The sequence below is a fragment of the Canis lupus genome, chromosome 23, assembly GCF_011100685.1.
Source record: "Canis lupus familiaris isolate Mischka breed German Shepherd chromosome 23, alternate assembly UU_Cfam_GSD_1.0, whole genome shotgun sequence".
Classification (NCBI taxonomy): domain Eukaryota; kingdom Metazoa; phylum Chordata; class Mammalia; order Carnivora; family Canidae; genus Canis; species Canis lupus.
Window position 1 is genome coordinate 27,285,089 of NC_049244.1, and position 248,831 is coordinate 27,533,919.

Consider the following 248,831-nt stretch of genomic DNA (forward strand, 5'->3'; position numbering starts at 1 on the left):
GAGATCAGATTCATTTGCTTAGTTTTTAAGATCATTCTCTTTATTAGTGCCTCATAATTAAACAAACCCCACTCAGCAGTAGAGAAAGTTCTATCTGGTGACTGTGCTCATGCATATCCCTGCAAGAATCAGCTGACAATAATATCTAGAATTTACACAGTACGCGTCAAGGAGGTGAGGAAATTAAAATGCTAAGACATTTAGGATATCATTTTACTTTGCATTGGAAAAGATGGTTGTAAGCTGTTATAAAGTAAACCAGTAATTCCCAGCCTCTAGTGTGCATCTCAATCACATTTATGTTTTGCTAAAACACTGATTGCTGGTCCCACCCCCAGGGCTTCTGATTCAGTAGGCCTGGGCTGGAGCCAGAGTATTTGCATTTCTAACAATTCCCCAGGTGATGCTACTGCTGCTGACTAGGAACCACACTTCAAGAACCACTGATAGGGATACATAATTTCACTATTTAAAATGCTGTGTAACGGCAAATAAAATGCATTTGAGGACTCTCAGTGCTGTGTTTCTTCTGCTCTACTGAATAATCTCTCTTATCTATTCGTGTTCTGACTCAGTTCTCCTAACCTATAGCACTGATCTCTAGTCAATCAGCTGTAGAAAAATGTGTCCCTTCTTGGCCACCATCATCTTAAATTACCATTGGCACATAAGTGCTATTGCAAAAATCTGAAATTTGGCTCATCAGTGCAGATTATTTTCTCCTCCAGTATCTTCATGAGTGAATGAGATGATTTTTTAAGAACTTGCCCCAGCCTAGGATCTCATGATTTTATGAAGCAATGTTTTTAAGAAGCATGGTCCATTTGTTTTGGAAGGAGGCGAGAAACCAATTTTATATACATTCATTTATCTACCAATATACTAAGTCTCATTTAATTCTCCTGTAGCAGGACACCTGGGTGGCTCAGCGGTTGAGCATCTGCCTTTGGCTCAGGGCGTGATCCTGGAGACCCGGGATCGAGTCCCACTTCGGGCTCCCTCCGTGAAGCCTGCTTCTCCCTCTGCCTGTGTCTCTGCCTCTCTCTCTCTCTCTGTCTGTGTCTCTCATGAATAAATAAATAAAATCTTTAAAAAAAATACTTCTCCTGTAGCTGTTTGAGTTGATGGCCATCTTAGAGATGGAGACATGGAAGTTCAGAGAGTTTGAGTAGCTTATGTGCATCACCCAGCTAATGAGTAATGGAATAGATTTTGAACTCTGAGTGGCCTGGCTCTGTCCAGCAAACCGCAGACTTTTCTGCTGTGGAGGCAAAGTGAGACTGGTGTAGGGGAAATGCTTCTTCCCACGGACTTCTGCTTCCAAACACCACTGCCTTGGGTGTTTGCACCCAAAAGGGAGGCTTTGGCACCAGGCCCCCTTGTTTATAGATCTGGAATCCCACACACGTGGAAAGAGAATGCAAGGCCAAAAAAGAGGGCAGAGGGCTTGGCCAAACCCGGATGGCACAACTGTCAACACAGCAAAAATGCAGGGAAAGGCAAAAACATTTCAAAAATACAACCATGGCCATTTTCTTCTTGCTAGAGCCAATAGCATTTGACTTTTGATTTGAATGGGCTTTTATTTTCCTTAAAAAAAAAAAAAAAAAAAAAAAAAAAAAGCTGTTCTATTTGTAGCTCTCCTAATGACAACGTTCACAGGGATGATAGGAGGAAACCTCTCTGTGACGCGGGTGTATCTTGCCAATCTTAACATCAAGTAACTCAAAATCACAGGCTGGAGTGACAGGGAGGAAGACAGAGCTTCCTAAATCTGAACATTATTGAGAAGGAAGTAGGCTATCAGCCACTGCTTACCAAGGTTTCCGTAGGGGCCATCTAGTCTTACATAAGCGGTCTTCAAATTATTTGTGATCAGAAAGCCCAGCTCAGCCAGTCCCACAGGATGCTAGCAATTGAACCAGGGGACTTCTTAGAGAATTGGAGCCTGGAGCATGAGCAGCAGAGCCTGAAGAGTTATTTAAATGATAGCTTGCCCTGGGAAGGAGCCCATGTGGACAGATTCCAGGCTACGAAGCCAGGTTTTGCAGGGAGAGGAGGAGCTGTGGTCCAGCCCAGGGTTTCTCAAACTTCTGTGTGTCTACAAATCACCTTGAGATTCTGTTAAATGCCGATTCTGATTCAGTAGATCTCGAGTAGGCCTAAGATTCTATATTTCTACCAAGCTCCCAACTGTTGTCCATGCTGCCCATGCACAGACCACACTCTAATAGCAAGAGTCTGGAGAACTTTCCATGTTGAGTCTTGAGTGTCTTACAGGAATCAATTTTCAGATCCTCGAAGCCCATTTTTACTCTTTTCCAAAAGCTACCTAAGAAAGAGTGAGGTCAAAGTTGTACATTCTCCTTTTGAAATGGACTTCTCCTACCTTACAGAGCAAAGGCTCTCCTTCTCTTCCATCAAAGATGTTAGGAGGGTGCCTTGCCTCTGGGTGCAAAACCCACTAGGTCCCCTAGTAAAGCAACAATGTGAAACAAACATCAGTCTATTGCTGATTAAGTGACTAACTCTAATAACTGGTTACAAATATTTTCACAAGTCAAATGGTATTGATTCATTGCTTGCAACAAAGTCAAAGATGTGAATTATCCACTGAGAGATATTTCAAAATAATTTTGAGAAAAAAAATCACTAAGTGATTTTGAGCATTTAACTTAAAAAGAATTCAAAGAATTAAATGACATTTCTATAACAAAACTTCCCATCCCACTGCTTCAATATGAACAAAATGTCTCCGCATTTACATCTAAAAAAAAAAAAGCAAAGAAAAAATTGGGTGAGTATCGATGTTGAATCTTGTTCCCTTCTAGCAATAAGTAATAGTTGACATGGATATATTACTGGTTTTAAAAAACAGAGCAACATAAAGAAAAAAAAATCTATGTCATGAAGAGATGTGTTTCCAATAAGCATATTGTTTAAAAATAACAATTACAAAATTTGTGTTGTTTTCATCAATTGTGTACCAGTAATCACTGTAGGACTCAATCCAGGAGAGATGTTTTAACCTTTAGAGATTAATGAACTCTGAATTTATATATATATATTATTTTGTTATAGAAAAATATGACAGAAATTATGTTTTATAAGGATAACATTTTATAAGGTAAAGGAATGGAAAGATGAATCAAAGAGAAGAAAGAACAATGGATCATTTAAGAACTTGTTCTATTTCTAAAAGGATGCTGATATCAAATCACTATGGCATATAGATTCCATTGGAAGCATTTTCAAAAGTTATATAAAAGTCTTGTTTTAAATGTTAATACTTTAAGAGTTTGGTCTTGTATGTTTTTATTGGAAATTATGTATCAAATTACTACAGAATATAGATTCCATTGGAAACAGTTGGGGTTTTTTTTAAAGATTTTATTTATTTATTCATGAGAGACACACAGAGAGCGGCAGAGACACAGGCAGAGGGAGAAGCAGGCTCCATGCTGGGAGCCCAATGTGGGACTCGATCCCGGGATTGCAGGATCATGCCCTGAATTGAAGGCAGATGCTCAACCACTGAGCCACCCAGGCGTCCTGGAAACAGTTTTTAAATTATGTAAGAGGCTTGCTTTAAAATGTGGGCATTCATAATAAACAGATTATCACATTCTTTACAACTACTTAAACTTACATAAAAAAAGTTTTGATGTAAACAAAAATTATGAGCTGTACATAGCTTTTCAGATTTTCTTTAAGAAGTTCATAGGAAAATGAACAGTGTGAAGTCCACGCGTCTGAAAGCTTTTCCTCTGACCTTCAAGGCATACGAAGATGTATCAAGACAGAGTCATCTTGTCTGTGATGCAGCCCTCTCTGACCTCTCAGGCAAGGAGAGCAAACCCTTGTGACTAGTGCCTCCAAGTCTGCCTGAGACCTAATTCTAACTTCACGCCATCATCCTGCAGTGTGATTACTTCTAACTATTCTTCTCATCTCCAGCAGCTTCTTAGCCCTGGCATAAAGGAGGAACTTGGTGCTAGAGGGCCAATGAAGGATGGATGGATGCATGCATACCTGGACAGATTCTGGGCTACATAGCCAGGTATTCTAGATTATTCGGGATAAAATCACTTATTTTTAGAGTTAAAAAACAACAGCTCTTCAATACCCTGCTCTCTGTATAATAGCATTTCACCAGGTTATCACCACCTCCGCTCGTATTACACAGTGAAGGGCACACATGACTGGAAGGAGTCAATGTCATGGCAGGATAGTTCCCTCAGCCTTTAGGAGGATGTCTTTGGTATCTTGGTTTTACCAATACATTTTTTATTTTATCTACTTTTTAAATAACTGTACTCAAATTATGGGTTATTTATTTGTTTGTTTTTTCTTTTTTGGCAGTGGGGAGGGAGGAGCTATGGGGAATGTTGATAGAGAAGATGGAAGAGAATATAGATTGGTTTCTCCAAAAGAGATTACTTCCTTGAGTTACTTAATACACACTCCCCATTCCAGTCATCTTCTCCTCCCTTATCTCCATTCTTCCTTATTTAACACTTACAAAAATGTATAAGGTATTAGTAATAATAATATGAACTTTCATGGATCTACCACACTACTCAAGAAAGAGAACGTCAGTTCTAAGACCCTTCTGTGCCCCACCTTCATGCCATTCTCCTGACTTCTCCCAAAAGTAAGCAATACTCTAAATTTTGTGTATATCATTCCATCACTTTTTAAAAAATAGATTTTGGGATCCCTGGGTGGCGCAGCGGTTTGGCGCCTGCCTTTGGCCCAGGGTGCGATCCTGGAGACCCGGGATTGAATCCCACATCGGGCTCCCAGTGCATGGAGCTTGCTTCTCCCTCTGCCTGTGTCTCTGCCTCTCTCTCTCTCTCTCTCTCTCTGTGTGTGACTGTCATAAATAAATAAATTTAAAAAAAAAAGATTTAAAAAATAGATTTTTCACACGTCTTAACAATATATGGATTAGTTTTGCCTGTTTTTGCACTTTATATGTTATCATACTGCATATATTTTTCTGCAACATGATTTTTTTCACTTGACATTTCGTTTGAAAAAAGCATCCATATTGATGTACATAGCTGAAGTTCATTAATTTTCATTGCAGCAAGGTATTCACTGTACGAGTATGGCAAAATGATCCAATCTCCTATTAATAGCCATTTAAATTGTTTTTTATCATTTTTGCTATAAAAGAAATGCTGTGGTGTACATATTTGAGCATGCCTTGATTGCAGGTGTGTAAGAATTGTAATTCCTAGGAATTCCTAAGAATTTCTGGGTTACAGAACATTTTATGTGTATGTCAAATTTACTAGATAATGCCAAATTGTTTCTAAAAGTGGTTGGAATAATTTACACTCCCACCAGCAGTGTATGAGACTTTATGTTAACCTGTAGTGTCACCAACATGTTTTAAAATTTTTTTAAATCAATTTTGGAGTTATAAAATGTTATCTCATTCTAGTTTGACTTGTATTTCCCTAATTACAAATGATTGAGTGTGTCTGACCTTTTATTGGAATTCATGGTTTCTTTCTGTTCCTTTTGCCCATTTTTTCAATGGGGTTTTTGCCTTTTCTTATTGATTTTTAAAATATTTGTGTATTATACACATGTGTTATAAAACATAGGTATTTTTTTTAATTTTTTTTTATTTATTTATGATAGTCACACAGAGAGATAGAGAGAGACAGAGATACAGGCAGAGAGAGAAGCAGGCTCCATGCACTGGGAGCCCGACGTGGGATCCGATCCCGGGTCTCCAGGATCGCGCCCTGGGCCAAATGCAGGCGCTAAACCGCTGCGCCACCCAGGGATCCCAAAACATAGGTATTATATTCATTATACAGTATACATTTTTTTCTGGATAGAATTTCTTGTCAGTTATGTTTTACAAATTTCTTAAATTATAGCTTGTCATTCACATTGTTCTGCCATCTTTTGATAGTCAGAATTTTAATTGATAATCTTAATTTTAATGGAGTTGAGTTTGACAATACTTTCCTTGCACTTTTTGCTCGTTTAGAAAATTCTTTCCTGTATTGAGATCAAACAGATATTCTCCTATATTTTCTTCTAAAAGTTTTTGAAGTTTTCCTTTTCACACTCAATTCTTTGATTTACCTAGAATTCACTGTTATGTACAGTCTGGGAGAAAACAAAATTTTTTTGCCCATAAGTATATCCAATTTCCCCTACACCAACTATTGTGTGGTTTGTACTTCCCTCACCGATCTGCAGTGCCAGATTTATTGTATAAAACATTTATATCAATGCACGGGGCGGTTTCTGAGATCTACTCTGTTCCATTGGTTTCAGTTTTTAAAATCCCATTTTGGTATAGCTTCTTTCCAATTGTGCTTCAATCAGTGTAGGGAAGTCATAACATTACCCTTATCGTGGCTAAGGGTTTGGGGGCGGGATATCTGGTAACTACATATGTCTACCTCATAGCATTGGTGTAAAGTGATCAAACAGGATATGACCTACACAATGCTGAATAAACTCTCTGGCCCAAAGTAAGCCCTCAGTAAACTGTAATTATCATTGTCATGGTAATCTGTAGTGTCTGTAATTTATGTTCTTTTTTTTTTTTTTTTTTTCAGATTTATTTACTTATGATAGACATAGAGAGAGAGAGGCAGAGACACAGGAGGAGGGAGAAGCAGGCTCCATGCCGGGAGCCCGACACGGGACTCGATCCCGGGACTCCAGGATCACGCCCTGGGCCAAAGGCAGGCGCTAAACCACTGAGCCACCCAGGGATCCTCTGTAGTGTCCGTAATTTACTTTCCTCAGTGTCTACACTGAACAGTGGCTACAGTCTTCAAAAAATAAATTATATGAGGATCTTTGGGAGGAACCAGGCCATGTAGCATAAATTTCCTGTTTTATCCCAACAAAACTAATTAAAGGTAAAGAGGAATTAAGTCATGAAAAAATACGTGTGGGGGATCCCTGGGTGGCGCAGCGGTTTGGCGCTTGCCTTTGGCTCAGGGCGTGGTCCTAGAGACCCGAGATCGAGTCCCACGTCAGGCTCCTGGTACTTGGAGCCTGCTTCTCCCTCTGCCTGTGTCTCTGCCTCTCTCTGTGCATTTCTCATAAATAAATAAATAAAATCTTTAAAAAAAAATACGTGTGCGTATCATAAGAAGAGATATTAAAAAGAGAGATGGGCTCTTTTGCCAATGATAAGCCTAGGCCAGATCTGAGAGAGTATGAAAATTTCATCAAGATTTAAATTTAAGGCATCTTATGGGTTGGGATGGTATTACAGTATGTCCACAAATTCTTTACCATTTCTCTTCTCAAAAAGTGGAGCCTGATTCTCCTCCCCTCCAGTGTGGGCTAGACTTAATGACTTACTCCCACTGACCAATAGATTGTGGTGGAAGAGATGTTTATGTGACTTCCAAGATTAGGATCCAAGGCATATGGCTTCCTTCTTGCTCTCTTCTGAATCATTCGCACTTGGAAGCCAAGTGATGTGTTGTGAGAACACTCAGGTAGCCCTAGGGAGAGGTCCATGTGGTAAGAAATTGAGATTCTTTAATAGCCTGTGAGGGAGCCATCTTGGCAATGCCAAGATGCCAGTGCCAGTCAAGCCTTCAAATGACTGCAGCCCCAGCAAAATCTTGACTGTAGCCTCATGAGAGACGTTGAGATAATAAATGTTTGTTGTTTTAAGCCACTAAATTTGGAGTTAATCTATTACACAGCAATTGATAACTAATCCATGGGTCCTCCACAAGAATGAGGAATTAATAAAAAATACAAAATAAAAATAAATTTTAGGGCACCTGGGTAGCTCAGTCAGTTGAGTGTCTGACTCTTGGTTTCTGCTCAGGTCATCAAGCCTCAAGTCAGGCCCTTGCTCATCAGGGAGTCTGCTTGAGATCTCTCTGTCCTTCCCCCCTGCTTGCATACGTTCTCTCTGTCTCTCTAAAGAAATCTATTTAAAAAAAAAAGAAAATTTTATTTATTCATGAGAGACACAGAGAGAGAGAGAGAGGCAGAGACACTGGCAGAGGGAGAAGCAGGCTCCATGCAGGGAGCCTGATGCGGAACTCGATCCCAGGACTCCAGGATCATGCCCCAGGCCAAAGGCAGGCACTAAACCACTGAGCCACCCAGGGATCCCCCTAAAGAAATCTTTTTTTAAAAAAAAATAAAAATAAATGAATTTAAAAAGCAAATAAATAATCAAAAAATTAAAATTAAAAAATAATAAGAAGCTGAAATGGAGAAGACAGTGACGGATGTGAGGAAATGACTTGATGTTTGGATCTTGACAATGACAGGGTGGGTAGAGGTTTCCATAGTTCAGTGATATTTGCTCAAAATTAGAAGAGGTACTCTCTCATTTTTTAATTGCTTACTTTAATGAGGGAGAAAGATTAAGATGAAGAACAGCATTTTAAGTACATCATGTGTTTTCATCTTTATCATTGAATAGCTCCATTTAACAGATGAAGAAACTATAGCTCAGAATTGTATAACCAGTAAGCTGGGGAGTCTGCCCAACTCCAGAGCCCATACCCTTAAAATTTATGCTATACTGGAATCTCCTATGATACCACAGTCAGTCTAATTATAGAATATCTAATTTCAACTATCTGATTTCTTTTTTTTTAAGATTTTATTTATTTATTCATGAGAGATACACAGAGAGAGGCAGAGATATAGGCAGAAAGAGAAGCAGGCTCCCTCCAGGGACTTGATCCCAAAATCCTAGGATCATGACCTGAGCCGAAGGCAGCCACTCAACCCCTGAGCCACCCAGGTGCCCCTGCTATCCGATTTCATAAACACTTACTGAACACCCACAGTGTAGGAATCTCACTACGCATGTGATCCCAAATTAAATTTGGGCCAGTCCCTGCTTTTGAGTTGTACACAATCTCAAAATATACCTAAAAGCTGTGTGCTTCTCTCCACCTCTGCTGGCACACCCTACTCCAAAGGCACCACCATGCCTCACCGAGACCTCTACAAATAGCCTTCCCTGACTGGTTGCCTTGCTGTATTCCTGCCCTTCTCCCTCTGTTTTCCATGTAACCAAAATGATCTTGATGGGCAACCTGATGGTTCAGCGGTTTACCGTCACTTTTGGCCCAGGGCATGATCCCGGGTTCCCAGATCAAGTCCCGAGTCTCACACTGGGCTTCCTGCAGGGAGCCTGCTTCTCCCTCTGCCTGTGTCTCTGCCTCTCATTCTCTCTGTGTCTCTCATGAATAAATAATAAAATTTTAAAAAATGATCTTGTTAAAATACCATTTTAATCATACCATTCTCCTGTTAATACCCACCGACAGCTTTCCATGGCACTCACAATATAATCCAATCCCCTCACCACTGTGGGCAAAACCCCATAAAGACTAGTCTCTGCCTATCCCTAACCCCTCTTTCCCAGTGGCCTCATTCTTCAGCCACAGGCCACTTCTCCAGCCCTTGGTCCCATTAGACCCCCTTCTTCCTGGAAAACATATCCTGCACTTAAATGTCATCTTCTAAAGGGAGAGTTTCCAAACCACACTCTCAGCTGCCCTCCCCCATACTCCACCCACCTTTCTGTCTCACAGCACATCATGGGTTTCCTTACAGAAATTATTACAATTGTATGCACTAATATATTTGTTATTTTCTGTCTTCCCCACTGGAATGTAAATCCCTTGAAGGCAAAAACCATGTTTATCTAGATCACACTCTTTTATGTCCAACCTAGTTCTCTGCCTGCATAGAGTGGATGCTGAATAACTATTTATTGAATGAATCAACCAATCAGCTGAGAGGGGGAGAGACTCTGCAAATAGCTACAATGCAGGTGTCAAATAATGATTAGCATTTCTCAAATGCTCCTGATGAGCCAGGCAATGCAGTCATACTTTTAAAATCTTGCTTTGTTGAGTTCCTATATTGTTCCAAGTCCTTACAAACACTTTTTTCTTGTTTCCACAAGAACTCTGCAGGGCAAATCCTATCACCTTCGTTATTTCAGATCAGGAAATGGTTGTACACAATTCATAACACAGTTTATAGAAGATTACTAGACCAAAAGTGGCAAAAGTCAAGATGTGAACAGAATGGACTTGCTGCAAAGACTACATCTTTGCCTTATATCACATCATCTCTCTAAAACTTGGTACCTTATAAAAAACATGGGCTAAGATCAAATCCTTGGATCACCATCACCCTATTCTAACCAACAAATAAAGAACCAGCTATAACCAAGGGATATACCCAGTGCTCCCTTGCACTTACTTAATGAAATATAATTCTATATATTAATGCATTTATGTATATGAAATGCTTAGCATAGTGCCAGGCACAAAATATTCACTCACAAATGGTTACAATAACTGGGAGGTAGACTCTCAAGGTGGTTAATGACATGGATTATGGAGCCAAACTAAATCTGAATTTGAATCTGGTCTCTTCAACTTACTACTTATGTGACCTTATGGTAAGGTAACTCATATCTCCATGTCTTCTTAGGTTTGCTGTAATATTATTATTTTTTTAAGGATAGATTGATTGATTTATGAGAGACACAGAGAGAGAGAGAGAGAGAGAGAGAGAGACAGAGACGCAGGCAGAGGGAGGACCAGGCTCCATGCAGGGAGCCTGACGTGGGACTCCATCCCAGGTCTCCAGGATCACACCCTGAACTGAAGGCGGCACTAAACCGCTGAGCCACCGGGGCTGCCCTTGCTATAAGATTAAATGCATTTCAAATGTTTAGCGCAGTATCTGGCACATATTAAAACAACCAACAGTCAGTAATTTTCATTGTGTTGGCTATTGAAGTATCACAGAGAAAATGTTTAATTCTCCTTGGGGCACCCGCCTGCTGTGTTACCTAATGTTAGTACCTGCATTTCAGGGTGCCACACAAGCATGGAACCCATTAATGATGCTCCATTTATTTGGCCGTAAGGCTGACCCCGTCCTCTTTCAGAATGTCTTCTGATAATACGAAATATTTGTTTCTACTGGAATTCTTAATTTGTGGTAATTGCTTACCAAATGAAGCAAACATTTTTACAGTCAGAGTGATGCAAGAATTGTAATTGCAGAAAAAGGGAATATTGATTAATGTCATTTTTTTTTTTAGTGGAAAAGAATGTTGAAGCAAGAGAAAACCAACCTCTAATAACAGCTCTGCCTTGCTGCTCATGCTTGGGTTAGTTAAATAACTTTCCTGAGTTTCTGCTTCTTCATCTATAAAATGAATACAGTAAAACTTTCTTGCTAGATTATAAGGATTATTTGAATGCATGTAAGTAATACGTGGGAGAGTGAATTGTGCATTACAGGTTCTTAATCCATAGCAAGTAAATACATTTGCTGATCCAAAGAGACCCAGACCCTAAGTTAGTTAGATAGCAAAACTAAAAAAAAAAAAAAAAGTCTTTCTTCATCATAGGTTCTAGCACATGGATTATAAACTGATAGTTTCATTTGGATCACATGGCCGTATTGAAACATTTTGAATCTGTTGCCAATATTTAAATACTGGCAGATATATTAACACTGTTGGATGACTTCCACCCTCTTCGTACGTTTTCACTAGAAGTGTCAGAAGAGGCAGTAGGTGTTGCCTCTTATAAATTAAAACACTATGTTAATAACTCACTTATTTACAATGGAAAACATTGACAACTTTAGGACTCAGGACTCAAGTCTTCTCTCATCAGCACATTCTTTTCTAGGAAGAAATGCACATGGATGGCCAGATTGTAGACAGAAGATTTTGTGATGAAGAGGAAATCAGAACAAGGGGCGTTTTCAACAATACCAATAGCCAATGATATCAATCTATAATGAGCTCAACCAACCATATCCTCCACCAGGAGAGAGCTCCAAGGGACAGTTGCCTGAGTCTTCTTTCTCTAAGGACAGCCCTGGAAAACACCATCAACTTTTAATTCTTTTGTACCCCTGATTTTTCTTCTTTGGTTAGGCTCCATGCAGATGTAGTTCAATTCCAGTCCTCCTATCTAATAAAATTGATGTGTAGTGTGTTAGTATAATATTTTTAAAAGTAATTTGGAAACAAGTTCACTGGAAAAAATGAAGAAATTATAAAAGAAGAATGCATTTAACATTGTATTCCAAAACATTTATTTATTTATTTATTTATTTATTTATTTATTTATTTATTTATTTATTCATTCATATTCCAAAACATTTAAATGTACCTTTATGTGCCAATCTTTTGACCTAGGGCTAAGGCCTGTTCTTTAAAGTTTATCTTATTTCCCTTTCATAAAGCCCACCTGTAAGGCATCTTCTACAATTTCCTTTTAGATTTCTTTAGAGTAGAGCAAGAATATAAGCAATGTTTCTTAGATTCTAGAGCAGAATCCTTCTAGATTTTTACAATTTCAACCCAAAGTTGTCACCTTTAGATATCATACAATGACATCTTTCTTAAAAACACTTCTGACAAGTTTTTCACAGCATCTAACTTAATTTCATCAAAGCAAGATTCATCATTTTTTTGCACTCATTATTTCATTGATTAACATAATATTTTATTTAACTGTATAATTACAAAATGCACAACTGGGCAGCCTGGGTGGCTCAGCGGTTTAGTGCTGCCTTTGGCCCGGGGCCTGATCCCACGTTGGGCTCCCTACATAGAGCCTGCTTCTCCTTCTGCCTATGTCTCTGCCTCTCTCTCTCTCTCTCTCTCTCTTTGACTCTCATGAATAAATAAAATCTTTTAAAAAAATGCACAACTGATGTAAACAGGTTTAGGAACAAACCCAACTGACTTTTGGAAAGCCTGTAACATAATTGATAGATGTACAACAGACTGGACTTCCAGCAAGTTTTAAGTGAGATGTGGGCATTCATCAGTATGTCTTACAGAGAAAACAGTACATCAGCTTACGGCTTATATAACTAGTTGGATCTATGCTCTCTTAGATACAGTCACAATCCTCTCTTGCCTACATGAGAATATACTATTTAGCTACCCAATATGTGAATACTAAGTCAGGGAGATTTCCTTCTCATTTATCACGCTCATTTTGTAGCTCCAAATTTGGAACTTACCTTGCTATAGCCATTATATGGTACTTCCGGGATCTGTTGTAAGAATCAAATAAAACTGTATCTGTAAAAATACTTTGTTAACTCAAAAGCTTTCATATAAAGGGTGTCATTCATTCTGTATGTCTTTATCACAACATCCTATTAGATTGTGGGTTCCTTGCGGATAGGAATAGAATCATTCTGTATAAAGCCACTAGAGTACTGACCACACAGTAAGGACCAAGATTACTTAGGGGTTGGTTTTATATGGATATATATGTCTTCCTTGTTCTTATCTGCCTGGTACAAGCACATGCTGGAAAGAAGATCCCATCAATTGTGCCTGTCCCATAAGTACTGAAGCACTGTAAGTGATCAGGAAAATAATGAATTTTACAGGATCCTTCACTCCAGAAGGAATCAGCTGGTGGCAACTCCTAGGAATTATCAGGGATGACAATGGAGATTGACAAGGAAGATGAGCGGGTGGTTTTGTCTGAAAGGAACAGCACATTCATATAAAACCACAGCTCAGTTTTTTTTGACATGTTTCTTTGCTCTCTTCCTATGCTATAAAAAGTCTGTTTTTGAAATCGTTGAATATATTTTTTACAGGCAAAGTTTCTGTTTTTTCAGGAAGGATAACAACCTGCCATAACTGATTTATTTCTTCCTGGTCACTGGTAATATCTTTTGGTGTTTCTTTTCTTTTTTCTGTTCTTTTCTTTCTTTCCTATTTTTTTTTCAAAGGTGGCAGGTGGTGATAGAAGAGTATAAAGAAGTGTCTGTTACAGATAAAAAGCATCTGAGTTCTTGATGTCCCAAAGCCAGAGCAAGTCATTCAGGCTCAAATATTCTACACAAAGATTCTTCAACTTTAACCTGCATTAAAATCTCCTGGAGGGTTTGTTAAAATAGATTAATTGACTCTACCTCCAGAGTTTCTGATTCAGTAGGTCTAGGATGAGTTCCCAGGAATGTACATTTCCAACAAGTTCCCAGCTGATGTTGACACTACAAGTCTGGGACCAGACATTGAGCATCACTGCCCTAGCCCTAGGATGGTATTAGTTCAGCTACCATATATTGAACCCCTACAATGGGCCAGGCTCTGTGCTGGGGACATCAAGATAGGTGAGGAGCTCATAGTCAAAGTGGGGCAATAAACAGACATATACATGGACTCATTTATTCCTTGAGTGCTGTTAAGGGAATACAGCATCAATGTTTTTTCTCTGGGCCTTAGTTTACCTTCCCTCATTCCAGGCCTCTGGTAGTACTATCTGGTAGTACTGCTTTTTTTGACATTAGCTCTTCCCTCTGTGACCAGGGTGGAAAGCTAGTTCCAGAAGGTCACAGTTGAAAAGGAACCTTGGTTTCTTGATGAGTGGGTGTAGAAGACTGGGGCTGATTTCTTTTTATTAACATGTCAGTGCAGCTCCGTTCTGGGCCAGGAAAGCACTGAGGAAGGGTCCAGGGGCCTGGACATAGGTCAGTAGCACTTTGGTGTGGAAGGCAAAGTGGGCATGTCAGAAATTATTCCCCCACCCAGTCTCTAACCTCCAAATCCTTATTTCTTCACATCCAAATGTCACCCTTAATTTAAAGCTTGGCTTAGATGCCATCATGTGTATGAAGACTTTGGCCCTCTCCCCTCCACTGTCTCCACTGAACACCCCCCATCCCAACCCCATAAACAGTTACAGCATTTATTCTTGCCTCTCCTGGGGCAGCTGCTTCCTCCTGCCTTTTAGAATAGCCTGGTCTCATCTCTCTTGCTGACTGTGAATTTCATCTTTTCTTAGAGTTTTCCATTGCACATGGCACCACATCTCACACAACATTCAACATCAGAAAAATGAAGCATTTCCAGCATCAGAAAAATGAAGCATTTTCAGCATCAGAAAAATGAAGAATGAATACACAGGGAGTTCATGCTACAGAAATCACTTCTATCCCCAACCCACAATGTGAAGCAAAAGAAAGCAGATGAGCAGTTGAGACAGAAAGAAATGGGACATAGAGTGGGTAAGCTGGCTCATTCCAGAATCTGGCTACAGACTGGCCTTGCCAGGGATTATGATTTAGTGGAGGATCATGGGAGTTCCAGGATTCCCTCATTCACTCAACTGTTCACTTGGTTTTTCCTTTCTTCTTTAGCATTCCTAGTGTCACTTAGGATTTTCTTTCTTCTTTAGTGTTTCTAGTGTAGCCAGGCTTCCTTGGGCAGCATCTGCTCTCACCCTGAACCTTCCTTGGCACAAAGCTCAGCATTCAATGTGTCCTTCAAAACAGACCCACAATGCACTCACAAAAGAGACAATTTAGTGAAGATTTGGTGGAGGGAAGGGAGAGGGGATTGGCCTTACACACATAAAACAAAGACTTCTCCAATACCTGAGGGGCCTCTTGCATCCCTTCAAAATCCTCTTCCAGTCAGCTCCCTCACCCCTCCTTGCTGTCTTCCCAAAACAGCTTCTAAAGCCCTGTTTGCTGCCCCCACGCACTTCAGATCTTCCTGGATGTAATACTTCACTCTGCAAAATGGAAGCCTAAGAGTTAGCCAACTGCAATCACCTATGGCTCCTGAGCAAGTCCTCTGGGGCCCCAGAACATCCCTCTCGCACACTCAGTCAACACAGACGTATGAGCTTTTCTTAGCAAGCCTCTACATTACTCCCTGCTCAGTGATCATGCCACTATGGAGTCCCTTCCCACACAGATTAGAACTGGGTTGTGTGACAAATAGACTCCAGTGATAGTAGACTGTATGACTTCTGGACTTAGAGAAAAATGGCCTCAAAACCTCTACTTTATTCTTACAGGATACCTGCTTCTAGTGCCTTAATCTGTATGTAAGATGTCCAACTATCCTGAGGCCACAAGCCAGAAGTACTGCATGAGAAATCTCATAGAGAACCTTGGAACTGAGTGAAAGAGAATGAAATGCCCAGCCAGCCCTCAGCTGATTTGGCCCCAGTCATTTGAGTCACTCCAGCTGAGGGCCCAGATGTGGCATAGAGCAGAGAGACACTCTGCCTAAACTGCAGATTCCTGAGAAATTCTTGTTGCATTAAGCCAGTAATCGTGGGATGGTTTGTTATATGGCAACAGATAATAAGAGTGTCCTGCCTCTGAACAGCTAGCTCACTGGGTGCTGGGAAAGCAAAGAAGACACCCTCTCTTGAGGTTGACACAGATCACACCTTGGGAGATCCTACTATTGTCCCATGAGCTCTAAGTCAGCTCCAGGGCCCCAGATGAAGACAGCCCTATCTCCTTGCTTCTTCATAACCCTCTGCCCCATCACCCTTCCCCTAACCTTCACTAGTCCTATGCAAAGTCAAACTCCCTGCTTTGAATCCCCAATGAGTTTCATGGCTTCCAGAATAAAATCCAAACTTCTTATTCCTTTGCATGATTTGGCCCCTGCCTAAGTGTGTAATTTCATCTCAAGGACTCTTCTTTGCACTTTCTCTGTCTACCACAACCAAACACACTGGCTTCCTTCAGTTCTTCCAGCAAACCAAACTTCCACTGCAGGGCTCTTACCCACAGCATTTCTTACCTGAATGTTCTTTCCACACTATGCCCAGGGGTGGTCTTTTTCCTCATCTTAACTGGTCTCTCTCAGCCTTAATGATACCTCTTCCAAAGAGACTTTTTCTGACTCATCCTCTAAACAAGAATCCCAGTATCTCAGTCCTTATTTTTTTTTTTAAGATTTTATTTATTTATTCATGAGAGACACAGAGAGATAGAGAGGCAGAGACATAGGCCGAGGTAGAAGCAGGCTCCATGCAGGGAGCCCCATATGGGACTCGATCCCAGGACTCCAGAATCATGCCCCAAGCCGAAGGCAGATGCGTAACCACTGAGTCACCCAGGCATCTCTCTCAGTCCTTATTTTTGTGATAGCATTTATCTTCCCCAACAACATTTTCAAAATCTATCCATTGACCTACTTGCTTTTAGTCCATCAGTCCCACTAGAATGTCAGCTCTAAGAGGTCAGGGAATGTATCCATCTTGTTAGTAGCACCCAGGAATGTGCCTCACTCATAGTGGATGGTTAATAGACATTTGCAGAATGTTAACACCAAGAACTATTCTTGCACCTGCACATGCAGAAGCTTTCATACATCCACCAGGACCTTCTTGCCAAGATTTCCCTTGCTTGTAAAGCCCTGCAACAGTCCAACACTATAAATAGATTGTATTTCTAGATACTACCAAGTCTAGAAGAAAAATAATTTTCTAGTTTTTATAAAACCATTATTAACTTTTCACTTTTTATCATAGACAATTTCAAACATACACAAAAATAAAGAAAATGGTTTAGTGCACCCATGCAAATTTCATAACCAGCTTCAACAAATATCAACTCTCAAATATCAACAGCAGTCGTGGTGCATTTATTCTATCTTCCACTACCCCCATATTATTTTGAAGCAAATACCAGATATCACATCATTTTATCTATAAATAGATCAGTATGTATCTGAATGCACTTTTTTAAAGGAAAAAACCATAATCATAATAAGCTGATCACACCTAAAAATTATTTAACAGCATGATATAGCCAGCCAGCGTTCAAATTTCCAATTGTCTCATAAATGTCATAAATAGTGTGGCTATCTATCTCTCTCTCTTTTTTCTTTCCAGTTTTTTTTTAAAGATTTTATTTATTTATTCATGAGAAACACACAGAGAGAGAGGAAGAGGCACAGGCAGAGGGAGAAGCAGGCTCCATGCAGGGAGCCTGGGGTGGAACTTGATCCCAGGTCTCCAGGATCACACCCTGACCCAAAGGCAGTTGCTCAACCACTGAGCCACCCAGGAGTCCCTTTTCCAGTTTGTTTAAAGCAGGATCCAAATAAGACCCGCACATATATATGCTTGGTGGGTGTGTCTTTTAAGTCTCTAATCTTTAGAGTCCCCTTCTACCTCTATCTCTGTTTCTCTGTCTGTCTCTCTCTTTTTCTTATTGCAATTTATTTATTAAAGAAACCAGGGTGGTTGTCCTTTGGAATTTCCTATTGTATTAGTCTGCTTGCACTGCCATAACAAAATAGCCTGGACTAGGTGGCTTAAACAACAGAAATTCATTTCCTGACAATTTTGGAGCTATAAGTCCAAGATTAAGGTATTGGCAAGGTTGGTTTCTGGTGGGGCATCTCTTCCTGATTTGTAGGCAGCTACCTTTTCAATGTATCCTCATATGATTTTTCCCTCTCCTTGTGTGTACTTGGAGAGAGAGGGGTCTCTGGTGTCTCTTTCTTTCCTTATAAGGATTCCAGGGGATTAGGGGCTCATCCTTAGGATCTCATTTCACCTTAATTACCTCCTTACAAGCCTTATCCCCAAATATAGGCAGATTTGGGGTTAGAATTTCAATATATGAATTTAGGGGTAGGAGGAACATAATTCAATATAAAATACCTATAGTCTGGATTTGGTTGATTGCATCCCCATGGTGTCATTTAACATGTTCTTATGTTCTCTGGATTTTCTGTATCTTTTGATAAAATGATTTCATCGTGGTACTATATACTTTCATCTATAATATTAGTTTATATAATATGAAACCTATTTTTATTAATAGGCTTATAGTTTAATTATCCAAAGTGAAGTTCAATTCCTCAAAGCAATCAAAATACAGAACATATTTTCTTGTGTAGTCCTATCAAATTTTTCAAAGGTATAATCATAAAACACAATAAAGAAAGCCAATATTTAATGAGCTCTATGTGCCAGACACTTTGCCTCTACTCTTCAGAACAATCTTGTTGTGGGTATATTATTTCTTGCTTTTGCCCATGGAGGGAATAAGACTTTAGGGAATCTTTTTAAACTGGCTTTTTAAAACATTTTCTCAAACATTTGGTTAAACACCAAGTGACTTGAATTCACTTTTGAAAAAGCTTTAGATGGGATTGGGTGGGGTATTAACTTATGAGAATCCTCCCTGGGAGGGCTAGACTAGATTGCCAATTAATATTCACCCAGTTAGTGATATCAAGTTTCACCACAGCAGCTCAATCCATGGTGAGACTAAAATGAAAAATTCATGTAGATGGGTACACTCTTCTTAACCTCATTATATTTCCTATTATTTGTTCAAATTCTCACTACCTGTGCTTTTTGTTATGTTTACACATTTTTACCAATTTTTTATTAAAAACCCTCATTTGGTTGGACTCTAGCCCTGCAGTTTTTTAATTTTGTTTTTACATGAGGATTACTGTATATAGGGTTCTATAATCCCACCTTGTGGATTAATTCAAACAGTCTTCACAACAACTCTATCAGGTAGGTATTTTTATTATTCCTGTTTTATAGAGGAGAAAAATGAGGATCAGAGAGTTGAAGTAATTTGTCTGAGGTCACCTAGCCAGTGAGTGGTGGCATTGAGATTTGGATCCAGAAATCTGGCCTCAGAGTCTGTTCTCACAAGGTCAGAGGCTTATGTGAACTCAGAGCCTTCTTTAACCTTCAAATGTTGAAGGTGTGGCCCTCACAGACCCAGACCGTTCTTCGGGGGGCCATGATGCCACAGGCACCATGTTGCAATCTCTGGCTCACCACTGCCTTTCTCAGTCTGTAACTTCTTGTTCTCCATCAACCAGGCATGGCAAACACTCGGTTTCACACCGGAGCGACTCTAATTCCTGAAAACCAGCTTACACATCCAGTCTACTCACTCTGAGGCATACCAGGACCCTCCCAGTGGCCAGTCTTCTATTTTCCTCATAGCAGGGAAGCCTCTTTGGAAAAAGAACTTTGGGTCAGAAAACTGAGAGCCAAGGGAGTGAATGATGCATGATGGGAAAGTGCAGCCCAGCACGTAGAACCTTAAAGTGGGGAGGAGGAAAGAATCTGTATAGTGTTCAGGGCATGAAGGAACAAACCAACTCAGTCATGTGCTGGGTATTCTTGACCGGTTCTCACCCTCCTGAATGCACTCACCACCTTTCTCCATCCTGCTCTGTGTTCAGGGAAGCTGATCCCAGGGGACTGCAATCAGCTGGGCTCCCTCACCAGTAGGCTTCTGATTGGACTCAGCAATAAGAGGCACTTGCAGTGGGAGGAGAGGGGATTCAGCTTTGCATCCTAGCCATGGTCTTGTGTGGCCTTAGCTGGGCCGCCCTACAACTACAGCTCCTCAATGGCTCCAGCTCACACAACCTCTGGTGAAACTCTCTTTTCCTCTTGCCCCTTGCAAGCCTGAAAGCGTGGTTAGGGCTTCCTGCTAGCCTCTGGCTGTCTCAACACCTTGTTTGTTCCCTAGACCTGAATCACACCTCTATAGGCAGTTCCCTCCTTAAAGTCTCTTCAGTTGTGCCATCTGGGTGAAGTGGATTTCATGCTGTGACTCTGATTCAGGCACCCAGGTGTACACATGGGCTGAGCAAGGGTGAGTCAGAAGAAAACAAGAAAGGGCAGAGTGGGGTGGACATGTTTGGGAGATGACCCTGCACCAAAAACAAAGTGTAAATGTCGCATATCCTCAGACATAGTGCAGGCTGGGCCCAACAGGGGATTTTAGGAGGACTTATTTACCATACACCAATTTGGGTAGCCAGGCCACACCCTTCCTTTTACATGAGAATGATCATCCAAACCCCTATGGTCTTCACTGTGGCCAGCCAGGGCACCATTACTCTAGAACAGAGTGGAGAAATCCTCATGAGTACCTCTGCACTTGTTTTTGTAAACATTGCAACATGACCTTTCTAGTGAAGTTAAATGTACCTCTGCCTCAGTTCAGACCTTTGCTCTACCCCCTTGCTAGCTGAATAAATAGGTAATCCCTCTAGGCTTCCATGTTCTCATCTGCAAAATGGGGATAACAATGGGTTTGGGGCAAAGACTAAAAGACCTACTACATGTAAAGCTCTTAGCACAGTGCCTGACACCAGCAAAGACTTAAAAGTATTATCTCTACCTCTTAAGTAGCCACGTGACCTTGAGCAGTTCACTGTTTCCTTCTCTATACGCTAGAATAGTAACACGACCTCATGAGTTGCAAGGAGATCAAAATAAAGAAAATCTCAACGAAAGCATTCTAGAAACTGTAAAGCATCTCATGAATGCAAGGTCTTTAAAGAAAAGTATATATATATATATATATATATATATATAATAATTATTATCACAATTAAGAAACTAGCAGGGGCTTCCTATATTTCAGTAAGTCTTCACACCATTATCCATAATGAGATGGAGGAGTAGATTAATAATAAGGTCCATGAGAAGGTCTTAGAGAACAAACTACTTTAAAAAAAAAAGTTAAGAAAACTTCTGAGAAGTGGATTTGGTTTCATTTGAGACTAACAACTTAAAGTACCTCCTGAAAAGGAATTTCTACCACAATATATTATCCAAATTCACTGATCATTAAGCCAAGTATGAACAATGACTAGAATACACTTGATCAGATGCCCTGAAATGAGTATGTCACCCCAGGAGAACCCCTAGAGGAGTTTCCCCACCTCCTCAACCATCCAGAGTGGACCACTTCCCTCATCAGGATAGCACATTTCCCTGCCCACACCTAGTAGGGCAGACAGGCCCTGGAACCTGGGCTGTGACCGTGTCTTTGGAAAATTAGATTCTCAAACTAGACTACTTTTGTTTTCCTGCCTTCATTGTCTGCCTTTCCCTTCATAATAACAAAAGCATTAACTTTGTGGTAAGGGTTTTAACATCTTTACCATCTTTGTGGTAAGGGTGTGTGAATCAGCAGTATCAGTGTTACCTGGAACTTGTTAGAAATGTACAACCTTGGGCCCCACCCCAGACCTTTTGAATCAGAATTTGCATTTTAACATGATCCTCAAGTGATTCATAGGCTCAGGCTCATTAAAGTTTGAGAAGCACTGTTTTAATCTTTCTGAACCTCATACTTTTTTTTAAAAAAAGATTTTATTTATTTATTTGTGAGAGACACAGAGAGAAAGGCAGAGACTTAGGCAGAGGGAGAAGCAGGCTCCCTGCAGGGAGCTCAATGCAGGACTTGATCCCAGGACCCTGGGATCATGACCTGAGCTGAAGCCAGATGCTCAACCACTGAGCCACCCAGGCATCCCTCTGAACTTCACACTTACCTTGTGAGGATTAAATGTATTCAAAGTACCTGGCAAGTCCTAGATGCTAAATACATTATCATCTTTACCCAGCACCTGGCACTGCCATTCCTCTGTGCCCAGCTCTATCTGCCTAAGCCCTTCTCCTTGGCCTGTGCTTCTGAAAGCTGACCTTAACTTGCTTACTCGGCCACTTGGCCAGTGCCCCAGACTGACCTCAACTCTTTCCTTGGAGTCCCTGGCAGACTTGCTGGGGCCTGTTGCTATACTTCTCAGCACTCCCTGCTGACCTAGACTGTCCTAGACTCATCCCTGCTCTCCCCAGGCCCCACCTTTCTTGGCCTGTCCCTACTTTTGGATATCAAAAACCATGCAGCAGCACTTATTTTAGTCATGTTGCCATTACTCAAAATGACCTTGGAACTGCTCCTTGCATTTGCCTTTACAACCTCACACAACACCTGGCCCAGCATAGGCACTAACTAAATATTCCTTAGGGGAATGAATGAAGAACAAGCCTCTAGACTGGGCCACAGTATTAGGGTTTATATCTCCTTTTGGGGATTCAGTCTCTTTGCTTTGCTTTTTTCTCACTTTTTTTTTGCCATCCAAAAAGTGTGATGCAGAAGGCTGAGATTCAATGTTGACCCAAGAAGAAAGAGCCAATGAGAATGCTTGAGCTGTTAGGATTCTAGACTTCAATTCTCTATGCAAGGGAGCCCTCGTGGCCTCATAGGGCCTAGCCTTGCTCACTATGACTCTGCACTGGAGCTTGAGACCAGAAGGTAATAGTGTTGGACACCAGCCCAACATGACTTACACTGGAATCTCCTCTCTACATCCATCAGCCTATGGAGGCCCCAGAGCCAAGTCTAAGGGAGAGGGATGAGAGTCTAGAGCTATGTTGTCCAATGGTAGCCACTAGCTACATGTGACTGCTGAACATTTGAAATGCATGCGATTGAAAAATTGAATAGTTAATTTCACTTAATTTTAATTTAAAATATTGATACTTCAGGGCAGCCTGGGTGGCTCAGCAGTTTAGGGCTGCTTTCAGCCCAGGGCCTGATCCTGGGGACCCAGGATCGAGACCCAAGTCGGGCTCCTTGCATGGAGCCTGCTGCTTCTTCTGTCTGTGTCTCTGCCTCTCTCTGTGTATCTCATGAATAAATAAATAAAATTTAAAAAAAATAAATAAAAAATTAAAAATTGATACTTCAGTCATTTAAAAAGCTATTAAACATGTTTGTAACAACATGGGTGTGTAAATCTACATTTTTTCAAGTTGCAAATTTTATGAAATCTAGAATTCCAATGAAAATTTAGCATCCAAGTTGAGAGGTGCTTTATGTACACTGGATTCCAAAGAGCTATTATCAAAAGATAACATAAAAGATCTCATTAATCTTTTTAATACTGGTTACATGTTAAATTAATTACTTTGTTAAATAAAATGTTATTAAACTTAATTTTCAAAATATAGCTACTAAAAATTTTAAATTACGTACATAATTAGAATATGTACTAATTACACCTGTATTAAGAATTAATGTGAGGACCAGACAAGGTACTAGAACCCACACCACACTGGAATGTGACCAACATGGGACTTGTAAATGCTGAGCCTCACAGATGTTAAGATATCTCAGTTGCTCATATAGCCTCTCAGGAAACTCCCATGTCTCAAGTGGGGTTCCCCAGGAACAGACATTGAAACGAGGATTAATGTGCAAAGCAATTATTAAGAGAGTGCTCCCAGGAGAAGCTGGTAGGAAGTGGAGGACAGGATAGGGAAGCAGGGAAAGCCCAGCATGTGTGATTTTAGCAGTCCTGCAGAGAGTAGCTTCAGCCTGAATGAGACAGCAAATTCTGGAATATAAGTTATACTTCAGAGGTTGTCCCAACTCAAAGTGAGGGAAGGCTGGTTTTCATAGCCCCCGACCAATCAGTCCTTTGTCAAAGGCCTCCTCAGCAGGGAACCTAAACCCCTGGATACCTCCTGCTTGTGTTACTAGGCAAAGCAACTCTAGTAGCCCAAGGAGTGTTCTAGGAAAAAGAGTTACAAGTGTAGACTATTGAAGGCAAGTCACAGAGAAGCCAGGGGAGGAGTGACCATAAACAGTAAAGAGATGTGAGGATTCTGGGTAGTACATCAACAGTGTCCACTGTACTCCATCACAAAAGGTCACCTGCATACATCTCTTTCTGACCGCCTGAAGAGTAGCTGGAGTAGCAACCTTATGCTCTCTCTTCAATTCACCTTCTGGTTTTCAGACTGTTTTCTACAGAGTTTCCTCTTGGGTCACCATCAATCCAGGAGAGCCCAGCTGGTAAGGGCTCCATGCACTCTACCTGGCTAAAAATGAAGCAATTCTACTTTTATTTGTTTTACATATTGGGTTTCCATGTGTGCTTTTGCTTAATCATAGGTCTCTACAGCTAAAAGAAAGCCTTGAAAACTACTGTGATAGACCATGGCCAAAATAAGTGTATTTGTTTTTTTTATCACTGCATAACAAATTACCAAAAACTTAGAAGCTTAAAATAATATACATTTTTTTCATTTCTGTAGGTCAGAATTCCAGGCACAACTAAGCTCAGAGTCTCAGAAGGCTGCTATCCAGGTGTTGGCAGAGGCTGTGGTCCCATCAGAGGCTTGACTAGGGAAAGATCTGCTTCCAAGCTCCTTCAGGCAATAGGCAGAATTGATCTCTTTGTAGTTATAGAACTAGGGCCTGTTTTCTGACTGCCAGCAAATATGGGCCACTCAAAAGTTTCATGCCATGTGGCCTCCTTCATAGTGCCTCTTATGACATGACATCTTACTCCTTCGAGATATATTGGAATCACTCAAGTGCATGCCAGCAAGACAGAGCTATATACGTACATAACACAATCATGACAGTGACATATAACAATCACAAGAGTGACACACTTGCCATATTCTAGGGTGAGTTCCTGGTCCCACCCACACTTAAAGGGAGGAGATTAAACAGGGCATAAAAATGGAGCCATACTAGGATCTGTCCACCACAATGATTATGGAAGGAGGATGTTTAATTGGAGGCCTCAAGGTAAAAGCCTTGCTGTGTAGGAGAAAGAATTGCTACATTTCTAATTCTTCCATTCATACCAACCTGGTCTTAAGACAGCAAGCAAGGTCTTTTCTGTGCAGAGCCTAAAAGATGTTGATCTATTTCCTTGCTTTCTGACTTCTTATACCTGTGTGCATTTTGACAACACATTTTCAGCCAGTATCTCCAAACCACTGGTTCAGTCTTGGTCCTCCCCTGGCTAGTTACATAGCCCTGTCTCTGCAACCTTACAGCTGTTGCCTGTGGTCCCACACCTAATAGTCTGTTTTCAGTTAATATCCTATATTTTCATATATTTTATCAAAACTGTCATATAGGAAAAAGCTACAGCTCACTGGATCAAACAAAATACATTATAATTGTTAAGCAAGCAAATCTTGGTAAATTTCTTCAGGTAAGAAGAAACTATTTTAGATGAACTGTACTTGACTATATTGATAGATTTTATATCATTTAGATTTTTAGTTTAGCCTTGTAATTTTCAAAGAACGTCTATAGGATATCAGTTTTAGGGAATTTGGCCAGCATTGCTAAAAGTCACATTCTGTTGAAAGCTTGTTGAATTTAGAGCTCACATTTTATATAAAACTTGAAGACCTTGATGCTTAATAGCTCCAACCTATTCTCTCTCTAAGGTCTTAAAATGTCATTATACTTTATTTCACCAATGAAAACAGTTAATAGTAAATGTTAGGGAAAAAATAGTAAATGTTAGGGAATAAAACAAAAACATGTTGTTCATCAAGCATTATCATAAACACACACACAAACACACACACACACACACACACACACACACACACACACACAAAGCATAAGAATCACCAGAGAAACAAAGGAACTTGAGAACTGAAGATCATTTCAGAGACGGACAAATCAGGAATGGCAAACATTTAGCATGGATGCCTCAACTTTCCCAGCTGGTGCCCGTAGCAGACATCATCAATCCATCACTACATTCTTCTGCTGAGTCTGAATAGAGCTTCAGAGTTCTCGGTTCTCTAGAAACTACTACTGTTTTAGATAAGGCTCTTTAGTTACAAGTAATAGAAACCAGTTTGAGCCACCTTGAGCAAATAAGGAAATTCATAGAAGCATACAAGGGTGCCCTAAAGGAGGCACAAGAATCAGCTAGGCCTCAGGAACCAGAAAGCCAGCAAGACTCTGTCCCTTATCTTGGTGTGTTTCTGCCTGTTTGTTTCAGTTTTGCTCTCTGCTGTCAGGCTTTCTTTGTATCTCTAATCTGCTTGAGGTCACGTGGCCACTCAGAGCACCCATGTTTACTTATTCCAATTACAGCCTCCTACAGTGAGGGTATCTGAATCTTGGCATCAAATTCCTAAGGAAGAAATTCTGACTGACTGTGCTTGTGTCAGGGTCCGATCAGCCCTAATCTAAAAGGAAGTGACAGCGCTCAAAATGGCTACGGACCTAGTGTCCACTCCTGAGGAAGGGGGAGCAGTTCTCAGAGAGCACAGGAATGGCTCACAGCCCGAGCAGAAACTCAGATATGTGTTCCATTGCTATTATCAATCAACAGGCAGTGGCATAAGAGATGAAACATACTTTCTCCTTAGGGTCTAGATCAGAGTAGACCAATAGAACTTCTGTTGATAATGGACATGTTCTATATCTGCACTCTCAGATGTGATAGCCACTCACCACATGTGTGCTGTCAAGTACTTGAAATGCATCTGAGGGACTAAATTTTTAATCTTATTTATTTTTTTATTAAATATATATATGTATATATATATATATATACATATATATATATATATATATATACCAAGTGGCTATCCTACAAGGCAGTGTAGTTTAAAAATAAGGAATCTGAGCTCCCAGACCACATAGCTAGTTCATAACATAACTGGGAACTGAAAGCTTGCTTTCTTCTATCTTTTAAAATTTTCCATTCTCGGGGATCCCTGGGTGGCTCAGCGGTTTAGCGCCTGCCTTTGGCCCAGGGTGCGATCCTGGAGTCCCGGGATTGAAACCCGCGTTGGGCTCCTGGCATGGAGCCTGCTTCTCCCTCCTCCTGTGTCTCTGCCTTTCTCTTTCTCTCTCTCTCTCTGTGTCTATCATAAATAAATAAATCTTAAACATTTTTTTCCATTCTCTTTTCATTGGAATTGAGGAATCTGCATAAAGATTTTCCCAGATAATTCAAGTTTGCCATTTTAAATGTCTATACTTAACCATTCTTTGATGTAAAGCTTTCTGAGACATACTGCACACTTCTCTGCCTTGTAAAAAAGCCATGTGGCCATAATTGTAGACTTTTCTTAATAACACAAAGTGTGAACCTCAGTTGTCATCTTGGGTAACAATAAGGAGGCCCTCAATAAGAAGCCTGAAGTGAAGCTTACAGGGCTGTCTTCTCCACACTTAACGGCTCTACAGCTGGAAGTGATTTGGCTGTTTCCTCTCTCCTTGTCGCATCTTGATGGGGTAGCTTCTGACAGCATCCCACATCCCTTCACTAGCTCAGCAATGAACCAAGTACAGGAACTCGATCCATTAGTTAGCTTAATTTCACCCACGGTTCTAAACCATTAGGCCTAGGGAAGTTTCACAACTGAATCACATACACAGGGTTTCGTATAAAATCTTCAACAATACACAGTTTTTCTCTTACAGGTCTATAATGATGTGAATCTCATGAAAGCTGATTGCAGGATAAATGGTATGATGTTTTATTTTACCTTAATTGTGCCACCCTGAATGTGTCAGTATGGCCATGTGTATGGTACCAAGGCAGGATAGAATTGTGCACAAAATATTTCAAGACATGAGACTGAAACTAGGTGTGGATTATTTTAGATTACTTTCCTGGGATCTTTTTCCACAGTGTATTTTCAGGTCATGGAATAGCAACAGTTTTATAAATCTTTTTGAAAATGTTCAAAAACCAAAGTGAATTCTAAGAATACTAAGAGAAATAATAATAAATTCATTTCCATATTCTCTACTTATAGAGGGGCCAGACTTGCAGTAATTGTATCTATTCAAAACATATCTGAGAGCATGGGAGCCAGAAAGGGCTCAAAGCAAAGGGAATAGTTGTCACAAAGCCCATGCACTAGAGCCCCTGACCTGTAGCCAGGAGAAACAAAACACTCTGATGGCCTTAAGCCTAGGTCTCATGCTCTACTCCTGGTGCCCAGACTGAGGGTGTGTGAGAAGGGTGGTTCAGAAGAAAATCTGAGGGGCGCCTTGATGGCTCAGTCGGTTAAGTGTCGGGCTCAGGTCATGATCTCAGGGTCCTGGGATCGAGCCCTGCATCAGACTCTGTGCTCAGCGGGCAGTCTGCTTGAGGATTCTCTCTGTCCTTTCCTGTGCCCCTCCCCCTGTTCCATTTCTCTCAAATAAATTAATAAATAAATCTTTAGAAGGAAATCTGGGCTCTGCTTCCTGGACCACCAAAAGCCGACATGGCTGTGCACTCTGTTCACCATCTCTGGAGAGAATATGAACCATTTTAGAAAGATTTCCCTTACACAATTAAAATGTTGGCTTTTTTGGCATCTGTAAGGGTAGCATTCAGTTATCTGAAAAAGTTGTTTATGTAGAGGCACCACCACCAGACAGGTGCTCTGCATTTTTCACTTGGTCTTCTGAAACAGCTTGAGGATTTGCTCAAGGGAAGCACTCATTTTGCCTATATGCTGCTTTACAAAATAACTTCACTAACGCTTTCTTCGTTTCATTAGTTATTTATAGTCAAGTTTTGATTATCCACTAGGCAGGTTCCTGGCACCGTTTTCAGCCCTCTGTTTGCCTTTCTCACCTCCCACTGACACACACTTCTGCAGCTTGTAGCAACTTAGAATTTCCCCTGAGTCACAGCTCCTCTACTGCCATTGCCAGCTCAGCCACCCCTCCCCCAGCGAGTCTACGAACCCAAACAGCTACCTGCCTCTCCTTAACCTTTCCCAAGAACCGGATGAGGTCACCAGAGAAGACTCTGGGCTCCCTGAGCAGCATACAGAGAGCCTCAGAGCTTAGGCAAAGGCTGGAGAAGGGTCACTAACCGGGGTGGGGCGGGGCCATCCAATAGCTTCTCATCTCACTTCACAGCGTGGCATCATTTTGTTTGAAGTGTTATGTATTCCAAAGACATGTGACACACCCTCCCCTCCTCAAATTCCACATGAGTACAAAAACAAATTCCTAAGTTGCATCAGAATATTATTTCTTTTCTATCTGCACGTTGGGCCTCAGTGCAAGTGGCATTGGCTGGGGGATAGCTTCTGGGTCTCCTGGCTGCTGAGCCAGAGCTGTTTCCAATGCTACCTTAGAGCAGTGGTTCTCAATCTTGTAATTCTGATGCCTAGGCCTCAGCTCCAGAGCTTCTGATTTTATCTGGTCTGAGGTTAGGCCTGAGCATTGGGCTTTTCAAACATCTCCCAAGTGATTCTAATGTGCAACCAAGGCTGAGAACCACTGGCTTAGAGCCTCCCTTGGTTCGTAGTGATTATGGATGCACCTCTTCAGTTGCACAACTGTGGCTCCACTTGTTTCGAATAAATGTTTGACTAAGAAGGGGAGAAGATGTACACACACATAGAACGATTCAGGAGTTAGTGTACATTGCCAGAGTCAAAATTTAATTCACTCATTCAGTCAAAAAATATTTTTTGGAAGCTGCTAGTAGAATGGGTAGATGCAAAAATGCAGGATAAAGTCACTAACCCCTGGGATATAACAGCTCCCTAGAAGAAGCTTTTGGACATGTTCTCTGGACTCCCAGAATCCCCTACAGGGACAGTCAATTCTAGCCCTCCCTCCTTCCTGGTTTATGCCCAGTTACTGACTCATAATTCCCCTGCATTTGCACCTGATTTGACTGAACATATATAATACTGGTGCCTATAGTCTCTTGTTGCCCTGCAGAGTGCAGTTGCTTGAATTATGACAGTTATCTCTGCTAATAAAGTTCACTTTTTTACTGCAGAGTTATAAATACATATGCAGCTTGCATATTCGAGGAGGCATGTGGGAGGAAACGCTGAGCTGTGGGGCCCTTCTAGAACAGAAGCCACTCCCTGGCACCTGCACATACATAACTTTCCTGATACACCCCCCCCCCCCTCACCTCACAAAGGCTTATCTTCAGGGCTTTCTTTTAAAAAGGATTTACTGTAAGCAACCCTGGTGAGAAGATCAGAAATTAGCATCCTTGACATTTGCATTCCTTTCTCGGCCCCCAAATGGATTCACACCCATCAGCTTCCCTCTTCCCAGGGGGAAATTGGTCCCACAGTCTCTGAGGAACTGGAATGGCGTTAACTGGGTTGTAAAGTGACAGCCAAATGGGAATTAGGAAGAAGGGCAGCAGGAAGGGGGGGATGGCCGATCTTGTATATTTGAATTGTGCAAATAAGTTCACTAAATCTAGGATATGCTCAGGGTGCTCATGAGGAATATAAAGAAGCAGTGGACAAATAAATCTGGCCTGTTATCTGAAGGAGAAGAGCTAATGGAGGAATTTTCTAAAAGGAGCTTTAACTTTTTACTGAATGCAGTAACACTATACATTATCAATCAGCTGACTATAATTTTACAATTTAGCCTAGAATTTGAACTGTTTGCAGGAGATTGTACCTGTGGGTAATAATAGGTATGTATGGTGAATGTTATATAGCATATTTCTTTAAAATTTGCAGTGAGCTACTTTGGTAATATTTGCAAAGTAAATTATGATTATGTTGGGACACAGCATGGAGCAGTCACTGCTGGTTGTCTAACCAACAGTTTTCCCTTACTTTCCTTGCTAGTCAAGTATTGGTTTGCAAGGGAGGCAGCTGGGTTTCAATCCTCCCCCACGTGACAGGTTGAGAGTGACATTACCCTAGCCCCAGGATCAAAGGGAAAGAGGATTGGCCTCAGCCAATCTCAGTGTCCCATTCCCCTTGCGGGAGCTACTTTAAGGGTGGGTATGCTGGATTGTCCGCTGCCAGCATGGACCCCTATTTTCCTTTAAGTCTATGACCCATGCTGTCCAGAATCTGTGCATTCCAGGACATTGTGCACAAGAGGACCTCAGGTCAGGATTTGCAAAGAGGGTGGTGTTATTCTTCTAGAGATGGTTGTAGCTGTATATGTGGGCAGATGAGAGAGTCCCAGCAGCTTCTAGCACAAATTTGAGGAACTACACACTTAGTTGTTTGAGGCTAAGGGTTGCTTAGGGTCAACTCCTCTGATCTAAATTTAAGAATAGAGTTTCTGGACTCTGCTCCCCTCATTCTCCCAGGAGTTATGTATGCCCCCAAGTTCTACGGTGAGCCCATTAGAGCCAGAATACATAGAGTGGCTTCTTTATTTTTCTGTCCCGAACCCTGACTGATACAGTGGCAGGGGTCCAGTTGCGGCCAACAGGGTGAGGGCTTTTCTTTCCTCCTGAGAAGTAGACTATAGAAGAGACAGCCAGCCCCTATCTGCCTCTGGATGACGTGGCATTTGGATGTGATGCCTGGTACAGCTGTCACCATCTGCTGCCAGCCTGAAATAGAGCCAATATGCAAGTAAAAGGAGAGCCAAGAGAAATGCCCAGCAAGACGGCTGAAGTCCTGACGCACCTGCAGCCAAAGGGCTTCTAATTGGTGCAGACTTCTTTAAGGAAGCAAATGTTAAGATAATTTGACAGCAGCTGCCATGTTTTCTGAGGATGAGGCATTATATGGTGATTTACACCTGTTCTCCATTCTTTTCTTATAGTCTTCCTACACACCAGGCAAATGAATACATAGGTGGTCTCTGTCTCAAATGCATCACTCACCTTTAAAATATCTATATGAAAAAAAAAAATAAAATAAAATATCTATATGAATTATTGGTTTGCATTGGCAGATGTGTCTACAATATTACTGCACTTTTTATTTTTTTCAAACTCCAGTTATACTTTAAAATAGGCTTACATTGCCAAGGCATTAGTACAATCCTATCATTTTGAATTTCTTCTTGTTTTAGCCATATACAGGGAGTCCTCACTTTGCATGGTAGTGCAGGAGTATAAAAATGGCCATGCAACCTGAAACTGTACAAAGCCATTTTAATAATTAACAGGAAAAATTACACCTCCAAAAAATCTTTTTTTCCAAAATATTAAAAACTTAGTTTCATTTACAAATATATGGAGATATTTTAAAAATAATAAGTTACATTTATTTAATAGTTACTTAAAATAATAGAAATATTAATTAAATGTTTTACTTCTTTGAAAAATTTTATCAAGAGTACTCTGAACAGTGCTTACCTTCAGAATGTCTTTTCTCTGCCTTGGCAAATTGTCATATCCGTTCTAAGTTTAGATCTGCTTCCAACATTTTATCCTTTACCCGTACAGTGAAATACCCTTGAGAGTTCCTTTAATGTGAAAATGTTGCCAGTACCACTTCCTCCGAGACATCCTCCTTTTTGTTGCACCACTCATTGATGATAGATTTGCCTTCTGGCTGCGTACCTAAGTTTCTTGAATAGCTGCAGGATCAACATTCTCACTATAGAAATATATGTTATTTGCAACTCAATCGTGATATAGGAACTATTATTACTATAATCGTTGTGAATTCCATATGGAAACTTCCTGGTGAGTTCTAAATCAGTTATAGTGGTAGAACTTGAAGAGAACTGTCTATAAACCTTGGGAGTTTGCCTCTGGAAAAGCAAAAAAAAAAAAAAAAAGTGTTATATGAATTCTCCCATCCTACTGACTTCCTAAAATGCTGTTGTTTTTTTCCCTCTTGTATCCACAAGGAATTGTTTGGGTAAGAACCTATCTACTCTTCTGGAAAAAAGAAAAGAAGGGTGTGAAGTCAAGTTTTTACCTGAGGAAAGCCAACTAGGCACAAAGGAAATTCATTTTGTAAAGTCATTATCCATACAGGCTAGCAATCATTAGAGTCTTCCGGGTTGAGTGGCAGTACCTGCCTGGATCAATGTGTTAAAAAGGACTTTGAGACTATGTCTAGGTTCAACAGAGAAGAGTATTGCAATTGATTACCAATGTCTGTCACAGTTAAGGAAGAAGACAGTTAAAGGCACATGCTCAGGCCATTCCTAATCTAGGGGCTCCCTCTTAGTAAGGTCAGATATTCAAGTTTTCCAGCATATAAAAATGTATTTGATACCTCAGGGATGGACCTGTGACAACCAAATCATTAAGAAAGTGATATACAAATCAGAAAGTTTATTGACTTGATTTAGAAAGAAAATTATGAACGTGCACCTATTATTAAATGGGAACTTGAATGGTATAATAAAGGAACTTGACCTTTGGAGTCAGGCAGACCTAGTTTTGCACCAACGCTGCAACTCTCCATAGCTACATAGCTCCTTTATGGTATTCTGTTGATAAGGACATTGATGCTGTTTCTGGGGCAGTAGGGAAAAAATGTCCTGGTTAATTGACTATGTCTAAAACAGTCACAATGGGAAAGTGGGAATGGCTATTATTGATACATATTGTTATATATTCTAGTTTTTTTTTTTAAGATTTTATTTATTTATTCATGAGAGACACAGAAAGAGAGGCAGAGACACAGGCAGAGGCAGAAGCAGGCTCCATGCAAGGAGCCCGTTGTGAAACTTGATCCCAGACCCTCAGGATCACGCCCTAAGCCAAAGGCAGACGCTCAACCACTGAGCCACCCAGGCATCCCTAAATGTTTTTGACAATGAAATGCATGCTCTCCCAATAAGAAATGCATGCTCTCCCAATAAGAATGCATGCTCTCTCTCTCTCCTATTTTCTAGAATTGAAAAACTGCTTTGTGAACAAGGATATAAAAGATGATTGCTGCATGATTTGTGTGGCTAGTATCACTGAACCATCTTCACAGTATAAACACAAATGACATAAACATAAGTAAGAAACGACTGGTTCGTTGTACTGGACACCCACTCTTCTGCTCAGAGCTGGAGAAAAAAATGGTCACATTCTGTATCTTATCCATCCTCCATTTTATATATACCTTATAGACCAGCAATGACTGATAAAAATATAATGCAGGCCATTAATGTGAACCACATAGGTTATTTTACATTTTCTAATAGTCATATGAAAAAGGTGAAGAGAAATTAACACATTTTTACACAAACTCTGCCAGTTTTATTACCCATATACCTTATGCTGCATACCCTCACTTTCAGAGGGTAATTTTTATATTTAACTATTGTGGTTTCTCTGGCCAAGGAAGTATCTCAGAGGAGATGGTTGGGGGGCCGGTCCCACCAAACCTTAGACCTCTCTAGTTTGCATGTACTGCTGCTTGGTAGACAGCAGCTGCCTAGCCTGGCACTTGTGGTTCTCTTTGTGGGACACTGGTCTCTCCAGAACCACGACTGTCAGGCCCTCAGCCAAGTTAAACTATTTTTCTACCTTGGATTCTTTTGAAATTTCTCCTATAATCATAATTTTTTTTTAACTTGGAGAAAGGAACAGGATTCTTTTACTTCTTTGAGCTGCATTTCTGGAACCCTTACTGCTTTTCTCTAAACCAGCAGTTCCCATGCTTGAGTGAGCATCAGCATCACCAGGAGGGTTTGTTAAATTATTGGCCCAGCTCAAGTTTCAGATTCAGTAGGTCTGAGGTGGGACTGAATCATTTGCATTGCTAAAAGTTCCCAGGGGTTGACAATGCTGCTGGTCCAGGGACCACACTTTGAGAACCACTAACAAGTATCTTCCATGTCTGTGGAAGAAGGAGATGAAAAGTTTTGAGTTTTTGAAACTGAATTTTGGCAAGTGAAAAGCATTAGGTTACATCTTGCCTCCAAAATAAGTCAACTCCAATTCTGAAGCAGCATCTTAGCATGCTCTAACACCCTTTCCAATATTTTTTTCCCCCAATCTTCTGCTAGAGGCAAAGCAACCACACATCTGACTCTGAAAGACCTCTGTTACAGCCCTCTATTGTTCCCAGGTGTGGTAAGCATCTCGGCATGCATGTTGGCAGTCATGTGCAGCATGGCTGGAGACTTCTTTGGACTAGTAGAATCCTTTCCCTAACACTAGGACCCCTCATAAAAGTCTTTGGCCCAAAGAGTATTGAATGATTGAGTGAATAAATGATATATGTTTGGAAAACAATAAGGGGACTATTCACGTGCTAGTTAAAATTTTCCTAAGTATCAGAGACAACGATACAAAAAGTTGTTAAAAACCAAAACTAAGGGGATCCCTGGGTGGCACAGCGGTTTGAGCCTGCCTTTGGCCCAGGGCGCGATCCTGGAGACCCGGGATCGAATCCCATGTCGGGCTCCCGGTGAATGGAGCCTGCTTCTCCCTCTGCCTGTATCTCTGCCTCTCTCTCTCTGTGTGTGTGTGTGACTATCATAAATAAATAAAAATTAAAAAATATATATTTTTAAAAAAAACAAAAACAAAACTAAGGATAGCCTGGTTGACTCAGCGGTTTAGTGCCGCCTTTGGCCTAGGGTGTGATCCTGGGGACCCGGGATCGAGTCCCACTTCGGGCTCCCTGCATGGAGCATGCTTCTCCTTCTGCCTGTGTCTCTGCTTCTCTCTCTTGTCTGTGTCTCTCATGAATAAATAAATAAAATCTTAAAAAAAAAAAACAACTAAACTAAAACAACAGAAACACTTGGACCTCCTGAGAATTCATTATAACTTTCATATCACTTACATGATGTCAATTACATACAGTTTTAGATACCTATCATGGTGTTACAGACAAGGCTTCCATTTGACATAGATACTGTTACTTGGAGTGATGGACCTAATGTGTGTTATTATGAAGAAAATGGATTCAGTACCCTTAAACACTCAGTTTCAGAAGCTTTTTTTTTAAACTTCTTATTTTGGGAAGTGTCAGATATATAACAATGGACCTTCATGAACCAATTGTCTAGACTCAATAAGGATCAACTCTTGGTCAATCTTGTTTAATCTGTAACTTCACCCACTTCAAAATACATGTAATTCTTTTGAAACAACTCCCAGTGTCATATTAGAGCATGAATGAAAAGTTTTAGTGTGTATCTCTAATTTATGAAGATTATTTTAAGAACTTAGTGACACTATCATTATCATATTTAAATAATAAATTCTTAACATCGCCAAGTATTTAACTAGTGTTCAAATTTTCCCATTGCCTCATTAATTTTTTTCAGTTTGTTTACTCAAACAACTTGTAGTCAAGTTGTATTGTTGTATTCAGAATACAAATAGGTTCATAAATTGTCATTGGCTGATGTGTACTTAAGTCACTCTTTTACATCACTAGGTTCTCATTCTTTCCCTTTTGGATTTAAAAATATTTTTGTTGTTGTTGAAGAAACTGGGTTGGTTGCTCTATAAATTTTCCTACAGTTTGGAGTTTGCAGATTATATTCCTATTGTACCTTATTCTCCCTTTATATGTAATAATTTCCCTTTATATGTAATAATTTCTTCCAAAAAGTTTATATTTTATCTTTTCATTAAAAAAATAGTTAAAAAGTGGCATACTTTACACACTTTTCTTCTGCCTTGCTATTTTTCATTCAACTTTATATGCTGGTGATCACTCCACTATACTTTACAGAGGAATCTCTCATTCCTTTTTTTTTTTTTTAATAGCTGTATATTACTCCACCATGTGGATGTTACATAACTTATTCAAGCAGTCCCCTACTGGTAGACAATTGATGTGTGTGAAGTTTGTTGCTACTACAAATAGTGGGGCAACGAATAGCTAATACTTGTCTTTTTTTTTTTTTTTTTTGCCTGGGTATCTTTGGAATAGATTCCCAGACAGGAAACTGCTGAGACAAAGGATAACTACGATTATTTTTATATATAATTTTGTTAGAAATTGCAGAAGCTCTGCTTTTAAATGCAATGTGTTTCTAGAAGTTTTGCTATAAAATGAATCCTGAAACATCCTATTTTAGTTATCTATTTCTACATAACAGATAACCCCCACAAGTAGTGGCTTAAAACAACATCATTTATTATTTCTCATGATTGTGCAGTTTGGGTGAGACTCCATTTGCTTGGCTGGGACAGCTTGTCTGGCACTGGAGAATCCATGTGATTTTATTCACGTTTCATGCCTCAGCTGTAGGGGCTAGGACAGTGGGATACTGGCCGGGCTTCTTTCTTTCCAAGTGGTCTCACATTATCCAGAATTCCAAGCTTTATAAGCATGGTGTCTAAATCCCAAGACAGTAAAACTGGAAATTCCAAATTCTCCTAAGGTGTAGGTCCAGACTCATATGATATTATTTCTGCAATTTGCAGGCCAAAGCAAGCCTCATGGCTTTCCAGATTCAGAGAAGGGAAACAAACCCCATGGCCCATTGGGAGGAAAAATATTCATATATAACATTGAAAGCAATTATTAATGGCTATCTTTCAGGCAATCTACCACAGGTCCCAACTGCATATATGCATTATATAAACCAAAAACCCATACCCTATTCTTTTTTTTTTTTTTAAGATTCCATTCATTTATTCATGAGAGACACAGAGAGGCAGAGACATAGGCAGAGGGAGAAGCAAGCTCCATGTGAGGAGCCTGATGTGGGACTTGACCTCAGGACCCTGGGATCACAACCTGAGCCAAATGCAGACGCTCAACCACTGAGCCACCAGGACCCCCATACCCTATTCTTATCTACTTCAGCATCAGCAGAATCTGTGGAAAGAGTTCATAAAGGTGGTGAGAACTGAAACACCACTTTATGCTGCAGTGTTAAGTGTGGGTGATGGTAAAGCTCAAGGGAATCCAAAAGGGAGATAACATCTATCAAGGAAAAGGGAGATAGTTTTGCTTTGAGGTGCCTGATCATCCATCCAGCACATAAATCTGTCAGCAGCTATTGTATCCTTTTATTCTGTTAGTGTTTACTCAAGAACATTGTTCTAGGTTCAAAGAGTACAGTGGTGAACATAACACACAAGGTCCTAGCTCTTGTAGTACTTTTTTCTGGATAGGAAAATGCAGAACATGGCAAGGGAGAGAAAGATATATAAGAGAATATCATGCACTCAAAGAAGTCACAATGTATAGTAGTTTAAAGTGGGGATAAGTAATTATGACCTAGCTAGAACCAGAGATAATGGAAAGACAAATACAACATTGTATAAGTGGAGGGAAACAAACACAGAGTACCTGTTCTGCATAAATAGCTATAATATCAGCAGGACTGACTGCAGAGGTATAGGCAATACTGAGGAAAGGAGGGGTTCAGAGGAAATTAGAGGAAAGGAGGGATCATGGTGGCCTGGAGAGGTCAGGGAACACTATAAATGGAAGGGGGCATAGTGGGGACCAGAGCCCTCTTTTGTGTATCTGATGACAAACTGGCAAGTCCTAGGGGTTGTTGTGTGATTAAAAGTCCTCACCAAGATGGCTTTACTCCAAAACAGCCTCTCACTACTTGCTAAGAGAAAGACAAAATGGGGTTTTAAGACTGATTGATCTGGTAGATAATGCAGTTCTGTATAAAATATCATATTATTCAAAGGCCAAAACTGGAGTCCTATGAAAGATGTTTAAGGCGTAGTCCTTGGCTGTCATATCTTCATGTTCTCCCTTGGTGATCTCATTCAGCTACGTGGCTTTACATAGTATCTAAATGCCAATGACTCACAAAAGGATATCTTCAGCTCTGACATCTTGCCATACTCACATATCAACTGTTTAATCTACATACTCATTTGGAAGTCTGATAAGCTTCACATGGCCAAAATGGAATGCTTGATTTTTCCCTGGAAAAACTCTGCTACTCCCCTAATTTCCCTATAAGTTAGTGGCACCACCAGTACCAAGTTACTTAAGCCAAAACTTTGGAGTCTGTCTTGACTCCTCTTCCTTTCTAACACTCCACATCCAACTCATCAGCTTGTCCTGATTCTACCTTCAGAATGGATCTCAAATTCAACTACTCTATGCTTCTTCCCTGACACCAAGCCACATCAAGCCTCATGTCCTAACCTATCTCTTGCCTCCTCTTATGCTCCCCTCATTCTATCAACACAGAGGCCGGAGCAAACTTTTAAAAAGTGAAGTCATATAATATCTCTGATTAAAACCCTCCAACGGCTTGCCACAGCAATTAAATTAAAATTTAAACCCCTAGCCTTGGCTTACAAGGCCCTATATTATTCTAGCCCTGACTTTTGCTTCAGCCTCACCTTCTGTTACACTGTCCCACCCTTCCAGCTCTCCAGCCACAATGGCCTTCTTTATGTTTCTCAAACATGCTGAGCTTTTAGCTTTCTTGGGAATTTTACACAGCTCTTTCCCTACTCTCTTCTTTGCATGGCTGAAAACTCTTCGCTTTTTTAGGTCCTAGCTCAGATGGCACCTCCTTCAAGATACCTCTCCTGACAATCCTATTTAAAGGAACCCACAGTTAAAATTCACTAATCAAGACACAGAGAGAATAATGATGAATAATGTAACAAAGTATTAGCTCTTCTGATACTTATATTCTAAATAGAGAGAATACAAAACATGGTAAGGGATAAATCATTATTCTCTATAGCATTGATCATACTTGAAAAATATCTTATTCATCTTCCTATTTATGTCCATACCTCATTACAATCAGTATATCTTAACAAAGGGAGGTAGGACAGAGCTATTAGCTGTCTTGTTCTCCACAGTATTTCCAGCTTTTATTATGGTGCTTAACATCTAGTGGATCTCAATGAATATTTGTTAACTATATAACTGAATGAACTTATATTAAAAATTATATAAGTAACAATATGGTTATAAAGGAAGAGCTTGTTATAGAGGAAAAACTGTTTATATCCCCTTTATTCAAATTATATCCTTCTAAATCTTGACTTCCAATCCCACCCTAACATTGTGCTGATGTCAAGGGTTATTGGACCCATTCATTACATTTGCCACCAGGGAAATGCATGTCAGTCTAATTACTCCAGTGTGACATACATTTCCTAGAGGGCAACATACCTCTTTGCTTCCTGTAAAACTGTGTTCTTTCAGGGCTGTGTTAAATGTTGGTGCTTCAGTTATGGTTTCTGATAGTCCTTTCTTTGTTCTTTGACATACGCAATCATGACCTAACCAGAATTAAATAGAGATAATGGAAAGACAAACACAACTTTGTGTAAGTGAAAGGAAACAAACACAGATTAGGGCATCTACTCTGTACCCTGTACGATCTAACACAAACAATGAACCTGACTTAACAGTCTGATGCTGGACAAATTATATAGTCTTTCATGGTTCAACTTCCTCTTTCTGTAACATCTGGATAATGGTACTTATTCTTCCTAACTTCCTTGTGAAATGTGTATTGTTTTATATCATAGAATTACAGAATGTTAGGCCCTCAGGTATCTTGGGAATCATCTAATCCATATCCAAATGTGGAAACTGAAGCCTGGTGAAGGCAAGTGATTTATCTAAGCTCGCGGCTAGCTATTGGAATGGCTGGAACTAGAACTCAGATCTTCTGACCCTTAGACCAGTGTTGTTTTGGTCTTACCATATTGCAATGTTTGCTGTTGCTTAGCTTTTCATGGGTGTCTGTATTGCCTTCAAGTTAGCTTATGTAATTCTTGAGGATCATGCTAATTTGTTTCTCTCACAGTGCTTATTTGATCATATATAAATATCTATTAAAAAAGCAATAGTCTGTACGTAGCACTTGCCACCCTTCCTGTCATAATCATCTGTAACTGTCTAGTTGCTTCCCCTCATTCATTGAAAATTTTAGCACCCAACTCACTTGTTCTTTCCATGTGACCGTTATTCTTGGTGATTTCAGCAAGCTCACAAATGAACCATATAACACTTGACCACTTAGTTTACTGAACTCCTCACCTCCAATGAGATTTTTCTCTACCTCATGTCAGCTATCCATTCTTATGCTCATATATTGTAATGTAAATCTTGATTTTTAAGCAGTCCATTGTTTGACTACTGTCCCTCATCTTCTAGTTCGCTTATCATAATATCCCAACTCCAACCATTCTTCAACCAAATTAGGAACTCTGATCCTTTGGCCCTATCTGTGTTTCACTGTTTTTTCCTCTCCTCACTCTTTCTTCTTCATCCAGTCTAGAATCCCTGGTCCATCATTGTAATCAGTCCTTTATGTACATCCACAACTCCATTGCCACTTTCTTTCTCCATCACTTGCCTGGAAAAACTCCAGTCCTTGTTAAAGCCAACTGTCTACCTATCTTGTCCCCATACCCAAGCAGTGGAACAAACCTGATTAAAACAGTCATAACTTGTGCTATTTAAATTTAGGATTATAAATTAGAGGAGGGCCCTCAGCAGTGCCCAGTAATTCTTCATTTCCTTAGTTAACCCTCTCTCATTCTCCTAGACTTTGTTTATTTAAATCACACATTCTTAATACCCAATCTTCACTCTTACCTGATATTGTCACCCACTGATATACTGCGGAAAAAAATAAAATTAAGTGAAAGAGAGCAACTGGCTCTTTTCCAATCTTATCTTCCCCCATTTCCCCAACCTCCACACTGTAAATGAATGAACTGTCCATGCTATTAAGACTAAACTCTCTGTTGAGAGATAGTTCTCCATGTGTCTCTTATATCTGTTTCGATTCAGACTATCTCATCAAGGATATTTGTAGAGTGAATAGCCTTGGAAGATAGAGATAGTGTCTTCCTTTGGAACAAATAGTAGGAGTATAGTGAAGCTTACTGTCCATTATAATAAAAATAATGTCTTTCTCTGGAGCAAAGGACAGGCATATTTACTGCCCAATGTAAAAGATTCAGGTTCACTAAGCTCAGATTTCCTTACTTGTAATGCAACCCACTGCACATGCAGGCATTACCTGGCCCTCTTCCTACATTGCTCCGTGGGAATGGAGGTTCAGGAAATTGATGCAATAAAATTCTGATCTCTGGCTACTGCTATTGCTGTGAGAAATGAAATCCTTGGTCTCTGACCCAGGCATCTCATGTTTTCTGCCAGCATCCATGAAATTATGACAGGCTAACTTAGCATACATGTTAGATAAAATCTCAGACATTTCAGAGTTCTTGACACTTTCTACTTCTGAATTGCATCTCATTTCCTCTTGCCTTTTCAAGGACTTTGCTCCTACAGGTATCTGTTCTCTCTTTTGCATTGTCAATTTTTCCCTTTCAACTCTATCACTCCCCAGCCTATACAGGTGATGTAATATCTACCACCTTAAAAGACAAAAACAGCTCCCCTTAGGCTTCTCATTTCTCTTCATCTACTGTTCTATTTCTCTCCTGCCTTTTAAAATAAGACACCTTGAAAAAGTCGTCTTTATTCATTTTCTCCACCTCTTCACTTTTCATTCTCTTCTAACTCATTCCAATCAGATTTATTTTTTTTAAGATTGTCTTTACTTAAGAGGGGGAGCACAAGCAGGGGGAGCAGCAGAGGGAGAGGGAGAATCGGGCTCCCTGCTCAGCAGGGACCTGGGATCATGACCTGAGCTGAAGGCAGACATTTAACCGGCTGAACCACCCAGGCACCCCTCCAATCAGATTTTTAGTTATGCCATTTTTCTGAAACCCTTCCGAAAGTTGTCATCAACCTCCATATGGTGTAATCCAATGATCCTAAAAAATCCAATTTCTCTTTCTATTGGACCTAGCAGAAATCAACCAGTTGACCACTCTCTTTCTTGAAATACATTCTCGAGGGGCACCTGGGTGGCTCAGTCAGTTAAGTGTCTGCTCTCTGTTCGGGTCATGATCCCAGGGTCCTGGGATTGAGCTCTGCATCAGGCTCTCTGCTTCTCCCTCTCCTTCTGCCTGCACTCAGCCTACTTGTGGTCTCTTTCTCTGCCAAATTAGAAAAAGAAAAAAAAAAAAGGAAGAAAAAGATAAATACATTCTTGGTTTTGATTTTTCTTATCCCACTCAATATCCTTTGCTGGTTCTTCCTACTCTACAGAGAAGATTATGTGGGTTTTGTCCTTCATTCCATTAATATAATACATTAATTGATCTTCAGATGTTAAACTAACTCTGTATTCCTGAAATAAATCCAACTTGGGAATGATATATTCTTCTTTTTTAAAGTTGCTTAATTCAATTTGGTAATATTTTGTTAAGGATTTTTATATCTTTGTTCATAAGGGATATTGTTCTGCAGGCTTTTCCTGTGATGTCTTTGTCTGTCTTTGGAAACAGGGTAGTACTGGCCTCCTAAAATAAGTTGGGAAGTGTTCTTTTTCTCGAAGAATTTGTGAAGGATTGGTCTTATTTTTTCTTTAAATATTTGATAGAATTCACTAGGGACACCATCTGGGCCTGGCTTTTGTTTGTGAGATTTTAAATTACTAGTTCAGTATCTTTTCTTGTCAAAGGTTTATGCAGATATTTTGTTTCTTGAGTCAGTTTTGGTTGTGTACCTCTAGGAATCATTCCATTTTATCTAAGTTGGTTGATTTATTGGCATTCAGTTGTTGGTAATATTCCCTTATAATTCTTTTAATTTCTACAGAGTTGGTAGTGATATCCATTCCTTCATGATTTTAGTAATTAGTGTCTTTTATTTTCTTGGTTAGTCTAGGCAAGGGTTTGGTCAATTTTATCGATGTTTTCAAAGAATCAACTTTTTAAAAAGTTTTCTCTATTGTTTTTCTGCTATAATATTTATTATTTCATTCCTTCTGTTTGCTTTGTGTTTAGCTTGCTTTTTGCTTTCTAGTTTCTTAATGTGGAATCCTAGGTATTTGATTTTTCAAAATTTTATATAGGCATCTAGAGTTATATATTTCTCTCTCAGCATTGCTTTTTACTTTTTTTAGAGACAGAAGCAAGAGGGTATGTATGTGCAAGTGACAGGAGTGGCAGAGGGAGAGAATCTTCATGTAGACTCTTTGCTGAGTGTGGAGCCCCACTCAGGGCTTGATTCCACAACCCATGAGATCACAACCCCAGCAGAAACCAAGAGTCAGTCATGCAACTGATTAAGCCACTCAGGTGCCCATAAGCACTACTTTAGATGCATGCCATGAATTCTGATTAATTTCCCTTGTGATTTCTTCTTTGACTCATCAGTTATTTAGAAATGTATTGCTTAATTTCCAACTATTTGGTGTTTTCTCAGTTATCTTTCTGTTATAGATCTTTAATTCCATTGTCACAGGACATATTTTATGTAATTTCAATTTTTAATCTTCTGTATTTTATTGGAACTTATGTTGAGCTATAGTATATGGTATATCCTGGAGAACATTCCATATGCACTTAAAAAGAAACGTGTATGCTGCAGTTTTGGTGTGGTATGTTTTATTAATATTAATTAAGACAAGTTGTTCGACAGTGTTCTTAAAGTCTTCTTTAATTGTTCTATCAACTGTTGAAAGTGGGATGTTGAAATCTCTATTATTGTCTAGTTCTCTTCATTTTTGCATCATACATTTTGGGAGTTGGTTCTTTGATGTATAGATAACTATTATATCTTCTAGATGCATCGACCACTTATCAAAAATGTTTCCAGTAATATTTGTCTTAAAGTTTGTCTGATATTAATATAGCTATTCTAGGCCTCTTATTATTATGTTTGCATGCTATGCTTTTTCCATTCTTTATTTTTAATCTACTTTATTTTTGAATTCAGGTGTGTCTCTTGTAGGCCTATGACACAGAGTTGGATTTTGCTGTTTTATTCTGTCTGACAGTATTTGCCTTTTGAATAGCATGTTTGGTCCAATTATACTTAATGTACTTAATGATATAATCTGAATTTCTTTTGCTATTTTGATAGTTATTTTCTATGTGTCTCATATCTTTTTTATTTTTAAAGATTTATTCATGAGAGACACAGAGAGAAGCAGAGACAGAGGGAGAGGGAGAAGCAGGCTCCACGCAGGGAGCCCAATGTGGGACTCAATCCTGGGACTCCAGGATCACACCCTGAGCTGAAGGCAGACACTCAACCGTTGAGCCATCCAGGCGTCCCGATGTGTCTCATATCTTTTTTTTTCTTTTTTCTTTTTTTTTTTTTAGAGAGAGAGAGACTTCAAACATGCATGAGTGGGGGAAGGAGGGGGAAAGAAAGAATCTTAAACAGGTTCCACACCCAGTACAGAGCCCAACTCGGGGATTGATCTCATGACCCTGAGTCATGACCTGAGCTGAAGCCAAGAGTTGGTTGCTGAACTGACTGAGCCACCCAGATGCCCCAATGTGTCTCATATCCTTTTTATTCAGTGAACTCATGAAATCATGAAGTACTAATATATTTGGAAACAACTCAAACAATTTCTCACTGAACAAAATATGCAGAGTATAGAAAAATAGAAGAAACAACTCATACTTTTGTCATTCAAACACAACTTTAATAGTTATATTTTTCCAGTCTTTAAAAATTTTTTCTATTCAGATTTTTGCTTGTTTACATAGTTTATATATTATTCAATTACATATCTTTAGCTTATGCAGTCTATTACATTCATTTCCTATGTATTTCAGCCACAGAGCAGCCATCACCAACAGAGAGATATTCAAAGCAGTTAAGCAGAAACCACTTTGGAAGAGCTTTTGACCAAATGAAATGGTTCTGAATGGCCTTGTTGAAATAACTACACTTGTCAAAAACTGGATATATAAGAGGGTTGGTTTGGAAGACAAGATATCTGAGAGGCACCTGGTGCATCAAGAGTCTTGGTTATACACTTGGTTTTTAACTTTCTACTTTGTGAAACAAAACAAAGGCAAGGCATCTTCTCTTGTACATTTGGTAAAATTCACTTGTAAATGGCTGGACTAAGTTTCTTGGAGGAATAGTATAGACTATTTTTTTACTATTGATTATGGGTTTTATGTGTGTATACATATATATAATCTCATGTGATATTAAGCTTATTGATTCCTTGGCATTCTAACCTTTCATCTACTTGTCTGTTAGTTTTTGATGATGCATTTATCAATTTCTCTATGTAGTTCTATCAAACTTCACTCTATGTGGTTGAGTGCACTTAAGTTTATGATTGTATCATGACTGTAGGTTGTCTTGGTGGATAGTTACTTTATCAATCCTTGTTTTAAATTGTTATGTTGGATATTAATGTTATTAGATGACAATTTTTTGGTTAGTATTTTCTTGGTAGTTTAAAAAATTGCCTTCCTCCAAATGTTTTGGTGATATATTCTAACCATATACTTGCAAATAGCACGTGATTGGGTTTATTTCTTTATTTTTAAAAAGTTTTTTATTTATTCATGAGAGACACAGAGAGAGGGAGGCAGAGGGAGAAGCAGGCTCCATGCAGGGAGCCTGACGTGGGACTTGATCTCGGGTCTCCAGGATCATGCCATGGGCTGAAGGTGGCACTAAACCGCTGAGTCACCTGGGCTGCCCTGGGTTTCTTTAAAAATCCATCCTAAATGTGTTTTCTGTGTCGTTGTTTTTTAATAATGTAAACCATTTATATTTATTGTGATTAATAACACTTGGACTTCTCTCTAGAATCTTGTTTTCTATTTATACTTTTAATTTCCTTTTTTTCCTTCTTTTTTTGCCTGCTAATCCAGTGACTAAGTTTTCTCTAGGTTATTTTTTCCCCCTCTATCAATCTGAAGTTAGGCATTCTAGTTCCCTAATTTTGGTGAATACCACCCTTCAATGTTTAATATGTATACCAGTAGCAGACTCTGTCATTTCAAGGCTGCCATAATCTTTTAAATAGCCTTTTTATATTTAGGATAATTCCTGGTTATACATCTCACCTTCCGGTATAAAATTCAGAACTCAGATTTCCTGCCTCCATTACAACCAGGATGCAAGCCTATGACATAAGCTCTGCTAACCAGAAGCACCTGTGGAAACGTGAGGACTGAGTATACAAGCTCTGCACACAGCTTTTATTTTGCTGGTGCAGGGGTAAAGATAGAGGTATCTAGTCTGTAAAGGTGGGAGTGGTTGCAAGATCAAAGTTCTGACACAGAATTGGCCTTGATGCTGATAGCAGGAACAGATGAAGAAAAACTGAGCTCATGGCATTTGGTGCTTGTTGGGAATAACAGCAGTTTATCATGTCAGTTCTGTTGTATGGTTTAAGGCAATTTTTCTAGCACCTTAACCCAAGCTGGTTTGTTTGTTTGTTTAGCTTAACCAATAACCCTGGAGCTGCTGAATGTCAATTTAAGAAATTCTTGCTTGGAGTCTCTTGTTTGCAACAAAGAATTTTAACCAATATAATAACCTGTCAAAGTCTATAATTAAAGTGTATATCACTTCTTCTGAGTAAATCAAGCCTTTAATTCAGAACTCCCTTCTGCCATCATCTACCATATTTTTAAGGGCTAATTATTTTATGTTTGAGAGAGAGAAAGAGAGAGAGGAGGGGCAGACGGAGAGAGAGACTCTTAAGCAGGCTCCATGCCCAACAATAGAGCCTGACTCAGTGCTCAATATCACCACCCTGATCATGACCTGAGCCAAAATCAAGAGCCAGATGTTCGGCAATGAGAGTCATCCAAGCACCCCATTAAGGGCTCATATTTTAATTTCATCTGGTTTTAAACTTCCAAAATACTGGTACATAAAAAAATATTACTGACTTAGACTAGCTGAGATTTTGCTAACTTATTTGTTAATTCTTCCTTCTCCCATCTTATTCCTTTTGGGTTTGACTTTTTTCTTATTGGAGCAAATTCCTTAGTATGTCTTTTAATGAAAACCTGTGAGGGGATCCCTGGGTGGGGCAGCGGTTTGGCGCCTGCCTTTGGCCCAGGGCGCGATCCTGGAGACCCGGGATCGAATCCCACATCAGGGCTCCCGGTGCATGGAGCCTGCTTCTCCCTCTGCCTATGTCTCTGCGCCTCTCTCTCTCTCTGTGACTATCATAAATAAAAAAAATTAAAAAAAAAAAAAAAAACCTGTGAGTATTAAGTTCAAAAATGTGTTTATTTTTTTCTTCCTCCTGAAAGATAGTTTAGCTAGGTATAGAATTCTAGTTTCTCTGTTATAGACTCTCCATATTTGAAGATAGTTTCCATTGTCTTCTGTCATTTGTTGTTGCTTATAAATCCGACAGGTGGGCAGCCCTGGTGGTGCAGTGGTTTACGCCACCTGCAGCCCAGGGTGTGATCCTGGAGACCCGGGATCGAGTCCCACGTCGGGCGTCTTGCGTGGATCTTCTTCTCCCTCTGCCTGTGTCTCTGCCTCTCTCTCTCTGAATGAATAAATGAATAAATCTTAAAAAAAAAAAAATCCAACAGGTCATTCCTGTCAAAATGACTGTCATTCCTTTTAGGATAATTTGACTTTTCTCAGTGGTAACTTTTAACATTTTCCTACTGCATTTGGTATTCTGTAATTTCACTCCTGTGTACAGGTCTCAGTTTTAGAAATTTATTCTGCTTGAGCCTCAGCATTTTCCTTTGATTTGATAACTCACATTTTTCTTCAGGTCTGAAGAATTCTCACACATTATCTCCTTGAATATTGTCTCTCCTTCATACTCTATTTTTTCTCCACTAGAAACTCTTTTTTTTTTTTTTTTTTAGAAACTCTTTTAGATGTACATTGGGTCTTCTATTTCTATCCTCTAGGTTTCTGAACTTATCTTGCTGCTTTAGCAGCTTATTATATGCATTTCTGTGTATTTCAGTCTCTTCATAAAAATCATTTTTATAATATAAGGATTATCTGGCTCAAAAGTCGCCAGTAGTGTTATTTCTTACCATATTAGTTACTTGCCTGGCTTTCAAGGCTCTCATGCATCCATGCTCTGACATTAGGTAGGTAACTATGGGCAAACCACTTCTCTGGGCCCCGGTTTCCCAACACAAAAAGATTAATAAAGTTATTGAAAAACTTGAATGAGGTGAAGCACTTAAGATGCTGACAAGTGCCCAACACATAGCAATATCCTATATACAATTTAGTGTGGTTGCCCCTCTCAACACAATTTCCCCAGTGGTCACATCTGTATGACATCTTTCGTCCTACCATTTTATACATGAATTCTGAATGGAAGCTGTTAAAAGTTCTAAGATCTTGCTTCTTTCATTGTAATGATTGGCTGAAGCATGGTCAGATGAGTTTAACTCAACTGATTAGTCATTCCCTGAGACTTAAAATTTGAAGTTCCTTTATGACAGCAGAATACTCAAATTGTGAGTAGAGTTGCTAGCTGTAGTCAGAGGGAATGAAAATGACATTTAGAAAAGGCAGAGAGAGGGGAATGAGTGGGGGGAGAGAGATTACTGACACGACTCAAGTTCGTGGTCTCATTAGCATTGATGTACGGAACTTTTTGATACTATGGATTCCTTTAATATTTGAATATTTTATAACAGGGAGAAATAACTTTATAATAAAGATTGTGAAAGAGTTCATCAGAATTTGAACATGAATCTTACTTCATTTTATTGCTCAATTATATAGATTTTTTATTTCTACTTTCCAGAATGATTGTTTTCCCATCTCCAGCTATGGAAAAGTAGCTGTAACAACATTGTATTTGAATGGTCCCACAGAGTTCCCACAGCCTTTCATATCATTATCTTATTTGGTGTGAGATGAGTAGGCCAGGTAATGTTCTGCTTAGTTTTTACAAATCATGAAATTAGGATTCAAGTTACCTATTATTGTTCAGGATGGAGAAGGGTGAGAATTGAGCTAGGTATTGAGCGTTCTCTATCAGGAGAACTCAGAGCTTACTATTTGCAAGGGTGTCAGAGACAGTGTATTGTAAAATATTTTCATCAATTACTGTTAATTAGGATTTCAGAAGGGCTCTGAAAAGTTTCATTAGCTCAATCATAAAACCTATTAAAATGCACTCAATCCACAATTTAAATTCATACTCTCAAATGTACTTGAGGTTTCCCAAAAGTTAATCTTTGCCATGTTCTGAATCAAGTTCCTGTTGTGCTTTTAAACTCTAGAACATTAACCTTGAGAAGATATTATTGGGGGCGGAGTAGAGGAGAACGGGGTATATTAATTCCTGCCTAGACATCCATAGTGCTTAACAGGTTCATGTACAAATGAGGGTAAATTCCTGCAACCCTTGACTAAGATAAAACTCTGTGTTGGATATGGAACATGGGTAATTATTTACAAAGGTGACTTGTAATCACAAAGTACTCTAGCAATATTATCACAACACCTTTGTTTTGGGGAACTCAAATGCTTTTACAACTTCATGCATTCACCCTCACTGAACTGACAAGGAGAGGCTGGATGACAAATATCTGCTGAAGTTGTTGGAAGTAAAGAGGAGTGAGGTACTGAAGATAATGCAAATCAAGAACAGTGTAGCTTCCTCTTTAGCCTCAGCGTGGTTACCTGTTACGAGAACCTTTCCTTTTCAAGTGGCAAACATAATTTATGAGGATTGTTAATTTCAGGTAAGATTGTTAATTTTAGGTAAATTTTGCTTTTATGGAATCAAGACATTGGTACGTTAAAGACTATTGGAAGGATCATACTATTAGTTAACCAGCAGTGTTTTCCATTTTGCACACTGACATTGGCATTTTTTATGGGGCTAAAAGATAAGCTTTTTGTTTTAAGCACAGCATCGTAATAAACTGACCGTCCTGGCATAGGTCCCCTTTTCTCCTGCCATTAAACTCAAATCGATCCTCTAAATAAAGTCTGTCCCGAGAGACACAATTGATGTAGGGAAAAGGGGACGTTTTTAAACCGAGCCTGACGTCACACGTTTGTGCTTTAACCATCTGTACCTTTTATTAACCAGGGGCTGGAGCCGCCCAGGCGGACAGACACAGGCGCACAACAGCCTTCTCCCACACAAGCCTGGAATGGTAACAGTGTGCGGCTGCCTTAGAAAGAAAAGCCGTTTCAGAACTGTGGGGTGGCATGGGTGTGTGTGTGTGTGTGTGTGTGTGTGTGTGGCAGGGTGAGGGAATCATTTCTTCTCCATCCGAGGATGCTATTTATTGGAAATCCAGCACATCTTTTGTTTTTTAAATTGATTTCTCTCGAGTGGGAGGTAAAACCCTTCAGATGCGAAAGAAGAAAGGAGGGGAAAAAAAAAAAAAAAGCAAGTCGGGCAGGAGGATTTTGGAGAACTGCAGCCTTGCCTCGGATTGGGACTACAGGCAAGAGAAAGACTCTGGCGTCCACAACCTGTTTGGCTGCAAAGATGCCGCCGTTCCGCCCGGAGTGCAGCATCGCTCCCCCCTCCGCCCCCCCCCCCCCCCGGCCCGGTGGCTGCCCCCGGGAGCGCAGCGGCCCCCCGCGTCACCTCTCACACCCTGCGGCGACGAGTCCAAGCGGGTCCGGAGGGGCGTGCGCTGGGGAGGACGCGCGCGGCCGGGGCAGTCCGCGCCCCCCCGCGGCCCCCGCCTCGCCCCTCCTCCCCCGGCCCACGGGCGCAGTCTCACTCTCCTTGCACGTGCGCGCCGGGCTCGCCCCGGTCCCCTCGCCGCTCCCGGGAAGGCGGCGGCCCCCAGGTGCCCACCTCTCACGCCCCTTCCGGCCCCTCACCCGGCTCTTCCATCCTCCTCGCGCTGAGGAGAGTCCGCGCCGCACCTCCACGTGCGAACCCGGGGCCGTTACCCCGCGTCCCGACGCCCCCCCGCCCCCGCCCCCGCCCGGGCTCCGCCCACCGCGCCCCGGGCGCGCGCCCCGGACTACCTGGCCGCCCCTCCCCCTGCCGGGCTCGGCTCCCCGCCCGCCTCCCCCGCCCGGCGCGCGCCAGCTCGCAGCCCACCCCTCGCCGCTTCCTTCTCTCCGCCCCCTCCCTCTCCAGGAGGGTGGGGGGGCGCGGACGGGCGCGGCGGCGTGGCCAATGGGCGCTCGGCTTACTCTGGCCTCTCCCCCGCGCGGCCGCCAATCGCGGCGGGCGGTGGTGGTAATATTGTGGAGTGGAGTTTGGATGCCGCCGCTGCCGCGGGCTGGAACGGCGCGGCCGCGGGGGCTGCCGGCGTATTTCGGGAAGGGGGCGTGAGGAGGCGGCGGCGGCGGCGGCGGCGGGCGGAGGCAGCTGAGAGAGAAAGAGAAAGAAAGGGAAGGAGAGGGCGGGGGAGTACCCGGGGGAGGCGGGACCGACCGGGCTCCTCACCTCTCGGCGGCGGCGGCGGCGGCGGCGGGCGGCCGGGGAGGCGGCACCGCCCCCTGCCCGCGGACTCCTCGGCGCAGCCGGCCGCCGACCCGCTCGCTGCCCCCCCCCCCCGCCCCGGGGCAGCGGCCGAAGCTACGGGGGCGGAAGCGGCGGGCCGGGGCGGCGGTGGAGGCGACCGCCATGGCGTTCCTCAAACTCCGTGACCAGGTAGGTGAGGGGCGGCGGGGCGGCGGGGCGGGATCGCGCCGCCCGGGGAGGGAGGAAGGAAGGGAGGGAGGGAGGGCGGGCGGGCGGGCCGGCGCTGTGGGCCGCCCGGGCGCCCGCTCGGCGGGGTGCTGCCCCGGGCACGGGCGCGCGGAGGCCGGGCGGGGGCCGCGAGCGACCGGCCTGTCAGCGGAGCCGCCGCCGGCTGAAGCCCACGTGCGGCCGGGGGGCTCGCGGGCGTCTCCGGTCGCCGCCGCGTGAGGGGCGGGTCCCGCGCTGGCCGCCTGGGCGCCCGCGGCCGGCGCCCTGCCGGGTCGGCGCCTCCTCTCTCCTGCCAGGTGAGGCTCGGGCCTAACAGGTGGCTTCCCGCTGCTGGGCGGGAGCGGTGCTGGCGGCCGTGACCTCAGGTCACGACCTTGCAGCCGGGTGGATTGAGGCGCTCTCTCCCCGGGTTAAAGGCGGTTGCTTCTGCTTCGGGACGAGTTAATTCAACCTGCAAGTTCCCAGACTTGTTTTCTGTTGCTTTCTCGCGCCCCATTTTGGTTACTTTTCTTGACTTTGGAAGAGCTGGTCAGAGAATACTTGAAGTGCCGAAAAGAGTGCCAGTTGTCTCTTTTGGACTGAAAACAATTGTGTCTAGGAACGAAACCGCAGCTGTATCAGAATGATTTGTACGTGGAAAGATGGATAACAAGGCTTTCGGGCGATGCAGAGGCTTTCAGAAATTTGAATCCCTTCTTTAAGGAAAGGGAAATCAACGTGTGGAATTTACCGAGTGGCGGTGTTACAGTGCTGAGAATTTATTTTTGCCATTTTTTTAAACAGATTTAAAATCTGTTTTAAAAAATCGGGCAGATTTGAGGGGAAAGTAATTGGCATATATTGGGGAAACTATTCTTAAAGCGAATACCCCTTTTGCAAAAACTGGGGAAAAACTTGAGATGTCTTTTTCTTTTTTTTTTTTAAACATCGTCTATTAGTGAATATGGTGCTTTAAATTCTGAATCTTGGTATCATCAATTCTCTCATTTCATGAGTGAATTTTATGTTTGATGTTTAGGCCATTGGCTTGACTTGTTTATCATTAGTTATCAAGAAAGTTTTAGCTGTTAACATCCTCAGGAATGAATTGAAAAACCCTGCTGTTCACTGAAGTTTATACATTGTATTTCAAATGATAGAACCGCATTGTTCAGTATGATAGCCACTAGCTTACATGTGGCAACTTAAATTTTAACAATTAAAATTAAATAAAAAGTTCACAGTCTTTTTTTTTTTTTTTTAATTGAGTCTTGTAGCCACATTTCAAGTGCTTGGTAGCCACGTGTTATTGACTATGGTATTAGCACAAATACAGAACATTTATATCAGAAAGTTCTGTGGGACAGGACTGTTAAAAGACAAGTAGAACATAGCTAATTCTTGCTAATTCCTGTATAGTCAACTCACTTTATACTCTTAAAGGTGTAAAACTCAAGATCAAGTCTTTAATCTTTACCAAACTAATGGCACTTTGCGTTTCCAGAAGTCACAGTTGAGGTAATGATTGATTTTTGTTTTGTTTCTAGTCCTGCACATTTGAAAAAGTAATTTTTGCAATTTGGATCATAGTGTGCATTAGGAATTTGGTGAACTTTCTGGAGACTATCCCATTTTATTCACCACCAGGTTTAAACCGAAACAAGATTATGTTTTTCTTGGACATAAAATCCAATTGCACCTTTGCATTTGTGTATTTAGGAATTGCAATTATAAAGCAATTGGGATGCTACTCCAGTTTTATGTAGTACCTATTAATACTCCGGTGGTGATGATCTATAAAATGTCACCTGTAAACTTAAGGATACTTGGGCAAGTTAAGTGGCGTGGCTCAGAAGGGGGAAGAACATTGAAGCTTACCTCTAAACTACTAATTGACTCGTCTGGTTTCTCTTTTGGAAGACTTTGAGAAATGAATTTGGTTTGCCTATTTCAGAGGGATTAGCTGGTTTAGAAGTTGTCTTGTATGTTGATATTTTATTGGCTATTTGAAATGATAGTAAAAATGAAATGGAATACAAATACTATTTTAATCTTTCCTATCTACGGAAAAAGGACTTCAGCAAGGTGATTTTATTTGGAGGAAAGGAGAAGGATAAAGATGCAGAATTTTAAAGCTAGAAGGTCCTTGATGTAGTATTTAATTCAATCTTCATTTTACAATTGGGATAAGAAATAGTTCAAGCTACTTTTTTTCTGTTATTGCTATATTCAGATTGTATTTTGTTTTCTTTTAGCTCTGTAAATATAGCCTAATACGTAGAACCTACTAATGGGTAGGAGTCGTTCTTTGTGCACATAAGCATCAGGTGGGTTCTAAGTCGCTTAAACATAAAATCAGTGAATAAATAAAGCAATTTGTTTTCATATCCAGTAATCTGGGAAGGCAGCTTTCCCCCTTTTTGTGGCAACACCTTAATAAGGGGGTAAGGACAGGATTGAGTTTTCAATTGGAAATAAATCTAATTGCACCTTTGCATTCATGAATTGCAGTTAGGAGTGTAATCGTGATGCTGCTCTGATTTGATATAATATCAGTACTCAGTGTAGTGGTAATAATGTGAAATGTCATCTGTAAACTTGAGGACACTTAGGCAAGGACTCGGACTAGGGCACTACTTTTTGTTAGTAGATGAAAATAATTTTTAATTGTAAATGAAGTGAAAATAATTTGTTTTCTATTTGTAGGACTAGAAACATGAACTTTTCCCTCAAAATTTCCCCCACAATAAAGTGTCTAGACAGCATGGATCTCTGACAAGTGTAGGTTTTATTCAGTAGGTATCACTGTGCAGACTTTTGTCCTTGCATTTAGTGAAAATGTCATATGTGATTACATTTAAATTTTAAAAATTTTATTTATTTTCTAGTTTTATTGAGATATTGACATAGAACATATGTAAGGATAAGGTGTAAGTATAATGATGATTTGATTCATGTATATAATGCAAAATGATAATCACACTAAGGTTAATTGACACTACCAGGGGCACCTGGGTAACTTACTTGTTTGTGTCCGACTCTTGATTTTGGCTCAGGTCTTGATCTCAGGTTTGTGGGATTGAGCCCTGCATTGGGCTCTGTGCTTAGTGCAGAGTCTGCTTGTCCTTCTCCTTCAGCTCCTCCCTCTGCTTACCTGCATGCAGGCACTCTCTGTTTCTAAAATAAATAACTTAAAAAAAAAAAGTTGACACTACCATCTCTCACACAATTACTTTGTGTGTGTGTGTGTAGATAACATTTAAAATCTACTTTTTTTTTAACAACTTTGAAGTGTGTGTGTGTGTGTGTATATATATATATATATAAAATTCAGTATTACTAATTATAGTTAGCATGCTGTACATTAGATCCCTGGAACTTATTCGTAGCTGGAAATTTGTAACTTTTGGCCAGTTGCATAATTACATTTTAATTTATCAGCAGTGATTCATAGTATGCTCTAATAAGAAAGAGAAGACTGTTTAGAAAGAGTGTTTAGGATGTGTAAGTAACGAACTCACAACTGGGAAGTGGAATGGCAACTGACAATTGGCTTTAGTATCTAGAAGACAGTAGCGAGTAATGGAGATTGTGGCAGATAGGAGCAGATTTGTTAGTTGCTGCTTAGCTCCAGGATATTGTTGCTGTGCAGGTGTGCCTAGTATTTTTAGAATTCCAGGTTTTTTTTTAGGAAGCTAGAGATCCAGATAGTTATGAGAAATCTCTCTATAAATTGAGAGATTTGGCAAGGTTGGGAGTTAAACCATTGATAAAAACTTAAAGCTATAATTTTACAAATGGTTTGGTAGGGGACCAGTTTGTAATCACAAGTATAGCTCAGCTTCAGAAAACAAACTGCAAAATAAGATTTCTATTTTGTCTTTTTTTTTTTTTTTTTAAGATATTTATTTGAGAGAGAGAGATAGAGAATGCTCATGTGTGAGTTAGGGGGATGCACAGAGGGAGAGTCTCAAGCAGACTCCCCACTGAGCTCTACAAAGGGTTCAATCTCAGGACCCTGAGCCGAAATCAAGAGTCAGAGAGGCCTACCTGACTGAGCCACCCAGACATTCCAAAATTCCTATCTTAAAAGAACACTTTTCTTTCAGATAGTCAAATGGCCATAAACTTTAAAAAATTGAGATATAAAAAAATTAAGATATAATTTACATACCATAAAAGTAATCTTTTTAAAGTGTACAATTCAAGCCAAAGCAAACTTGAGAAAGAAGAGCAAAGCTAGAGGTATCACAATCCCAGATTTCAAATTATACTACAGAGCTATAATATACTACAGAGCTATAATAATCAAAACAGTATGGTACTGGCACAACAGTAGACATATAGATCAATGGAACAGAATAGAGAGGCCAGTAATAAACACATGTTTATTTGGTCAATTAATGACAAAGAAGGCAAGAATATACAATGGGGAAAAGACCATCTGTTCAGTAAATGGTACTGGAAAAACTAGATTAAGTATATGCAAAAGAGTGAAACTTGACCACTCTCTAACATCATATGCAAAAATAAACTCAATAGATTAAAGACGTAAATGTGAGACCTGAAACTGTAAAACTAGAAGACAACATAGGCATAGTATATTTTTCTAGATATGTCTCCTTAAGCAAAGGAAACAAAAACAAAAGTAAAATATTGGGATTACCCCAAAATAGAAAGCTTTTGCACAGTGAAGGAAGCCATCAACAAAAAAGACAGTCTACTGAGTAAGAGAAAATATTTTCAAATGATCTGATAAGGGGTTAGTACCTAAAATATGTGAAGAATTTACACAACTCAGCACTCGGGGGGCTGGGGTTAATAATCTGATTAAAAGATAGGCAGAAGACATTTTCCAAATAAGGCATACAGATGGCTAACAGACACATGAAAAGATGCTCGGTATCACTCATCATCAGGGAAATGCAATAAGAAACAGTGAGATATCACCTAACACCTGTCAGAATGGCTAGAATCACAAAGAAAAGAAATAAGTGTTGGTGAGGATGTGGAGAAAAAGGAACCCTGGTGTACTGTTGGTGGGAATATAAATTGGTGCAGCCACTGTGAGAAACAGTATATAGGTTCTTCAAAAAATTAAAAATAGGAAAACCATACAATCCAGTAATGCTACTGAATGTTTACCCAAAGAAAATGAAAATGCTAATTCAAAAGGGAATATGCACCATTTATTTCAGCAGTATTTACAATAGCTGAGATATTGAAGCAACTATCAGGTGAATAAAGATGTGTGTCTCTCTCTCTCTCTCTCTCTCTTTCTCTCTCTCTCTCATTCTCTCGCGCGCGCACACACACGCACTGGAATATTCATCAGCCATGAAAAGGACAAGATCTTGCCACTTTTGACAACATGGACGTACCTTAGAAGGTATTATGCTAAATAAGTCAACAGAAGACAGATACTGTATGATTTCACTTGCATGTGGAATCTAAAGCAACCAACCCCAAAAAGCTGAAACAGTCCCATAAATAACTGTTGGTTGCCTGAAGGGAGGGGAGTGGAGGATGGGCAAGGGGATGAAGGAAGGAAGAGGAACAAACTTCCACTTATGGAATGAATAAATCACAGGGATTTTGTTTCAGCATGAGGTATATAGTCAGGAGTATTGTAATAACAGTGTATGATGACAGGTGGTAGCTACACTTGTAATTGTAGCATAATGGATAGAGTTGTTGAATTGCTGTATTGTACACCTGAAATCAGTGTAACATAGTCAGCTATACTTCGTTTTTTTTTGTTTTTTTTTTAAAGATTTATTTATTTGTTTATGATAGAGAGAGAGGGGCAGAGACACAGGCAGAGGGAGAAGCAGGCTCCTTGCTGGGAGCCTGATGTGGAACTTGATCCCGGGACTCCAGGATCTCGCCCTGGACCAAAGGTAGGTGCTAAACCGCTGAGCCACGCAGGGATCCCCTATACTTCGGTCTTAAAAAAATTCAATAAATAACACCTCCAGAAATGTGTAGTTCAGTAGTTAGTATATTCACAAACTTGTGCAACCATTATAACTATGTAATAGAACTATGTAATTCCAAAACATTTCTATCCTTTCAAAAAGCAATTAGCAGTCACTCCCCATTTTCCCTCTCCCCACCCAGCCCCTGGAAAGTACTAATCTATTCTCTGTCTCTATGAAATTGCCTATTCTGGATATTCACATAAATAGAATTATTCAATATGTGACTTTTTACATCTGACTTCTTTCACTTAGTGTAATATTGTTAAGGTTCATATATTCCTGTAGCATGAATTAATCAGTTGGTCATAAACTTTATATCATGTTTAAGAGTTTCTTTTAAAGAAATTTCTATACTTTTATGCTGTTTCATTGCTTTTTGCAGTGTGCAAATGTATAATCTATTTCTGCCTCTATTTTCTGAGTTTTTTTATTTGTTTATTTTTAAAGATTTTATTTACTCATGAGAGAGAGAGAGAGAGAGAGAGAGGGGCAGAGACACAGGCAGAGGGAGAAGCAGGCTCCATGCAGGGAGTCCAATGTGGGACTTGATCCAGGGACTCTGGGATCACGGCCTGGGCCAAAGGCAGATGCTCAACCGCTGAGCCACCCAAGTGTCCCTCTGAGTTTGTTTTAAAACTGAAGTTTTAGACTTTGCATTAGTACTAGAGGATAGTTTTTACATTTGGGTCATTTTTGTATAGGAGCTGCCTTTGTGTTCTCTTCTGGGGTCATTGGGTAAGGATTCTTGATATGTTGAATAATATATTTTTTTTTTGAACAGGGTTAGCGTATATCAACAAGTAGCTATTGAATAGGTGACAATAATTTGACTATTTTGGATAGTTAGTAAGCTCTCACTTGATTAAGTGTCCAGTAAGGATAGAGTGTTATTTGACTTTTCAGGAGAAAAATAGATGATCCTTGAAAAACCTTAAAATTAGGGACACAGAATATGTGAAATATATATATGAAATGCCTGAAAAACACTTATGCTCAGATATTCAGTTACTGTATATTGAGTCCCCTTGCTTTGTGCTGTAGACTGTGGGCACACCTCATTGGTGTGTGTAGTTGGAAAGGTTGGGAGATTAGCAAAATTAACAGTGACTACATTTTGAAGTACTTTAAATATAAGGCTTAGAAGTTTGGACTTGATTGGAAGGTGCTGGGAAGTTGTCATAGGTGGGCTTTCTTAATCTAGGGTCTGTGAAGGGCTTTCTGAAGGAAAGTGCATACATGTGTACTTAAGAGGCCTCATAATTTCTACTAGGTCCTCTGACAAGTCCATGATACTTAAAAGTTAAATAACCACTACATTATAGTTTTAGAAGAGTGAATTACAGAGGACAAACAGGAACACCTGAGACCAGTTAGGTGGCTACTGCTATAATTCAGAACATATGTAAAACATTTTAGTGCAAGCCAAGTACATTAAGTACTAAGAAGTTTGAATGGGAATGAGTACATCTCTAAAGGATCCACAAAGCTATATTAATGGCTCACTTAAGTGTAAAACTAAGAGTGTCATATCTACTGACAGTTGACAGTTTTTTTTTTGTTGCATAGTCCCAGTAGGGTAAATTATTATTATTATTTTTTAAGATTTTATTTATTTATTCATGAGAGACACAAAGGGAGAGAGAGGCAGAGACACAGGCAGAGGGAGAAGCAGGCTCCATGCAGGGAGCCTGACGCGGGACTTGATCCTGGGACTCCAGGATCAGCCCTGGGCTGGAGGCAGGCTCTAAACTGCTGAGCCACCCAGGGATCCCCGCAGTAGGGTAAATTAAATATGAGAATACAATTAAACATTGATAATTCAAGTAGTTAGATTTGGTTTATATTAGGTTTTCCAGCATTTTATCTTATTTCCTTTTTATTTTTCATTCTAATGTAAAATTTATATTCAGTGAATGCACCTCCTGTGGGTTGAAGTGAGATACTCCTGGAGAAAGTTTTGTGCCTGGAGAGAATAGTTTAGGGTTAAGTCTTTTTGTTCTGGACAATGTATTCTGTGGATAATTTACATTAAACATACACAGTGATAATCATAGAATTATACAGTACTTCTCATTCAAAGCAAAAATTAATGAAATATTCAGTTACTAAACCAGTAATGTTTTAAAGTGTAACAGTACATTGTACATAATGATTAAAGTTCTCAAGGACTTCAAGTTTAATTTCTACTCCTACTCTCCAGTCCCAGTTCTTAGTTAAGTGATTCATCCACCTTCTTTATGTGATACTGATTTTTTAAAAAAGGATTCTTCTGTGTGTATACTGATTGGCATGCAAAACTAAGTCTGAATAGAATTACTCCCACAACTTTAGTGGAAAGTTCACTTTTGCCTAGTAAATTTAAATTCAAATTCTTAATTGGTGATGGTTTTCTTATTTATTATAGACTTAAAGGTATGTCTTTTCTACTCTTAAGGATTGAAGGCCACAGATAATATTAAAACATACAGCATGGGACAGTTAAAATACTTAAGGAAAATCAGGAAGCAGTTGCTTATGAAACATATACTTGTTCCAGAGCCTAGAGTGAGAGTTATTATGATGCAGTACTACATTTAACTTTATTTCTTGTTACCTAAGGTACCAACCCCCCACCCCCCAACTTTGTATCTTGTAATAGGAAGTATAAATTAGTCTGGAGAGGCAACCTTTTCTCTTGTATAAGTTTCTGGATTAAAAAGTTTGATAGCTGTTTCTTTTTTAAAGAGCTTTGCTGTGATCTAATTAACAGACCAATTTAAGTTATACAGTTCAATGGTTTTTAGTATATTCATAGAGATGTATGAGTGTCACCTCAATCAATTTTAGATCATTTATCATGGTGAAAAGAAACCTCTTACCCCTAAACTATCATTCCCCCAAACCCTCATCATTCCTAGCCCTAAACAACTACTAATTTATTTTGTTTCTATTTATTTGCCTGTTTTATGCAGTATGTTTGCAAGGCTCATTTGTACTATAGTGTGTATCAATATTTTTATTGCTGAATAATATTACATTGTATCATACCACATTTTATCTGTTCATTCAACAGTTTATAGGCATTTGGATTATTTTGACTTTTTGGCTACTCTGAATAATGCTGCTATGAACATTTGTGTAAAAGTTTTTGTGTGGACATAAGTTTTCATTTCTCTTGGGTACTTAGGAGTAGACTAGTTGGGTTATATGGAAACTCTTTATTTAGCCTTATAAGGAACTGCCAGTCAGTTTTCCAGAGTGGCTCTATTATTTCCAGAGTGGCTCTATTATTTTACTTCCCCACTGGCGGTACATGAAGGTTCCAGTTTCTCCACATCCTCAGTAACACTCTCTTTTTTTTCATTGTTGTCATCCTGGTGTGTGTAAAGTGGTATCTCCTTGTGCTTTTGATTTGTATTTCCCTAATGACTAATAGTGTTCAGCCTCTTTTTATCAGATCCTTTGCCTATTTTTTAAATTGGGCTCTTTGTCTTTTCATTATTGGGTTGTAGTGCTTTATATATTTTAAATGCCAGTCTCTTAGAAGATACATGATTTGCAAAAAATGTATTCCATTCTGTAGGTTGTCTTTCTACCTTTTTTTTTTTTTTTAAGATTTTATTTATTCATGAGGAGGGGTGTGGGGGGAGAAGCAGGCTCCATGCAGGAAGCCCAATGTGGGACTCTATCCCGGGATTCCAGGATCACGCGCTGGGCCGAAGGCAGGCGCTAAGGCAGGCCCTAAACCGGCTGAGGCACTCAGGGATCCCCCCTACCTTCTTGTTAGTATTCTTTGAAGGACAAAACTTTTAATTATGGAGTCCAATTTGTCAGTGATTCATAGGATTTTGACTAGGGGGGCTAGGTGGATAGGACATGCAAGAAGAGGAGTTGACTTGAGAATGAGATGAATTCAGTTTTGGAAATATTGAGGTCCCAGTGGGACAGTTAATTGGAAAAATTATTACAGGAGGCAGTTAAATGAGAGGCGGGGCTTAGAGAAATGTGTTTTTCATGGTAATTGAGGTGAATGAGGTCATTTAATGAGATAAGTTCTTGGCCAAGGAGAATATAATGGAGAATATGGAATGGGTGGAGGAAAGGAAGCATGAGAAACTACCAGAGTTAAGAAAAAAGCATGGGGAGACTACTATCACAGGCCAGTAGACTGAAGAATTTCCCAAGTTCTACCTATACTGTGCTCTTCTAGACACAAAGGCTCAAGTTTTTCAGCACCTTTTAGCTTTCTTTTTATCCAGCACACTGTTAAAAACTTTCTGTGGAAATGTTTTTCCTTGCCCCAATTTCTTTATTTTCTAAGCCAATAATTCCTAAGTTGGGCATACATTGAAATCAGTTGGCCAGCTTTAATACAGGATTTTGGGGTCCTATTAGATATGCTGAATGAGGATTACCTGGGGTAGTGTCCCAGAATCTGTATTTGAAAACCTCGTAAGGTAAAGAGTGGTTTGCTCTTTACCAAGCTTGTTTACTTTTTTTCTTGGATCCCAACTAACTTATTTTCCAGCCCCTCTTGCATTTGGGGATGGCCCATATGATTGAGATCTGGCTATAGGAAATTAAGCAGAAGTGTTGAGTGTTTCTTCAGCCCTGGCAAATACAAACCTTCCTTGAACAATCCTTTCTTCTCTCTTCTCCTCTCTCCTGCTGGCTGGGTGTTGTCTGCCAAAGCAACTTTGGAAATGATGGGTCCAAGAGAGCTGAACTTCTGTCAGCCTGGGTCATCTCCAGCCTCTTCATGCCCACAGCTGATCATTAACATGGATTTTTGGACTTCATGTAAGCATGAAATAAAAATAAACTATTATGTCACACTTTGGGATATATCTATTATAACATCCATTGTTACTTTAATCCACATAGCTCCTTAGTTTATTGTCCAAATTCTGTTTTGGGATCATCCATTGCCTGTGGTTTCTACTATTTTATATTTTAAAACTCATTTATATGGTAAGTTAGTCTTCAGCTGTTAACCTCCAGACCTTATACCTAAATAATGTGTTTTCTTTGTAAAAATTTTCATGGAAATGATTATAATTAACATCCTGATTATTTTATTATATAACACTTATGTGCCTGCTACCTGCTGGTCCTCAATACTAGGGGTATACCTGTGTATAAAACATGATCACTGTCTTCTAGTGTGGGATAAGATGGAATTAGATAAGGGCAGTTATCTTATGTGTGCTTTGAGAGCATCAAGGGAGAAATGGCTGATTGAACCCAATGGTGGAATTGGGGGGGGGGGGTCCTTGAAATTTTTTTTATTTTATTTTTTTTTGAAGTTTATTTTAATGGGATTTTATTTACCCATGTTCCTTTTATAATTTTGTTTTCTTTCCTCCTCGATGTATAAGAGCCATATATAGTCTCTATAAAATATTTTTAGAGGAGCAAAAAGTACAAGTGCATTTCTTGTAGATTTGTGTACATGTGGGTATTTTGTTTGAGTGTATATTTTTTCTTAATCTCTACTACCAAGAAAGAATAGAATGCTTTATTTAGAAGAATTTGCAGATCTTAGTCCTAATGCAGATTATATTGTTAAACATTTACTTTCATTAAAGTCTTTTGTTGTTTGTTTTGTTTTTAAATAAGTATTACATGTTCTCTTTTTTTCCTTTCGAGGGAATTTTCTGATTAGAAATGGTGAAAGGCAGAATGGACCTGCCTACTATTAGTATTGTATTCTTACTAGTGTAAATTAGGAAAAAGTCAGATAATTCAAACAGGACTTTGAAAGACTGTGTGTGTGTGTGTGTGTGTATGTGTTAATAGGTAAACAATAGTCTTCTATATTGACTAGTTCTCTGAATGGTGAGAGGCTTCCTCCACTTTTTTTTTTTTTTCCTCCTCCACTTTTTAAAAGCTTACCAGTGTGTAGTTCCAGAGTGTCACATTGGGTCTTGCCAAGAGTGAGGAGAGTGTCCCTAGGAGAACTAAAGACAGCTAGGCAAGCGATAACCACATCCTGAAGGAAAGGAGTTGAATTTGATGGTTGAAAACAGCTGACTTTCAAGGGATGTAAAAGCAAACTGCAGCATCAGGAGTGAGCAGTGGAGTTGAAACCAGGTGAATAGGTCAGATTAGCAAGTGTAGTGTTTGTCAGGTAGATCCAGTAAGTAGCCTAATCCAGGATATAGGCAGGTGGTTAGAAACTAGCGTGTCTTTGAGGGCTTGAATGATTTGTATAGAGAACATATCTGGAATCAAGAGACTTTAGGGATGCCTGGGTGGGTCAGCTGTTGAGCATCTGCCTTCAGCTCAGGGTGTGATCCCAGTCTGGGGATCCAGGGGATCGAGTCCAGCATCGGGCTCCCTGCGAGGAGCCTGCTTCTTCCTCTGTCTATGTCTCTGCCTCTCTCTGTGTCTCTTATGAATAAATAAATAAAATCTTAAAAGAAGAGAGAGACTTGAATAGATGAGGTCAAGGGGCTGTAACCTTTCAGACCTTCTCATTTGACACCATAGCAGGGACAGTGAGAAGGAACCTGGTTGGAATATTTCCCATTTTATAAACTAGTTAAGAAGTGTAAATGAAATACAGTATAGATGTACTATAGAAAGGTTTTGGAAGATTTTGTATATGTTAATCCAACTCATTTAACAATGAACAACTTCTCTATTTTAATGAAAGACAATAAATTGTTTTAAATATAGTCTATTAGTAAAACAAGTTATTCTTCTTTTACTATAAAGCTGAATTTCTACATAACACCTTCACTTAAGTTTAGATAACTGCTTAACTATTATAGATGGTCAGTAACACGGATTATTTTGGATGTCTTGGTGCAATATTGGTTTTAGAAGCTCTTATGTTTTGGCTATGGAATTAATGCTTTTGAAATGTCACTAATTGCCTTGTTTGTATTTTCTTTTCCTTATATAGCAATTTCTAGCTTCTAAGACTTCTCTTGGACTATAAGATTCTATTATGAAATCACATGAACTTTTACCTACTCACCTTGTAGTTTCTTCAGCATCTTGGAGCTACAGTTTATTTTTTATTTTTAAAGATTTTATTGATTTATTTATGAGAGAGAGAGAGAGAGAGAGAGAGGCAGAGACAGGCAGAGGGAGAAGCAGGCTCCATGCAGGGAGCCTGACGTGGGACTTGATCTTGGGTCTCCAGGATCACCCCCTGGGTCGAAGGTGGCACTAAACCGCTGAGCCACCCGGGCTGCCCGGAGCTACAGTTTTGAACATGAAATTTTTCTCTGACCACAGCTTCTTTCATTGCTAGTTCTCCCGCTTTCTCACCCACAGTGAACCTGAGCTTTGCTGTATTGGAACCAACTTTACGTAGTCTGCTAGGTCCAATTTGGCCACAAACTGGCCTCTTGAGAAGCCTTGACCTTCCGATTTGAGCATTACTGGTTAGGGTGGTATTTTGTGAAGCACGGGACAACTTTTACTACTGGTGTTTTTCTTGAGATATTTTTTGTGGGTGACCTATCACTAGATGTTGACTGATACTTCCTTGCCTCCAGTCCAGATCCTGAGTAGAACTCGGTATTTAAGCTTTCATTTCTGCTTTTCCACCTAGCTATCTGCTTTCTTTTAGTGCTTTGATCCAACCTCTTGAGCCTCTGCTCCTGTCTTACACAATCTCTTCCCCTTCTTCTCAATCTTCTGCCTTTTGCTACTTGTCCATTTTCCCACTCTCACACGCTTCTCAGACTGGACCCTTTTTCTCCTCAGCAAGCCTGGTTTTTTTAGTGGGAACTTTCCCCTGCAAGTCCTTCCCTTAGCGCTCTCATGTCAGTCTTATATCCTTTCCTCTCTGCTCTCTACTCTTATCTTTAGCCCTGACACTACCCTTTAAGCTTATAGCTCCAGACTTTTCTGCAGTTTTGTCAGGCAAAGAAGCAAATGACTCAAAGAAAAATCTTAAGTAAATAAGAGTGGATATCACCATATATGAATATGGCAAACAGTTACGATAATCTTAATTGAATGTCTGAAATGGTAGAGCATGTGTTTATATTTTATTTATGTATTCATGGGAGACACAGAGAAGCAGAGACATAGGCAGAGGGAGAAGCAGGCTCCCTGTGGGGAGCCTGATGTGGAACTTGATCCCTTGGACCCAGGGATCATGCCCTGAGCCAAAGGCAGAAGCTCAACCACTGAGCCACCCAGGCCTCCCAAGTATGTGCTTGTAATTGTGGCTCATTGATTGATCACCTTTGTGACTTTGGGCCAGTTACTTCACTTAAGTTTGAGTTTTCTCATAAAGGGAAATAATAGTGTCTATCTCACAGATTTGATGAATTAAATGAGTGTATAAAACCTCTGATACATAGTTAGCCCTAGTTAAATGATAGCTATTATTGTACTGAAAATGACTGGCTTGAGAGATCTCGGCAGCTACTAAATCTACCACTGTTTTACTGTGTGATCTTGGACAAAGAAACTAAATCTGAGCCTGAGGTTGGTTGGTTGGTTTTAACATCTTTTTAAAGATATAATTAACATAGCACAAAATATACCCATTTAAAATAAACAAAGGAGTTTCTTTTTTTAAAGTAAATTCAGAGTTACGCAGCCATCACTACAGTCTAATTTTTTTTTTTAACATTTTTGTCACTGAGAAAGAAGTCCCATATCCAACAGTCACCTCATTCCTCCTAAATCCAACTCCCCCAGCCTGCCTTTCCCTCAGCCTTAGGCAACCACTAATCTGCATTTGCTTATTGTGGACACTTCATATAAATGGAATCATAAAATATGTAATCTCTTATGACTGGCTTCTTTGACTTACAGGGCTTCTTCAGAGGTTCATTTATTCTGTAGTAGGTATCAGAACTTCATTTCTTTTTATTGCTATATTGGGTTATTTCCACTTTCTGAATAAAATAAAATGGGCATAGAGCTATCTTCATTGAATTGTGAGAATGTTGATAAAGTGCCTATTATGTAGTAGCTGTTCAATAAATGATCACTCACTCAAACAGTTTAAACTCCTATATTCCCTTGACTTTCTCAGTCAACCTATAGATTACTTCTACAATATTTATTCTCCTGTTTCAGCTCTGGGACCACTGGAAATTGGTGAAGGAAGTAATGAAACCAAGTTGAATATACTTCAGTTTTTTGATGTCTAACTTCACTTGCACCCTCAAGGCTACTTAATCCTTATCATTCCTCTTCTGTATCTATTAATCTTTAATTTCTGCCTTCTCTATTTTAACAGGTAGTTGTATCTCCTAATTGACTGAAAAAGAGAAGTCTACCTACCCATTAAGCTTTCTTATTGATCTCCTTCCTTATTGCAGATAATTTATTTCTATACTTTGCTTTTTTCCTTGATCTTATTTTATTTTGATTGAGAGAAATGAAGATATATATTCATATATATATGAATATATATATAAAATATATATATATATTTTTAAAGATTTTATTTATTTACTCATGAGAGACAGAGACACAGGCAGAGGGAGAAACAGGCTCCATGCAGGGAGCCCGACGCGGACTTGATCCCAGGTCTCCAGGATCACGCCCTGGGCTGAAGGCAGCACTAAACCGCTGAGCCACCGGGGCTGCCCGAGAAAGAATATATATTTTCTTAGAGCATTTTCTGCTGTAATCCTAATCATAGTTTCATCTGAGATTTAGATGTATTTCTTATTTTTATTTTCTCATATTTTTGCTTTTCTATTCCTGCTCTCACACATTGTTATATATTGGTGTCTGGATGCACACTACTTATTAATCAAGATTCTAATACTCAGAGTGGGCAAAACCAGGTAAGCAACACCCCCTGTAGGACTCAACCTTAACAAGGCTTATTTCGGTTTGGGTATGCATGTATTACAATATAACTTTTAAAATATTGCTTACTTTAGTGTAAAGTAGTAAATCAAGTTCATTTGAGTTGAAATTTTTTCATTAGAATAGAAAAAACATTTTCTTTTTTGTTGTGTTATGTTAAGGCTAAGCATATGTAATATTAAAAAAAAGTATCCTTTTATTATTATTCCTGGAGACAGAAATCTGATTCACCCTTCAGGTAGTCTTCTCTCTGAACTAAATTGATTCTAAAATATGCTAAATATTCTAAAATATATATTTTTTAATTCCTGCAAATGTTTTTATTTTAAACTCTTAGATGAAATTAGCCACGCTATGCTACTCCACAGAAAGTAAACCTATGCATCTACACTCATAGAAAGAGTCTCTTCCTGGGGCGGGGGGTGGGGGGGTGGCAGGCGGGTGGGAGACGGGAGACTGTCTACAAAGGACAGTGTACAGTGAGTGACAGGAGGGGGCGCCAGACAAAGTGTCCTGCCCTTGTGTTTGTAAACATGATTAGATTCTCATAAATCACTGCACATGCAGAAACATTTGTCAGAAATGAGTATACGTCTACATGTTTTTACAGCATGACCCTGATGACCCAAGTGTGAGCAAGTTCCACTCTCACTATGTGCCTGACCACTGGTGTTTAACAGCACATAACCCTTCTGGGAGCAGGAGGTCAGAAAACTAAAGTCAGTTGGTGATGCTACCTTAGTGGAGCCGACAGGAGAGGCCCACATCACTGTACGTGAACGAGCAGCACAAAAAGCTTACATTCCTGTGTCCATCCTGTCAGAAGATCTTTCTTTTTATCCAGTTCAGTTCTCTCCAGCTATAATTCAGTCATTTTTTTTTAAACATTTTATTTATTTATTTATAGAGACACACAGAGAGAGAGAGAGGCAGAGACACAGGCAGAGGGAGAAGCAGGCTCCATGCAGGGAGCCCGACGTGGGACTCGATCCCAGATCTCTGGGATCACGCCCTGGGCTGGAGGCGGCGCTAAGCCCGCTGAGCCACCAGGGCTGCCCTATAATTCAGTCACTTTCCATTGCTTTGTCTACAGTAAGGATCCTGTATAGTTGATCAACCTTTCAACTTGGATTCAGGGAGCTAGTACTTGATTAGAGCAGTGGTGCCTTCTTTTCTTTAATGGTTTATTAAGGTATAATTTACATACCATAAAATTTATCTGTTTTAAGAGCACACTTCAATTATTTTAGTAAATTTAAAGGGTTTGGCTCCCAGCAGCACCACCCTCCGGTTTTAGAAGATTTGTCACCTAAAAAGATACCTATTTTGGAAAACCTCAGTTCTCCTCCTATGTGTTGCTCTCTTATTGTCACATTACTACCATACTCATCACACTTCTACACCAGATGGGTATCCTACAATTCAATTCAATTATGACATGTTGACCATAGGTTAAGGGCTTAGTCCTATGAGAATGCCCCCTCCCCCCCTTCTCTGTAGATGCTAGTTGCAAGTCCAGGTGCTTCTGACTGGCTGTAAATCAGAAGTTCCCAAATAATTTGCTAGAATGGCTCACAGAACTCAAACATTTTATTAACTATATTACTAGTTTAGTACAAAAGGATGTAACTAGGGAACAGCCAGATGGACGAGATGCATAGGGCAGGGTATGGAGCCTTCATGTCTCAGGGTGTGCCACTTTCCCCAAATCTTCCTGTCTTTACCAACATAGAAGCTTTCTGAACCCCATTCTTTTGGGTTTCTGTGGAGGTTTCATTACATGGGCACAACTGATTAAATCATTGGTCATTGGTGGTTGAACTCAATTTCCAGACCCTGAAGTCAAGAGTAGGGGTGGGGATGGGGGTGGGACTGAACGTTACAACTGTCTAATCACCTTGGATGGTTAACTTTGGGTGGGGGGTGGGGTCCCAAAAGTTAGCTCATTAACTTAACAAAAGACACTTAATGGCTCAGTTCCTAAGAAGTTCTAAGGATTTTAGGAGCTCTGTGCCAGAAAAGGAGAATGAAGATGAAATATATATATATATATATATATATTTTAAATGTTTTTTTTATTTATTCATGAAAGACACACAGAGAGAGAGAGAGAGAGAGGCAGAGACATAGTCAGAGGGAGAAGCAGGCTCCATGCAGGGAGCCCCTTGCCGGTCTCGGTGCTGAGACTCTGGGATCATGCCCCGAGCTGAAGGCAGACACTCAACCATGAGTCACCCAGGTGTCCCCAAATATATATTTCTTATTAAAAATCACAATATCTCAATACCTCATGCCCATTTTGCAGTCACTTCTCATTTGCTCCAGGTGATAATAGTCTGTTTCCATGATGTGGCTTTTAGACCTTTTATGTAAACAGAATTGTATGATCATTTTGTCTGGCATCTTTCATTTTGAGGTTCATCCATGTTGTAGCATGTATATTCTTTATTGCTCAGTAGTAATTCATTGTATGGCTATACTACAATATTTTGTTTATCCAATTACCAGTTAGAAATTTGAATTGTTTTCAATTTCTGGCTATTATGAATAAAGTTGCAATGAATATTCATATGTAAATCTTTGTATAGACATATGTTTCCATTTTTGGGGAAGATTTATAGAAGTGGAATTGTGGGTCATATTGTAAAGTTTATGTTTAATGTTTTAAGAAGAGTCAAACTGTATAATCCCTATTGCATATTGCTGGATTTGGCTTGCTAATATTTTGTTGAGAGTTTTTATATCTTTATTCGTTGATAATGAGGATAATGTTGGCTTCATAAAATGAATTAAGAAGTGTTCTCTATTTTTTAGAAGAGTGTGAAGGATTAGTATTGTTTCTTCTTTAAATATTTGATAGAATTGAGCTGTGAAGCTATGTAGGCAAGGACTTTTCTTTGTGGTAAGCTTTTAAATTGCTAATTCAGTGTTTTCACTTGTTATAGGTCTATTCAAATTTTTAATTTTCTTTTGAGTTTTAGTAATTGTGTCTTTTAAGGAATTTGTTCATTTAATCTGATTTGTTGGCATAAAGATGTTCACAGTATTCCTTTATAAAACTTTTAATTTCTCTGAGGTTGATAGTGATGTACCCCTTTTCATTTCCAATTTTGGAAATTTGTCTTCATTCTTTTTTTCCCTCAAAGACCATTTTGTTGGTCTTTTCAAAGAACCAAGTTTTAGTTTTGATTTTTCCCTATTTTTCTTTTTTTAATGGTATTGATTCCCCTCTAATATTTATAACTTATTTCCTTCTGCTTGCTTTGGGTTTAGTGTTCCTTTTTTTAACTTCTTAAGATAGAAGCTTACTCAAGGTCTTTCTTATATTGCTGCATGCAACCATAAATTTCCCTTTAAGCACTGTGTTAGCTATCCTCTAAGTTTTGATGTATTTTATTTTTGTTTTCATTCAGTTTAGAATATATTCTAAGTTCTCTTGATACTTTGTCTTTGACCTATAGGTTATTTAGAAGTGTCTTTAATAACCAGACATTTGTGGATTTCCCAATTTTTAAAAAATTTAATTCCATTGTTATTGAGGAACATTTCTTGTATTCTTTGTATCATATCTGTCATTTCATTTTTCTTTTTTTCTCCACATTAAAAACATTTTTTTTTAATGCATTTGAGAGAAAGAGAACCTGCGAGAGCAGAGCAGGGGGAAGTCAGAAAGAGAGGGAGAAGCAGACTCCCGGTTGAGCAGGGTACCTGATACAGAGCTCCATCCTGGGACTCCAGGATCGTGACCTGAGCCCAAGGCAGATGCTTAACAACTGAGCCACCCAGGAGCATTTTTTAAAAAAGATTCTACTTATTCATATGAGAGAGAGAAAGAGAGAGAGAACATGAGCAGGAGGAAGGGCAGAGGGAGAGGGAGAGGCAAACTCCCTGTTGGGCATAGAGCCTGATATGGGATCCCAGGTCCAGTGATCATAACCTGAGCCAAAGTCAGGTGCTTAACTGACTGAGCTACCCATGCACCCCTTCCCTGCATTTTTATAACAATTTAGCTTAAGAAATTCAGCATTGTTTTTTGAATTATTATCCGTACCAGAATGAGTAAGATATATACTTTTATTTAAAAAAATTTTATTATTGAAGCATAGTTGACATATAGTGTTTTATTAGTTTCAGATACACAGCATTGTGACTTAAGAGTTCTATACATAACTCCAGGCTTACCATGTGCGGTGTGGCCACCCATCTGTCACCATACAACATTATTCCAGTGTTACTGACTATATTCCCTGTACTGTATTTTTCTCATCTTTGTGACTTCTTTTATAACTAGAAGTTGGTAGCTCTTAATCCTCTTTGCCAATTTTGCCCATCCCCCCCATTCCCTTCACCTTTGGCATCCACCAGTTCTCTATATTCATGAATATTTCTGTTTTTTTGTTTGAGATTCCACATACAATGAAATTATAGCTTTCTCTGATTTATTTGACTTAGTTAACACACTCTAGGTCTGGTCTGTGTTGTTGGAAATGACAAGATCTCATTCCTTTACGGCTGAGTAATATTCCATTTTATGTATACATTATATCTTTATCCATTCTTCTATCAGTAGACACTTAGGTTACTTCCATATCTTGGCTATTATAAAGCAGCAGTAAACACAGGGGTGCATATTTCTTTTCAGATTAATATTTCATTTTTGGAGTAATGGAATCCTATGGTATTTCTATTTTAATTTTTGAGGAATCTCCATCCTCTTTTCCACAGTGGCTGTACCAATTTACATTTCTACTGGTAGTGCATGAGGGTTCACTTTTTTCCCACATCCTTGACAATACTTGCTGTTTCTTGTCTTTTTGATACTAGCCATTCTGACTGTTATGAGATGATATCTCATTGTGGTTTTAATTTTCATTTCAGTTCTTTTAAGATTTGTTTTATGGCCTAGCATATGTTGTATTGTAGAGAATATTCCATGCATATTTGAGAAAATGTGAATTTTGCTGTTGCTGGGTAGAATCTTCTACATGTGTCAGTGAGATCAAGTTGGGTAATGTTTAAATTCAGTATTGTGACTGATTTCCTGTTTACTTTGTTCTATCCATTATTGAGGGTGGCATGTTGAAGTTTCTTATTAATATATAATTGCCTGTTTTTCCCTTCATTTCTTTCATTTATTGCTTCCCTTATTTTGGGTGGTTTTGTTAGGTATGTTTTTATTCATTATATCTTCCTGTTGAATTGATGTTTTTAATACCCTCTTTGTCTTGAGTAATTTTTTTTTTTTACTTAAAGTCTATTTTGTCAGATATTTATAAAACTACTTCAGTTCTCTGATGTTATTGTTTACATGTTATATCTTTTTCCATCGTTTCAACCAGTTTGTGCCTTTGAATTTAAAGTGTCTCTTGTAGATAGCACATAGTTGGGTATGCTTTTTTATCCAGTCCAACAAATAGGTCTCTTTGATGGACTCTTTAATCTTTTCCTGTTTGATACTATTTTTGAAATGGTTAAGTTTGCATCTCCCATTTGCTTTTTGGTTTTTGTACATCTCATGTCTTTTTTTGTTCCTCTGTTCTTTTTTTACCTTTTGTATTTTCTTTTTACCATTTAAAATCTTCAACTTTTTAAAATTATGCTTTGTGTTTGCTCTAGGGATTACATTATCCATCAGAATTTATCATGGTCTAGTCCAGATTAATACTAATAATGCTCCAGTAGAGCTCCATTTCTTTCTCTCTCCTTTGTGCTATTATTTTTATGTATATTCATTTATGTAATAAACCCAACAGTATAGTATTTTAATTATTGCTTTAAACAAACCGCTTTACATTGCTTAAGCAATGCGTGTCTTTTTATTTTTATTTTTATTTTTTTTGAGAGAGGGAGAGGTGCAAGTGTGAGGTGAGGGTTGAGGAGGGAGGGGCCGAGGCAGGGGGAAAGGGAGAGAGAGAATGTTATGCAGGCTCCATGCCCAGCAAGGAGCCAACATTGAGTTCAGTCCCACAACCCTGAGATCATGACCTGAGCTGAAATCAAGAGTTGGATGCTTAACTGACTGAGCCACCCAGGCACCCCAACAATGTATGTCTTTTAAAGAAAAGAAGAAAGGAGAAAACAGTCTTTTGTATAAACCCAATGTGTTTATCATTTCCAATCCCTGATTCTTCTTGTGGATTTGAGTTACCTTCTGGTGTCATCATTTCCTTCCTCCAGTGTAATTTCATTCCCTCTTTCCTTTTTTGTGCTATTATTGTCGTTTATATTATGTCTTTTTGTTACAAGCCTAACAATACAATTTTATAAGTGTTTTATGCAATTACTTTTAAATCAAGAGAAGTGCAAAAAAAATCTCTTTATTGGCATTTTTCTGTTATAATTATCTTTGCCAGTATTATTTTTTCATATAAATTCCAGTTACTCTTATTGCTTCTTTTCATCCTGAATAACTTCCTTTAGTATTTGGCTTACACCTGTATCTTTCAAAGAATACATGTTAGGATTAGTGAGCCCTCTCCCATCTTTTCAATTGGGAATTCACATGCCTTATGATTCTTACACATTGTTATTAGTTGAGTGAGGATTGAGGGTTGGCAGGAAATAGGGCTGGGGTGGGTAGTTTGTCAGGGCCAATTCCTAGAGTATTTTGTGTTCTTAGCCATGGTATTTGAACTTTATAGCTGTGGGGAGCAACCACTGGAAGATTTTATAGAGTTCTGTTATCAAATTTGAGCCTTGAGGAAAGGACTTTGCAAAGACTGGACTCTGAATGCTTGTTAGAGATAGCACTGACATACTCCAGGCTCTAAGAGGAAGGTAAATCTGCCTTTTCCTCTGGCATTCCTTCTTCGTTCTTTTGAGCAATTAAACACTGTTTATATTCGAATAGTTACTTCCTTGCAGGCATAAAATATTTATGGATTTGTGACAGAGTGATATATAGTTTGTAGAGTAGAAACCATGCCAGTGGCCTATGAAGTTTGTGAAACAGTTTGAGAACCACTGTTGCAGGATGAACAGATTGCTTACCACTTGTGTATATGGAATGGAGTGTATATTGAAACATACAAACATCTGGCCCCATGTAACCTTTTTTTTTTTTTTTTCCTCTTTTTATTCTTAAAGGCTGGGTGTACGTAGGCCAACTTCTTACTAGTTTTCATATGACAGAGAAGTGTTTGATCTTTTTCTTATTTGGAACTTTTTTTTAACATAGGAAGGATACACACACACAACCTCAATATATATGGTTTTATTTTATACTTGTTAGGAAAAACTAAAGAGCAGAAAACTTATTTATTCTAGGTTTTTGCTACCAGCTCTTTCCAGAAGTATGAAATAAAAGGAAAAATATGTCCATCTCCAGTCTTGTCAGATTCTATTGTAAACTGTCCTTGTCATTGTCAACTTGTCAGTGTTTTTACCTTTGAGTAATTTCTGTGGTAAATGACCTTGTTCCTCGACTACTCTCAGTAAGTGCCTGCAGTTGGTTTTATGAATGCAGGAACTCATCTTTTTCCTTATTCATAAAACCATTAAACTCTTCAATTTTCAAGGGTTTAACATAGTGTTTTCACTTAACTGATGGAAGTTAGAATTGAAGCTGTGAGGAAACTTGTCTGTTTAGTCTTGAGCTTAAAATTTCCCAAAGAGTAAGGGCCACAGCAATGCCCGGCACCAATCACATAACAAGGAATTTAGGCATATTATGTTAAGCTTTCTAAATACTAGCATGGAAAAACAACCATGTTTACCTAGCACATTCAGTACTTTGGTAATATCTCTACTAATACTGGTGAGAATACAGGAAATTGGTCCCGTTATACAGTTTGATTTCCCTATAGCACTTTCTGAAGTAATTCTATTTGTCTACATTTATGGTCTGTCTCTCTCTACTGGAATATGAGCTCAAAGAAGGGTAAGAATCATGTCTCATTTACTGTGGTATCCCCATCACCTGTAATCATGCTTACATGTGGTGGGCGTTCAGATAATTGCTGGATTCTAATTAGGTGTATTGGAAATGGGATGCTGGTACCTGTATTTTGAAAGAGAACGTCCCAAAGTTGAGAAATACTAGCATGTCTTCCTTCTCTGGGTGCAGTCATGTGTGTAAGGTACATATGTATCTTGACTGAAAGATCATTGTTAGAGGCTTCCTTCACTCTTAAAATCAGAAACCTGTGGTTGAGTTCCCCTAGAAGGAAGAATTTAGTTCAGTATTATTTTCCAAGTATTGTTTGTAGGTAAGACTCAGAATGGACAGTTGCTTTCCATCATCAAGTAATTTAGGAGAGGTGAGAAGATAGTACAAAAATGGAGGGGAAAGGCAAGGACTGGTTTCCTAGGTGATTTTTCTCTAAAACAGTGATTCTCAGTGGCAGGGTGGGGATATTACAATGATTGGAGACATTTTTGGTTGTTATAATAGGGGAGAGGAAAGGATACTCATGGCATCTACTGGATAGAGGCCAGAGTACTGCCAAGTGTCCTACAATGAACAGGACATCTACCTCCCAACAAAGAATCATCTATTCTGAAATGTCAGTATTGCAGAGTTTGAGAAGCCATTCACTTAACAGGCTCTTTGGAGAAAGCATTGGTAGTTAACTTGGAGTTTGGCAGTTAGGGATCCATGGAGCCTGCATGTGTATACACCCACATGTGCATACCAGGTTTTGGCTCTGGACAAAACTGAAAGTCTTGTGTAGAGAAATTTATAGGTGTGGAATTGGCTTCTATATACTTAGGAGTTTGATTGTAACTAACCTAGTTTGAGAGGTCCCTAAGACCACTCTTAGATTCTGTAATTTTCTAGAAAGACTCATAGAGGGCAGCCCCGGTGGCGCAGCGGTTTGGCACCGCCTGCAGCCCGGGGCATGATCCTGGAGACCTGGGATCGAATCCCACGTCGGGCTCCCTGCATGGAGCCTGCTTCTCCCTCTGCCTGTGTCTCTGCCTCTCTCTCTGTGTTGCTCATGAATAAATAAATAAAATATTTTTTAAAAAAGAAAGACTCATAGAACTCAGCAGAGCCTCTTATATTCATGGTAATGGTTTATTACAGTGAAAGGATACAGGTTAAAACCAGGAATGGGAAGAGGTCTGTAGAGCAGAATCCAGAAGAGTTCCAGATAAAAACTTGCGGTTGTTCTCTCCCAGGGAAGTTAAGCGGACAGTGTTTATTTTTCCCAGAAGAGTGTATGACAACCTGTGTGGAGTATTGCCAATTAGGAGTACTGCCATCCCATCTGAGCCTTGTGGCCCAGGGCTTTTATTGGGGGTCAGTCACATAGTCTCCAGTCCTTTAAGAGGACAAGCTGATACTGCATGGCCTAAAGCCTTCACAATAAATCACATTATTAATCTATGTGGCCGAAGGTCCCCAGGTAAATAGAGACATTTTTGCCAAGCAGAACATTTCAAAGACTTAAAGGTTACCTTCTAGAAGTTGGAGAAAGGCCAAATCTTTCTTTGCAAGGTTAAGCCTTGACTGTACATATTGGGCCTGCTGTTTTTTTCTTTCTTGGAAACCATTATCTGAGTGATTCTTATAGGCTAGTTTAGGATGTTCTGTTATTGATCAATAGTTTATACCCAAATCTTGTATCTTAGAGACCTTTTGGTACAAATAAATCAGTGGTTCTCCAAGTGTGCTTTGTGAGCCCTTGAGAGTCTGTGAGATCAAAGCTATTCTCAAAATAACAGTAAAATATTATATGCCCCTTTATTTTGTTAATATTTGCACTAATGGTACAAAAGTAATGAGTAAAAAAAAAAAAGTAATGAGTAAAACTGATACCTTTTTAGGAATCTCAGCAGTGGCAGCGGACTGGCTAGCAGTCTGTATCCTTAACTGGGTTGCACATGCAGTAAAAAAAAAAAAAAAATTCCCATTTCCCTTAAGAATGTTTTTAAGTATAAATTTTATTATGAATTTGAATCATGAGCATTTGTATGATAAAGTGAGTATGTACTGCACAGGAAAAGCATTTCGTGAGGAAGTTGCCAGCTGAACTAGGCTTTTTATTTTTATTTTTTTTCAATGAAAGACTTTTTACTTGAAAGAGCAACTGATAAACTATGGTTTTTCAGACTTGGATATTTGGCAAATATTTTCTTGAAAAGGAACAAAATAACTTGTCATTTTGAGGAAAGCAGCTGTCAATATTTGTTACTAATTATAAAAATTGAAATATCCAGAAGGAAATCAGAATTTGAGAAAATCTGTGTTGTTTACCTTGAGTTTAGCAGCATCACAGTGCTTACAAGACTTGTGACAATATTGGTAGTGATATTAGTTAAGTGTGGACTTTTTTGATATTGTATATGTTGAAATGTGTTGGAAGACCTGAATAACTACACGAACCAGTATTTTCTTAAGGACTGATTCACAGTGTTATAAAAACACTCATGGATAAGTGATACATTCAAAGTGCATAGATTTCTGTGTGAAAAAGTATGAAAAGTTTATTGATAGTTTTGTATTCCACATTGCAACTAGTCTTTGAGAGATACCACTTGACAAGTTTTGATGTAGTATTGAAGGAAGATATCCACAATTATCTGAAAAGGCTTTTAAAATATGCTACTATTTTCTGTTTATGAGAAACATAGTTATGCGTGCAGATTTTTTCATATGCGTGGATCAGTATAATTTATCATAGCAGATTGAATGCAGAAGCAGCTATGAGACTCCAGCTATTTTCTATTAAGTTAGTCATTAAAGTGATTTGTAAAAATGTAAAACAGTGCCACTCCTCCCACTGATTTTTAAAACTTGTTTTCAGGGCAGCCCGTGTGGCTCAGCGGTTTAGCACCGCCTTCAGCCTAGGGTGTGATCCTGGAGTCCCGGGATCAAGTCCCACGTCGGGCTCCCTTTGTGGAGCCTGCTTCTCTCTCTGCCTGTGTCTCTGCCTCTCTCTCTCTCTCTCTCTCTCTCTTTCTCTCTCTCTGTGTGTCTCTCATGAATAAATAAATAAATCTTAGAAAAAAAAACTTTTTCATAAAGCTTTTTATATTGATATGTAATATATTAAGTGAATTAAAATAAGATGTAAACAATTTCTCAGTTTTAATTTTGAGTATAGTAGACATCAACATAAATAACCATCACGAACAAAACTCTTCCGGGTCCTCAACAATTTAAAAGTGTAAAGGGGTCCAGAGACCAAAATTTTTTGAAAACATGGCTTCCTGAGATTCATCCCACAGATATCGTTGAACCTAAATTTGTGTCTCTTGTAGGATTAGGCGACCAGAGGCTAGAAGATTTAAATTCCTTGGGCTCAGTGGAAAGTTCTGGCTTTTTATTTTGATCTGAGTATATTTTTTAATGTATAAAATACATAGTATTTATAGTGGTTAAATTTTGACTACTTATGGCTAAAGTATTATTTCTAGATTGAACGTGTAGAGAATTATATCTGGAAGAATGACAAGAATTGCAGGCAATGGTAAATAAATTATTTTCTAGAAGTTTCTGGGCAAATGAAAAAGCATTATTGTATGAGAGTCTTAGAGAATCAGATATGTTTAGCAAACGCTTTACATACCCATAAAAAGGGGTTATGATAGGATAATTTTAATTATTGACATGTACTGTAGCTTTATCTAACCCTAAAGAAAAAAATAGGATTTCTGTTTTTTATAAACACTAAAAATAGCTCTGGGTTGAGTGAATTGTTGGTAGTTACGTTGGATGTAATTTCAGGCAACATTTAGGAGAACTTTAACTAAAAGTGATTTAGAGGGAAAGAGACTTTCCACAGATATTTTTTAACCTATACAACATTAATCAGGATTACCTTGATTTAGATTCCTGGCCTTAATTAAACCTTTGTAGAGAGCATTTTGCTTGTCTTTAGGTAAGGCTTTGAGAAATATCTGCAAAGTTATGTACACAGTGAGGTGTGCAAAGCTGTAGAAGATTCAGAAGAAATTAGGAAAATTTGTCAGGAGTCAAGTTAAAAACATAAAGGCAATGAATTCTTCCCCCTAGATAGAAATATTTTTGTTAAGCTGATTTTATAAATATAATTTTTTATATATAGCTTTCATCTATGGTGGATTTATGACCCCTAATCACTTCATAGAGGGGATTAAGAACTAGAATATTAGGAAAAGACCATAATTTTTTTTTCTCAAGTCCTAGTACAAATAATACTTAGCATTGATATTTGTATACTTGGATGTTTTTCACTAAGTGTGAGGAAGTTCTGTCTTTAGAAAATCTTGCCTTTAGAAAAGATTTTTTTTCTAATCACCAGTGTACTTTTTGGGAAACAGTAGATACAGTTATCTTTTTAAATTCCATGTTAACATTTTATACTCTACTGTTCTCATTTTAAATCAAATGACTTATACTTACATTTCCTATTCTATCTAAATAGAGACATGAGATATTTAGGGCCACAGATCTTCATAAATTTTGTGTGTGTGTGTGTGTGTGTGTGTGTGTGTGTGATAGAACCCATCAGAATACTGTTTTACCTCAGGTGTTAAAAAAATTATCACTCTAGGAGATCCCTGGGTGGTTTAGCGGTTTAGTGCCACCTTCAGCTCCAGGTGTGACCCTGGAGTCCTGGGATTGAGTCCCCCATCGGGCTCCCTGCATGGAGCCTGCTTCTCCCTCTGCCTGTGTCTCTGCCTCTCTCTCTCTCTGTCTCTCATGAATAAATAAAATCTTTAAAAAAAAAATTATCACTCTAAAAGTAAAAAAGTATATATATTATCCTGGGATGCCTGGGTGGCTCAGTCAGTTGGGTATCTGACTCTTGATTTTGGCTTAGGTCATGGTCTCAGGGTCATGTGATCACCCAGGCTCCAGGCTCTGTGCTGGGGGTGGAGCCTGCTTGGGATTCTCTCTCTCTCCCTCTGCCTCCCACCCCCCGCTCTTGTGCCCCTTCTCTCTCTTCTAAATGAAAAAAAAATATATGTACACACATATATAAATATGTAATTCTAAATCTAGATTATTTATATAAAAACAAAAAATTATTTTTATTAGTTTTTATTGTGGTAAAATGTACATACATAAAAATTATCATTTTAACCATTTTTAAGGTGTACAATCCATTGACATCAAATACTTTCACATTGTTGTGCAGCCATCATCACCATCTATTTCCACTTTTTAAAATCTTTACAAAATGAAACTACATACACATTGAATGTTAACTTTTCATTCCCTTCATCCCCCAACCCCTGACAAATAGAAGTTTGTCAAAAAATTCTCTATTCTTTTCTGATTGACCTATTTAGTATCATATCTTCAAGGCCCATCCATGTTGTAGAATGTGTTGAAATATCTTTATTTTTTAAGGCTGAACAATATTTTAGTGTATATATGTGCCACATTGCTTATCAATTAATCCATCTGGACACCTTGGTTGCTTCCCAAGTGTTCTTTTGGCTCTTGTAAATAATACTGGTATGAACTTGTGCATTTAAAGATGTTTCATTTCCTGCCTTCAGTTCTTTTTGGGTATATCCACAGAACTGTAATTGCTATATTATGTGGAAATTCTCTTAATATTTGAGGAAACACCATAATCTATGTATTAATGGCTGTGCCATTTAACATTCTTACCAGCAATGCCCAAGAGTTTATTTTTCTCTGCATCCTTGTCAGCATCTAATATATTCTGGATATTAACTCCTTATCAGATACATAATTTGGAAATACATTCTTCCATTCAGTAGATTGCTTTTTCACTCCATTAATAGTGTCTTTTCATGTACAAAAGTTTGATTGAATTTATTTTTTCTTTTGTTATGTGTACTTTTGTCATTGCCAAATCCAACATCATGAAGTTTTTCCCTTGTTTTCTTCTAAGAGGTGTTTTTTTTTTTTTTTTTTTTTAATTAAAAAAAAATTAGCTCCTGTGTTTAGGTCTTTGATCTATTTTGAATTAATTTTTGTGTATGGTGTGAGGTATGGGTCCAACTTCATTCTTTAACTTGTGGTTATGCAGTTTTCCCAACATCATTTGTTGAAAAAAGACTATTCTTTTCTCTATTGAATGCTCTTGGCATTGGCACCCTTGTTTAAATCATTTGATCACATATGTATGGAAGGGTTTATTTCTGGGCTCCGTTCTGTTCTATTGGTCTGTGTGTCTGTCTTTATGGCCAGTTCCATACAGTTTTGATTACCGTGGCTTTGTAAGTTTTGAAATCGGGAAATGTGAAACCTCCAAATTTGTTCTTTTTTTCAAGATTATTTTGGCTATTCAGAGAACCTCGTGATTCCGTATGAATTTTAGAATGGATGTTTTTAATTTATAAAAAACAGTGTTGGGATTTTGATAGGTATTATATTGAATCTATAGATTGCTCTATGCAGGTAAGGGCATTTTAACAGTATTAAGTATTCCAGTCCATGAACACAGAATATCATTCTATTTATTTGTGTTGTCTTTAATTTTTTTCAGCAGTGTTAGTTTTCAGTGTACAGATCTTTTGCCTCTTTAGTTTATTCCCAAGTGTTTCTTTTTTTTTTTTTTAAAGATTTTATTTATTTATTCAGAGAGAGAGAGAGAGAGACACACACACACAGGCAGGCTCCCATGCAGGGAGCCTGACGTGGGACTCGATCCTGGGTCTCTGGAATCATGTCCTGGACTGAAGGCGCACTAAACCGCTGAGCCACACGGGCTGCCCTATTCCCAAGTATTTCATTCTTTTGATGTTGCTGTAAATGGAATTGTTCTTTTCATTTCCTTTTTGGATTGTTTGTTGTTAGTGTGTAAAAAAATAACTAATTTTTGCATTTTGATTTTGCATCCTGCAACTTTGCTGAATTCATTTATCAGTTCTAATAATTGTGTTTGTGTGTGTGTGTGTGTGTGTGTGTGTGTAATCTTTGGGTTTTTCTACCTGTAGGGTCATGTTGTGTGTGAACAGAGCTAATTTTACTTCCTTTCCAATTGGGATGCTTTTTCTTGTCTATTTTAACTGATGGAGAAATTAAGTGAGAAATGGTATTAGTTGATTTAGAAGTTTATTTATCCAAAGACTTACTATGGAAAATGTACCTTGAAACTTTTACATGTTGTTCCATGGAAAGGTGTGGGGCTTTTATTTACAAAGTGATAAAGACCATCTATATTGCAAAGAAAATTAACTCTGTAGATATAAAATGGGGTTTATTTTGGTTTGGTTTTGCTTTGTTTTGCTGTCTCAAAGAAAGCCTAATCACAGATTGTTTTCTTCTAGCTCTTGACCTTGCACACATCTTTTGTGTTTTTTGCTTGCTTTTAAAGATAACTAATTATCATCTAATTATTCTTTGGATTTTTTTGTGTTGTTAAAGATATTTGTGTAAGAGATGCCTGTAACTGACATTATAGATATATATAAAATGTGAAGTTATTAAAAACACATAGTACACTGGAAATAAACTTTAATCATCTAGGTAAAATCTTAGATAAAAGAACTGAGGCCTGGAGATGATGTTAACTTGCACAAGTTTGTACAGTTATATAGTGCTAGGACTAAAACCTTTTTGGTGATTTTTCTCTCATTCTGTCTACCAGAACCTTTGATTACTGCAACAGCCTTTAACTGTCTTTCTGGACTTTAGACTCTTCCTTTAATTTATTTTGGCTACTGGATCCAGAGCATGTTTCTAAAATATAAATATTTGATTAGTCATGTTAGTGTGTATTTTTCACTTACTAGCCATTATCTTCAGGATAATATTAGCATTAAATACAGCTATTACATGTGTTAGTCTATTATATGTGTTGTCTGATTTAATTCTTTAAATAGTCCTTTGCTATTAATTATTCTAGTTTTATAGATGAAGAAGCTGAGACCAGGACCTAAATGCAGGACTGTCTGATTTCAAAGTTTATGTTCCTAGGCACTATATTCTGCTACTTAAGTAGGATGTTCAAGGTACTTTGTATTGTGATTCTTAACCACTTTTCTAGTGTTTGGTTGTCATTTTTTTTTAAAGATTTATTTATTTATTTATTCAAGAGAGACACAGAGAGAGGCAGAGACATAGGCAGAGGGAGAAGCGGGCTTCCTGTGGGGAGCCCGATTTGGAATTCGATCCCAGGGCGTCAGGATCACAACCTGAGCCAAAGGCAGACACTCAATCGCTGAGCCACCCAGGCACCTCATGGTTGACATTTTTTTTTAAGTATTTTTTAAAAATTTTTATTTATTTATGATAGCCTCAGAGAGAGAGAGAGAGAGGCAAAGACACAGGCAGAGGGAGAAGCAGGCTCCATGCACCTGGAGCCCGACGTGGGATTCGATCCCGGGTCTCCAGGATCGTGCCCTGGGCCAAAGGCAGGCGCCAAACCGCTGCGCCACCCAGGGATCCCCATGGTTGACATTTTTAACTGTAAGTTTCTTGAGGGCAGAGATCATGTCCCAGACCAAGCAGTTGCATAATACATAGTAGGTAATTGGTAAATGTTGAATAGATTTTAAGCAATGAGTGAACAGCACAGGAGAGTGAAAATAGCCCAATGTAGGAAGACAGAAATATTACCTTGGAAGGAAAAGATTCCTCTGATTGACCATGTGCATCAAAGGTCATTCTGGGATTAAAGTGAAATTGTGAGAGGTAACAGAATGAGGGAATTGAAATCCAGGGAGATGATTAAAAGTAGCAAGTATTTGGGCACCTGGATGGCTCAGTCAGTTAAGCATCTGCCTTCAGTTCAGGTCATGATCCCAGGGTTCTTGGATCTAGCCCCATGTCAGGCTCCCTAGCTCATTGGGGAGTTTGCTGATCCCTCCTACCCCCTCCCCATGCTCATGTGTACTCACTCTGGTGCTCTCTCTCAAATAAATGAATAAAATCTTAAAATAGCAAATATTTGTTCTTGACTTACATGAATTGTATCATTGGGTTTTAAAAATTTGAAAATTATCTGACTTAATGTTTTCAGGTCTTATGGAGTTAGGACAGAAGTGCCTAAAGACGAGAGACAAGGAAAGGTTACTCCCATTTTTCGCTAAGCAGAAGAAAGAAGATTATAGAACTTGATGTGGCTTTCAAGTGAGATTCTAGAATAAATTATTTAAAGAGTTACTTGTTTTCAGGGAAGGTGAAGCACTAATTATTAAAAATTAGCCTAAATTCATTGAGTCTAACTCTTTCTAGTTGTATATGAAACTTGCTGTCTGAAATGGATTACAAGAGATTTAAAGCATACTCATCAAATTTGCTGATAGATACGGGAGGGATAGTGCATTAGCAGGGATGGACTAGATTTTGCTGTAGTAATGCCCAAATCTCAGTAGCTTAAAAATAAGAGATTTATTTATTGCTTATAGTACATGTCCATTCTCATGTCAGCAGGGTACTCTGCTTTGTGTTGTCCTCATTCAGGAACCCAGGCTGGAGTTTTAAACTTCCGGAACATTACTTATATTTGTGGTAGGAGAAAGGGAACCTGATGAATTACTTATCAGCCCTCAAAGCCTTCTGTTGTATCACTTAAACTCATATTTAATTGATCCAAACAAGTTATATGACTATATCTAATTTGGATATTGGGTCAGTAGGGAAATGTAATTCTAACATCAGTTGGAAGGAGGAGACCCAGAAATAATGGCTGAACGTCAGTATTGACTAAGGTGAATGAAGATTTTCAATGACAGATTAAGGAGCTAAAAGGGTTGATTGTGATAGGCTAATGTGAATAGGTAAATCAAAGGGAAATTGAATAGGGAGAAATGTAAGATCCTGTCTGTCTATCCAAAAAACTAATTCCAATAACATATTTTTGATGGAGGGTGGGATGTGGTGGGTACATGTTGCTGGCTTATCAGCACACGTGACGGAAAAGTATAGTGGTTGGTGCAAGGAAAATGACACGGAGGCCTCAATTCTGACTATTCTGCACGTGAATTATCACATTTATGGCAATAGGTGCATGTTCAGAGGGGAAATGCACTGAATTTGAATACACTGAAAATTGAATATATGAATAAGGCAAATAGGAGTGTATAACTGGGAAAACTATCCTATCCTAGATGGGGAAATGGGGGACATCATGACTGCCTCAAATATTTGGAGGTATGCAGGAGAACTTTTATCATATGTCAGACTAAGAACTAGTGGGTGAAAGCTACTGGAAGAGATTTCAGCTCAGTGTAAAGAAGAATTTTCCTAGTTTAAAGATAGCATAGGATACTCCTTCCTAGAGATAAGCATCAGATTCTCCTGAATTTCTATGATGCTTAATGACGGAAGAATGCCTGTTATATGCCAAGAACTTTCATAAACATTATTAAATCAATGAGTAGGTAAATGTTTAGGTAATTATTTGTAACTTTGCTGGTGAAAAAAAGTAAAATTTAATGAATTAGCTAATAAACCATTTCTACCTTTATGCCTTATTACATATTGGAACTATACTAGGAACTTTATGAATTTTTTTCTAAGCCTTCAGTCTCATTTTATAGATGAGGAAATGAATTCAGAGATTATAACTTGCCCACGTTTATTGCTGGCTACTTGATGAAGTAAGAATTTTAACCAAGATCTCCTTGATTTCCAGAACTGCTTTTTCACTATCCCACTGCAGTAGTTACCTTGTTGTCCATATCTACCATGTTTATGTCTAGGGGGGCCAGTGCTCCCTTACTTTTGAATTCTATTACTCCATCTTTCTGTACTTCTCCACATGGTTCTAATGGGACTTCCTAGAGGTCTCCACTACTTGGTCACCCCCTACCTCCCTTCACATAGGCCAGTCAGCATTCCCTGGGAATTTTTAACTGAAACCAGAGAAGAGAATCATCCTTGTGTGGTGATAGATGTAGAAAGATCTAGTACTTGAGTGCTTCCCACGTCTGTGGTTGCCACTGTTTAAAGGAAGCTGGACTGCACTGAGAGAATGAGGTCTACTGCCTGACAAGCTAGTGTGGCTGTGTGTGTGGTTCCAGTTGTTCCCAATGGCCATCTGCGTTCCTTTCCTTGCCGTGATTTAGTTATTCCACCCTTCTCAACTACGTGAGAAATCCCTAGTAGCTTTAAACAATTCCTCTTTTGCAGGAGTAGAAAGGATTGAGTAGGACCTTGAACAGTACTGGTTACTTTTGACAGATGAGATGTGGCTCTGGGGGTGGCTATGTGCTGGGGAAACCTTCTGACAGGGAAGGAATTAACCATTGAAGAAGACAGTCACATGAGTGGCTCTTGAAGATGCAGTTTTTGTATATTATGTAGATGTTGAGGAAACGTGGGATTGTTAACAATGGTGATTTTTTTCAGAATTAATTTGTTAAAAGCCATTTAACCAAATGTAGCCTGTGGTATACTGAAATCTTACAACAAAAAGCTCTCCTAGTTGAGTAGTATTTGGAGTCCTGGCCCCTTCCTCTTTTCTGTCCCCTTTATGGCTACTCATATCTCAACTTCGATATGATCCAGAAAGATTTTTTTTTTTACCTCCCAAAGTCTACTTTTCCATATTGGTTCTGAAAGACGAGGGACACAGCAGCTACTGTAGGGATTGGTGAAGGAAGTAAAGGAAGATGGGGAAGGGATTTATTTTTGTTTATTAAGTACTTAAAGTGTAGTGAGTACTTTATATGAATTTGGGGCAAGTGATATTATTCCTATTACGGTTAAGGGCATTCAGGCCCAAAGAGGTTGCATGACTGTACCAAGGTCATAGGGCTAATCCTAGATCTATTCTAACTCTAAAACTTGACCATTTCATGTAACTGTTAGAGAGTGAGTAGTTGTGCAGTCGTTCATGTATGTAAGTCAAAGATCAGAGTTAGTTGCATCTGACTTCATCTAATAAAAGATGAAGGCAGGGCAAAGTTAGGAGCAGGAACAAAAGAGGAAAAATTGTTCTATAAAGGACTAACGAGAAGAAACACAAAAATTGATGATAGGCAATATTGATAACTAACTGAGGAAAAATGGTTCTATAAAGGACTAATGAGAAGAAACACAAAAATTGATGATAGACAATATTGATAACTAACTGGATTATGTTCAGTGATACCCAGAAAAGGTATATATAGCTCCATTCTACCACTGAACAAAGTGCTCTATCAAAGTCATAATACCTACACCTTTGCCTTTAAAAATGAATGATTTTCAAAAAGTGCGAATTTTTCTCCACTTCAGAGTTAACAGGAACAAACTGTCTTTCCTTTTCCCAAGTGGATTTAAAAGACGTGTGGAGTTTCTGAAGGGGGATGACCTTGGCATTACAAACTGAAAAGGAACTCTATAAGCATTCAGTAGAGCTGAGGGTAAAGAAAGTACATTGTTTTCTCCCTTCTTCCTTCCTTTTTTTTTTTTGGTTTTTTGGAGTAAGTCTCTCTTAGGTAGTTGATGCTGATAAGCAGACAATCCTGAGAGAAACTAGTGTTCAGCTCTAAAACTTTCATTACCTTACTATTTAAACAAACAAAAAACCCCTATACATATAAATGGCTGCTGGGGCTTAGCATGTTTTTGGCAATTTCATATGGTGTTTGTTCGGAGTTCTAGGGTCTTGCTGCAGTGCTTTGTGATTGGAATTGGAGTGGTGACCTGGTGGACCTCTAGGGCTGCATTCTCTTATCCAGAGCTGGGTCTGTTTGACTTGTCGTCATTCTATACATTCTCATGAATGTGTGTGAAGGCATAGGCATACACATGTGTATTAGATGAAATCATCTGAAATCTTAATTTCGGTGAAAGGATACTCTCAGATTCAAGTTATGTATATCATAACATTGCTGTTATAGTAAACTTAACTCATTATCTTGTATTCTTACATGTCTTTTTGGAATTTACAATATTTTTGCCTATAATTTTGTTTGGATCCAACGTTAATGACTATTGAAGCCTGTGTCTGGAATTATTTTCAGTTAACGATTAGAGATGATGAATTTTAGACTTTGTTTATAAGCTCCTAGCTTTGTGTGATACACAGACAGTAAAAATGACAAGTTTGGTGCAGGTTGACAGGGATGTCTTTGGTACATTGTGTTAGTAATACAGACATAGTAATAATACTGTGAATCAGATTTAATAATAGAAATGCAGAGCTTCTGAATAGAGGTTCCTTATGCTTTGATTTTTACTAAATAATTTTATAGAAAGGCAACATAAGTTCCTAACTACAAGGTGATGTAATTGAACTTGAATTTATAAGACAGTCTAAAAATCAAGCTCCTATCAGGGGCTTCTTTTATTTTCTGCCTTTGGTTTAGTGTAGTATAGGAGATCCAGGGAAATGACTTAAAGGCATACCAGTCTTTCATAACTGTGTGAAGAGCTCTCTGGTCCTAATTCATATGCATACATAGATTTCTTTCCTTCCATGTTCATGGTTTTAGCTCATGCTTCTGTCCTATCTTATTTGGATTGATATAGTATAGTAGTTCTCTGACCAGTGTACCCTTTTCCAGTCTTATCCCTTTTCAGTTCAGTTTTTTCTTTGTTTTGTTTCTTAAGTTCCACATGAGTGGAAGAAATCCTGAGGTATTTGTCTTTCTCTGAATGTTGTACTTCACTTAGCGTTATACTCTCTGATCCATCCATGTTGTTGCAAATGACATTTTATTCCTTTTTATGGCTGAATAGTATTCCATTATGTACATATATCACATCTTTATTCATTTATCTATCAGTGGGCTGCTTCCATAGTTTGACTGTTGTAAATAATGCTGCAGTAAACATAGGGGTGCATGTGCATCCTTTTGAATTAGTGTTTTTTATTTGGGGGTTAAATACCCAGTAGTGCAATCACTGGAACATAGGTAGTTCTATTTTTAATTTTTTGAGGACCTTCCGTACTGTTTTCCACAGTGGGTACACCAGTTTGCATTCCCATCAACAAACTACGAGGGTTCCTTTTTCTCTACATCCTCACCAACACTTGTTTCTTGTGTTTTTGATTTTAGCCATTCTGACAGGTGTGAAGTGATATCTCATTGTAGCTTTGGTTTCCATTACCCTGGTGATGAGTGATGTTGAGCATCTATTCATATGTCTTCTGTCCATCTGGATGTTTTCTTTGGAGAAATGAATGTTTATGTTTTCTGCTGAGGTTTTAATTGGATTATTTGAGGTTTTTTGGTGTGTGGTTACATAAGTTCTTCGTATATTTTGGATGCTAAACCTTTATTAGATATGTCATTTGCAAATATCTTCTCCTATTCAGTAGGTTACCTTTTAGTTTAATTGATTCTTTGCTGTGCAGAAAGAAGCTGCTGCTGCCTTTTTTTTTTTTTTTTTAATTTTTTTTATGTAGTCCCAGTAGTCTATTTGTGCTTTTGTTTTCCTTGCTTCAGGAGACATCCCTAAAAAAATGTTGCTATGGCCAATGTCAGAGAGATTATTGCTTGTGCTCTCTTCTAGGATTTTTATGGTTTCAGGTCTCACATTTAGGGCCTCTTAATCCTTTTGAGTTTATTTTTATGTAGTTGGAAAGTGGTCCAGTTTCATTCTTTTACATGTAGCTGTCCAGTTTTCTCAACACCATTTTTTTGAAGAGACCGTCTTTCTCCCACTTTGTATTCTTGTCTCCTTTGTTGAGGATGAATTGACCTTTATAATCATGGGTTTATTTCTGGGCATTCTGTTTTGTTCTATTGATCTGTTTTTGTGCCAGTACCATCCATGCATACTGTTTTGATTACTACAGGTTTGTAGTATGTCTTGAAGTCTGGGATTGTGACACCTCTATTGTTTTGTTCTTTTCAAGACTGCTTTGGCTATTTGGGGTCTTTGGTGGTTCCATACAAATTTTAGGATTATTTGTTCTAGTTCTGTGAAAAATGCTGTTGGTATTTTGATAGGGATTGCTTTAAATCTGTAGATTGCTTTGGGTAGTATGGACATGAGCATGAAGTATCTTTCCATTTGTTTGTGTTGCCTTGATTTTCTTTTAGCATTGTTTTATAGTTTTCAGAGTATAGATCTTTCACCTCTTTGGATAAGTATATTCCTAGGTATTTTATTATTTTTGGTACAAATGTAAATGAGTTTGTTTTCTCAATTTCTCTTTCTGCTACTTCATTGTTAGTGTATAGAATGCAATGGATTTCTGTATACTGATTTTGTATCCTCCAACTTTACCAAATTCATTGATCAGTTATAGTGTTTTGGTGGAGTTTAGGTTTTTTACCTATAGTGTCATGTCATTTGCAAATAGTGAAAGTTTTACTTCTTCCTTACCAATTTGGTGCCTTTTATTTCTTTTAGTTGTCTGATTACTGTGGTTACAACTTCCAGTACTATGTTGAATAAAGGTGGTGAGACTGGACATCCTTGTCTTATTCTTGATCTTAGGGGAGAAGCTCTCAGTTTTTCATCATTGAGGATAATGTTAGCTGTGGGGTTTTCCATATATGGCCTTTCTTTTTTTTTTTTTTTTTTTTTATATATGGCCTTTCTTATGTTGAGATATGTCTCCTCTAAATCTACTTTTCAGAGTTTCTGTCACAAATGGATGTTGTACTTTGTCAAATGCTTTTTCTGCATCTGTTGAAATGATCATATGGTTTTATCCTTTCTCTTGTTGATATGATGTATCACATTGATTTGTGAATATTGAACCACCCTTGCATCCCAGTAATAAATCCTACTTAATCATGGTGAATGATTTTTTTAATGTATCGTGGGATTCAGTATGGTTATATTTTATTGATGCCTTTGCATCTGTGTTCATCAGAGATACTGGCCTACAGATTTATTTTGTGGTGTCTCTCTGGTTTTGGTATCAGAGTAATGCTGGCCTCACAGAATGAGTTTGGAAACTTTTATTTTTGGAAAAGTTTGAGAAGAATAAGTAATGAGTCTTTCTTAAATGTTTGGTAGAATTCACCTGTGAAGCCACCTGGTCCTAGACTTCTGTTTATTGGGAATTTTTTGATTATTCAATTTCATTGCTGGTAATTTTTAAATTTTCTGTTTATTTTTCAGTTTTGGGAGGTTATATGCTTCTAGAAATTTATCCATTTTTTCTAGATTGTACAGTTTGTTGGATATAATTTTTCATAATATTCTTATAATCCTTTATATTTCTGTGGTGTCAGTTGTTTCATTTCTGACTTTGATTTCCTCCCCCCCCCCTTCTGATGTGTCTGGCTAATGATTTATCAGTTTTGTTGGTCTTTTCAGTAAATTAGCTCCTGGTTTCATTGATTTGTGAGAATGATCTTTCTTTTTTTTCTTTTTTCTTTTTTTATTTATTTATGATAGTCCCACAGAGAGAGAGAGAGAGAGAGAGAGAGAGGCAGAGACATAGGCAGAGGGAGAAGCAGGCTCCATGCACCGGGAGCCCAATGTGGGATTCGATCCCAGGTCTCCAGGATCGTGCCCTGGGCCAAAGGCAGGCGCCAAACCGCTGCGCCACCCAGGGATCCCGAGAATGATCTTTCTTGATAATTTTTTAATTAGATTTTAGAATTAGACAATATTTTTAATTTGAATGTAATTTTCAGACACAGTATAAAATAAAATTCAATAGAAATTTAAATACCTACCACAAGGAATAAACAGATATTAATACTTTACCGTATTTCCTATATGTCTCTTTAAGGCTGATTTGTAAGTATATATATAGCAGGAGCCGCATTCCCATTTTTCCTTGGATATTTGCCTTGAAAGTTTAACATTTATACTGTGTTTACATATCCATAAACTATATGCTATCATTTTTGTGTTTTCTAAACTTTGAAATGGTATATGTGTCCTTTGCAACACTCTTTAAAAACTTTATGTGTTGATACTTTTGTTATAATCACTGTATTCCTCATACAAATAAATAGTCTATTTCCTTAATTCTGCCATTAGGTAGTTTCCAGTTTTGAGCAAAAAAATAGTGCTACACTAGATGTTCTGGTATGTCTCCTTACTGTGTACATATCAAAGTTTCTCTGAGATTGATGTGGGGAAGTAGACTTACTGGACCATAGCATATATACATGTTCACCTTTACTGTGTGATTTTTATTTTCTCCCAAGTGGTTATACCAATTATATTGTCTCTTTACTCTCAAACCTTTTTAAAAAGTTTCTACTTATTTGAGAGAGAGAGAGAGAGAGAGAAAGAGACAGTGTGCAAGAGAGTGAGCATGAGTGGAGTGCAGGGGCAGAGGGAGAGGGAGAAGCAGGATGCTGGGATCATGACCTGAGACGAAGGCAGACACTTAACTGACTGAGCCACCTAGGCACCCCTCAAATTTTTAATAGTTGTTTCAGTTTTGTTTTTACAGCTTGATGGGTGTGAAGTAATATTTTGTTTTAATTTATATTTCTCAAGTTCATAGTAAGATTGAATACATGTTCACATTTTTGACCAATTGGAATTTTTTGCATGAGTTGCCCATTTTGTTTTTCTTTTTTTCACAGTGCGGTCGTGTGTGTGTGTATGTTCACTATGAATTTTATTGGTTTTACTCTATAAACATCCAGATAATATTGCTAGTCTTTTCACTTTGTTTACGAGGTCTTATTCAGAGCTTCTAAATTGCAGTATAATCCTACTTACCAATATTTTATGTTCGTTTTCTCCTTTCTTGTATAAGAAACTCATCAAGGTCCTAAAAGTATTTAGTTTCTTATTAAAATTTGCAGTTTCTGGGGTAGCCCTGGTGGCTCAGCAGTTTAGCGCCGCATTTGCCTGGGGAGTGATCCTGGAGTCCCGGGATCGAGTCCCACGTCAGGCTCCCTGCGTGGAGCCTGCTTCTCCCTCTGCCTGTGTTTCTGCCTCTCTCTCTGTCTATCATGAATAAATAAAATCTTAAAAAAAAAGTTTGCAGTTTCTTTACCCACTTAGTTTTCTGACCCACCTGGAATATTACTTTTGTGTATAAGATTCCATTTTTTTTCCAAAATAGACTTTTCCTTACCCTTTGGTTTTCTATATATATTTTAAAAAATTTCAAGACCCCATGAAAGTTGAGTTTAATCTATATTCCATTGAAATTATGGATTTAATTTGGAAAATTGACATTGTACAATACTGAGTCTGGAAAAAGTAGATGATTCTCATGTAGCAGCTACTCAGACTTATGCCTGTTGTCTGCCCAAGCATATTTTCACAGTTGCCATCAAACAATAATAGCTCTTCCTTCTCTGCACTAAACCTTGCATGAGTGTTCCTCATAGGCAGATGCTATCCTTAAATAATTTGGGGGAAAGGGATTCTGGGAAATGTAGTTCCAGATTTATGTCCTGTGATGCATAGGAGACTATAGAAGGGGGTATTGATGATGCAGATTTTACAATACACAAGCCAAGCAAGCATAAATAAATGTGTTCTTATTTCTCTCCTCTTCTTGACATACAAGGGGGTTTTGATTGTTTTATACTGCCCCCCTGCCCCCGCAACTGACTTGTTTTGGAGATCTATTTCAATGGGATGTACATTTATAATTTTGCTAGCTATTGTCCGCTGAGGTTGTATGAATTTCTATTTCTACCCATAGTCTGTCACTTTCTATTTTGTATCCTGCTCTCCTATTAAAAATATTGTTTTACCTTCATTTGGTAAACTCCTTATTGTTTAAACACTGTGAAGTTGGGGGATCCCTGGGTGGCTCAGCGGTTTAGTGCCTGCCTTCAGCTCAGGGCCTGATCCTGGAGTTCTGGGATCGAGTCCCACATCAGGCCCCCTGCATGGAGCCTGCTTCTCCCTCTGCCTGTGTCACTGCCTGTCTCTGTGTGTGTCTCTCATGAATAAATAAATAAAATCTTTAAAAAAAAAAAAAACACTGTGAAGTCTTCCTGGCAGAAGTGATAATCTGATGGTATGCATGTACGTGTACATACTCAGTTCATCTTACTCTATTATACTAGGATATTTGTGCTTTCTCTGTGATAAATGTGATATTTCATTTTTTATAAAAATTTTCTCTGTGCCCATTTGTAGACATAGCCTTTTTTTAGTTATAATTGTATATCCTTTTATCATAAACATGTTGGGTATGTGTTTGTCTCCTTTACTAAACTATAGCCCTTTAGAACAATGCTGTGTTACTTCTTTGTTGGCAGCATCTAGCATATAGTAACAATTCAGTAACTACTGGAATGAATAATACATAATTCTAAACAGGGTATATGCAGCTTAATGACCTTTTTGTATTTAGCACAGTATATTATACTAGATGCTTTACATACATGAACATGACTCATTAAAACCATTGTTTAATCTTTTTGCTATTGAGTTGTATGAATATTTTATATATTCTGGGTACTAGACTCTTATACATAATTTGCAAATAGTTTTTCATTCTTTGGGGACATTTTCTCAATTCTTAAAATAGTGTCCTTTGATGCACAAAAGTTTTAATTTTGGTAAAGTCCAATTTGTCAATTTTTCATTGTTGCCTAGCTCTTGGTGTCATATCTAAGAAATCCTTGCCAAATCCAAGGTGATGTAATTTACTTGAAAATTTTGCCTAAATGCACATGGAACATTCTCCAGAATAGATCACATACTGGGTCACAAATCAGTCCTCAAAAAGTACAAAAAGATTGAGATCAGACCATGCATATTTTCAGACCACAGTGCTATGAAACTTGAAGTCAACCACAAAAATTTTGGAGAGACTACAAATACATGAAGGTTTAAGAACATTCTACAGGGGATCCCTGGGTGGCGCAGCGGTTTGGCGCCTGCCTTTGGCCCAGGGCGCGATCCTGGAGACCCGGGATCGACTCCCACGTCGGGCTCCCGGTGCATGGAGCCTGCTTCTCCCTCTGCCTGTGTCTCTGCCTCTCTCTCTCTCTCTCTCTCTCTCTCTCTGTGTGTGTGACTATCATAAAAATAAATAAATAAATAAAAAATAAATTAATTATTGTATTTCATTAAACCACAAACCAGTGACAAATAATAAAGTCCCAGGAAAATTTCCTATTTAAATAAAAAAAAAAAAAGAACATTCTACAGAAGAATGAATGGGTTAATTGGGAAATTAAAGAAGAAATTAGAAAACCTACATGGAAGCAAATGAAAATGAAAATATGAAGTCCAAAACCTCTGGGCTGCAGTAAAGGCAGACCTAGGATGGAAGTATATTGCAATACAGGTTCAATATTCACAAATTAATAATGTAATACACCACAGTAACAAAAGAAAGGCTAAGAGCCATAGGATCCTCTCTATAAATGCAGAGAATGCATTTGACAAAATAAAGCATCCGTTCTTGACAAAAACCCTCAGCAAATAGGGATAGCTAGAACATACCTCAACATCGTAAAGACCATATGGGGAAAAACTGGGAGCTTTTCTGCTATAGTCAAGGACAAGACAAGGATGTCCACTCTTACCATTACTATTTAACATAATACTAGAAGTCTTAGCCTCAGCAATCAAACAGAAAAAGAAATAAATGGTGTCTAGATTGGCAAGGAAGAAGTCAAACTGTCACTATTTGCAGATGACATGATATTCTGTAGAAAACTTGAAAGATTCCATCAAGAAATTACTAGCACTAATACGTGAATTCAGCAGAGTTGCAGGATATAAAATCAGTCAGTGTACAGGAATCTTTTGCACTTCTATACACCAATAACAAAGCAACAGAAAAAGAAATCAAGGAATCAGTCCCATTTGCAGTGGTACCCAAAACCATAAGATAGCTAGTAATAAACGTAACCAAAGAAGTAAAAAGATCTGTACTCCAAAGTATAGAACACTTATGAAAGAAATTGAAGAGGACCCCTCAAAAATGGAAAAGCATTCCATGCTCATAGAGTGGAAGAACAAACGTGGTTAAAATGTCTCTACTGCCCAAAGCAATCTACACATTTAACGCAATCCCTATCCAAATACCATCAGCATTTCACAGAACAAACGATCCTAAAATTTGTATAGAACCACAAAAGACCCCAAATAGGGATCCCTGGGTGGCGCAGCGGTTTGGCGCTTGCCTTTGGCCCAGGGCGCGATCCTGGAGACCCGGGATCGAGTCCCGCGTCGGGCTCCCGGTGCATGGAGCCTGCTTCTCCCTCTGCCTGTGTCTCTGCCTCTCTCTCTCTCTCACTGCGTGCCTATCATAAAAAAAAAAAAAAACCCAAATAGCCAGAGCAATCCTGAAAAAGAAAAACACAACTGGAGGCATCACAATTCTGGATTTCAAGCTATATTACAGAGCGGTAGTCATCAAGACAGTATGGTGCTGGCACAGAAATAGTCACATAGATCAGTAGAACAGAATGGGAAATCCAGAAATTGACCCACAATAGTCAACTAATCTTTGATGGAGCAGGAAGGAATATCTAATGGGAAAAAGACAGTCTCCTTAACAAATGGTGTTGGGCAAACTGGACACCAACGTGCAGAAGAATGAAACTGGACCACTTTCTTATACCATACACAAAAATAAATTCAAAGTGGATGAAAGACCTAAATATGAAACAGGAAGCCATCAAAATCCTAGAGGAGAATAAGGTAACAACCCCTTTGACCTCAGTGGCAGCCTCTTACTAGACACATCACTAAAGGCAAGGGGAGCAAAAGTAAAAATGAACTTTTGGAACTTCATCAAGATAAAAGCTTCTGCACAGCAAAGGAAACAGTCAACAAAACTAAAAAGCAGCATATGGAATAGGAGAAGATATTGCACACAACATATCTGATAGAATTTGTGTCCAAAATCTATGAAGAACTTATCAAGCTCAACACCCCAAAAATAAATAATCCACTTAAGAAATGGGCAGAATACCTGAATAGACACTTTTCCAGAGAAGACATCCAGATGGCTAACAGACACATGAAAAGATGCTCATCATCACTCATCATCAGGGAAGTTCAAAACCATAGTAAGATGGTTACCTATGGTAACCACCTCACCTATGTCAGAATGGCTAAAATTAACAACACAAGAAACGACAGGCGTTGGTGAGCATGCAGAGAAAGGGGAACCCTCTTGCACTGTTGATGAGAATGCAAACTGATACAGCCACTCTGTAGAACTGTTTAGGGGCTCCTCAAAAATTAAAAATAGAACTCTCCTACTATCCAGCAATTGTACTACTTAGGTATTTACCCAAAGGATAAAGAAATAGATTCAAAGGGCTATGTGCACCCTGATATGTATAGCAGCATTATCAACAATAGCCAAACTATGAAGAGAGCCCGAATGTCCACTGACTGATGAATGAGTAAAGAAGTGGTATATAAGTAAATAAATATGTATACAAACAGTGGAATATTAGTCATCAAAAAGAATGAAATCTTGCTATTTGCAATGATGTGGATGGAGCTAGTGTTTTAGATTAAGTGAAATAAGTCAGCTAGAGAAAGATAAATACCGTATGATCTCACTCATGTGGAATTTAAGAAACAAAATAGATAAACATATGGTAAGAAGGGAAGAAGATTAAAAGAGAGAGAGGGAAACAAACCATAATAGAGACCTCTAACGATGGAGAACAAACAGGGTTGATGGAGGGAAGTGGGTGGAGGATGAGCTAGATGGGTGATCAGTATTCAGAAGGGCACTTATGAGCACTGAGTGTTGTATGTAAATTATGAGTTCCTAAATTCTCCTAAAACCAATATTGCACTCTATGTTAACTAACTAGAATTTAAATAAAATTTTTAAAAAATAAAATTTTCTCTAGGAGTTTTATAGTATTAGCTCTTACATTTAGGTCTTTAATCTTTTTTGAATGTCATGAGGTAAGGGTCCAATTTCATTCCTCTGCATGTGGATCCAGTTGTCTCAACACTGAGTTTTGAAGAAACTATTCTTTTCCATTGAATAGGCTTAGCATACCTTATCCAAATTACCGGACCACAGATATGTGGGTTTGTTTCACACTCTCAATTAAATTCTACTGACCTATGTATTTGTCCTTATGTTAGTACCATACGGTTTTGATTACTGTAGTTTTGTAATAAGATTTGAAACTGTGAACTGTGAATTTTTTGTGGTCTTGTGCACAAAGAATGTTTTGACTATTCTGGTCCCTTGTATTTCTATGTGAACTTTATAATCAGCTTTTCTATTTCTGCAAAAAGAAAAAAAGCTGTTGTGAGTTTGATAGTAACGGCATTGAGTCTGTAGATCACTTAAGGTATTAAGTCTTCCAGTCCATTAATACGGAAGTATTCCCATTTATTTAAGATTTCTTTAATTTTTTTCAACACTGTTTTGCATACACTTTAAATTTATTTTAAAGTATTTTGTTTTTGATGCTATTGTAAATGAAATTATGTTTTAAATTTTGGATTGTTCATTGCTAGTGTATGGAAAGAACTGATTTTTTTGTGAGTTCATCTTATATTCTCTGACTTTGCTGAAATTGTTCATAATTTTGACAGGTGTTGGTTTCTTTCTTTTTTTGAGATTCTTTAGGATTTTGTGTATATAAGATCATACCCTCTACAAATAAGAGATAGTTTTACTTCTTTTCAATTTGTATGCTTTTTATTACTTTTTCTGTTGAGTTAATCTGGCTAGAACTTCCAGTGTAGGGTTAAATATAGGTGGCAAAAGTGGGTGTCCCTCTCTTGTTCCTGATCTTAGGAGAAAAGCATTGAGTCTTTCAGCATTAACTATGATGCTAGTTGTGGCTTTTTCATAAGCACTCTTTATCATGTCAGGGAACTTCCAGTTTGCAGTTTGTTGAGTAATTTTATCATGAAAGCATGTTGGGATTTTGTCAAATACTTTTTCTCTGGGTAAGTTGAGATTATTGTGTGGCTTTTTCCCTTCATCTGTTAATTTGGTATATTCATAGATTTTTTTTTTTCTTTTTGATGTTTACCATGCTTACAATCTTGGGATAGATTACATTTGGTCTTGGTTTAGAGTCCTTTTATTTTCTTTCTCCTTTCTCCTTTCTCTTTTTTTTTTTTTTTTTTTTTTTTTTTTTTGGTTTAGAGTCCTTTTAATATGCTCCTGGATTTGGTTTGCTAGTATTTTGCTGAAGATTTTTGTATCTATATTCATAAGAAATAATTGGCTTATAGTTTGTTTTTCCTTGTTATGTCTTTTTCTAGTTTTGGTGTCATGGTAATGCCTCAATGAATGTGGATTCCCAGTTGTCTGTGTGTTGAAGAAAGTATGCATGTGTTCCCTACCTTTCTATTTGAGAAGGATCCATGTTAATTCTTTAAATGTTTGGTAAGCTTAATCAGGGAAGCCTTGTAGTCCTGGGCTTTTCTTTGTTGGAGGGTTTTTGGTTACTGATACAATCTCTGTGTGTTTAGTAAGTCTGTTTAGAGTTTGTTTCTTCCCCCAATTCCCTTACTGTAGCTGTAGTCCTTTATTATAGGTCAGTGTTATTTTCTTCCTTACTCCTGTAGATTTTATGATTATATAACCAAGAATCTCTCTTACTCCCCACATGTATACAATAGTATACTAGAAAAACTGTTGTGTATCATAATTATTCCATCTCCAGTATAGAGTTCATTTCCCGTAAGTACTTAGAGTTTTTTCATTACTCTGGTTGTCCTAGTATTTTACTGTCCAATACCGAGTTCCCTGTTGACATCTAGGTCATTTCTCATCTTTTGCTAATGCAAACAATGCTACAGTGAATTAACCACCTACTACAGTGCAATTCTGTAGACTTCACAGGTTCACTTGGTCCTCCAAAAGACTCTTGACTTCACAGACACTACTTAAAACTCTAGGTTTCCCAGGCTACCCATGGCTTCTAACTAACTGGCTATAAATTTGGGGCTTCCCACCACCCCCTCCGGTTTAATAATTTGCTAGAACGATTCTCAGAATGCAGGAGAATGCTGTACTTATAATTATAGTCTTCTTATAGAGATCTGAACCTGAAAAAGGGAGAGACGTGTAAGATGAGGCCTGAGAGGGTCCCAAACTCAAAAGTTTCTATATCCTCAGGACATGTCACCCTCCTAGCATGTTGATGCTTAACCAAGTTTCAATGTCAAGATTTTTTATTGAGGATTCAGTTGATAGGTATGATAGGTTGAATCATTTTTAATATGATTAAACTCAATTTTTAGCCCTGTTCCTCTACCTAGAGGTCAGGTGGTCCGGTTAATATGACTTGGCTAATAGCCTCAACCCTCTTAGCACACGATTGTTCTTTTCAGCCTGGCCAACCTCAGTCAAACAATTGAGGGGTCTACCATGAGTTACCTTATTAGCATAAACCCAGATACGGTCTGAAGGGCTTACTGTGAATAACAAGGACACTTATATCACCCAGGAAATTGATAGGTTTTATAAGCTCTCTGGTACCCAGGACAAAAGACAAGACAAATTTTTTATTATTTAGCAGTTTACGTATATCTCTGTTCATGTGCAAATGTATCAACTAAAAGGGAAATTTTTCTTCCTCTTCCCCCTCTTCTCCCCGACTTTCACATGATTTAATAATCAAAACCAAATAAAGTTATTCTTGAGAGGTTTTTCTCCCACTTTGAGTCCCATGAATAAAACTTGTGCAACCCACTCCCAACAAATAACCATGCTTTTCTCCGTATCCTTCATATTTCTCTGTGCAAATGTCTTTTTCCTTATATATAGCCTACATATAGAGACTCCAATGTAACTTGCTTTTTTTCACTTAAAAATAAGGAAATACATATCCAAAATATATCAGTAGAATGAATATGCATTCACAGTTTGGCTAGATATTGACAGATTGCTCTCCCACAGATTGTATTAATACATTATCTCAGTCTAGAACCTGATAGTTTCAGACTTCTTGATCTTTGCCAGTTTGAGAGATGAACAGTGGTTTATACATGTAGCTTTAATATGAATTTCTGTTACAAAGTTGAGCATCTGTATATGTTTTCACATTTGTGCTCCTTTTCTATGAATTGTTTCTATTCTTTGCCAATTTATTAGTGGAATTTTTTTCCTTTTTCTTATGTTTGTCATTTGTTTTACTTTGTGGCTACATTTTTTTCAGTACAGAAATTTAATGGTTTTAAATGGTTAGATTTATGAATTTTTATGGCTTTCTAAATTTTTGTGTCTTCCCTTTTAGATGATTTTAATAAAAGTATTGTTTTTTTGTTTTTTGTTTTTGTTTTTTGTTTTTGTTTTTTTTTTAGTACTTTTATACTTTTTCTCTATTTTTACTAAGATGTAATTTAGCAGTGTGCCTGGGTGGCTCAGTTGGTTAACCGTCTGCCTTTGGCTTAGGTCATGATCCCAGGGTCCTGGGATTAAGCTCCCTGTTCAGTGGGGAGTCTGCTTGTCCTTCTCCCTCTGCACCTGCACCCTGTTCAGGCTCTGTCTCTCTTAAATAAATAAAATCTTTTTTAAAATGTATAATTTAGCTGTGGTAAAATTTATCCTTTTTTGTGATATCTTAACAAATGCATTTAATGACTACCACAATCGAGATTTAAAACACTTCCATCATCCCTAAAAATTCATTTGTGCTCTTTTGTATTCATCTCCTCCTGAGGTACCCAGCTCCTGACTACTTACCTCTTCTCTGTCCTTAAGATTTTGCATTTGCAGAATGTCATAAGAAATTGAATCATTCAGTATGTAGCCTTTCACTTGGCATAATGCATTTAAGATTTACCCATGCTGTTGGTGTATTCAAGTCATCAGTTGGTTCCTTTTTTATTACTGAATCATTTTCTAGTATATGAATTTACCACAGCTTATTTATCCATTCTCTAGTTGAGGAATGTTTGGCTTATTTCCAAGTTTTAGAGGTTATGAATAAAGCCAATATAACTGTTCATATACAAGACTTTTTGTGAGCATAAATTTTTATTTTATTGGGTTCATACCTAGGAATAGAATTGCTGAATTACATGTTAATTATATATATGACTATAAGCAACTGGCAAATCATTTTCCAAAATGGCTGTACCATTTTGCATTCCCACCAGTAATGTATGAGAATTACTCTGCATCTTCTCCAGCATTCAGTATTGTCAGTTTTTTTTTAAAGAAAAAAAAGTCGTTTTACTAGGTGTGTTATAGTACCTCATTGTGCTTTAATTTGCATTTTCCTAGTGAGTAATGTCTGTATATTGGCTTTCTTGAACTGTCAAACTGTTTACGTCTTTTGCCCATTTAAAAAATTGGGCTTTTCTATTACTTATTATAGGAGTTCTTTATTTTGGATAGAAGCCTTTGTTATAGATCTGATTTGTAAGTATTTTCTCAGAATGTGGTTTATATTTTCATTCTTTTAATGATCTTTTTCAAAGAGTAGAAATCCTTTATTTTGATGAATTTTAATCCATATTTTATCTCTGGATTGTACTTTTGATATTGTCTCTAAGACATCTTTGCATCTTTTGTCCTGTGTTTTCTTCTAGAAATTCTGTAGGTTCAGATTGTATGTTTAGATCTGTGATCTATTTTTCAGTCATTTATTGTGTTTGATATTAGCTAGAAGTGTAAGTTTGTTGTTTTTTTTCCTTGTCAGTGGATTTTCAGGTTGTTCCAGATCATTTATTGGGAAGATTATTTTTTCTCTGTTGACTTGCTTTTGCACCTTTGTCAAAGATCACTTGATCATGTCATCTATTTCTGGACTCTTCTATTCCATTTCATCAGATCTGTATGTCTCTCTTGCACTGTCTTGATTACTGTAGCTTTCTAGTAGTGTGAATCCTCCAACTTTAAATATTGTTTTGGTTCTTCTTTATAAATTTTACTCTTCCATATAAATTTTTAGATCAGTGTATTCTTTTCTGCAAATGCCAAAGGTACTTTGATTGGGATTGCATTGAGTCTGTGAATTAAATATGGAAAAATTGACATCTTAACAATATTGAGCCTTTGAATGCATGAACGTGATACCTCCATTTAGGGCTTTTATTTCCTTCAGCAATATTCTATAGTTTTTAGCATGGATACTCTGCATATATTTTGTTAAGTTTATATCAGTATGTCAGTTTCTGGGGTGCTGCTACAAATGCTATACTTCTAAAGTTTTTATTTACAGTTCACTGATAGTATGTACAAATATAATTGTATTTCACAACTTTGCTAAAATTACTAAATACGAAAACGTTTTCAGAGATTCTGTGGCATTTTCCACATAGATAATCATGTTGTGTGCTAATACAGGCAGTTTTCTTTCTTTCTGAGGTGTATGCCTTATTATTTCTTCTCATAGCCCTATTGCAGTGGCTAGGACTTCCAATATGATATTGAGTAGAATTGGTGAGAGCAAACATACCTGCCTTGGTTCCCCTTAGAGAAATCAGTCAGTAGTTTCCTAGTACTTTTATAGTTCTTTTAACACAAACATTTCAATATAGTGATGGCATAGCAAAGGAATCCTATTACTTTTTTTCAGATGGCTTCCAGTTTTCCTGATATCATTCATTAACTAAATGTACCATATGTATGTATGTCTGTGCCTCAACACATGAACTTTAATCAGGGCACTTACTGCATTGCTTTGCTGTTTACTTTTTACTTCTTTTTCTCTCTCAATAGAAGATGAACATTTTGGGGGAATAAAAAATGGTGCCTACCCTCAAGGAACTTATCTTGTGAATAATTGGTATTATATTGGACCATTTGAAATTGCCAATATTATTATTTTTTAAAGATTTTACTTAGAAAAAAAAAAGATTTTACTTAGAGTGTGCATGTGAGAGCGCACAAGTAGGGGGAGAGGGCAGAGGCAGAGGGAGAAGCAGGCTTCCTGCTGATCAGGGTTAGGGTTAGGGTTAGGGAGCTCAACAGGGGGCTCCATCCCAGGACCCTGGCAGCATGACCTGAGGTGAAAGCTAGACGCTTAACCAACTGATCCACCCAGTGGATCCTGCCAGTATTAATTTCTAGCCTGTAAAATCTTATATCAACTTGGGACCAATACAGAAAAACAAGAAAAGAAAATGAAAACTGTGTTCTGCTTTCAAGGCCTAATTATCAGTGTGAGAAATGTTCGTGCATGAGAAGTTGTTCATCACTGTTGTGTGCGTATAAGTGAAGCCATGGAACTGGATATACTGATGTAAATGGGATACAACCACTGCCCTTGAAGGAGATTCTCTCTGGAAGACAGGATCTTTACAACATTTAGATATGTTTAATTCTGTGATGGATCTGTCAATATATGCACAAATTTAATCTCAGTTGGAATCTACTTGTAATCTTAGCTCCATATGTCTCAGTATCTTGGACTACAAAAGACTTTGGTAGTGATTTGTGTAAGTTACTGAGAAGGCTAACACACTTTTGTATGTGATGATTTTATGTGAAAAAATACTCTGTACATTGTTCAGTTTAATGTGACATTACTTCAATCACCTGGTATCTTGTAGATTTCCTTTTGAAATAACTTGATGTTTTAAAAGAAGAAAGATGGGATCCCTGGGTGGCGCAGTGGTTTAGCGCCTGCCTTTGGCCCAGGGCGCGATCCTGGAGACCCAGGATCGAATCCCACGTCGGGCTCCCAGTGCATGGAGCCTGCTTCTCCCTCTGCCTGTGTCTCTGCCTCTCTCTCTCTCTCTGTGTGTGTGTGTGTGTGTGTGTGTGTGACTATCATAAATTAAAAAAAAAAATTAAAAAAAAGAAGAAAGACATTAAAGAAATCATAATATAAAAAATAAAACTATTGAATTTCCCTACTCCAATTTTTTGTGTTTGGGTACATTATATGTGGAGGGGAACTATAATATTTTTGTATTATATATACAAAAATATTGTATTGACTCTTAAGCTGGTCTTTCACTACTTTGTATTCCAAGTCTGGAAAAAGGAATATATAAGAGACTGTATGTAAGCTTCATGAAGTCAGAAACTGTTTTCTCTTGTTCACTGTTGTATTCTTTGCAGTTAGCACATAAGTAGTTATTAACAAATGATTATTGTTATTCCTGGTGGGGAGGAGGCCAAGCTAGTTGGATTTGATTACAGTAAGAAAATGTAATTTTTACATGAAATATGTTGATTTTAGTACAGATGAAAGTTATTATAATCACATGGTGCTTGATAAGCATCGGGAGAGTTGTAGTTGTTTAGGCAATTAAATTGTATTGGTAAATATATAGTAACAGAGACTTTTAATCATTCAGGAATTTGCTTATGGTATCATTTTGTGCTTTGACTATTAACAAGATTAAAATATACCATTAAAACCTATAAAGTACCATGTATTCATTTGAAACTCTTGTTTAAAATACATGATTCAGAAAAGATTATCTTTGTGTTAGTAATAATCAATGGATAGAAGTACCCAGGAAATTTACTTTTTTGTATTTACTGCCACCAAATGGCAAATTAATACTACTACTATATCTATTAAATTAATACTGTAAGAAGACATTCTAAAGGTAATGTCCCTTTAGTATTGTTCTGACAAGGTTAATTCGTTCATAAAGAATTTTGACAAGAGAAAAAAAACAAATTTTAATATGTTTAGAACTGTACCTGACCTTCTACCAGAGTAGATAGGCTGGTTTCTATCTTCTTTAACATACAGGAAAGACATAGTGCAAATCACTATGACAAAGATGATAAAAACTGATAACTCAGCCTTAATAAGAAAAGTATTTGAGAAAATACTTTTATACAGGAATTTCTGACATTTATTTTGTCTAGGTTATTGTACCTGAGATTGATGGCTCCAGATTATTTTAGGTCTAATTTTATTTATTTGAAGATAAGCCATTTTATTAAAATTACTGGGATATTATCCTGGAAAAATTATTATGAGAGTAGAAAAACAAAACAAAACAGAAACAAATGTTCAGTTTTTAGGAAGTTGGTTAAATACAATAAGATATTACTTTTGGGGATCCCTGGGTGGTGCAGTGGTTTGGCGCCTGCCTTTGGCCCAGGGTGCAATCCTGGAGACCCGGGATCGAATCCCACATCAGGCTCCCGGTGCATGGAGCCTGCTTTTCCCTCTGCCTATGTCTCTGCCTCTCTCTCTCTCTTTCTCTCTCTGTGACTATCATAATTTAAAAAAAAAAATTAAAAAAAATAAGATATTACTTTTTAATGTTATATAGTTACTGAAAGTGTAATAGAGGAATACTTAAGGATATGGATAAAAGTCCACATTAGTAAATGGAGGGAGATGAGGAGAAGCAAATTACAAAACATTATAGTATCACAGTTAATTAAAAAGTACATTTATAGAAAATAATTGTTTTTATGGGAGGTATTGTGATTTCTTAAATATATGTATTTCTAAAATGAACATGTCTTAAATGTTCAGAAATTATGTAGATTGAATATTTTATACTTTGTAGACACATCCCCATGGCAGCATTTTATTATAGGAAATATATTCAAGCAGTTTTTTGGTTTTGTTTTGTTTTGTTTTTGAATAATGAAAATGTCTTATTGCAAGCAATTCTGACTCAGGCTTCACTTTTTGAGTCTCTTCTGATTGGTTCATATTTAAAAAAACCTTTACAAAAACTCTTTGTTACACAGATTAATAATTTTCTCTTTAGCAGAAGGATGAAACTTCTGAATCAGTAAGATTTTGAATATTATCTAATTATTTAGTGCTTTGTTAAGGTACTAGTTATATTTATAACCTAGCCCTTCATTTTTAGGGTCAGCATATTCTTGCTTTTGATATCTGTTTTCTGCCACAGGCCTGAGATTGGAATTGAAGCAATACAACTACTGCTTCCACCAGAGGAAAATAGTATGGGAATTCCTATTATGGTAGGTTATTTTCCAGTAGTCTCTCTGCAATAATATAGGCAGCTCTTGTAATTCATCAGTTTGTTGGTATTTATGCCTTCTCATAAATTAAGCATAGCTTTTCTATATAACTATATGTGAATCCTTTGTGTCAGTCAAAATCCTGTCTTGTAGACATTTTGTTTATGTGTGGTGGTCCCTGTATTTCTGGAAAACTTAATTATAACAATTTAATTCAAATAGATTTTTAGGGAAGGAACTTAAAAATCTGATTTAAGATTTCTGTGATTTTTCTGTTGTAGTTTGGAGAAGAGAGTATGAAACAGCTGAAAATTATGGTACTGCAATTAGTTTTTTTTAACTAGTAAATTACTAGATGTTTTCATTCTTAAATTGTATATATCACCTTGCTCATAGCTCATTCTCTTACATGTTGTATGTTTGTGGTACATTCTGTGAACATTATCAGCCATTCACTAATCATTGGGGAACCTCAATAACATGAGTGACTCCTATGTTTCTAGAAAGTAGTTAAAAAATCTCATAAAATCTAGGGCTATTAGACTGAAGATGTTTGTGAAGACAATATAATCTAGTTTGATACCATTGGCATTGTTTGCTAGGCGTCTTATTTGAAATTCAAATATATTGAAAGGTTCTGAAGAAAAGAAAAACCTATGGCTTTATAACTGGCTTCTTTACCATTATCAAGTTTCCACTTGCTGTACTTTCTGTTAAATATTTTTGATCCTAAATGGTAATACCATTTGATACTAAGTAGACTTGAGCAAAGTTGTTTTGCAACAAAACAAATCACCCTTATTGGGTTTTGTTGTAATTTGTTCTTAGTTAAACTTTTCCTGTTTTTTTTAAAGAAGAGAAGATGATTAGAACGCTACTATTATGTTGAAAACTAAAAGATTTTGTCCATCTGTATTCTAGTAGGAGGGGAGCAGATTATTGGGAAACATTTATTACGTTGTGTTCTTCCAGTTGGAATAATTTTGGTGACATTGAAGATTTATATTCTCTTGAGAAATTTTGAATTCTGTGTGAATTAACCAGTTGTGACTCTTTACCTGACCTTTCAGTTTTGTCTATTAAATTACCACTTTAAAAAAAAGCCCACACAGGATGCTTCTCGTTGTTACCTGGATTTCTTTTACTGAACAGAACCCCACTGGAAGCTCATTTCCTCATATACCTTATTTCTGTTCTTTGTAAGTCATTTTCTAGGGACACCTGGGTGACTCAATTGGTTAAGTGTCTGACGTTAACTCAGGCCATGATTTCAGGGTCCTGGGAGTCTGCTTTTCCATCTGTACCCCAAGCCCCCTTCATGTGCTCTCACTCACTCCCAAATAAAAATAAAATCTTAAAAAAAAATTAAAATAAAATGATATAAACAAATCATTGTCTAGCTCTTGACCCAGTAAAAACTTTGGATGAGTCTTGAAATATTCCTAATTCAGTCAAGGATTTGAATAATGGATAGGCAAGACGGAAAATGAAAAAAATGCAAACTTAAAAAAGTAAGGATACGATTTGTTGGGGAAAACGGCAATAAACAGCAGACACCATCAGTGTTATCTGGCTCACTTATTTTTTATTTCCTGGTAATGTAGAGTCACAAATTTAACTACTTTTGCTACATGATCACTGTATAAATTGTAATTTTCATCTTTTACCACTGGATGGTGCTTTTGCATTGGTTTCTGCAGTCTAAATTTGCATAAGGAACATTTAAAAATTCATCGTAAAGAACAATGAAATTAAAATTTGATAGTGATATAGTTGGTCACATAAACATTAAAATATAACGATTATTTGTGATACATACTGTAGTTTTAAAAAGATAAACCCTTGTGCATGAAATGGTTAAGGGTTAAGAGCTATATACCTGACCGTATTTTCTAATACAGTCTTCTTCACTCTACCACCTTAGAAATATTTTAGGTGTTTTGATTTTGTAGGTGATACTATAATTTAAATGGTACTTAAATAAAACAGTTTGATTTGTAATGTTAAAATATATATGCAGATAGCTCAGGCTTTTAAAATTGTTGTTTGTTTTTTAAAGATCTTATTTATTCATGAGAGACACAGAGAGAGGGAGGAGAAGCAGGCTCCCCACAGGGACCCCTATGATCAGGCGTCCCTATAAATGTTTTTGATAATCACCTTGTTTCTATCTGGAAGCCATCAATTGAAGCCTTTTCTTTCACAAATCCTATATTCAAATTATCTTTTGTTAGTTGCCAAGGGACTTTTTGATAGTTATCCTGCTTGGGCAATTTGAGTTTATTTAGGATTGTAACAAACAAAGCATGAGTTTATTGGGATCGTAACAAAGTTGTGGAGATTGTAATTCAAGGAAATAATTTCAAGTAAGAAAGCATTCACTTATGTTCTTTAACAAGAAAAACAGAAACTCTAGAACATCAGTGTCTACACAGCTTTCTCTGAGACCTTCTTTCTCCAGTTCAGTCTTTTGTTTCTTTTTCTGTTCTTTAGAGGATTATTTATATAAAAACAAGCATCTGAAATTACCCCTTCTTGTATTCTGCTCTTCACTAGCTATTTGATAGCTTTTGAGGTATGAATGAGGAGACAGTTATAGCTCAGCAAGTTTTAAGTCTTAGTCGCTTTGCTCTATGATCAGTGCCTAACTATTTCGTCCCTTGGGCTGAGTATGGAGCTGCTAAATGGCTTTGGCCTGACAGATTTGCTTCTTAACAGTGAATCTTCACCTAGCAGTGTTCACATTTTGGTCCTAAATTTTATTATTTACTGGAATGTGAACTTTTGTCATTTAACCCTTGTAGAGGTTATTTTTCTTGCCTCTAAAGTGGTGATTGAGTTTAGCAAATAAGAATCATGATTAAGGGATCCCTGGGTGGCGCAGCGGTTTAGCGCCTGTCTTTGGCCCAGGGCGCGATCCTGGAGACCCGGGATCGAGTCCCACATCGGGCTCCCGGTGCATGGAGCCTGCTTCTCCCTCTGCCTGTGTCTCTGCCCCTCTCTCTCTCTCTCTCTGTGTGACTATCATAAATAAATAAAAATTAAAAAAAAAAAAGAATCATGATTAAGAAGTAGTGTTACTCAGAAAAAAATATGTGCACATAGGAAGGAAAGAACAAAGGACCTGTAATCCTGCTACTGAGTTAACTAATCTGTTGTTGCTTTAAAAATAAAAATCCGTTGTTGCTTTTAAAAAAAACCCTTCTGATTATTATTTAACAAGATTTTGTTAAAATTATGTTAATATTTAGTTAATTAATGTTAATATTTAACATAATTAGAATCTTATTTTATATATTATTTTGTTCCATATTGTTTGTCCTGTGTTTTTAGAAAATTGTTTAAAAATTTTGTTTCTAAATATTCAGTTTGGGTGCCTGGGTGGTTCCATTGGCTAAGGGGCTGCCTTCAGCTCTGTTCAGACCCACTCAGGTCATAAGTCCTGGGGTCCTAGAGGGTTCCTGGGATGGAGCCCCAGTTTGACTCCCTACCCAGCAGAGTCTACTGCTCCTTCTCCCTCTGCCCCCTCCCCTGCTTTTGCACTCCTGCTCTCTCAAATGAATAAATAATCTTTAAATGTCATTCAATTTTATTGTATGATATATGCTATATGTTAAATTGTTTTATTGTTCAACATTTAGGTTGTTTTTAATGTTTTGTTATAAATGATGCTTCAGTTAAATCATGATATGCAAAGTTTTGTAGGCCTCACTTTTCCTTCTATCTACATTCTTGTAAGAAATGCTAGTTTAAAAGCTTTGAAAGACTTATCAGTGAATGCTATTGACAGCAGTTGGCAAACTTTTTCCCCAGAAAAATCGCAGTTTACTTCTTTTATCATCCCTCTGGCTTGGACAGTTGCATGCAGTAGCCTGCTGTTTTCTGTGTTTAGTATCACCTCATTTTTAGGCCATCTTTTACACTGCATCCACCGTGAGACTTCTAAGATACAAATCTGATCATCTCATTCTTTGACTTTAAATTTTTTGGTGGTTTCCCCATTATTCTGCAGGTTAAAATGTATATATTTAATGTGGCATTCAAGACCCTTCATAATTTAGCCCCTGTCTGATTTTCCAGCCTTATTTTAGTGCAACCCTACTATATGTTTTGTTGATAGGCAAGTAGGAAGGGAATATTGTAGACAGGGAAAACCTATTCAGAGGCACAGCTGCAGGAAACAATATGGTACATTTAAATTGCAACAAGTACATTTATATATGTGAAACTTAAAGTAGTGGTAGTCTTTAGTGTACTTTAATAAGACAGTTGACTAGGGGATCCCTGGATGGCTCAGTGGTTGGGCATCTGCTTTTGGCCCAGGGTGTGGTCCTGGAGTCCTGGATTGAGTCCCACGTTGGGCTCCCTGCATGGAGCCTGCTTCTTTCTCTGTGTCTCTGCCTCTTTCTCTCTGTCTGTCTCATGAATAAATAAAATCTTTAAAATAAAAAATAAAAGTTGACTAAATCAAAGGAGGCAAATAGCATTTTATCTATGATTTAGAAAGTAAGCAGTGATACAGAGAATTATGAATCAAGACTCTTCGTTACAGGGACAGAAATCCCAACTCAAAATGATTTAAATTCAAAAGGAAATGTATTGGCCAGGCAGTAGCTGAATGGTCAAGCGGAGCAAGATAATAGGACTTGGTGACAATAGATTCCCCATCACTTCTCACCCTTTTTAAATTTTGTCCTTTTTTTCCCCTCTTCTGCAGGCAGTTTAGCTTACATTGTCTTATCTGTAATCCTAAAAGAAAAGAAAGTATCTTTCCTGATAGCCTTGGCAAGAAAACAAAGTCCTAGGGAAGAGACTGCCTGATTTTGATCATTTGTTCATCCCTGAATTAGACATGTAACTACGAGTAGGTGGTACTCTGGCCAGTCCTGTGTCTCTCCTATATCTTTGTACCAGGTGAACTGAAAGGAAGGGATTCTTTTGAAAGAATATGTTTACTGCAAAGATGGATAGAACTGGTGAAAGGAGAACCAAGAATTGAGAGACCAATTAAGAAGTGGTTTTGATAACTCAGGGGAGGGCTGAAGTGGGTTCTGAAATAGATCGCTCTGAGGAAAGAAAGTTCAGGAAGATTTAAGGTAAAATACCTAGAAGTGGGTGACTAATGAGAAATGGGAGATAAAGTAATATTAGGCTTCTAGGAAATTCTTTGTGTTCTGGGCTACTGTGTATATGGTGATGCCATTACTATTAATCAGCCTGGGAGGTTTAGAAAAAGAACACTTTGGGGGAATGGACTTAGAGATGATAAGTTGATTTTTCACTTGCTGAGTCTGAGATAATTTGGAATATGCAGATAAAATGACTGTGCATTTGGAAGTTGTGTCTGGAGGTTAGGACTTGAAAGAATCACATGTGATGGCTGGTATTACAAATGAAATTGTCCAGGAAGAGGTAGAAAAGTAGGCTGAAAGAAAAGCCAGTATTTAAGTATGGGTGGTGCAAGAAAATCCAAGTGGGAGGGGCCAAAAAAGAAGGTTTAGAAATATAGGTGAAATAGTTATGGAAGAGAGTTTTAATAAAGAGCATTGGTGGGACGCCTGGGTGGTTCAGTGGTTGAGTGTCTGCTTTCAGCTCAGGTCGTGATCCCGGAGTCCTGGGATTGGAGTCCTGCATTGGGCTCCTACTTCTCCCACTGCTTAAAAGTCTCTGCCTTTGGGTGTCTCTCATGAATAAAAAAAATAATCTTTAAAAGTTTTAAAAAAATCATTGGTATCTATAATTGTAGTTTGAGAAAAATGAAGATTTTGCAATATATTACTGTTGGTGATCTTAGACCAATTTCAATTAAATGGTGAGTATAGAAGTCAGATTACAGCAGGGGGAAACAAGTAGAAAATGGAAAGTTAGCTCATGAAGGAAGCAGAGGAGTTTTGTGTAGGTCAAGAGGAAGCAATAGAGACAGTAATAAGGGATAAATCAAAGTGTTAAAGGAATCAGAATTGACAAAATTTATAAAAAGATGGAAATATTTTTGAATAAAATTATTGTTTCTTCTGTGCTTTTAAGCTCCTTCCCATTGATTGCAAAGTCACTGTTATGGGTACCTGTCTTGCAAGAAGTGTTTAAATAAATGACTACTGAATGAATGAAAGATCAGAGAGGGAACTTGAAGATACAGTATGTTTGAAGGTAAACCAGAAGGGAGTTGAAGGAATTCATCCCTGTTCTCTTTCTCTGTGAGGTAGAATGCCAAGAAAGTGTCTCCCCAGCTTGCTTACCTCAAAGCAAGAATAGATGTGAGAGTATTCTTAAACTAAGAGGTACTGACACAAATGGAGTAATACTTTTCATTTCTGGCATCTTAATTTTGAAATCAGGACTTCAAGTCAGATGCTGTTTGTTTCTCACCAACTCAGGAATCCCATTTGCTTCCTTAACTGTTAATTTAACTTCTCTTGGATGTGTGATTTGTAAGAAGAGCTAGGCTTTGGAGACAGATGGTCCTGGGTTAGGGTCTGTTTTTCTCCACTTGTCAGCCATATGATTTCCAGTGTTTAACTTTTCCAGTTCAGATTTTTATCTGTGAAATTGGAAGTAGAAACTACTTTGTAAGCATGTTAAAAATGAGTACACATAAAGTGCCTAGTATCATCATGTATTCATATTACCTGGGATGTTCATCCCAGCCCCATATGAGCAGCCAAGCCTTGTTCTATCTTCACATAAAATAATGCTAGATAAAAGTACCATCTTATATTTAACCAGATTTTATCTTGCTGCTTGTTATTATTCATTGATCTAGTTCTTATCTCTAGACTTATGCAATTTGATGTCTTTTTATAATGACCTTCACTTTAAATATTTTAAAGCTGTCATATTCTCCCTGACTCCTTTTCAGACAAAATCCCTGTAGCTTCATTGACATGACATGGTTTTTAGATCCACATTGTGCTGGCTTTGGGTATGTTCTAGTCTCATTACTTTAGATGTGGTTTGACCTATGTCTAGGAAATAGCATACTTTTACTAAAGGAGAAAGGTAAGATTAATAGGAAATATTTTTTGAGGGATGCCTTTGGCTCAGGGTGTGATCCGGGGTCTGAGGATTGAGTCCCGCATCGGGCTCCCTGCGAGGAGTCTGCTTCTCCCTCTGTCTATGTCTCTACCTCTCTGTGTGTGTCTCTCATGAATAAATAAAATCTTTTTTTTAAAAAACCATATTTTTGAGATAAAATTTTCATTTTAATTGGTCAAAAATAAAGTGTAATTTTACTATTTCATATTCTAAAGTGTACTCTTGTCAATGGCATTTATAAAGTGATTGCCTTTATTCTGTTTTAAGATAAGTTACTGATGACTGATTTTTTTCCCCCCTTTTAAAAATCCCTAGAGGACAGCCCTGATGGTGCAGCGGTTTAGCGCCACCTGCAGCCCGGGGTGTGATCCTGGAGACCCAGGATTGAGTTCTGCGTTGGCTCCCTGCATGGAGCCTGCTTCTCCTTCTGCTTGTGTCTCTGCCCCCCCCCGCCCTCTGTCTCAATAAATAAATTATTTAAATAAAAATAAAAATCCCTAGAGCCTTCAATATCATCTAGTACCTAGTGTGTTGTGATTCATTAATGAAGGTGGGAAAAGTACACTATTGAAATAAGATGCAAGATTCAAAATTTTACTGTTGTACATAGCATGCTTTTGGTTGTTTGCTCATCAGTCATTACCCACTTCCTTCCTTGCAGGCCCCCAGTTTTGTTTGGTTGCTCACTCCTCACCTACATGACTTGAAGAAGTCTTTAATAGTGTAAGCTAATCATGGTAATCTTATTCTTACCTAGTAGTGATTTCTTTAGGAAGGAACATAAGAGGCCAGGATTGGTCACATGTCTGGAAAAGTCAGCTTAGGTAGCTTCTAGGAAAGTTTTCATACCTATAAAGGGAAAGACAGCAGGAAACTTACCTTTCTGCTGGACAGTATGTGTCTGATATGATGCTTTGAAGTATGGCAGGTATCCATGACTATGAAGGGAATTATCCTAAGGTCCATACTGAGACAGAAGACTTAGCTGGAGCCTGGTGTCAGTTAAGTACCTTAAAGCCACCTTAATTTCACTTCTTGTTATTTATGCTAAGTCTCTTTATTGTTTAAGCCAGTTGAGTGTAATATGCTATTTTTAGTTTAGTTTAGGATAGCCCTAATGTAGGGAACAAATGTTTTTGAAAGTCTGCTGGACTGTTCCAGTAGAACAGTAGACACTTTGTGGGAGGTCCATTAAGATGTAATGATGAGTCTCCTAACTTTAAGATCACATTAGAAGCCTATTCAGGTGAAAACCTTCAGGGGTATTCTAGCATACTAAATGTTCTGCTGTTGAACGAAACAGACAAAAACATTTCTGTACTGCAATAACTACTGATACAGATTTAACTACCCAGATAGTCAAGAATGAGCTATTTATCAATTCTGACAAGCGCCCCTTTCCATTTAAGAAGTTCAAAATTGACCACATGTAAAGGAATTGACTTTATTTTACTCTGAAGTAACATTAAGTTATAAGCATGGCTTTTTACAGGTTTATCAACGGTATCAAATCTATTTATGCAAAAAAATTCCATGCCTGGTACACATTAGAAACACCCTTTCCTTTGTTTTTTTTTTTTTTTTTTTAACAATAGAAGCTGTTCTATAACATTTTAGATAGCACTCTTTAATAAAAGGAGCTGAAGAATATGAAAAATGTTCTAATTATCTGAGTCATCACTTGGACTTTAAAATAGTTACAAGTTTCAGTATTTTTGTCTCCACCCTTCTACAGTTTAGAAAGAAGTGAATCATTTTCTTTAGTATTTCCCAAATGATACTTTGAAAGGGAAGTGGTATATGTGGTCCCAATTTGTGTGTGAAATAACTAGTGTATACTTCGGTTCCTGATTTTAACTGCACTTTGTGGGATTCCCTTGGATGTCTCCTGTAATTATTGCTTATAAAGGTAAACATTGGGTAACCATAGCAACTTTTTTTTTTTTTTTAAGATTTTATTTATTTGAGAGAAAGAAAGAGAGAGAGAGAGAGGCAGAGACACAGGCAGAGAGAGAAAGAAGTAGGCTCCATGCAGGGAGCCCGACATGGGACTTGATCCCGGGACTCCAGGATCACTCCCTGGGCTGAAGGCGGTGCTAAACCGCTGAGCCACCCAGGCTGCCCACCTTTTAAATATCTTATTTATAAATTTATTTGGCAGGGAAAATGGAGTTACTTTGAATTACATGGTATTTTGAATACATGAATCAGTATAACTTTGTATCAGTTGAGGCCCTGGATAGGCAGTTCACTTTTCATACATCCAATTTCCATACATTCAGGATCACGCCCTGGGATGAAGGCGGCACTAAACCACTGAGCCACCGGGGTTGCTCGCAACTTATTTTTAAGTTGAAAAATTGCCCCAATTTTTAAAGTGCAATAATTTGATATTACATTATATCCAGTGTCACCACATTGTACAAACCATAATGAATTGCAGATAATCTCACCTCAGTTTTTTTTTTTTTTTTAAAAGCAAAGCAGAAGTTCAGCCTGTTTAAAAGTTTTACACTCTAATTTGTAATATTGGACTTAAGTTGTCTTTGATGCAGTTACTGAGAGATCATAATTACATTAATAATAATGTAAGATTATATTTCAGAGAATGTACTTATCCTGGGCCTGGAAAGACAGAGGTCAAATGCCAGAGATTTTGCTAATTAGCATAAGTCCCAGCCAAAAACTCTACTAATAAGAGACATATCACATAGAGTATTTCAAAGTAATACAGCTTAAATAACTACTTCAGTCTGGCCTTCAATTCAGTCTAAATGATAAATACTTTTGCTTAATTTCAAACTACTTCTTGAGATAATCAAAACTATGAAGAAAATAATCCAACTTTTAAAAATATTGCTTAAATGCAATGCTATATACTTGACAACAGAATGTTTTCCTCCCCTTTCTCCCTTAGTTTTGGCATATTGGGTGTATTCTGGAAAACTACCTATGTTGTTATATTTGACTTGTTAATTTTTTTTGCTTGCATACTTTTTGAAGGAAATAACTAATTCTTTTGAGACTCCAGTCTAAAAACAATCGTTTAAATGTTGAGTTAGGTCTTAAGTTCTCATAAATAAATCTTTAATCTACACTCTTTCCAGGAAGCCTATTCCATTTCCTGTCTGAACTGAAACTCTGTTTTCATAAGTGTATGCTTCTCTAGAGGTCTCAAGTATTGTTCCTTTGCTCATAGCCAGTATATCTTAGGAATGGCTTTGTGTGTGTATGTGTGCATACTCTGTTGGAGGGAGGGAGAGGAGTAGAGTTAGCATTCTTCTAGTCATCCACTATAGCTATTAAAATGTTACTAGCCTGCCTAACCATAAGAAAAAAAAATCTTCCTTCTTTTGAGGCACATACCATCTGGCTAAATGACTCTTCTGTTTTTTTGTTGCTATTGTCTGTTGAATCTCACTCCTAGTTCTACATCTGGATCAGAGTTGTATCAGTCATCTATATGATTTCATTTCTTTGTAGATGACATTTTATATATCATACTTCACAGCTTAATAGCTTCTACATCAGTAATCTTCTCCACTTGGCTCTTACCACATACTCCAATAACCACATCCCACAATTTCTTTCTTGTACTACCTTCACTTCTGTATTTTTGTTGTTAACCATCCTAGACCCTATGACCTATTACTTTCAACTGCCAGCTAAATGCTCACACTTACTCCTTTTCAACTTCATACTTTCTCTTCCACTTACCTTACCCACATCAACCTTCCTTCCTGTGTCAAAAGACAGAGATCTCTTCATAACTCAAGGTGACTTTCCACTTCCATATAGAACTCCCTTTTTTCTGTTTCTGTGAAATCTACCTTCCTCAATTACTTTTTTTTGTTATTCCCCCTTTTTAATCTTTTTAAAAGATTTTTTAGCATTAAATTTTACTTATTATTAAAATTTAAATTAACATATAATGTATTATTAGTTTCAGAGCTAGAGTTCAGTGATTCATCAGTCTTCTATAATACCCAGTGTTCATTACATCACAAGCTGTTCTTAAGTTCCATCACCCAGTGACCCCTTTTTGACAATACCAAGTCTTCTAATTCATGAACACAGGATATGTTTCCATTTATTTGTCACTTTAATTTCTTTCATCTATGTTTTGCAATTTTTTAATGTACAAGTCTTTTACCTCCTTAATTAAGTTTATTAGTATTGTTTATGATGCTTGGTATATGAGGTTATTTTCTTAATTTCCTTTTCAGATAGTTTATTCTTAGTGTATAGAAAGGCAAGTGATTTGGTTGATTTTTTTTTTTTTTTTTGTATCTTGTACCTTTACTGAACTAATTAATTCTAAGATTTTTTTTTTTTGTGGAGTCTTAAGGGTTTTGTACATAATAAGATCATGTCTTCTGCACACAGAGCTATTTTTACTTTCTGATTTGAATATCATTTATTTTTTTCTTGCCTAATCAGTTTAGGAAATCCAGTACTTTATTAAATAGAAGGAAAGCTTTCACTTTTTTTTTTTTTTTTTTAAAATCACTGCATGTGTAGGCTTTTCATATAAGGTCTGTATAATTTCCTTCTTTTCCTAGTTTGTTGTAAGTTTTTATCATGAAAGGGTGTTGAATTTTTTCAAATGTTTTCTTCTGTATCTATTGAGATGATCATATATACACATTATTTTACCCTTTATTGTGTTAATGTCATGGGTTATATTAATTGATTTTTGTATGATTAACCATGGTTGCATGTCAGACATAAGTCCTATTTTGCCATGGTGTATGATCCACTTATTTATTTATTTATTTTTTTAATATTTGAGAGTGTGGGTTGGGGTACAGAGGGAGAAGCAAGTTCCCTGCTGAGCAGCGAGTCTGTCCTGGGGCTCCATCTTAGGACCCTGGGATCTTGACCTGAGCTGGAGGTAGATGCTTAGCCAACTGAGCCACCCAGGCATCCCTCAAATGATCCTTTTAATGTACTATTGAATTTGGTTTGCTAGTATTTTGTTGACAGTTTTATCAATGTTCGTCAGGAATTTTATATTCATCTTTAATTTTGTTTTTTGTATAGTGTCTTTGTCTGGTTTTGGTATCAGGATAATGCTGGCCCATACAATCAGTTCATAAGTGTTCCTTCCTCTTCAGTTGTTTTTGTTGTTGTTGTTTGTTTGTTTGTTTGGGTTTTGGTTTTTGGGTTTTTTTTGGAAGAGTTTGAGAAAGATTGGCATTGATTTTTTTTAAATGTCTGGTAGAATTTACCAGTAAAGCCATCTGGTCCTGGGCTTTAGTTTATTGGAGATTCTTGATTACTGCTTCAATCTTTCTGTATTCATGATGTAGTCTTTGGTAGGTTGTGTGTTTCTAGGAACTTACCCATTTATTTTAGGTTACTTGGTTGCTTGGCATTATAATTGTTCACAGTAGTCTAGTCTCTTATCCTCCCTCCTTCCCCCTTCCCATGACATCAGTTTTAGTGTCTCTTAAATTTCTGATTTCATTTGAGTTCTCTATTTTTCTTGGTCTAGCTAAAGTTTTGTCAATTTAATATTTTTAAATAACCAACTCAGTTTTGTTGATTTTCTTTTTCCTTATTGTTTTCTTTAGTTCTGGTTTTATATTATTTTCCTCCTTCTGCTAACTTGGGGCTTAGTTTGTTCTTTTTCTAACTACTTCAGGTGTAAAGTTAGATTATTTGAGATCTTTCTTTTTTAACATAGTGTTTGTTACAGTAAACTTGCCGCTTAGTACTGCTTTTGCTATATCCCATAAATTTTGGGAAATTGTGTTTCGTTTTTCTCTCAAGATACTGAATATTTCTAACTTCCCTTTTGATTCCTTTTTTGATCCATTGGTTATTCAAGAGTGTTAGTTTCCATATATTTATTACTTTTCCAATATTGCTTTTGTTGTGGATTACTAGTTTCATTCTGTTTTGGTCAGAAAAGAGATTTGGTGTGACTTCAGTCTTAAATGTGTTAAAATTTGTTTTGTGACCGAAGATGTCATCTATCCTGGAGAATGTTTTGTGTGTGATTAAGGACAGTGTGTATATGCTGCTCCTGTTGGGTGGAATGTTCTTTATGTTTCTGTTAGGTCCATTTGGCCTATAGTGTTCAAGTCTACTGTTTACTTGTTGACTACTTGTTTGGATGTTCTATCCATTACTGAAAGTAGGATATTGAAGTCTGCTACTATTATTATATTGCTGTCAAATTTTTCCTTCAGTCTGTCAATGTTTGCATCATATATTTAGATGTTCTGATGTTGGGTGTGTATAATTGTTAAATCTCTCTAGTTTTGTCCTTATGTCTTTCTTTGACTCATGTGACACTTTTTGACTTAAGGTTTAATTTGTCTGATACAAGTTTAGCCACCTTACTCTATTTTTGGTAACATTTGCATAGAATATATTTTCCATCCCTTTGCTTCCAGCCTATATGTGCCCTTAAAATTAAAATGAGTCTCTTGTAGACAATGTATAGTTGGAACTTAAGTTTTCTTTTTTTTTTTTTAATCCATCCAGTCATTCTGTGTCTTTTGATTGGTTAGTTCTTTTTTGAAATCAAGTTCTTTAGCCTTCAACATGTTTATCTTGATCATTGCCTTCTCTACCATAACTCTTTATGGGGGTTAATACTACTCAATTTATTATTTTCTCAGAGTCAAATTTATTGAAAAAATTTAATCTATGATTGCTACCACTCCTTTTGGTACCTTTCATTATTTTTCTCTGAAAAGGGACATAAAGTCATAAAATGCTAGAACTGAAAACAGCTGTAAAAATCATTTAATCAGATTCATTTGCTTCAACAGTAAAATGAAGGTGCTAAGAGAAATGAAGTAATGTGCTGACAGCTAGTCAATTTTTGTTAACTTCATCTTACAAATTTTATATGGAACCCTATGTATGTGAAGAGGCCTTTGATTACTGAAGAAAATGTCACCTATGAAGTTCATATGCTTTGTTTCAAAGAAAATAATGTTGCCTTCAAACCAGGCTTAATATTGTGATAAAATTAGAGAGATGTGTATATGTTATCTGGGAAAAAACAAAAGGTAAAAGAACTAGTGAGCTGTTCAAGTTATGACAGATATCTAGGAAAAGTCAACTAAGGCTGCTAGCTCCTATTGTGGCTAGCAATAATCCAGCAATGTATATTCATATTATTGACTGATCTATCATAAAAATCTAAACTATGTTCTTTTCCTTAAGACAGTAATGTAGGTAGCATATTTATTAGATTTCTGTGTAATAGAACAGTTAAACTTGTAAAAAGTTAGTCTTTATAGGTCTAAACCAGTGTTGTATAATGATCATCACTAGCCAGATATGGCTGGTTAAAGTAACTAAGGAACTAAATTCTTGATTTAGTTTAATGTAAATTTTAAAAATACTTGATTTAGTTGTTAGAACGTTAAAATATGTTTGCAACGACTCAAACACCTTTATTTGCATCCTCAACTATAAATGGTTTGAGATCTAAATACAAACCCGTTACTTCTTTTTTATTACTTAAATTCATTTTGCTGGGATGCTTGGTTGGCTCAGTCAGTTAAGCATTTGCCTTTGGCTTGGGTCATGATCCCAGGTCCTGGGATGGAGCTCCATGTCAGCCTCCCTGCTCAGCTTCATGTCTGCTTCTCCCTCCCCCTTCTCACCACTCATGCCCCCTCTCTGAGATGAATAGATAAAATCTATAAAAAATAATTCATTTTGCCAACATATAGTATAACACCCAGTGCTCATCACATCACATGCCCATCAGCCAGTTACCCCATCTCCCTGCCCCAAATCCATAATTTCTAGGAAAATTTAATGTTCACATTGATATATGCTTTAAGTATAAAATACACAACAAATTTTGAAGAAAATAAAAAGAATGTAACATATCCACTATGTTATATTTATTATAAGCTGAAATACTAATATTAAATTTTACAGATTCTCACTCTCTTCCCTGTTCATGCTCATGCTACTCTCTCTCTCTCAAAATAAATAAAATCTTTTTAAAAATTAAATGTGTTCACTAGAAGAATTTAAATTATGTGGCTCGTTTTTCATTTCTGTTGTATGGCACTTGTCTACACTTTGGGTGACTAAACTCTGGCACTGTAAATAGTTTTATATTTATTGATTGATTGTAAATACTTTTAATGTTAAACCTAAAAAAATAAATAAAATGTTTTTAACCATTTTCTCAGAAATGTGATCAAGAGGAAGTTTTGATACTGGATGTTCTAGTTAGTTGACCATTGGTTTGAGAAGGCACCCTTTCAATAAATCAGAGGAAAAACAGCAACAGTGAAGTTTATGAATAGCTTTATAAAAGCCATCATTTTTTAAGAGAATGGACAATTAGAAGATATCTTTATATACTAATTACAATTAATAAATTCATATGCTGTACTCCTGCCAGTGGCTTAATTTAATTAAAGTGGCAGATTTGTCTTGTACCTTTTATTTAGGTCTTCTGTATTTACTGCACTTTACTATCATTTGTATTCTTATCTTGTACTGGATAGTTTTTTCATGTACCTCATTTAGGCTGCACAAGGTCTTTCTCCCCGTTTACTGAGGTATAATTGACAAAAATTTTATTACTTAAAGTGTACAATGTGATGATTTGAAGTACGTATCCTTTGTGAAAAGGTTACCACTCAAGCTAAAAGTGTGTTAACACATCACCCACCTCTCATAGTTATCTTTTTTTTCTTTTGCAGTAAGAACACAATATCTACTCTCAGCAAGTTTCAAGTATGTAGTTCAGTATTATGAACTGTAGCCATCATGCTGTGTGTATAGATCCCCAAAAGTTACTGTTCTTAAAAAATCAAAGTTTGTACCTTCTGACCAAAGTTTCCCCTTTCCCCTACGCCCCATGCCCCTGGCAACCCCCATTCTACTCTCTGCTTCTATGAGTTCAGTTTTTTAGATTCCATGTGTAAGTGAAATATAGTATTTGTCTTTTTGTGTCTGGCTTATTTATGCTTATTTTATTTTTTAAAAGATTTTATTTATTCATGAGAGGGAGGGAGGGAGGGGCAGAGACACAGGCAGAGGGAGAAGCAGGCTCCATGTAGGGAGCCTGAAGCGGGACTCTATCTTGGGTCTCCAGGATCACACTCTGGACCGAAGGTGGCGCTAAACCGCTGAGCTACCAGAACTGCCCCCATGCTTATTTTATTAACTTAAATGCCCTCCAGTTTCATCTGTGTTGCTGGAAATGGCGGGCAGGATCCTTCATTTTTACGGCTGAATAATACTCCTGTGTGTGTGTATATGCACTTAAAAAAAAATCCATTTGTCGTTGACACTTGTTTCTATATCTTGTCTTTGTTAATACTGTTGAAGTGAACTTGGCAATGTAGATGGCTCTTTGAGATAATGATTTCATTTTCTTTGGATATATACCCAGAAGTGAGATTGCAATATCCTATAGTAGTTTTATATTTAACTTTTTGAGGAACCTTCATACTGTTTTCCATGGTGGCTGTACCAATTTATAATCAGTGTTCCCTTTTCTCCATATCTTTGCTAACATGTTATCTCTTGTCTTTTTGATACTAGATGTCATACCAGGTGTGAGGTGAAAACTCATTGTGATTTTTTTTTTTTTTTTTTTTGCTTTGTATTTCCCTAATGATTAAGTGAGTACCTTTTCATTTACCTGTGGCCATTAGTATGTCTTTTTTAGAAAAATATTTATTTAGATCCTTTGCCTACTTTTATTTTTATTTAATAGGGTTTAAAAAAAAAGATTTTATTTATGAGTGAGAGAGAGAGAGAGGCAGAGACACAGAGAGAGGGAGAAGCAGCTCCCCGTTGAGCAGGGAGTGTGATGCAGGGCTCCATTCCAGAACCCTGGTATCATGACCTGAGGTGAAGGCAGACGCTTAACTGACTGAGATACTCACATGCCCCAATCCTTACCTATTTTTAAAAATCAGGTTTTTTTGTGTTTTTGGTTTTTTGCTATTGGGTCATATGAGTTCCTTATATATTTTGGATATTAATTTGTTATTGGATATATATGGGTTATAGTTATTTTCTCCTATCTCATTGGTTGTCTCTTCATTTTGTTGATACTTTTTTTTTTGCTGTGCAAAAGCTTTTTAGTTTGATGTAGTCCCACATGTTTATGTTTGCCTTTGTTGCCTGTGCTTCTGGTGTAATAGCAAAAAATCCTTAGATTGCATCAGGTCTTTGAAGGTGGAGATGATATATGACATTTTATAATGTCCTATGTGTATAGTAGAGTGGAAATGATAATATGGAATATTTGTTGAATCATTTGCTATTGTAATTTTTTTTTATAAATTTATTTTTTATTGGTGTTCAATTTGCCAACATATAGAATAACACCCAGTGCTCATCCTGTCAAGTGCCCACCTCAGTGCCCGTCACCCAGTCACCCTCACCCCCTGCCCACCTCCCCTTCCACCACCCCTAGTTCGTTTCCCAGAGTTAGGAGTCTCTCATGTTCTGTCTCCCTTTCTGATATTTCCCACTCATTTTTTCTCCTTTCCCCTTTATTCCCTTCCACTATTTTTTATATTCCCCAAATGAATGAGACCATATAATGTTTGTCCTTCTCCGATTGACTTATTTCACTCAGCATAATACCTTCCAGTTCCATCCACGTTGAAGCAGTTGGTGGGTATTTGTCATTTCTAATGGCTGAGTAATATTCCATTGTATACATATATCACATCTTCTTTATCCATTCATCTTTCGATGGACACTGAGGCTCCTTCCACAGTTTGGCTATTGTGGACATTGCTGCTATTGTAATTTTGAATGTTTTAAAAATATTCTTGCCAAAAGGTTTTTAGATTGTTTCAGTGTTATGAATTTTGAGTAGGATGGAACCAAATCTCACTGTCCTTTAGGAACTTTTTTATACTCATCTTAGAATTAGACAAGTTCAGAATTGCTAACACTTCATTTTCAAATCATAAGAGTAGATGTTCAAGATACAGATTTTAAATTAAGATTTGGAACTGACTTAGAGAGTCCAGGGTCCTTGGATATGATGTGACAAGTCCTATTACTCATTTTAATAAATTTGGAAATGGAAGAAGGCCTAGATTGCTTTAGCTCTTGTAAGCACTAGATGCTTATGTAAAAAACCTAGGAATTGTGATTACCACCTTCTCCCTCATGGCTATGGCCATCTACTGGCAGGTACTATAAATCCTATTTCTAAAATATATCTCCGTCTCTGCATTTACATGCTTAACATCCTTGTTAAAAGTACCTACTCTTTGGATTATCGCAACAGTCTCTTAACTAGTCCTTTGGCTCCATTCTTCTCAAATTTGTTCTCTACACGGAAGCCACATAATCTTTTTAAAGCAAAGTATGACTGCCTTGTTTTAAAATTTCTCATGACTTCTCAATCAGAAAATACAAACTTTATAATTTGCCTTACAAAGCCCTATATAGTCTGAGTTTACCTATTTCTCCCAACTCCCATCTGTTACTGTTCCTCATGATTGCTCTAGCCACACTGACCTTCCTCTAGTTTTCTACCTTTCAAGAAATTTTTCCTTCTACAGTTTATTGTAGTTTTCAATTATATAGTATTTATTTGTATGTAAGCTCCATTAGATTAAGGATTTGACTGTTTATTCATAATTTTGTTTCTTTAGCATAACAGAAAGCCTGGCACATAGTAGATGATGAATAAATATAGATAAATGGATGAGTCATTGACTGAATGGATGTTACTGAACCTTCACTTCCCGTATATAACTTGAATAGTAGTATCCACAAGATGTGATGAGGATTCAATGAGAATACATTTTCTAAAGATTTTATTTATTTACTTATTGAGAGAGAGCAGGAGGAGGGACAGAAGGAGAGGGAGAGAGAATCGCAAGCATACTCCCTGCCAGAGCATGGAGCCTGACTCTGTTCCCAGTCCCACAACCCTGAGATCATGACCTGAGCTGAAATCAAGAGTTGGATGTTTGACTGAGCCACCAAGGCACACCACAGTGAGAATAATTGTGATAAATATTTGTTTCCTTCTCCCTCCAACCTCCACTGAGTTTTTTTTTTTCTTAGTATAAATAATATAGTGGATTAATTCTTTGGTTAGTTTTCTGGTTAGTTATTGTTTCTACTGCAGTTTGTTGCAGCTAATGTTTATAATCCATTTTATTTATTGAAAAATTTAAGTATACTGTTCTAAAATGTGGATCACTTACTAAAGGAAGGGTAAGGTTATCACTTAGTGATACTGATAGCTTCAGCTCCCAGTAAAAGAGACTCAAAATCACATTGACTTAAGGTAGAATTTCTATTTCTTTGTAACATAAGAGTTGGGAAGTGGGTATTCTAGGGCTTTTTTGGCAGTTCTGTTCCACAAAGTCTTCAAGGGACCCAGATTCCCTTTAGCCTACTCTTCACCACCTTAGACTCTGGTCCTTGTTTGGTTTAAGATGGTGGCATGTCAGCCATGTTCCAAGAAGTAGGGTGGATATACCATTTGTCCTTGTTAGGAATAGGAGATTTTCTGGCAACCACTTAACACTTGTACTTAAAATATTGGTCGGAACTTTGTCTTGTGGTTCCCAGCTACAGGGGAGGCTGAGAAGTATAGACTTTGTTTTGTGAGACTCTGTACTACCTAAAAATTGAATGTTCTAGTTGAATAAGATGGGAAGAATGGATGCAGAATATAGAGGTCTTTGTAAAAAACACACCAGATTAATAATAGGTAATATTAATATATGTTACCATGCGGAGTATAATAATATTAATAACGGGGACACCTGAGTGGCTCAGCAGTTGAGTGTCTGCCTTAGGCTCAGGGCGTGATCCCAGGATCCAAGCCCACATTGGGCTGCTTGCATGGAGCCTGCTTCTACCTCTGTGTCTCTACCCCCCCCCCCCTTCTCTTTCTCTCTCTCTCTCTCTCTCTCTTTCTCTGTCTCTCTCATGAATAAATAAATAAATCATAAAAAATAATAATATTAATAATGGAAGAGTTAACAATTCATTATTACTATAATACCAGTGGGATCAAACCACTTGAGATTATTGGATATCAGTGGTTGTCAGCCATTTTGGAAGTGTGGATGGGTAAACATTTAAAAAATAGCTTAGTTTGTAAATATATTATGTGCATATTTAATTTGCATATGTTATAAGGATTTTGAATCCATCATTTTTAAAATATGTGAGGTCATTTTTATACCGGTTGTACAAAGAACAGGGAAAGCTGATAACCTAAAGAACAGCTATTTAACAACTTTTTTCCCTTCCCTCTCCTTCCTGCCACATTTTCTTTTAAATCTGTTTATAAGGCTTTTTCTTAACTATATGGGCAGATGAGGTCTAGCTCAAGAAGATTGTTCAGGATTCTTGAACTATGAGAAATGTTTCTTAAACATGGTTTAAACTCACTTCCTTACCATCTTTCACCACAAGCTTTTTATTTTTTAATACTCAGACTAGCTTGGCACAGAGTAGCCACTATATATACCCTGAGTAAAATTACTTTTCTATGATAATATGGAGGTCACAGATTTGCAAGGGATAAGATGAGCTTTGGATTCAGTCTCTGTACATAAAGAAAAAAATCATTTGTGTCAGAAGAAGAAAGGTAGTGTAACAAAATTAGGAATGTGGGATGCCTGAGTGGCTCAGTGGTTGAGCGTCTGCCTTCCGCTCAGGGCGTGATCCCAGGATCCAGGATCGAGTCCCATATCGGGCTCCTTGTGGGAGGCCTGCTTCACCCTCTGTGTCTCTGCCTCTCTCTCTCTGTGTGTCTCTCTCATGAATGAATAAATAAAATCTTAAAAAAAATTGGAAAGATTATGAAGTTGTCAGACTTGAAATCTGTTGGCTTATTAAAATTTAATCTAACTTGGCCTAAAAAGTAAGTGCCTCAAGAAAAAAAAATCACATCCCCTTGCCATTGTTCAAATGACAAAAGAAGTTGTTGAACCTAAGTTTGCACAGTCTTTGTTAATTTTTCATCATTAATATTTCATACACTCCTATTTTCTTAGTTATGGACCTGTCTCCTTTTCCTTTAAGTTATGAATTCTTTGAGAATAGGGGCCTGTCTTACTCAGTACAAGATATAAAATAGTGCCAGATGATGCTGTTAGCTTAAATAATAAAAAAATAGTGAATTATTTATCTGTGTATAGTATAGTATATTATGGGCCAGTAATTTTTACCCTCTTTCCTTAGATGTAAAATACAGTGAATGTGGAAGAATGGTAAAACCCGTAGTCCTACTTCTTGCTTAAGTTTACTACTTCCTCTTCTCAGTAACTGCTCAGTTTGGTTTACTGGAGTGTATGACAAACTTCTTACCGTCTCCTAAAATGCCTGAAGAGGGTGGGGAGGCTGTACTTAGCAACTGAATTGCGATCTCCGGACACCAGTCTGAATCCACCTCACCAGTAGGGGGAGAAAACGGCAGTAGTCCTCTCTTTACTACTGCCTTAACAACTGGATATTCTTCTACTACCCTAAATATCCATAATAATAAGACTGTCTTCATTTCATTTTAAACCAGATTCTGTTAATGTCCTTTAATAGATGTTGAAATGAAACAGAGGGGTTAAGTAATTTGCTCAAGGTCATGGTTAGGTTTGTTGGTAGGAAGCTGGATTAGAATACATACAGTTTGGCTGCAAAGCCTTCATTCTCAGTCAGTCATGGTGCTATTACTGTATTTTTCCTAGATAAGAATCTCTGGAGATTATTTTTCTTAGGTTATAAGTGTAAAGAAATTTAGGCTCCAGGAATTTAAGTAGCTTGTCCAAGAACACAGCTAATAAGTAACAGAATCAGAATTTGAATTCCAAGTAGGCTGGACTTCTTGAGGCCTTAATTTTTGTCATCCTCTATCATTATTTTATATCCTGTCAATTTCTGCATTTTAACTTGCTTCCCTACTAGAGGTACAAAACTCATTTTACTGCACTTTAATGCCGCTTGTGTTTCCTGATTAAAGTGTGTGTGTATATATAATATGTTCTCTTTCTAAAAATTTTTAGTTTATTTATTTTAGAGAGAGCATGAGCGGGAGGGGCAGAGGGAGAGGGATAGAGACTCTCAAGTAGCTCTGGGCTGAGTGTGAGCCATCGAGTGGGGCTCAATCTCCCGATCCTGAGATCATGACCTGAGCCGACCTGAGCCGAAATCAAGAGTCAGAAGCTTGACTGTACCTCCCAGGTGCCCCTGTATATATACTTTTAATGTATACATACATATTTGTATATACATATGAATTCCCTGTTGTCTTTTATAATTTTAATTCTCAATGCCAGAGTCTTGTGACATGAGATTCTTTTCATTGATATTGTTTATAAGTGGAAGAAAGTGGAAGGAAAGTGTGTGCACGCACATCATGTATATAATAAAAACATAATCCGTGCCTTCAAGGAGCTTGTGTTCTGGCTGGGAAAGACCTAAGTATGGAAGTTTACTTAGAACAAGAACGAGGATGTACCTGTTTAAGTCTTAAGTAGGTGAATTTATACACTGGATACTTTGGAACAAGTTAAAATTGCCTATATTAAAAAGAGGGATTTGTTTGGGGTGGGGAAAAAAAAAAACCTGAAGATAGAATATAGGATACTGTTACCATAGTGGTTTCATTTTCACTTGTTTCGAATATCAAGATGGTATTTTTTATGTATCCATGTGGAGATAGTTAACATAATTTTGTATGTCAAAATATTTGCATATCTTTAATTTGGCTTAAAACTAGTTTATATTTTATGTTTTAAAATACAACTATGTGAATTAATAGCATATTTTAGTATCTTGGTACAGTTAGGATTACAGGCTTTTTCATATATTGATGTCCAGTGTTTTTTGTTCTTAAATTCTGGCATTCTTATATTATCTGTATCTTGCTGAGTTTTTGTTTTTCTTTTTCTTTTTATGTTTTGGTAAATAGGCTTAAACACATGTAATAACACTAGCCCTGAAATACCTATTTAAAAATAACTTGTTTAGGAATAATATGGCAATAAATAGTATATTCTTTTGTTACCTAAACTCTTCACAACCATTATAAGTTACCTATCTTTTAAGATTACTTTTACAGTCTAGTATTATATAGGTTGCAAAGATCTTGAGAGAATGGAAGGGTGAGGGATACCATTCATAAGTGCATGTACTCAGTGGAAGCAGAGTAGATTTGAAAGAGCATGTGTTTAGAATTAGGCACAACTTTACTAATTTATATGCCTTTGGATAAAATACTTAGTTTTTGTGTCTTTTTTCCCTCTATCGTATGGGAACATACCAAGGTTATTCTATTAAATGAGAATGTACAACACTTAGCACATTATGAATGTTCAAAAATAGCTGTTATGTTTATGAATAAAAATGCTAGATGATAGGAGAACAAAGATTGAAGGGAAACCACGATATTTTCTTTATTTTTTTCCGTTGGAAACTATCTGACTTATTTAGTAAATAGAGAAAGAAGGGGAAACCCTAACTATAAATTGACACTTCTTTGACACTTCTTTGTAGCTTTGAGGAAATTAATTTTCCCTAAAATCTTACTTTCTTTATGTTACCCTATGTCTTTTTGACTTACAGAATATTAATCTAAGAATTTTAAACAATAGTTTTATGCAGCTATTTAACAGATTTTAAGGCTTTATTCCATTTCCAGATGGGAAGGTAGAATTATTTAATTTCTTCAGTAAAATTGAAATGATCCATAGACATTTTGAGCCAGGATTTTTACATTGTGAAATTTTTGTCTTTTCTCTTTAAAAAATATGACCTGATTGATTAAATTCAACAACCTACAAATTGTTAGTAAATCTTAAATTTCTTTGTTTGAACTTCTTTGCATTTTTGAAACTAAATACACTTGGTTTATTAAAAATTATCTTCGTAAAAAAAAGAATAAAATCTTAGATTTGTGTTTTTATATTCTCATAAAATATTTCTCCATCTCTTTTTATGGGTTCACTGCAGACACTCTTACTGCAGCTGTCATTATAGGGTTAAACATTTGCTATATTGTAACATACGAAAGCAGTTAAGCTGTTTGGAATTGTTTACTTGCTAAAACCAGTGTTAGTCAGCAGAGGCAGTACACCAGATTTCCTTGTGGCTTTTAGTGGAAAATGTTAAAAGCGCACTCATTTTTCAGTTATAGAATTTTTCAGTTTGATCTGGATTAGTCACAGAACTGGCATGAACCTTCTAATTGTGAAGGCTGTCCAAATGCACTATTTTTTTCTCCTGCTAGAGGAAGTTACATCCCGAGCAGTAGCTCAGATCTCTGGTAAGTGTAACATGTGAGCATTACTAGGCATTTCATCCTGCGGTTCTGCAGTCTTTGCTATTCAGACTGTTGCTCAGTTGGAATGCTTCTGTGGGGCTGATCCTGATGTTCGGTAGATATTTTTTAAGGACCTACTCATTTGGAGGTATCCGTGGCGATTTGCAAGATCATCTGAGAAACAGGAAAGCATCTGAAATCTACTGAAAAGGATAACTGTAGCGGTTTTCACAGTGGAAGGAAACTATATTGGCACAGAGCAGATGATTGAATAAAGTAGTTGGCTCAAAGAAGATGCACAGTCTGCTGTTTTTTCCTGTGAATGAAGACTATTTAATGGAAGCTGTATTCATGTGGAGATCAAAGGAAACACTGGAATGATAAACTACTGGGCTTTTTTCCTTTCTTTTTTTAAATGAAAAGCCTGAAGCAGTAATTTGAGCTCAAATGCCTTCTAATTTCTTCGCAGCCTGCCTGTACCATTAGGATCCACTGCTAACACTATTTCTGCCTGGTGCTGTGCCCTTTTGCTGGAGCAGCCACAGACAACTGCCTGATGGAGAAAGAATGAACGCTCTCCCTTGCTTATGCTATCGATGGGAATAAAGCTATCTGTGTTTCTTCTATTATATGGGATATCTGGATTAATCAAGCTGTATTCTAGTACCAAGAGTCCTATTGTCTCTTGTGGTCTGACTCATCGCATGTAAATGTACTGCAGCTTTGCTATTAATGCAGTGTTGTTGTTGTTTTTTTTTTTTTTTCTTTACCAAACACAGAAAGAATTGTCAACCTCTGAGCCTTATTTTAAGAATTTGTGCTGAGCTCTAGATATTTTTTTTCTGGATAGTATCTGCATTAAATCAGAAGCTGAAGAAATGAAGACAAATTAGAAGTGGAAACAGAATAGTGAGATTTTTTTTTTTTTCTCAATTATAAGCAAGTCAGCTACTGGTAACTGTATGACCTTGCAGGCAAGAGTGGGTATAGCTGTAATCATCTCTGTCACAGTAATTGTTTCTCATTTCATTTTGCATTGTGTGGTGTTGTCACTCCAAACAATGATCTTTTTATGCAAGTAAATTTCTGTGAGACAGAGAGCAATATGACTATTTTGTTAGGAGAAAAATATTTTTAAATGAGCTTATATTGGACTCTGTTTTAGTTATGGACATGTTGATATGAAATATCTTTTAAGTATTGCAGTAACCCAACAGAAAATAGTAGAATTTTGTTGATTTTAGGAAGTTATGTTACATAGTCATAATTTTAAACTTCAGTTTTTCTGATAGTACTTATTAACTTTAAAAAACCAGCTGCGCTGTTCAGAGAATGATCGTAACTGTTGTACAGAAGAGGAGGAAAAACTACTTGTGCTCTTCCAACTGTGACTTTTATCACATAGCTTAGAATTTAGTATTTTAAAAGAGCGAATGAGTCGTGTGTGTATTGTTGTTTTGGAGGAGGTAGAAGATGAATCTCCTGCATTCATTTCTAAATTGCCACAGGAAAATAAATCCCTACATTCATCATCTTCTGGAAGTGTATTGGTAAGATATTAGAGTTTATGTTTACTATCTTCTACTGAACTAGCAGGGTAAATTTTATCTGTTAAGAATAAACATAAGTTGGTTTCCGCTAGTTTCATTAAAAACCCAAATTAAAGCAATATAGATGTATAAATATGATAGAGTATCACTTGTGTATAAAATGCACACATTTCTGATTTTTACTTCTTCAGATGTTTAGATAACATTTCAGACTTTACTTACTATCTCTTACTCTCTTAAAAAGACTTTTTAAAAATAATTTGAGAATTGTAGTTCTGGCAACCACGTTTCTATTTTCATTTTGTGGTTTTAAAAACTGCTGTAACAAGAATGAGGAACTGTATGTTTTAGGAAAGGTTGACTGCTGCTAGCAATACTGAGGCACAACCTTTTCTGTAATGAATTTTATGTATTTACAGGTAGCACTTTTATTTAAAAAAGAATCATCCTTAACCTTACTTTTAATGTTGTTGTCAATTGGTTTCTTATTTGTCTAGTATAATATGATACCTTATCAGAGAGGCTGTGGTGTTAAGAAATTGTTATATTTAGCCATGCACGTGTTTGCCTTTTCATGTTATTCAGGTGTATGATATTTTTTGATCTTTGAATAGTAGTGATTTTCATCAATCATCAGATTTTCTTTCTTTGGATTTATATCTGTATAACATATAATGCTAACCCATGCAAGTTATTTAACACCCCAAACAGAACTTTTCAAAAAGGCCCACCTTCCTGGGCCTCAGTGTGGCCTAGGAATGACTTGTCTGACAAGTTATGTCTCACAAGCAGATGTTGAGATACCACACTTGTATTTGGAAGAAAATTTGTTTTTCATATATATGTATATATACACAAAAGGCTTCTACTCGCAAAAAATGAAGTTTTATTGTGTTTATTATCTATGTAATTTTGGTCATACTGAGTTGATTTTTTTTTTTTTTAAATTAGGCCTTTTTTATTCAGGCGGGAATCCTATACTTTCCTATGATTTAACTTCATGAAACTTTTGGTTAATGTCAAAAACCAAATTGATTATCGTTGGTAAAGGGAAGAAAAAATTTAGGTTTAAAAGTTATGTGGGAATATCTTTAGAATCATCCATGCAGTGTGATTAATATTTTTTATTACTCTCTTGTATTTTAGCCATCACTGGTGCAAGCTATATTTAATGGAGATCCTGATGAAGTTCGAGCACTAATATTTAAGAAAGAAGATGTTAACTTTCAGGTAAAACAGTTAATTCACTGATACTGGCCTTTAAATCTACTTGTAAAAACTCTAGGAATTAAGATTTTGTTAAAAAGATATAACACATGTCTGTAACAGGTGTTTTAAATGAAGGCAAAAGGGTCTTGAATTAATTACCTCAAAAGAAAAAACTAGACTAGTCAGTGTAAAAACTATAACCCAAATAAATGAGGATCCAGTGAGGGTCGTTTCCCCAGCTTTTTACTTGGAAATTTTTCACAGAAAAGTTTGAATAAATATTCTGGCTACCCATATACCCTCTACAAAGATCCTGCAGTGATGTGATAACATTTTGCCACATTTACTTTCCCTCTTCAATTTACACATATAACATATATATATATATATATATATATATATATGCACACACACACACACGTATGGTTTTCCATTGTCTTTTGATGAATCTCATTGAAAGTAAGTTGTAGACGTCATGACACTTCACTGTTAAATACTTGTATGCATTTTAGGTGAGCATTCTTTTTTGTGAACGAACTTTAAATAAAAGACATTTCTATTAAGTTTATAATATAACTAATTTTATACAATATATATAGTTTGAGATCAAATTTGTTTTCTGTAAATAAGCATTGTAAGCATTATATACAGACTCATCTGTTTGAGTCTGTCAGCAAAGAAAGACATATTTGAGAAGTCTCTAATCTGAAAGATACAGTGATTTAACATTCAGGACTGACATGACAGTTTTATAAAGATTGGGTATATGGATAATTTCCTCTGTGTTTCTCTAGTGGCCAGTAGTTAATTTACTAAATTGAGGCTAAAAATACATAATTTACTATAAAAAGATCAGACACATAAATGTGTGTTACTGTTACTGGAAACACACAACATTTTCCATACGTAATTCAGTCCTCTGAATTATTGGGGTTGAGGGGGTCTTGAGTCATAAAGTTGCTATAGCAACACCAAGACAGATGACCTGAAATGATAGGTGTAATTCTACAAGTCTGCAAGGTCATCTCAAACTCTCCTCTTTCCTTCATTCTTTCATAAAATACTACTGTGATAATATTAAGTAGATATTAAAAAAAAGTATTTATCTTTTAAAAGTTGGAGTATCCAGGGGATCCCTGGGTGGCTCAGCAGTTTAGCACCTGCCTTTGGCTCAGGGTGTGATCCTGGAGTCCCGGGATCGAGTCCTGCGTTGGGCTCCCAGCATGGAGCCTGCTTCTCCCTCCTCCTGTGTCTCTGCCTCTCTCTCTCTCTCTCTCCATCTATCATGAATGAATGAATGAATGAATAAATCTTAAAAAAAATAAAAATAAAAGTTGGATTATCCAAATAAATTTGATCTTTAGCTAAAGTGGTTCATTCTCACATTAGGTAGTAATCAAAGTGCTATCATTACATTTTTTAAAAACCTTCCTAAGTGAATTGCCTTTAAGTTTATATTTATTGGATACATGTACCTAATTCAGGATGTACTTATTTATGTATATTTTTTAAAAAGATAACTTATAGATTTATTTGAGAGAGAGAGCAGAGTTAGCAAGAACACAAGTCGGAGTGGCTCAGAGGGAGAGGGAGAAGCAGGCTCCCCAGTGAGCAGGGATTTCCCCATGCCTCAGCCGAAGGCAGATGTTTAACTGACTGAGCCACTCAGGCGCCCCAGCATATTTTAAATGGAGTGCCTGGTTACTTTACCTAATTGAGGTGTTCTGAAGAGTCTACTTTTCTTAGGACAGAAAATAGTGATGGTGTATAGACTTATGAAAAGGATGAAAATGGCTTTCTGTTCTGTTTAACTCTAGTTTTTTGGGTTTGTTTGTTTGCTTGTTTTCTTAATAGTACTAACAAATCTTATCTTGGTGAGAAAGTTTGCACTGTAATGCTATTTACCATGATTAATTTCCATTACTACAAAGTCTCATTATAGCCAATTCTGCTTTCTGCTATAGTAATCAAATTATTTTAAATTTAAAAAAATTAATCTTTTTGTGCATCAGTTTATTCTGGTGTGATATCCTTGGGAACTATTGCATATGTGTAACTAGTGTGTGACTCCCTCCCTTCCCCCAAAAAAACATTTATGAATTTTAGCCTCTACTTACAGTTTCCTTTCTTTACTTTTAAGCATCATTTCTTAACATCTCCTAACTTGTGCCCTTACTCTGAAACTAAAAGCGAGGTTAGTATTTCAAATCTGTAGGTCCTTCTTGAGAGTGGATGACTCTTCTGTTATCTTTTGTGATTCATGGGGTTTTGACAAGTTTTTTTTACAGCTGCTTTTTGGTCTTTTCTCATGTGACTTCATAGTTAAGAGTGTTGTCATAATTTACAATGTGTTAAATCTGTGGCCATTTTTCTAATTCAAGATAGTAAGTTTTTTCTTTTAAGAGGCAATGTATACATTTGTGTAGTAAAACAATGTTTTGTGTCATATAGAATGACTCTTGATAGGTATATGTTTAAGCTTCATGTCTGTAACAATGGTGTTTTTAAAAAATAAAGTAATTGAGAATAACGTCTTTTTGAAACTTAAGGTTTTTGAAGTTCTTGTTTATAAATTTTTAGAACAGATATGCAAATTTAGATTTGTTTCTGTACTATTAAATATTGTACTATTTTGGATTTATTATTTTTACTTTTTTCAGTAATGTCCTGAAGTTTTGGTTACTATGGACCACCAAATGGCATCATTTTATTAACACATCTAATTAATTTTTAACAAAACTTTAAATTTACAATGCTTTTATATTATTTGGTCTGAGAAAGAAGTCCTCTATTGTAGAAAGTAGGTAAGATGATTTCACTAGAAAGTACTAGCATTTCATATTTGGAAGCTTTAGACCACAAGTAATTGAGTGCCTAATTAAATAAAGATTTATTGCTTATATAATTAATCCAGAGCAAGGTGATTTTAGGGTTGGTTAAGACAATAGTGTCAAGCTCTGGATGAGCTTCTCTGTGAGAGTCTGTTTTCTTAACAGTATTTATGACTGCTGCCTTATGTGCTTATGAGAAACAACCAAATAAAGTGGAAAGGGGCCACTCACTACAAGTTTTCTTTTTTCTTTTTTTTTTTTTATTAAAAATTGTTTAAAAGTTTATTTATTCATGAGAGACACAGAGAGGCAGAGATACAGGCAGAGGAAAAGTAGACTCCCTGCGGAGAGCCCAATGTGGGACTTTATTCCAGGACACCAGGATCATGACCTGCGCCAAAGGCAGCCGCTCAGCCACTGAGCCACCTAGGTGTCCCTGTTTCTTTTTTTAGTCAAGCAAAAGCACCTTTTCCAAAATCTCCTCAAAACTCCCCAGAACCTGGTTCTGTTGGATACTGGCTTATTCTAAACAAGCCCACCACCAAAGGTAGAATGGGATTAATTTTTTGCTTAGGTCAGTCATTGTTTATTACCTGATTCATCCCCTGGAGCAAGAATAGAGGCTTACCATCTGGTTATATTGCCATTCCATATATGGAGAAAATCAGCATTTCTTTAGGAAGTCATAAAGGGGGAAATAGTTGTTTGGATAGGTGACCTAAAAGTCACTTGGACCTGGAAGAAGCACTGTTAATCGAAAAAGTGAAACACAGTCAAAAATTTATAAAGGCAGAGTGGTATGTATATATAGTGTAAAGAATGATTGGAATATAAGTTATTAGACCTAAGTACTCATATTTTCTTACCTTATTTATATACATAACTTGAACAAATCGATTTAAGTTCTTTGGGACTCACTTTCTTTTATTGTAAAATGTGTGGGTTTACAATAATGGCCTTCAGTCCTTTTTCCACTCCAAATTTCAGATGCTCTAAAAATTTAGAATGATCCTGAATGACCTGCTTTTCCCCAAAGGGTTTCATTTGTATTTCTAAATATATTTAGCCAATATCATAATTATTACTTTCTTTCCCTAGGATTTACTAGAAACCTTAAAGACATGTTGTGGAGCCCAAATAATGAAGTCTGAAATATTAATAACACATTTCAAAGGAAAAGCCTAACTTTGTAAGAAAATTATTTTCTACACAAAGAAGTTGTTTTCTTCCATCCAAAGTGATAGAAATTGGTGTTAATTATAGAATTTTATTTCAGAGACAGTGATAGGTGTAAGCCTATGTTACATGATTCAGTTCATACAACAATCTCATAAAGTTGGTAGAATAACATTTCCATTCCACCAGTAGTTAACAAAACTTAAAACTCAGAAAGGTTAAACATTTCCAGTATCAGTAAATATAGCAAAACAGGGATTTGAATCCATGTCAGACTTGATAGTAACTGGGTAAATAAAGTAAATTGGAGAAAGAGAAGTCTTTCTCTTTTATCAAATAGTGCCATAAAGTGTAATGTTTCAAATATGGATTTCTCCCCCTAAAAGTTATGTCCATGTTCTATGGATTCCTACCTTTTAAACTGTAACACAACTACGATCCTAATTTTCATGGTACTATTAAATGTTATTCAGTGTTATTAAGTGCTATGAAGTGTTAGCATTGCAAATGAATGAATACATAAGCCTCTCTGGTATCTAATTTTTTGGCTGGATAAAAATGTCATTCAAAGTAATATCAAACTAGGGGAAATTATAATCTAGCCAATGCTGTTTTTAGTGTTTAAAACAGAGGAAGACTTGGATTATGAGTGACGCCTTTTAAACACAAAAGAGTTGATTTAAGAACTAGTCAATAAGTAGATCTTCCCTATATCTTATCACATAGCTTAATATTTTTGAAAATGCTTTCTTATATATTTTATTAGATTGTGAATTTAGCTTTGTCGTTCAAAATATTTGGGGATTGGTTTGCCAAATTGCCTTTGAAATTATTAACATGTTTTAAGCTTTCAAAAATACCTTCTGGGATCATTAAAATGATGTTGAGTTTACTTTGATGATGAAGTAGTCAGCAAGTATATACATATCACACAGATTATTAGTTTTCATGATTATTGTAATAATATTGTTGGCAGTTAACCCAAAGTAGTAAACTCTTAAGTTTGTACAGGTTGCCTGAATTCCTCCCACCCCCATTCTTCACCATGCTTTTTAGTCTTTTCTGGAAATATGGAAGAAATGCTCTAATCTTCAACCAGTCTTTTTTATGATCACATGTCATTTGTGCTGGTGTCAGTATTCCAAGCTGTTGATGTTTCTATACTCTTAACACTTCTCTGAGTTATTTGAGGTCATATGTACTCTCCATCATAAAACAGTGCACATGTACACACTGTACGCACGTGTATGGTCATCCGTAGGTACTCACAGTTACTAGTGTTGAACCCATAACTCTCAGCCCCATCTCAAGTATACCCACCCAACTTCCAGCTGGCTTCCATGCAACTTGGAATAGAAATAGGGGAATGGGGATCCCTGGGTGGCGCAGCGGTTTGGTGCCTGCCTTTGGCCCAGGGCGCGATCCTGGAGACCCGGGATCGAATCCCACATCGGGCTCCCGGTGCATGGAGCCTGCTTCTCCCTCTGCCTGTGTCTCTGCCTCTCTCTCTCTCTCTGTGACTATCATAAATAAATAAAAATTAAAAAAAAAAAAAAAGAAATAGGGGAATGAAGAAGAGAGAAAAACCAACTCAGTAAACACTCAGGAGAGAATTCCTCTATAGTTTCTCCATGCCTAGAAATGGCACCTCTCTTTTGTTCTTGGCAGTGCTTTTAGATTTCAGCCTCAGATTTTTAAGTTTGCTTCACCATTATTCAGTTTTCCTTGAAGATCTATAAACGAATGTATGTACTAAATGTCATTGTGACTTAAATGGCTTTTGGGTGTTCTGAAACAAAGAAGATACTGTCTAAATGAAACCAGCTATTTGTGCAGCTAGAAACTGGTGGTGACTTATTTTTTATGTTCCAGTCATGTATTGTTTTTTATTTAGCATATATATATATTTTTCACATCTTTCATTTTTTAGCCCTAATACATTTGAGGAATATGCATTGGGAATGTAGTATATTAATCCATATTAGTAATGAAAGCTTTCTCATTTTTCTTGATAGTCACATAGTTTTGCATTGTTTATAATGTAATTTATTTTACCAGTTCCCCTTTTATATAACATTTGGATTATTTTTAATCTTGCTAATAGAAAATAAATTGAGATCCAAGAAAACAAAAATTCTGCTTTAGTGGACATGCAAAAATTTTAGAATATTTGTATTTGTAATGAATTATTAAACAAATTATTGTCTTTCCAGATAGACTAAATGTCTTCTAAGTTCTTTGAAGGAATTTTAGTGGACATGTATATATAAGTAGGTGTTGGGTAAACAATGATATTTTTAATAGAGATGAAGTATCTTGTATACTCAGAAATAAAGCTGATTTTTTTATACTTATAATCACATATAAATAAATGATTGAAGTTATATAGTATAGCAAAATGTTGTAAATGCTGTCCTAAATTTCAGACGGAGCTGAAGTTCTTAATTGGTCTCTTAGGTCTTAGCTAGCATGTTAGCCTTTTTTCCCCCTAAGTTTGAATGAGATACATAATTGACATACAATAAATTACATATACTTGAATTGTACTATGTCTTAAGTTTTGGCATATGTATATACCTATAAAACCATCACCATAATCAAGGTAGCCAACATTTCCATCACTCTCAAAAGATTTCATTTGCCCCTAACCTCTGGTCTGTTTTGTGTCACTATCGGTTAATTTTTATTTTTTAGAGCTTTATATAAATGAAATCATACAATATGTCCTCCTTTTGTATAGCTTTTCTTTTCACTCAACATAATTATTTTGAAGTTCATCCACGCTCTGGCATATATTAACAGTTTATTCTTTTCTCTTGCTGAGTGTAGTATTATATTGTATCTATAAAAACAATTTGTTTATCCACTCAACTATTGATAGACACTTGAGTTTCCTTTTTTTATCCATTAAAAATAAATCGGCTATGAACCTTTCTATACAAGGCTTTATATGAAAATAGGCTTTCTGTTCTCGGGTAAATATCTAGTGGTAAGGTCAAGCCATCTGGTTAACTTCTAAAAAAAAATTGCCAAATGTTTCCAAATTTGTTGTATCATTATATATTCTCACCAAGATATGAAAATCTGTTTTCCACCAAAATTTGGTATGATCAGTCTTTTCTAATGTTAAAAATTCTGATAGAATGGATACACGGTTATCCATCCCACAGTGTATCTCATTGTAGTTTTAATTTGCATTTCTGTGGTGACTAATGATATTGAATATCTTTTCATATGCCTCTTGGCAATATGTATATTCTCTTTGGTGAAATGTCTTTTCAAATGTTTTTGCTAGGTTTTTTTTTTTTAATTGTTTTTCTTGCTCTTGAGTTTTGAGAGTTCTTTTTATGTTCTGGATACAAGTATTCAATCTGTGTTTGTGTTTTCATTCTCTTAAGAGTTTATCTGAAGAGCAGAAGTTTTAAATTTTGTTGTGTTGAATTTATCAATTTATTCTTTTATGAATCTTGGTTTTGGTGTTGTATCTAAAAAGATATCTACTGAGGTGTTCTTGTATCTTCCTAGAGGTTTTATAGTTTTAAATTTCACATTTAGATCTATAATCTGTTTTGAGTTAATATTTACATACTATGCATGATATATACCACAGATATTCAGTTAAAATATTTTTTGAAAAAACTGCTTCTTCACTGAATTGTCTTTGTATCTTTATGAAAAATCCGTTGATAATGCCTGTACCATAACTGTTGTGATGCTATAGCTTTATAATTCTTGATCACCAACTTTTTAAAAGTTGTTTTGAGTAGGACCTTTTGTTTTTATATAAATTTTAGATTCAGCTTTTAATTTCTAGGGGAAAAACTGGATTATGTTGATCTGTAGGTCACCTAGGCAAAAATTAACCTCTTAACAATATTGAGTCTTCTGACCCATGAACAAGTTATAGCTCTTTTATTTAGGACATTTTTTTCTCAGCAAATTTCATAATTTCACTGTGGATGGCCTTTTATATATTTTGTCAGATTTACCTATATTTTATAAATTTGTTTCTGCTATAAATATTTAATTTCAAAATATGCTAAATATTCTGTACTGAGGGTTTTTTGTTGTTGTTGTTGTTGTTGTTGTTGTTGTTGTTTTGAGTACTCTGTCTAATGCTCTAGGAAATAGGAGGTTTTCACCCTAGCTGGTAGGAACAGGACACTTCCTTGTTTGCAACCCAAGCACTGTTCCTTCACAATCCATATATTTTCACTGGGGGTGATATTACCTACAGCTTGGCAAAATTTATATTTTGGTTGTGAGCATATGTGTGTGTGTGTGTGAGAGAGAGAGAGAGAGGGAGAGATCGATCAGTCACATTATTACAATGATTTATGTATGGCCCCCCAAAGGGCCAAACTGGAGAGATTAGGTACACAGTGGTATTAAAATTTCATGAGGGTAGTTGGGGGGGGGGGGGTCTCTAAAACCTCCTGGGTCAGGGTGATAAGAAAAAGGTTGAAAATTATTACTTTAATTACTTTGGATGCTTCTTTTCACTAGACTCAGTATTTTTATACACGTGCTGCTTAGTACTTAGCTGAGTACACAAGGGGATAATCTGCAGATCTATGGGATTTCCTAGCTGTACCACCCTCTCTCTGTTGCTGTCTTGAGAATTCTAACCCTTGTATTCCCAGACTGTCAGCTCTGTCTCCTTAACACAGGCATATATGCCTATTAAAATATACATAGCTCTGTAAAAGCCATTGAAAATAACTTTATTGATTGAAACAACTGACTGACATTCCACTGGATTTTTCACATTTACACCTTACTTATGTATTTGTGAAATAGAGTTTTCTGTTCTAGTCTAGCAGTATTTTTGAAATAGAAATTCTGTGTATTAGTTTTCTAAACAGTATTATATTGGATAATTAAATTGCCCAATCATAGATTGCATTACCTTACCTTCTCTTATTCTAAAAGGACCTGGTATTGATACTTACTTTTGGGGGTACCTGGCAGGCTCAGTCAGTAGAGCATATGACTCTTGATCTCCGAGTTATGAGTTCAAGCCCCACATTGGAAATGGAGCCTACTTGGGATCCCTGGGTGGCGCAGCGGTTTGGCGCCTGCCTTTGGCCCAGGGCGCGATCCTGGAGACCCGGGATCGAATCCCACGTCGGGCTCCCGGTGCATGGAGCCTGCTGCTTCTCCCTCTGCCTGTGTCTCTCTCTCTCTCTCTCTCTCTCTCTCTCTCTGTGTGTGTGTGACTATCATAAATAAATAAATAAATAAATAAATAAATAAATAAATAAATAAATAAATAAATAAAAAATTAAAAAAAAGGAAATGGAGCCTACTTAAAAAAAAAAAAAGATATGTGATTTTGGGGTTTAATTTTTTTACTGTGAAAAGCAAGTGTCTGATTACTGCTAAATTTGTAGAAGAGAGCAAATTCAGTGTTTAAAATAGGATTTTGTGTGAATTTGTCTTTTTAATATTACTACTGATTATGACATGAATTAATACTGGATTCTAAACTTCCTAGGGCACCTGGGTGGCTCAGTGGTTGAGCATCTGTCTTTGGCTCAGGTCGTGATCCGGGTCCTGGGATTGAGTCCCATATCAGTCTCCCCACAGGGAGCCTGCTTCTCCCTCTGCCTATGTCTCTGCCTCTCTCTGTGTGTCTCTCATGAATAAATAAATATTTAAAAAAATAAACTTCCTAAATAGAATTTGCCTCAGAGCAAGAACCAGTGCCTTCCATTTTGTAGTACAGTTAGTATTGGAAAGGGATGTTAGAAATCAAGTAGTTAAATCATCTCTGTTAAAGATGAAGCAAAGCCAAAGCCCTTGGAGTTTGATTTGGTCACTTATATTTAGAAGAGATACGGGCCCAGTTTTCTTAATGTCCAGTTTTCTCTGTTAATGTTGTCTCCTCTGGTTTATCACCCTTCAGTTCTGCCTTTTGGCTTAGTATTACAAGAAATTTCTTGGCTTTTCTCATAGCTATAAGTACATAAGCTCTTAGTAAGTACTTGCTAGCTTGATTTGGTATAACTTGGTATGTTAGTTCATTCCCTTGACAAATTAGTCCCAGTTATTATGCTGGGTACTGGGAAGACTGGTACTGGGTACCAGTTATTATGCTGGTATGTCCAGTGAGACATACTATTTTCCTCTACTTTTCCATGCTCTTTCCTGACTCAGGATATCAGTTGTGCCCTCACGGTCTCCACCTCCCTTGCCTCATCTTCAGTTTCTGTTCATTCTTTAGGTTGCCCCTAATGGTAGGCAGAATTCCTAAGATGGTCTACAGGAATCTCACCTTCCCCCCACACCATGTGCATTTCTGTATGATCTTCTGTACTATAAATATGGTAAGATAGCACTCCTGTGATTAGTTTATGACATCTGGCACAGTTGACTAGGAAAGTGAGATTATCTGGGTGGGCCTGACCTAATTACATGAACTCTTTAATTGTGTATTTAGAGTCAGAAACAAAGGCATTAAGGGTTTTGATGTGAGACAGAGTGTCTCTTGCTGACTTTGAAGGGGGAGCACAGGTAAGGATTGGGCAGTCTTTAGGTACAGAGAAGGCTGGCTGTCAAGAAGGAAAACTGAAAACTCAATCTCACAACCACAAGTAACTCAATTTTACCTAAATGAACCTAAAAGTAGATTCTTCCTTAGGTCTTTTGATGAGAACAGAACTCCCTGACACTCTGTTTTTAGCTTTAGAAGAGATCCTGAGCAGCCACACCATGCCTGGACTTCTGCCCTACAGAACTGTGAATTAATAAGTGACTGCTGTCTTAAGCTACTAAGTCTGTGGTAATTTGTTATGCAGCAGTAGAGAACCAGTATAAGTCTGAAATATCTCTTTTTTCTGGAACACCTTTCTTGGTCCTCCAGGTAACATTATAGATGTCCATAGCTCTCTAGATGTTTGTAGCACTCATATTAATTAACCTGTGTCTTGTTTAGTACCTTTAGCTCTCTGGATATAGGGACCTGGTTTGGATTATTCCCTGTATTTATACCCAGCCTATCGTAAATAATAAGCATTTAAAAAGTGTTAGAAGTGAATAAATAAAAATAAGATACACTCCCTGACTTAAACAAGTTTGTATCTAAAGGTGTTTGGCTATGTTGTGTTTGGGTATTCTTGTTTTTGTGTATGGGATGTGTTTGGGTTTTGGTGGGTGGCAGCAGTCTGCTATCAGTTGCCCAAGTACAAATGAAGTTTTAAACTGGCTTCTTCTTTCCATGGTCATTTTGTCTTGCATCCCCTTTAGTACTTGTTTAGACCATTTAAATCATTTGACATAGGAAGGGTAAGCTCCTTGAGAAAAAGAAAAAGAGAAAAAAGCATGTTAACTTAAAATGCATGTGGACAAAGGCACTCTTAAGAAATAACTTTATCATTTGCAGGATTCTGTTGATGATCTGTCAAGAGCATTGACTTTAACAGGACAATGGGGTGGGAGACAGACCTATTCTACACAATTCTTTGCCAAGGGGACTAAATTCCATCTTGCCTGCAATGCTCAGGAATAGAAGTTGGTTCTAGGGAAGGCATTTAATAAATGAGTTTCCCTGACAAACTACAAAGCAGCTCTACTATTATTATATTAACATCTAAATCATTATCAGTAAATAAAAGTAAAGTTTGCAGGATTGCTGAACACATAGCACAAAGCAACACAGGAAAAAATGGAAACTTCACAGGTGAAGAGGGGATGCTGGGAGCTGTCACTCATTGGTAAGAACTGCCTAATAAGCGAAGTGTATAGTTTTTGATGACCTGGGGTTCACTTTTCATGCTGCCAGAACAGTGGAACATATATACTATAAACAAGTCTGAATAGCTGATATATTGGTAATTGTGTGTAATCCAAAGTACCCGTAATAGCCAGAGTCAGATTTGGGAAAGGAAACTTCTTGTTCCATCCCACCCCAAATCATGTATTTACAAGAGAATATCTTTTATTTGAATTACATAATTATAAATCATCTACTATTAAAGGGAATGATTTAATTAATAGATTAATTAGTAAATATTTTCCATAAAATTACAGTGACAAAACCTTGAGATACATTTTTCCAATCTTAGAATTACTTATTGAGTAAAACATGTAAATTACATAAATATTTTAAACTAATGTACCATTGTTTTCTTTGGTAGTTTTTATACACAATTAAGGATTTGAATATTACTTACCAAAGTGATTTAAAAAGTGTTCTCTTGTACAAGCTCAATAAATTGATAATAAATAAGTTAATCATTTTAAGATACATGTATTTTTGTATCTGAGAAAAATATGATTTACAAAGTGCTTTATGTCAAGTTTTTATCATTAGTTTGGAAGATGAATGTGTACAGTATTTTGGTTTCTGTTTACATAGAAACTAGATTACATTAATTGTTTAGTTTTTTTAAGATTGTCTTACACAAATTTCTGTAACATAATTTCTCTTTTTATTAATTCCTTTATAAAACCAAATTGGTGGTTGGGGAAGGGCATAGGTGCAGGGGGTGAGTAGCTTCCTTTTTCAATTTTCAGGTGAGTTGTTCAGTTTCATTTTGAACGTTAATTCGGGAGAACAAACGTGGCCAAACCAAGAAAGGAAGCTACTGTTCTTATTCTTAAGCTGGAATATCATGTCAGAGCCTGTGTCTTCTGCCAATTTTTTTATATGCTTTTCTTTTTAGTTCAGTTGTATTTTAATTCATATTTTGTTTTATTTTAAAGATTTTATTTAGTTATTAGAGAGAGAGAGAATGCCCAGAAGCAGGGACAGGGAAAAGCTGACTCCCCTCTGAGCAGGGAGCCCAACATGGGGCTTGATCCCAGGACCCTGGAATCATGACCTCAGCCTGAGGCAGACAGTAACCCACTGAGCCACCCAGGTGCCCCTTAATTGATATTTTAGAAGAACGATTGTCCAGTGTTTTTCTCCTTCTTTCTTTTAATCATTTAAAAAACTGTTACGTATAACACACTCAAAATACATAAAACAAATGTAAACTATTATGAGTTATTTAAATGTAATCACTACCCAGATTGAGAAACACTGGTTTTGCCACAAAGTGCCCTTGGTGCCCAGCTTATGATCAGAACTGTTTATTCCCACCCTGCTGTGTAGCCGTTTATCTGACTTTTATAATAGTCTCTCTCTGTTTTCTTTTATAATTTTGCAACTTAATTATTCTTCTCTAACCAGTACAATTTAATTTTGCATGTTTTTAAATAAATGAATCTTACAACATGTATTCTTTTGGTCCTGGATTCTTTTGCATGACACCATCTTATTTCAAAAATTTACCTGTGTTGTGTGTTATTTGTAATCCCACCAAATGCATATACCTTATCCATATTCTGCTATTGATGGGTGGTTGGGTTTCCAGTTTTGCCTGTTATGAACAATGCAGCTACTCATAAACATGCCTCTGTTGCACATGAGCATTTCTCTAGGGTATAGACTTAGGCATAGGATTTCTGGTGTATAGTGTATGCATATATTCAGCTTACAGAGAATGCCATATTATTAAACAATTTATACTCCCATGAGAACCCTATGAGATTTCTTGTTGCTCCAAAGTTTCGGACACATTCTTGGTTTTTGGTGTTTGTCGGACTTCTTTATTTAGCCATTCTGTTATGTGTTTGTTATCTCATTATTTGTAAAGTTTGAGTTTTTATGATGACAGTGTCAAGTACCTTTTGAGATGTTTGTTAGACATTTATATAGTCTTTTTATAAAGTGCCTATTAAATCTCTTGTCCATTTTTCTTTTGAGTTTTCTCATTAATTTACCATTCTTTATACATCCTAGAAATAAACCTTTTGTGAGTTGTGTATGTTGCAGATGTCTTCTCCCATTTCAAACTGACTTTGCGCTCTTTCTTGGGTCATTGAACCCCGGTCTTAATGTAGTCAAATTTTTCAGTATTTTCCTTCATGGTTAAAGCTTTGAACTTTTGATATCTTACAAGGTCTTGCTCTAACCTGAGTATTAAAGATAATATCCTTCATTTGTTTCTGAGAACTTTATCATTTTGCTCTTTACATTTAGCTTTATGATATAGTTGCAATTAAATTAGGCATATCATAATGAGAGGTAGTGTTTTTGTTTTTTGTTTTTTTTCCTTTTCCAAATGGGTACCAAGTTGTCCCAAGACAATGTAATTACTCATATTTTGTTGAGCTGTTCCTCATTTTTTGAGTTTTGAGAGTTCTTAGTATATGAATGCAAGTTCTCTGTCAGGTATATGATTTGCAGATGTTTTCTTCTAGAGTATGCCTTGTATTTTTATCTTAACATGTTTTCCTCAGAGCAAAGGTTTTTCACTTTGATGAAGTTTGACTTCAACTTTGTGGATTGTCCTTTTGGTGTTCTGTGCAAGAACTCTTTGCCCAACCTACCCATTTTCTCATATCTTTTCCTCTAGACATTTAAAAATCTTAGATTTGACAGATCTACAATTCTTTTTGAGTTAATTTTTCTATTTAGTGTTAAGTATAGATTGGCGTCCATTTTTTGGCATGTAGATATCCAGGACCATTTGCTGGAAAGGTTATATCTCCATTTAATTGCCTTTGTACATTTGTTTAAAATCAATTGATTAAATTTGCATGGGTTTATTTCTGGACTCTTTATTCTAGGTATGTCTTTTTTTCCTCATATTACACTGCCTTGATTACTGCAGCTTTAGAGTAGTTATTGAAATCACAGTCTGAGATCCCCAACTAAGTTCTATTCACTCAGAATTGCTCTGGCTATTCTAATATATTTGCCTTTCCATGTAAATTTTAGGTCCTTAATATATATAAGGAATCCTGCTGGGATTTTTATTAGAATACCATGAATCTATAGATAAAATTGATGTTTTAGCAATAATGAGTCTTAAAATTCATGAACGTGTTGTTTCTGTTCATATAGGTTTTAAGTCTTTCATGAATGTTAGTTTTCAGTGTACAAATGCTGCATTTTAGGTTTATAATCAAGCATTCTTCTGTTGTGTGTTTTTTTTTTTTCACTTTCATTCTCTGATTCTTTCATTTTGTAAATGCACAGTCTTTAAAATTTTTTTTCAGGGGTGCTTGGGACACTCAGTTGGTTAAGTGTCTGCCTTGTGCTCAGGTCATGATCCCAGGGTCTGTCATTATGCCAAGGTCTGGGATCAAGCCCCATGTCAGGCTCTCTGCTCAGCAGGAAACCTGCTTCTCCCTCTGCCTACCACTCCCCCTGCTTGTGTGTGCATGCGCTCGCTCGCTCTCTTTCTCTGTCAAATAAATATAGTCTTTAGAAAAATTTTATTTCCAGTTAATTGTTATTACATGGAAGTATACTTGCTTTTTGTATATTGACCTTGCATTCAGCAACTTTTCTAAACTCATTCTTGGATTTTTTTTAATACATTTTCTCCGTAAACAACATGCCATCTATGAGTAGAGACAAATTTTAGGTTTTCTTTCCCAATCTATATGCCTTTTCTTTTTACTGACTAGGACTACCAGTCTGAGAATGAGTAGGAGTGATTTATTTCACTCTTTCACCATTAAATAGGATATTGTTTGTAACTTTTATAAATAACCTTGAACAGATTAGTTACCTTCTATTCCTAATCTGATAAGAGGGTTTTTTTCCCCCTTCAATCATGAAAAGGTGTCATTTTGTTAAATGTACTGATGTGGGTTTTTTATTTAGTCTGTTAATATGTTAAATTACATTGGTTGAGTCTAGAGTTATGATCTCAGAATAAACCCCACTTGGTTATGATACATTATTCTTTTCGTGTATTACTGGATTCGCTTTGCTTATATTTAGTTAAGAATATTTATGTCTATGGTGATGAATGATACTGTCTATAGTTTTCTTGTAATATCTTTGTCTAGTTTGGGTATTAAAATTAATAACATGTTGGTTTCATAAAGTGGGATGTAGTCCCTCTTCTGCTTTCCAGATGTGCAGACTGGTATTATTTCTTAAATGTCTAATAGAATTTATCATTGAAACTATCTGGGTTTGGAATTTTCTTTCTCCAAATGTTTTTACCTGTGAGTTTAATTTAATAGCTGTAGGACTACTTTTTTGTTTTTCCATAAGTAACATATGTATCTTTGAAGGACTTAGTCTTTTCATCCAAATTGTAGAATTTTTAATGTTGTTCATAATATCCCCTTAGTCTTTTTAATGGCTTTGAGGAATCCCCCCTTTCATTCCTGATACTGATTCTGTCTTTTTTTCTTTTGTGGTTCTGGTTATCAATTTCATTGATCAATTAAAAATTTTTTTGACATACTGTATTTTAATTTTCATTTAGTTAGAATATTTTCTGATGTCCAGGGAAATTTCCTCTTTACATGAGTTATTTAGAATTAGTTTTCTTTTTTTCTCTACTATTAGAGTATCATCTTTGATTTCCAAATACTTAGGATATTCCAAGCATCTTTCTGTTACTGCTTTCTAGTTTAATTATGTTATGGCCAGAAGTATATGCTTGTATGTTTTCAGTTTATTTTAATATCTTAAGGTGTGGTTTGGAACTCAGAATATGATCTGTTTTGATGAGTGTTTCAAATGCAGTTGAAAATGTATTTTATTGTTAGGTAGAGTGTTCTATAAATATCAGTTGGGTTTAGTTGGTAGTGTTGTTCAGGTCAACTCTACCTTTGCTGATTTTATCTGTTGTATGTTCTGTTGGTTATTGGGAGAGACATGATGAGGTTTATTATCATTGTGGATTACCTATCTCTCCCATTATTTTTATTAGTTTTTGCTTTTGTATACTATAAAGCTCTAATAACATAATGATGGATACATATTATAATACATTTGTCCAAATCTATAGCCTTTACATCACCAGGAGTGAAACCCAAGGTAAACTTTGGACTTTGGATGATCAATGAAGTGTCTGTATGGGTTCATCACTTAAAACAAATGTTGGGGGCTATTGATAATGGTGAAGGCTATGCTCGTGTGGAAGTAGGGAGTACAGTGCAAATCTCTGCTTTGCCCTCAGTTTTACTGTGAACGCAAAACTGCTCTAAAACAATTGTCTTAAAATTTTTTTTTGTAAATATTAAAAATGAGGGGAAGAGGTGGCTTTTTTCCTTGCTGCTGGCTGTTGTTTGGGGTGAACTAGCTTGAGATGAACCTATACCCACTGTGGTTATGTAGTACCCACTGTGGTTATGTAGTTGTGGTTGGCAGAGTAGAAAGGTAGAATTTTTGAGAGACCCCTAGATGGTGTCTTTGAGTTGCTAAATCAACCAGCTTTGTCCCTGTCCTAGGTAAGCGTAAATCTTTTATTTTTTTTAAGTCCTTTTTAATTGGTATTCTTCCATACTTGAAACCTACAAAGGATACAATTAAAGAACTAACTATAAACATTAATTTTGTGTCCTGAAAGATAGTGCTGCTTTACAAATCTCACTAATAATATATTGAATTAAGAGAATAACTTTCTCTCTCTTCCTGCCTCCCTTTCCCCCTTCCCTAGCTTCCGTAGAATATATTCATTATTGTATTTTTTTAAAAGATGATTAAGGGGCATGAAAAATCTCCTTGTCTACTTTCATCCAAAATGATTGTTACTCGCAAAAACTTAACATTTCTAGTTACTTTGCATTTGGAATTGTGCTTCTATTTGACTTTAATTTTTATCTATCTTATGAATTTTGTCCATGAGTTTGGTCAATTTAAGCCAGCAGATTATTGAGCATCCATTGTATTGCTCTGGACTTCTGAAAGTTTGGATTGCATTTGTAGTGGAGTGATTAGGTTTTTATAAAGCATCCCTTGTCATGTGTAAGATACATTATTTGAATTGAAATGTTTTTTGTTTTTTAGTTTAACAAGCAGAATTAACTAATAATATTGTTTAAAATATAACTGATTGTAAGTTATGTATTCATTGGTGAGTTGTGTGGTAGAATATTCTTGCTACATGTTTTCAGAAGCTTAGGAGTTTAGACATATGTACCTATGCAATGTCTCTAGCTAGTATTTAAATATATGCAATCCTGGATCTCTAGTTATTGCAGGAATGCAGGTTTTCTTTTTTTTTTTTTTTTTTTTTTTAAGATTTTATTTATTTATTTGTGAGAGACATAGAGAGGCAGAGACACAGGCAGAGGGAGAAGCAGGTTCCATGCAGGGAGCCTGACATACTCCATCTCCGGTCTCCATGATCACTCCTGAGGCTGAAGGCGGCGCTAAACCACTGAGCACCCCCCCCCCACCCCCCCCCACCCCCCCCCCCCCCCCCCCCGGCCTGCCCTCTAGTTAATGCAGGTTTTCTAAAGGGATGGGAAGAAAGATAGCGTGCTTTATTACCTAATTATTCCTTAGCCATTCCTTTTTCGTTCTGTCCGACTATAGAAAGAAAATAGAGAAATGCATCATTTATGGGCTATAGTGATAGTTCTGTTCTATTTGTAGAATAAACTAGATTTCAGCCTCCCAAGGTGTGCAGAAACAAAGCCTCCAACCCAAATTGCTGAGCAGTTTACTTCCAGCAGTTCTGCTGCTCTCAAGATTCTCAAGAGAAGCCACTAACTGGCCTAGCTTTGAATAAATAGGGATTGAACTGATTGCTTACATTTAATTGTAGTTGTCAGTAGAGCATTTTGATGAAGAGCATGAGTTTGGAGGCAGTTTCCGCATCTTTAGAAATAATATGTTAAACTCTACAATAATTCTGCAAAATAAAACCGCTATTGCAAGTGCTTTATGCATTGTCTACCACAAAATAAAGATCTGTAGGGTTGCCCTCATTTTCTGAGATACTCTTCCCATTCCACACTGCTACTGTGATACAATATGTTGATACAGTATTTGTACATAAAATATAACTTTTTTTTTAAACCTATTCTTACCTGGTTAGTACCTGAGAATCTAAGCAAAATTGAGTCCATCAGAGCACTATTTTAGGGTTTTGGAATGAAAAGACTTCTCTTCAGACTGCTGAAGTTCTAAGAGTAAATCTAAGGATCTATGATGGATGACTTTGTTTCCTACTATGCAGGAAAGTGTTGTTGGTGAAGATTAAAAAAAAGAAGAAAGCTGATGCATGGAAAAACAGATAAAAGATGGTCCTGAATGTTTCAAGGGTTTGATTCTTAGTTGTTCCTGTGGCCTAGCCATCCCCTTCCTTATCTAAATTTTGGTTGTTTGGTACTCAGTCCCAGGAGGTATTTTACTACTTTTAATAAGTATATTTTTCCTGAACTGGTTTGATTTAGACATCTGTCACTTATACCCAGTAATGATATCTAATATATGTATTTAATAAATAGTAACTATTAAGAGAAGTAGACTAATGTACTTAGTTAAAACACTTTTTACTTCAAGCTACTTTGCTCTGTTAAATGCTGATGATTTTTCATCTTATAATCTAAAACCTCCATAGAAGTTTTCAAAGTATTTCTTGGGAAAGAATCATAGCATACATCTTAGAACTGGTTTTTGATTCCTTTAAGGAGAGTTGTCTGTACCTAGGAATTTGGATAGCCTGTGTGTTAGAGGCAATTCTAGAATCTTTGTTCTAGGACCTGAACGTCAATTATAGAAGTCTTCTAAACCTACACATTAGAATATGATGATTAATGGCAGGTTTTCTTCATTAATATTTTATTTTGTCTAAACTTCTTTTTTTTTTTTTTTTGTCTAAACTTCTATAGTGCCTATGAGATACATTTGAGCCAGGTGCTATATGGACATGAAATTAGTTTATTTTCTCTAGATGTTTATTACTCAATTATGAAGCTGTGACATAAACCCAAAATTGAGTAATTACCAAAATGCCAGTTGTATGCTACAGATGATAATGTCAAGGTAGAGAGATATGAGTGTACTAACATTGGCCTGAAGACTTGGTGAAGGAACTAGAACTTGAACTGGGCCATGAAGAGTAGAAGGGATTTGAGCAGGGGAAAGACATTCTGGGCAAACGGATCAAAGGTGAAAGATGAAAGTGTGCAATTACTTATTCTTTTAGTAGAGATTAGCTGTTGTGGTTCCAGCTACAAGTTAGTGGCTTTTGAATATCAATTTATGGGGGTGGAATGGAGATGATTGGTGGTGATGACCCACTAAAGGCAATTGAGCAGGGAAGCTAATGGTTTAATGAATGTGAAATTGCCTTCCAAATTTGATCTGCTAGCATATAAACCAGTTGGATCTCTAATATGCTTTGAGGATGAGAGGATAAGGTTGGAGGGCTGTTAGTGAATTTAAAAATGAAGTTACCTAAAAAGACAATCTAAGGATTTTTCCAAATAGTTGTAAGTATACAAAGCATTACGTCTATACCAAAGTAACTAGAATTCTCTTACTTGAAGCAGCTATAGACATCCACCAGTACCCTACAGAACCGTTATCCCCAAAGCTGAGATTCACCCTGGAGCTTCCTTGAGTGCAGTTTTGAGAACAGTCAGGCATCATAACTTATTTATGAAAGGGTAAGACAGGATTGGATCTGGTAAAACCTAGGTTAAGTACAGCTGAGCTCTGTGGACCTGAAACTGAGCTCCCTGAATATTACGTATGAAGGTTTCAGTCTGATAGCAGTACAAATAAAAGAGAAAGGGAAAAATTATTAAGAAAATTATGATAAAAAGTTCATAAGAAAAATGAAGTCAGGCCACAGAATTTTTTGAAGAATGATTACTTGTTTTTGTTTTTAAAGATTTTATTTATTCATGAGAGACACATAGAGGCAGACACAGGCAGAGGGAGAAGCAGGCTCCCTGTGGGGAGCCTGATGCGAGACTCTATCCTAGGACGCTAGGATTATGACCTGAGTGGAAGGCAGACGCTCAACCACTGAGCCACCCAGGTGCCCCGGAGAATGACTAGTTTTAAGCAGACCATGGTTAAATGGATAATGGAGCATTACAAATAGAGGCTGTATGATAAGTTAACAAATAGCACATACCTTGGAGCCCAAGTGCCTGTACTTGAATACTGATTCTGCCACTGCCATATGATCTTAAGTAAGTTCCTTAAATCTTTCTGTGCCTTATTTCTTTATCTGTTAAATAAGGAAACACATTTAGTTCTTAAGCCCTGCAGAGTAAATAAAGTGCTTAGAGCAGTGCTAGCATGAAGTAAGTCCTAGGTAAGTGTTAATTGTTGTGACTGCTAGGATTACTGTTCTTAAATTACAGCTCATATAAGTGAATAGTTTCAGTACCTGGACAGGGGCAGAATTACAGAATTGAGTACTTGCTATGAAGGTCATAGTTGAATGCGTATATGTGAATGAATTCTCACAGTCTCTATTTATCCCTATATAAACGTTCTATTTCACTTTATCATTTCTAACTTTTCTCTTTTCCTCCCTTATAAAGTTCCTTTCCTCTTATTCCAGCCTGATCCTAAAATCTGTTTTACATTAAAAGTTTTACACAAAATATTGAGAATGTACAGGTGCAGTTTTTTGTTCCCAGATTTTACTTAAGTTACATCTAACCCTTTTCCTGGCCTGTGCTTGGGATCCACCATGGATTCCCTTTTTTCTCACAGCCTCATACCCTAGGTTGTGCAACCTTGTTTGCCTGTGTTTTGTAAACTGCTTCTGGAGCTCACTTGTAACACAACATACAAACCAAAATATAATTCAAGATTTTTTGTAATACTTTTTTAAAAAACTTTAGCTTGAAGAAATTGTAGACCAGAAATTGCAGCAATTGTACAGAGAGATCTTTCCTTTCCATCAACCAGATTCTTCAAATGATGACATCATACTACAGTATGATTATCAAAACTAGGAAACTGATAATGGCACAATTCAACTAATTTAAAGTAGAGACTTCTCTTGGATTTCACCAGGTTTTTGGCATTCACTCATTTGGAGGAGGAGATGATGTGGTAGTGGTATAAGAAAGATGTTAGGGTTCAAAAGCTGACAGCCAAGAAAAAATTCTTGAGATGTCTTTGGTTTTATTAAAGCATGGGGACAGGACTTGTGAACAGAAAGAGCTGCACTGGGATCATGAGGAATAGCCCATTATATACTTTAAAGTTGGGAGGGGGTTAGGGATAGCATTAAGTCTCTCAGGAATTTTGGAAGCAAGATTTCCAGGACCTTGAGGGGGCTAGCTATTGTTAAGAAAAGGTCATTTATTACTCCTGCGTCATGAGACCCCTTGGATATATATATATCGATGGGTTACATGCTTGGGGGATGATTGCCAACCTGTATCTTGGGGGTGGACGGGGTAGAAATGAAGGAAGTTTCCAAAGGAATTTTTATTTGTTAAAGTAGGCTTACAGGATCCTGGGGGTTGAGCTAAGGTTTCCTTTTGCTTTTAGCAAGGTATTAACATCTAGGCAATTGAGTCACTAGAGGAATGTCACCCTCCCCGTTTCAAGGACTTGTCAATCAATGGCAGGAAGGAAATTTAATAATTTTTCTTCTATTTCCCACATCAGTAGTAATGGCAACATCCTTGTGAATAACTTTATGACATTTTGTCACATGTGTAGGTTTGTATAACCACCACCATGTTTAAGGTATGGAACTGTTGCATCACCATAAAGAGCTCCTTCATGTTCCATTCACTTGTGTAGCTCTTCTGTAAATTACCAGCCGGCGTATGCCTGTGGCCCAACCCCAAGTGGTTAGCAATCACTGATCTTAACCCATCTACTGTATATTATCTTTTTTCAGGATAGTTGCTTATAAAAATTATAGCTAAAAAAATAAAAAATAAAAAATAAAAAAATAAAAATTATAGCTGTTTTTTGTTTTTTATTTGGGGAGAGTGAGGAGTTAGTTTTTTGTTGTCCTAATCATATGCAAAAAATGTCTTTTCTGAGTACTTATATAAGAACTATAAGAAAAGTGTACTTTAAAGTATATGATCAAAAACTGATCAACTTAACATTTGTTGAGTCTGGTGTGTATTTATAATTTTAGTTGAGATTATTTTAGGAATACTACATTGAGATGCAACAGTTTCTTAAAAAACTGAATATCTAAAAAACATTCTTTTTGTAATGAGTACCTAGTATTTATGAAATACCTGGTATAGTAAATTATTTTTAGAATTTTTAGTAAATAGCTTTACAGTTGGTTTAAATGTTATTTTTAGGGTTTTTTGTTTGTTTTACTTTTTGAAACATGTACATAGTAATAACTCCAAACAATACCAAAGGCCACAATAGTGAAAAATAACTCTTTCTCACACTTTAAACCCTAGTCTGCCAGTTTACTCAGAGATAATCACTGTATTAGTTTCTTGAGTATCCTTTCAAAGTTATTTTATGCATATTCAGGCCTATCATACAATTGTTTTGAAGCCTGCATTTTTTCATTTAACACTGTGATTTAGAGACTTTTCTATTGACAAGGAACATTGAGGTCTGCTTGTTATTTTAAATTGGAAGCATAGTGTGATATTGTGATTTATAATATAAAGTATATATTTGGTCTTCATTCTTGCTTCTGGCACTGAGTTCCTAAAAACCCTTGGAATTTCCTGAGAGAGAGAGCAATGAGGGATGTCTTTTTTATGTTAATGAAGTGACTTTGGGAAAGCTTAGAATGGGTGCTTAGATGCCTTTGGATCCAGCTTTGTGATTTGAGGATGAGGACTTTCTGTTCCCTTTTGCCCTAGTACCACCACCTCTGGGGAGTAGAGGAGCTGGAGATTAAGCTCAGTTTCCAGTGGATGGTGTTTTAATCAGTCGTGCCTATGTAATGAAATTTCTATAAAAACCCCAAAGGAAAGAGTTTGGAGAGCTTCTGGGTTGGGTAACCAGAAACACACTTTTTACTACTGTGCTGGCCTCCAAATGTTACCAGGTTGTAAGTTCTTTGTTAAGCATCTCAGTGTTTCTCTAACATCTGGCTGTTGATTTGTATCTTGTAATATCCTGGTAATAAACTGGTAATCTACTGAGAAAACTGTTTTCCTGAACCCTGTGAACACTGTAGCTAGGTGGGAGCCGGGGAAACCTGATTAATAGCTGATTGAAGTACAGGTAAACATCCTGGACTTGCTATGGGCATTTGAAGCAGGGTGAGGTGGGATGGGGGGTGGTTATAGGACTGAACCTATATCCTGTGGGATCTATATCATAGTTGATAGTGTCAGAATTGAGTTGAATGGTAAGACCAGCTGGTATTATGTAAAGCTGGTATTGGAGCACTGCCTGGATCTGTGGAGGGAAAAAACCCACACAGTGGGATTGGATGTAGAACCCATACATAGTATTTCATTTTACGGATGTACAGCTGAAGTCCTTTCATCTAATAGCTTTCATAACTGGTAGTTAGTAAGCTAATCAGAGTCTGACAGAGGGAGCCATAAAGAGTGATCTTTAAGCATTTTACTGTAACAATGTATATTTGCCAGCCATTTTTTTTTTTTAACTGAGCTGAGACTTTTTTTTTGTTGGCAGTGTGGAGTCCATTGTTCATTGTTATCTTCCTTGTATGAACCCTACCCTCAGTACATTTTCTGTAACCCATTTTGGGTTTCTTTAGGTGATAGGAGAATTTAGCCACTTAAGAATCAAATATCTCTGTTTACTGTTTGCCTTAGTGATTGAATTCTCAGCCACACCTAATTCAATAGTACTTTTTTTAGTAGCTTGCCATTATTGAGTCTTTATGTGGTGTTCAACCTACTGATCATAGAAACAATTTTTTTTCATTCCATTTTATCAGTTTAAATAATATTTAAATAAATCATATAATTAGGATAGCAGGTATAATTTGCACAAACAATTGTGGTAACAAACATATTTTACCCTTGATAAATAGACGCCCAGTGGTAGGAATGAAAGTATAAGGGCTTATGAGTGGTAGCCTAATAGTCAAAATACATGGTGTGCCAAAGTCACCATTAGTTTTACTCAGGAAACAGAGAATATTGATTAATCATGTGAGTCAGTTAAATGAAGGTTGGTTAAGAACTTCTTGTGTTTCATTTTAGATAACCATTCCGCTTGGTGGGCATTTAAGTTATTTCCAGCATTTTCCTTCTTACAATAATCAATTAGTACACTTAATCATTTTGTTTGCATATATATAAGAATATTTTTATCTAAAACAAATTCTTTGAAATAAAATTAATATGTACAAGGGGATAGTCTTTTTATGTTAATAAAATTATTGAAGGAGATCTTAAATATTTTATGTAATTTTCAGTATTTAATTATAGTAAAATAAAATGTGATTGGTAGATTTATTTTTGTAAAATTAACCAAAGTGTTCCTTTTTTCCTTCAATATGATTTGTAGAGAGGAAAACTATGCTCATGAGTCATAGAATACATGAATAGTATTCAAGGTATTGAGTCATAGAATTCCAGACATCTCTCACACATAAATGACTCAATTTGTGCATGCACTGTGTATGTGTGGTTTATCCTTTGTAGTAGACATGTTTCTCAATTTGAGAAGGTCTGATCATATTTAAACACTCTAGGGAATTTGATATCTTAATGATTAACACTGAAAAGCCTTAAACCAAGGATCCTTTTATTAAAATGACTAAGACTGAATATAGTCTGAGATTTCGGGTGGTTCTTTGTTAGCTTTTTCAACAACTATTCAGTGAGTTTTGTGCAAAGCATTCTGTTTGCTGAGGTATATATTGGAATTAAAAAAACACGGTCTTGTGGAAATTAATTGAGGTTGGAGAGACAAGAGCTCTTAGCTTAGTAAACAACACTAATAGCCCCTATACCAGCTTCTTTTTACTGAAGCACCTGTTATGACTATAAGGACGAAAACAGTATCACAATATATTGAAATTATATAAAGAAGCCAGTGAAGAGCCAGTGATAATTGTATGTTCCACACATCTTTATAATACCTATTTATATGCTACTATTAAACCTTTTTTGGATTGCCTATTAATATTTTTAACCCCTCTTTTGACTAGCATAATTTATTCTCAGTTGTCTATTCGTTCTTAGAGTAATTGGGGTATTACCAAACGAGAAAATTATTACAGTGTGAAATCTCATTTTCTTAAATCTTGAAAGCTATAAATATTCTAATATGGTAAAAGACCCCAAAATACAATACTTACTTAAATGAGAACTTTATTTCTCTTAGTAGTATATGAGTTAGTGGTCCAGATTAATGGAGCAACTTTGTTCTCTAAGATTATTCAAGATTATGATGGTCTTCTAGGATATTGGTCTACCTCTGCAGGGTCAGAGCTGGCTCAGTTTCATTCACATCTGCCTTACAGCCTGTAGGAAATGGGAAAGCAGTAATCCATATGTAAGGTAATTGTCTTTTAAGTTGAAGATGACCTGAAAGTTGTGTCTACTTCCAACTCACATACCACACTGGTCCACAATAAGTAACAAAACTTCCAGGCAGATTTAGGAATATATTCTCTCACTGTGTGGGTAAAGTATCAGCTACAACTTTATTCCTGTGGACAAAGGGGAAGATAGATAATGGAAAACAACAGCGTATCACAAAACCTCTATCCAAAAAATTTCACAATAAATCTAAATAAATAGCTTTCACAGAAACAACACTCTTGTAACTTTAGATAAGGTGTAAATAGGAATTAAAAATCCATGAATGTGACTCTACCTCAAGATATGCAAGTTTCTTAAATTGGAGATCATTGGTATTTGGTGGGGGGAGGAGATACATGAAGCCTTGCATTAGATATAGCGTCTTTTCTTGAAGGAAGATTTGGAAGAGTATATATATTTTTTTCAGTTGAAGTATAATTAAATACATTACTATTTTATTAATTTCATGTATACAATGTAGTGATTGAACAGCAACAGTTTTATACATTTCTCATTGCTTCTGAAGATAAATGTATTCTAAATCCCCTTTATCTATTTTACCCATCTCCCAACCCACCTCCCCTCTGGCAACTACCAGTTCTCTGTATTTTAGAGTGTTTGTCCCTTTTTTCCTTTGTTCATTTGTTTTGTTTCATAAATCACACATAAATTTGTATTTATCTTTCTTTCACTGACTTATTTCACTTAATGTTAAACCTTTTAGATCTATCCATGTTGTTGCAAATGGCAAGATTTTATTCTTTTTTATGGCTAAGTAATAGTCCAGTGTGTATGTATGATACATCTTCTTTATCCGGTTATCTATGGCTTTCTCCAGTTATCTATGGATGGACACTTCATAGCTTAGCTATTGTAAATAATGCAAGAATAAACATAGGGGTGGATATTTTTTTTTGAATTAGTGTTTTTGTTTTCTTTGGGTAAATAATGGAATTACTGGATCATATGGTAATTCTATTTTTAAGTTTTTGAGGAACCTTCATACTATTTTCCAGAGTGGCTGCACCAATTTGCATTCCCACCAACAATGCAGACGGGTTCCTTTTTCTCCATATCCTTGCCAACACTGATTATTTCTTGTCCTTTTGATTTTAGTCATTCTGACATGTATAAAATAATATCTTATTGTGGTTTTAATTTGCATTTCTCTGATGATTAGTGATGTTGAGCATCTTTTCATATGTCTCTAAGCTTCTTTGGCTATCTGTAAGTCTTTGGAAAAATGGCTATTCAGGTCCTCTGTTCATTTTTTAATTGGAGTATTTGGGGTTTTTTGGTCATATAGATTGAGTCCTATAGATTTTTTTTTTTAAATTTTTATTTATTTATGATAGTCACAGAGAGAGAGAGAGAGAGAGAGAGAGGCGCAGAGACACAGGCAGAGGGAGAAGCAGGCTCCATGCACCGGGAGCCCGACGTGGGATTCGATCCCGGGTCGCGCCCTGGGCCAAAGGCAGGTGCCAAACCGCTGCGCCACCCAGGGATCCCTAGATTCTTGATATATTTTGGATATTAACCCATTATGGGGGATATTTGCAAGTATCTCCTTCCATTCAGTAGGTTGCCTTTTTGTTTTGTTGATGGTTTCTTTCACTGTTCAAAATGGAAGAGTATTTATTTTATATATTTACAAAGATAGGAAATATTTTAGAGCCACAAACAAAATTGACAGGAATTTTAAGAAAAACCTTAATATTGTTTTAAGGGATAAGTTTAAATCCCCAGAAAAATATTTTGGGGTACATGTGGAAACATTTTGATAGGCAAACCATTTGGTTTGTTAAGGTTTGTTTTATTTAGGTCAACAATTCCAAACTGTGTAAAACTGTGGAAGTATATTGGAAAATAGGATGAAATAAAAGAAATTTGCCTGTATATATCAGCAGCATAGGCATCTTTATTCAAGAAAGCCTAAAAAACTATCTCTCTGTCACTTTAGATTTTATTTTTGCTGTGCTTTAAAAAACCATTCCTTTAAGGCCAAAATATTTTTTTCAGGCTTTTTTTCCTCCTAGCAAGGTAATATTCTGTTACTGGGACTTACTGACTTAGACTAGGGTTATAGAATTAGTAAGTTGGTAGTTAATGATTTTTCTTCATTTAAAGTATACTGGAAAAAAAATGGACTGAAATTAATTTTATGTTAAAACTTATGTTCCACCTTTCCTCTTCTTACAGGACAATGAAAAGAGAACTCCACTGCATGCTGCTGCCTATCTTGGAGATGCAGAAATCATTGAACTGCTTATTTTATCTGGTATGGTAAAGTTCTAATTAATCAGAGCACATCATGCATATTTTGTCATAATTAATATTTATCAAACCTAGTTGACTTTATATTTGTTTCATAAGCTGAAATTTGTTTGTTCATTCTATAGCTAATCTCGTATCACGTCCCAGATACTGTTCTAGTACTTAGAGTATGTTGGAGAGCAAAGCAAAGATTATTGCCTTTGGGGGGGTATATACTCCAATAAGGAAAAACAGGCTGTAAATACAAGTAAATGTCATAGCATGTTAGGAGATGATAATTGCCATAGAAAAATGAAAAAGTATATCAGAATAACAGGGTGAGATGAACAATATATAGGCTCAGGCATTATATAGAATATTCATAGTAGGCCTGATTGACCACAGAGTAAGTATGAGAAAATTGTGGGTCTTCAAGGGGGAGGTGATGTGGCACAGACCAAGTGCAGTAGTGGAGGTAGTGAGAAATGATATGATTGTGATATATTTTATGACTGTTGCCAACAAGGTGTCTGTCTTTAAGTAGCTTTTATCGAACTCTTTTTGAGGGCCCATAAAATACATTTTAGAAACTTGTACTTTTATCTTTCAGTTTCTCCTAAACTGTTTAAGACTTTACTATGAAGTAATGGTAGAACTCTTTCTTATAGAATAACTCCTATTGTGATCAGACTGCCTATAGTCAAACAGAGCTTAGAAATATTTTTGTTGTAGCCAAATTATTAGAAATTTTATTTATTAGAAAATTCAAATGTGCTTAAATTTTGCTTCTGTTGCTAGATTGTAGATATACACATAATGCAATTGAAGAAATAGTATCATTCATTTAATATTTGGGAATAGGAGCACTTAGGGAATTTTTGAATGAAGATCTCATTCAGTAACCTAAATAGAGGGGTGCCTGGGTAGCTCAGTCAGTTAAGTGTCTGACACCTGATTTAGGCTCAGGTCATGATCTCTGGTCATGAGATCAAGCCCTACGTCCGTCTCCATGCCAGGCATGGATTGTACTTGAGATATTCTCTCTCCCTCTCCCTCTGCTTGTGCTCGCTTTCTCTCTCAGTCTTAAAAAAAAAAAAAGTCTAAATAGAATTTTACCATTTTTACATTTACGAAAATTCTAAAATCTGGATTTTATTACAAATTGCATGATCATATACATTTTTAAATATTGATCAGCTAATATTCTTTTTTTACTGAAGTATTATTATTAGTTTTAGGTATACAACATAAACATTACTCAGTGCTCATGTCAGCCCCAGCTGATTGATATTCTTATACTAGTTTCTTCATGAGTAACTTCATCACAGATGTACTTTCTTGAAGATATCTGTTCCTCTGTGGATGCTGCTGGCTCACTAGTTTCCAGCTTAAATTTATTAGAGATAAGAACTGAGGAGATGCAAGAGAAAAATCATATTTCTTCTTAATTGAGGCTTCTACTATAGTAACATGAATTGATGGGATATAGGTTATATATGGAATTTTCTTTACAAATATTGCCTAAGAAACAGTTTCTTTTTTCTTTAAGACATGACTATGCTAACAACAGTACAATTCCAGTTAAATTAATGTCTAGGACTTTGGATAAGAACTCTACTGCTACATTTTTTTTTATTTTAACACAGTTCTGTTTTTTTACTTCCATTTTAACTTAAAGATTTTATGACTTAAAATGGAGGATTCTTTTTCTCATTTTTAATTTTTAACCTAGGAAAAACTTTTCAGATGCTCCATTTGACTTACTACATGGCTTTTAAAGTGAATGTTTGCATCAGGATTTATAGAAAGTTGACTTCCTGGTCTTTGTAAGTATGATAGTCAGATGAGCCTTATGAATTCACATGTGATAATATCATATCAGCTTTGATATGAACATTTGAGAGAATGCTTAATTTCTTTTAAATAACTCAAAGAGAAATAATATATAAAATTAGCTACCATACATGTATAAAAAAGCTATTTCAACTTTAAAAAATAATTTTAGTGGGCACCTGGGTGGCTCATTGGTTGAGCTCAGGTCGTGGTCCCGGGGTCCTAGGATTGGAGTCCCATGGGTGGCCTGCTTCTCCCCTCTGCCTATGTCTCTGTCTCTCTCTCTCTTGTTTCCTATGAATAAATAAATAAAATCTTTAAAAAGAAGAGGATACTTTTTGTATTATACTGTTTTATCAGTCTCAAGTAGCTGTTTTTAGGTGGAGTAATAAAATCACAAATTAATTTATAGTTTTCAGAATAAAATTGAGTTTTTACATTGGTCTCAAACTGTATTATTTCCTTGCTCCAAATTTCTTTTGACTTTAATTTCTATTACTCTCACATTTGTACACTCTGCTCTAATGCCACTGGCTACTGTCTCTGAGTCTTTGACCAGCTGCTTCTTTAGCCTCAAACTCTTTTTTCAGATAGCCACATGACTTGTTCCCTTACCTTTTTTCATGTCCTTGCTCAAATGTTAACCTCCTGGGTGAGGTCCCTGATCATTGCCACCGCTGCCACCATCTTTTCCCTCTACTGTGTTATTTTTCCTACTACTTCATGTTATCTGATAGCCTTTTAAAATTTTACTTAGTCATTTCCTATCATTCTCTCTTTACTAGAATGTAAACTTCCAAGACAAGGGAGGAGGGACAGAGGAAGGGAGAGAGTCTAATCAGGCTGACATGACAGCATGGAGCCTGATGTGGATGGGTGGGTGGGCGGCCTCCATCTCATGACCTCGAGATCATGACCTAAGCCAAAATCAAGAGTTAGATGCTTAACTGCCTGAGCCACCCAGGTGCTCCAGCAATATAAGTTTAGGCTTTGTTTACATTTTGGTTTCAGTTTCCCACGTCTTCAGTGGAAGTGAGAGTGGGAGAGGTGGGAATGCAGTAGGAATGTGGGGTTGTTAGGGGTTCAGGTAAGTGAAAAAGGGAAAAAAACAAATGATTTGTTTTCCTATGGAAGCAGCTCAGGCTCTTCTGTATACTTTGTTTCTCTTCAGACTACCACCTAGGCTCTAAGAAAAATTAAATAAATAAAAACTTACTTGGATCTGGAATAAAATGAGCTGGAATGAAATCAAAGGCTAAAAAAAAAAAAAAAAAGGCTAAGCTTATGTGGAAGATTCTCCAGGATCATGTTAGGTCACAAAACAACTTTTCATAATTAAGATTGAAATCCCATTCCGCATCTTTTCAACCACAGTGATATGATACTACACATCTACAGTATTTCTCTAAAGTAAAAAATGAAGAAGATAAAAAGGTTGACATCAGTCTGTAGAGTCCTGTCCTTCCATGTTAATGTTTCAGGTTTTGATTATTCTCTAACTTCCTATGATGAGAAATTAGGAAACTGTGTTCTCTAGTTTGTTTCAGTCTTGTCTTTTCATTGTTAAGAATTATGACTTTACATTCTATTTTGTAATCAGAATTCCCACTGTTTTCACACACCCCAGTCTTTATTCATAACTTCTCTAGCCCTAGGTTTTTTATTTGTATGTATCTCTTGGTTGAATAGACATCATCATCAAGTTGTTGGAGGGTTGGCTTTTTTGAGGGGAGGGAGTTTTGTTTTTAATTTTCAGTAAGAGCTCATGGATGTCATATTCTTATTTGGGACTGTTGCCTTTTTTTCTTTAATTGAAGAGTAGATTGGCTAGTTCTAAAATTCTTGATTCATGATGCTCTTTCCTCTCAGTTTTATAGATGCTGCTCCAGTGTCTTCTAGCACTGAGTGGAAATCTTGGATCAGGCTTTTCTCTGCTTGCCATTTCCATTCCCCCATAGCACCCTCCACCACCATAGTCACTTCTCTTCTGCCTGGATGCCTGTAGGATTCAATTCCTTATCCCTAAAATTCATTACTAACTTAGGCTAAATCTGTTGATTATTTTTGCTGAGACATAATGTGAGTGTGCATTTTTAGTTCTAAAATTTAGATTTTTATTTCATGTATATTTTCCATTAAATCTTTGAATATTTTATTTCCATGTTTTCTGTCAGTAAATTTTTCTACCATGTTTTTTTTTGGGGGGTGGGTTCTCTAATTGTAATTTTGTCTCTTCCATTTAGTTTTGGGTTATTGCCTTATACCTGTTACTCATTCATTCATCAAATACTTAATGAGCATGTCTGTGTATCAGGTACTATTCTAGGTGCTGTGGGTAGAACAATGAATTAAATGGATGGAAGTCCCAGCCTTCATGGAGTTTGTTTTGGTGGGGGAGATAATAACAAGTTAATATGCATAGCTTGTCTTGTAGTGATAATTTGTATGGGAAGATTAAAGAAATATATGTTGGATGGGGATCAGTTGCTGTTTTATGTTAGGTTATCAGGAAGGGATTCAGGATATATGACATTTGAGCAGATAACTGAAGGATATGAGGAAGCAAGCCTTGCACACCAGGCAGATACTTTGAGAAAACTGAGAGAACAAGAACAAACACCATGATGTGGTAGCATGTTTGGAGGCAAGTGAAAAGAACAGTAGGAGATGAAGTAGCAGAGGTGGCCAGGTTCTAGATCATGTGGGCCTTGTAGGCTTTGGCAAGGACTTGATTTGGCCCTTAAAGTGACGAGGAAAACCAAAGGGGAGTTTTGAGTGAAGTGACATGGTCTTACTTAGGTTTTTAAGGTTCACTCTTGCTGTGGTTCAGATTCTTAGCTGTGTTTTAAATCGTGTTTATTCTGCTTTTTGTTATTTCTAAGTTTTTATCTGTAATTGTTTTTTCCTTTTGTCCTTCTTGATCTCTGCCAGCTCTCAGACTCTTGTATTGTCTTGCATCTATCTTGGAACTCTTTGAGGTCTCTCTTCAGAGCTTATTTTCTCTGAAGTTGTGCAGAGAGTAGTTTGCAAATTCATCCTTTCCTCCCCTGGGATAATTTCTTTCAGATGAGCCTATTAACTATATTTTACTCAGTCTCTCTTCTCCCATATATTTTTCCTCTTGTCCTGTGCTGGATACTTACACATCTTTGAAGAATTTGCTTCTCTCCAGAGCATTTACTTACTAATGAGTAGAGTGTGGGGCGGGAGGGCAGGGGGGATGGCAAAAAGTGAGCATTAGTTAGGTTTGTCAGTTCCACTAGCTCTCAAACTAAATGGATTTTCTCTCAGTTTAGGAGAGTAGTTTCCTTTAGCTCTTGGTGTACTATATGTAGTTGGTGTCACTTGGCAGCTCCTTAGATCACAGATTTTTAGGTAATGATCTACTGGTGTTTGGCCCTTGTCCTCCATCTTCAGCTGGGTGAAAAATAGTAAAGATTCCTGGTTGGTTCCTCTTGCAGCACTACTCCACTTTGTTCTTCTATGTTATGAAGTTAGGGTACTGTGAATTACCCACTCAGCTCTAGATCATCTAAAAGATTGTGAGAAAGGGATTCTGGGACACAGGAAAAGGGGCAGTTATATGCACAAACAGACTCTTTTAGAAGACTCAGTAGCCTTCCCAGAATCGGAAGAAGCTTTACTTGATTTTATATCCTTCCTCATTTTGGTATAGAATTCACTATATTTCGTAGAAATTTTCATAGTTTGGTTTGCAGTTACAGCTGTTTTCTTGCACTTAGGGTGGTATTTCTTCACATTGTTTTTTGTTGAGGTTTTTTTTTGTTTTGTTTTTAAGAGTAAAGCTACTCACTTTCTTTAACCTGCAGTCCAGAACTAAATTCATTGAAAATCATGTTTACACATGATGAAGCTCCAAGAATTTTGGATGAGAGGTATCATTTATGACATGTTGTGTCTGATTGAACAAGTGAATACTTCCATAGAATCAATAGTAACACTAAAGTCTAGTGTAATTTCATGATTGTTATTTATTGGAGTAAAATAATAAAAGGAAATCATGCTTACGAAGATCTCAAGTACTATGCTAAATTTACTTTTTCACTCTTATGTGAAGGTATTATGGATAGGGAAACTAAGTCATTTAGAGATTTAATAACTGGCCAAAACTTACTCTATTTTAATCTCTTGCTCCCCTCTATTCACACACCCCTACCTCTCTCCCCCATAGCAAAATTTGTATAGATAATTACTTTTATAGAAGAACTTCTGTTTTGAGGGCTAAATTTTCTGGCTACATAAGTATAGATACTTTTATGGGAGCTATTCATTTAATGTTTATATTTAAAACCATAGGTTTAGCAGTACTTCAGACTGTTTCCAGTGTATGATTGAATGGTTAAATGACTGTTGTATAAGGCATTAGTCAAAGCTTCAATTGATCAGTCTGTTTTAGAAAATATAGCCCTTAATAAGGAAATATTAATATTATATATTAGGAATTAGACCTAAAGGATATGATCCTTGAAAACTGACAGTCCTGGTATATATTAGTTTGTTAGGGCTTCCATAACAAAGTACTACAAGTTGAGTAACTTAAACAAATCAACGGAAATTTCTTTTTTCCACAATTCTAGTGGTTAGAAGTCTGAGATCAAAATGTTGGCAGCATCAACTCCTTTTGAGGGCTGTGAGGGAAGGATCTGTTCTAGGCCTCTCTCCTTGGCTTATAGATGACCACCTTCTTTTTGTGTCTTCCATCTGTACATGTCGGTGTGTCCATATTTCTTCTGCTTGTAAGGATATCAGTCATACTAGATTAGGGCCCATCCTAATCACCTATTTTAACTTAGTTACCTCTGTAAAGACCCTGTTTCCAAATAAGATCACATTCTGAGGTGTTGGGGGTTAGGACTGCAGCATATGAATTTGGGAAGGGTGAGGGGGATCTGGCGTCCATAACACCATCTTAAATGATACAGTGCAGCAGCTGGTTCTTTTTCAGCATTGCAGGTGGAAAGTGGAAATGTATTTGCTCTTTGCTTATTCCACTCCCAACCTGAAAACAGAATCTGAAGCTTTTGACATTGCTTTTGGTAGGCTGCCAAAGGAAAGCATTATTTCCAGTTTGAGAAGCATAATGAAAGTGTTTGGCTCCTGGCCCAGCTCACTGGACATGGACTGTCTCCTCTGAGGCTCAGGAGCAGAGAAGAGAACTATTCTCTGCAAGAAGTTTAGAAAATTATTAGTGGACTACTGATAATTATTATAAACACCTGTGGAAATGGAAATAACTTTAGTAATATCTACTATTAAATACTTAGCCTAAATCAGAGGTTAAAAGACTTTATGTGAAGGGCCAGACAGATAACTGATGGTAACTACTTGATTCTACTCTTACAGTGTGAGAGCTACATAGTTAAGTGAATAGGTGTAGCTGGTATTGCAGTAAAACTTTATTTACAAAATAGGTGGGCTGTAATCAAAGACACCCTGATATAGATGATAAAGATGCTGCCTTATCTACTTAATGTTAAAGTAGGGCAAGGTATTTCCTAAGTATGTAATAATTTATTCCCAGTACCTATTTCAAAGTAGGATAGAATATTATAATGGGAAATGGATCACACAGCTCACTTAGCACAACCCTTATTTTCCTGATAAGTTAGTTTCAAAACTTAAGGAATTGGCAAATCTTGTTGATTGATTAGATTAAGGAGAGAACAGATGAGTTGAGACCTAGAGTTAAATGGGGTGCTCCTGATTTGAGTTCCTGACTCGTGGCATCCACTTTGCAGAAACAGGAGCTCCCTATGTTGTTTCAGCATAGGGCCCATCCTCCCTCGCCCTCTGCCCCCACTCCCCCATATACACACACAAGGTATAGGAGGGCAGAGATTATGATGAACAACATAAAGGTCTAGGCTGTGGGGAAGAGCCCCAGGTCACACAATGTGCTGTTACAGAGGCATTATTAGATCATAGGTCCTGCTTCTGGGCTCCTTCCACTAATGCCCGTCTCCTTATAAGTCAAGACTCCTCTTCAGCTGCATTGTTGTCTAGAGCCCAGAATAGACAGATGTAAGTAAACTGGATTGATTATTTATTTATTAGAGAGAGAGAGAGAGAGAGAGAGAGAGAGAACTAGCGCTCAAGCAGGGATGAGGGGTAGAGGGAGAGAGTCTTAAGCAGACTCTGCACTGAGCATGGAGCCAGATGCAGCACTAAGTCTCACAACCCTGAGATCGCAACCTGAGCTGAAACTAAGAGTCGGATGCTTAACCAACTGTACCACCCAGGCGCCCCAGATTTTTAATTTTTTTAAATTATTTTCTTGTTTATCTTCAAATAAGCTAGACATTGGCCTGATTCTGGAAATCTTACCTTAATTTTTTTCTTTCAGAAACTGTTAGAGTAAATTTTTATATGTATGAATTATTAAATGAAAAGACTGGGTGAGAGGAAGCTGGTTATCTGAATTTTTCTCTATAATCTAATGGTGGTATCAAATGTATACAGCCTGTTTGAGTTACCCTGCAGTTGTTCTTTGCTTGCCTTTTTTTTTTTTTTTTTTTTGCTTTTTGCTTTTAGCATTTCAGAAATCTAATCACATCTACTCTGGAAGATGAATCTATTCAGATATTTGATGTGGCATATGTGCTGGCTGCTTATTTATCATCTTAAGGGAAAGCTCATGGATCTCTCCTACATGTGGATTTGTGGGGGAAAGAGAGCCTAGTCAAGAAAGCATTTGATACATGGTGGGGCATAACTATTTTAGATTTAATGAGATGTGCTCCTAGCCCTTGAGAGGTTTTCTATAAATGTGGGTTTGCAGTAGTTATCAGTGATATCCCTAAATTGCTATCTCAATTGTCTTAAATTTCTTAGCAATGCTTCCTCTTACCCAAGAGTCTCCTAGTAACCTAACTTCAACAATTGGGATGGGGCTGCTATTTTATATTCTCTTCTGTTTTAATGACTAGGAGAGAGGAAAGAAATTAATATTTTCTTGGTGACTTAAGGTCATCCTTATAAGCCACAAATATTATACTCAGCTACGTACAGAGTATGTGATGTTTCCACCAGAACTGTTAGCATTTCATTTTCTCTCTTCGAAGACTCTTTTATATTTTAAGTCTGTATGATTCCCCCCCCCCCTTTTTTCATCTTCATTTTTAGTCTTTGTGCCTGGTTTTCAGCTGCTAGACTGGTAAACTTTACTCTGGAAATATCTTTTGCATTACTGGAATGACTTTGTAGCTTATGTTTATGAATATACAACTAATTTTGGAGCTGTCTGTGTAGAACAAAAGTTTGGTTACCTTCAGAATTCCTATGAGTGAGCTCTAGGAGCCTGGACAACTGAAGTGCGCTGTCCTGTTTGTTGCTCATATGCCATTTTTCTTTTTATACTCAGCTGCCACTTTTGTAATGTACATTGCTATGCCATATTTGTTTGTTAATATGTAAAGTGTTACTAATTAATAGATGTGGGCAGGGGAGATATTCTGTTGGTGTCCTTAGAAATAGTTCAACCAAAAAAAAAAGAAAAAAGAAATAGTTCAACCATTTGTCATATACTTGACCTTTCATTTCAAAGGAATTCAAACATTTGATTAGTGTTATTAGAAGAAACACATGATTTAACAAAAGATAAGATGAGCATCTTCTGAAAAAGATTATGATCAGATATCTAGTATCCAGTGGTGTTGATCTTCCTGGAGATAACTATCTTTAGAATCTAAAAAGAACAGGCCTAATTTTTTTTTATCACATAGTCTGTTACATTAGTACCAACTAGTAGTATTATGTATACTCAGTAAACCATAAGTGGATTCTTTGTGGTAGGTCACTCATGGTTTTTTGGAAATTAACTTTAAATTTGTTACTAAAATTTGTTATTAAAAGTGAAGAGAAAGACTAATTAATTAATTATCATAACTTAGAGTGAAGAATGAAACCAGCAAGGTCTTTTATTTGAGGCTGCCAAATGGCTATCAAAATTAGATTTCCTTTCTTTAACTGTGTGCCTGATAACCCATGGTTAAAAGAAAGAACAAAACTATCTTTACTTTCTACCTAGTTACTTTCCAGTTTTTTTCATTGCACGACCACTCCTTTTATTCCTCCTTAAATACCTACCTACCTACTCTTTCTTCTTTCTTTCTCTTTCTTTTTCTCCCTCCTTCCTTCCTTCCTTCCTTCCTTCCTTCCTTCCTTCCTTCCTTCCTTCCTTCCTTCCTTCCTTCCTTCCTTCCTTCCTTCCCCTTTTTTTTCTTTTTTCTTTTCTTTTCTTTTCTTTTCTTTTCTTTTTTCTCTTTTCTTTTCTTTCTGAATAACTGATATTTCAATTTTATTTTAAAAATTTGGAGTATATATATGTAAAGGTATGTGATAGTGAGGCTGCCTTTCTACTCCAGTCCCCTATCACCCAGCTTTCACTGTACCTTACCACCTACAGAAATGCAGTATCTTAGTGTTCTTCCAGGGATTTCTTTATGCATAGAAAGCAAATATGAATATAGATATTTATACTTAACCCTTCCATTTTCTGCATAAAATTAAAGAATATTACTCATCGAGTTCTCACTGCTTTTTTCACTTATTTCTCACATTTTTTTTTAAGATTTTATTTATTTATTCATGAGAGACACACAGAGAGGCAGAGACGCAGGCAGAGGAAGCAGCAGGCTCCATGCAGTGAGCCTGGAACTCAATCCCGGGTCTCCAGGATCACGCCCTGGACTGAAGGCGGCACTGTAAACCACTGAGCCACCGGGGCTGCCCATATTTCTGACATCTTTATGAGTACATAGAGGCTTTTTTTGTTTTGGTTTTGTGTTTTTGGTTTTTTTTTTTTTGGGGGGGGGGGTTGTTTGATTTTGTTGTTTTTGTGACAACCACATTCTATTTCCTTAGTTAACACCTGGAATCATAGTTATATTGAACTTTCCCCATTTGCTGAAGACCTATTATCAGGCCTTATTCTTTTCTACTTCTGTCTATCCAGAGTACTTGTCTTTCAGGCTATAATGCCAGGATTTGCCCTTCTACTATGCACATAAGTAGAAAGTTGTAGAGAGAGGTACAAGTACTATGGAGAACCCTTGATGTTCTAAGCAGATAAATGGGCAAATGAAAGAGCCTAGCTTCTATATTGTCCCTTCACTGTTTCTAAGGTCTCCAACCTTCTGACCTATAAGCATTTCAAATATTTGCACTCTCTACATTCTGCCTGTTACCCAGAACAGATGCTGACTCAAATGTGGTTAGGCAGTCTATGTTTTAAAATATCTTGGTCTCCCAAGAGCCTAGCAGATAGTTGTTCGCAGGTATAGTTGAATATATCACTCTCTCTAGCTATTTCTTTATTTTTGCTGAGTCCCTTTGTTTTTCCCAAAGCCTAATTGAGCAATCATGAGAACTGTCATATTGATTCTTAATTCTTCAAGTGTCAAGTGTCCTCGTGTCCTCACTGTCATTGAATAGGAGTTCAGTTGCTCTCAGAATTCCAGCTACTTCATTTGTGAATGATTTTATATACCTGCATTTCATTTCATTTTTCTCTCATGTTTAGGACTTTTAAATCTACTTTTAACCTATCCATCCTGTGCTGTATGTTTATTATTTAACTTTTGTAATGAGGCATTGGGAGATCTCTATAAATGAAGAAACTTAAGGTCAGAGGGATCACACAACTAGCTAGGAACCCATACCTAGTAGTTATTAGAGGTATAACTTAGTCAGTGTACTTGATTATTCCCTGGAACCTCACACTCAAAAACATGGAATGCAAACATTAGGACATCTGAATTCTAGCCTTGGTTCTACTATACTGGACTTAGAAGTTAAGCTATTCTCTGTACCTGTGTTTCATCATCTAGAAAATAAGGTTAGACTAGCTATCTAAAGTCCCTTTTTACTAGCTAATTATGATCCTAGATATAAATCTAGAGTTGCTTATAGTGTAGAACCTGTCGCCTGTTTCTCTATACTTTTAAAAGCCTGACTGTTTCTCTCTATTTCAATATATACTAATCCTACAATTTGGTTGCTGCTTCTCTTGGGAATTTAGGTACCAAATCAGTGGATTTTATGTAGGCAGTAGACACACACACACACACACACACACCAATTACATAGTATACTTTTTTTGGTCTTACTAAATGTATTTATATTCTGTTAAGGACAATTTTTGTCCATTGACTCAGTGATTTTTAAATAACTGTATACAGTTGGGTGTGTTTTTAAATTCTTTAAACCTTTATTTATTTTTTTAAAAGATTGTATTTATTTATTCATGAGACAGAGAGAGAGAGAGAGAGAGAGAGAGAGAGGCAGAGACACAGGCAGAGGGAGAAGCAGGCTCCACGCAGGGTGCCTGACATGGAACTTGATCCCTGGTCTCCAGGACCATACCCTGGGCTGAAGGCGGCGCTAAACCACTGAGCCACCGGGCTGCCCAAATTCTTTAAACCTTTAGATATAACCCAAAAAGACATGTGGTTTGTTCATTTCTTTTTTTCTCAAATTTTTTCCTAAGTCTATAGCCACTATCTGTTTTACACAATAACTTCATAGTACTAATGCATTTTAAATCCTCATTGGAGAAATATTTTTATATTTTGTTGCTTTATAACATGATACATTCATTAATAAAGAAAAGTAATGAAGACTTTGTAATGGTGTTCATTTTACATAGGATTATTCTTATTTAAGTATTTGTTTTTTAAGACACATTCTTAAATGGGGTCTTATTTTTACTCTATGCTCTGTATAAAGGTGCTTTTCTAATCTATATATAAAATAATGTTTTTAATAAAAAGCTAATTATACCTTATTGGATAGTTTTGCTTTGTAATGTAATGGTAATTTATTAGCAGGAAGTATAAAAAATAAAGTACTACTTTTTCAGTTGTTACTTATCCAATTTGGACTATATATAATTAATATTTCAGGAGATTTATTTAAAATATTTTATGCAAATTATTTCAATTTATTTTTTTCTTCTTGTTGCAGGAGCTAGAGTTAATGCCAAAGACAGCAAATGGTTGACACCTTTACACAGAGCAGTTGCATCTTGTAGTGAGGTATGAAATTTCTCTTAGTAAATATACTGTATATGAAAACATAAGTAGGTTTGCCTATGAGCCCATATTCAAATTCTGTTTGCAAAAGAAGGAAAAAGCAAATGAAAGTACCTAGACTGGTTATTTTACTTTAAAATTTGTATAAACCAAGTTAAGTGTTCCCATTTCTCTTTCGTGACTGAGTAAGGTCTCTTGGAGAATCTGAAGTGCAGAGAATAGAAAACCTTCCTTGTCTATGTCCTACAAGACAGACTATTTTGTCTTATAAAATCCTCCTCAGTCTTTTCTCTCCTGGACATGCTGCAAAAGGTTCTGCTGACCATGATCAAGAAACAATGTCAGCAGTATGTAACAATTCATTGAAATACTGTTTAGGTAAACACTGAAATTAGCTACAAAAATCTGATGTGATCTCACATTTTGCCAGTTCTAAATATACAACTTAAAAATGTTAGGTGTTTTATGGGGAAGAACAATTTCTTATTTCTAACCCTGTATACTATTTGTTCTTCAAGATAACTGACATTTTTGGAGAACATTCATTTTTATGTTTGTCATATCTTCCAGGCCTCATGAGATCCTTGCAGGATAGATACTTTGAGGGATTTGTAGTTAATGATTTGCCAGAAACCACTCAATTTTTGAGTAGTAGAGATGGAATCAAAACCTAGACCTTTTTTTTTTTTCTGTCATCTTACTCTTTTTGTAAAATATATTAAGTACATTTTTTAAAAGCATTGTGGGGATCCCTGGGTGGCGCAGCGGTTTAGCGCCTGCCTTTGGCCCAGGGCATGATCCTGGAGACCCGGGGTCGAATCCCACATCGGGCTCCCGGTGCATGGAGCCTGCTTCTCCCTCTGCCTATGTCTCTGCCTCTCTCTCTCTCTCTCTCTCTCTCTCTCTCTCTCTCTGTGTGTGACTATCATAAAAACAACAACAACAACAACAAAAAAAAAAACAACTTAAAAAGCATTGTGCCCAAAGAACTCTTCTATTCATTCTTCTTTGTATTCCTCATTATGAACTACATCTCAAACCCAGAACAAGCGAAGAGATGTAGGGGCAGAGTGGCTGGGAAGGATTTCAAACCCTATGATGTGACAGAGGCAGTGTAGTGTTAGCTGTAGCATCCTAGCTAGGAGAAGAGAGGAAACAGTGGGTGGTACACTGGAGCACACTTCCTACCTTGGATCTGAGTTTGTGGTGTGCTATAGCTATTGAAATGTGGAGCTTGGATCTGGAGAAACTGGCTATGTGATTTGAGGCAGATCTGGGGATTATTATGAAAACTAAGACGTTAACCTAAATAGTTTGAAATTCCATGGTAATGTTAAGTTTGTGATTAGCCCCCTTGTAAAGAATTTCCGTAAACAGGGCAGTTAAGGAAGATAAACATTAGTATCTTTGGAACCTATTAACAAATTAGTCAGACCTATCCACTTTTTAGTATAACTCCTGGGATTACAATTTTTAAGACTGGTGGAGTTTTGCCAAATTAAGTCCTTTTTTTTTCCCCCAAATTAAGTCCTAAGAAGGAACACTTTGCATATTTGTAAAGATTGCAAAACAGACCAAAAATTCTTAAAGAAAATAGTTAATGTTAGAGCAAGATTTCAGGTTCCTCCCAAAGACTTGACAGCTGAAATTTTTAAAACTGTGTACATAGCCTGAACTTGAGGGCAAGCTATAGGTTAGAAAGCCGTGATCTTAATAAGTTTCTTAAGTCTGCTTTCTACCTAAAAATTGCTGGGCTATGTAGTACTCTTTTGCAGGAAACATACTCAAGATTATCAGTTTTATGACTTTTTAAAATTTTTCCTATTACATCCTGAGAGCAAAAGAAAGTTGTACTTCATTTCATGTAATAAAAAAAATATAGTCACAGAGAGGAATGGAAAAGACAAAATTTTAGGCAGCTTTCGTTTATGCTTTTGAGATACCATGAGAGAATCAAACCCTATACAGGGTGATCATAGTGACTGTTTGTTCTCTTAATCCTCTAAGGCTCTGCACCATTGTAGAGCATTGTGGAGAAATTAATTCACACAGAGGATGCCTTAGGGCTAATTCCCCTTACTATACCTAGATTGAGAAAGGCTGCTTCCAGTTACATGTCTTAAGCTCCTTCACTCTCACTCTGTGACATGGCTTCCACACACCTCATCATATCAGCTGGCCAACTTGTTTCATCTCTACCAGTGATTTGTGAATTCCATTCTTCTAGTGGAGTGGACAATTCAGCTCTCTGTAAATGCCGAGTATTCTTCTGAATGAATTGATTTCTGAGTATTAGGGCTTTGTGTGTATATGAGTGTGTGTGTGTGTGTTTTGGTTTTCTTTTCTTGTTTTTTAAAGAAGCCATATTACATGGCACATCTACATTTACTTTTTTAACTCAACTTTAGGAATTACATTTCAGTTCTGTCAAGACACTGAGCTTTATATTATTACATGAGATATTAACAGCCCTTCCAAGTATTAAGTTTATTTGCAAATGTGTTAGCCCTTCTTTTTCCTGTGCCTGACTTCAAATCAGTTGTAAGAATTACTAAAAAGGCAGAGACACAGCTAGTGCTATATACTTTTCCAGATTGACCCTGAGTGTTTCATAATCTTACTAAAATCAGTGTCATAGGATATTAGCTGTTTTTTCAAAGTCAGGGCACACCTGCAGCATTTCTTATTGGAAATAATGGAAAAATTGGGATTGCAGTTACTATGGTGATTATTTACTATTAGTAAAACTGTGTGTACCCTTTATTATCCCTATGTCATTCTTCAGTGCGTATAATGTGCTAGTAATATCTAGAATTTTATTAGGTTAGGATATCAGGCTCATTGATTTGTAATTTCCAGAAATTTGCCTGTTTAGGGACACCTGGGATAGCTCAGGCTGTTAGGTGTCTGACTCTTGCTTTTGGCTCAGGTCATGATCTCAGGGTAGTGAGGTAGAGCTGTGGGTCAGGCTCTGCATTGGATGTGGAGGCTGCTTAAGATTCTATTTCCCTCTCCACCCTTCTACTCTCCCCCTCTCTCATGCTTTCAGAGAGAGAGAGAGAGGAAAGAAAGAAAAATTGATTAATTTACCTGTTTGATTTGGTTTATCTGTAGAGATTTTTTTTCTTTTTTTTTTTTTTTTTTGAATTTTCAAATATCACTGCTATTGTGATCTGACATACTGTTCTGAGTAGTAACTGATGGACATATTAGTCAGCTTGGGTTGCCATAACAAAATAATATAGACTGGCTGGCTTAAAGAACAGAAATTTATTTTCTCATAGTCTGGAGGCTAGAAGGCCTAGATCAAGTCCTGGCAGCATCCATTTCTGATGAGGGCTCTCTCTTCTGGGCTTGCTACTTCTGTGTTTTCACGTGGTAAAGAGAAAGCAGTGTCTTTCTCTTCCTCTTCTTTAAAAGCTACCAGTCTTACCAGATTAGGTTGCCTCCCTTACATCTCATTTAACTTAAATTACCTTCTAAAGACTGTATCTCCAAATACAGGTATGCTGGGAGGTTGGGCTTCAAGATAAAAATGGCAGGAGAGCACAATTCGGTCCATAGCAGTGAACCCATGGTTCTCACTTTGGTCTTTGTTAATTCTAGGGTCTTAATAACTGTGTGTATAGCCTTTCTTAGGTGCCATCTTACCTTCCCTTACCTACCGTTAACTGGAATTATTTTTGCTTTTCAGTGAAACAAAAGAATAGTTTTGATTTTTCTTTTTCTTACTAATGAAAAATAAGTATTCTCCAGATTTCTCATAAGATTTAATGTCTGCATTGTGAATTCCAGAATGGGAATGAATAAGGCAGGCCTAAGGCCTAGCATCTATAGTATGCAATGTCTGCCTAATTTATCCAATTATAAATTCTTCATTTTGTTTTTAATTATTTTCTAGTTCGTCTATCAACATACCGGCTAACATTTCCCAGTGTAATGTTAGTTTTATCTCCCAAGTCACAATATATACTTCTTGAGTTGAAGAAGGCTGATGGTGTGTTTGTGCCACTTTCTCTCTGTATTCTTTTCTCCATATTCCTTTTTTTAATTGAAGTATAATTTACAGTAAATGCAAAAATGTTGTGTGTAGTCTTGAGTTTTAAAATCTGTATCCACCCATGTAACTTTTTTCCCAATCAAGATATGGAAGATTTGCATCATTCCAACAAGTTACGTCCTGTCCCTTTCCAGTCAGTCTTCCTCAGAGGCAGCCACCATTCTGATTTCTTCCACTGTAGAATAATTTTTGCTTAATGGAATCATACAGTGTGTACTCTTGTGTCTTGAATTCTTTTTTTCAACTCAATACTTTTGAGATTCTTCCATACTGTGTGCACCTAATTGTTCATTCCTTTCACTGCTGAGGAATATTTCATTGTATAGATATACAGTAGCTTGCACTTGTAGTTTTTGGCTTTTATGAATAAAAGACTGTGGACATTCTTGGATGGGTGGGTCTTTTTTAAATTTCTCCTGGGCAGATAAGTAGAGTAGAATTGTGGGGTCTAGAGTAGCCTCCATATATTTATCTTTCTTTGGTGCCTGACTTCCTTAGCAGATTGGTAGATTACTGGGCATCTCTCCAATATTTTGTCTGTCCTGTTAAATACTTATGCTACTTCCCATATTTCAGTTACGATCATTTTTATTCGAACTGCTTAAAAAACTATGTGTGAATCACAAATAATAGTATTTTGTTTAATCTTCCTTGCTACTTTACATGTTGATAGTTGCTTCTTGCTTTGAACACTTTTAAAAAAAAAAAAAGATTTTATTTATTCATGAGAGAGAGAGAGGCAGAGACATAGGCAGAGGGAGAAGCAGGCTCCATGCAGGGAGCTTGATGTGGGACTAGATCCTGGTACTCCAGGATCACATTCTGAGCCGAAAGCAGACCCTCAACCTCAACCGCTGAGCCATCCAGGCGTCCCTGCTTTGAACACTTTTCATGTGCTTTTTTTTTTTTTTTTCTTTTTTTTTCTTTTTTAAAGAAAACCAAGGGTCACTGGGGCACCTGGGTGGTTGAGAGTCCCAACTCTTGGTTTTGGCTCAGGTCTTGATCTCAGGGTCCTGGGAGGAGCCCCACATTGGTCTCCAGGGAGTCTACCAGAGGATTCTCTCTCCATCTCCCTTTGCCCTTCCCCCTGCACATGCTCTCTCTGTCTCTTAAAATAAATAAATAAAAATATTTTTTTTAAATAAAAAAGGAAAGAAAACCAAAGGTCAGTATTATTACTAGGCTTTAGTTCATTTATCTGCCAAAGATAGGATTATCACTGCAAGGAGAAATTTTTTGCCAGGTTTAGTTTTGATTATATTGCTTAATGTAGATAGCATACTGGATTTCTTAGTATCTATCTAGCCATGAGTCCAGTTCATAGATGTGTTGTGAAGATTTCCTTGTGCTTACAGGAAAACAAATCCCTTTGGATACTAGGCTTTTAAATTGCCTTGTTAATACCAACTTTCTCACCAGTTCACATGATAGTATCTATTTCTCTTTCTCTCTCTCTAATAAATTAGATGCTAGTGACTTTTCCATTTGTAAAATAAAATGGATACTAATTTGGGAAATAGTATGTTTTAAATTTTTATATATTGCAAAGTACTTAAGCTATTCCTTAAAACTATTAAATATAAATTAATGTTATCTAGAAAAACAAGAGAGCAATGTTTTCTGTGTGTGTGTGTGTGTGTGTGTGTGTGTGTGTGTGTGTGTGTGTGTTTAAAGAGAGAGTGGTGGAGTGGGGTGGGAGTAGAGAGAGTCCTCAGCTCCCTGTGAGCTCAGAACCTGACTCGAGACTCATCTGGATCTCACAACCCTGAAATCATGACTTGAGTCAAAATCAAGAGTAGGATGCTTAACTGACTGACCCACCCAGACGCCCCTTTAAAGAATGTTTTTAAAGAATTTTTGTCACTATTTCTTGGACATTTTGATATTCTTATGCCTTTAATTGGAGAACAAAAAGGAATATTTTGTCTCAATATATCTTATAATGGCTCTGAGTAGTACTGCCTTTAGTTCAAAATATTTTGTTTTCTTGAGTAAATTCCCACTTGATTATAGCAAGTTCTACCAGACTTCTTATTTCCTCAGGGAATGTTAGTTTTTTAATATATACACAGTTTCTAAAACTGTTAACTCATTCGTCTTTTGTAACTTTTATTTTCATATCTTTCAGGAAGCAGTGCAGGTACTTTTGAAGCATTCTGCAGATGTTAACGCTCGAGACAAAAATTGGCAAACCCCTTTACACATAGCTGCTGCTAATAAAGCTGTAAAGTGTGCTGAAGCTTTAGTACCTCTCCTAAGTAATGTAAACGTGTCTGATAGAGCGGGGAGGACTGCATTACATCATGCAGCTTTTAGTGGACATGGTGAGGTAGGTGGTGTCCAATAAGACAATGATTCTCTCTCCCTTCATCCTGTCACTCCCCACCCCAATTATTAATGAATTTAACCCTTTTTAGCTATTCAGTCCGTGGTAATAGCAAAACAAAACAAAAACCCGTCTTGTTTATTTTTGCCTGATTTTGCCGTTAGCAAACCCTCACATTTCTTTTCATGATAAAATTCATGATATAAATTTCTCAAATTTAAAAGGTTACTTATCAGATATAGCCTATGCACTTGAATTTCATGATCAACCTGGAAAGACCAAGAACACTGCCAACTATACACAACGTGAAAAGTATGTTCTGTTGTTGTAGAAAAAATAATCCAGAAAGATAGAGCAGTTTCATAGTGCTCCCAGAAAGATAGTAACAAAGGAAAGCAGAGTTTAGAAAAGATTTCCTACAGTTTATTATCAACATTTAGTCAAAAATTCTTTGGTAACAGACCATCAAAAGAAAAAAATGTAAGAAAATTAATATTTAATTATACAACAAGCATTACCTAATGTTAGGTGGTTTCACAGCAAAGAGTTGGGTTAATGTGTACGTAGAAGGCTTAGGAAAGAAGAAAACACAGAGTTATAAGAATTTTTGAGACAGCTTGTCCATTCCTTCATTTTTGTTGCAGACACAGAAACTCAGAGATAAAAGAGACATTCCCAGGATTGCATGGTTGAGAGCTAGTGGCTGCAGTGTTTTTACTGTTTCTCTGGGGTTTTTTGCAACATAAAGAATCCTTGCCTTCACTACAATTAAGGTCACAGATGTGTTCTTTTTTGAAACCTAGAATGCCCTTTCCTATGGGGAAGCTATTGTAAATATGATTAGAACGAAATAGAAATACTGTTCTTGATGTATTATGAGGTAAGCAGACTGTGTAGTGACCTTCAGATCTAACTATATTATAGATAGTACATTTGTGTTTGAATTAAATTTAAGACATTTCTGGGATAAGAATGCACTTTGCATTTTAAAAACACCTTAGGCTATTAAAAGAAATAAAAAAAATAAATATCTTTAGACTTTCCAGATTTGTACTTCATTGTTCATAAAAAAGGACACAAAGTAGCATCTTTAAAAGATACTGATACCTGACTTCAAAAGCACGCATTGTGAATCTTTTTTTTTTCATTATTTTGTCCTATTATTTATTAAATTATGTTAAAGGGTCTTCAAGGTTTAATCTAGCTCCTTCTTTTCTACAAATGCAGAAATTCAGTTCCAGAAAGATTGAGATGAGTTGTCATCATAAAAGATATATACATGAATAGTTCTACTTCTAAATTTTGATGAAGCTGTTTATTTTTATTACAGATGGTCAAACTACTCTTGTCTAGAGGTGCCAATATTAATGCTTTTGACAAGAAAGATAGACGGGCTATTCATTGGGCAGCATATATGGGTATGTATGTTTTAAATTTAATTTTCTGACCCGATAATATTCAGGAAAATTAGTACATTTTAGTTCTTGCATATGGTATAACATCTGTTTTTTAGGATAGTGGGAAGTTACACCATATCTAAATTTGCTGCCTAAGTGGAACCAGCCTGGTATGGGAGAGGTTTTCCAGAACCAGGAGTGTGTTGGGTCTGCTTCTAAAGGCTATTTGAAAATAATTCTGTTTATCTTTAAAGGGAGAGACACCCTAGACACAAGTCTGGGAAACATAATTTAAGTTGTTTACTAAAAGCCCATCCTTGTTTTTTTTGTTTTTTGTTTTTGTTTGTTTTTTTAAGATTTTATTTATTTATTCATGAGAGACACAGAGAGGCAGAGACACAGGCAGAGGGAGAAGCAGTCTCCATGCAGGGAGACGGATGTGGGACTCGATCCCGGGATTGTGGGATCCGACCTCAGCCGAAGGCAGATGCTCAACCGCTGAGCCACCCAGGTGTCCCTCCATCCTTGTTTTTATGGGAATATTAAGGTTGAAGTTAACGAAGGTGCTTTAGGAAGCCTGTTATTTTGGGCCACCACTGGGTTGAGTTGAATAGGCATCATCGTGCTTGATTTCTTCAACAGTAATCTCACAGAAAGAAATTAAGGCTTAGAGTATAGGTTTCTCTGCTGTAACATGATACATACATTCTTGAAAAGTCTTAAGATTTGTAAAATTGCACTTTAAAACTAACAGAGGGATCCCTGGGTGGCCCAGCGGTTTGGTGCCTGCCTTTGGCCCAGGGCGCAATCCTGGAGACCCAGGATCGAATCCCACATCGGGCTCCCGGTGCATGGAGCCTGCTTCTCCCTCTGCCTATGTCTCTGCCTCTCTCTCTCTTTCTCTCTCTGTGACTATCATTAAATAAATAAATAGATAGATAGATAGATAGATAGAGAGATAGATAGATAGATAGATAAATCTAACAGAGCTCATGGGAAAACAGTCTTGGGGTATTCCACCCCAAGGTTTTAGTCCATCCAAAACCATGCAACTTTGTGACCAGACCACTAACAAAAACATTAATTGGTTCTTGAGGTAACTTGGAAAGCCAGAGAGCAGGCAGATCTTGAGCATTCCTCAAGATATTTTTAAGAGCACGCAAAGAGCCGAGTAGAATATTGGCTTGTGGATGCTAAGACCATGCATGTAGAAATAAATCTCTAAGTGTAGAGGAAGTGCAGCCTGCCATGAACCTTGCAATTCCTACAAAGCCAGGGTTGTACCTTTGGGAGAAAGACATGGATACAGACATTCATTCTCAAGTTTTTCAAAATAAAACTGAAAGACCAACTCCTCCCTTTAAAGCCATGGAGCCTCAGAGTTTTTCTCTTCCTTGCTAAAGATTATAATTCTGCTTCTGCTATTTTGGCTCCTCTGGCTTAAGAAAAATCACATATGGACCGATCTCTTTTGATAATACTGCAGTCCTTCCCTGATTTACCAATCATACTACCTGATTAGAAAGACCTCTCACTAGCCTTCTTATAGGCATAACTTATCCTGAGTACTCCCTGCTCTTGGTTTTATCTTTTCCTGTCTCTCACATAAAAATAAAAGATTAAAGGAAGATATGATGGAAAATTATTAATTTTTAAAACTATAAAATTATAAAATATAGTGGAAGAAAATAAATGAACTCAAACCAGTTACATGGATAACTCCAAGGTCCAGGAAATTTTTTTTGCCTGTAATAGAAAAACCAAAAGCATTAGAATCCATATTGAATTACATGTCTGACCTTTAGCATGATTGTAAAGGAATATAAAAATGAAAATTCCTGAAAGTTAATATCCTATTCAGATATCCTGTTTTGAAACCCAAAAGCTGAGCATTTTGAGCTTCTGGTGTTCTCACACCAAAGATTTATGCCTCTAGTTATATCATAGGCAGTTTTCTTCTGTTACTTGGAGGTAAAACATCCAGAAGCAAGTCTCCTGTAGCATTCTCAGGTCCCCTCCTCTCAGTCTGTACATTTTTCATAGTTTAAGTCTTGGGGACTTTTCTGAATATCTAGTGTAGCTTATCCTTCCAAACACTTTAGGAGCAGCTAGTCTGCATAATTTTAAACTGTACATCTAACATTAAACGGTTTAAACACAAACCAGAATGCATCAGGTCTTTTACCTCCAAAATTAAGATTTAAGTAAGCAGCTGTTTTCATGAAGTTGAAGGCCAGAGGATTTTGTAGGTTGCCTCTAATTGGACTCCCAGAATAGCTGTGTGTGTATATATCAGGAGGCCTCCTCCAATGGTTTTGTTTTTCTTGATGCACAGTGTTGCTTTTCAGGCCAGTTGTGGATTAAAAAAGATATTTTGTGTTTCTTGGACCTTAATTAAATTCTGAACATAGACACTGAGGATTTATGATTCTTTCCCTGTCTCATTCAGCATGGAAAAAGAGGAGTATTGACACATAGCTTCTAAAACTGTTCCACAAAAAAAAAATAAATAAATAAAATAAATAAATAAAAAAAATAAAACTGTTCCACAGGCATTCAGGATTAAACAGAGCTAAACATGTTAAAGTAGGGAGCAATTGACTGGTCTAATAGACTAGTCAGAAGTCCAGTCATTGTCCCCTCTATGTTGTACTGAGAAAATCTGTCAATATTAGTGTAAGAGATAGTAAAATTTCATGTAGTCTTATACTTTATTTCTCACAAACTTCCTTATTTGCCCTTGTCTCCTATCCCTTGGTTGAAGTTCCCCTTACTTTTCTGGTAGGCGTTACCATTTATCCTTATGCTGTTAATGAATTATCTGTTAGTGTTTCACAGCAATGCCTCTATCCCCAAAGAGTTGATCATTTCCTCCTCCCTACCCCATGTTTGCTCTGACCATGAACCTCTATTAAGATCCCTTTTACACATTTATCTTTTTTTGTTGGTTTCAGTACTTTCAGCAATATTCAGCCAACTTCTACCTCAAAATCATCTTACCGTGTTGACTCTGACATAGAAGGTGCTGAATAAATATTACCTTGATTAGCAACTCATGTTATTTCTTTTTAAAGTAGAGCATAATTTTGAATAAATGTGAAATGGTATTTTTTTTCTCTCCTTTCCTTTTTTGTAAAAGCTTACAAATTGTGAACATAGCTCACTTTACTTTTTTTTTACGCATTCATGAGGAAAAATGTAGGGAATTTTCCAAGTAAAATTACATATAGCATGCACATCTAATGGATGCCATTTTCTAAAACTACACCTAGATGAATTAAATGAAATCTAGTCCTTTTGGTAGCATCAGTCTATAAATTGACAAGAAAGACATATACTTGTTCTGCCAAGGGTCCACCTACTAGAACAATATCATTTATTTCATTCTAGAACTCTCTTCCCTTTTCTCTTTTAAATAAGTCACCCCAAACTGGCTGTGGAGAAGTACCTTTTTCATTTTCAGTAGTCCAGTAAAGGAATTTATCCATATTTATGAAATGTGACTAAATAAATATTTGTCAATTTTAAGATTGTGAATTTGCCTACGCATAGCTGCTTTCCAAATAAAGTTTTATTGGTTTGGGGGCACCTGGGTGGCTTAGTCGGTGAAGTTTCTGCCTTTGGCTCAGGTCAGGATTCTGGGATCCAGCCCCGTGTTGGGCTCCCTGCTCAGCAGTCTTCTTCTCCCTCTGCGCCTCCCTCCTTCTCTGTTCTTTCTCGCTCTCTCTCAAATAAATAAATAAAATCTTTAAAGAAACAAGTTTTATTGGTATTAGGAAAAATTCATACTTCCTAGAATCTACTAGTTTATACACACAATTAATATGATCTGTGTATTTACTTAGAATGATGTATTGGTTTTGAACAGTTTTCCAGTATTATGAGCCTTCTAGTCTTTTTTTGTTTTTGTTTTTAAGATTTTATTTATTTATTCATGAGAAAGAGAAAAAAGCAGAGACATAGGCAGAGAGAGAAGCAGATTCCATGTAGGGAGCCTGACATGGGACTCGATCCTGGGACTCCGGGATCACGCCCTGAACCAAAGGCAGACACTCAAGTGCTGAGCCACCCAGGGGTCCCTGAGCCTTCTAGTCTTAAACATCAAGAAAGCTTTGTTTCTTTTGGCATATTAGTTAATAATACACATTGCCCAGTTGAAAAGCTATATTTATGGGTGAGCCTCTTGGGTACTAATTTTGACTGTATTACAGTAAATGCAAGTAGTTATCCTTTATAGAGTCATAATCAGTAATGTATATTGAGTGATCTTTTATACCAGTTAATAATCTTATCTGATAATTATGCTTGCCTGGGCACCTAGTATTTGATAGATATTCCTTTGATTTTTTCCTAAAAAATATAGTAGATATTTCTTAATGAGATTGGGGGAAAAAATAACTGAAAGTATCCGTTTTAATTGGTAATTTACATATAAACGACGAAATCTGCTTGATTGAGCATCTTGTATCCTGCCTTTATTTTGTCAAGGAGTGAGTCCTGTGTTTGAAAGCCTCATTTTTATAGTTACTAACTGTATTTTTCTTTAAAGATTTTTTTTTTTTTAATTTGCAAGAGGGAGAAGAGTGACAGAGAGCATGAGCAGGGGCGAGGGGTACAGGAAAAAGCCGACTCTCTGCCAAGCAGGGGGTCTGATGTGGAACTCAGTACCAGGACTCTGGGATCATGACCTGAGCTGAAGGCAGACACTTAACCAACTGAGCCACCCAGGCACCCAGTAATTAATTTTATATACTTGTTCCCTATGAAGGGATATTTAAAAAATGATGTCATGAGCAATTTATTTAATGTAACAATGTAATTTATTTATTGGGTACTTTTTTTTTTAAGAGTTTTTTTTTTTTTTTTTTTAATTTATTTATGATAGTCACACAGAGAGAGAGAGAGAGGCAGAGACATAGGCAGAGGGAGAAACAGGCTCCATGCACCAGGAGCCTGACGTGGGATTCGATCCCTGGTCTCCAGGATCGCGCCCTGGGCCAAAGGCAGGCGCCAAACCGCTGCGCCACCCAGGGATCCCGTATTGGGTATTTCTTTTGTATACAACACTGTTCTCAGCCCTGTGGAACATAAGAGCATACAGTATTTGCCTTTGAAGATAATATATTTGGGAAGTTACTACATAAAAGTAATTAGAGGCATTAAATAATGATTCCAAGTTTAAAAACCCATCAGAAGGTATTATATACTTATTAGTATTTTACAAATATGTGGTGCTTTTGGCTTAGATGGTTTCTAGAAAAGAGAGATGACTGGGTTTATTGGGGAAGATGGGAACTGATGTAGGCCTTGAAGGATTAGTAGCAATGCTTGGAAAGAAATATTCAAGCAAACCATTTCATGCAATGAAGGAATCCCATGAACAAAGGCACAGAGGTGGGAAGCATTGTGGAAGAAGGAGAAAGCACTGTATATAATCTAATCTTCTAATCTTCTAATCTTACAAAGACCAAAAAATATAAAAGGAGAATAGTGGTTCTCCCACCTTGGCATACATGTTTCCCTTCCTGGCCTATTTGTATGGTAGGGCCTGGTACTATTTTTGACTAGTGAATTGAAAGCAACATCACCTCTAGGCCAGAGCACTTAATTGCTGATTTGAGATTCTACAGTCTATTCCTCCTTTTGGCACAGTGACTGGCCATGTTCAAGATGGTGTCAATTGTATGAGCCTGTGTCCTTGAGTGACTGAACAGACCCCTCTTGCCAAGCTATTTTAGTGTTGATAAGAAGAAAACTCTAGTTAAGCCACTGAGATTGAGGAATTGATTAACCACAACATATATAACCCTATCCCAATAAAAATGGGTAGCAAACTAAGTTGGTTAAGGACATTGTAGAAATTATAATAGAGGAAAATAAGTTTTTAACTACATTTACTAAAGACCTAACATTTTTAAGAAACATCCCCAAGCCACTCCCAGATCTTCAAGTAGAAGATTCCACCAAGGAATGTTAAAGAGAAACATAAACTAATGTGTAACATTGGGCATAAGAAACTTCAGAACTTGAGAATGTATTTAAACAACCTTGAAAACAAGATCTAGACAAAAGGAGGATTATCTAGACAAAAGGTGGTCACTGGATAAAATAATCAAATATTATTTTCACTTAGTTACCTCTATCAACATTTATCAAAATTATCTGAGTTCTTTTTCTTCCATCCTTTCTCTGGTTATAACTTGATTTATTAGTGATCTCTGCATTATTTAATTTGCATTTTTACCTTTTAAAGAAGCTATTCAAGATTATATTTCATATTTTCCTATGCTCATTATTTTCTCATAAATACATTTTCAGGTCACATTGAAGTAGTGAAATTACTTGTGGCACATGGAGCTGAAGTGACATGCAAGGATAAGAAGTCTTATACACCTCTTCATGCAGCAGCCTCTAGTGGGATGATCAGCGTAGTCAAGTACCTTCTGGATCTTGGAGTTGATGTAGGTTTATAGATTGAGCAGTATAAATGAAGGGGGCATTTTATACGTTTGTGATTTCATTTTTGGCAGAAGTTATTTCAAATTTTACAGATAATTTTATACAATAATATTTTTGTCTTTTAATTAGATATTTGTAGTTCTTTATATAATATATAGTGCGCTAATATCTGATCATGTAATTGGTCAAAGTATATTAAAAGGTAAAGGACATTTCAAAGGTAAATGAACAATACAAATCTGTCTTTTTCATCACAATCCAAGCCCTGTAGCTCCATTTTAGCTGTGGAAACCAGCAGATCAGACAGTTGGGTTATTTTCCTAAGTAGCTAGGTTACTAGTAGTCTTATTTGCTCAGTTTAATACTCCCTTTAAATGACTCTAGCAGTGCACATTACAGGATATTGGCAAGAGCTTGGCAGGAAAACCAGAGGCTTCTTGCCAATCAACTCTAAGTGTTCCTTACTATATAAATTTGTTTGGTTAGGAGGGTTCTGACTTTTTGATTCCTGAATTGAGATAGCTAAGAATACCTGTCACTTTCACAGGCCATCCTTTAAGCACTTGTGCTTTTATACCCTTCTTAGTATATTTACTCTTATTTTAGGTACAGTTCTGACCAACTCATCTAGTTCTTCAAAACAGATTAAAAAGAGCAAATTAGAAAGAGAAGAGTTTTAGGCTCTGCTAGAGGGAGGGCTTTAGATCAGCTGCAAAACAAAAGAAAAAGGTAGGTGGTAGTCTGGTTGAATAAGGAATGTAAGGCAGAATTGGAGAGCTGAATTGGAGAGCTGAATATAAGACTCTTAATTTAAGGATTATATGAAGCACTTTGCCTAAAGCAAACAAGTAGTTACTGAAAATGTCAGTATTATGAGATACTGCAAAAAAATCAAGACATGTTGTTAGGTAGGGTCTTGTAGAGTACAAACGGATGTTTTATTTCTCAGCATTTTCTCTAGCTGTTCACCAGAGTTAGCATAATGCTTTACAGTACCCCTCATCTAGATAAATGAGGCATCCTTGTTAATGACTACTGTTTCACATTCATTCTGGTGCAGTTTTTAAAATTTGTTTATTAACAGTAAAATAACATTTGTAAACTGGTGACACAGCGTTCTTTGGAATACATGGTCAGACTTAGAGCTGTTTAGTGACATGGTGGCCTCCAATTGCATGATTTACTAGTTTCCCAAGGCTTCCATAACGAATTACCATAATGTGAGTGACTTAAATTTGAGTTCTCAAAGTTTTGGAGACTTTGAGGGAGAATCTAGTCTATGTCTCCTAGCTATTGATGATGAAATCTAGGTACTTTGAGTAAAGTTAAGTGTAATTTTTTCACTTTCTTGAATTTCTGTTACCAGGGATGTCAGAAAAGAAAATGTTAAATAGAGTTGTGATAAGTTGGGGCCAGCTTCAGAGTTAGAGGGCACAGTCTCCAAACAAGACCACCCTTACTTCTGAACAACTACAAGGTTGAGGCATGCCCCAAAACCACCTTCAGGTTTGATAAATCACTAGAAGGATTCAAAAACCTCACTGAAGGGCCCTCTGTGGTTCAGTCAGTTAAGTGTCTGACTCTTGATTTTGGCTCAGGTCTTGATCTCAGGGTTGTGAGTTCAAGCTCTTAATTGGCCCCATGCTGGACATGGAGCCTACTTTTAAAAATAGCTCACTGACCGATATTATACTCATGATTTATTATACAAAAAAAATGTACAATTTAAGATCAGCCAAAGGGAAAAACACTTAGGGCACAGTCCAGGAGTATTCTAAACAGAGAGCATTTATTGTTCTCTCCCCAATAGAGTTAGGAACTTCTTAATCTTCCAGCATCAGTGTGTGACAATACACACATAGTAATGCCAACCAGGAAAGTTCATTTGAGCTTTGTTTCAGAGTTTTTATTGGAGCTCTTGAGAAAGGTGTGATTGATTGATCACTTGCCCACATGGTTGATTTCAGTTTCCAAGTGCACTATGATAACTGAGGGCTCCAAAGCCCGCACCCTAAATCACATCTTTGGTTTATGCAATATGGTCACATCCTACCCCCAGACTGTTGTCTGTGGCCAGTCCTACTCTAAGATCCAGTGTAGCTAGCTCCCACCTTAAACAAGGACACTCCTATCAAGTATGCCATAGATTACCTCCCAGAAGGCAAGGGTGAGAGCCAGACAGCGCATTGGGCATAGGTCAAATTCTTTACACAAAAGTTTTGTGTAAATTTTATTATGTGAGAAACAATGAGAAAGAAAATTCCTCCAGGATTACTTCGCAGTATTGAGCATATTCATTTAAGCACATTCATTCTGGTAAAATGTTAACATGTAAGGCTGGAAAATATCTACAGCCCGACTTTCTTGCAAAAATGAAATAGAAAAAGATGTCACTTATTTTTTTTAAAAACCTGATCTTCGTTACCAACTTTAATCTCTTCTCAATGTAAACATAAAGGCTGAAAATAAGCATGTTATTCAGTATACCTCGGAATTTTCAGTTTGTGTTCATTTGTCATGATTTCTTGAATGTACAAAATCTACTTGACCTAAAATGCTGTTATTAATGTTCATTATTTTAAAAGGACTTCAGAATTACAAACTTTATCTGTGTATTTAGTCTTTCTCATTTTAATAACTTGATTGCAATCACAACATCGCTAAAATGGGTCTCATTTTTGTAGCAAGACTATTTTAACATTGAGATTTTTTTCTTCTAATAGATGAATGAACCAAATGCCTATGGAAATACACCTCTTCATGTAGCCTGCTACAATGGACAAGATGTTGTAGTGAATGAACTTATAGACTGTGGTGCTAATGTAAATCAAAAGAATGAAAAAGGATTTACTCCTTTACACTTTGCTGCTGCATCAACACATGGAGCATTGTGTTTAGAGCTTCTAGTAGGCAATGGGGCTGATGTCAATATGAAGGTATGAAATAAAATCAGAATCCATACTGTAGTGTTTAGGAGTTTGCTGTTTAAAACAGTATCAGTAGCAAATACCATTCAGCAATAAAAAGGAACAAATTACTGATTGACACAGGTACACAGGTGAATCTTAAAAAAGCCTTATACAAGAATATAAATACTAGTCCCACTTATATAAGGTTCTAGAACAATTGAAACTCCATTTATATGGGATTCCAGATTCTACAGTTGGAAAAAAAAGAAAAAACAGTTGCCTCTGTGAGGAGGGATTGATGAAAACTTTCTGGGGTGATGGTAATATTCTGTGTTTTGATAGGCTTTGTGTTATATAAATGTTTGTCAAAACTTATGAAATGGCACACTTAAGATTTGTACACTTTGTTACATGTAGATTTTCCCTTAGGAGGTAACAAACCAAACTGATGTTGAGCCATAGTTAATGATAAGCATACTAAAGTGTTTAGAGATAATATGTAGTCATATCTGCAACTTTTAAAAACATCAGAAAAAAAAATTAAAAAATAAAAAATAAAAATAAAAACATCAGATAATTGGGTGGATGGGTAGATGAAGAGATTGATATATGATGATATGCATATAGTAAAATCTTAGTGGTAGAATCCAGGTGGTATGTATATGGATGTTCACAGTAATCTTTGAACTTTTCTGTTTTGAAGTTTTTTCCAGTTTTATAAAAATTGAAAGACCATTTTCAATGTTATGTATAAGGAAAAAAAATGTTATGTATAAGGAATAGTTGTTTTTTTTGTTTTTTGTTTTTTTGGTTACAAACACTTTCAGGAATGAGCATTTAAATTTTAGAAATATGTGAAAATTCTGGAGCCAAAATAAATTTACTTTCACTATATAATTCTGTGCAAAACCACACGCATTCAGCCACAGTTTTGAACAACACTATTTTACAATGTGTAATCATCATCTTAGTTTTTCCAAGATGCTTCCCTGATTGTTTCTGTTTTAATTCATTTATTCATTCTTTAAGTATTTACCAGTCTATATCTTGTGTTATGAAGAAAAGAAAACCACAAATAAAATTGAACTGTTTAGGGTTAGTAAGAACATTTAAACTTAAAATGTTTTTTTCAGAGCTTTAATTACTTAAGATTTCAACTTCTTTTTTTGAGTATCATGAGCCAGTGTCTTTCACATTGTCATTCACATTTTCTTATATTTCTTAATTTTAGAGAAACCTTTAGTGATGCCACTGACCTCATCTGATAGCTGCAGTAGCAGCAGGTCCATCTATAATTAGGTCATTGATCTGAATTACCATCTCTCAGCTATAGGAAGAATTCATAGATATCACATCTAAGGAAGGAAAGGACCTGAGGTATCATAAAGAACTCCTATTATATGCTTACATTTAAAATGCCTCTTCTAAGAATATACATTTAAAGCTTCCAGTTCTTAGTCAAATCACCTACTAAAGTTTTAAGATTTTAAATAATTATGAAAAATTTATTGATACTAAATTTGAAGAATTCCAGCTGTTTGGATTATTGGGAACTAGAACAATATCTAAACTCTTATGAAGGAAAGAAGTTTGTTACTTGTTTCCTCAAATGCCTAGTAGTAATTTTTAATGAAGATTAGATCTTAACATTTCTCAAAAGATCACAACCAAATTTTTTAGTCTGTATGAGACCTGTTATGATCAAGTGACTATAGTTAAATCATCATTGTGTGTTAAATATTAAGTATCATGGCTTACCGATATCATTAACTGTAACCTCTGTTTTAGTTTCTATAGGGCTGTCTTTAAGGGGTAAAAATTAGGCTTATTTCTTTTATTCAGTGCCATTTAATCATGAATATTTAATATAATTTAATGATGATCATTTGATTCATATGTGAGTGCATACATACCTGACTCCAGTGGTTAAGTAGACTTAATGGCTACAAGACTAGGATGTTGGTTTAGAAATAGATTTCCTAAAAAGTTGCCTTAATCTTGCCTGGGTGTATGACATCCCATTTATATGCAATTGTCCAATAATCTTATAGCCAAGTGCCTTTAGAACACAGTTTCCATGTTAATGACCTCTAAGATACCTTCCAGCTCTGAAATTATATAAAAATTATTAATAGCCATGTGTTTTCAAACAGTAAGAATGTATATTCACTCAATATTTCTTCATTCCTGATTTTTTTTCAAAAAAAAATTATATATATAAATATTTATCAAATCTATGCCTATAAAATCGTTGCTTCATTAAGGAGCTAATAAGGCTTTGACACTTGCCTTTTATTATAAAAAATTATACTTGTAACCCTCATGTTCTCTTTATCAAGTCATCTCTTTTTCCTTGCTTCATCTTTTCCTTCTACCTCGTTCTCCCTTTTGGTGTTTCTGTCCCTGATCAAGTTGTGGATGACTAGAAATTAGAATGTGAATTTAGGCTTGAAATAATTCAATTATTTATTAATAGGTTTTTAAATTGGCTATCTTACAAACTACTACATAGGGTTAAAATGAATGAAAAAGCATTATAGGTCTGGTTTTTATAATCTCGTTTATTAACATGAGCCCTACTGCTTTGGTTGTATCACTTAAATGCACATCTTTTCCCACTTTGCCTGAATAAGAATAAATTTTGGTAGGAGTGCAAGCTGGTGCAACCACTCTAGAAAACAGTATGGAGATTCCTCAAAAAGTTGAAAATAGAGCTACTCTTGACCCAGCAATTGCACTACTGGATATTTACTCCAAAGATACAAATGTAGTGGTCTGAAGGGGCACCTGTGCCCCAATGTTTATAATAGCCAAATTATGGAAAGAGCCCAGATGTCTATCAATATATATATACACACACTGGAATATTACTATTCGGGTGGAATAGTACTATTACTGGAATATATATGTGTGTATACACACACACACACACACACACACACACTGCAATATTAGCCTTCAAAAAATGACATCTTGTCATTTGCAACAACATGGATGGAACTAGAGGGTACTATGCTAAGCCAAATAAGTCAATCAGAGAAAGACCATTGTCATATGATGTCATTCATATGTGGAATTTAAGAAACAAAACAGAGGATCATGGGGAAGAGAGAAAAAAATAAAACAAGGAGAAATCAGGGAGGCAAACCATAAGAGACTCTTAACCATAGGAAACAGGGTTGCTAGAGGGGAGAGGGCACGGGGTAACTGGGTAATGGACATTAAGGAGGGCATGTGATGTAATGAGCACTAGCTATAAGACTGATGAATCACTGACCTCTACCTCTGAAACTGATAATATAGTATATGTTAATTAGTTGAATTTAATTTTTTAAAACAGAAGAAATTTTGGTGAGATAAAATAGCCCAAATAATTTGATTTAAAATTTAAATGTAAAAGGAATATGTTTGGCTTACTTGCTGCTGTTTATGGTCACCTGTGAAACCAACTCTTAGAGTTTTGATCTTTATTTTTTGTTTCAAACTCTTAATTTGGGCAGCCTGGGTGGCTCAGGGTTTAACGCCGCCTTCAGCCCAGGACATGATCCTGGAGAACCAGGATCGAGTCCCACATCGGGCTCCCTGCATGGAGCCTGTTTCTCTCTCTGCCTGTGTCTCTGCCTCTCTCTCTCTCTCTCTCATGAATAAATAAATAAAATCTTAAAAAAAAAAAAAAAGGAAACTCTTAATTTGGTCTAAAATTAATTAAGGTGACTTGAAAAAAAAATCTACCCATTGTCTCCCCAGTTCAGAGAGAAATAAATGTACTCTCCTCCTTTCTAACATGTCTTAAAGTGGACTTTTCAGTTGGTAACCTGAATCTTTTGGGGGTTTTTGTTTGTTTTAGTATGTTAGAATATTTTTATATCAGTAAGCACGTAGAAAGTAAAAATACTAATCCAGTGCCACCTGTAGGACTCCACTTACTAGCTATGAGACCTAGATACATTTCTTAACCCCATGGCCTGTTAGGCTCAATACTACATATGTCATAAGGTTTTAAGAAGAAAATGACTAGTATGTATGAACTTACTAGTTTTAAAACTGCCTAGATAGTGCTTGCTATATGTATATAAATGTTAGCTGTAATTATATTTCAAATTTCATCATTTTGTGAACTCAAATTTATAGCACAGTTTATTTTTTATTTTTTTATTTTTTTGTCTGTAGGTAAAAGACTAACATTAAAAAATCAAGATATGTTATATAGGGAACATTTTGAAAAGACATTACAACCTGGAATCCCTTTATTAAAACACTTTTGTGCTTTTTTTTTTTTTTTCTGATTGGAAGAATAACTAGTACATAGATAAAAACTAGGTACATAGATAAAAACACCAAATATAGTATAGACTATATATGACAGATACTGGTATGTTATATGGGTGTTTTACAAAGATTAGTGTATTTATTCTGTACAATAGACCTATCAGGTACAGGTAATATCATATCCATTTTCAGTTGAGAAGTGAAGGCTCAAGAAGGTACATAGCTTCTCTTAAATCTTGCTGTGGTAACTGGCAGAAGTGGGATTCAGCTCAGGCCATTCTGACTCCAGGGCCTACCTTGTTTGTTCACTTAGGTTTGCTGGCTTTGGTTTATTTTGTTTTGTTTTCCCTCCTGTGCACACACTGCTTCCAAAGGTTTGAAAATTCTTTGAGATAAATTGCCAGTTGGATAGCTTGTTTGCCTGAAAAAATTAATACAAATTATGGAATCAAATGTTGATAGATATTACAAAGTTCATCTAGCACTCCACTATTATAATGACATGAGAATTTCTTAAAGAGATCTGCATTATACAGTTCTAGTGTAAACTTAGGACATCGGTCATATTTCAGTTTTAAGTATATATATATATATACACACACACACAGAAGATATGCTGAATATTGCTGAAGGATTAGGAATTACAGAATAGATTCTTTCCTTCCTTTGTAATGGTCACATTATATGTTTTGATGAAGTCTTTTAGGAATTTCAGAGTTTGTACATTAAATACACACATGCACAGCTAGTCTACTTATTTTAAGTAATATGAGAAAAAAGCTAACTATTTATTGCAGATTATTATAAAATTATGAAGCTTTTAAAGTAAATTGTAGTGGTTGAAGTTAATTCTTTCACTTTCCCTTGGTTGAAGGAGGGATTCAGCATTTCTTAGAATGAAAGAATCATAACAATGTGAGCAAGTTTTTAAAAGATGGGAAGTACATTCCAGCTGTACCACTACTGACTGTGACCGTGATTGAATTGTTAATATTCTTGTGCTTCAGTTTTCCCACCTATGTAATAGGAATAATACTAAGATTACACTGTACCTACCATGCAGAGCTTTTTGTAAAATGTAGGCATTGAGGGGTTTTGGTGTGGGTTTGTTATTGTTGTTTTGTATATTTGTGCTTTATAATATAATACAATATTTATAATTTTGAACAGCTGTTTTACCTCCATAGTTTTGAACTAAACATAATGTTTGAATAATAGTTTTACAAAATAAAGATGCAAGAAGATATTCAAAATAAAACTAAGGGTTACATGTGACAAATAACAATAATTTTAAATCTCTTTTACTTCAGAGCAAGGATGGGAAAACTCCACTGCACATGACTGCCCTCCACGGTAGATTCTCCAGATCACAAACCATTATCCAGAGTGGTAAAAAGTATTTCTGTTTGTTTTTTTTCTTAAATGTAGTAAAACATCCACAAAATGAATGGTATTGAGGAATTGTTGTAGCTGTCTATAAATTTTTAATATTTGAATTCAGGTCTTATGAAATTCAAATAATAAAAGTATAAAATGCCATGTATGTGTATCTTTCACAATTTATTTTTCATTTAGTTTTGTTTTGTTTTCACCTGAATTATAAATACAATTTCTTTAGCAGTTGTTGTGGGCTTTTTTTAAGCATTGCTAAATAGAAAACTTTGTCTTTACACCACAGTTTGTATTATACGTTAACAAAATTCTGTTGCATTTATCTTTTCCCTTTTTGAATATTTTGACCTATTTTTAGAACTTTCATTTATTTTCAGAACTTATATTTTTTTGCATTTAAATTAGTACGAGGCAAGCTAAACCTTTAAATAAAAACTCTTAGGTACATTATGTTAGTATTTCCCAAGCCATATTCCAAGGAATTGTTTGTTTGTTAGTAGTCGTTGAGATAATGGTTGTTTCGGTTTTGCAAGGAAGTAGTAGTAGTTTCGTGATCAAATGATTCCTAAAGCATTGCATGCAATCTTGATGACACATAGAGTGCATTAAAGCTCTGAAGTCTTGCTTTAAAGAAATATGTTTAATTTTATTTTAATACAGTGATTTCCAGACTTTAGACCCCAAAACCCTTTTGTCGTTTTAAAATCTGTTAAAAGCTTATGCTTAGTTCACAAAAGTGTTTTTAAGTGTAAAATCTATAACTCTAGTGCCTGGCTCAGTAAATGTTCTAAGAATGAAATCTAGTTAAATCACTATATCCGTTAGTTTATGCTCGAAGTGTTTTATGTTACTTCCATGTAATAGATTTGACTTGATCTTAATATAATCCAGCATCTGATAGTACATTATTTATCGTAGGAGCTGTAATTGACTGTGAGGATAAGAATGGAAACACCCCTTTGCACATAGCAGCAAGGTATGGCCATGAGCTGCTAATCAACACTCTTATTACAAGTGGTGCTGACACTGCAAAGTAAGTACTTACCATAGTGTTGATAGCTGTGATGACAGGGAAACAGATAAAAGTGAATTGCAGTTTTCCAGAGATTTCAAGTAGGAGTGTGGATTTTGTGCCCAATATAGTACTAATTGCTTGAACTTTTTCCTTTTTGTGATGTTGATGTGCTAGAATAGATATTTAATGTGATTTTGTCTGATAAGCCAGTATAGTATATTTTTATTTATATTTTTTTACCTCAGTGATTATGAATTATATGCAGTTTTGGTCAGAGCTTTTCATTGTTGTGATCCATTTATATAAAGATTTTGTTTGAAAGATGGATTCTCTTGCATGTTCCGCAGAAGTAAATACCCTACTTCAGTTGAAGTTTATCATTCCTATGTGTGTCCTTGTGTTTTTATTATATTTTATTACATTTATATATATTCATTAACTTGTTTTAAACCTTCTTTTAAATTTTCTGTAAATGGGATGCTACCAAACACTCTTGCAATTTCCTTGATTTAGCCATGTAGATAAAAATTTGGACTTTTTTTTCACATCTCAACAAATACCGGTAGTTTATTCATTTTATAAAGTTTAATTATTATATAGAGATTTCATAGTTTATTTATTCTACTTATTTGCAAACCTAAGTTGCTTCCAGTTTTACAAAAATTACTACAGTAAGTCTTTTTGAACATTTTGTATTGTGGTAATGATTCTCAGTGGTGAGGCAGGGAGAATGGATTTCACACCATAGGCAAATGTCCAGAGACCTTTTTCATTGTTATACTTTGGAGGAGAGTGTTACTGGCATCTGGTTTGGATAGAGCCAGGGGGCATTGCTGAACATCCTGCATGCACTGTGTAGCGCACCACCACCTTTCCCCCATACAAAGTCCATCATGACAGTAGTGCGAAGTTTGAAAAATTGTGCTCCTGGAGGAAAACTGCTGGATAATAAATAAGCTATAACTACCTTAACCCTTTTTCCAAATTGCTCTTCAAAATATTAAAGGTTTTGACTCCTCTAATTATCTTCTTACTTTAATAGTTTCTTTGTATTTTATTAAATTTTTGTTTATTCTTGTATTGTAATGAGGTGACTGTCTTACTTATGCTTTAGGCGTGGCATACATGGAATGTTCCCCCTCCATTTGGCAGCCTTAAGTGGTTTTTCAGATTGCTGCAGGAAACTTCTTTCTTCTGGTAAGTGGAACTGTTACAGATTGATTCTTCTTTTTTTTTGTTTTCCCAAAGCCCCCCAAATTTTAATACAAAAATTATCTTTATCTTTATCTTGCTTTTCCAAAATTACTTGTAGATGATGTGTCCAAGTGTGAATCCTTTATTAAGCCCCGTTAGATGTTAGATCTTTTAATTTTAAGATTCAGTTTTCTCTTCAAATCTGGGAAAGGTTTTATTTTTCCAGGATTTCCTTTTGTCTGTTAGTTGGGGAATGAGATATGGAATGTTTCTAGAGCAGTTTCTATTCATTCAACGATAGTTTTCTTGGATCATCTCCCTGTGTCTAGAAATAGTATCTTCAGTTGCATGCTTCCTTTTTAGGAACTGATAGCCATTCTATAATATCTTCTAGGTTTGTGAAATTATTTATACCATATCTAATTACTGTGTTATACCATAATCATAGTCATTTTGAAGTAAAATGACTATAGCTTTCTATAAATACTACAAACTGTGGTCCTTATTAAATGCATAGAATTACTGAATATATATAATTTAATTGATTTTAAATGATAGTCTGTTTCTCAGAGTGTTAAAGTTAGACATATTTTGTATGTTAATATTCACAATTGGTCAAAGAATGATGGGTAAGTTTCAGTGAAAATTAACATATTGTGTGGGACGGACCCTTCTGTGTTTTTCTTAGTGATTTTTTTTTTTTTTTTAGTTATTTCTTAAGTTTTTAAAAGCATATGTATGTCCACAAGTATTCATGACACATTTATCTATGAAAGAGAAGTCTAAAATTTCTTGAGCGTTAGTAATAATCCACAGATAGCAAAGCACCTATGGCTTCTTTTTAAAAACAGCTTTATTTATTTGTTTTCTTAAGATTTTTATTTGAGAGAGGGAGAAAGTACAAGCAATGGGGAGGGGCAGAGGAGAAGCAGACTCTTCACTGAGCAGAGAGCCAACATGGGGATCCATCACAGAACCTCAAGATCATGACCTGAGCTTACACAGATGCTTAACCAACTAAGCCACCCAGGAACCCCTAAAAACAGCTTTAGTAAAAGATAATTCATGTAACATGCAATTCATCCATTTAAAGTATGTATAGTTCAGTGTGTGTTAGTATATTCAAAAGTATGGGACCATCATTACAGTTGGGGTTTTTTTTCAAGGATTTATTTATTTTGAGAGAGAAAGAGAGCAGTGGGAGGGGGAGGGGCAGAGGGAACAAGCAGACTCCTTGCTCAGTAGGGAGCCAGGCATGGAGCTCCATCCCAAGACCCTGAGATCATGACTTCAGCCGAAGTCGAGTACTTAACCCACTAAGCCACATCCCTTTAGTCAGTTTTAGAATATTCTCATCCTCCTGTTAGCAGTCAGTCCTCATTTCTTCCTTTCCCTCTCTAAGCAACCACTATTCTGCTTTCTGTCTCTTGATTTGCCTATTCTGGACAGTTCATAGAAATGGAATCACCCAAGATGTGGTCTTTTCTTTCACATAGCGAAATGTTCTCAAGGATCATCCATATTATAACATGTATCAGTATTTGGTTTCTTTTTTGTTGTTGAATAATATTCCATTGTATCCTATGGCTTTTAAACAAGTACTCCAGCACTTATCCTAAAACTAGCCCCACTCCTTTAGAGGCAGTTTTTTTGGTAATATTTTACATTATTAATCTATTTTCAATAATCTTGTGTCCTTTTGTAAATCAGTTTTGTTTGAGATTGGGGGGCATGTGATACTTGACATTTCTTGACATAGTACTTTATATGAAGTAACCTATCTGTGATGCTATATAAGATGTATTTCATTTTTCTAGGATTTGATATAGATACCCCAGATGATTTTGGCAGGACCTGTCTACATGCAGCTGCAGCTGGAGGGTATGTTGACAAAATTTTTACCTTTTTCAGAAAAAAGTAGCTGATCATGTCAGTTTTTCTCTTATCTTTGTTTCTCTTTATTAGTTCTGGGCTGCCTCAAAGTAGAAAACCATAATAGGAGTGGTTTGGGAGAAGATAGTCCAGAGTAGTAGTAGAAATTGCTTTTTCTAAATCTTCTTCCACCTAAGTCATATAAATTGTGAGTGGGAGAGATGGAACAAAACTGTAAAAGGAATTACTGCTTTCTGTAAGAGAAATTATTTCTGGATAAATGAAAAGAATATATGTCCTCAAATGAGAGCAACAAAACATTAAGGATGTTCTGAGTTATCCTAGTGTTCTTTGAGAGGGTATATAGGGCTTTTTAATCATAATTTTAGAAGGAAGAGTGTTGATGGTTTATTTATGTCTTGCCTCTACTCAGGACTAATATACAGGAAGAAATTTTTGAGTTTGAAGGATTTTGGACAAAGTTTTAAATACTGCTGCTAGGGGAAACTAGGTCCTTGGTTTGAATAAACATCAACTTTCAATTAAAACTCTTGGTCCCTGAAGCTTGCTGCTAATCTAATGTTTCTGATTAGTTAGATCCTAAATCTAAAATACACCATTTAATTCATGGTGACTTACCAAAAACATTATTTGCAAGAACTTTATTCCTGATAATTCCTTAAAAATTCCCAGTGTTTTCAGAGGACAAATGTACTGAACCAAGACTTCCACTAGGCCAGTCTCAGATGCAGAAATGGATTGTGAATGTATGCCTGGGTCCTTTTGTTCTTCCAAGGTCACCAAAAAACCTTCCTTAAAACCCAGCTTCCATATTGCCTCCAGAGAGAGAGACAAAAGACAACATGACTGTCTGGTTAGGTGGCAGTCACAGTTCCTAGTGTAACATAATAATGATGTTCAAGTTTTTGAAAACTAAAGTACAGAAATACTCACACATGTACTGTACTCTCCTATAATTTTAACTGAGGATACATCTAAGCAATTATAGGAGAATATAAGAGAAAGCAAATTGGAACATTATCTGGGTTTCCAGGTTTGATTTTTTTTAAACCCATTTTCATTTAATTTAGTATTAAAAACCATTTAAATTTAATGTTGTTTGGAGTTTATTTTAAAGGTCCCTAAAAACTCTCAGGAACTCTTTTTTTTTTTTTTTTTTAGATTTTTTTTTAAAATTTATTTGAGATAGTGGCCTGGGTTGGGGGGTGGCCAAGGGAAAAGCAGACTCTCCGCTGAGCAGGGAGCCTAACAACATGGGTGGACTCCATCCGAGGACGCATGAGATCATGACCTGAGCTGAAGACAGCTGCTTAACCGACTCTCAGGAACTCTTTTTACAAATGTGAGCTTTCTTTTATGTGTATACATAACTTTTTAAAATTCTAAGTAATATGAAAAAAAATAAAATAAAATTCTAGGTAATATGAATTTTAATGTTTTATTTTTTATAAAATATAAATCACACCATTTTGTTCATTTTGCCTTCATTTGAAAACATGCTTTGATAACTTATTTAAACTACCAATTTTATTATGAAATTATTGACAATTAAGTCTTTTTTTTTTTAAAGATTTTATTTATTTATTCATGAGAGAGACAGAGAGAGAGAGAGAGAGAGGCAGAGACATAGGCAGAGGGAGAAGCAGGTTCTACGCAGGGAGCCTGACATAGGACTTGATCCTGGGTCTCCAGGATCACATCCTAGGCTGAAGGCGGCACTAAATCGCTGAGCCACCCGGGCTGCCCAACAATTAAAGTCTTTTAATTGTATTTTCCCTGAATAGGAATTTGGAGTGCCTAAACCTTCTGCTGAATACTGGTGCAGACTTCAACAAAAAGGACAAGTTTGGGAGGTAGGCTATGATACCATTCCTCTATAGAACCTAATTAATGTTATTTTACTTAGTGATTTGCATGATCTTCTAACTAGCTTCTGAGAATTAACAATTCAGCATCTTTTGCATTATGATCATGCAAAAGAGGCTTAAATAAGTCAGTAACTTCTAAATATTCATTTTTACCCACAGTCTTCTTCCACTTATGTCCCTGTCACGGCCCCAGGCTGCTAGCCACAGATACCTCTGTATCTCTTGATATCATTCTTCTTCTTCCTCCGATAATTATACTATGGAAATGTAAAACTCCATGGTGCCTATATAATAGGAAGGAAGTAGATCACAAATATATATGAAATTGTTGTTCTCCCCTCCTGAAAATCCTCACATAAACATATACACATAACAACACATCATTATACATCCCTTCATATGATTGATAGGAAAGCACCTGTGAAGTGACAGAGTCCCTTTGTAGTCTTTTAGCCAATCTTTGTTCTCACTGTGACTAGCATTTATGGTAGCAGTACTTAAAGCCACCAGTATCTATTATGTTAACTTAGAGTAGGAATTAACCCAGCATGTGCTAAAACCAACCATACAGGAAAGGATTGAAGGCAGTTTGAATCAGGTTAAAAAAAAAAAAATAGAGGTGGCAGTGTGAGCAAAATAATGGGTCAGGAGTTTGAGAATTACCTCAAAGTCTATGACAAGAAAGTGTGTGTGTATCAGAAGGAAATGTATGGGTGTATGTTCAGTGCATGTGATGGGATCAGTGCAGAAGTAAATAGAATTATGTATGGTAGGGAATCAGAAATGCATATAGGAAAAAAAAGCTATTTGACCCTATAACTAGTTAGAGGAATAGACTGCTCTCATAAGCCTACTAATAAGAGGAACTAATGACCTGCAAAATCAAAAATCAATTTATTTGGCTTTGCAGTGCAATATTTTTACAGTTAATTGGCTTTTACGATTGTAATTCAGTATATTAGTTAATTTGTAGTACTTGAAGCATTTTTTACTGTACATAGCAGAACGGGATTCTGAAGCATATTCTGAATTTAGAAGCTTGAAAGTAATTCAGGGTTAATTGTCTTTCTTAAAATGCTATTACTGTGTACTATACTGTTATCCAGTAAAGTAAAATAATGTTTTACTATCGTCTCACTAGGTAAATGTTTTAGAAAAAATTATAACATGACGATTCTGGACTGAATTTACCTTCACTTTTCTGTTTTCTTTTCCTTTTTTTGTTTTGTTTTTGCTTTTAATGAAAACTCGATTCATCATAGAGTTGCAATTCAAAGTTAGGGACTCCTAATTTTAGTAACATTCTGTTGCATTTCAGTAACTGGGAAGAAATCAGCTACAAATATTCACCCTTTAGAAATTAAGAACAATAAATACTCTAACTCTTCTGATTGGGGAACAATCTTCGAAACTGCAGTTTTTGCTTGAGAGACTTGGTATTACTATGCAGCTTTACTGCATAGTTGATAGAATAGGGCATTCTTTTTAAGGCTTCTATATTTCTCTTATCCTTTATTCCTCTGAGATATGACCAAAACTTCTACCTCTGTACAATGAAACATTTTTATTCGTATAAAGGAAGATTTGTTAGAAATTTTCAAAAGTTTCTGAGCAGAATATGAAGGTATCTATAATTCACTCAAAAGACTAGAATTGTTACTGTGGGGTCCATGAGATAATTTTTAATTGTGTTTCTATCTTATTTTCTATTCTTAGAAGCTCTCTGCCACCTTACTTTCTCCTACTAGCTCTCTGTCTGGCCCTCTAAGGACATAGCATATGGTAGAATTCAATGTCAGGCTCACTAATACAGTATTTGTAACTAGATCAAGTAAGAGGCAGCTGTGCTCTTGTTTACTGGTGTATGTCCCTGGCTTTTATTTTTCTTATATTAACTTGGGCACAAAAGATCTCCGCTGCACTATGCTGCTGCCAACTGCAATTACCAGTGCCTGTTTGCTCTTGTGGGATCAGGAGCAAGTGTGAATGACCTTGATGAAAGAGGATGCACACCCCTGCACTATGCAGCCACATCAGACACAGATGGCAAGTAAGTATCATGTGGTGAGAATAAAGTATTATTTCTATAAACTAGAATCTTCCATGTGGATGGCTGTTTTTATTGAAAATTTATATTTTCTTTTTGTACTTTTTGTTGTCTTTTCCTGAGTCTCTAGTGTGGGAAATAAATTGGTTTCGTAATTATTCCTAAATTGTAATCCTCTTACTACCTATTTCTACTTAGCAACCTGCCTTATTGACTGATCTGGTAGAAGAAACAAAGACTTCTTCTTGTCCTCCCTGCCAAAAGTGCACCCTAGTATCTCCTCCATGTTTTCTCCCTCTGATTTCTCAGAGGCGGCAGTCTTGAGTTTGTCATAGGGAAGGGGTCCGAGAGGAGATGTGGATGATGCCAATAGAAGGTGGGCAGAGATTGGACACCAGTATCCATCAGAGGTAGAGATTTTATATTTCTAAGAGATCCTTATAAATTGGTTTCCAAAAAGGGAATAACCAAACTGACAGAATCTGGCACTTATTTGGTACCAAATATTGCTTAAATAAGTAAATGAGATAATGGAATAACTAAATATTGGCCAAGAATGCCTGAATAAGAACAAAAGAATAAGAGATGTGTAAATTATTCTTATAATTAATATTCACCTAAAGTTGATCAGAACCATTTATAGCTCCTTAATATATATTGCCTTGGAAGAAAATAAATTCATTGGAGACAGAGATCTTTAGTCTGTGGTATTTTCCATGTGTCTGGGTCAGTTAAGAGGAAAAATACCTTTAAAGAAAAACAAAGAGTGGTTTGTAGGGGAGAATTTTATAAAATATACTTCAAGAAGTTTTAATTAACATAGAACTATTTCTTTGGTTTTTAATATTTGCTTTTTACCCTCAAAATAAAATGCATAATTTGAGAGTATTATAAATTCTATAACTAATACCAAAGCCATTTCTATCAGTGGCATTTTGTTATGTTGGATTCATAGCTAAAACTCTAATCTTGAAAGCACTAGTAAAATGTACTTTTTGTTTACAAGAATCTATCACTTTGTAGAATTTTATATATACCCAGAATAGTTAGGTGCAGATAGATTTTGGGAGAAGTTAAATTATTTGAAATATGTTTTTAGATAGTAGTTCTTTAAAGAAAATCTGTGGTAAAGACTTTGTAAAAAATATATATGTATTTTGATAAATAGTTAAATAGATCATCTTCTGATATATAAATTTTATAGCTTCAGGATTTGATTTATAGATTTTCTTAAAATAGGTTATACCCAAAATGTGTATATCACCACAAATAATCCTTTACTACTATTCCCACACACTAATTATTAGCTGTAGCTCAGCCAGATCTACATAAATTCCACTGAGAGTGGGACACCTGAGTGGCTCAGTTGGTTAAGCATCTGCCTTGGGCTCAGGTCTTGATCCTAGGGTCCTGGAATTGTGCCCTACATCAGGCCACCTGCTCAGTGCGGGGCCTGCCTCACTTCCTCTGCCTACCATTCTGCCTATTTGTGTGCATGCAGTTGAACATGGTCTCTCTGTCAAATAAATACAACATTTAAAAATTCCACTGAAAGATCACACACATAATACATGCACATAGAGATTACCCGAGATCCCCTTGCCCTTAGACAATTATATTAAACCTGAATTTTTATGCAAAAATCAGAAGAATAACAGTGTTCAACCCATTCTGTTTGGGATTTGGTTTTATTTTAAACCAACCTACTATTTTTTGTAGAAGTATATTAGTACTAAAGAGATATAAATTATTAGTTTTCTCACCTAATTGTTTTGAGCAATAGGCTAGTGATATTTATTACTTAAACAGTTAATTCTCAGATCTACACAAAGCAACCCGATGTACTAAAAAAAAACATGAGCTTTGGGATCCCAAAAGACCCAGTTTAAATCTTGGGGGTTTTATATTATACCTCTTTGAGCCTGAGCAGGTAATTGCCAAGTAAAATCTTCTTTATCTGTAAATTTGCAAAGAAACCTACTTAGAATTGTGGGAAAAACTGAAATTAGGTGTATAAAACAATCTAGCACTGCCTTTTTTTTTTTTAAGATTTTAGAGAGAGAGTGTGAGTGAGTGGGGTTAGAGGGAGAGAATCTTCAAGCAGACTCCCTGCTGAGCATGGACCCTGACACAGGGTTCAATCTCAGGATGAGATCATGACCTGAGCTGAAACCAGGAGTTGGATACTTAACCTTAACCCACCCAGGTGTCTCTCTAGCACTGTTTCTTAGAGCCTATTTTTTTAAAGAATCAGAATCCCAGAGGTCCTGTCTAATGCCATCACTTTTTAACTCAATGATATGTTCCCTGAGAACTTTCTGGAAGCTATAAGCTACAGTAACCATTTTAGGATACCAGAGGCTTCTTTTCAATAAATGATTGTTTTGGTGGCTTAAATAGTAGCATTAAAATGTTGATAAAACATTGGACCACTCGGGTGGCTCAGTTGCTTACGCATCTATCTGACTCTTGATTTCGACTCAGCTCATGATCTCAGGGCTGTGAGATTAAGCCCCGTTTGGGGCTTCATGCTAGGTGCAGAGCCTGCTTAAGATTCTCCCCCGTCAATCCCTGGGCGGCTCAGCGGTTTGGTCTCTGCCTTTGGCCCAGGGCATGATCCTGGAGACACGCGGGATCGAGTCCCACATCGGGCTCCCTGCATGGAGCCTGCTTCTCCCTCTGCCTGTGTCTCTGCCTCTCTCTCTCTCTCTCTCTCTCTGTGTCTCCCATGAATAAATAAATAAAATCTTTAAAAAAAAAAAAAAAAAAGATTCTCCCCCGTCCCTCTGCCCCTCTTCCCCCTACAAAAAATTTTAAGATGTCAATTTATTTTTCTAAGTTACACTGATTTAATTCCCAGGTAGAGGTTGGATCATAAAAGAATCTCACATGATTAACTCCTACTTCTGGCAAAACAAGTGTGAAATATTTTCTAAAAGAAAACACAAGATCCCCGTAGTATCAAATTACTATTATTCAATAACGTATATTTGTTGGTTTGTTTTTTTAATGATCATTTACTAATCCCATGTCAGCATCGCCAGGGAAAGTTGTTTATATGTTAATTTTTGACATTGCTTTTCTGCTATTCAAGAGTGACATAAGTAATTATAACTCTCCTCTGCCTTGTGTCCCTCAGTCTTCACTTTGAGTAATTGGAGAAATACATGAAATCTTTCCTAACTCATTCTCATTCTAGTCGTCCCCCCCGCCCCCAATTATCCTAATGCCTTCATTCATTCATTCATTCATTCATTCATTCATTTATATTTTAGAGAGAGACAGCAGGAGCCAGAGGGGCAGAGGGAGAGGGAGAGAGAATCTCAAGCAGACTCCATGCTGAGCCTGCCACCAGTCTCAGTCTCATAGCCATGGATCACAACCTGAGCCGAAACCAAGAGTCAGATGCTTAACAGATTGCTCTATTCAGACACCCCAGTGGCTGCATTCTTTATAGACAGTCATGACTCAAACAAATACATGGTCACAAGAAACCTGTTTAATGCGCTAAATATTAATAAATAAAATTCTCTTCACCAGTTCAAACGAAATAGGACTGGCTTTGAGCAAGATGGTTAAAGATCTTCCCAATACCAATGTGTGTGTATAGGAGAAGACGACTGAGATGGTTTTTTCTGATTATACATAAAGAAGAAATCCTTCTCATGCCTATTCTGTTAAGATATCCACTGTAAACAAGCTGTTTCTGTACGTGTATATAGATCATTTCATGTCTGTCATAGTCCAATCAAAGTTAAAGACTTGGTATATGCCAGTCACCTGGGTGGCTCAGTGGTTGAGCATCTACCTTCAGCTCAGGTCATGATCTCGGGGTCCGGGATCAACTCCCACGTGAGGCTCCCTCCATGGAGCCTGCTTCTCCTGTTGCCTATGTCTCTGCCTCTCTCTGTGTCTCAAATGAATTAAAGAATGAATGACTTGGTATATGCCTTTCCATAGCCTTTTCTATGTTCATGTAATTGAATACATAAATATATTTATGAGTATATAGATATATTTCACCTAGATCTACTTTTATGGTGATAGTTGGCATTTTTCACAAAAATGGGTTCATATTTTGACTTCAAATAGCACTGTGTATTTTTGTCAGTTTTGAACTTGATATAAATGGAATCATAACAGTTTTTTGTTTGGAGGTTTAAAATCCTTAGATTTATTCCTATGTGGTTAATATTTTATTGCCAAAATAAACCTATCTTTAAATTTCCTTTTGTTGTGATACAGAGAAATACATTGGACTTTTGTATATGACTATATTTTCAGCAGCCTTTTATGATTTGATTTGGATATGTCTATAATATAACATTGGGTTTAGTGGCTCTGCCCCTTGTTGTAGCACTTTGGGCATAGTTTACATCTCTGTGTTCATTTTGTCTGTGCAATGGGGAAAATAGTCTGACCTAACTCCTATAACCACATGAGTTATAGGATATCTGAATTGCTTAGAACAGTACCCATAATCTTAAGGATTAGCTGTATTTTTTTCTTTTTTTTCTTTTTTATTTGGTAAGAACAAACACTATTATAAACTAAAATGAGAGAGAGTAGAGGAAAGAAGGCCTCTGGTAACAATACCACATTCCCTACCCGGCCTGGGTGTTCCTTACCCAGAACTCTGATCAGCCATGGGACTCATGGGTGGTAGGGAAGAGTAGGTGAAATTTATTTTTTAAAAAATATTTTATTTATTCATGAGAGAGAGAGAGAGAGACTGACTCAGAGACACAGGCAGAAGGAGAAGCAGGCTCCATGCAGAGAGCCCAACGCGGGCCCGATCCCAGGTCTCCAGGATCACACCCTGGGCTGAAGGCGGCACTAAACTGCTGAGCCACCCGGGCTGCCCGGGTGAAATTTAAATAGTTTGAAATGCACTCTGATTTAAATTTATATGCTTAATTGGAATGATACTTAATTTGTCTAACACATTAAATATAACAGTAGTATAGCTTATTACTTAGCTATTTAGCCATGAATAATTCCTCCAGATTTTGCATACATTTTATTTTAGGGGAAAGGAGAGATTAAAGAGGATATCCATATCTTAATTTTCTGACTTTTATTAAAACAGTGTATGTTAACTTAGAATGAAAAAAAAAAAAAAAGAATTGAGTCTCCTCCACCTTATTTGCAAACTAAATGTGAGGTCCAGATATTCAAGATCAAGTAATTTTGTGGTTCAGTATTTTATAAGCACTCAGGTTAAAGTATCATTCTGCTATGTACCTATTACCACTTTAAAAAATCTACAGATTGTTAATGTGGATGAGAAGTAATCGGTGAATGTCAAAGGTATAAAACTGCAATCAGTCAATCAATAAAATAAAGTATCACTCTAACTCATTAATCCCTATCTTGAAGTTGTTTGGTAGCATGAAAAGAACACTGGATGACGAGAAGAGACCTAAGGTCTAGTCCTTGCTTTGCCATATGCTAGGCAAAAGATTTTGAGTAAGTGATTTGGTTTTCCTGAGAGTCCGTAATTTTTTTCCATTTGTTAAAGATAATGCTTTATCTTACAAAGTAGTTATAAAAGTTGATACTGCCTACCTAGCAAAATCTAAAAGGCAGGCCAATAAAATAAATTTTATCATTTCAAATCAACTCTTAGTCTTTGTTTTGTTGCAGGAGACCAATTATCTGAATAATGTGAATGTAAAAATATAAAATAATATGATTTGATAAGAACTGCATGTATAACAAATTATTTGAAATCATTTATTGCTGTACACTTGGACTAGTCACTATAAATAATGCATTGAGATGTGCTCTCCTACTTTAGAAAGTAAACATGAACTTACCTACTTGTTTTGCTTTCCTTAAATAAATCTTTTTTTCAGTACTCATGTATCAGCAAGTTATCTTAAAATAGTTTGTTCCACTGATAGAATCTGTCTTGTCCTCAGGTCTCAACTATTTCTGCTTCATCTCTCTCATCTAGAGAACTTGATTAAAGATAAAAAGATATGCCCTCGGGTGAAATGTTTGTGCCTACATAGCAATGAATCTATTTGTCCTCCAGGTCTTTTATGCATTCCAGTGAGCATTGACCTCTGAGTTAAACACCTAGGAAAGAAAACTGGACACAATTTATATACTGTCTGGAACACTTTGTACAGGGCCCTCAGAGCTAGTTAATGAACACTAAAAAACACCAGCTTTGTCACTTTTGAGTCTGATTTGGGTTTTTTTTTTCATCATAGTGATTGACCATGTATGACTAATAATTTTAACTGTATATAAATATCAAAGTCCTGCTTAAATGGATAGACATTTGCTGCCCTTGATGATATTATAATAAATATAGATTCTGCAAGTAATTCCTAAGAGATTGAAAGGATGTTAAGCAATTCAGCATTAAAGAAATGTGTTGGCCTGCGAGTGAATTCTAATGTATATTATGGACTTTGTTGATAATGTTGTGCTAATGTAGTTTTATTGATTATAACAAATGTACAACTTTGATGTGTAATACTTATAGGGAAGTTGGGCCTGTGTTGGGACGGGGTATATGGGAATTCTCTGTACTTTCTAATCAATTTTGCTGTGATCTTATTACTCTAAAAATAAAGTTTATTAACTTTATAGGTTAAAAAAAGTGTTGGTATTGAAAAGAATGGCCCTTATAGGTAGATAGGTAGGTAGATATCTGATTGATTGATAGGTAATATACAGATACATAAATGATAGTTATATATATGATAAATTTTATATATATGTGTGATACAGTTCCTGAAAGATCAGTTACATTGCTTTAGAGTTCTTTTTTGTTTGTTTTGATATAACTTTAGTATGCTTTTGGAAACTTGAGAATTTCTTTACAGTCTTTATTTTTTTTTAATTCCAGTATAGTTAAACATAGTGTTAGAGTAGTTTCAGGTATACAGTATAGTGTTTCAACAATTCCATATATCTGTCACCCAATGTTCATCACAAGTGCACTCCTTAATAAGGAAACTTAAGTTTTTAACAAAGAGTATTTGATTATGAATTTTCTCCCTAGTAGCTGAATTAATATTTAGTTAGACATATTACAATATTAGACAAATTACCAACAAATAATTATGGACTTGGAATTTGAGCATGAATGGAGTTTAGCATACTTAGTTGGATTTCTATCTCCCACTCCATCTAGCAAATGAATAAACAGAGGCCATTTTACCGTAAAGTCAAAATGATTTGATTTGCTCAAAATCACTAGTATCAAACTGGTTCTACAGACTTTTAATTTCTAATTCATTGCTCTTTTTTTGCTGCAGTAGCAAAATGTTTTAAAATTATTTGTCTAACATTTTGATAGCACAGGAATGAAGTAAATCTATGGGAAGATCTTTCTTGTTACCTACATACCATTTTATATTATTTACACCCTTCTCAGTCCTCTGTTTCAAGATCATTGAATTCTGACCTTGTTATCTTGAGATTTTTTTTTTATATTCTTTCTTCAGCTTCCTCAAGAGATATTACACTCACTATGTGTTCCAGATACGTCAGCAGTAATATTGCCAACATTGGATGCTCACCACCACTAAATTTAATCCTGTCAAATATTGTTTGAGTGGAATAGGTGGTGCCATACATAGTGACTGTAAAAGACAGCCCTCAGGTATACCTAGCTTATTGACAGACTTTGGAGATACTCACTTTGAATGAAGAAAATTCTCTTATGAACATTTTGCTTGTATTCATATGATAGTTACAGTCAATGTCATTTAAATGATAAATTTGTATAGTGTAGATATGTTTGTGGTTTTTACATTACTCAAAAAAAAAAAAAGAAAAATTGCAAGAAATTGTAATTGTAAGAAAAATTGTCAGTTTTTAGTTTCAGGCTGTCTGTGCCATTTGTTAAAATGCAAGATTTAGAATTTTGAATGTTATTACTATATATAGGTGCCTGGAATACTTATTGAGAAATGATGCAAATCCAGGGATCCGTGACAAGCAAGGATACAATGCAGTTCATTATTCAGCTGCTTATGGTCACCGTCTATGTCTTCAGCTGGTAAGATTCCTGAATTGTGGAAAGACTAAGTGATTTTATATTCTAATAACATAATGAAAATGGAAATAAATGAATCAAGAAACAAACACTATTGCTTTTTAATATTTTTAGAACCTATATATATAAACCCCCTTTTAAATTCATACTTGCCTCAGTAAGATATCTCTCATTCTCTTTTCCCTTTCAAAAAGAGAAAGACAATTAGATCTCTGGAGAGGTCTACTTAATGTCCTTCCCTTATAATACCCCATGTTGATAATAGCATTTCTTTTCCTTTTCCTTTAAATAAATGTTTTCCAGAAATTTCTAAAGAACTATATCCATTTCTTATATGAGAAATGTCCCTGTGAGAGTTTTTTCCATATACTTAGAGATTTCTGAAAGGCCCATTCTTTTTACAGTCCCTCATAGAGGAGGCAGTACTTCTGCAAGGGAACTTTTCATTTCAACTCTGATCTCATTCTTGAATATACATGCCATTCACCCCACTTTGCCAAACCAAAGAGAAAGCAAGGGACAAGTTAAAAGATTCTCACGTCTGTAACAGATGATTCAAGTTAAAGTTTTTTTTTATTTAGACTTACCTTACAAATTATATTAAACTTTGCTTCCTTTCAAAGGAGAGTATTAAAAATAGAAAAAGCAGATTGACGTATTTAATATGGAACTTAAAACTCTGCTATCAAAAATAATATTTTTTTAGGTTATTGTAATATGTTGTATACTAAAATCTTAGACCCATGAGTATAGATTTGTGGTCTATTGTATTGTACACTTGTTTATTTAAAAGACTTAACCTTTGGAGTCAGAGCACAAATTAAAAATAAAATGTAACAGAGCCTTATATAAATAGAGACCTGTAGTTAATATTTATCTCTAATATATGTGAATACTTTCTAAGCTAAATATTCTTATTTTAAATTTTATTTCAGATTGCAAGTGAAACTCCTTTAGATGTTGTAAGTAATAATCAATTTTCTCCCCTACTATTCAGAGTATTTTAATTATTTATTTGCTCTCACTAGAGCTGAAACCTGTTATATGCATTCCTGGGAACAAAGACAGTGACAGAAACCATATATTTAGGGGATGAGGTTGGTGGTTTTTACTTGGGGGTGAGTAAATAGCATTTCCCTCAAGCTAGTTTATAGCCAGCCATGCCTCAGAGCTGTTATTCTGTGGTCCTCACCACCCTATCATGATGATCTGTTGTATAAGCTAGCTGAGTGCAGTTTGGTCTGAGATTTAAAAATTCATATTCAAGTATCAGTTTTCATTCTAAAATGGATTTAAACTTGGAAGAAGGGGACAGGAATAACTGCTATAATATATCTGAAGTACCATTTCTGACATTTCAAATACTTTTCTTTCCCAGTTAATGGAAACCTCTGGGACAGACATGCTGAATGATTCAGACAATAGAGCAACAATAAGCCCTTTACATTTGGCCGTGAGTACTGCCTTCACAGCCAACTTGATGGCTGCTTTACTGAAAATATCTCCATGGTTGTTTGACTCAAACAGTACCCAGAACTTTTAGGCCGGGTGTGATCATGAAATTAAACTTCATAACAACTTTTTTTCATTCAGAGACTTCCTGAATGCACTTGTTATGTTTTATTTCATTTAAAACACAAATAGTGGTCTTTGAGTTTCCGCCAAAGACTACTCTAAGGAAGAGAATATACCTGTGATGTGAATTTTAAAATGCACTGCTCTAATGAAGTAGCCTTAACTTGCTGAGCAGAACTATATTTTCTGCGGTATTTCTACAACTTTTTATCTTGGAGCACTATGTGTTTACTGGTCCCTCAGTTGCTCATGCCGTGGAATTTGGCTCTGTGATCTGTAATGTCCCTTCTACTTAAGATGCCTCTAAATATTTCCTCGTAATGTCAGTCACTAAGAGGAGAAGGTTAGTGAAGTATAACAGTTCTTTAAATCAGTTGTGTGAAAGAATTGCTTTAGGAAATTTCAAGCAGGGCCCAATCTTGTTCTTTTTGTGCTGAAAGAAGAATCTGTTTTTGGAACAGAGCATGTTAACAGTTGTTAAGGCTGAGAGGAAGACTGAGAATCAGGAGACTCAGATAGTCACTAGCTATTTGGGAGATTTCTCTCCCAAATAAGTAAATGCTTATAGGGGTATATACTTTAAGTTAATGAGAGGATCACTACAAGTTCATTGATCCCTTTGTTTCTTCTCACGTATGCTATTATTTTTTATAATATCCTGCATATCTTCTAACACTGATGCATCTGCATTGAATTTTCTGCCGCTTTCTCCCCACTAATACTTCCTACCATTTTCTGAATAACTAAGGAAGTATGCTGCGGCTTCCTGCTTCCTTGCCCTTTGGGTCTTTGGAAATGCTATCTACTCTCCCACACTTGCATAGGAAATAAGTCATCTGAAAGGGCAAAATCAGCATGGAGAAAACAGCCATTTTACTGTTGGTGGTAAGAAATTAAATCATCTGAGCAGATGACTAGACAGTTTTTCTTATATCATCACCATCGTTCTTATACTGTCACTGCCATTTCCTGAGCACTTACTAGGTGCCAGGCTAAACACTTTCCCTAGTTCTTGAACATGTTATCTCAGAAACTAACTTTTTTTTTTTTTTTTTTTTTTTTTTTTACTAGTTTTTTACTCTATGGCCATTTTGAATAGTAGTGCTCTATATGAACTTGGCTGTGCTGAATGTTTTTAAGCTGAAGTGGAAACAATTTTGTAACTTGGTAATTAGGCTCAGTGAACTGATTATACCACTACTTTTTACATTTTGTATCTCTTCCTAGGAGGTTTCCAGAAATTAACTTGAGGTGATTATTTTTTTTCCTTCCAAACTCTCCCAATATAGGACACCTTGATGCTGTGAAAACACAGTAGTTTGAGGTCTTGGTTCTTGTCTTTGCACATAGTACCTGTACAAATTCCTTGTCTTGGTCCTACACAAGGATATCATGAGGGCCAGACCTCTCTAGCAAACCATTACAGCTTCTTGTCATCCTTACTTTGTGTCTTCTTGTTATAAACTATCCTCTGCATATACTGTTTTTCTCAAAGTTTTTTCTATTAGTAGCATGATTTCATTGACCCAGTGTTGAGGAACAAGATTAAATATAATCCTAGGACAGTAGAGTTCCATAATCTCAAGTTACTTTAATATTTAAGGTAGTCGAAAATCTCTGTAGGTAGTCAGAAACATCAGAGATCATCAGTAAGGCCCAGAGCAACTTTATGTCTTCCTGGTACTTTCTGACATTTTCTACAAGAAATAACTTTACAGCCCTTTGCTGTAATGTGGGGCCTTCTTCTAGCTATATATCTTTTTTCAGTTTTACCTCAAGTATGGTAGAATTTTACATTTTTCAGTTCCCAGTGAAAAGTTTACATGTAATAACAAACTGCTAAGCTGTAGGTCTGAATGGTATCAGAAATGACGTATGAAAGTCCTTTTAGCGACAAAATGGTAATTTGAACTAGAGAGGACATTCCTTGTGTGCCACAAGTGGGTCTTGTTGATTGCTTTATTATGTCTTGCTCACATCTAGTCCAACAACAGTAATAGATGTTCAGTTGACATGTTGGTTTTTGAAATGAATTATGTTTGGAAAGCCTTTTTATCAGAAACTGTGGTAAAGAAGGGAACTTCAGTCTGACAGACATTTAAATTTTCGTCCTCTGTTGTATAGCTAGTACCTAGCACATAGCAGTTACTTAAGCTGGGCTCAGTCTTAAGTATTTTTGTGCTGAAAGATGTTTATTTTTTAGGTACAGCATGTTACGGAATGAAGATAGTCATTTCAGTTTGAAAAATCAGAAGACTCAAATACTAACTTCAGTTGCTGGCTAGCTCTATAATTTAAGTATAGTAAAATTTTATCAGGGAGTTAAGTGGAGCACTGAACTGTGATTAATAGCACAGGCTTTACCATCATAGACTTAGAATGGCAGGTTTAACTGAATCTATGTTACACATTCATTAAATGCCAGGAACCAGACCATTGTATGTTAGTGATAAAGTCACCTGTCATTTGAACATTTATTCTTTGCAGAATACACATTCTCTAACACCATAACCTACATTTGTTTATTAGAAAAATTTATACTTTTCTGAACCCTTCATAGGTAAGTTTTTTATTATTTCAAATGTAATAATAGTGTGAAGACAAGTTTGCTTCCTTTATGTTTTATAAGGCATGAGAAGTAAATCTAAATATGTATTTTTTAATTTATATTTTTATTTATTCCTAGGCCTATCATGGTCACCATCAAGCACTGGAAGTGTTGGTACAGTCTTTGTTAGATCTTGATGTGAGAAATAGTAGTGGAAGAACACCCTTAGATCTTGCAGCATTTAAGGGCCATGTTGAATGTGTGGATGTACTCATTAATCAGGGAGCCTCAATTTTAGTAAAAGACTACATTTTGAAAAGAACACCTATACATGCAGCAGGTATGTCAAATATTATGCGTGAATTTAGTTACCACTTTCCATCTAATATTCTAGCCTTTTTCAGTTTTTTTGTGTATTCTACCCTGGTAATTATTTTAATTTTTTTAATTTTGTTTTAAAGATTTATTTATGTATTCATGAGAGACACAGACTAAGGAGGGGTGGGGCAGAGACCTAGGCAGAGGGAGAAGCAGGCTCCTCGCAGGGAGTCTGATGCAGGACTCGATCCCATGACCTGAGCCAAAGGCAGGCGCCCAGCCGCTAAGCCACCCAGGCATCCTGTGGTAATTATTTTTATAATGTTGACTTTATAAGGTCAATTAAGGGGTGCCTGGATAGCTCAGTTGGTTAAGTGCCTGACTCTTGATTTAGGCTTGGGTCATGATCTCAGGGTCCTGGGATTGAGCCTTGTGTTGGGCTCTGCACTTAGCACGAAGTCTACTTGTCTCTCTGCCTCTGCTCCTCCCTTCTTTTGTGTTCTCTCTCTCTCTCTTTTTCTCTCAAATGAATGAATGAATAATGAAATCTTAAAAAATTAAAGAGATCAAATGATTCTTCTTTCAAAGAAAAGCCAATAGCAAGATTATGATTGCTTTTAAAAAATCATGATCTACCTTAGAAATTTATATATAGTAAATTTATATAGTTGTGTGACTTCTGTAATACTTTATCAACACAATGCAAATTTTTTTACTTCTTTTTGATGGAAGTTATTTTGGATTGGTACATGCTTTCATTGAACAGTTGGTGAACATGCTGGCTTATTGCACCAGAGTGCTATGTTTTTTTTTGTTTGTTTTTTGTTTTTTAATTTTTTTTATTTATTTATGATAGTCACACAGAGAGAGAGAGAGGCAGAGACATAGGCAGAGGGAGAAGCAGGCTCCATGCACCGGGAGCCCGACGTGGGATTCGATCCCGGGTCTCCAGGATCGCGCCCTGGGCCAAAGGCAGGCGCTAAACCGCTGCGCCACCCAGGGATCCCCACCAGAGTGCTATGTTAAACATGTAGTCAGACAGGAGTTACAGAGCACCTACTTTATGCAAGATCTATTCTACCATATGATTTTGTGATGTTGTAAATATGTGAAAATGCAAAATTATGTAACCATGTCATTATATGACTTGGTACTGCTGTATTTCAGTTTCACAACTCTATACGAGAATTAGCAAATCAGTATTTATCTTAAATATCTAAGACTGTGGTATACTGGAAGAAATCCTAGCTAAGTATTTTTTTTCACACCCAGTAGGCCTCTTTTATATGATTACATTCATTTCACTTGGTCTGTTTTAATAGAGTGATTTTTAAGGACATATTTTAATATGGGTCTTGGACTTCTATTCCTTTAGGAAACTTGCATTTTCCTAAAGGTAACACCAGCTGTTGCTCCAAAGTAGCCTTTCAGAAACTATTAGATATTCAAGCAGGACTCAAAACCAAAAAATTTTTAAATGGATTAAAATTCCTAGTAAATGTGTATATATAAACTGCTATATGTTGGGACACATAGGTGGCTCAGTGGTTGAGCCTCTGCCTTTGGCTCAGGTTAGGATCCTGGGATCAAGTCCTGCATCGGGCTCCCTGTAGGGAGCCTGCTTCTCCCTCTGCCTATGTCTCTGCCTCTCTCTGTGTCTCTTATGAATAAATAAATAAAATCTTTCAAAAAGCAAAACAACCAAAAAACTACTATATGTTCAGAATTATGTCAAAATGCAATCATTTTCTATTATCTTATTCTGAAAAAAATGAAGTTTATATATCATTCTGCAACTTGAAAAATTATGTTGTAACCACAGATCATTTGCAGAGGTGATTTATAAAGCTTTCATGGAGTGGTGCACACTTAATTGGTCAGTATTGAATCAAGACGCTAGCCAGGGATCCCTGGGTGGCGCAGTGGTTTAGCGCCTGCCTTTGGCCCAGGGCGCGATCCTGGAGACCCGGGATCGAATCCCACGTCAGGCTCCTGGTGCATGGAGCCTGCTTCTCCCTCTGCCTGTGTCTCTGCCTCTCTCTCTCTCTCACTGTGTGCTTATCATAAATAAATAAAAAAAAAAAAAAAAAAAAAAAGACGCTAGCCAGTCCCTCAGTGGCTGACCAATGTCAGATAGTCTGTACATCTCATCTGCTGGAAAAGCTAGCTGCTACAGGTTATTATTGATGCCCACCTATATAATAAATGCAAACCTGGTTTTATAGATACCTTTTAAATTTGGAGATTGTTATGGAGCACTTTATTCATAAGTCATGAAGAGGACATTGCGATTTTTTTTTTCCAAAAGGGAAAAAAAGTTTTCTCCTATATTGGCATTAGACATGATGTTTTAGGTATTGAGTTTAGAAAACACAAAACTCCTCAGGAGCTACTATGTACTGAGTACACATGGGTCCATTAAGAAGTGCCGGGACAAACAGTTTCCTTCATGCATCCCCAAGTGAGATGCTTCAGTGACAGCTGTTACTGATCACTATGAGAGCTGCTGGCAAAGTTTAGCATATATATAGGAGTGATTTTGTTTTAATTAATAACTATTAGAATTAAATATAGCTGTTAGAAGGTACTGTGGCATATTAGGGCACCTAGCTTGCTTTCATTATTTTGTCTTCTTTTAATTAGGAAGAACAGTGATAGATATTCCTTTCTTCATCATTATGTGACTTACTACTTTAAACTTCAAATTTTATTGTATTATGGGAAGGATCTGAATTTTGCAGGGGATTAACTTACCTTAAAAGCTTACTGTTTTCTTTAGGCTACTTCTGTTTTATACCTTTGCCCATTTTTTATGTGTTTGGACATATAAATGCCATCTTTAGGTAGATCATTTCTTCTTATTATACATGTTATCAGTTGAGATTCTTTCATAGTACCCAACTAAAAGGTAGCTTAAATGACAAGTGTTTACCCTCTCACATAAGATGTTCAGAGGTAGAGTCAGCTCCACGATTGATTGATTAAGCAATGGTGTCAGAACACTCTGTTCTTTTGCCTTTTCAGTCATGGCACAGAATGAGAAGGATTGGTCATTATCGGGGATAAACATATTTCCCACAAGCCCTCAAACTTCTTAGCATCTCAGTGGCCAGAACTGGACCAGCACTCATCTTAAAACCAGTCACTGGCAAAGAACAGAATTGTGATGGACTTATCTAATCACAGTTTCATCCCTTGGCTGAAGGCAGGCCACCTTCCCTTGATCACTCTGCCACCCCCAGAAAGCCAAATAAAATGAGCATTCTATTAGCAGGGCAGATGGCCGTAATTTACCATGAGGAATTTATATCTATTCAGTTTCACCAACAAAGGCAATAGAAACCTTTGTATGTATGTATTTTTTCTTTGACTATTAAATTCAATGAAACTATCCCACAGTTATATCTAGAAAATGTGCCCTAAGATGGAAATTTTCTATTTTACCATTGTAATTTCTGAAATATTAAAATATCACTTTTCAGCAACAAATGGTCATTCAGAGTGCTTGAGGCTACTTATAGGAAATGCAGAACCACAGAATGCAGTAGACATTCAAGATGGAAACGGACAGTAAGTTTTAATAATTTTTAAATTAATTTTAAGATGTGTGTTAATCTTCATACTTTTGCCTCTATTCTAGTAAGTCTCTTATGGTATGTAACTGAATAATAGCAAGTTTAGTTTTCCCATTTAAGTATACTTTAAAGTTGCATTACAAAAAGGCATGTTTAGAAAACGGGCCAGCACAACTGTTTGTTTTTCATAAAGTGGAGTCTTAGGTAGTAACACTGAACCTATTCTGTTGTTGCTCAGGACTCCTTTGATGCTCTCTGTTCTCAATGGGCACACAGACTGTGTTTACTCATTGCTGAACAAAGGAGCAAATGTAGATGCCAAAGATAAATGGGGAAGGACAGCATTGCATAGAGGGGTAAGTAAAAATATTCTCATTGCCTTTCAAAAATTTCTTAGGATCTCATTTTGCCTAAAACTGAACTAGGCTATGTTTATGTTTCTTCATCAGATTTTTACCAAATAGTTTTTGAATAATAATTTTAAACTACTGAAACACAACTTAATCCAGGAAACAGTACTGTTGGAACAAAATTTGAAAACCCTAAGTAAGACCTTGAGTAGAATTAATGTCAGTTTTACTTTTTCTCAGTATCACAACTGTTTTCTTTTTTTTTGTTTTTTGTTTTCTTATACATTTTTGCCTTTCACCTTTGAAACCTTTCACCTTTTTCTTTTTTATTTTCACAGATTTATAAGTTCTTTATTCCTGTTTTTCATAATACTTGTATTTTGACAAAGTTACTGCTCATGGGTTTTTAAGCCAATTCCAATAAAAATACTGAATTATTCAAAAAATGATAAATACTTCGACGGACAAATATGAGGAATACAGGCTTAAATTTTTTTTTAATTAGCTAAAATTGGCAGATAGTACCCAAGATAATATATTCAACTACTTGCAAATGCTTTTTCTTTCAGGCAGTTACAGGCCATGAAGAATGTGTAGATGCATTACTTCAACATGGTGCTAAGTGCTTATTTCGAGATAGCAGGGGCCGGACACCTATACACTTGTCAGCTGCCTGCGGACATATTGGTGTTCTTGGAGCCCTTTTGCAGTCAGCAGCATCTGTGGATGCAAATCCAGCCATAGCAGACAATCATGGATATACAGCACTTCACTGGGCTTGCTACAACGGTTGAGTATACAGATACAAATCTACATTAGATGCTGTTAATGTACCAAGTAGAGACAACAAACTATAACACATTCTGATATTTGTGAATATTTATTAGATAACTGCAAGATCAGTAGGAAGCTAAAAAATACTGTACTACATAATTTTAGCTTACTCCTATCACTTATCATTGTAAAGCCAAGGTACTAGTTTGACAAAGATCTTTTGAGGTAGGGTTTCATTAAATTTGAGATTTTTGCATTTTTAACATACTTTTGTAATGTTTACAATGTCTTTTATATAGTATGCTTGTAGTTTGATTATGTTCTTTTACTTTCTAAGTGTATTTGTATTGGGAAAAAAGACAGGTAGCAGAAAATAAAAACGCATCGCATTCTAAACTGAAATCTATTTTCTGAGCACAATTGTAAGGTAGATCCTTATATCAACTGTAACATGTATGCTTAGCATTTTAAGGGAATAAAATCTTAGGAGATCACAGAACTAGAAATTTGAGAAACTTAGAAACTTTTATGGTTAACTTTGCTACATGATTAGAACATACTGACCATTGGCTTCCAAGAAGATTACAGCTGGTCAATCCATCTATAGGTAGGCTCCCTAACGGTCACTCAGAAATATAAAGCTATGTTTAAGATATAAATGTTCAAAATGAAGTTCAGCTTATGACATGTCACTAATTAAAATAATTTAAGTAATGAGGCATGTTGAGAGATAATGATTTTTTCCTTGTGTAAGACCACAGATTTTATCATGTTAGAAAATGTTAAGGTGGAACGCCTGGGTGGTTCAGCAGTTGAGCGTCTGCGTTTGGCTCAGGATGTATCCCAGGTCCATGGATGGAGTCTTGCATCAGGACTGCTTTTTTCCCAGGCCTGAGCCTGAGGAGCCTGCTTTTCTCTCAGCCTTTGTCTGCACCTGTGTGTGTCTCTCATGAATAAATGAATGAATAATCTTTTTAAAAAAGAAAAATGCTAAGGTACATTATATACATTGTAAACAGCTTTGTCAATATTTAGGTTTAGAATCTTAGGAATATGAGGTTTTTAATTTGATTTGAATTTCATTGAAGCATTTAGATTACTGTTAGTTGTGAGAGCATACCTGGAAAACTAGTTCACAATTCTGACAACTTTCCCTCAAAATATTAAGAAAATTTAAATTGCCTCTTGATATAAATATTGACTTGCTTAAAAAATATAGTATCTGTTCTAAAATCCAGCTGACTGCCTTACCAGAGAGTTGAGGTTTCTTTCTATAATGTGCTGCTTCGTAGTTCTTTGACTAGAGCCATTTTGACAAATACTGTTGAGTTACTGTGAAAGGGAAGAAACCTGAATCTTGCAAAATTATACTTTTATTAAATGTTTTCATAAGTATTTTCGAGATGCAGAATTTTGATTTTCATATTAATCCTTGTGTCAGAATTGAGTTTTCTAACCTTTTGCTATAAGGAAGTTTTGGTTTCTTCTTGAGAATTGTTCTGTGATTGGGCATCCATCATTTCTGAGTACTGATTGTACTATCAAAACTTGAACAGTAAAATGTATTGCTAATTCATAAGCTTAGTTTAGTCTGTTTCATTTTTACTACCTGAGATCCTGAGCCAGAACAGTTTTGAAGATTAAAAACCTTTGGATTTCAACTTCTCTTTTCTCCTTTTCTACTCAATAGAGTTGGTATTTAATGAATATAGTGAAGTGGCCAAAGAGTAGTCCTGAATTTAAAAAGATACTGTATTTTACCATTAGAATTTGATTTGTTTTTATAATGTAACTTGACATTTTACAAGTATGAGGAAAACCAAAACCGTCTAATATTGTAGGGAAACACCTACAGATGTGAATTTTATTTAAGAAATGAAACTGGGTTTTTTGGTTTATTGGTTTGTTTTGTTTTTGTCTTTTTGTTTTTGTTTTTAGAGGAGAGGGAGAGAGGAGCACAGGGAGAAGGAGAGAGAATCTTAAGCAGGTTCCACACCCATTCTCATGACCCTGAGATCATAACCTGAGCCAATATCAAGAATTGGATGCTGCCTGAGCGCCACCTAGCCACTCCAAGAAATGAAACCATTTTGAAGCTGACTTTTATTGCTTGATTCTTTTTTTTTTAAATATGTCAGTAAGAGTTAACCATTAGAAAAATCACACACTAAGCTATCTTTCTTCAAGCAGAGCATTTAGTTGTAAATACACTACTGTTGTACATGCCCTTTGGAGAGTTGCTATCTATTACAACATTTATCAGGTCTTAATGGAAAACAGTGTTTCTCTAAAATGAGTTCCTACTCGGTTATTGCTAAATTTAGATTCTCTAAGCACAATATGTATAAGAGACAAAACAGACAAAATTTTGCATGAACTACGTGCCTGGTTCCCATTTAAAGATCATAACAGATATGTCTAACTTCCAGAATATAGCAAATTTGTGATGATTCTGAATTGAGCTGAAAAGAATTTGATGTGTGTTGGCTATATGCAATAAGAGATTATACAGGCAGTCTAATACCATATTTATAGTCAAAACTATTTTATAATTTGGCATTCTGAGAATAGAAGATGTAAAATGGTTTTGCTTCCACTACTAATTAGTGTATGGCCAAAAACAAAATTGGAAGCACTCTTTAACCAGCCAGAAAAAACAACCTTTCTCTCAAAATTAAGATGAAATGATGAAAAAGTTTTAGAAAAGAATTGGTTATAATACTAAATTTTAAAGTTCACATTTTCAGTTTATGTAATCATTCAATCACAGAACTTAAGAGTACTTACATTATCCCTGTTTCTTTTAAAAACTGATAAATTTTTATGAAGCTATAAGTGTCCTCAAAATATCCCTCTGAAACATGAAGGAGACCAGTTCTATCATCTTTTCATAAACTAGGATGCAAAATGATAAGTTTTCAGCTTGATACAATTGTTGGTGGTAATCAGTAGCCCAGACCTCTCTCTTTGGAGTATGCAGTCTACTCGGATAGTAATTCTCAAACCTTTCAGTTTCAAGATCTGGGATTTAGAGCTGTCAATATTTACAGTACTAGAAATGAGAACTGAGAAATTTAAGGATATTTATTACTTTACCTTAAAATAATCATTAAATATTAATATAAATAAATTTTTTTTTTTTTTTTTACTGAAAAATAACTTACTTTCAAAAAGAACAATTTTAGTGAGAAGGATGGCAAATTTCTTTACTGGCTACTTTAGGAGAAGACTAGTTTGCAATGGCATCCCAAGGTTCCCCAGACCCACACCTTGAGAACTACTATCCTAGGCAAATAGGAAACTCTTAAATCTGTACTGGACAACTTTCCCTGGGTACTTCTTGTTAATGAGTTGACATTTAGAGAGAATTAAAGCAAGGCTTCTCAACCTCAGGACTGTTGACATTTTGGCAAAAATTCTATGTTGTAAGGCACTGCTATGTGGGTTGAAGGTGTTTAGCAGTATCCCTAATCTCTACTTGCTAAATGACAGCATTTTCTTACCCCATGGCTAGTTGTGATGAGCAAAAATGTCTCCAGATATGGCTGAATGTCTACTGAAAGGCAAAATTGCTCTAGTTAGGAACCACTGGATTAAAGAAAAGAGCTAACAGAAGATGGAACAATTAAAGGTTTTCCTAAAACTTACCTTCTTTTCCTAGTAAGGAATAAGGATTAAGTTGAGCTAGTATTTGAAAATGTTAGAGTAATTAAAAAGAAAAGAAATATAGCATCATTTTGTTAGCCAAATATTAAGCCATGGAAATAAATGCAGACCTTGTAATAAGAATCTAATTTTTTCCTAAAGCAGGTCCCAAATGACTAATGAAATAAAAGATGCAACATTTCATTTGCAGAAATTAGTATGGCAGTTGAGGCATTTTAACTAACACCCTGGCTTTGAAAATTAGGTAAAGAAAATCTTAGGTTTAGGCTTTTCCCTGTCTTCAAAAACTCGTGGGTGGCTTATTCGGTTGAGCGTCCAAGTCTTGATTTCAACACAGGTTACAGTCTTGGGGTTGTGGTATTGGGCCCCACATTGGGCTTTGCACTGAGCCTCAGTCTGCTTGAGATTTTCTCTCCCTCCTCCTCTGACTCCTGTGAGTGCACACATGCATACTCTCAAATAAATACATAAAATCTTAATAAATAAATACAAACTGTGCACCCCATACCTGTCAGTAATCTATACACTTGTCCTTCAACCTAGCAATCTCATTTCTAGGAAATTGACTTAGAAAAACAAAAACTTTTTAAAGTACTGGAATATTTCATTACAGCATATTGGTAATATAAGAAACAAATTAGCAATCACCTTGAAATACATAATTAGAAATTAAATTATTTATGATACACTTTAATGCTGTGAAGTTTTTCTAAACATTCAAGAATAAGATTTGTATATATGCTATAATGGAAGGATGTATACAGTTTATTAAATGAAAAACAAGTTGTAGCATTTAAAATTTGCATAAAAATTTTAAAAGGAAGTATATGTTTGTGCATGCAGTTATATATGCTTACAAATTTCCTGGAACTATTAAGTTAATAGTGGTTACAGTCTAAAAAGTAGGGCTGGAGATGGTGGTGGGGACAGGGATGTGTACTTTTTCCCTCGACACTACTGTAGTATTTGAGATTTTATCATTACCTCATTACTAAAATTAGAAAATATTTACATTTTGAAGTTAATTATGCTATATAAATATACTTTATAGTATGCTATATAAATATGACTTTTCAAAAAATGGTATTTCTAACTGATCATCATGAAAACGGAGACTAAATTTTTTCCCCACAAAACAAATATTTATTGTGTCAATAATAAATTGCTATAAAAATAAATAAACAAACAAATAAATAAAATTCCTAGAAATGTGATGTTTAATACATTCAGTGAATAACATTCTATTTTTATTTTTTTATTTATTTTTTTAAAGATTTATTTATTTGTGATAGACATAGAGAGGCAGGTGCTAAACTGCTGAGCCACCCAGGGATTCCCCCATTCTAGTTATTTTTAATCCACGTAAAGTTTTTTCTTATTTGTGTTAGGGATATGTGGATGTAATTGGGCATTTCAGTATTCTTTTTTTTTTTTGGATTTTAATATCTGATCTCATTTACTTATTTAGGCCATGAGACATGTGTAGAACTTCTTTTAGAACAGGAAGTTTTCCAGAAAACGGAAGGAAATGCATTCAGTCCTTTGCATTGTGCTGTGTAAGTAAAGGCAGATGAATCAGATTTGGTTTGACTATTTAAGAAATACACCATTGCTGTAAGAGTGATCACTTTGTTACCTTACACAGGATAAATGACAACGAAGGTGCTGCTGAAATGTTAATTGATACTTTAGGTGCCAGCATTGTGAACGCCACAGATTCAAAAGGAAGGTAGGAATTCAACTATGTAGGAAATAGCTTAACTTGCAATAGGAAAAAGTTTTAACTACTGGCTAGTGTGGAAGAATTAACAGAGAACCCATTATTAATTAATAGTTGATTTTTATATTTGCAAGTATAAATTGTTATAAAATTTTATGTTCTCGTTATAAAAAGCTTTATTATTATGATATTTAGTCAGTCTTCCTCTTTAAAACTTGTAAAATGTAAAGGTCCCTCTGCCCCCTTTTAAAAGGTATGTTTGTTACCCAAAGATTATTGTTAAAAGTTTTCTAAATACTAGTAAAGGCTGGAGAGGGGAGTCTGCCATTTTGTAATAGGTGGCAATATTGGGTCAGGATTTATTTCTTCTAAAATTTCTTTAATGATGTAATTTGTTTTTAGCAATTTTATGTTATATTAGTTTAATTAAGGACCTTTTATTAGAAATACAAATTACTCTGGCAGAAATAAGTAAATCATTAAACCTATTTGTATCCAGGCAATGATTTTATAGCCTAATATGTACACCTTTGAAAATTGCTTGTCATAAATTTAGGAATATTTGGTTTTTTTTTGTTTTTGTTTTTTTAGGAATAATTTTTTCTAGAGTATACAATGTACAAATATAGTGAAGTCTTCCCATTTCTTTGTATTACAGAACCCCTCTCCATGCAGCCGCCTTCACAGACCACGTAGAGTGTTTACAGCTGCTGCTCAGCCATAATGCTCAAGTCAATTCTATAGACTCTTCTGGGAAAACACCTCTCATGATGGCTGCAGAAAATGGACAGACAAATACAGTTGGTAAAGACACTGGTTAAGGCTTGTATTATTCTAATACTGTAATGCTATATTGCTTATATATGTTTAACTTATGGAAAACTTAAACCCCAAACTTCTGACTCTTTAAAATTTGCCAGTTATCTCCCTAGTCCTAAGATTTAAAACCCTTAGTCTGCTTTCAACCCATATTTTTATCTAGGACCACACAATGTTTTCATTTGCTCTTACTGATTGGACAGTCTTACTATAGCGAGGCAGTATAGGATAGCGATTAAGACACTGGCTCTGGGGGGCCCCGGGTGGCTCAGCAGTTTAGCGCGGCCTTTAGCCCAGGGCGTGATCCTGGAGACTGGGGATCGAGTCCTACATCGGGCTCTCTGCGTGGAGCCTGCTTCTCCCTCTGCCTGTGCCTCTGCCTTTCTCTCTCTCTCTCTCTCTCTCTCTGTCTCTCATGAATAAAAAAATCTTTAAAAAAAAAAAAAAAAAAAAGGACACTGGCTCTGGAGTTAGATGGACTGCATATGAGTCCTAGATCTACCGATTAAGTGACCTTATATCTTAATTTTTTTCACTTTTAAAATTGAGAAAAGTAACCATGCCTACTTTGTTAAGGTTATTATGAGAGTATGAATCCAGAGCACTTAACACAGTATTTGGAGTTTAGTAAGCTCTTACAGCATAAATGTTAGTTGCCATTGTGTCTGTGACTTACAGGATAATATGATGATATAGTGTATATACCTTTTAGGTTACAGTATTTTTCTTGTACTTAAACTATCACTTGAGGGATCTTGTTGCTTTATATCTTTATTTCTCTACAGTGAGTTTATTAGTAATCGGAGTGTTCATAAATATAAAACCTGATGTAATTTTTCCTCCCAGAGATGCTGGTTAGCAGTGCTAGTGCAGATCTGACTTTACAAGATAACAGTAAAAACACCGCCCTCCATTTGGCTTGTAGCAAGGTAGGTACACGTTTTAAGGGTATGTTTTCATTGTTTATATCAACAATGGCATTTTCCCCAAACTTAATGAAGTTTTTCTACTTTACTAAAATGAACATAGCTAGAGATAGAACCTCTCTAATGATCACTGGCATCAGATTTCTTGAGGGGAAAAAAAAACACTGACATGTTAGGCACCATGATGTATGAAAATCTCCAGTAGGCTAAGTAAGTTTTGGAGTGTAAGCCTAAATTTAATTTTTGTCTTCCTTTAATCTCTCCAGTCTTAAATATTCCTTCCCTCTCCCCTGACCCTACTCTACCAACACATTTGAACAAATATTCAAGGTATTATTAGCTAAGAAAATTCATGGCATATATATGGTAATGTACATATTGTATGAATAAGAGTTGAGGTTTATTGAGTTTATATATTTATCTATAATGATATGTAAGTTTTTAAGAGTTATTTGCCATAATTTTAGGGTCATGAAACTAGTGCCTTGTTAATACTGGAAAAGATAACAGATAGAAACCTCATCAATGCAACCAATGCAGCCTTGCAAACGTGAGTATTTTCATGACTGGTGTAAATCTTGTGACCTATAATTATAAATATGATTCATAGTTATTTTTCTAACATGAGACCATTGGAATCAGTCTCAGCCACAGAAGCAGTTAAAAAGTAAAGAACTGTTTTTATAATTGACAAAACTCATCACAATTAAAAGGCTTATTATTTAAAAAGGTTTTGTACTGAAACTTTATAATGAAAATACTATGTTTTTTCCTTGATCTAATTACATAATTTTTTGTAAGAAGATAGTACTATTCTGTGTGTTTTTGGAAATCAACTGGAATAATATGTTATTTGACTCTAGCAATAAATGAAAAGCTTAATATGTGTCTGTAAACTAGAGAGAGTTCAGAAAGAATCAAGTTCTTAGTGTGACAGCCATCTTTCAAGTGACCTCTTCAATCTTAGATCAAAGTCTCCCATTTTTCTCTCCCAATTTCTGTTTGCTATTCTACTTTGAGTCTTGGCTTAAAAAAAAACCAATTTTATAACAGTTCCCATTCATGTATCAATCAGATTTCTTGAGGGTCCCAAAACTAGTCACCTGTAAATTATTTTCAAAGTTTATTGAAATTTGTGCTATTGCAATTAAAGGTTTTTATTATATATATACTTGCCAAACTCATTTCTTAAAATAAGAATGCAGTTTAGTTATTAAAATCTTTTAAAAAAAAATAAAATAAAAAAAATAAAATAAAATCTTTTTAAACATTGAATCTTAGGAGTAAACAAAAGGTATTGGTGAAGGTGAATTGCTTGGGCGGGGGCAATGCTATGGTCACGCACCTTGGAAGGTTTGATAGTATACTCTGCACATTGATTTTGTTGTCCCTCATGTCCATCTTCATTGCTCTTAAGACTGAATGCCTCAATTTTGTATTTTTGGGTCATCACAAGTTAGCAAAAAAGCTCTTTAACCAGAATTGAGAAAGAGTGTGTGTGTGTGTGTGTGTGTGTGTGTGTACACATTTATATACTCAGAGCCACATACCTGTGTGCATGTACATTTATAATATTTTCCCCCCCTCAGACCTCTGCATGTTGCTGCCCGAAATGGGCTGACAATGGTGGTTCAGGAACTTTTGGGGAAAGGAGCAAGTGTGCTTGCAGTAGACGAAAATGGTAAGTAGTTCTGTATTTTCTTTCATTAACCTGGATTTTACTAGAGGATTTTATCTTTTGATCCATATTTGAAGTGAAGTAAATGTGGGTATTTTATATTGGTCAAAGAGGAGAACTGAAATAAACATTGAATCATACTTCGGCAAAGTGGATAAGGGTAAAAAAAAAATAAGAAAAATCTATGTAACAAATAAACTTCTGATTTCACTAACTTTGGTTTAGTGTTATCACCTTCATTCATCTTAGTATTCAAAGAATTTGTTCTGTCAGCAAATACTTACCAAGGCCCTTAAGAACCAGGTTCTTATCTAAGTTAATCTTCCCACTATTTGGATCCTCTTCCCTTTTGCCTACTTGAGACTGTCACTTTACAATTCTTCATTGTTTCCTGTAATAAGGACTTTTTGTAGGAACCTTCCTAGATTATTCCCATGCATATATAAATATCATTTCCCTCATCTTAAAATCTTCAATTAATCTAACTACTTCTGCAACTACTGCCATATTTCTTGATCTTCCCCTTTGTAGCATAATTACTCAAGTGTTGGCTCTCCTACTGTCCCCAGTTCTTCCCCTGCTTCATTCTCTCCTGAGGCCCCTCTGGTCAGACTTTTGCCCCCACCACACAGCTATACTGTCCTTAAGATCACCAGTGATCTTCATGATATTGAATCAGTTCTTAGTTCTCATTGTACCTGATGTATCAGAATTTGGCACAACTGATTATTCCTATTTCTTTTCTTTTTTTAAGTAGGAGTAAGGGTTTTAATAAAGAATTTAAAATATATAGGAATAAGGGAGTAAGTGGGGATGTGAACGTTGCAGTGTGGCATAGCAAGTGTCCAATATTTCCCCAAACAATCTCTATATTTTCCTTTATGCTACATACTGTTACATAGATAAATAGGTATAGATCACTTTAGGTCGGGGTAAGAGAGGAGTCTTAAGAGTTTGATTACAGTACCCTTCTATGGGTGAATCCAATCTGCCTTCATTCACAAATACTTGGTTCCTTCAACTAATAACTGGAGGAGGGTCCGTAGGGTGCTATTTTAATGGTTGGATTAAGTAATAACCAAATTCACTGGAATTGAAATATGTTTTTTATTTTATTTTTTTTAATTGAGGCATAATTGACATACAACATTAGATAAGTTTCAGGTATATACTTTTTTCTTTGTTAAACTTTGTTTACTTGACTTTTAGGACTTTACACTTTCTTGGTTTTCACCCTATATTACTAGTTACTCCTTCCCAGTTTCTTCTGCGAAGTTTCTCCCTCTTCTCCCCATATCCTTAATATTAGAGAGCTGTAGGACTCCATCTTTGGTTCTTTTTGCTTTCCCTATCTATATGTAGCCCTTTAGTTCTTTGATACTACCTATATGCTGAGAATTTCTGGATTTATATCTCCAGCCCAGACCTCTCAGAGTCTATATAGAGATGTGATCCATTTACAGATCCAGCTGCCTAATTGACAGTATTGTATGAATGTCTAATAAAAGCTCAAACCTAACCTATCCAGAATTGAACGGACTCTGTCTCTTTCCCTGCTAAGCCTGTTCTCCCCACAGCCTCCTGATCTTAAGTTGATGACAATTCCGATCCTTATAATTACTCAGGACAAAAACCTGGGTTGTCCTTGACTCGTCTTTCTCACATCCAGTGTATAATCCTTCATATACAACCGATGCACCTCCAAAGTATATCCAAAATAGGCCCACTTTTTCTATTCTTACCACCCTGGCCTGGATCCTTTTAAAATATGAGAAGATACTAATTTAAATCTCCCTTCACTTACAGTGATCTTCAAGGCCCTACATAATTAATCTGTTGCCCTATTACCTCTCTAACCTCATCTTCTACTCTTCCTTCTCTCCATTCTACCATGCCAGCCCATGCTCACTAGGAATGTATATATGCATTGTGATTCTTTGTTCTGGCTTCTTTTCTCTGCCTGGAACACTCTGTCCCCAAGCAAGTCTTTGACTAAATCCTTTAACTGTTTCAAATCTTTACTCAGGTTTTATCTTCTCAAGCCTATTATATATACTACAACCTGCTACTGACCCCCTACTATGGCATTTTCAGTCCTTGTTACCTGCTCTTTTCTTTCTTTCTTCTTTTCCATAAAGCTTATCTTCTGTATATAATTGAATTTTTTATTATGATTGCGTATGTCCCCCAGTAAATGAATATAAGCTCCATGGAGACAGGGACTTTCTATCAGTTGCTTTCACTATTATATGCTAAGTACTTAGGAAAGTACCTGGACATAATGAGTGGTTATTTGTTGAGTGACTGTGCCAAGCACTATGCTCAATTCTGAAGATAGGATGTGACTAAGACCATCTACTTCCTTAAATGGAGAGGAGTATAAACAGGCTACTACAACACACTGAAAGTGGTTCATTTGGAGAAAACTTAAAATGCTGTAAGAACACATAAGAGAGTTCAAACTCTTTCTTACAGGATCAGGGAAGGCATCCCAAAAATGTGGCTTATAAGCCAAAATCCAAAGGACAAATAAAAAAGTGGGGAGAGAGCTTTCTAAGCAGAGAGTGGCATATTTAGAGAGAAAACACAGGATATTGTAAATATTGGAGTTGTGCCAGAGTCTCTTAAATCAAATGGCAAGGGATCTGTGCAGTAGGAAGCTAGCAGTTTGAGGGGAGCAAGATTAGAATGGGAAAACAAAGTAACATTTACAGGTGAGAGAAGGTGGTAACTAGAATTATGGTAGAAGCACTGAAGATGAAAAGATACATGTTTCTAGAGATCTTATGAAGGAACTCAGTGAGACTTTGTATGGGAATAAATCTCACACCATCTGGCTTGGAGTGCTGTGTGGATGATGGAAATGCTTTTAAAATTGGAATGTAGGAGGAAGAGCTAGATTCATTTGGGGACATGAGAAAATTTCAGTGGAAACCCCAAGTGGATAATGGGACATATGGACCTAGAGACCAAAAGCAAGATCTAGGTTGGATATAAAGATTTGGGAACCATAAGAATGTGTAAGTCATGAAATCCAAAGAAGTAAATGATAGCATCTATAAGTTCAGACTCATATAGCTTTAAAATAAATTTTCATTATCAGCAAATTACATTTCTAGAGATACAGTTATTACATATAGATTAAAATGAACAGCCTAAAATGCTAACCTTAGATATTTGGCCACATTATGAGACTCTGAATCATAAGCTAATACTCAAATTTTGTTGATCATTTTCAATATTTTATATAGATTTTTCCTTATAAATAAACAGAAGGGATAATATAATAAGATAAGGAAGGTCATCTGTGACCACCTGGGTATCTTCTAACACACTTTGCAATGTGAGATAGTAATCAGGGTCCAAAATTGACAAGTCAGAGCCATATATTTCCATGGATTTTTCTGGAGGAAGCAAAATATTTTATACTTGCATGAGTTAGATTAGACCCTTGTCTTCAGGCAATTTGCTTCTCTTTTATCTTTAGCTGACCATATCAACTCCATGCAGAAGAGAGGAGCCTGCTTTCTGTCATATTCCAACTATATAACACACCTGCGATGCTCTTCTCCCCCTACCTTACTCTCATTCAGGCATCATGACCTGTCTAAGGGGTTGTTCTGCCTACAGAGTACAACAGGCATCCTCAGGCTTTCAGAAGATCTCTTGAAGTGTGGGCATTGAAGCACTCTCCTCATTTTGAGTAAACAGGTTTAATTTTTAAAAATGCACACCCTTCAGTCACTCCTGCCAAATTTTCAGGGGCATCAGCTGTTCCCTTTGACTCTTTAAAAGGGGAGATTTAAGAAGGGAAAAAAACATTTCTTCTTTCTCAAGGATAACATGGCATGGATAAAAATATATAGGAGAACTGGAAACAGTTAAAGGTCTAGTAGTTAGAATGGGTAATCAAACCATGGTATAATCACAGTAATGGAATGTACAACAATAAAAATGAATTGACTACAGTTATATACAACAACATGGATAAATCTTGCAAGAATAATGTTAAGCAGAAGAAGCCAGATATAAAATAATACATACTATATGATTCCGTTTACATTTGGTTCAAAAAAACACTGAACCGTAGCATTTATGAATATAACTAGAAAGGAACTCATAGCCATGATTACCACGTAAATCAGGATAGTGGTTACTTTTGTGGAAGAGAACAGGGATAGTGATTAGTAAGGTATGCTGGTAATATTCTTTCTTAATCTGAGTAGTGATTACGTGAAGTTTTGTTTTTTGATAAATCATTTAGCTATGTAAAAAAAAAAAGTGACATTATAAAATACATAGTTTTCCCTTGAACAACACAGGTTTGAACTACATGGGTCATTTAATACATGGATTTTTTTTTTATGGTACTATAAATGTATTTTTTCTTATGACTTTTCTCTAGTTTTATTATAAGAATGCAGCTTATAATACATACAACATGCAAAATATATATTGTTTTATGTTATTGGTAAGGCTTCCAGTCAACAGTAGGCTATTAGTAGTTAAGTTTTGGGGAGTCAAAAGTTATACACACATTTTCGACTATGCAGGGTTTCATTCCTTTAGGCACCCTCCCTGTCCCCCCACCCCTACATTATTCAAGAGTCACATATATGAGCGTAAAAGCTAAAGCATTTATATATATAGCAATAGGGAAAACTGTATCTAGATATGCAATGGAGAAATGAAGCTGTAAATTAAAACTTCTAAGACATTTGCTGCTAGAATTCCAGTTGGGGGTGATCTAAACTTGGCATCATATGGTATGCTCTCACCATCTTCTATTTCACTTCATCCTCAAGACAGGGTCTTGTACCAGCCAAGGTAACAAATGTTTACTTACTCAGTTTGTTTATACTTTGTGGTACCTTAATGGTAAGATCAGGCTTCTAAAGAAAGGAAGAGTTGAAAAGGAAACATTGGGTTTTGACTTAGGAAATAAACAGGTAAACTTTAAAAACTCCTGTTTTTCGTCAGTGTTCTGTGTCCCTTAGAGAAAAGTTGATCAACAGCCAGATGCCTGCCATTCATTCAGTGAACATCTTTGATCACTTCTGTGCCTCATTCATGAAACTGTACACATTTAGATTTCTCAGCATGTAAGCACTTAGTATAACTACAAGTTAACAGATTCTTCCACCACTCTGAAGGTAGCTTGATCAGTCTGAGGGTTTTTGTTTGCTTGTGTTTTTTCCATTCTAGCTCAATATCTTCTGTGAATTCAGGTGTATATGGATAAGTTTTGAAATCTTGGAGAAATCATCCATCTCTGGGCCTCAGTTTCCTCTTCTATAATACAGTGTGTGTGTATATATATATTCTCCCACCCTAGAACTTTTTTCTACTATTGGGAAATTTCTGAATCATTCTAATTAAGCCAATTTATTATAAGCCAAGTAATTTAAACTGTGTCTAAAATTGAAGACCATTAGACTTATTTCCTTATCTCGGGATGTTTAATTATTTAAATTTTATTTTTAATTCTAGGCTATACCCCAGCTTTGGCCTGTGCTCCCAATAAGGATGTGGCTGATTGCCTAGCTCTCATTTTGGCCACCATGATGCCTGTCTCATCGAGTAGCCCTTTGTCATCCCTGACATTCAATGCCATTAACCGTTACACCAACACCTCAAAAACAGTCAGCTTTGAAGCCTTGCCCATCATGAGGAATGAACCTAGCTCCTATTGCAGTTTCAACAACATTGGCGGGGAACAGGAGTACATATACACTGATGTGGACGAGCTCAATGACTCTGATTCTGAGACCTACTAAGAGGCTGAGCCAGAGATCTAAATGAGGAGTTCTGACACTAATGCTTCAGATTGTGCTTTTTCAGGAAAAAAGGCACTTTCTTATTCACATACAAATTCAACCTGAGAAGAAAGAAAGATCGCAGAGTGAGCAAATATGAGAAATGTGATGACATTAGGAAGAAGAGTTTTAAAGGCAAGTTTTGCAAAAGGAACTTCTAGAATCTTGAAATAGACTTGACCAGAGGAAAACACTTTGATGTCACATTACTTTGTGGAATTGTTTAATTTGGTTTTGCAGTGCCAGGAATAATTTGGGACACTGCACTCTAATCTGCTTATACAAGCAACACTATTGTAAAAGAAGAGATAAGGACACTAGATTTAAATTTTACCAATAAAACTACAACTAAATTTAAGGGCAATAAAAGTTTGGTACAGTAGGCATTATGTGCACAGCAAATTGCCAAAGGACCAAGTAACTTAAAAGTTTTTTAATAGAATGCCATTTTGTGGAAACAAGAATAGGTGAAATGAGACATTATCTAAACCAAACTTTAATATTTCTGAAAATGAAGCTGAGATTTGGTTTTAAATGTTGATTTTTTTTTTTAAAGAAAACATCTGAAAGCCTTCGAATACTGTATTAAACCATGAGAGAAAGCAGATGTATTTTTACATTTTTTCTTTTACATAAAAATTTAAAAATTCCAACTTTTATAATATTAGAATTAAAAACCAGCTGGCTGAGTGCAGTCAGGGTGAAAATACTTGTGATGTAGACATGAGCTAGATTGGGGTCGGGTGGATGTTGACCAGTTTTGAATGGTTTAGGTTTAAAATTGAACTATTTTTGTTTGAAAATGTAAAGAATTTCCTAGAAGAAAATTTCATGAAATCAGAAAGTAGATTATTTTCACCCTATTGCAGCTAAATGGTCCTGGGGAATGGAATTTTCGACCTCACTACTTTGGATGGTACACCTTCATCACTTATGTTACTTTTGTGCCTCCACAATGGATTGGGGGATTTTGTTTTCACTGTTTAGTGAATAATCAAAAGGAAAAAAATCCCTTATTATTGGTAAGTTAGCATCATCAGGCCTCTCGGAAGGCATTTCTGTACTGGGTCCTATTCAAGATTTAAATATGCTACTACTTGAGGAAAAAAACAATTGCCTGCCGAATTGGAAGACTGCCTTTCAAATAATAGAGAGAGAGAGAGAGAAAGGCTGATCTTTAGGCTTTTAAATAACAATTTATATGGTTCTGCTTTTACTGTAACTGTCACTTTCCCAGTAAGAATGATTTCACATATGTAGGGGGTCTTACAGATCTGGGTCAAGTTCCATAAATTTTCACAAAATGATACCCAATTTCATTTTATCTTTTTGTATTGTGAAACTGGAAACTTTATGACATTGTAAATTTCAGCTGGTTTTTCTGAATATAAAGTGTGAAAACACAGAACAGTATTTTGATCTATTTGATAATTTTGTGGGGTTTTTGAAGAATTAATGAGCATGTACATAGAAATAGTGACTGCTTGAATACTGTATTTACTTGCACTCTTTCAGTACATCAAGATTCCTGTATATTTTAGAGTATAATAAAACACAGATGTGAGTTGTATTTAATGAATAATGTATTTGTATCTGTGCATATTACCTAAAAATCTATAAAGTTTCTAGGGCATTGACTACTAGATTTTAAGCATTTTTTTCTAAAATATTTACAGAAATTATAAATGTAATCCTTCATCTTTTCTTTATAATATAAAGAAGTCATAATGGACCCTTCCTAATTATTAATGGTAGGAAGGTGAATTTGCATTTTAAAGACAGTGGACTACATTTTCTATTGTACCTTTTGAAAAAAAAAAAAAAAAAACTCAAGAGGATTCTAAAAGTATACATATGTGTGCTTTCTCTTTCCTTTTAGGAATTCTCTTCTGAATTCCCTGAGGGAATTTTCTAGAATCTCAGAATTGAAAGAGACCTGAGGTTCATCCAGTCTAACCTCTTAACAAATACAGGAGTCCCTTCTACAAGGGTGATCTTTCCACCTTGAACACTTCCAGTGACTCTACCTCACCAAGCAGTCCATTCAATTGTTGAGCAGCTCTAACTGTTAGAAAGGTCTTCCTTAGATGGAGTTGAAGCCTCCCTCCCGGTAACTTCTGTCCTTGGGCCCGGGTCTGTCCTCCAAGAGAACATGAACGTTGGAAGGATGAATCTCACGCCCTCTGCCATGTCTTCTCTTTTACAGGCTGTTTGACTTATCTGCTGAAGTGATTTCCAGAAGGACTCATTAAACACAGATTACCCATCTAATGAAATCCAAGGTGTAGCTATAAAGTAACAAGCTGTTTTTAACTTATCCTCACACATGCCAGAACTTAGATCTTGTATCACTCTATATAAATGAGGCTATTACTGAAAATATTTGTGAGATGGTCCTTTCAATTGCTTGCCCACTAGGAAATCTGTTTCATTGCTTTGTGATCGCATTTTGTGACAGTCTGTCCCCAGCTTGATCAGCCACTTCATTTGGTCTGCACCTAATGAGGGGAAATCCCAAACTGCTGGTCCAAATAGTATTTGAGCAGCCCTAGTATTGTTGGGAGTATGTACATGGACAACTTCAATGAATGAACACAGCAGCACAGTAAGTTCCTTTATAGTTACACCTTGTATGTCAAAAGCATTCAGGCCCTGCTCTGTAGTGGTTTTTATCCTCATACAGAATAGAAAAGCCTGTTTGCTTTTTTAACTTCTGCATGAAAGATGACATCTGAAATATCTGATGTGTATTATAGTAATACCAGCTTCTGCTCTAGAACTACTTTGGGGGAAATGGTCGTAATAGCAAATGACTTCCTTTAACAAGACACTCAACTCAAACAGTGCCATTTAGTTCAGGAGATCTCTAAGTGTAGCTGTCAATTTGGGGTTTAATTTGGCTTCTATTGGACCTTTTAAATGAAATAAAGGTTTTTTTAATGCAATAAATCAAGTGTCTTTCTTTTTTACATATAAACTTCTTTATCTTTTAATGTCTAATTAGTATTCTAACTCATTTTTACCTTTCTTAAAAACTTAATGACTTCTTGACAAAGCTGTTTTAGAATTTAGATGAAACCTAAGTGGGCTTCTCAAATGTATTAGTTCAACAAATATTTATTGCTTGCCTGCCATATACTTGAGGGTGGGAATGGGCAGAAAGTGAGCCTAGAAGCTGTGTCCTCTAGGAGTTATAGTCTCATCATGAAAATGCATATACCTGAAAATAGAAAGTATAAAATTATAATTGAGGTACAGATGAACTGCTAAGGAAGGTCAGAGAACAAAAGATGACTTTGGAAAGAACAGGCTTTCTGGGAGAGATGACATTTAGGTTGGACATTAAGGAACAACTATGCTTTGAGCAGGTGAAGAAGGGGCAGATGCTATCCTAGGTGAAAGGAACAAAATCAGTGGTTTGTAAAATGGCTGGTGGAAGAGAGTGGAATAGGTGTCAGCATTTAGCACTCTAGAGCACAAAAAGACCATGCGAACCTACAAAAGAGCTAATTATACATTTGTACAGAGATGAGATAACAAAAGTGAGAACAAAAAGATATAAATAGGTGAACTGGAGGAGCAAGCAAAGAGGATTTTCATAACCTTGCTCAAAATCCTCTTATGCTGGTAATAATAAAATGCCTATAAGTATTTGTCATGTATTGGGTAGGGTTGTAAGTGATTGAACTACATCTCAACCTATACAACTATCCTGTGAGGTAGGTACTATTAATAGTACCATTTAACAGATGAGGAGTGAGGCAAAAAAGGTGAAGTAACTTGCCCAAGATCGGCTGCCTAGTAATTCACAAAGCCTGGATTTAAATACAGGCAGTTATTTCTATAGTCAGTGCTCTTAACCACCTAACGACCTCTAATATGCTTTCTGATCCTTGTTGAAATTGGTGATTTTGAAGTTCAACCACATGCTTGACAACTGAACTATGTAAGTTCCTTTCAATTTTATTCTAAGTCACTAATTTTAGAAGAAACATAAATATGACTGCAACATGTTTATTGAACATCTGCTAATTACCAGAAACTGCTACGTCCTGAGCATGTAGCAGTGAAGGAAAACCAAGATTTACCCTTACAATGAGTCTAAGAAAAGGGCATACTTATGTTTCAGTTGCTGTTGTTGCACCAAATCTCTTCAACTTTAAATAATTTAATAATTCTCACTCATGCTTTTGCAGGTTGGCTGACAGGCTTGGCTGGGTGACTGCTTCACACTTGGAAATCTGGCTGGGCTTAACTATTTGCCATGAGTTGGGCTTGGGTCTGCGCCATCTCTATTCCTCTTCGGACTTGGACTAGACTGCTGAAGTTGTCTGGAAATTCTCTGTGATGATGACAAAAGCACAAGAAGGCAAGCCCACTCACACAAACACAGTTTATGCTTCTGCATGCATCACATCTGCTAATACACCCCTGGCTAGAGCAAATCATATGACCAGGCCCAACCTCAATGGGATGGGGCCATTTTGGCTCTGCCTATGGGGAAGAATAGTTTTGAGTTCAGTTTCCACAATTCACTTAGCACTGAAATGATGAACCAACCAGTCATTGTTTTCAGTTTGTTCATACTTTCTTAGTAGTCTTTGCTTTGCCTATTCATTCCTTTCTTGTATCCCTTCTGGTGTAGGTGGTTCAGATGTAAAACAGTAGCAAAAATATATCTTGAATTGTAAAGTTCTTTGACAGTGTAGAACTGATTGGATAGGTGTTGGATTTGCTCTTTTCCAAAGGTAAAGAACCCTTTCCTTTGCCTACTAAAACTCCACAAGAATGTAACAGGAGGGCAGCCCAGGTGGCTCAGCGGTTTAGCGCCGCCTTCAGCCCAGGGCCTGATCCTGGAGGCCTGGGATCGAGTTCGGCGTCGGGCTGCCTGCATGGAGCCTGCTTCTCCCTCTGCCTGTGTCTCTGCCTGTCTGTCTCTCATGAATGAATAAATAAAATCTTTTTTTCTCTTAATAAATAAAATCTTAAAAAAAATAATAATAATGTAACAGGAATCCCCTCTGGTGTCTGTCTTACTATGACCATCCCTTTTAAACCAGAGCTCAGTCTAATAGAAGATGGAAAATAAAGCTTGGCTAGTGACTACTTTTAAAACAAAAAGACACTGATGCATAAAGCACCCCACTCTATCAAGATCATTTCTCCATCTCCCCCTCTCTAACACTCTTTTTAAATTTATCCTTAAGTAATCTCTCTACATCCAATGTGGGACTTGAACCCACAACCAGAAGATCAAAAATCACACATTCTACTGACTGAGCCAGCCAGGCGTCCCCTCCCATATTTGTAGAAGTCTCCATTTCTCCACTTAATTCCTCTTTTTTGTGCTCTCATTTCTTTGTGGTTATTTTACTCCTCTTCTTAAGATATTTATTGGTCTTATCTGAAATTAGGACTGAAATACAGGCTGAAGTAGTATTTCCTTAATTAGAAAAGTCCATAATTTAATCTTAAAATATATTTTCCTCTTTGTCTTTCTCTAAACTTCAAGAAAAATTGCATTTTTACTTTTAAGACCTATTTAGCCCTTGAGCAAACACTTACTGAGTACATATCCTGTGACAAGCACTGTGTAAATACTGGAACTTCACCAGAGTTATAGCAATGAACCTGGCGAGGTTCCTGCCATAAGGAAGCTATGTTTTAGTTGGGGAGACAGGAAAGAAGACAGTGGTGATTATTCTGTAAAGAAAGATTTGTGAGAATAACTTGATAGCTATTTGAGATTTTGGTATTTGGGAGAAGTCCTTGAAGATAAAGATACCTTGTCTGTGCACTAGGGGGATTACACCAAAACTCTGATGGGAGACACATATTTTGCTGAGAATGTGGAAGAATGTTGAAGTAACAAACTAATAAAGGCAGGAAAGAATAGATTGAGAGGGTGAACTAATCCACAAAAGCAAACCTGAAGATTTTTGCTGAGGTTACCCTAACCCAAAACCATGTCATGTGTCATCCAGGGATCAGTTGTCATTTGATCTAGGTTGATGGAAAGTGTTTCTTAGAGGCCTGCTGGGTCAGCCATCCCCATTCCATGACATGTAACTTGCTTCATCTTTAGCTAGAAATGGAGATGGTACAATGCTTAGGATTGGACAGGTAAGCACTAAGCTCTAATATTTGAGCTTCATGCTAATGTAATAGTTGGATACCCCCCCCATGGGAAGTTGGTTTATTTCTGATACCCAAAATAACAGCAGGTGCTGTAAGTAACACTGTTTGAAACCTAGTAGAAATAATTGAAATGTATTTTTTATGTTGATAGTAAATTTTTTACTTGATAGCCTGCTTCTTGTGCAACCTGCTTTTGAGCCTTTATGTATGTACACCACAAAGGTGGCAGGACCTGGCATGTATGAGAGAAAAGTTGCTTGTGGTTCTGATATTCATAGGAAGAAATGGCAAAATCCAAGAAAATGTGAATGAAGACAATTTAAGGTATAGGGACATCTAGAAAAGAGTTTTGTCTTTATCCACATGTAGGTAACAATATGTATAGGGGAATGGGAGAAAAGGCCACCAATTGCCTGCAGTTAGGCCACAAATAGGAATAGATACTGTAAGTGATCCAATAGCTTTTACCAACTGATCTCAGTGAAAATGGCAGAGAAAGAACCTCTGAATCTCAGTAAGAACACTGATCTTTGTGGCATTTTAACTTGCTTTAGTGGCATTCCTCATTTCAGCTCTGCACTAGTGTTGGCAGCTAACAGTCCACAATCCTGGTACAGCCTAGTAGTCACAAGAGAGAACAAAACAAAGCTAGAGCTCTTTTAAAGCCTCGTTTCCAAACAGTTGCCATTATTTGGCCTAATGGTTCCCTGGAATGCTTCACAAAACTATCTGTAGTTGGGCTAACTCAGAGTGGACCCAGTATGAAAAATATTCTCCCTGGACAGGTGTTTGTTGAAAACAATTATAGGCAAGAGTTTTAATGTTGCACTTGCTTTAGGTGATTAATAAGAGCTGAAGCAAGCAATAGACTAACCAAAGAGTTTAACAGGAAAAGCTGAGGGAATCCACATCCATAGGAGCTTTGAAAAGATCTGGCAATATGTAAATGTATTTTTGTAACTCTTTTTTACTCTTATCTGATTTAAAAGACAGCTGCATAAAGCTGTAATTATAAATCTATGTTGGTAGGGACACTGCATAAAAATATAATTTGTGAAACAGTGCAAAAGTACAGGAAATAGAGTTACTTAGAAAATGTGTAGTACTTTTGTTTTATTAATCTGAATTAAATTGTTACAAATTAAAATCTTAGTTGTAAGTCCCCAGAATAAAAAATAAGAAAATAACTGTAAAATACACAAAATACCAGAGAATTAAATGGCACCTTAGAAAATATCTAACAGAATAAGGCAGGAATGGTGGACTAGAGAAACAGAAAAGACACAAGACAGACAGAAAACTAAGAGCACAATGGCTACCTTATCAGTAATTACATTAAATGCAAACAGGTTAAACTCTAATTACAAGATAGAGATTAATCAAATGGATGTAAAACATCCAATTGTATGCTGTCTGCAAGAGACATGCTTTACATTCAAGAACAGAAGTTGAAAGTAGCAAGATGATAAATACCATGTAAGCAGCAACCAAAAGAGACCTGTGGCGGCTGCACTTCTAAGTAACCAATGGATCAAGGAATAAATTAGAAAAATATTTCAAGATAAATGAAAACAAAATTAGAACATTCCAAAACTTAACGAGATGAGGTGAAAGCAATGCTTGGAGGGAAATCTAGCTGTAAACAGTAAAAAGGAAGAAAGATCTCAAGTCTATAATGTGATCCTTGACCTTGAAAAACTAGATTGAAGGAGTACAGACTAAACCTAAAGCAAGCAAAAGAAAGAAAATAATAAATATTGGAGCAGAAATAAATGAAGTAGAGATTCAAAAAAAGAGGGAAAAAAGTTCCTTTGAAAAGATTGACACGGTTGATAAATCTGTAGAGCAAATAATCAAGAAAAACGAGAACACTCAAATTACTGAAATCAATGAAAAGGGGAGGGGACATTCTACTGACTTCATACAAATAAAAAGAATCAGAATAATATGTATTATTATATACCAATACACTTGCTAATCTAGACGAAAGGGACAAATTATTAGGCAAACTATGATAACTGTTTCAAGAAGATACAGAAAATCTGGGGCATCTGGGTGTTTCAATCAAAGATCTGCCTTCGTCTCCGGTCATGATCTCCGGGTCCTCGGATCAAGTCCTGCATCAGGCTCCTTGCTCGGTGGGGAGTCCGCTTTTCTCCCTCTGCCCCCCACCCCTTGCTGGTGTGTGCACATGTATGCTCTCTCTCAAATATTTTAAAAAGAGAAGAGTCCAAGATGGTGGAGTAGGAGACCTTAGTTTCATCTAGATTCCAGGATTTCAGCTAGTATAGCTATCAAATTCTGAACAGCTGCGAACTCAACTGTAGATCTAAGGATTGCTGCAAGTCTACAAATAGAAAAGTGACCACTTTCTGCAAGGTAGGAGGTGCGGAAAACTAAATCTGAGGCAATATATGGGAAGATAGACCTTGAGAAGGGAGGGAGTCTCCCAGCAATCTGCACCAGGAAGTGATAGAGCAGCAGAGCACAATAAGGAACTTTTAGAAATCTGCCTGAAAGGTACTCAGGTGGTGAAGTGGGGGCAGAATTGTGTTCAATGGGACAGTGTGTTCTCAGGATCCCCAGGAAGACCAGGGATGCCTGAGTGCAACAGAGTTCCCAGGCATTGGAGCGGGGAAGCCAGTTGCAATCAACAAGCGCAGGAGTGGGCTCTCAGCTCCGGGTTGCCATAAACTGAACCAGAGCACAGTCAGCATGACTGCTTTCGGAGCTGGGGCCCAGCAAGCAGCAGAACCCTGATGAAACTCCCACCTAACTGGAGGAGGAGTGGCACAGGGGCAAGCCACAGGAGTCTACAGGATTTAGAGGCTCAAAGCAGGGTTGTGTGCCTGAGATAGAATCTCTCAGTCACAGACTAGGGGAGCACAGAGTGCAGTCGGAGACCAGGGAGACAGGAGTGATAGACTGCTTTTCCTTGAGAGCACACTGAGGAGTGGGGCCCTGAGCTTTCATCTTCGGAACCAGAGATCATGAGGCTGCCATCTTTACTCTCCTTCTCTAAAGCTGCTCAGAAGGCCTGCAGGGAATAAAAGCCACATAGAACAATCTGGAGCTCGTTTAGCCTGGCCCCTGGGGAAAGGACACTACAGTTCAGCCCAGAGCAAAGACACCTGAGAATCAGTACAATAGGCACCCCCCCCCAGATGATCAGCAAGAACATCAGCTAAGACCCAAGTTTACCGATCACTGAGAAATGCAAAACTCCAGCACCAGGGAGTATATCATACAGAATTCATGGTTTTTATTCCCACAATACGGATCTAGTTTTCTAACCAAAATACACACAGGATCCAGTGTATTGCTCTGTTCTGTTCACCTGTCTGATTTTATATATATATATATTTTTTTTTTTTTTGGAGTCTTTTCTGATTTGTTTAGTGTATATTTCTCTGGGGTCGTTGCTATTTTAGTATTTTGTTCTCTCATTCTTCTCTGGACAGGATGACAAGACAAAAACTCACCTCAAAAAGAACAAGAGGCAGTACTGATTGTCAGGGACCTAATCAGTATGGACATAAGTAAGATGTTGGAACTAGAGTTCAGAATAACAAAGATACTAGCGGAACTTGAGAAAAAGCATAGAAGGCACTAGAAAATCCCTTTTTGGAGAAACAAAAATCTAATCAGCTTGAAATTTGAAAAGGCTATTAATGAGATGCAATTAAAAAAATGGAGGCTCTAACTGCTAGGATAAATGAGGCAGAAGTAAGAATTAGAGATAGTGAAAACAGAATGATGGAGAATAAAGAAGCTGAGGAAAAGATAAACTACTGGATCACCAGGGGAGAATTCAAGAGATAAATGATACCACAAAGCGGAATAATGTTAAAATAGTTGGGACCCCAGAAGAAGAGGGAAGAGAGGGACAGAAGGTATATTGGAGCAAATTACAGTGGGGAACTTCCCCAATCTGAGGAAGGAAA

The 248,831-nt window shown here is 36.6% G+C and overlaps 1 protein-coding gene and 2 long non-coding RNA genes across 12 annotated transcripts; 1 reads left to right on the plus strand and 2 right to left on the minus strand.

Annotated features, from left to right (window-relative positions):
• Window positions 1–52,320: 52,320 nt before the first annotated feature.
• ANKRD28 (ankyrin repeat domain 28) lies at window positions 52,321–241,698 on the plus strand. 8 transcript variants are annotated; one of them, XM_038570775.1, is made up of 30 exons: window positions 52,376–52,422; window positions 63,093–63,200; window positions 107,635–107,707; window positions 134,693–134,776; window positions 163,198–163,276; window positions 176,068–176,138; window positions 182,324–182,524; window positions 183,852–183,939; window positions 190,237–190,379; window positions 193,101–193,313; window positions 198,866–198,944; window positions 199,866–199,980; window positions 201,077–201,159; window positions 202,974–203,037; window positions 204,834–204,902; window positions 206,827–206,967; window positions 214,876–214,987; window positions 215,920–215,946; window positions 216,363–216,437; window positions 219,246–219,447; window positions 222,908–222,995; window positions 223,239–223,356; window positions 223,920–224,139; window positions 229,259–229,346; window positions 229,436–229,519; window positions 230,169–230,314; window positions 231,176–231,258; window positions 231,723–231,805; window positions 232,845–232,936; window positions 238,424–238,710. In XM_038570775.1, coding segments are annotated over exons 2-30 (3,210 nt in total). In that variant the 5' UTR covers window positions 52,376–52,422; window positions 63,093–63,198. The 8 variants fall into 8 exon arrangements, with proteins under 8 accessions (XP_038426705.1, XP_038426704.1, XP_038426708.1 ...); XM_038570777.1 differs by lacking the exon at window positions 63,093–63,200 and having other exon boundaries at window positions 52,321–52,422; XM_038570776.1 differs by lacking the exons at window positions 63,093–63,200; window positions 107,635–107,707 and having other exon boundaries at window positions 52,342–52,422.
• On the minus strand, window positions 113,366–137,046 carry LOC111091925. 2 transcript variants are annotated; one of them, XR_005377006.1, is made up of 3 exons: window positions 136,873–137,046; window positions 115,496–115,591; window positions 113,366–114,248 (listed from the first exon to the last, which is right to left on the minus strand). It is a non-coding gene; the product is annotated as an uncharacterized LOC111091925 (long non-coding RNA). The 2 variants fall into 2 exon arrangements; XR_005377005.1 differs by lacking the exon at window positions 136,873–137,046 and adding an exon at window positions 118,460–118,668.
• On the minus strand, window positions 144,377–165,432 carry LOC111091926. Of its 2 annotated transcripts, none has more exons than XR_005377007.1 (6): window positions 165,264–165,432; window positions 161,034–161,126; window positions 160,773–160,938; window positions 155,661–155,756; window positions 153,059–153,097; window positions 144,377–146,057 (listed from the first exon to the last, which is right to left on the minus strand). It is a non-coding gene; the product is annotated as an uncharacterized LOC111091926 (long non-coding RNA). The 2 variants fall into 2 exon arrangements; XR_005377008.1 differs by having other exon boundaries at window positions 161,030–161,126.
• Window positions 241,699–248,831: the final 7,133 nt, after the last annotated feature.

Excerpts from the sequence above, each read along its gene's own strand:
- ANKRD28 (XM_038570774.1), top strand. The coding sequence starts at position 133,430 with ATGAGTCGTGTGTGTATTGTTGTTTTGGAGGAGGTAGAAGATGAATCT. Across the intron at positions 215,947-216,362 it reads GTGAAACTCCTTTAGATGTT|TTAATGGAAACCTCTGGGAC; the intron begins GTAAGTAATAAT and ends TTTCTTTCCCAG. Across the intron at positions 219,448-222,907 it reads AACACCTATACATGCAGCAG|CAACAAATGGTCATTCAGAG; the intron begins GTATGTCAAATA and ends ATCACTTTTCAG.